Raw genomic sequence first — 229,702 nt, 5'->3', positions numbered from 1 at the left:
TCTAACTCTCCTTTTTGTGTATTTGATTGGTTTGGGACCAGATTTCACAGATTATATGTTTATCGATGTTGGGTCGTCGGCGAAGCTCAGCTCTGATTGTGACACGAGAATAAGGGGTTTTATATGTATATAGAGTCTCCTTGTCTAGGTTGTTTTGTATAATCAATAAATACACTATTTAATTCAATGATTTGTATAAACAAGCATTTTTACTAATTAACTATACATTAGTATTATTATGATTGAAGAATGTAATACTCGAACCGATATTCTATAAACTAAATTGTGATTTTTCGTTGCGCATTTTGAAAAAGATTTTAATAAAGGTAGAATCACTACAATAATGGGTTTGAGTGTTACAATCTTGACCAACTCAATTAAGATATTAGTGTTTGTCCTATCAGACAACAAAGATCCATAAAGTCGGGGCGTAGGAAGAATATCATGTTCTCGAGTCACATTAAATCAATCAAAATTTTATAGATTAATAGTTCATTTGAATTTTGAACTAGGATTAGGTTTGTGATTGGTTTTCAGGTTACTATAGCTAGCATCATGGAACTGATGAAAAGTGTTGTTGTGAGAAGGGTCATTCCTTATGATAACAGTTGTCTATTTAATGCAGTTGGGTAAGAGCATCTCCAATAAGGGTATCTAAGAGAGTTTCATTGACTAATGATACGGTACCTTTTTTTTTATCATTGGAGTTCCATGATTTGACACATAAGATATCGAAATTGATGATACTGGTACCTTAAATAAGGTACCGTATCATCAATTTAATGTTATTATTAGCTTCCATATATGTCAAAATATTACCGTTTGCATTCAATGACCAAATTTTCATTTTTCTTTTTTTATTATAGAAAAGTTTTATTTCTTTGTTGCCTTTCATTTCATAAGTTTTCATTCAATTTATTTTCTTCAAAGGAGAGCACATATTCGTGAAAAGGAGAGCACATATTCGTGAAAACACAAATCATCGACAACTCCAAGCAGATCTCGTGAAACACATTTGGGAGTGTTTCGGGCAAGAGAATAATCAAAATTAATTATTATATTTTTCATTATATATTTCCGGTCATATTTATGCATTTTTCACCATTTTTCTTTATTTATTGTCAATGTATTTCTCATTATATTTAATTATTAAATTATTTATCTATGTATTTATTAAATTAAAAAAAATATTTAGACAAAATAAAAAATAAATATAGAAGGGACCGCTTGTTATTAATGTATGATACTCAAAAAGTGGTATCACCATTAGAGCAAAATATGTATGAGTTGCATAAATATTACATGGCATTATAAGGACCAATTGTTATTAATATATGATACCCAAAATGATATCACCATTAGAGATGGTCTAAGTAGTACTTTTTTCTTTATAGCATCACCAACTCGGTACAATACAAATGATTTTGTAATAAGACCAAACTTATGTACAGTTTCATATACACAGTTTTTACTGTGCTAGATACATGGGAGGAAGTTATTTTTATTTAAAAACAATTTTCTTTTTTTTTTTTAATTAAAAAATATAAATAACTACCTTTTTGTGAGAGAAACAGGAAAAACTACATCTAAGAAAATGCATATAAGTTTTGTCCTTTGTAATATTCTTTTCTCAATTTTGTTGTGGTTGCTCAACTCATATGTGTTATGAATCGGGACCAAACCTTTTCTGAAAAATAATGAATCGGGACCACCAGAGCTGCTGAGTTGAGATAGGTTATTTTTCTTTTGGTCTTTTATCTTTATTTTATGTTTTAAGTTGGTCCTCTATATTTTAAAAGTTTTAATTTGGTCTCTTATATTACTGATTCAAAATTAAGTTTGTCATTTTTATTAAATTTTGAGTTAACTTCGTATAAAACTTTCACGTGACACCCTCCTTGTCCACACATGCAAATTTGTTATCAACATGGACGATTCAAATCGAAATTTTACTAAAATGACTAAATTGAAACTTTTTAAACTTAAAAGAATTAAATTGAAATCTAAAATAATAAGGAATGAAATATATAATTAAGCATTTTCTTTTTCTTTTTGTATGTATTCTATTTTCTATGAATATGGCAACTGGTTTTCATGAATGCATGCCAGATAAGCATTCACATTTAATTTGAAATGTATGGGCTAAACTTAGTAATAGTGATTCAAATTGATGTCAAGGTTATAGTGATTCAATTTATTGACTCATTGAGCAGTTTCTAAAAAAGCATGATTTAATTTTTGTCCATAACATGGATTATATATCTTGGCCTAATAAGGAAATGTTCCCTATGAATTTGTATGCCAAATAAGGATGTATTTAATAGGAAATTTTAACATTTTTTGCAAATTTACCTAAGAGTTTTTCCGGGAATGTATTTGCGGATTTTGTTGATTTTACTTCGAAAAATTCGCAGAAAATGTTCTTGAGGATCCCAAAATTTGCATGAAATTACCCATAAAGGTCTTAGCTGGAACTAGAATCCTTGAGAAAATCCGCAAAAAAATAAGTAGATTTATAGTAGTGTGTTCTTTTATTTGTTATGTACACGAATTAAGTAACACCTGGTCACAAAGGTTTAGTCTTTTTATTGGATCACACAAACATAGTTATAAAAAAATAGTAATAATTAATAATATTTATTTTTTAAATAATTAAATAATATATATATAAAAGTGACCATATACTTATTTTTCTAACTATCCTCCAATATTTTAATGTTCTACCGTAAAAATAGCTCTTGCATAATATTTTCAACACAATCCCCCCTCCTTTTTCTCTCCAAAAAAACAATACGCCTGACTCTTATTTTCTATCTCCATACTTTCCTCAGAACCGAACAAGATATTGCATTAGATAAAACTCCACCAAGGGATTGATCCAGATGTAAAAACAGAAATCTTGGATGCAGGAGGTGTTTCGGTATAGAAAAATTGATTTTGAAAAATAGGCAAAGACGAAATTACTGGCCGAGTCGTGATTCGATACATTCTCTTTAAGAGGTTTCAGGACACTACCCAAAATGTGCAAGGTAGACTATCAACCATGAAGTTCCCAAGATCAGTTGATTGAATATTGTAATCTACTGCACTGTAGAAAACGGCCAGAAAACACCTTAGATAGTTCTACGAACCAGTCTAATATTGATATACGAATATCAATTCGAAGTGGCAAAAATATTCATGAGTGTCCTAACCAATGTGAGACTCAACATGAATTTTTTTCAAATTCACACACTCTAGTTCTTCACTTGTGTTTATTTCTATACCAAATCCTTCATACAAGTTGCTAACTTGTTCCAATAGGAGATATTGGCGTTCAAATTCTGTTAGTGAGCTCTTAGAGGGTGATAAATATAAACATCTTCGTAAGTGTGCAAGTGTTCTTTGAGGCTTAAAATCTTCCCCTACCTTCGATTAGGACACTATATCCTAACAAAAAAAAGTTCATCAAAAATAAAAATATCACGATAGACGACTTTGCATTATTGCATTGAGAAATAACATGATAAATACACTCAACATTAATAGCATTATATAATGAAGGCATTGGCACAAAAATGACAAAATATTGGAAAATAGAAAGAAAAATCTGTTGGGTGGAAAATGGTCCCTTGCTCACAATAGCATACTAAACACATCATTGTGTGATTACTTGGATTCTACTTTCTTACCATGTGGGTGTAGATCTATCAATTATTAATAATCCAAGATAGGTAAATTATTTTTCTATAAATGTAACAATTATGGAATTTTTTTATAGTAATGCCTTGTATCATACAAAGTACTAACACAAACACGACATTTATGCCAGTAATAATTTAAGAAAACTAATGTAATTTAATGCAACATGTGTCAATGTCATGTATGTTTCAAAGATGAACACACTCTGACAGGAGAAATACCAATGATCTGAAGTGTGGGTGGTACATATTTGTAATTCACAAGTACTTGAGTGGTCTGCACACAAACATTGGTGATCCTGAAGGAATGGACATCCTAGTCCAAGTAGCGAGCTTGTCCTTTTTTCCTCAATAGAAAACCTTCTCTCAAAGCAATCTAATAGCACGTCTCATATTTGTAAAAAGAATAGATACGTCGTTAATATGATAAATACATGGAGAAGAGGTCGTTTTCTCTTTGTACAAATCAAAGCTTTTGCAAAACTCTGAATCGCTGCGATCAAAAGTGTTGAAGATACAAAATGCGGCCAATTCTGATAGGAGATCTTATCGTCGCCGTTTACGTCGAAGCCGGAGAAGAAAATGGAGAATCCTAAATCTGTGACAACAAAAAACCCAGTCTTCATTCTTTCTCTTTTTTTTTTTTTCTTTTTTTTTATTAATCCTTATTTTATTTTTTAAGTATATTTTTTATTTATCAAAATAACAAAACGTATTTAAGAAATTCAAAAATATAAAGAATACTCCCTCCTAGAGGTGTAATTGGATCGGTTTTGAGTGAATCCAATGTCCGAATCAATGAACCATCGAATGGTTCGGTTTGGTTTTTAGTGTTTTTCAAAAATGAATCCGAACCAAACTCGTCGGTTTGGTTCGGATACTTTGATCAGTTTTATATCGCATTTTTTCCGATATATTTCCATGCTATTATTTTTTTCTTGATATACAACAAATACAAAATACATATATTTTTCCATAAATTTATCAATACATAAAACAACCATATTAAAATCAAATCCAAAATACAATTTTCATAAGTTCATCAAATACATAATACAACCATTGATTAAGTTTATAATAGTTCATCAAATATAAAATACAACCATATTAAAATAAAGTTAATAAGTTCATCAAACATAAAATGCATAATACAACCATAAGTTCTTCAAATATAACCGTAATACAAACATAAAATGCATAATACAACCATAAGTTTGGAGAGATGAGAGCGGAGAAGCTTGAGCATGTGATTTTTTTGGCTGTGAAGATGAGAGTGATACTGTGTTTTTGCATTAGGGTTGTTAAGTTTCTAAGTTAGGGTTTTGTTAGAAGAAGTGAAGTGAGTGAGCAGATTATTCTTTAATTAGGATTGAAAATTTCTTTTTTAATAGATGTGTGGGTTGAGCTGCACTAAAAATTAACTTAATAATATATATATATATAGGTTAGGTTTGTCCAATGGATCTTAAAACTGGAACCGAGAACCGAACCAAACCACATCGGTTTTCAATTGATTCGGTTCTGTTTTTAATCCGAATCATAAAAATTGGTTTTTTTCGATTTGGATTGGTTTGAATCGTCGGTTCAATTGGATTTTTCTGATCCGCTTACACTCCTACTCCCCTTGTTCCTATATATAAAGAAAATGTTTGTTTTTTAGATTCATTGTAAAATTAATTAATGTATCTAGACAATATTATAGTCTAGATACATCAATTCTACAATGTATCTAAAAAGTCAACATTTTCTTATACTACATAGGACTAGAGGGAATAGTTGACATGGTTGTCAAGTCATCATGGTGGACATGTCATGTCATTTAATGACGTGACATGTCATTTAAATTGTAGTTTTTTCTAAACTACTCGTTCATAATTTACAAGTTTTTACTCGTCAACCAATAATAATAAGTAATATGCATGTGAAATAAAAGTAGTATTCATCTTAAATTGAAGGTCAAAAATAAGTGGAGACTATATATGTCTTAAATTTTGAAATTAGAGGACCAAAATTGTAGAAAATAAAGTAGAAAGATGATAGAGGTTTAAAATCTTATACTTTGATGTTGCAAGTTATATCCTGCCCAGTGAGTTTAAAATACTTTTAAGATTTAACTGAATAATTGTATCAATCGTATAATATTCAGATTCAGCTAGGAGTGAGAATTGGATAATCCTTCATCATTCTACTCTCCGGAATTCATCCTTATATATATCTTCTACATTAATTCATATTTGATTTAGAAATTTCATCAATCATGTAATTTAGTATATTATTCATTTATCATCCTTGAAATTTAGTCTTTTGAAATATACAAATTAAAGGTGTGTAACACACCGTGTGTTGATAAAATCAATATTAAACAAAATGTTGATTAACACACGAGTATGGGTTGACATCGATAAAAAGTGTGTTGAGAAATTATGATATGATTGGTGAAGAACTTCAAGAAGAAAAAAGAAATTACAATTAGACTGATTTAACTTTGACCTACACTTAATCCACTGGCAAATAGGAGATACCAATTTGCTTGCTTGATAAAGGGGCACTGAAAACAATTTTAAGATAAAGATCTCATTAATATAGACAGAAGGGGTGGACAGGACCCGCCAACCCGCCCAAAAACCGACAAATCGTAAAAACCCGATTGTAAACGGGTGGGTCGGTTTGGTCAACGGGTATAAATTGAGTCAAAATCGGTTTTGCACAGTTTACATCGGTCGGGTTTGGAATTTAATTATAGATCCATGGGTACCTGCACCCGACCAAAAATCCATACTTAATATATCATTATTAATATTGAATACTGCCACTTGGGGTTGGTCGAGTGGTGTTGGCTTGGACCATTGGAGTATGCTCTTCTCAAGGTCTCAGGTTCGATTCCCACTACCGCAAAAAAAACTCTGACTTTAAATGGGGCCCCGCAAGTGGGCGGTGAGATTGGTCCCCTTGGATTAGTCGGTCATAAGGCCGGATACCAAATTTTCAAAAAAAATATTGAATACTGCCACTATTGTCATTTTTTTGGGATAATAAATGCACATTAATAGGATGATTATTGCCTATAGGCTAATAAAGGCTATGAAGCTCACTCATATATTTTTTATAGTACTTTAATTTTTTTTCTTTGATTAATTTATTAAAACGTGTATAGTTATCTAGTAACATTTATTTTTACTTTCAAGCTAGCAACACTATCTCTCATTCATTTCATATTTTTTATTACTTTTTCTTGCTTTCAAATCCATTCTTCATCTAAAAATCCACTTCTCCTTCATAGTCGCCGCCCCCCCACCCCCCCCCAATACCTTAACCTAGTTTTTTTTTCTTCTTGATCTATCAAGGAGGGGTGGTTTTAGGGTCAATTTTTGACCCAAAATCACCCCTCATAATTGTTTTTCCTTTTCTTTTTTATTTAAATAAGTGATCTTCACATTGATCAAATTTTCCTTTTGTGTTTTCTTTTTGTGATTTCGCCGTCTGAGTGCGGCGTTGTGTTGTTCGTCGTCTTGTGCGACGTTTTTGTTGTCCCGTACTGTGCGGTGTTCATTTGATTTCTATTGAAAAGATCGGCTTCAATCAATTACAGATTCAACCAATGATTTGGACTTCAACGCTGCAGATCCGGAGGCATGGATACTTCGGTGACTTTAACTTTATCATAGTATTTGTTGTAGGCATTTTGCCGTTGTATGCTATTAACTCGGATGCTGTGAGTTTTGTTCGCAGATTCATCCTTTATGTTTTTAGCGATGTTGATTATGTGGTTGTATTTGATGTAATCTATCAATTTGAATGAAAGAATATCATTTTATTATTGTAAAAAAAAAAAATCCATTCTTCATCTAACACTCTGCTGCAAGATATAATTCATTAAGATTCATTCTTCATCTTTGAAGCCATGTACTATCACTAATTCGTTAATCTTTGCTTCCCTGATACCTCTCCAATTTTCTTAATCTTTGCATATATCAACACACAAACAAAGAGTAATATTCCTTCTTTCTTGGTGTCTCTCCATTTTCTTTATTATAGTTGATTTTTTAATTGATTTCTCCTTCTTGGTTTTCTTCTTTGGGTTGTTCTTGATTTTTTTTTCTGATCTGAGTTTTTTTTTTGCCGGTTTCATCCTCTTCAACCCGGATGAATCCACCCGCTTAACCCGCAAACCGTTATACCCGAATCCGTTTTAACCGAATCACAAAAATGATTTGATATGAGTTGTGTTTGTCCACCCGTGGATTGGTCCGGGTGGAGTTTTTGGGCCTGTACCGACCCAACCCGGCCCGTTGTCCACCATGGTGAAACTTGCCAAAGTTGAAAAACTAGCCAATATATTCTCCAATTTTTTAATGTTTTATTGGAAAACTATATAGTATATATATATATTTTTTACTGAGCAAGTCTTTTTTCATTGTAGCGGTCAGTCTTTAAGTTAAACAAAGGTATTCGGTTGCAAGTTATGCATTTCCTTATTGGAGGAGGGGTGGTGGATGGCTAGAAAGTAGTCTGGTTGTTTTTGTAATAATTTTTTGTTTGTTTGAATAATTATGATTATTTTTGTTTGGATAATTTTTAAGTTAATAATTATTGTTCTAATGCGCCGATAATTACGTGTGTTAATAGCAATAAAATGTACGACCGAAAAACAAGTTCAACAAGCAAAACATAACTTCCTGATTTTGGAAAAGCCATGTACACTACTTAGGTAGAGAACTAATTGCAGAGTGTCTGCTACTTAAATAACGGATCCATCTGTGATAGAAACAAAAATTGAAACAAAATATGAGGAAATTACATGAAAAATATAATTTTTTTAATTAAAATATTAGACAAAAAAGTACATCAATTTAGAGACTACATCCATACATCAATTTAGAGACTACAATTTGTATGCAATTAAGCTACCAATTGAATGGGCAGTATTATGAGAATTTTTTTTTCTACCCCTACATTTATCTCTTTACCCCCAACATATTTTTAAATATTCTCATTCTACCCTTATATTAAAAATATGTGTGTTTACATATGAGTTAATTAAACACACAAAGAGATAAATGGGCACATGTTTAACATACCAACATATTTAATTTGTGTGTTTAATTTATGTAACTCATCCTTGGTTTGAGGTACATCCAGAATTTTCCATTTAGCCACGGTGTAATTAACATACCAGCACACTTTTGAAAAGTGTTTCGGTAAAATATGTTAAAGAGATAACATGTGCACACTTTTAACATAACAGCACACTTTAATTAACATATCAGCACACTTTTAACATACCAACACACTTTAATATAAGGGTAGAATGAAAATATTTTAAAATATGCTGGGGTAAAGAGATAAATATAGAGATAGAAAAAAAAAGGCTTAATTAATAAAATGGTCCCTTAAAGACATTTTTGGTTTCATATTGGTCCCTTAAAGAAAAAAAGGTCTAAATAGGTCCCTTAAAGAAAAAAAGGTCCGAATAGGTCCCTTAAAGACATATTCGTTAATCAGTTTGGTCCTATTTAGACCTCTTTTTAGGGACCAAACTGATTAACGGAGATGTCTTTAAGGGACCTATTCGGACTTTTTTTCTTTAAGGGACCTATTTGAACCTTTTTTTCTTTAAGGGACCAATATGAAACCAAAAATGTCTTTAAGGGACCATTTTATTAATTAAGCCAAAAAAAAATCGTATTATCAACATAGAAATGGAGATTGTAAATTTTAAACATTATAAGAAACTACTTTCTCCAATTAGTTTAACCAATAATCATTATTGCAAATACAAATAACAATACGAGACATCAGAAAAAATATAATCAAAATCAGTAAATCACAGTATCTTCATCAAACAAACACACGTGATTACATTGAATTATGTGTGGTCCGGTTGAACCGGCCAGTTCGGTCTGGTTTTTATATTAAATTGTTATAACTCACTTCTCTTTCCTGAGAACCTATCTATTGCACAATTAAAAAATTTCGTGACAATTTTAAATTTTTCAAGTCATAATATGGAGAAATTTAATGGAAGAATCAATTTAATCTTGTGGAATATACAAATTAAAGATGTGTTCATACGATCAATATTAAACAAGATGTTTATTAACACACTGAGTATGGGTTGACATTGATGAAAAGTGTGTTGAGAAATTATTTTAATTGCTGAATAAACCATAATTTTTCAGCATAATTTTCAACATATAAAAATTCTTTGAGTGATTTATGTTTGCTTGATAAAGGGGCATTGAAAACAATTTTAAGATAAGGAACTGATTAATATAGACAGACATGGTGAAACTTGCCAAAGTTGAAAAAACAACCAAAATATTATTCTCCAATTTTGTAATGTTTTATTGGAAAAATAGCTCTTGAACCAAATATTGCATTAGAACACTTTGCATTAATGCAATGAGAAAATCCATGGTACATACACTCAACATCAATTGCATTATATAATAGCGGCAATGTCACCAAAAAAAATTACAAAATATTTTGGAAAACAAAATGAAAATTCTGTGGTGTGGGGGAATGGTCCCATGCTCAAAAGAGCATACTAAACTCCTAAATACTCAACTCACAGTTATTGAAACAACCAAAAAAAATTCAAGCCGAACTCTTTGTGTTATTACTTGGATTCGACTTTCTTACTACCATTTACTTGCCACTTGCAAGCTGGTTGCGGATTTGTTTTGTGGCCTCAACCATGTTTGTGAGTGCCGGATTCACCTCGGTGTACTTGCGAGTTTTGAGACCACAATCAGGATTGACCCATAAGATGTTTTTCTCAAGCACTGCAAGCATTTTGTTGATCCTATCAGCGATTTCTTCAGTTGGTGGTATTCTTGGGGAGTGAATGTCGTAAACTCCAGGGCCAATTCCAGCTCCATACTTAACTCCATCACGGAACACCCTTAGGAGCTTTTCATCAGAACGAGAATTCTCAATGGTGATCACATCAGCATCCATATCAATGATTGAGTGGATGATATCATTGAAGTGAGAGTAACACATGTGGGTGTGGATCTGTCAATTTTTAATAATCCAAGATATGTAAGTTATTTTCTATAAATGTAACATATATGGAAAGGAAAAATTATAGTAATGCCTTGTATGCTACAAAGCACTGACACAAACACGACAATGACACCGGCAATAATTTAAGAAATTGAATGTAACTACATGTGACACCGGACACGCCAATGATATGTGTGTAATCCAGAAGTACCTGAGTAGTATCCTGCACACCAACATTGGTGATCCTGAAGGAATGGACAGCCCATTCCAAGTAGTGAGCTTGTCCTGATTTCCTTAATGGTAAACCTTCTCTCAAAGCAGCCTCGTCAATTTGGATAACAGTAATACCGGCTTTTTCAAGGTCTTCTACTTCATCCTTGATAGCCAAAGCAATCTGATAGCAAGTCTCAGACCTGTGAAAAGGTTGAATAACGTGTTAGTAATAACAATCAAGTAAGCACTAATTAATTTATAGTCTTTTTCCAACCACATTATGCTGAGTCTTGAGTTTATACCTAGGTTGGTCATTTCGAACAAAGGACCAGTTAAGAATGGTGACAGGGCCGGTAAGCATTCCCTTCATTGGGCGTTTGGTCATGCTCTGAGCAGTAGATGACCAGAAGACAGTCATTGGTTTTGGACGGCTCACATCACCGTAGATGATTGGTGGCTTCACACAGCGAGATCCATAAGATTGCACCCATCCATTAACAGTGAAGGCAAAGCCTGATAACTGCTCACCAAAGTACTCAACCATATCATTTCTCTGCAAGGAAAGGCAACAAAAATTAGTTGGAAGTACATTCGGGAATCAACAACATCATAATGAGGCTCGGATAATACACGGATACCAGACACGACACTGACAAAGCGTCGGTGCTATATAGATATTTAGTCCTTAAATGAAGATGAGAACTAACCTCAGGCTCTCCATGTACGAGGACATCAATATCAAGCTTTTCTTGGAGTTCAACGACTTCACGAATTTCCTTTTTAATGGAATTAACATACTCTTCCTCTGAGATCCTGTGAAAAACAAGATTCGAGTCAACAAAAGAAGGAAAATTGTAAAAAAAGCCGAGTTATAAGCTCCAAGAGCATATCTTACTTGGTAGCCTTGTATTCACGTCTAACCCTCCTCAATTCGGGGGTCTGAGGGAAGGATCCAATGGTAGTGGTTGGAAGGACAGGAAGGTTGAGCTTCTTTTGTTGTGCGTCCAGTCTGGCACTGACATTTGTGGCACGGCGATGGTCAGAACCCTTCAATGCAGCAGCCTATGAGGGAAAGAAAAGATGTCATAAGTAACATGGGAATGAATTTTTTGAAATCCTGACTCAACAGAAATGAGCAGTTGAACACTCACAGCCTTCTGAACACCCTCATTAGTCACTCTTGGAGAGGTCTTTCTTGAAGCCAGAGCTGCAGAATTAGAAGAGAAGAAGGCCTGAAAATGAAACCACAAAAATAGTGATTGAATTAATAATGTAGTGAAACAAACATTATACTTTCCAAGAAAGTAATCAAGTATTAATCAAACAATTTTGTAATCAAGTAGTAACAAGCATCATCTAGCTAGTTTTGTCTGATGTGCGATAAAGGAAATGAATGTTGATTACCTCATCCTTTTGACCAGCCAATGCCTTGGCCAATGCATTTACTTCAACAACTTTTTGGGCAGCAAAAGCTAGCCATGATTTAATCTCATTATCCAACTTGGTCTCATTAACAAGATCAACAGCAGTGTGGAGAAGTGAACAAGAGGTTGACACAACAAGTTTATCTGCATACATATTAGTAAAATAGATATATCAAGTGATTATATATTAAACCCTGGTTCATATCAAGTGCTTATGTCAGTAGATAACTCAAATAAACTAATCCAAACAGACCACAAAAAGAAAAGTCTGACAGAATTTCATGAAATGCATGTTTGACAAATACCTTTTCCCACAGTTGCCTCTAACCCATTTAATGTAGCCAAAGAAGCAGTAAGATCATTGGCCCAAATGTTCCTTCCATCAACAACTCCCGCGAACAAGTATTTTCCACTAGGAAATCCACCCTTGATCAAATCAAGAGTCTTAGTGCCACGGACTAAATCAAAACCGTATGCGGTGACACCAGCCAAACCTGTGAGGGTCTTGTATGCCTCAGCAGGAACGTCAGCAAAGTAAGTCTCAACAAGAACATTTAAACCAGATAAAGAGGAAGCAAGTTCTGAGTATGCTGTAGTAAATGCTTGCAACTTTTGTGGTTCAAGGTCTAAGACAAGTGTAGGTTCATCAAATTGAATCCATGAAGCACCAGCTGCCTTAAGATCAGCAACAACTTCCCTGGTTTAATAATAACAATAAGCTAGTTAGAGATGTAACATGGATATAGGCCTTGTGTGGATAAAAAACTTAAATAAGTGTTTATAGCATAAGCACTTATCATAGAAGTGCTTCTCTATAAGCTATTTCTATAAACAAAGATAAAATTAAGTTAAGCTGTTTGCATAAGCTATCCTCAAGAGCTTATGGAAATAAGCTGAAAACAACTTATGGACATGTTATAAGTTGTTTCCATAAACTCTCCCAGATAATCTTACAAAGTGCTTATGCCAATAGATAAACACAAATAAGTCATCCAAACAGACCGATAATCATAAAGCGCAAAACATTAACAGTTCTCTACAACTTAAGATTCTTACTTGTAGACAGCAAGAACTTTAGGGAGGAGAGTAAGAAGATCAAAGGTTGGTGGAACACCGTTGGCCGGCTTGGATAGCAACAAGTATGTTACTGGGCCAACGAGGACTGGAACTGTATCTACTCCAAGCTGAAACAAAAATAAAACATTCAAGGACAATGTAGAGATAGATAAACACATGAAAACATCCCACACACAACACAAAAAAACATCATCAAAACTTATCCTGAAAACAAAATGCACGCTATTCTGAATAGCAATGCCTTTCACAGTCAGAGCTTAACTGTCCACCAGTGTTGTCAATCGTGCATCGCGAAAATATAGCAGTGTGTTCAAATTCTGCTATGCAACAGAGGTACACCTCCACCATTGCCGCACATTGACAACACTGTACTAAATCGTGTATGGTGTATCGTGAAATAATAATGGTTTGTTCAAATTCTGCTACATTGTAGTGCTATAGTGCTGCTACTTGACAACACTGACAATATCTAAACTAGAGTTTCCAAGTAATATGACTTTAAATGCATACCGCCTTGGCTTCCTTGTATTCATTCACTGCCTTGTGAGAAGAATAAGTGAAGTTCACATCAGGTCCCAATTCGGGGACAATGAAGTGGCTGGATCAATAAACATAAACACAGGAGTTCCATTGTTAGATTGTTATAACAATGTCATTATTAGTAATGAATAATAAACTAACAACTAATACAACAAAGACATGAACCATAATCACTTACTAGTTGGTGTCGAACCACTTGGTCATCTCCATTGCAGGCACAGTTGCATTACCTCTGCCCATGGAGAAATAGGTATCAAATCCAATCTCACCGCCAGTCCATCCGTATCTTGGTGGAACAGCACCGAGCATGGCGGTGGTATTGAGTACATGATCATAGTATGCAAAAGTGTTGCTGGGGATATACTTGATCCCGACATCAGCCATCTGTTTCCAGATAGATGCTCTGAGATCAGCAGCCACCTTCTCCAAATCTTCGGCGCTGCTCTTCTGATCCCAAAATGACTCGAGGGCGAACTTGAGCTCTCTCTTGGGGCCCATGCGAGGATATCCAACAATATGTGATGCCATTTTCTGCCATATAAGATAAAAATTGCAAAGAAAAATCTCAGCCTCCTATGTTTCAAATCATTTATGTAGTTCCTATACAATGTGTTATTTTCTTTAAGATAGCTGTTATCAATTATTATTATGAACGAACGAGTTTAATAATTATATACCAATAATATAAACAAATTTTATATAAATATTCAATTACATTGTCATCTTGTCACAAAGAGGAAAAAATATGATATGACAAGTCGGTGTATAATTATTAAATTCTATGAATTAACCATGCTAACACAATTTGAACTTAGAGTATAAACATTTCTAAAATAAACACAACAACAAAAGCTAGAACGTTGCATTCATAAATTCACATAGTCATTGCAATTAGTAAATCAAAACCATATGATCAAGATCAGAACGTTCCTATTCTAATATGTTGATTGATGTAGTGTCTGATACTGACACAGACACTTGACATGACACCAATAATGACACGTTGACCCATAATTTGAGAAAATCGAAGTAATTGAAGATAATTACATGTATCTGTGTCAGTATCAGACACTAGACACGCCTTTGATCTTAAGTTTTGATTTTTCTAATGTACATTACATCATCACATGAATGTTTTAAATAAGGGAAAACCACTATCCTAGTCACTAAAAGTGTAACTCGCTGTCATATTTGTCCTTGAATGTATTAAAATTTCAAATATATCCTTAGTAGCATTACATTTGAGGACCAAATTGACTACCAAAAAATAGATTTGAGGATCAAAATGACTAATAAAAGAGACATTTGTAGATCTAATTGCGATTTCCATGCATCAGGAACGAATGTGACACCGAAATACACTTCCAGGACCAAAATGGTGGTTTGTCCGTTAAATAAAGGTCTATGACTGCAATTGAGACCGCGACATATGAGTTTTTCGATAACTCAACAACCGCAACCATTACTGCAACTGCTATTTAAAATCTTATTACACATTATCATTGAATTTTCATTTTAATTTAAAAAAAAATAATTCCATGAAAAATTCAGGTAAAGATCAACAAAAACTTACAACAGATCTTGAAAAACAGAATTACTGAAATAAAGAACATGAATTAAGCATTGAAATAATAACAATATTTACCACTAATAATAAAGAATGATGATGAAAAAAGAATTGAGAGAGAGAGAGAGAGAGAGAGGAATAATAAGATGTAATGAAATGAAGAATATATATATAAATGTGTAAAGAGTGAAAAATGGATGAAGGAGAGTGAGAATCTCGTAACCTTAATTTTGAGAGAGAGAATAGTTCTTTCTATTTTGTGATGAGTGAAAGAAGGAAAGTGAGAATGGCGCGAGAGAAATGGAGTGAAAGTCGGACTATTTATAGTCATTTCTTACTTCTTGGCTGCCTTCGTGTCTAAATCCAACTACTCCCATCTTAGTTACTACCACCCAACTTTTCATTCCTACTCAACACATCACTTAATCACTTTTTTTTTTTATTTATTTATTGCTATTATTTCAATTAAGGAAAATGACCCAAAATAAAAAAATTCAGCTTTGAAATTGGTATATTCAAGTGTAAAATATTATATTTCCAAAATTAATTTTATCTTTTATTTCTATTTATGGTATGTTCTCCAGGACACTATTTGGCATAATCCTTCAATTAAAGGCAAAGTCTTTCGTGCACAAGCCTCTCAAGTTGTGCATCATGCACAAGTCATCCAAAACACTATGACGAATACGAATTTTACAAAATTCACTGTCGGATTAAAAGTTTATATCGTATAGATCATCCATAAATTTTTTAAAAAAAAAATGAAAATCATTTAATATGTTATTGAGACCCATCAAAATTAACGATTTATGGATTTTTATTGAATACCGTTAATCTTAATGGGTCTTAATAACATATCAAATGACTTTCAAAAAAATTTATGAATAAACTAAACGATATAAACTTTCCATCCAACGATGGAGTTTGCAAAATTCGTATTCGTTATAAAAATATCAAAGACTTGTGCACCATGCACCACTTAATTAAGTGGTGCATGTTAGACAAAGCCTCAATTAAATTTTTTTTTTTTTGGTTTACAATGAGTGGGAATCCAACCCATGACCTATAACATTACTACCCAAACCCATCACTACTAGACCAAACCTAATGGCTTAAAGCCTCAATTAAATATATTTTTATTACTCTTTTGTCACATATTTGACTTACCAGTAAGGTCTTTATTAGACCACATGAAGCACGGACTCTGACACGGATACGGACACGACGACATCGTTAAAGTAAAAAATATAGGACACCGACACTGCTATATATTTATATAAGATATAAATTGAGAATCAAAATATATACATATAAAGTTATGTTGAGCAAGTTATTTCTTAAAAAAAGTTTTAAAACAAGATATCATAGTATTTTACCTATATTTATCCATCTACTATTGAAAAATCTAAAAATATTGTAATCAAAATGTAATCTCTTCAATACCTCATTGATCAATATTATTGTTTCGACACATCTTTAACTCTTGTAGATATGTGTGGTATGTGCCTAAGGAAAATATAAGCAAAGAAAAACAAAATTTTTGGGACACTTGTCCGACACGTGTCGTACGAGTGTTTTACAGGTGTCGGACACCGATAAAAGGAGTGTCGAAATTGAGTTTTTTTTTGGACACCGGTCTGAGCTATCCAACACGTGCCGTAAAAGTGTCATACGACTGTCGGATACCGACACGTGTTGGACACCACGACACACCTAATCATAAGAGTGTCATACGAGTGTCCTTACAATGGTCATGTTGAAAAATTAGTTCAATTTTTGAAACTCTACAATGGTTAGTTTAATAGGGTGTTGAATAATATTAGGATAAATTGGAGTTGAAAACTTCCAACATGTTGAAACAACAAGTGGTGGGGGAGGAGTGGGTCGCTTCCTCCACTTGGCAACCTATTATCGGTTGTTGTGATTTTTAGATTTTTATCTCATCCTTATTATTTTGGTCAATTATTTTGTGGTAAATTAATTTTTTTTCACCAAAATTTATCATTTTTTTTTCTATAAATAGAAGTTTGGTTCATTTGATTTGGACACAGGAAAAAAACAATTTTTTCCTTCTAATTTTTTGTAATTTTATTTGTTTTAATAATGACTATCCCTATATCTCGTCTTTATTACTTGGAAGAAAAAAAAGTTAATTAAGAATATAAAATTAAAAAAATAATTTCAAATACATTATTAAATTAGAAAAAAAAATATTTAACGCTTAATTATTCTAATTTAATTTCAATCGATAACTGTTATTAATATATAATCACAAAAACAAAAACATGAAAGAAAATAAAAATTTGAAATAAAAGTGGTGGGGTTGGGTGTTGAATTTTATTAAACAAAATTATTGTAGTGAGTAAAAGTTGAATGAATGTTGAATTATTAGATGGAAGAGAGAGAATATGATGTGGAGTGTAAAAAGTAAAAAATGTGGATGTTGAAAATGTAAACCATGTACATAGTCTTAGGGGTTTGGATCCTCTTTAATTTTCCCTCATGTTTTCTCTCATTTTGCTTAATCCAATGGTAAGGAGAGAAAACATGATGGAAAATTTGAGAGGATCCAAATTCGTTTATTAGGGGTCAGGATATTGACTGTCTGATGTTCAAATTTTAATATCAAAATTTTATATTAATTTACAATAAAAAGTATTTGAAGATTTTGAACTATTCAATTTTGATTAGATGTTGATGTTGATTCTGCTCATTCTGGAGTGTGTGTATTCAATTTCATTTACTACCTACAGATCCTTGCAGCCCGCGGGTAAAAGGATACCTGGTTAAGTGTGTCAGACAATTTAAGCTTATTATCAATATTTATGTATTTGATGAATATTATGTACTTCTATATATATAGTTTTAGATTGTGTCAAGGTATACGTGATCCAAAAGTTTCAAATTTAACCCAAATTCATTCATTCACTGAGATTTCTTATACATGCTAACGGTACAGACACAATTTTTTTGTACATCCCCTGCAGACAATATACGCTCCTTATACGCTCGCGAGACCGTTAGATCCATTACACCCGAAGCGTACCTCCACCGTAACTGTTTTGAATCTCAATGTCGAAGTCATCTAGTTATCCTCGAAGCATAACATGTGTGTAATAATATTTAAAAAACAAAAATAAATTAATGAGATGAAAAGAGTATAAATAATAAAAATATTGTATAACAATGAATTCAAAAATATTAAATTAAGAAGAAAATTTTTTTTTTATCAATTCTATAAATATGTCTTTTAACATTAATTTATAACATACTAGTATAATTTTTATGTTATACATTATTCAATTTCAAATATTAAACGTGATTTTTATGTCATAAAATATTTATTTCAGTTGAAATTTGTATTATAATTTTTTTTTTTGACACAATCTATTTATATTTTTATATGATAAACATTTGTATCTTTTATTTTTTGGTACAAAAACATTTGTATCTTTATATTATATTTATATATAAAATAAACAATAATGAACTCACACATATATAAAAAGATATCAAACCCCCTTCAAAAAAAAAAAAAGAAAGATATCAAACAAATATATCAATGTTTTTTCTTTAACATTTTTTTTTAATAATTAAGCAATGTTTTTTATTTAACATCATTTTTATAACCTTGGTAGTAGGCAAATAGTCAAAGGTCGTCCATATAATAAGAAATTTGTGGTTGGTAACGGTCAATATAACATGTTATGGTTGGCTAGCTAGCTTTTGAAAATGGACACCAACCACTGACTGGTACGCTTAATTTTAGGCTTAATTAATAAAATAGTTTCTTAAAGACATTTTTGGTTTCAGATTGGTCCCTTAAAGAAAAAAAGATCCAAATAGGTCCCTTAAAGAAAAAAAAGTCTGAATAGGTCCCTTAAAGACATTTCCGTTAATCAGTTTGGTCCCTAAAAAGAGGTCTAAATAGGACCAAACTGATTAACGGATATGTCTTTAAGGGACCTATTCGGACCTTTTTTTTTCTTTAAGGGACCTATTTAGACCTTTTTTTCTTTAAGGGACCAATATGAAACCAAAAATATCTTTAAGGGACCATTTTATTAATTAAGCCTTAATTTTACTAGTGCAAGCAACTAAACATGTTTTCTTCAGCTACTAACAATGTCGTGGGGTTAAACTTAACTCGTAGGTTGTTGAAAGATTTGAATGAGCTCTTAGAAATACACGGTAAAAGCACTGAAGATTATGATCTTCCGTCTTTACCTACAGATGCAACAGAAGAAAATACAATACCAAGTGTTATACAAGAAGTGTTATACATTCAAGCTGTTTCAAAATTAAATAACGACCAAATGAATGCTTTCAAAACCATTATGGAAGTCATCGAACGCAAACAAAGTCAGGTATTTTTTATTGATGGTCCAGGTGGAACAGGTAAAACATTCCTTTATCGAACATTGATGGCAACTTTGAGAAGTAGAGGACAAATTGTCCTAGCGACTGCATCTTCTGGTATAGCTGCAACATTATTACCTGGTGGTCGAACCGCACACTCCAGATTTAAGCTACCTTTTGAAGCAACGCCAGGTTCCTATTGCGATATACGCAAACAAACCCATCTTGCAAATCTCTTAAGAGTGGCAGCTGCAATCATTTGGGATGAAGCTCCAATGACAAACCGATATTGCTTAGAAGCCTTAGACAAATCATTGAAGGATGTATTAAACAGCAATGCTCCATTTGGTGGAAAAGTTATGATCATGGGTGGAGACTTTCGCCAAATTCTTCCTGTTATACCTAAAGGTACTAAGGCACAAACGATTTCTGCATGTATCATCAAGTCTCAATTATGGGCTCATACCAAGGTTCTACGTTTGCGTCAGAATATGCGATCGATGCATGATCATGAGTTTGCATCATTTCTTATGCGTATTGGTGATGGAGTTGAACCTACCAAACCTGATGATATGGTGAAGATACCTCCCCAAATTGCAATACCATGGGAAGGAGAACATTCTATACAAGTTCTTATCGACCATATTTTCCCCTAATTAGAATTGCATGGTTGAGATGCATCGTATATGACACAAAGAGCCATACTTACACCTAAAAATGATGACGTCCAAAAATTAAATGATATACTTATCAACCAGTTTCCAGGAGAGGAACATAATTTGTTGTCATTCGACGAGGTTGAAGGGGACACCCACCACTTATATCAACAGGAATTCTTAAACTCCATTACTCAAGGTGGTTTACCTCCGCATATTTTAAAATTAAAAAAAGGTGCACCACTTATGTTGCTGCGGAATCTTGACCCTAGATATGGCCTGTGTAACGGGACACGGTTATTATGTCGTGGTTTGTTTATGAACATGTTGGATGTCGAGATTCTAACAGGAAGTAATGCTCGAAAAAGAGCTTTTTTGCCAAGAATTAAATCAAAAACATCAGCAAGTTCAGGTCTTCCCTTTGTGCTTAGCAGAAAACAGTTTCCTGTGAGACTAAGTTTTGCAATAACCATAAATAAGTCACAAGGACAAACCATTCCAAATGTCGGAATCTATCTTCCGAGCCATGTTTTCAGTCATGGCCAGCTATATGTGGCTTTATCTAGAGGTGTTTCACAAAATTCAACAAAGCTACTCATCAGAGATGGCAAACTACAAGGTGAAGATGGAGAGTTTACAAAAAATGTAGTTTTTAAAAACATTCTTTTATCACAACACAGGTATTTTCATATTTTAAAATTCGTTACACCAATTACACATTTATGCCTTAATTCTTACAAATTATATTGCACTATTACAGTTTGTCTATTTATGCCTTAATTCTTACAAATTATATTGCACTATTACAGTTTGTCTTTATAGATTGTTATAGATTATTAAATAATTAAATAGTGTCTTATTTTGATTATATATACAGACAACATACGTTACCGCGAGATCTTCCAACTTTGTCATGAGTTAAAAACCAAATAATTTGACGCATATTTCGATAACCAAGTAAGTTATACTTAATCGTATTTCTTTATTCATTTTATATTTTTGATCCATTTATTTATCAAAGCATATTATAACACTTTTAGGAGGGAGACTTTCAAAAGAGATGGAACACATGGAAGGATGAGCAATCAATATCATCTATCAAAAAAGTTGATAATAAGGTAAGTTTAAAGTATACATTACAAAATTATTATAATCTGTGTGATTTACTAATACTTAAATTTTCTGATTAAAAGGTTCATTGTCTAAGAGTTTACTCTGTTGGGTGGGGTGCCACAGTAATAACAGATAAAACACAACTGTGGAACATGGTGAGAAGAGAAATATTATCTCAAAGGACGACTAGGTATTTATTGCAGTTATTTACAAAAATATCTTATTATACATGAAATTCATTATTATTCAAAAATGACTTTCACACACACACACACACACACACACACACACACACACACACACACACACACACACACACACACACACACACACACACACACATATATATATATATATATATATATATATATATATATATATATATATATATATATATATATATATATATATATATATAGTTACTCTCATCCATCGATAACAATATACTAATTATTTTTCTCATTTTTTAGGAATATCCAAAATGTTGCAGCAAGTATTAGTAACCATTCACACAAATCTTTTAAATTAAAGCAAGACATCTCCATTCTTCAGGTTTTTTAATATCAAAATCTATATATATACTATTCCATATAACTAGTCCCACACCCGTGCGATGCACATGTGTTATGTTGTATTTTATATTATAATGTTGAAAAATTATTCGTATAAATTGTAACAATAAGTATTATAAAATGAAAATTATAATAATAATAATAATAATATAAAAGTGATGTACTTATCACTTCCTCCAACCAATATATATATACCTATATGTATAGAGAATGAGTACGGACCATCAAAATTGAATGAAATATGATAATGATAATGGTTATATATTTCAATCCCATAACCCAACTTTTTGCATAACCTTCACTCTTCTCTACAATTATAATGTAATTAAGTCAATAATGTATACACTCTTCGTATTTTTTTGTGTGACTAAATTATAAACTCTTTGTTGTTTTTATGAAAACGGTTGACATTTAAATGAGATAAATGTTGAAAGAGAATCCAACTATGCTCATCTTCATTGTCACTAAGGAATGTTATAATAATGTAGAAAAGTGTAACATCTTGTGACATCAATTTTTGGATAATTGGAGAGGTATAATTCAATAATAATGTAGAAAACTGTAACATTTTGTGACATCAATTTTTGGATAATTGGAGAAGCATAATTCTTTATTATTTATTATGAGATTGATATAATATAAAAACAAAAAAAATAGAGATGAGAATGATATAATATAAGGAAGTGATGTGGAAACAAAAAAAATAGAGATGAGAATGATATAATATAAGGAAGTGATGTGGCATTATTGTGTGATTTAATTGGATGTAAGTGGGTGATGTGGATTAGGGTTAAGATGGATAGTAGGAGAATTATCTAAGAATTATATATATAGATAAATATATATTTTTCCATAACATGTTTAATATGTTATTATTTTAATCATTAATTGCGATTTAATTTGTAGTTTTTCAAGAGTAAACAGTTCATTGATAAAGCAATATATGGAGAACTGGTGAGAATATTTGCAAGGTAAACAACACTATACTCAAGTGATTACATATTATTCATTATTTTCTAACAATATTGTCTTTTTACTTTAATAATAAGTTAATGGTTGATTCACATATATTTCATGTTTAGCCTTCTGATAAAAATCAATGAAACCAAAGTAATATATATATATATGTTTATGGTTGTAGTCTTGTAGAATACTTGAGTAAATCCAATGAACTACTTAGGAATTGAATTTTCAAAATGACTATGTCAGCAAGAGAGTGACTGAATTAGTCAATAGCAGAGATTCCAAGTTTGTAAACAAATGTTGTCGTTGTTATTATATATATATATGGTGTAATTTCAACTGTTGATGTTTAATTTGAGATTGCCTATCATTTCTACCGGTTATTTGATTGAATTAAGACATGTTTAAATTTTGTGTTAATGTTAGTCTTATTTCGTCACATTTCGTCATCAAAGGGACTTTTACATTGGATTCAACGTCTCTATGTAACTATGTTTTAATAACACAATATATCTATTATATGCTTCTTTTGGTACTGTCAAGAAAAAATGTCTTCTTTTAGTTTTACTTTTATCAACAAACTTACATAATTCATGTTGCTATGATTTTTTTTTTTTTCAACGTTACTTTATCTATGGTGCGGACTAATACACGTATATTACAATTTTTATTTTGAGGGAACCTGAAAATGCACAAATTAGTTTAAATAAAAATCAAACTTATAATAAACCATTGTTTACAATTTATTTACATTAATAAAATAGAAAACGCGAATCACACAAACAGGCGCGGAACGCGCCTGTTTGGCCGCTAGTAGAAGAGAAATTGGATAGAAATTTTATATCGTTTGGATGAATAGAAAAGTGAGAAGAGAAAAATTAATAAAAATGAAAAATAACAAATTTATCATTTTTTACAATAAAATAAACTAGTTGAATGAGGGTATTGTTGTAAAATGGTTAATTTCACTTCTTTCCACACAAATCTCTCATAATATGGAGAGATTTGTTTTTGACAGTCACAACTCATTATATTTCTTTTTTTCCTTATTTCTCTTCTCATCCAAACTATAGAAATAGTCTATTTCTTTGCTATCTCTCTTTTTTATTTCTCTCTTTTGTAAATCTACCTAAACAAACATAGTGTAAATGGCCCGACCCGAATGAGCTTCAGGGTTTATCATCCCTGGCCAAAAAGTCCATATTTTTAAATTTGGGCCTTTTTAGGTCGGACTAATATTTTAAGGTCCAAATCCTATATTTATTCAGGTTTAGCAAATTACCTTGTACGAGCTAGCTCATTTTGACGGCTCTAGAATTTCAAAACGGGCTATCCCACCCTAAAAGGACAACATGGATGGACTTAGGATGGTTTAATTTTTTGAATAATTTTTTTAAAATGGAATCTTTAACAAGATTCAATAAAATACCATATACTGTAATATTTTGATTTAGTACAATCAATAAAAAAATAAAATAAAGAAACTGTTGATTTCTCTAGAAGTCTCTTCTTTTCTTATACATTTGATTTGATTTGTTTGAAACGTTTTCACTTCACTCGGTCATTCACTTCCCACTTCCACCCACAGAAACCCTAATCACAAACTCTTCTGAATGGCTCCCAGAAAACGTCTCCTCATCAACAATCCACCCAGCGTTACCACCACCACCTCTGAGTCTTCCGACGACGACAAAAATGATTATATCCAGCTTCCTTGTTCATCCAAGAAACAACCGGTAGTCGTCGAAGGAGAAGAAGAAATAGGAGATGAAGATTCATCATCCGAAGAAGAAGAAGAAGATTCTTCATCTGAAGAACTTCAACATTCTCAACCTGCTGCTTCCCAAAATCCTCCACCTTCTACGCCAAATTCAAACCCTAACCCTAAACCTGTTGCTTCTGCTGAATCCGGACCGAAACCCACTACACCTCATGATACCAAACTCAGACAACACGCTTCCAAGCCCATCAAAGCCCAACCACAGGCCCAATCATCAGCCCAAGCCCAAACCACTCCTAAATCTGGGAACAAACGTGCTAACGACGACAACAACGCCAATGGAAATGCTGCAAAACGTTCCAAAGGCAAAGAAACTGTTTCTGCCGCTGCTGGTGGTAGAATCTTCAGTGAAGGCGATGAACTCGCTATTCTGAGAGGAGTTGCTGACTTCCTTTCCAAAACTGGAAAGGATCCTTCGAAGAATATAGATTCTTTTCATGATTTTGTGAAGAACTCGCTTGGTGCTACGGTGACTAATCAGCAAATTAAGCGAAAAATTCGTGGCCTGAGGGAGAAGTATGAATCGGGTGATAATTTCATTAAACCCCATGACAAGAAAGCTTTAGAACTCTTCAAAAAGATTAAATGGGGAAACAATGGTGGGAATGTTGCTGGAGAAGAAAATGGAAAAGCTGTTGATGTGAAAAGTCCAAAGAAAGATGTTAATGTTAAAGTTAAGCATGTTGGTTCTTCTTCTAAAAATGTGGGAAGTGGTGTTGATAATAATTTCATTTTGAATGAAATTTTTCGTTCCAGGGATGCTAAGGGTTTGCCTTTGAACAAGGATGATGGAAAGCGATTGAACAAGGATGATGGAGAAAAAAGGTTAGAAATGATTGGTGAAAGCAGGAGGGCTGAAATGGTGCACCAATGGAGGCAGCTTCATGTCGCGGAATTGGAGGTTTTTGTGAATCGGGCGCAGTTAGTGAAAGATCATACTAGCTATTTATTGGAGGAACTCACTAAATCAACCCATTAGGATTATCTGTCTATGTTAGGTATAATTTTTTTGGTTAATCTATTACATGTTTTGGATCATTTTGAGGCTATATTATGTTGATTGGGTTTGACAACTGTTATTAGGTATAGTTTGGTGGTTATCAGTTGCTTGTTTTGGATAGTTTTGAGCCTCTATGGTCATTTTTTGGGGGGTTAACATCTATGGTATGGTACAAGGTTTTAAATTGCGGTTGCGGTCGTGGATGCGGTTGCAGTTGCAGGTATTGCGATTGCGGCTAATGCGGACACTGCGATTCAATTGCGGCCGTTGCGGCGTGAAATAATTTTTTATCCGCACAAACACAGAAAAAATACTATAATTATTGTAATTCCTTATATATCTTTTACTTATAATTCTATATAAATTTTAATTCATTTTTAAGTCATCGAGACATAAGAAGACAGAAACTCTAAAATGAAAGGACATAATGGAAAAAATAAAGGTGAGATTCTCTGAATTTTTACGAAAAGGAATATTGGATTGAACCGTTGCGGCCGTTGCAGTCAAAACTCCATTGTGTTGCGGTGAAATGCTGTTGCGTTGCGGTTGCGTTGCGGCATCACGTGTGATTTGAGTTCACACCGCAATTGCGGTCCGATGCGGTTGCAGTGCCTACCGCATCCGCAATATTGCGGCCGCATCAGGTGATGCGGTCCGCAATTTAAAACCTTATGGTTGGTTATTGACTGTTAACTATATGAACTTAAGCACTTTTTCTGTTTAGATATTTTGCTCATTGTTCTGTTTGAGCCATCATATTCTTGATGTTTTTATCCCTTTTAATATATTTTCCTGTGATATGGTAGTAAAATGCAGGCCATATTTTTTATTAATTTATTTATGAAATTGGCAAGGTTTTATTTAGTTGCATATAAGGACCTCTGAATTAAAAGAGAAGTATAAACCGGTTGGTTTAGTTGGTAAGAAGTATAAACCGGTAAGTTATATTTCGTTATCGGTGTGAAGACATCATTGGTGGATATATAACTCAACTCATATAAATTTTTTTGTCAGTGTTCTTTGAGTCTTGAGGTTTGTCCTAGCTTTAGTGGCTGCATATATAATCCAGCTCACCTACTCTTTTTTTTGGTCTAGAAATGAGAATTCTATAAAATGTCAAATATAAATGTGTTAGATTAATAATGTTAATGAAGTAATTCACTCATATAAAATAGAAATAGAGAATGCAGTTTTTAAAGATATGTGCATAATAAATGTCTATGTAACATAAAGTACTCTCTTTCGAATGGTTGGGTGAAGTTGAACACGGATGATACATGGAAAGTGTTAGAACTTGTGCATAACTATATATGAGGAATGCACATACATGAGATCAGAACGTTTTGAACAGAGTTTAGAATGTTTGCAGAGAAGGAAAGAACTATTTGGCAAAGACTATGAAATTGTAACATTGATTATTGGATTTTCTTTTCGCACCTTCCGTTACACTTGAGCATCCTGTGGATTTCCAAAATCAACCTCCTCGCTACTTAGGATGCGAGTGTGTACGATTACAAAAACACCGTTTGCATGTTAATGGCGAGCCAGTTTCGCATTCCACTTAGCGAACTGGTCAGCAGTTGATAAAAAGGCCTCCCATGCAGTCAAAAATGGATGACATGTGGCCATACGTGATTGGCCACGTGTGTGGCTGTGTCATTGCTCCAACCATAATTTATTAAGAATTATATAAATAGGCACCATATGTGCCATTTTTTTACCACATTCTCTCCTTTTTCCTCATTCTCTCATATTTATTTTTTTTACTTTGTTTGCTTATGTTTTTATTTTTTAGATTTTTTTTGGAGCGATATGAGTAATCGAAACGACTATGAGTGCAGAGGTGGAAGTCGGTAGGAATACCCAAATGTCCCCTCATGGAAAAGTTGTTGGTAGTACCTAGTTTACAGTTGGGGCCACACAAATGGAACTGTCTTACACAAATGGTTTCTTTGTAATCACAACAACAAAAATCTTAACTTTACAGCCAAATCACGAACCCATGAAAGCATTTGTTCGTGTTGCTCAAACTTCATTTCCAATGTGAATTCGATGCGGAAATCAACCTTAGGAGCCACCACATCAACCTTAGGTGGTTCATCGACCGTCTTTGCATCAACATTACGTTGTCCTTCGAGCTTAGGTTTTTGGCATAACTTAATATTAACCTTATCTTTGTGTCTATCAACTTTGCTTGCATTAGAATCATCATGACAATTCCTAAAATTTGAAGAAAATAATAATAATAATAATAATAATAATAATAACAACAACAATTTTCAGTCCCGAAGTGGTTCTCTAAATAGAAAGTGAACACTCAGATGCACGTTCGCTAAACAGATAGCGAACTCAGCCAGTTTTAGGTGTTTGACGTGAGTAAAACAAAATGCTTATGAAAATGAATGAGGAAGGTTTTGGAGTAACATTACCTTTGCATTCAACTCAATGTGATGTTTGTGGAGCTCCTTGATGCTTGGACTTTGACTTCCAAACACGATTTTGACTTTCAAATTTCGATCTCATGGGCGGTGACTGCATTTTTCGGGTGACAAAATGGTCACTTCTTTGTTACATTCGCCTTCTAGGATGCGCGCAATAACCGCTTTCTAAATAGCGAGAAAGGTATTATGATAATTTTAGGGGGTGCCTGAGGAATTCTAGAGAAGAAGAAGAAGAAGAAGAAGAAGAATCAATTTTTGAATAAAAAAAATAAAATAATCAATTTTTGAATATATACACGATTTTCTCGTAAGGATAATTTTGTAATTTATATAATCTAAAAAATAAAATTCTACAAAAATTATAATATTTTTAAAGTAAAAAAATTACAAAATAGGGATATCAATTTAAATTTTTATAAAAAATTAAATATAATTCTTTTCGTATCCAAAAATATATATAATTCTTTTGCAATTGAAGTTTTATTATTTACATATGAGATATATCTACTAAAAATATAATTGAGTTATTTATTTGTCACGATTCATATAAAAAATTTAACTTGTTTATTTTCTCATGATTTTATTTAAAATTATATATTTATTTTATTACTTATTTATATTTTTTATTTATAAAATTTAAAGTATTACAAAATAATTTTAAAAAAATAACAATTGTTTTACAAGGGTAATTTTGTCATTTAAATATATTTTATATCTTACAATATTATTATGAGCAAATATGTGTTAAAAACATGATATAATAGTTATCAGGTTTGTTAATTATCTTGTGTGCACCAAACACATGATAGGATAACTGATGACAACTGTTCTATATCCTATCCTATTATTATCCTGTTCTATATGCTATCATGTCACTATCCTATCATGCGCAGCAAACGGACCCTTAACATACAAGTGGAACCCATTTTACTAATATATGTATTGAAACAACCTTTTGTTACACTGTTCATTGTCTTCAACCACATACTAAAAAAAAAATGCCGAGCCCGTGGATAAGTGGATAGAAATTGTTTTGAATCTCAACCCCTACATATATAATGCAATGTCCTTGGATCAAGTTTTTCTCTTTTATGAGGTTGAAGTTGACTAGTATTACGTTAGCTTCAAACTATCATAGTTGGTGGTCTAGTTTTTTGCTTTGTTTGAGCCTTGTATGATTTGTTTTTTTATTTCGATTCTTTCACTCTTTGTAAACTCTTGTAGTCTACCTCGATACGTCTTGTGCTGGGGAGGCTGTTTTATGTTAATATATCTCATTTTGGTTTGTTAAAAAAAAATGTGATGTCCCTGCCAATTAAACTAACCTTTCGGGACATCATGAAGCATATATATGTTGACGCATTAGCTTATATTGGATATTTGTGGGTTACAATTTGATGGCTCGCGAGTCTTGTCTGATATCAAACATTTATTCTTAAATGATTTTATTTTGTAGATAGACGAAATGACAAAGTCATTGAAAATTCACATACACAAAATGGATGGACCGGTGTTCGAACTCCTGTCATGACGTTCGACACTAGCAATTTTGGTATTTCTACCGGTTGAGATAAGTTTGTAGACGTTGTTAAATGATGTTTTGGATACTACTATTCCTCATTTGACTCCTATGTAATTTATTTTTCCTGACTTAAGCACTCATTATTATAAAATAAAAAGTAGTTAGTGGTGGATCAAAAAAAAAGTTTCTTATGGAGACTAGAAAATAGTGTATATATTTTGACTAAAGAAATATATTGCAAACTTTTAGAAAGTACACAATTATAGTGACAAAAAATAACTCAAAATTCATAGAAGCTTATATAAATCACAATTGTCTTCTACGAGATTGTATATTCAGAAAATGTTCATTGATAGTTACATTACCAACATTATAAAATGTGTCACTCTTTAAATATGTAACTAAACGATCATTCAAGGGAAGTGAAAGAAAGAAAAATAGTTGGAGACAAGAATATGATGCTTCGATGATTTTAGAGAGAAGAGTAAAATTAAGATTGAAAGTGTGTGGAAATTGAAAAATTAGAGCAGTTAAAGGTTAAAAAAATAAGAAGATAATTTTGTGATGAGTGGATAGTGAACCAAGTCCCGAGGGATTAAAAAAAAATTAATACTAGCAATACATCACTGCAACCCAAGTGACAAGAATGTCGGGTGATCAGATGAAACATTTCCATGATAATGTATATGTGTACAATCACTCCTTTGTCCTCATGTGTATATATATATATATATATATATATATTGAACACAAGACATAGATAGTGTCATCCTTGTAAAGTCTAATATTTATATTTCTTGATCCCGAAACATACTGAGTAACGAATAAGCCCAATATCTCATATTGACTTAATTTGGCATGGCGATGCAATTTTTCAGTCATGTTCATCAAGAGGCCTAAAGATATATCTCATGTTATGCTGGAGGGACAAATCTCATCTAGGACACTCATGTCACTCAGCAAGCATGATTCATTAAATGTCCATTGACCAACGTTAAAGTTATACTGTTACAGACAACGTTTGCATGACAACCAAACATTTAAGTCCACATCTAGGGATCATCGTGGTTTCAGGTCAAAGAATGGTGTACACTATTATCAATATGAGAGTATTTTATGACGCTTTTATAACATACTATGTAGTACTCTCATGGTGGGTCAATTCAATATATATATTACTCCTAATATTTATATCTATGTATAGACTTAATATCTCATATCCATGATCCGTGAGATATGATCATCAGTCCACATACATAATAGTCTCTACACTTTATTATCATCCCAACTCATATTAAAGTTTGACTACATATATACTTTTAAGAATAGTGTTCTTAAGTTAATGTAATCTCATGATTAAGTCTCACTTAATGTTTCATTACATGAATAATCTATTCTAGAAACTTTATTATTTTTGAAAACAAACTTAATAAAGAAATGTCTTATTATATATATTAAATATATAAATCAAATTACAATACAAAAGCAAATAATATCAAATAGATTGGATTTTAGGGCTTAATCCAACAAATATATGAGTAAAAATATAGGTCCTGTATAAATAGTAGAAATAAAATATAAAGGCAATGAATAATAGAGTATAATGATTATAATAATATTGTTTGAGTCAGGATCAAACGACACCAACTAGTTTGACACCAAATGTTATACCTCTCAATAACGTTTTAACCGATATAAATTTTATAAAATCCACCGTTGGATTGAAATTTTATATCATATAGATCATTTATGTAAAACTTTAGACAAATACAAAATCATTTGATATGTTATTGAGATACATCAAAATTAACGGTATGTCTATTTTTTTAAACGCCGTTAATGTTTATGTGTCGCAATAGCATATCAAATGATTTTGGATTTGCCTGAAATTTTACACAAATGATATATATGATATAAACTTTCAATCCAACGGTAGATTTTATAAAATTTATATCGGTTAAAATGTTATTGAGAGGTGTAACATTTGGTGTCAAACTAGTTGGTGTCATTTGATCCTGATCCATATTATTTTATTTCAATTTAAATAAAAAGACAAAAATAGCTCCTTGTTTAGTGATGTGTTAGAAAAAGGAGAAAGATGGATTAAAATAGTAATTCCTATTTTTTTTTATCCATAATAACTTATATTTCTACTCATATATAAATATGTCTGCCTACTTTTTTATAACTCCGGTCTTCGGCACGGGCATATATTTCTACTCATATATTAATACGTATGTCTATTTTCTTATAATTTCGGCGCAGTCGTATATTTCCACTCATCTATTAATATGCGTGTCCAGGGCTGGCAATGACCCGAGCCAACTCGTGAATAGTTTGAAGCTCGATCCGATAATTGACTAATGAACTTGGTTCATGAACTAAATGAGCTGAACTTGAGTTAAAAATTAAGTTCGTTAAATAGATGAGCTGAACATAAATTATATATAGTTCGACTCGTTTGGTTCATGAACTAGCTCAGTTATATATATATATATATATATATATATATATATATATATATAACTTTTCAAAACTTTTTAACTATGAACTTTTCAATTTCCTACGTACGGCTATTACCCACTCTCCCTTTACCAAAACAATAATTTTATTTCTTTAAACTCTCTCTTTCTCAAAAGGCTTTTCATTATACACCTGGGATGACTTTTATTTTAATTTAATATTTGCTTTTTCTTTTTAAATAAAAAATAGTTTAAAAGGTTAAAGATCAAATTTTGAAATTTTGACAAAAAATTTGACTTGAAATCATGTGATTTAACTTAACGAGTTGAACCTAACGAGCCGAATCGAACTGTTCGTCAACTTTAAACGAGCCAAACTTGAGCTGAAAAAAGAGTTTGTGTCGAACTTGAGCTGAATTTTGAGTTGAACCAATTCCTATCGAGTCGAGCCCAGACGAGTTCGACTCAGCTCGACTCATTTCCACGGCCCGTGCCTATTTTCTTATAATTTATGTGGTGATTTATATTTTTAATCATATATTAATATGCATGTCTTTTTTTTATAATTTCTACGAGAATCTATATTTCTTATCATATACAAATACAAGTGCCTATTTATTTATAATTTTTACATAGACATATAATTCTACTCATATATTAATATGCATGCATGTTTTTTTTTTAATAATTTTTACTGGAACAAATATAATAATGAAAGGTTGTAAAAAGAAAATGATTTTTTTTTTTGAATGTAAATGAATTTTATAATTACAAGCAAAATTATTCTGTGAGATCTATTCTATGAGCTAAAGGGACAAATAGTATTCATTATATTGTCCTTTGAAGATATTTAATAATTATTCTAATTTTAAAGGACATATTGCAAAAACATAATCATTAAAAATTACTTATTTGACATAAATATAGCAAGAAGTTTTTACTATATAAAGTCATCAAAACATTTTAAATTTGTACATTGAAAGGTAAAAAACAAATGGCTGAAACTCTCAAGTTTGTTTATATTATGATACTTTTTATTTCTCTTTTCATCGTTGTAGTCGTTGGTATAAGTAAGTTTATTGTCATAATAATTTTTGTTTATTTTATACACAATCTTTCATCCATTTTAGTAATATTTCTTTATTCTTATTGTACATATAATAAAGTAAAGTGCGAAACTGACGAAGATTGCTATCGACACTTTCCAATTGCTGATCCAAAAACAGTGGTGTGCTTTAGAAATGAATGTAAAAAGTTAAGACAGTAAGTCTTATTTCTCTATCATGACCTTCCATTTTCATTGCTCATCTTAATGTTAATCTTATAATTTCTCTCATGTACTTCCTTCGTCCCAAATTATAAGGAAAAAAAATCACACTTATATATTAAGAAAAATTGAAAAAGTAAAATATGATAATTTGAAATATGTTTTTGTGAATCAATTTGATAATTTGGAGTATATATATATATATATATATATATATATATATATATATATATATATATATATATATATATATATATATATATATATATATATATATATATATATATGGGTCAGTATCTAATGAAAATATTATTAATAGTATCATCATATGTTTGTTACTCCCTCTGTACCACAATACATGTCATTTTAGCACTTTTACACATATTAAGAAAGTTAATTAATGTTGTATGGAAAAGATAGCAATGATAAGTTCATTTATGGTATAATAGGAAAAAATAAAACTTGAAAGAAGAGAAAGTAATAAATAGTTATGGGTATAATAGGAAAAATATATTTTTTTTAACAAGCAATAGGAAAAATAACATTAATTGATTCATTGCGACATATATTACGATACAATTTTTTTCCCTAAAGTGACCTATATTATGGTACAAAAGTGATATAAGTTATAATATTATTGAGTTTTACACTTATCTTCGGGATGTCTTTGTACAACTATCATCTACTAACTTGATAATATCATCATAGTTAGAGAGTAAGATATTCTAATTTGTATGCATATATATAATCACCCTCCTTATAAAGGACAGAGAAAATTAAAATTTGAATTCACAAACAGTAATTAAATATGAAAATTTCAGAGCATTCACTTATATAAAAAAAACGTAAATGTGTTGAAACCAAGGCAATGGACAAAAACTGTTTCTACAAGAAAAAAAATCGTTGCTAAACGATAGGCAACGATTAGGAAACAATTTTGAAAGACTCAAAATGAATGACTTCAAAATATGCCTTAGCCATTAACTAGACCAAGGAGTGGAAGCAACTTAAGTGAACAAAAGGTTTTGGTTGCAATAACAATTTTAACAACTAAAATTGGTTGAAATTTAATAAAAATAAAAATTCGGGTTAAATATTTTTAGATTTTTATAACTTTATCAAATTTTGTTTTCTTCTCTATAAAAAATTGACATAGTCTCTATAAAATTATATTATACACGTAGTTTTAATCCTTAATTTTAAACCAATGTGCATTTTTTATTGATTATTTTGAAGACTTGTTCAGAACAATATAAGACGTTCCTCAAAAAAACAGAAGCTAAATATATGACTTCTAATTTGAGATTTTCATTTCTTTTATCTTGATCTTTTTATAGAATTGTTAAAATATCTGAAAAATAATTATTCAAAAATATAAAAATTTTAAGAATAATTAAACAATTTTGATAAATAACATGAACTAAAACTGCATGCATAGAATTTTTATAGGAACCATAACATGCCCAATTTTTTTATAGAGACCTAAAAACTTAACCCTAAAAATTTTATGGATTATTTTCACTAGACTTCTATAAATCGAATTAAATGATTGACTTAGACTATTGAACCCTTTATGGATGAATATAATGATAGTTGTAAGTGGAGGGGATGACCTTGAAATTTGTGTTGATAAAATATGGTTGGTGTATACATTTAATGTAGCTCCTAAATTAAGCACAATTTCACTAAATTCAATCAGTTGTATTATTATTATTATTATTATTATTATTATTATTATTATTATTATTATTATTATTATTAGTTTTTCAAATGTACTTTTGTGTGTTTGTTTCTATATATTGAAATTATTATACCACTTGAAGTGATTTGAAACTTATCTCACCCCATGTTTTCTTCTTATTTCTCTTTAATGAATTATATGCAGGTAAGATCCTTAGAACGGGATCAGATAGTAGTATCGAGGTGTTTGTTCGTGAGAATAAAGTGGAGAATTATTCTCTCACATATGATGGGGTATTCATTAAAGTGTGTTGCATTATTTTTATTTTTAAATTGAGTTGTAAGGGTTTGATATTCTTACATCAAGTTCGGGTTTAATAATATCGTCTTCACTTATTTTGTTGGATTTTGACAAAATATTATTTATGTTATTTTGTTATGAAATTAATTATAAGGCTCTATGAAGTTAATATATTTTATATGAAACTAGTATAATATTCGTGCGTACGAACGGGGCGTGGCGTTGCCGCGATTTTTTTATGATATGGAGATATTTTCGTAACTAGAATAATGATTAATTTTAGGGTAAATGATCATTTACCCCCCTGCAAAATAAGCAAATTTTCATTTACCCCCCTATGCAGATTTTTTTTCTGTTTACCCCCCTGTAAAAAATAGATTCCCTCATTTTGCCCCCCGGGTGTACAGTAGGACATGTGACTGTGCAAATCTGCTGACGTGGCTTGTACAGTGGAAAAAATCATTTATATTTATTTTTTAAATTCCATGTCACATAATATATTTAAAAAAAAAATTCCTACAAAAAAAAACGAATTTTTTTTTCCCAAAATTAAAAATAAAATTTCCTACAAATAAATTTTTTCCTACAAAATAAAAAAAAAATTAAAAAAAAAAAAAGATTTCGTACAAAAATAACTTTTTTTGCCTAAATAAAAAATTAAATTTTCTTATTTTGTCCCCAAAATAAAAAATTTAACGATTTATTTTCAAATATTTTTTAATTAAAAAAATAGAATCTTTATTTTTGTCTGCATAATTTAGAGTTGCAGATATAGTGCAAGCTAAGGTTGCTGCACAATTTAATATCACATAAGAATTGAAGCATAATTTTGCTTTATTTTTTTTTTGCTGCATAATTTAATATCACATATAATTTTGGTAGAAGAGGAAAACACAAATAAAACTTCTTCTTCTATTTTTTTTTTTAATTCAAAGAGATTAACAAAAAAAATAAAGTTTTGTTTTTAAAAATTAAAGATTATGTTTTTTTTCTAATTCAAAGAGATTTGAAAATAAATCTTTAAAATATTTAATTTGGAAATAAACTTTATTTCGGAGTAAATCTTTATTTTGGGAGTAAAATAAGAAAATTCATTTTTTGTATTTTGGGAGGAATTTTTTTTTAAAATTCGTTTGTAGGAAAACAAATATAATTTTTAAAATTTTGTAGGAAAAAAAATTATTTGTAGGAATTTTTTTTTTTAATTTTGGGAAAAGAAAATTGGTTCGTTTATTTTGTAGGAAAAAAAATTTATTTTTTATAAAAAAAAATATCTGACGTGGAATTTTTTAAAAAAATATAAATGATTTTTTCCATGTGTACAAGCCACGTCAGCAGATTTGCACAGTCACATGTCCTGCTGTACAGCCAGGGGGCAAAATGAGAGAATTTATTTTTTGCAGGGGGGTAAACAGAAAAAAAATATGCACAGGGGGGTAAACGAAAATTTGCTTATTTTGCAGGGGGGTAAATGATCATTTACCCTTAATTTTATATTACATATGTTGGATATTTGAATTGGCCTCATTTTGCTAAAACAAATATACAAGCAAGATGTTGCACCAAATATTTGAACATTAGTTACAACAAGTTGTTTGCTAAGAAATCTCGCGCATTTAATACGAGCATCTGCTATATATGGAAATCCACATAGGAGCACGTTTGATAAAGATTTGATATGATCAGATGTCCTTGAAATAAGTCGGACTTAATGGAACAACTGTATGACTTATTTTATTTTCTAAAGTCATTCAAACACTTTTGGAATGTTCTGATCCATCCTTAATGATCATTGAAAATTGATCAGATTATATTTATGAATGGAGGAGCGTCCTATCTATCTTGTTAACTATGTATGATTTACTCATAAGCTTTTAAGCAAGAGTAAAGTATTGTCTAGGAGATTGTCGCCACATTATATTGAACATTGTACAAACCACACTGTCTGTGTTGGTTGAGTGGAAATGAGATCGGATCTCATGTCTAGGAGTTCCTAGATAGAAGTTGCATGATTGATGTCTAGGTTATAAGACGTAAACTCTGAGGTCTAAGTAACTAGAACTATTAGTTGATTTCCTTCCTGGATTGGTATCCCCCAGAGTAGGCTGTTTGCTGAACTGGGTTAACAATTTCCTGCGTAGTTTATTCACTTGTTGTCATTTTATTTATGTTTCGTAAGATGTGCCAACATTAAGTACAGCATTATTCTTTAAGTAATTGTTGGAACATCTGGGCAAACATCATTCCAGTGACACCAGAATTTCAACATATTTTAATTTCAATTTATAATTTTTCTATTAAGATAATGCAAATAATATATTAATTTAAAAAATTATAATATGTCGAATACTGTATAGTGCGAAATTAGTCCCTTAAAAAATTACTCGCCAATGCAAGATTATTGTCTCGTGTATAATAGTTATAATTTTAATATGGCTTAATTTCATATTTAGTCTCTTATGTTTATTTTAAGTTACAATTTGGTCCCTTATGTTTAAAACGTTTCAAGTTAGTCTTTTTAGTCAAATTTTTGTTTAAATCGTCTACATAACTAATGAATTTGCGTACACGGACAACTTTTAGAAGAAATTAGCTCAAAATTTAACAAAAAGTTAGAAAAAATATAACACCAAATTTAACGAAAAGGACGAACTTATGTTAAATAACATAATAAAATTCCTCATTAGAATTTTAGTCTATTATCCTGCAAACTCTAACATACATTAGCAAATCCAATTTGTAGTTTTAATACTTTGTTATCATCAAAACCTAAGAGGTAATTGTTCACAAACCAATTTTGTTCCAACACACCCAAGCATGTTTCCTCCTACCCACCCGTACACCAGAATATCAGTCGGCCTCAATGTAGATCTGCTTTCCAGTGGGTCAGTCAAAAAGTTCGCATGTCTCTTTCTTCACTGATACTCATGCGCACTGATATAAATTCATGTTTGTATCTGAAGCCGAGAAGTTCTCAACATTGACTACTCCAATTCAAGCACGCTTAACTGTGGAGTTCTTATCGAATAGGCTACCGAAAAGAAGATGCATCTTGTTGGTATAGGTAGTACCCATCAATCCTTATAAGCCTTCCTTCCACCATGCAATTTGAAACCTGCACAGCCTCAGGATCCCTCGGAGCCGCACATTGTCATGCCTCATGCACCGGCGACCACTCCCTGCGCCCTCGTTAGCTTAGAGTGTTACATGCCCACCAACTTCCGCTTGGTTCGTCCCCGAACCACATCGTACTAGAAGAGGTCTGCTCTGATATCATTTGTAACATCGCAAACGGCTTTCAGGATGACCGACTGACCCCACAAACCAACACGAGTCCTTTCAGCGTGCTTTGTCCTCACTCGCACGCTTTCCGGGAAACTTCCAGAAGGTCACCCATTCAAAGACTACTCCAAGTCAAGCACGCTTCACTATGGAGTTCTAATGGAATAGGCTACCGAAAAGAAGATGCATCTTGTTGATATAGGTGGTACCTATCAATCCTTATAAGCCTTCCTTCCACCATGCAATCTGAAATGTAACACCCAAACCCATTAATGCCTTTATTATGGCTTAAAAATTTCTTTTCTCAAAAACGACACAGCGGATAAAATAAAGTCCTAGACTTAAATCAATTGATTGATAAATTGTTGGTTCAAGATATTACACTCCTCTTTACGAAAATAATACTAAGTTAATTAATTAGTAAAACTCGCTTTATACAAAATAAATCTTCTTTATAAAGATACATTTTTCAAAAATAAATACAAATAGTCAATAAAGACCCTATATACTAAATACAACCCTTTTCCCGTGTCACAATCAGAGCGGAGCTTCACCAACGACTCGACATCGATAACCACAAAACCTGTGAAATCTGGACCCCCAACGGTCCAGCACATAACACATAAAAGAGAGTTAGATAACATACTCAAAATATACAAATGTAAGTAAATGATACTTAAACACATCATCACAAATCATGCATATTCTAACTCATGCATATACTTCATTTATCACATCTAATTAGGAGTTACACCCTAATTGTACTCAACCTTCATTTAAGCATACATCATTAGTCTCATTTAATTATAAGCTACGAAAAGTTATAATCAAATATCAATCATAATTCACAAGATATTGAAGTCAATTACATTTAAAATCATCGGACAATCAACACATACAACAAGTCTAACACACATAGACAATTATCACAAATTTCAAACATATGTGTCACATATCAAATATTAAATAATGTACACATAACCTAATGCAAATCTAATGCTTCAACTTCATGCTATGTCATCCTAGACATTTCTAATGTATGTGGTACCATCTTTATTAGAGTATCTCACCTCTAATATCCTTCTTTATCGGATAAATATAATCCGATATCCTTCTTTATTGAAATATCCAATATCACATATATTCATGAATGCATGTATGTATTTCATGAATTCACTCACAGTCATTTTAATTAGAATTAAGCTCTTCATTTACTAATGTGGAACACTATCCAACATTACTTCTTTATTAAGACAACACTATACCTTAATATCCTTCTTTATTAGAATAATATAATTCTAATATCCTTCTTTATTAAGTTGATTAACACTTTAATATACTTCTTTGACATTTAAACAAACATCATCAACACAATCAACAACAATTATATTCCACACATATAATCAACAATTCATCACAATATAATTAATCATGGTTATAAACAATCAGTAGCATTTAAAACCATCAAACAACAGTTCAGGTAATACCCCTACTAACACAAAGTACCCCTACTATACCAGAGGACCCCTACTACACATGCAGGACCCCTACTACACATGCAGGAACCCCTACTATCATGTAAGACCCCTACTAACACGTAGAACCCCTACTATCATGTAGAACCCCTACTATCATGTAAGACCCCTACTAATACGTATAACCCCTACTATCATGAACACAAGGCATAAATAGTGTCATCCTTGTAAAGTCTAATATTTATATTTCTTGATCCTGAAACATATTGAGTAACGAATAAGCCCAATATCTCATATTGACTTAATTTGGCATGGCGATGCAATTTTTCAGTCATGTTCATCAAGAGGCCTAAAGATATATCTCATTTTATGCAGGAGGGACAAATCTCATCTAGGACACTCATGTCCCTCAGCAAGCAAGATTCATTAAATGTCCATTTACCAACGTTAAAGTTATCCTGTTACAGACGACGTTTGAATGACAACCAAACATTTAATTCCACATCTCGGGATCATCGTGGTTTCAGGTCAAAGAATGGTGTACACTATTATCAATATGAGAGTATTTTATGACGCTTTCATAACATACTATGTAGTACTCTCTTGGTGGGTCAATTCAATATAAATATTACTCCTAATATTTATATCTATGTATAGACTTAATATCTCATATCCATGATCCGTGAGATGGTCATCAGTCTACATACATAATAGTCTCTACGCTTTATTATCATCCCAACTCATATTAAAGTTTGACTACATATATATACTTTTAAGAATAGTGTTCTTAAGTTAATGTAATCTCACGATTAAGTCTCACTTAATGTTTAATTACATGAACAATCTATTCTAGAGACTTTATTATTTTGGAAAACAAACTTAGTAAAGAAATTTCTTCTTATATATATATATATTAAATATATAAATCAAATTACAATACAAAAGCAAATAATATCAAATAGATTGGATTTTAGGGCTTAATCCAACAAATATATGAGTAAAAATATAGGTCCTGTATAAATAGTAGAAATAAAATATAAAGGCAATGAATAATAGAGTATAATGATTATAATAATATTGTTTGAGTCAGGATCAAACGACACCAACTAGTTTGACACTAAATGTTATACCTCTCAATAACGTTTTAACCGATATAAATTTTATAAAATCCACCGTTGGATTGAAATTTTATATCATATAGATCATTTATGTAAAACTTTAGACAAATACAAAATCATTTGATATGTTATTGAGATACATCAAAATTAACGGTATGTCTATTTTTTTAAACGCCGTTAATGTTTATGTGTCGCAATAGCATATCAAATGATTTTGGATTTGCCTGAAATTTTACACAAATGATATATATGATATAAACTTTCAATCCAACGGTAGATTTTATAAAATTTATATCGGTTAAAATGTTATTGAGAGGTGTAACATTTGGTGTCAAACTAGTTGGTGTCATTTGATCCTGATCCATATTATTTTATTTCAATTTAAATGAAAAGACAAAAATAGCTCCTTGTTTAGTGATGTGTTAAAAAAAGGAGAAAGATGGATTAAAATAGTAATTCCTATTTTTTTTTATCCATAATAACTTATATTTCTACTCATATATAAATATGTCTGCCTACTTTTTTATAACTCCGGTCTTCGGCACGGGCATATATTTCTACTCATATATTAATACGTATGTCTATTTTCTTATAATTTCGGCGCAGTCGTTTATTTCTACTCATCTATTAATATGCGTGTCCAGGGCTGACAATGACCCGAGCCAACTCGTGAATAGTTTGAAGCTCGATCCGATAATTGACCAATGAACTTGGTTCATGAACTAAATGAGCTGAACTTGAGTTAAAAATTAAGTTCGTTAAATAGATGAGCTGAACATAAATTATATATAGTTCGACTCGTTTGGTTCATGAACTAGCTCAGTTATATATATATATATATATATAACTTTTCAAAACTTTTTAACTATGAACTTTTCAATTTCCTACGTACGGCTATTACCCACTCTCCCTTTACCAAAACAATAATTTTATTTCTTTAAACTCTCTCTTTCTCAAAAGGCTTTTCATTATACACTTGGGATGACTTTTATTTTAATTTAATATTTGCTTTTTCTTTTTAAATAAAAAATAGTTTAAAAGGTTAAAGATCAAATTTTGAAATTTTGACAAAAAATTTGACTTGAAATCATGTGATTTAACTTAACGAGTTGAACCTAACGAGCCGAATCGAACTGTTCGTCAACTTTAAACGAGCCAAACTTGAGCTGAAAAAAGAGTTTGTGTCGAACTTGAGCTGAATTTTGAGTTGAACCAATTCCTATCGAGTCGAGTCGAGCCCAGACGAGTTCGACTCAGCTCGACTCATTTCCACGGCCCGTGCCTATTTTCTTATAATTTATGTGGTGATTTATATTTTTAATCATATATTAATATGCATGTCTTTTTTTTATAATTTCAACGAGAACCTATATTTCTTATCATATACAAATACAAGTGCCTATTTATTTATAATTTTTACATAGACATATAATTCTACTCATATATTAATATGCATGCATGTTTTTTTTTAATAATTTTTACTGGAACAAATATAATAATGAAAGGTTGTAAAAAGAAAATGATTTTTTTTTTGAATGTAAATGAATTTTATAATTACAAGCAAAATTATTCTGTGAGATCTATTCTATGAGCTAAAGGGACAAATAGTATTAATTATATTGTCCTTTGAAGATATTTAATAATTATTCTAATTTTAAAGGACATATTGCAAAAACATAATCATTAAAAATTACTTATTTGACATAAATATAGCAAGAAGTTTTTACTATATAAAGTCATCAAAACATTTTAAATTTGTACATTGAAAGGTAAAAAACAAATGGCTGAAACTCTCAAGTTTGTTTATATTATGATACTTTTTATTTCTCTTTTCATCGTTGTAGTCGTTGGTATAAGTAAGTTTATTGTCATAATAATTTTTGTTTATTTTATACACAATCTTTCATCCATTTTAGTAATATTTCTTTATTCTTATTGTACATATAATAAAGTAAAGTGCGAAACTGACGAAGATTGCTATCGACACTTTCCAATTGCTGATCCAAAAACAGTGGTGTGCTTTAGAAATGAATGTAAAAAGTTAAGAGAGTAAGTCTTATTTCTCTATCATGACCTTCCATTTTCATTGCTCATCTTAATGTTAATCTTATAATTTCTCTCATGTACTTCCTTCGTCCCAAATTATAAGAAAAAAAAATCACACTTATATATTAAGAAAAATTGAAAAAGTAAAATATGATAATTTGAAATATGTTTTTGTGAATCAATTTGATAATTTGGAGTATATATATATATATGGGTCAGTATCTAATGAAAATATTATTAATAGTATCATCATATGTTTGTTACTCCCTCTGTACCACAATACATGTCATTTTAGCACTTTTACACATATTAAGAAAGTTAATTAATGTTGTATGGAAAAGATAGCAATGATAAGTTCATTTATGGTATAATAGGAAAAAATAAAACTTGAAAGAAGAGAAAGTAATAAATAGTTATGGGTATAATAGGAAAAATATATTTTTTTTAACAAGCAATAGGAAAAATAACATTAAATGATTCATTGCGACATATATTACGATACAATTTTTTTCCCTAAAGTGACCTATATTATGGTACAAAAGCGATATAAGTTATAATATTATTGAGTTTTACACTTATCTTCGGGATGTCTTTGTACAACTATCATCTACTAACTTGATAATATCATCATAGTTAGAGAGTAAGATATTCTAATTTGTATGCATATATATAATCACCCTCCTTATAAAGGACAGAGAAAATTAAAATTTGAATTCACAAACAGTAATTAAATATGAAAATTTCAGAGCATTCACTTATATAAAAAAAACGTAAATGTGTTGAAACCAAGGCAATGGACAAAAACTGTTTCTACAAGAAAAAAAATCGTTGCTAAACGATAGGCAACGATTAGGAAACAATTTTGAAAGACTCAAAATGAATGACTTCAAAATATGCCTTAGCCATTAACTAGACCAAGGAGTGGAAGCAACTTAAGTGAACAAAAGGTTTTGGTTGCAATAACAATTTTAACAACTAAAATTGGTTGAAATTTAATAAAAATAAAAATTCGGGTTAAATATTTTTAGATTTTTATAACTTTATCAAATTTTGTTTTCTTCTCTATAAAAAATTGACATAGTCTCTATAAAATTATATTATACACGTAGTTTTAATCCTTAATTTTAAACCAATGTGCATTTTTTATTGATTATTTTGAAGACTTGTTCAGAACAATATAAGACGTTCCTCAAAAAAACAGAAGCTAAATATATGACTTCTAATTTGAGATTTTCATTTCTTTTATCTTGATCTTTTTATAGAATTGTTAAAATATCTGAAAAATAATTATTCAAAAATATAAAAATTTTAAGAATAATTAAACAATTTTGATAAATAACATGAACTAAAACTGCATGCATAGAATTTTTATAGGAACCATAACATGCCCAATTTTTTTATAGAGACCTAAAAACTTAACCCTAAAAATTTTATGGATTATTTTCACTAGACTTCTATAAATCGAATTAAATGATTGACTTAGACTATTGAACCCTTTATGGATGAATATAATGATAGTTGTAAGTGGAGGGGATGACCTTGAAATTTGTGTTGATAAAATATGGTTGGTGTATACATTTAATGTAGCTCCTAAATTAAGCACAATTTCACTAAATTCAATCAGTTGTATTATTATTATTATTATTATTATTATTATTATTATTATTATTATTATTATTATTATTATTATTATTAGTTTTTCAAATGTACTTTTGTGTGTTTGTTTCTATATATTGAAATTATTATACCACTTGAAGTGATTTGAAACTTATCTCACCCCATGTTTTCTTCTTATTTCTCTTTAATGAATTATATGCAGGTAAGATCCTTAGAACGGGATCAGATAGTAGTATCGAGGTGTTTGTTCGTGAGAATAAAGTGGAGAATTATTCTCTCACATATGATGGGGTATTCATTAAAGTGTGTTGCATTATTTTTATTTTTAAATTGAGTTGTAAGGGTTTGATATTCTTACATCAAGTTCGGGTTTAATAATATCGTCTTCACTTATTTTGTTGGATTTTGACAAAATATTATTTATGTTATTTTGTTATGAAATTAATTATAAGGCTCTATGAAGTTAATATATTTTATATGAAACTAGTATAATATTCGTGCGTACGAACGGGGCGTGGCGTTGCCGCGATTTTTTTATGATATGGAGATATTTTCGTAACTAGAATAATGATTAATTTTATATTACATATGTTGGATATTTGAATTGGCCTCATTTTGCTAAAACAAATATACAAGCAAGACGTTGCACCAAATATTTGAACATTAGTTACAACAAGTTGTTTGCTAAGAAATCTCGCGCATTTAATACGAGCATCTGCTATATATGGAAATCCACATAGGAGCACGTTTGATAAAGATTTGATATGATCAGATGTCCTTTAAATAAGTCGGACTTAATGGAACAACTGTATGACTTATTTTATTTTCTAAAGTCATTCAAACACTTTTGGAATGTTCTGATCCATCCTTAATGATCATTGAAAATTGATCAGATTATATTTATGAATGGAGGAGCGTCCTATCTATCTTGTTAACTATGTATGATTTACTCATAAGCTTTTAAGCAAGAGTAAAGTATTGTCTAGGAGATTGTCGCCACATTATATTGAACATTGTACAAACCACACTGTCTGTGTTGGTTGAGTGGAAATGAGATCGGATCTCATGTCTAGGAGTTCCTAGATAGAAGTTGCATGATTGATGTCTAGGTTATAAGACGTAAACTCTGAGGTCTAAGTAACTAGAACTATTAGTTGATTTCCTTCCTGGATTGGTATCCCCCAGAGTAGGCTGTTTGCTGAACTGGGTTAACAATTTCCTGCGTAGTTTATTCACTTGTTGTCATTTTATTTATGTTTCGTAAGATGTGCCAACATTAAGTACAACATTATTCTTAAAGTAATTGTTGGAACATCTGGGCAAACATCATTCCAGTGATACCAGAATTTCAACATATTTTAATTTCAATTTATAATTTTTCTATTAAGATAATGCAAATAATATATTAATTTAAAAAATTATAATATGTCGAATACTGTATAGTGCGAAATTAGTCCCTTAAAAAATTACTCGCCAATGCAAGATTATTGTCTCGTGTATAATAGTTATAATTTTAATATGGCTTAATTTCATATTTAGTCTCTTATGTTTATTTTAAGTTACAATTTGGTCCCTTATGTTTAAAACGTTTCAAGTTAGTCTTTTTAGTCAAATTTTTGTTTAAATCGTCTACATAACTAATGAATTTGCGTACACGGACAACTTTTAGAAGAAATTAGCTCAAAATTTAACAAAAAGTTAGAAAAAATATAACACCAAATTTAACGAAAAGGACGAACTTATGTTAAATAACATAATAAAATTCCTCATTAGAATTTTAGTCTATTATCCTGCAAACTCTAACATACATTAGCAAATCCAATTTGTAGTTTTAATACTTTGTTATCATCAAAACCTAAGAGGTAATTGTTCACAAACCAATTTTGTTCCAACACACCCAAGCATGTTTCCTCCTACCCACCCGTACACCAGAATATCAGTCGGCCTCAATGTAGATCTGCTTTCCAGTGGGTCAGTCAAAAAGTTCGCATGTCTCTTTCTTCACTGATACTCATGCGCACTGATATAAATTCATGTTTGTATCTGAAGCCGAGAAGTTCTCAACATTGACTACTCCAATTCAAGCACGCTTAACTGTGGAGTTCTTATCGAATAGGCTACCGAAAAGAAGATGCATCTTGTTGGTATAGGTAGTACCCATCAATCCTTATAAGCCTTCCTTCCACCATGCAATTTGAAACCTGCACAGCCTCAGGATCCCTCGGAGCCGCACATTGTCATGCCTCATGCACCGGCGACCACTCCCTGCGCCCTCGTTAGCTTAGAGTGTTACATGCCCACCAACTTCCGCTTGGTTCGTCCCCGAACCACATCGTACTAGAAGAGGTCTGCTCTGATACCATTTGTAACATCGCAAACGGCTTTCAGGATGACCGACTGACCCCACAAACCAACACGAGTCCTTTCAGCGTGCTTTGTCCTCACTCGCACGCTTTCCGGGAAACTTCCAGAAGGTCACCCATCCAAAGACTACTCCAAGTCAAGCACGCTTCACTATGGAGTTCTAATGGAATAGGCTACCGAAAAGAAGATGCATCTTGTTGATATAGGTGGTACCTATCAATCCTTATAAGCCTTCCTTCCACCATGCAATCTGAAATGTAACACCCAAACCCATTAATGCATTTATTATGGCTTAAAAATTTCTTTTCTCAAAAACGACACAGCGGATAAAATAAAGTCCTAGACTTAAATCAATTGATTGATAAATTGTTGGTTCAAGATATTACACTCCTCTTTACGAAAATAATACTAAGTTAATTAATTAGTAAAACTCGCTTTATACAAAATAAATCTTCTTTATAAAGATACATTTTTCAAAAATAAATACAAATAGTCAATAAAGACCCTATATACTAAATACAACCCTTTTCCCGTGTCACAATCAGAGCGGAGCTTCACCAACGACTCGACATCGATAACCACAAAACCTGTGAAATCTGGACCCCCAATGGTCCAGCACATAACACATAAAAGAGAGTTAGATAACATACTCAAAATATACAAGTGTAAGTAAATGATACTTAAACACATCATCACAAATCATGCATATTCTAACTCATGCATATACTTCATTTATCACATCTAATTAGGAGTTACACCCTAATTGTACTCAACCTTCATTTAAGCATACATCATTAGTCTCATTTAATTATAAGCTACGAAAAGTTATAATCAAATATCAATCATAATTCACAAGATATTGAAGTCAATTACATTTAAAATCATCGGACAATCAACACATACAACAAGTCTAACACACATAGACAATTATCACAAATTTCAAACATATGTGTCACATATCAAATATTAAATAATGTACACATAACCTAATGCAAATCTAATGCTTCAACTTCATGCTATGTCATCCTAGACATTTCTAATGTATGTGGTACCATCTTTATTAGAGTATCTCACCTCTAATATCCTTCTTTATCGGATAAATATAATCCGATATCCTTCTTTATTGAAATATCCAATATCACATATATTCATGAATGCATGTATGTATTTCATGAATTCACTCACAGTCATTTTAATTAGAATTAAGCTCTTCATTTACTAATGTGGAACACTATCCAACATTACTTCTTTATTAAGACAACACTATACCTTAATATCCTTCTTTATTAGAATAATATAATTCTAATATCCTTCTTTATTAAGTTGATTAACACTTTAATATACTTCTTTGACATTTAAACAAACATCATCAACACAATCAACAACAATTATATTCCACACATATAATCAACAATTCATCACAATACAATTAATCATGGTTATAAACAATCAGTAGCATTTAAAACCATCAAACAACAGTTCAGGTAATACCCCTACTAACACAGAGTACCCCTACTATACCAGAGGACCCCTACTACACATGCAGGACCCCTACTACACATGCAGGAACCCCTACTATCATGTAAGACCCCTACTAACACGTAGAACCCCTACTGTCATGTAGAACCCCTACTATCATGTAAGACCCCTACTAATACGTATAACCCCTACTATCATGAACACAAGGCATAAATAGTGTCATCCTTGTAAAGTCTAATATTTATATTTCTTGATCCTGAAACATATTGAGTAACGAATAAGCCCAATATCTCATATTGACTTAATTTGGCATGGCGATGCAATTTTTCAGTCATGTTCATCAAGAGGCCTAAAGATATATCTCATTTTATGCAGGAGGGACAAATCTCATCTAGGACACTCATGTCCCTCAGCAAGCATGATTCATTAAATGTCCATTTACCAACGTTAAAGTTATCCTGTTACAGACGACGTTTGAATGACAACCAAACATTTAATTCCACATCTCGGGATCATCGTGGTTTCAGGTCAAAGAATGGTGTACACTATTATCAATATGAGAGTATTTTATGACGCTTTCATAACATACTATGTAGTACTCTCTTGGTGGGTCAATTCAATATAAATATTACTCCTAATATTTATATCTATGTATAGACTTAATATCTCATATCCATGACCCGTGAGATGGTCATCAGTCTACATACATAATAGTCTCTACGCTTTATTATCATCCCAACTCATATTAAAGTTTGACTACATATATATACTTTTAAGAATAGTGTTCTTAAGTTAATGTAATCTCACGATTAAGTCTCACTTAATGTTTAATTACATGAACAATCTATTCTAGAGACTTTATTATTTTGGAAAACAAACTTAGTAAAGAAACTTCTTCTTATATATATATATATATATATATATATATATATATATATATATATATATATATTAAATATATAAATCAAATTACAATACAAAAGCAAATAATATCAAATAGATTGGATTTTAAGGCTTAATCCAACAAATATATGAGTAAAAATATAAGTCCTGTATAAATAGTAGAAATAAAATATAAAGGCAATGAATAATAGAGTATAATGATTATAATAATATTGTTTGAGTCAGGATCAAACGACACCAACTAGTTTGACACCAAATGTTATACCTCTCAATAACGTTTTAACCGATATAAATTTTATAAAATCCACTGTTGGATTGAAATTTTGTATCATATAGATCATTTATGTAAAACTTTAGACAAATACAAAATCATTTGATATGTTATTGGGATACATCAAAATTAACGGTTTGTCTATTTTTTTAAACGTCGTTAATGTTTATGTGTTGCAATAGCATATCAAATGATTTTGGATTTGCCTGAAATTCTAAACAAATGGTCTATATGATATAAACTTTCAATCCAACGGTGGATTTTATAAACTTTATATCGGTTAAAACGTTATTGAGAGGTGTCAAACTAGTTGGTGTCATTTGATCCTGATCCATATTATTTTATTTCAATTTAAATGAAAAGACAAAAATAGCTCCTTGTTTAGTGATGTGTTAAAAAAGGAGAAAGATGGATTAAAATAGTAATTCCTATTTTATTTTTTTTTAATCATGATAACTTATATTTCTACTAATATATAAATATGTCTGCCTACTTTTTTATAACTCCGGTCTTCGGTACGGGCCTATATTTCTACTTATATATTAATACGTATGTCTATTTTCTTATTATTTCGGCGCAGTCGTATATTTCTACTCATCTATTAATATGTGTGCCTAGGGCTGGCAATGACCCAAGCCAACTCGTGAATAGTTTGAAGCTCGATTCGATAATTGACTAATGAACTTGGTTCATGAACTAAATGAGTTGAACTTGAGTTAAAAATTAAGTTCGTTAAATAGATGAGTTGAACATAAACTATATATAGTTCGACTCGTTTGGTTCATGAACTAGCTCGGTTATATATATATATATATATGAACTTTTCAGTTTCCTACGTACGGCTATTACCCACTCTCCCTTTACCAAATTTTTTTTTTATTTTTTTAAATTCTCTATTTCTCAAAAGGCTTTTCATTATACACTTGGGATGACTTTTATTTTAATTTAATATTTGCTTTTTCTTTTATATAAAAAATAGTTTAAAAGGTTAAAGATCAAATTTTGAAATTTTGACAAAAAATTTGACTTGAAATCATGTGATTTAACTTAACGAGTTGAACCTAACGAGCCGAACCGAACTGTTCGTCAACTTTAAACGAGCCAAACTTGAGCTGAAAAAAGGGTTTGTGTCGAACTTGAGCCGAATTTTGAGTTGAACCAATTCCTATCGAGTCGAGTCGAGTTCAGACGAGTTCGACTCAGCTCGACTGATTTCCACGGCCCGTGCCTATTTTCTTATAATTTATGTGGTGATTTATATTTTTAATCATATGTTAATACACATGTCTTTTTTTTATAATTTCTACAAGAACCTATATTTCTTATCATATACAAATATAAGTGCCTATTTATTTATAATTTTTACAGAGACATATATTTCTACTCATATATTAATCCAATCGAAGTGGCTATTTTTTATAAAAACAAATTACATGAATCTATAATTCTTTTTTTTTTTTTTTTGGTGTATGAATCTATAATTCTACTCATATATTAATATGCATGCATATTTTTTTTTTAATTATTTTTACTGGAACAAATATAATAATGAAAGGTTGTAAAAAGAAAATGAATTTTTTTTTTAATGTAAATGAATTTTATAATTACAAGCAAAATTATTCCGTGAGATCAATTCTACGAGCTAAAGGGACAAATAGTATTCATTATATTGTCCTTTGAAGATATTTAATAATTATTCTAATTTTAAAGGACATATTGCAAAATCATAATCATTAAAAATTACTTATTTGACATAAATATAGCAAGAAATTTTACTATATAAAGTCATCAAAACATTTTAAATTTGTACATTGAAAGGTAAAAAACAAATGGGTGAAACTCTCAAGTTTGTTTATATTATGATACTTTTTATTTCTCTTTTCATCGTTGTAGTCGTTGGTAAAAGTAAGTTTATTGTCATAATAATTTTTGTTTATTTTATACAAAATCTTTCATCCACTCTAGTAATATTTCTTTATTCTTATTGTACATACAATAAAGCAAAGTGCGAAACTGACGAAGATTGCTATATAAGCTTTCCAAATGCTCCTCGTGGAACAATGGCGTGCTTTAGAAATGAATGTAAAAGGTTAAGATAGTAAGTCTTATTTCTCTATCATGACCTTCCATTTTCATTGCTCATCTTAATGTTAATCTTATAATTTCTCTTATATACTTCCTCCGTCCCAAATTATAAGAAGAAAAAAAAATCACACTTATATATTAAGAAAAATTGAAAAAGTAAAACATGATAGTTTGAAATATGTTTTGTGAATAAATTTGATAATTTGGAGTATATATATATGGGTCAGTTATCTAATGAAAATATTATTGATAGTATCATCATATGTTTGTTACTCCCTCCGTACCACAATATATGTCGCTTTAGCACTTTTACATATATTAAGAAAGTTAATTAATGTTGTATGGAAAAGAGAGATTATGAGTTGAATTACAAAATTGTCCTTCATTTATGGTATGAAAAAAATAAATTAAAGAATTGAAAGAAGAGAGAGTAATAAATAGTTATGGGTATAATTGGAAAAAAAAATTTGAACAAACAATAGGAAAAAGAACATTAAATACTTCTTTGCTAATATAAAGCGACATATATTACGGTACAATTTTTTTCCCCAAAGTGACATATATTGTGGTACATAAGCAGTATAAGTTATAATATTATTGAGTTTTACACTTATCTTCGGGATGTCTTTGTACAACTATCATCTACTAACTTGATAATATCATCATAGTTAGAGAGTGAGATATTCTAATTTGTATGCATCTATATAATCACCTTCCTTATAAAGGACAGAGAAAATTAAAATTTGAATTCACAAACAGTAATTAAATATGAAAATTTCGGAGCATTCACTTATATAAAAAAAACGTAAATCTGTTCAAACCAAGGCAATGGAAAAAAAATCGTTGCTAAATGATAGGCAACGATTAGGAAACAATTTAGAAAGACTCAAAGTGAATGACTTCAAAATACGCCTTGGCCATTAACAAGACAAAGGACCGGAAGCAACTTAAGTGAACAAAAGGTTTTGGTTGCAATAACAATTTTAACAACTAAAATTGGTTGAAATTTAATACGAATAAAAATTCGGGTTAAATATTTTTAGATTTTTATAACATTATCAAATTTTGTTTTCTTCTCTATAAACTGACATAGTCTCTATAAAATTATTATACACGTAGTTTTAATCCCTAATCTTAAACCAATGTGCATTTTTTATTGATTATTTTGAAGACTTGTTCAGAACAATATAAGAAGTTCCTAAAAAAAAACAGGAGCTAAATATATCACTTCTAATTTGAGATATTCATTTCTTTTATCTTTATTTTTTTATAGAATTGTTAAAATATCTGAAAAATAATTATTCAAAAATATAAAAATTTAAGAATAATTAAACAATTTTGATAAATAACATGAACTAAAACTGCATGCATAAAATTTTTATAGGAACCATAACATGCCCAATTTTTTTATAGAGACCTAAATTTCACTAAATTCAATTAGTTGTATTATGGTAGTTGGCCTTGAAATTTGTGTTGATAAAATATGGTTGGTGTATACATTTAATGTATAGCTCCTAAATTAAGCACAATTTCAATTCACTAAATTCAATTAGTTGTATTATTATTATTATTATTAGTTTTTCAAATGTACTTTTGTGTGTTTGTTTCTATATATTGAAATTATTATACCACTTGAAGTGATTTGAAACTTATCTCACCCCATGTTTTCTTCTTATTTCTCTTTAATGAATTATATGCAGGTAAGATCCTTAGAACGGGATCAGATAGTAGTATCGAGGTGTTTGTTCGTGAGAATAAAGTGGAGAATTATTCTCTCACATATGATGGGGTATTCATTAAAGTGTGTTGGATTATTTTTATTTTTAAATTGAGTTGTAAGGGTTTGATATTCTTACATCAAGTTCGGGTTTAATAATATCGTCTTCACTTATTTTGTTGGATTTTGAGAAAATGTTATTTATGTTATTTTGCTAAGAAATTAATTGTAAGTCTCTATGAAGTTAATATATTTTATATGAAACTGGTATAATATTCGTGCGTACGAACGGGGCGTGGCATTGCCGCGATTTTTTTATGATAGGGAGATATTTTCGTAACTAGAAATAATGATTAATGTTATATTCCATATGTTGAATATTTGAATTGGCCTCATTTTGCTAAAACAAATATCACTACTAGAAATAAGATATTTAGCAGCGACTTTTTTGCAGCGATAATTAAATTGTTGAGAAAAAATGCATATAGCAGCAACTAATTTAAGTTGTTGTAATAAGTTTTTTTTTTCTCAACAATTTCATTATTGTTGAGAAAAGTGACTTATCCCAATAACAATTATTGTTGTTGGAAATAATGTAATTTTTAAGTGTGCATATAGCAACAATTAATTTAAGTCCTTGTAATAAGTTGTTTTTTCTCAACAATCTCATTATCGTTGTTAAAAATCACTTATCCCAACAATAACTATTGTTGCTAAAAATAATACAACTTTTTGATATACATATGTCAATGACTAATTTAAGTTGTTATAATAATTTTATTATTTTTCAACAATCTCATCGCTGAAAAAAGTTACTTATTGTAACAACCATCATTGTTGCCGCTATTATTGTTTGGCTTTTTTTGACAAACCTATTATTGTTTGGCTTGAGTTTCTTAAAACTTCTCATCACTTAAAAGGAAGTAGAGTTAAACACTCTTTTAAATAAGTTCTACAATTAATACGTAACTTAATTTTATAGAAGAAAATTGACTAAAAATAAGATATTTGAAAAGTTAACAAAACCAACTTAATTTAAAAAACACGGAGCTTTTGGCTATAGATGTTGTTTGAATCTCGTAGATAGACATATTACATATTTTTCCCTCAATATTTTTCTTAAAATAAAAAGTATAGTGTTTTTTTTTTTTGACAAATAAAAAAAAGTATAGTGTTGAAAACACAATATATATATATATATATATATATATATATATATATATATATATATAAGTAACTTAAAAATATAAAAAAAAAAAAAAAAAAAAAAAAAAAAAAAAAAAACTTTAAACCCAACTTATGCATACGGAGGTTTCACTCTCCATGTAATTCCCGCTTTTTATTTTTATTTTAGACAGCATTTCCCGCTACCGCTAAAGTTGATTACCCTATCTAAGAAAACCTCAATAGTAAAAAAAACAAAAAAGCACAATCACCAAAATAGGAACGGTTTCCATGTTATGTTAACTCGTACTTACACATAGTAACCACGTTAAACCCAACACGTTGCCCCAGCGCCACCGCTACCACCGCACCGACCAACTCTTTAGCCACCGTTTACCGTTACCACCGCGCCGACCAACTCGATTACGTCAGAATTCAGGTACGTTAATGGCTTTTCACTCTTTAATTTGTACTGTTTTCTGTGATCTCTGCATTAAAGTCAGAATCCAATTCCAAACCCACTATTCCCGTTACCGCAAACATTGACTATTTTTGCTATCTAATTCTCGTTGTAACCCACTTTTGCATTAGCTGTTCAAGTAAAATCAGGACAACCTGTATGAACTTAGAAAGGAGAGATATCATATTTGTTTGTTTCAATTATTTGTTTCACTAATTTCAATTGTTTAATAGGTGAAGTCATAAGGTGTTTGTGAAAATGCCTCAATGAGATAGATAGATATAACTGTATCTATTTTTGTTAGAGTTAGAATGATGGGACTTTTGTTAAATATAGTTGTTATAGCTTTCATGTTTAAACCTTCATCCTACAACTTTATGGTTCTTAATTTCTTGCACCGTCTAAAACTAGAAGAATCTGATTTTTCTACTCTATTGGTATAGTGCATAATGGATTGATAATATTATTATTGTTGTTTTTTTTTTTTGTTGACTAATTGCAGTTGTTATAAGCATATGAATATTTTATATGCTAGTTCTAAAGATGACTATTTTTATAAGTTATTGATGTTATTTACAATTTAAAAGAGTATTATTCGTTTTAAATTTTTTATATTTCTTTTATTAACGGGTCTGGTTTTAATATTCATAGTCGGGCCTCCGGATTTTCGGGGCTGGCCATGGTGATAACTTGCTGATCGGGTATGTTTTTGTCTTAGAAAGTATGTACATTTCTAGCTAGCCAAATTTGGTAAGTGATAGCTACCGGTAACTCCATGGTTTGGCTATCAGAGACTCTTAATTTGTGCTCTAACCAGTTTGCAAAATTCATGTGTAGACATGAGCCAAACCAGATTTTCGCCGCTCTATAACAATTCATGAAACTATGGTTGATAGATTTTATTTTGTTGCTGCATCTAGGACAAACAATAGGACAAGTAATCCCTCTTTTACATAATTCTTCTCTAACTAGAATCGCACAGTATTGTTTGTTTGTTATTTGAAACACTTGGATTTTCAGCTCTTTTCCACTGCTTCATGTTATAGTAGCCCGATCTAACCGTGTACCTACCGTCCTTGGTTCCGTTGCAGCAAAAACTATCCTCCTTACTAATATGAATTTGTTTTATTTGCTCTACCTCAAAGTTGTAGAACATATTATCAATAATGTTGTGGTTCCAACTATTAGTTCCCTCATCCAATGTCTTATGTGTTAGGACTTTAAACCCATTTTGGTAATGCAACCAATTGTCTTGCCACATATTAATCGAATTTCCATAACCCACCAACCAATAACAATCTTTCTTTTGGATCCAGTTAGCATGTTGAATGGTTTGCCAAGTGTAGCTAGGTTTGCTGCCCAAAGAAGCTTTAAGGAAAACCTTTCTAGAGTAGTATCTAGTTTTCAAAAAATCATTGAAATAAGGTATTTGGAAAATAACTTTGTCATATTATTTAAATGTGATTGGTTCGAGGCTCCTTCTCAAGTTCGAAATCATGGTAGAGGATCTAAAAAGGACGAGTATGGATTTATTAGTCTAGATATTACAAAGTTGTATTACAAAAATGATCCATTTGTCCTAGGTTCTCAAGCTGGGTTAGTTTATTATGTCAAGAACAATGACAGTGCAAATTGGTATACTGCGGTAAAAGTCAAAGCAAGAAATGTTTTTGATTTTCCACAAGATGAAGATGACTCAGAGCCATATCAATTGAATGAGTTCAACAATACACGTATAGCAGGAGAAGCTTCATCATTGGACCAAGCTGAGATTCTAAATAGATATGATATTGATGGAACATACTTAGCTGAACATATTGTTAGTCAAGCAGAAGAGCTCGGAGAATCAGACGATGCAAGTGACTTTGATACTGATGATGATTACAAAGATGAATCTTCTATAGATGAGGATGATTATGTAGAGAATGTAAACTCTGAGCCAGAATAAAAAGATTTTTTTAGTACTATTGCTTATGTAATATATTTTGCTTGATTTCTATTTTTTTTTATCTAATTACATAATTGAATTTTATCATAGAATCAAAGGGAGAAGGGTCGAAATCATCCGGAGAGGAACTATGTCATTTGCATATCTTGCATCATTTTTACCTAATTTGGAAGAGAAGTAGAAGGATTTGAAAAACAAGGAAAGTAAAATCTTCCTTAACAAACTCCCACTTATTTATATAATTTGGAGGAAAGATCAACGCACAAGAATTAAACAGAAATCAAACCTCGAATCCAACGACCTAGATGATAACTTCGGAATTTTTTGTTTTAAACAGCATATATTAAATATACAAAAATGTACCCAAAAAAAAACACAAAAAAAAAAAAATAGAGTTTGGCAAAGGAAAGGTTCGAATTGGGGACCTCTATCAAGCATCATCAAACATAAATGAACACAAACCACTGGACTATGAACTTATTCATTTCGTTTCCTGCATTTAATTACTATTATTATATGGTAAATTTCTGTAACCAACTAATGCATTATATTTAAATTTTTAATCATTTAATTATGTGCATTAAAATTAATTGGTAATTGTTTAGTTTATGCAATTGAATATTCTTAATTAAATTTTATTTGATTAGAGAGTAGCTGCACCCTATCTTTAATTAAGTAAAATTATTATTTATTTATTTTTGACAAAAGTAAAATTATATATTGAGAGTTTAAATTTATGTTAGTGACATTGGTGGTAATTAATTACATTAAGACAAAAAGATCAAATGGTTAAAACTGGTTAATAAAATTCAAAATCTCAAATTAAAATCGGTAGTTTTAGGTAAAGTTGATGACCCTTTCATTAAAAGTTTAAAACTAGGTTTTCGATGAGATTTCAAACAATCTGTCTATCCATTCAGAGTCCGATCATCAAAATTCTTTTTCTTGTTCCTTTGTCTTTCCAATTAGGTGATATTGAACGGTCGGATTGATTAAATTCAAAATCTCCATTCAAAATCGATAGTTTTAGGTAAACTTCATGACCATTTCATTAAAACTAGGTTTCCGATAAGACTGTTATAAGAATCTGTCTATCCATTCGAAGTCCGATCATCAAAATTCTTTTTCTCGTTCATTTTTCACACCAATTATGTGATATTGAACGGTCGGATTGATTAAATTCAAAATCTCCACTCAAAATCGATAGTTTTAGGTAAACTTCATGAACCTTCATTAAAACTAGGTTTTCGATGAGACTGCTATAACAATTTGTCTATCCATTCAGAGTCCAATCATCAAATTCCTTTTCTCGTTCATTTTTCACACCATTTATGTGATATTGATCGGTCGGATTGATTAAATTCAAAATCTCCAATAAAAATCGATAGTTTTAGGTAAACTTCATGACCATTTCATTAAAACTAGGTTTCCGATAAGACTGTTATAACAATCTGTCTATCCATTCGAAGTCCGATCATCAAAATTCTTTTTCTCGTTCATTTTTCACACCAATTATGTGATATTGAACGGTCGGATTGATTAAATTCAAAATCTCCACTCAAAATCGATAGTTTTAGGTAAACTTCATGAACCTTCATTAAAACTGGGTTTTCGATGAGACTGATATAACAATCTGTGTATCCATTCAGAGTCCGATCATCAAAATTCTTTTTATCATTCGTTTGTCTTTCCAATTAGGTGATATTGAACGGTCAGATTGATTAAATTCAAAATCTCCACTCAAAATCGATAGTTTTAGGTAAACTTCATGCTCCTTTCATTAAAACTAGGTTTTCGTTGAGAATGCTATAATTTGTCTATCCATTCGGAGTCCGATCATCAAAATTATTTTTTCTCATTCATTTTTCACATCATTTATATGATATTGAACGGTCAGATTGATTAAATTCAAAATTTTCAGTCAAAATCGATAGTTTTATTCAAACTTCACGACATTTTCATCAAAACTAGATTTCTGATGTGACTACTATTACAATCTATCCACAGAAAAGAGTCTAAGAACAAAATTCTCTTCAAATATGAGAATAGATTCATATATAATTTGTTTAAACCCTCGTGCATTCGCACGGGTCATTGACTTTTATTAGATATATTCGTCTTATTTTTCTATCATTTTTTATTGACTATTTTGTTCTTTTTTTTTTTTTTTTTTTTGGTCAGGTAGCCTAGTGGCTTGAAATTCCACCTTTAAAGATGGATAAGTGGAGTGTCCAGGGTTCGAACCCTGGCTCCTGCATATAAAATGCTGATGTCCCAACCAATTAAGCTAAGCTCATGGGGACTATTTTGTTCTTTTTTTTTTGGGATAGAATTGACTATTTTATTCTCATTTATATATTCCTACCTATGACGTATTTTATTCTTATTTTTAAGCATATAATAATTCTTTTCTCTTAAAAAAAATATAATTTTTTAATGTTCTTTTTTTTTTTTAGTGTGATTGTTGAGTTGATCATAATCAACTCTTTTGTTGCTATTTTTATGCATATATATTGTTCTATATATATATATATATATATATATATATATATATATATATATATATATATATATATATTAAGCATATAATAATTCTTTTCTCTTAAAAAAATAATAATTTTTTTATTGTATTTATCTTCTTTTTTTTTTAGTGTGATTGTTGAGTTGATCATAATCAACTCTTTTGTTGCTATTTTTATGCATATATATTGTTCTATTTTGTTGTTTTATTCCTATTTTGAAACATATCATCTTTTTTTTATCTTATATTCTTTTTTATCTTATATTCTTTCTTTATATATATATATATATATATATATATATATATATATATATATATATATATATATATATATATATATATATATATATATATATATTAAGCATATAATAATTCTTTTCTCTTTAAAAAAATATATAATTTTTTTATTGTATTTATCTTTTTTTTTAGTGTGAATGTTGAGTTTTTTTTTTTTGAACAAGCTAGTGTGATTGTTGAGTTGATCATAATCAACTCTTTTGTTGCTATTTTTATGCATATATATTGTTCTATTTTGTTGTTTTATTCCTATTTTGAAACATATCATCTTTTTTTTTATCTTATATTCTTTTTTATCTTATATTCTTTCTTTATATATATATATATATATATATATATATATATATATATATATATATATATATATATATATATATATATATATATATTAAGCATATAATAATTCTTTTCTCTTTAAAAAAATATATAATTTTTTTATTGTATTTATCTTTTTTTTTTAGTGTGATTGTTGAGTTTTTTTTTTTTGAACAAGCTAGTGTGATTGTTGAGTTGATCATAATCAACTCTTTTGTTGCTATTTTTATGCATATATATTGTTCTATTTTGTTGTTTTATTCCAATTTTGAAACATATCATCTTTTTTTTTTATCTTATATTCCTTCTTTATATATATATATATTAAGCATATAATAATTCTTTTCTCTTAAAAAAAAAAAAATAATTTTTTTATTGTATTTATCTTTTCTTTTTTTAGTGTGATTGTTGAGTTTTTTTTTTGAACAAGCTAGTGTGATTGTTGAGTTGATCATAATCAACTCTTTTGTTGCTATTTTTATGCATATATATTGTTCTATTTTGTTGTTTTATCCCTATTTTGAAGCATATCATCTTTTTTTTAGTACATTAAATTAATTTTAATATATTAGTAGTAGATTATCTCTAAAAAAAATCATTCTAAAAGAAATAAATTAAATAAATTTGAAACATATGCCCAAAAATATCGACATTATAGTTAAAAGTCAAAACACAAAAAAAAATAAAAAATTAGGTAACACCACAAAAAAAATCATAGATAAAAATCCAAAAACTAAATAGATGGCGGCGTTGAAAAATTAGACCAAAACATTGGCGGTATTTCTTAGCGCTGAAATATTTTTGTGGGCAGTTTCTCTACAATAACTGTTCCATTATCTTCATAATGGGAACTCCTAGCTCCAGTAGTATCTATGTAAATCAAAAACTTAACAAAGCCCTCTTCTTTCATAATCAGATCATTAACCCCTTTCAATTTCTTTCTAAATCAGTGGAAATAGAAATTATTTTGTTCTTCGACAGGTACAAGCTTTGATTTGCTGCGTTTTTCTCTTGATCAATCTTGGTAAAATGTTTGATTGAATGCATATTTTCTTTATAGGGTTTGTTAGGAATTTTTCTGCTGGATTTCTCTCTATCAAAATATAGGGTTTCTTTTTGTTTGATTGTCAATAAAAGGGGTTGAAGAATTGGGTATTTAAGTAACGAATCTAGGGTTGAAGAAAGGGTTTAAGTAAGAATTGGCTAGTTGAGTTTGGATTTCATTATGTCTGTGCAGTTTTCTTGTGTCCTTTTTTTTTTCTGCGTGTTTATTATTATTTTTTTTTTCTTATTTCTTTTCTCTGCATCACAGCCATATATTTTATGGGTTTCTTTTTTCTAAAAGATTTTTGATATGTTTTGTCATTTACTTTATTTAGTTATGGCACCCTCAAATCATGATCCAGATTATCAGCTTCCAAATTCTTCAAATGCTATTATAAGTCAACAAGGTACTTACTTATTTAATTTGCTTAACTTTAATTTTTCTTATTCATATACTATTTGTTCTTATATTTTAGTATCTTAAAATATCACATTATACTTCTCATAAATTTCTCTTTTGGGTAAAAATGCAATAGATTGTACAAATACAAGAAAAAATGGAAGAGGAAGAACCATTGGCTTAGGTATCTCAAAAAAGAAAAAGAAGAGTGCTACTGGAAAATTGCATGTTGATATTCCAGCAGATAAAATGGTAGCTGTTGAACCAGGAGCTGCAAATTTTGTGACTGAGGTCTCAATCGTTGTCCTAAAGAATGCTCCTTTTAATGTCAAAAAGTGGGGAAAAATACCACAAGCTAAACTTGACAAGATAGTTTCAAAAGTTTTGGTAAATTATAATCTTGTACATTTTTATTTTATTTGATTTCTTCTTTGGAGAACTTACAATAGTGTTATTTTAATTTGTTGAGTGCAGGATACTTTTGACATTGATAATACAACACATAATAATGATGTTATTCTTGAGACCGCTAAAAGACTCTATCGTAATCATAGATGTAGATTTCATCAACATTTTAGCCAATATAACACAAATGAGATAGCTTTGAAACACAAACCAGAAGATATAAGTGAAGAAGATTGGAAGTTCTTGGTAGATTATTTCTCAAGTCCTGACTATAAGGTATGTTTGTACTAAATCTACTATAAATTTAGACAATTTACTTTTAAATGTAAACAATTACTATATTTCTCTATGTATTATTTTCAGGCAATCAGTGAAAGGAACAAAGTAAATAAAGCAAAACAAGTTATTAAACATAGATGTGGAAGGAAGTCATTTCAAGCTGTGAGCTATGATGCGGTAATCTATAAAGTTATGAACTTTTTTTTGTGTGTGTATATTGTTCACCGAATTGCCGACTAATAGATAATTATAATTGGTGATAATGTAAATTTGTTTATAGAGAGATCCTGAAACTCAAAAAGAGCCCAACTTTCAAGACTTGTGGCGAATGACTCACACAAATAGCAATGGAGAATGGAAAGATGATGCTTCTAAGGAAATTCATGTATGTCATGTTTAAGTGCTAAGTGATTTGTAGAACATATATAATTGTGATTAATTTGTTATTTCTAATTATAATTAATATTTTTAATAGACAAAGGTTGAAGAAGCTTGTTCAGAACTTGCAACAGCCGAACATGTTGACTGTGATAAAGACATGCTTGCAAATATTGCTTTTAAATCAGTTGTAGGAGAGAGATCGGGTTATAGTCGTGGGTTAGGAGCTGGAATTAAACCACAAAAGGGAAAAGCTGTTACAGGTTTACATGAAGAATTGAAAAAGGAGTGTGAAAAGAGGCATGATATGGAAATGAAACTAAAAGATGTAGAGACTCAACTCCAAGAAGAACGAAAAATGAGGGAAGAAATGACAGCCAAGTTTGAAGAGAGTCAAAGACAAATCGGAGAAGAAATGGAGAAACAAGTTGAAGCAAAAATGGCTAATATGTTTCGCCAAATGCTGAATTTTCAAGTAAGTATAAAAATAGTCCTTTTTGGTACAAAATATAATAAATTAGTAGTTCATATTATAGAATTCTATTAGTTTATTATATTGAATATGTTATGGGTGCTATTTGGAATATTTATATAGGGTGGACAATCTTCCGGTGCACTGACTATAGAGTCTGAATCTAATCACAGAGCTAATAACATGACTACAGACAAACCGTAAGTAAAATTTCCTAACTTTTGACATACATTTGTGTCCTTAATATTTTATTTGGAATGGAGATGTTTGCTTATGTTATTAAAACTGTCATATTATATACGTTAAATTTTCTTGTTTTAATATGAAATGAGTGTGGTGGATTGAATAATTTTAGCTAAATTTAGTACTAAAATGATTGTAGTTGGAATTGCTTCTGAATGTATCACATTTCACTAGACATTCTCTTGTTTTTAATATTTTAGCCCTTTTTGTCTTTGCAAAAAAAAAAAAAAAGTAGAAAATGACATATTAAATTAATAACTTTTGATTGTGTTGAAATTGCAGTTCAAGTAATGGTGTTTCAACTACTTCACAAAGAAAAGTTCGAAGCAAATATATAAAGAAGAATTGAGATTGTTGCTATTTTGGCCCTTGTGTCGTTCAGTTCCCTTAGCCTTACAATGGTTTGCTTTCTTTGAGGAAGACATGGAATTCTTATTTGTAGTGGTGTTGTTTGCTTCTTGTTCGTGTCTGCGTTTTGTTTTTTGGTTTTGCTAGCAGTTTTTAGATTTTGTCTAGTGTTCCATTGGCTTTAGTTTTTGGGGCCTTTGGTTTTGTCCGTCAGCAATGTTATTTGTGTTTCGCTACCTGCGTGTGGCTTGTTTGGCTATTCAGTTTCAGTTTTTCTTTTCATTAGAACAAGATAATTTATATTTGTTTCATTTTTGATGTAGACAAGGATAATTTACAATATTTTATATTTTAATATTATATTAATTTGTGTTTATGTTTCTTGCTAGAAAAAATTACAATGTAATATTTTTTTTTTGGTATAGTTAAGACGGTTTAAATTAGAAATGTGATTGATGCTAGTACTTTATATAATTAATAAAAATATATAATTTCAGTTATATTAAATGACATTTATTGTTGGAAATTTATTCCAACTATTTTTGTTGTTGAGATATGAAAGATATAACAACGATTTATTTCGTTGGCAAAAAATAATTTATTGTAACGACTTTAGTTGTTGACAAAAATACCTTTTCGTAGCGACAATAGTCATTATTTATGTTATATAAGGCAACAATCATTGTTGTTGTAAAAACACTAGTTATGGTAGCGACATTAATTGTCCTTACAAAACTTTTTGCAACAGCACTTATACCAACGACATGCAACGACAATATTTTCGCTGGGAAAAACACATTTTACAACAACTTTGTATTTTTCTCAACGACATATGTCGCTGCAAAATACCTTTTTTCTTGTAGTGTATACAAGCAAGATGTTGGACCAAATGTTTCAACATTAGTTACAACAAGTTGTTTGCTAAGAAATCTCGCGCATTTAATACGAGCATTTGCTATATATGGAAATCCACATAGGAGCGCGTTTGATAAAAATTTGATCTAATCAGATGTCTTTGAAATAAGTCGGACTTAATGGAACAACTGTATGACTTATTTTATTCTCTAAACTCATTCAAACATTTTTGCAATGTTCTGATCTATCATTGATGATCATTGAAAATAGCTCAGATTATCTTTATGAATGGAGGAGCGTCCTATCTATCTTGAAGAAAGTAGAGTGTGCTAACTCACTATATATATGAGGACCAAGACCAAGACACGGATTTGATTTGAACGAAATACATTTGAGTTTTACATATTGAGTCTAAGTGTCTGTATTTGTTAATTGTAATTGTGATTTACTCATAAGCTTTTAAGCAAGAGTAAAGTATCGTCTAGGAGATTGTCGCCACATTATATTGAACATTTTACAAACCACACTGTCTGTGTTGGTTGAGTGGAAGTGAGATGAGATTTCATGTCTAGGAGTTCCTAGATAGAAGTTGCATGAGTGGTGTCTAGGTTATAAGATGTAAACTAAGGGTTTGCTGAGGTCTTAGTAACTAGAACTATTAGTACTTCCTAGATTGGTATCCTCCAGAGTAGATTGTTTGCTGAACTGGGTTAACAATTTCCTGCGTAGTTTATTTACTTGTTGTCATTTTATTTATGTTTCGTAAGATGTGCCAACATTAAGTACAACATTATTCTTAAAGTAATTGTTGGAACATCTGGGCAAACATCGTTCCAGTGATACCAGAATTTCAACATATTTTAATTTCAATTTATAATTTTTCTATTAACATAATGCAAAAAATATATTAATATAAAAAATTATAATAGGTCGAATACTGTATAGTGCGAAATTAGTCCCGTTAAAAAATTACTCGCCAGGGCAAGATTATTGTCTTGTGTATAATAGTTATAATTTTAATATGGCTTAATTGCATATTTGGTCTCTTATGTTTATTTTAAGTTACAATTTGGTCCCTTATGTTTAAAACGTTTCAAGTTAGTCATTTTAGTCAAATTTTGTTTAAATCGTCCACGTAGCTAATGAATTTGCGTACGCGGACAACCTTTAGAAGAAATTAGCTCAAAATTTAACAAAAAGTTAGAAAAAATATAACTCAAAATTTAATGAAACGGACGAACTTATGTTAAATAACATAATAAAATTCCTCATAAGAATTTTAGTCTATTATCCTGCAAACTTGAACATACATTAGAAAATCCAATTTGTACTTTTGTTATCATCAAAACCTAAGAGTTAATTGTTCACAAACCAATTTTGTTCCAACACACCCAAGCATGTTTTCCTCCTAACCACCCATACACCATAATATCGGTCGGCCTCAATGTAGATCTCCCCTCCAGTGGGTCAGTCAAAAAGTTCACATGTGTCTCTTTCTTCACTGATACTCATGCGCACTTAAAAACATCAAAAATGATATCCCGAACAAAGTCGTGTTTGTATCTGAAGCCGAGAAGTTCTCGACAATGAACTGCATGCTCCTCAAATCTATCCAGACACGTCTTACGACAAAAGAGCATACCTCATCAATAGGAAATAAAGGAATCATCAGGCGATATTTGAGGACAGTGCGATACTCTATGGAGGACATATGTAGACCTAATCCCTCGATCGGGAAGCTAGAAGAAAATCCTGACAAACATCCAAAAATCGCTTTCTGTCCGGTAGTCAATTTAAGGTTAACTTCACTAAACAGGGAAACATCTTGGGCTCGGGGGGGGGGAAGGGACGGGGACGGGGTCCTTGCTAGTCAAACTGCTAAAGTCAAAAGTTGGAATCATATCATGAAGACCATCCAAAGCGTTGTCAAAATTAGAGTCTATATACCACATACTCCACTGTCTCTCGGTATACAATCTTGTAGCACCCAAAAATGAGCTCTGGAAGCCACAAAAGCATATGAGGTTGCCTCCACTACTCAGTACAACCTTAACCCCGACCTTAATAGGTAAGGAAGCTTTAAAAATGTTTTGAGTTTTTTCTTTCTTAATTGATGTCTGGATTTTTGTTCTTGGTTTTTCTGGGAATTTTTTATTTTGGAAGATTTACAATATGTGTTATGATGGCGCTGTGTCCTGGGATTTCTACAGTAAACATGAGAGAGAGGGGAACAGTGAAAACTTCAAATAACATAAAAGCATAGATCCTTAATTTGAGTTGTCAATTTAAATTGTTCCAATAACATTTCTCTTATCCTTAATTGTTAAGAATGTGGATGTGGATTAGGCAACAATAATCTTGGGCATTAATTTTATGGTTTATGGTTTACAATAATATTTGTGTATAATTGATACCTATGCAAATCTTTTATATTATAAGCTTGTATACACAAGCAAACCCTAAACCCTAATTTGTTTTTCCTGTTTTCCCTCCATTTTATCTTGCAATTTTTATTAAAAAATAATACAATGGCAATATTTCCAACCACTATGGCAAGTATACCAATTGTGATTAAAATTATGTGCAATAATTGATAAGCACCATCAATTTTAAAAGTATATCATATCAAAATTATTGTTGATTATATTATTCACCACGAAATATTTTTATGTCTTTCCCGATCAATGATTTTTTTTCTACCGGATCATAAATTTAGAGAATAATATTATCATGTGAAATTTGGAAAGTTATTATCAAACTCAATTCTGCTAAATCAATTTTTTTTTTTGCAATACAACCAAACACAACCATAGTCATGTCACTGATTAATATTGATCATCTGACGTGAGAATTACTTTTAAATTTCAACAGAGACAATTTCCTATAATGATTTCTTTTGCGGTGACTATTAATAAGAGTCAGAGACAATCTTTAAAGCATGTTGGGATATATGTTTCGTCGCCGGTGTTTTCACATGATCAGTTGTATGTTGCAATTTCAAGAGTTACTTCTTGAAAATGATTAAAAATATTGATCATCGATGATAACTGGACTGGGCAATGGGCTTAAGGAAATATCCAATAAGCCCAATTAGAGTAAAAAGGATGATAAGCCCAAAGCAGGTAAAACACAAGACAGGCGATTAGAAGCTAGGGCGCGACCATCAATTCTAAGACAACGCCAAAAAAGGATTGGATTCTGCGTTACTGAAAATATCTTCTCCTTCCTTGCATCAACCGCTAATTTAAGAAGGAAGAATTAAACTTCTCGCAACTGCCATAGCTTGGAGACCAAGATTCTCATCCCTATTTTCACGCCACACCACCGAAGAAGATGCTAAGGACCGGATTTTTAGGAACCCTTGCTTGGAGAAGAAGACTGGAAGCTCTATAAATAGCTCCATACTCTCATTTGTAAAGGGACGAATTCTGACTTATTAAACTCCCAGGGTTGTTGGGATTGAACTGAGTGTATTCACACCATTTGATCAATAATATAAACCCCCTTGTTTTTTACCAGAACATTTTGGCGCCCACCGTGGGGCTGCGGTAAAATCATTTGATCCCAGCCCATCACAGCAACTAGACAAAAATCAAACATCTTCACATGGCTGGAGAACACGAAAACCATGACAACTCTAACGTTAACACCCTGCAAGCCGCCGTCGTAGAGATTCGGCGCTTACAAACTCAGATTGCGGCCATCGAAGCCGAAAGAACTAATGAGAAAGAAAGAGCGAAATTGATTTTGGAGGAGGAGGAGGGAGAGGGCGTCATGGACGTACAACCCTTAGCACAGCACTTGTGGGATGCCCAAGTGGTGGAAACAATCAAGGTTCCTCACCTTCCTACCTTCGACGGAAAGACGGATCCAAGGGAGCACCTGATGGCAATTGGGACACAAACTGCCATAATCAATGCTCCGGAACATCTAAAGTGTAAATTACTAGCCGGCACCTTCAAGGATGTCGCCCTGCGTTGGTACATGAACCTTCCAAGAAACTCAATTGAGAGTTATGCTGACTTTCATAAAAAATTTATTCACCAGTTCGCTGGATCGAAACACGTTAAAGTCACATCAACCAGTCTTTTCTCCATCCGCCAAAACCATGGCGAGTCATTGCGTAACTTCCTCGCCAGATTTAGCGAAGCCACCATCAAAGTCTCAAACCCAAATCAGGAGATGTTCGTGGCAGCCTTCCACAATGGGCTAAGAGCGGGACATTTCAATGAGTCCTTAGCCCAAAAGCCAGCCTCGTCGATGCAAGAGGTGAACAAGAGGGCGGAGTGTTATATTAAGGGCGAAGAAAGTAACGCCGAGAAAAGGCAAAGAGACGTTAAGGAGAAGGAATACGTGGGCCGTGCCGCTAGAGCGCCCGAGCACCCACGACCAAAATCAGGGGGCCACCAAGGAGACCCATGGCAAAGGCATCATGGGAAGCCCTACCGCCAACCGCTCAGAAGAGAATTCAGGAATCATCCCGCCAATGAAGACCTCACGCCATTAAACGCCTCAAAGGTTTACGTCTTAAATGAGATTCTGGCCACCGGTTTGGCAAACCTCCCCCCAAGGAGAACCAGTAACATCCCCATGGGGCTGGACGATAACGCCTGGTGCGCATATCACAGGTGTAGAGGTCACTCCACAGAAAAATGCTTCCGCTTAAGGGATTTAATTGAAGAACTAATAAAAAGCGGACACCTTCGAAAATTCATTGACGACGCCGCCCAAGGGCGGGTCGTCGTGCCAAAAGTTCCCCGGCAGGAGCCACGAGACCCTCCTGGGCCAAACAGAGAGCCTCCCAAGGGGAGAATCTCCGTGAATACAATAGCGGGGGGATTCTCAGGCGGGGGCGAATCAAGCTCAGCAAGGAAAAGGTATGTACGCCGAGCCATCTCGGAGATATACCTCATAAGTCAACCTCAGCCATTAGACGTACCGGATTTGGCATTCACAGCAAAGGATGGTTTGGAGGTAGCACCCCATGACGATGATCCCTTAGTGATACAAGTCCAAATTTTGAACTGTGATGTAAAAAGAGTATTGATAGATTCGGGGAGTTCAGCGGACATTATGTACTGGGAAGCTTTCAAGGCCATGCAATTAGCAGAAGAGCAATTGCAACCATACTCCGGAACCCTGGTTGGGTTCTCTGGCGAACAAGTGGACGTAATGGGTTACGCCTCCCTTCTTACCACGTTTGGAGAAGGCAGCAACGCCAAAACTATCAAAGTGCGATATCTGGTAGTTAAAACTCCTTTTACCTCCTATAATATTATTATAGGAAGACCCGCCTTTAACGCATTAGGGGCGGCCATGTCCACTTTATACCTAGCAATAAAATACCCCCTCGAGAATGGGGGAGTAGGAACAGTACGGGGCGATCAGATTCTCGCCAAGAAGTGCTACGAGTCCAGCTTAAAAATACGACACCGAACTTCCAGCGCAAGCGGGAAATTCGAAAGAAGACAAGCCGCAATTCCAGGCGGCATAAACATGATAGAGAGCGCAGATATGGATCCAAGGGAGGAATTCCAAGATCGAAGGGTAAGCCCTATAGAAGACCTGGAGCAGGTTCAAATTGGCGATTACCCTCACCAGACAACTAGCTTGGGAACAGCGTTGCCCAGCGAGGAGAGGAGACGAATCATCAAAATCTTGAAGGATAACGCTGACCTATTCGCATGGAAACCTTCAGATATGCCAGGGATTGACGAAGGGGTGATAACACATAAACTCTCAATATCACCCAGCACAAAACCAGTTTCCCAAAGAAAAAGGAAGGTGGGAGAAGAAAGGCGAGTCGCTATAGCAGAGGAAGTAGAGAAACTAAAGGAAGCAGGATTCATCGAAGAAATAAAATATCCCTCATGGTTGGCAAATGTCGTCATGGTGAAAAAGGCCAACGGGAAGTGGAGAATGTGCGTGGACTTCACAGACTTAAACAAGGCGTGTCCCAAAGATCCATATCCCCTACCTAACATAGACAGGTTAATTGATGGCGCCTCGGGGTGTAAGATGCTGAGTTTTATGGACGCCTACTCCGGATACAATCAAATAAAGATGAACCCCTCAGACGCCTGCCATACAGCCTTTATGTCGAATACCTGCAACTATTTTTACAACGTCATGCCTTTTGGACTGAAGAATGCGGGAGCAACATACCAAAGGTTGATGGACAGGGTTTTTGCTGAGCAAATAGGGAAGAATTTAGAGGTATATATCGACGACATGGTAGTAAAAAATTCCGAGGGAAGTCGCCATGATGATGATCTGTTGGACATCATGGGATCAGTAAGAAAGTACAACATGAGACTAAACCCAGCAAAGTGTTCTTTTGGGGTACAAGCCGGAAAATTCTTAGGGTTTATGCTCACCAGCAGAGGAATAGAGGCTAACCCCGAAAAATGCCAAGCCATCATAGACATGAGGAGCCCTACATCCGTGAAAGAAGTACAGACCTTGACAGGCAGAATAGCCGCACTATCCAGATTCCTATCATGTGCGGGAGAAAAGGGTTTCCACTTCTTCGCATCTCTGAGGAAAAATGAGAGGTTTTCCTGGACGCCAGAATGCGAAGAAGCCTTCAAACAACTAAAAGAGTTCCTGGCATCACCGCCCATCTTAACACGCCCATTACCAGGTAACACCCTTTACCTATATCTCGCAGTTTCGGATAGAGCTTTGAGTTCAGCTCTAGTTCAAGAAATAGAAGGCGAAGAAAAACCTATATATTTTGTAAGTAGAACCTTAAGGGGAGCAGAAACAAGGTATCAAAGAATAGAGAGGTTATCTCTCGCGGTAGTTGTCACAGCCAGAAAGTTAAGGCAGTATTTTCAAAGCCACCAGGTAGTTGTTAAAACAGATTACCCTATCAAGAACGTCCTCCGAAAGCCAGACTTGGCAGGAAGGATGGTGGCGTGGTCCGTAGAATTATCGGAATTTGACATCACCTTCTCACCTAGAGGGGCCATTAAGTCACAAAGACTAGCTGATTTTGTATTGGAGATGTCTACTCCGCCAACAACGGAGAAAACGGCGTTTTGGACACTCTCAGTTGACGGGGCCTCCAATGTGCGAGGAAGTGGAGCCGGAATAGTACTGGAAGGACCGGATGGCGTGATGATAGAACAATCACTACGTTTCGCCTTCAAAGCTAGCAACAACCAAGCGGAATACGAGGCTTTGATAGCAGGAATGAAGTTGGCAAGCGATATGGAGGTAAAAGAGCTAAAGGCCATGAGTGATTCCCAGCTGGTAACCAACCAAGTATCAGGGAAGTTTCAAACGAAAGAGCCGCAGTTAATCAAATACGTGGAGAAGGTGAAAAACCTAGCTAAGCATTTCGATTCGTTCGAATTAGTTTACGTTCCCCGCGAACAAAACATGAGAGCAGATCTATTGTCAAAGTTGGCGAGCACCAAAAAACCAGGAAGCCATAGAACCGTTATCCAAGAAACCATAAAAACTCCCAGCATCAACGGGGAAGAGGTAATGATGGTAATAGAAGAAGAAGACTGGAGATCGCCCATTATCCGGTACCTCCAAAAGGATGAGCTCCCGAAAGAAAGGGAAAAGGCTTTTAAATTGAGGAAAATGGCGGCATGGTATTCAATGGTAGGGGATAAGCTATATAAGAGAGGATTCGCGTCCCCCCTCCTTTTATGCGTCAGTACTGAAGAAGCCAAGCGCATCATGAATGAAGTACACGAAGGATCATGTGGTAGTCATATCGGTTCAAGAGCATTAGCAGGAAAGATATTGAGAGCAGGATTTTATTGGCCAGATATACATGATGATACCGCCATGTATGTAAGAAACTGTGACAAATGCCAAAGACACGCCAACCTGCATCACGTTCCGGGGGAGCCACTGAAGTCGGTGTTATCCCCTTGGCCCTTTTTCATGTGGGGTGTAGACATCGTTGGTCCATTTCCGGTTGGCTATAAACAAGCGCGATGGATCATCGTCGCCGTAGACTACTTTACAAAATGGATTGAAGCAGAGCCGGTATCCAGCATCTCGGCGGAACAGGTAAAAATCTTTTATTGGAAGAAAATCATCTGCAGATTTGGATTGCCCAAATACATCGTATCCGACAACGGTACACAGTTCGCCAGCGAAAAGGTCGTTGAATTCTGTCAAAGCAAAGGAATAAAAAACACCTTTATATCAGTGGAGCATCCACAAGCTAACGGACAAGCAGAGTCAGCAAATAAGGTGATACTAAGAGCCTTAAAAAGAAGGCTAGATAGTAAAGGCGAAGCTTGGGTAGCCCACATCTCACCCATCCTCTGGTCGTATCACACCACTCCCCAATCCTCGACAGGAGAAGCGCCATTTACAATGGTCTATGGTTCGGACGCGATGATCCCGGTGGAAATAAATCCTCCTAGTTGGCGCAGAGAAACCACGACGCAGGAAGAGAACGACAGAGCTCTGGAAGAGAACCTAGACATGATCGAGGAAAGAAGAGAAAGAGCGCATTTCAGGGAATTCGCCATAAAGCAAAGAGCCGCTAGGCGTTATAATACAAGAGTCAAACAAAGGAGTTTTCAAGAAGGCGACCTGGTGCTGAAAAGACCTATGGGAAAGGATAAAGGAGGAAAGTTCGCAGCAAACTGGGAAGGCCCCTTTCGGGTGCAAGAAGCTTTCGAAGGAGGAGCATATCGCCTAGAGACCATGGAAGGAAAAATCCTCCCAAGGACATGGAACGTAGCAAACCTAAAGTTCTACTATAGCTAATCACGGAGCATCACTTTATCGGCGGAAGAATAAGTAAAACCATTCTCTTCTTTTAGCAATATTTTTAAATGATGTATAAGAACCATTTTCATAAATGAATAAAAAACAATGAGACACTCTTTTCCCCTGTTTCAACGGGGGTTTTTATCGAGGCTCATTGAATTTCAAAATTCTAGTAGTTTATATCTTCCTGCATATCCCAAAATATTTGCGTCAATAAAGGTCAACCTGATTAAGTTACGGGCTCTGAACCAACAAAAATGGTTATCTCAAACTTGAGCTCTGAATCTTTATTTAAAGATCAACTCAGATGTGAGCGCTGAACCAAAAACAAGGGTTACAGTTCCTTGGCGTCACCTACGAGTTGGGTACGTCAGAAAAAAAAAATTATTAAACAAAGGTTACAGTTCCTTGGCGTCACCTACGAGTTGGGTACGTCAGAAAAAAAAAAAAAAATTAAATATTATTAAACAAGGGTTACAGTTCCTTGGCGTCACCTACGAGTTGGGTACGTCAGAAAAAAAAATTATTAAACAAGGGTTACAGTTCCTTGGCGTCACCTACGAGTTGGGTACGTCAGAAAAAAAAAATTATTAAACAAGGGTTACAGTTCCTTGGCGTCACCTACGAGTTGGGTACGTCAGAAAAAAAAAAAAATTATTAAACAAGGGTTACAGTGCCTTGGCGTTACCTGTAAGTCTTACGAGTTGGGTACGTCAGAAAAAAAAATTTATTAAACAAGGGTTACAGTGCCTCGGCGTTACCTGTAAGTCTTACGAGTTGGGTACGTCGGAAAAAAAAAATTTATTAAACAAGGTTGAAAAGCCTTGGCGTTACCTGTAAGTCTTACGAGTTGGGTACGTCAGAAAAAGAAAAATAAAAAGGTTGCAAAGCCTTGGCGTTACCTGTAAGTCTTACGAGTTGGGTACGTCAGAAAAAGATACAGTGAAGAAAGGCGAGATTATTGACGCCGCCAGAAAAAGCTTATACATAACCAAAGCAAGGCGATTCATCGCAACGCCAAATCATTTGCAACCACCAAAAAACAACAGGTATAAAGTTATCTGTATCAATTTACAATTATTATAGAAAATCGAAGATGTCGCAGGTGCAAGGATAAAGTTTCCTAAGCGAGAACGACAAAAGGCGTTACCTCTCAACGTAATGCAAATCCATAAAGTTATGAAGAGAAGAAATCAGGCAAATAAAGAAATTTATAAAGGACCCAGCCAAGGGGTAAATTGTTCAAAGCCACAAAAAGGGCATACAAAATAATTACAAAAAGCCACAGAAGGGCAGAAACAAAATCATTACAAAAAGATCATTCACTGAGGAGGAACATAGGGAACGAGCTTGCCGTCAACAATTTGATTCATTGCATCAGCTTCGCCAAGGCGCTTAGCATCGAGATCCGGAAAAAGAAGCTTAACCTGTTCTATAGCAAAAGAAAAGCCCTCGTCATATTGGTTGGCGGCATAGAGCTGAAGCTCTGTGACATCACTCTCCAATCTAGCTTTCTCATCAGCTAAGGTCCCTACAGACTGTACCGCTTCATCCTTCTCCTCGGATAGCTTGGAGAGTTTCTCAGCCTGGGAAGCAGCATTCTCTTTGAGTTTGGCCTCCGAAGCGGCATAGCTTTCTTTAACTTTGGACAGTTTTTCCTCATACTCTTTCTTCAGCCTCTCTGTCTCGCCCTCCTTCTCTTCCTTCAACTTTTTAATGTCACCCTCCAGCTTCGCCTTGGTCTCAGAATACCTCTTCTCAATATCAGCGAGGTTATCATCAACCATCTTCACTTTTTGCCTCGCCTCTAGAACCTCTTGCTCTTGGCGGTTTGTCAGTAGATAGTTAAGAAGAGTACCCTTGACTTCATACTCTAAGGCCTTCTTCCTTAGGTCTTCCGTCGAAGTGTTGGTGAAGCGAGTCATGTCACCCACCATGGTTACCCCTCTCTCAATAAACTCCAGAGGATCGAAGGAGCTCCAGGAAAGAGGCGCAGCGGTTTCAGCGTCTTGAGAAGGAGGCTGAGAAGAACTGGAAGCCGCACCTTTGCCCTTGTCAGCGCCCCCAGCCTTCTGAGTAATCTTCTCAACTTTTTGCTTTTTGGGAGGAGGAGGAGCAACACCCTCAGTCTCCTCTACTCCAGAGGCCGTCTTTCCCGGGATCTCGACACGGATACGCCCCTCATGCTTCTTCTTGCTCCGCCCTTCCTTCATAGCAGCTTCCTCCACTTGCAGCTTTTTCAGTGGATCAGTCACGGCGACAACAGGATTGGCCTTTTGCTGGCGAGCCTTAGCCAAGAATGCCAGCCTCTCCTCATTAGAAATAGTCCTCATCCTCTCTGCAAAAGTAAAAAGAGACAAAAAAAAAAAAACACAAGAGTTAATAATGAGGCGAGATCAACATTAAACAGAAGTAGAAAAATACCAAACGCGCTACTTACGTAAATACTCTGTCAGGGCTTCACTATTACCCTCACACCTAAGGATATCGGCGGTATCCATAAGGGCATAGGAGTCAAGGAAGTTGACGGTATCTTGCTCAAAATCGCTTAAGGCCTCAAAGATAGCACCCTTGATAAGCCTAGGGTTATCAGTCCAGTAGAAAGGGAATAGAGGATCATCAACCTCATCATACATCAAGTCAGAAAATTTCTCAGCACTACGAACTCGAAAGAAAGAATCCTTAAAGTTCTTGAAGTTGGAAGCGTATAGACTCAGAAGGCGACGGTTAGGTTGACTGCTAAGAGAGACCAAAGTTTGCGGCTTCAAGTTCTTTATGTGGTAGAAAGAGAAAAAAACGCCAATTGAAGGCTCCAATTCGAAGCCAGAACACATTACCTCATAGGCTTTGATAAAGGCCCAACTATTAGGATGGAGTTGGGTGGGGGCGACGTTAAGAACCGTCAATATCTCCGCCTCAAAGGAAGTAAAAGGTAACCAAATGTTAAGGGGTTGTATTACGCCGGTATAAAGATAGAAATAATGCGGCGGGTTGTCATTCTTGGAAAATACAAACTCGTCCTCTCTGACGGGTTCGGTTATAATAAGGTCTTCATGAGAGGGGTCTGAAAGCTTGACGGCTTTCCTAAAGCTCCTCACCATTTCCGTGTTTGTATACTTTGAAGAAACTTCCATGGTGACGGGAGTATAACCAGCAACAACCAGATCTCGACAAGGATTCTTCCGCTTTCCTGTGAAAGAGGAAGGGGAGATTATGACGCAATCACTGTCATTACCACTATCAACACTACTACTATCACTATCACTATCACTACTACTACTCCCAACATCAAAACCCCATAATTCCGAGTAAAATCCTCGGCTATTAAGTACACCATTAGCCCTAGTATAATGGGCGCGAACTTGTTGCGCCCATTCGAGATAACTAGGAGCAGAAATAGGAACCCTCCCCTCATTATCGTCTAACTCTCTCAAAATAACCATCTTCCTAAACCTAAATCAGAAAACTAGGGTTCCTACGCAAAACAGGCCAAATCGGCGAAAAGGAACAAGGTATAAAAGAAAGAATACCTCAAAGAAATTGACAAAGCTGGGAGCGTCCTAACACGTAGCGTTGAACAAAGGCTTGCTGGAGAATCGAAGAAGGATATGCGAAAAAGAGTACGGATTTGCGAGAAGAAACAAGCAAAGGGAAGGAAACAGAGGTACTATTTAAAGAGAAAAACCTTTTCGGTTGTTCGAAGTCCAGAAGTTGAAGCAAGAGGTAACGCACGCGTCGTCGGATTAAATACGTGTCAAAGCGCGTATCTCGAGAATAAACCTTAGAAGATTTATCGTCAGATAACTAAACACGACGCCTACAGGCGGGGAGAGTGGCGCCATTCTTTAAAGTTTGATTCGCCTTAGGGGCGCGACAAAGATATCCAAAACAACGCCAAACGAGAAAAAGCCAAAAATCAAGGAAAGACAAGACATAAAATAATGCATTCTACTCAAAGCAAGAAAGAAAAATCTTTATTATTAGCAGAAAATGGAAAGTACAACGAGGAGAAACCAAGGTTACATGGAGAAATCCTAAAATCCTATCAATCAGACTCCGAATCCTTTTGCACAGGCTCAGGGAAAGTCATCTTGGATTCCACGGTGACCCGGGACCCCCCTTCTTCACTGGATGAGGAAGCACGAAGCTCAGGAGGAACATAGGTCTCCAGAAACGAAACGTAGTCCTCATCACCACTACCAGAATCGGAGGTATCCGAGGAAAGAACGATAACCTCCACCTTTTTGACATCCTTAGACCTTCGGGAGCGAGTGGAGTTAGAGGTTGAAACCTCAACTCTTTTCTTCCTCCGCTGAGGCGGAGTACTTCTGGCAACAGGTTTTTTCGCATTGTTATTTTCCATGATAAAGATTCAAAATAAGTTGATGAGAATAACAGTTGATATTTATAGCCAATCTTGCCCAACCCTAACATCGTTATTAACGGTCGTAATTAATGCTTGGACGGTCGCAACTACTTTGGTTTGACTGTCTTGAGAACCGTTATTTTTATCTTTCCAAAAAGTCAATGTTTGACCCATTTAAGTTAATGGAGATTTTAGAGGAGGGCGATACTAGCAGAAATAGAAAACAGCGTATAACGGAAAAGGAAAGATTGAAATTCAAATTACTTAAGGGAAATACAACGAAAGCAAAAGGTATGAAGAACAAACAAGGAATGTCCTAAATGCAAAAGAAAATTACAAACATGCAAAGAAAAAAGCGTAAAGGAAAAAGTTGGCGAGCAGGAACTTCATGGCATGGTGGAACCCCCCAATTCACTGGCATCGGCGACGGCGATACGATGCATCTCCTCCAACGCTCGTTTCACCCTTTTCGCCTTCACCATGTTCTCTTCAATAGGCTTCAAATCCTCCCTCAGCTCGTTCTGCTTGTCCAATAGGTCCACCAGGGAGTGACGCCTAGAAATCAGCTTAGTGACATCGTCCCTGATTTCGCCTTGAAGAGCCCTTTTTCTCTTCACAAGCGGCTTCATCTCCTTGTTCAGCAGCGCCAAACGATCGTCCACTCTCCGCTCCTCGTTGAAGCATATCCCTAAGATCTCCTCCTGCACACCCATGGTTTCTTTCGTGATCTCTATCTGACTGTCGACAGCTTCGACAACTTCGGCGTGGCATTCTTTGACATTCTCCACAGCAATCACGAAGGATGCACTATCCTTTAACTCCTTCTCTAGACGCAGCACACTGTCTAGAAAACGCTTCTCTTCCTTGGACAGCCTCCAGCAATAGTCATTAAGCTCTTTGACAAATTCCGAGAATTCACCAAAATCGTCCATTAAGTCCTCCGTACTCAGGGTCAACATACGGCGGAGCCGCTTGATGACGGGGGAAGCAGGGGATTGACCACATTCAAAGGGAGGATTTTTGGGAGACATACTGTAAGAAAGAAAACTGTTAGGTAAGCAGGCGAAAAGGTGATGAGCGGATCCTATCGTCGAGTGATCCATTTTATAGAGGAAATATCTGATCGTGTCATCAGTAAATGGAGAAATGGTTGATAGATACGGCATAGGAGAGCGAGATCGTGCATCAGAAAGTGGGGAAAAACGTGATGAAACCGTTCCCGCGCTACAAATTTTAGAGGGAAAATTCGAATCAAACTCAAGCACTTCACCCCTTTGGACTTCGTGCTTGGGGGGCTGTGGACTGGGCAATGGGCTTAAGGAAATATCCAATAAGCCCAATTAGAGTAAAAAGGATGATAAGCCCAAAGCAGGTAAAACACAAGACAGGCGATTAGAAGCTAGGGCGCGACCATCAATTCTAAGACAACGCCAAAAAAGGATTGGATTCTGCGTTACTGAAAATATCTTCTCCTTCCTTGCATCAACCGCTAATTTAAGAAGGAAGAATTAAACTTCTCGCAACTGCCATAGCTTGGAGACCAAGATTCTCATCCCTATTTTCACGCCACACCACCGAAGAAGATGCTAAGGACCGGATTTTTAGGAACCCTTGCTTGGAGAAGAAGACTGGAAGCTCTATAAATAGCTCCATACTCTCATTTGTAAAGGGACGAATTCTGACTTATTAAACTCCCAGGGTTGTTGGGATTGAACTGAGTGTATTCACACCATTTGATCAATAATATAAACCCCCTTGTTTTTTACCAGAACAATAACAGTGAAGATACGACTAAGAATTCGAATGTGGTCTATAAGGAAGTCTTCCGTAATATAACATAGTTTTCTTTGTATGAATATTTATCCAAAATTATTGTTGAACTATCGTTTAATGTTACTCAACTTTTTTCATATATCTTATGTTATCGAAATTATCGCATCTTATTTAATCATTATATATCTTACGACTAATCAGACCCGTGCAGTACGGGTCGATGTTCTAGTGAGTACTACTAGTCAAACTGAATAACACATATCTACAAAGCTTCAAAAGAGTAACAATAACATTAGAAATAATATTCTTCGCATTTTTCAAATCTACAATTCCATCAACGAATTATTAAAATTACAACCAAACCCCAAAATAAAACCATCTCAATTTTTTCTTCTCAATCAAATAATCCAAATCATACTTGCAACTCCATTTTTTTAATTTGTGTCATACAGCTTCAATTGCAACCGCATAAACTGCATTTATCTGCAATTCTCTTTAACATCAAAGATCGCGACTGCAACTGCAATTTAAAATCTTCGGTTAACTCTATTGCTAGAGCATAGCCAAAGTCATTGAACGACCACATCAACTGGATTTATCTGTAATTTTCTATAATACCAATAATCACGACATAATCTTAATCGCGACTATAACTGCAATTTAAAATTGTAGGCTAACTTGATTGCTAGAGCACTGCCAAAGGCATCGAACGGTCGAAACTACCTCTTAGCGCTCGAGTTCTACTACTCATCTTCTTCTTCATTGTCATCACACTCCCACCTTCAACTTTACTCCCAAATGGAATCTTAGAAGGTGCAGATGGAAATTTTTCACCCAAACCTTCCCTACTAGCACCACCATTAACAAGTATCCTTGTAATCCCTACATAGTTCAATGACTCAACAATTTGCAAAGCACTCACACCTTTATTAGTCCTTGCTTCAACATCAGCACCTTTCTTAACCAAAAACTCAGTCACATCAGCATGTCCTGATTCAGCTGCACAATGCAAAGCTGTATAACCATCTTCATCTTTTGCATCCAAATCAATACCTTTCTCCACAAGAAACCTAACAGCATCCATTCTTCCTTTGAATGAAGCCCTATGAAGTGATGTCCATCCATTTTGATCCCTTCCATTGATCACTCCACCACTTTCCAAAACCTTTTGGATTGTCCTTACCTCACCTTTTCGCGCAGCCGTGCATAGATTGTCCCCTAAACGAAGCGCATCAAACAGGCGCGAGTGGCCGTTCTCAGCCGCAACATCGAACGCTGTTTTTCCTAATTTGTTTCTCACATATTTTGTAGCTCCTTTATGAAGTAATAACTTTACCATGTTCTCATCTCCATTGGCTGCTGCTATGTGTAAAGGTGTATCACCTTCTCTTGTATTTCGAACATCGGTTCTCGCACCGTTCGCTAACAAAAGCCTAGCACAATCTCTTCTTTTTTCTTCAACAGCTAAATGCAAAGAAGTGTTACCATCTTTTGTTAAAGAGTCAACTTTTGCACCTTTGAGTAAAAGAAGCCTTAGAATCTCCATATGTCCTTCTCTCGAGGCATGATGAATCGGTCGAAAGATCGAAGATTCTGATCCTTCTGTGTTGGCCTTATGAGCTAAAAGAAGCTCAACGATTAATGAGTTGCCCGAGGAAGATGCAGCCTCAAGAGGAGTTGATCCAACACTATTTGTAGCTTCAATATCAGGCTTGAATTCAAGGATCAATTGAACAAGATCAGGTCTATTTTTCGAAATAGCCAAATGAAGCAAAGTTTGACCTTTTGAATCTTTAGAGTTAACTGATTCCCATAAAGGATCACTTTTTTCAAGAACATCTCTTATATCATCCATTGAGTTACCATCTTCAACAAGTTGAGTCAAAATTTGTGAACCAACAAACATGATTTTGATTGCACTATCAATGAAAACTTGTTTTCTTTTGGTAGTGAACCAATCACTTGGAACAGAATCAAACATGGATGAAGGTTCTTTGATAGCTGCTCCTGGAGCAAGAACACTATGTAGAAGGAATGAATCATCTGAAAATGGAAAAGAGTGAGGGAGATTATTATTTGAATTTGAATTTGAACCTTGTTGTTGTGGAGGATGATATGTTATCTCTATGATTAGTGATGCTAATGGTGAAATTATTCCTGATTGAGGTTTAATTGTGTATCTTGTTTTGATTAATGGTTGAATCCTAAATGCAACTGGCATAGTATACATGACATTGTTTAAGGTTATTTTTCCTTGACATTTTTGTCCTTGTTCAACTCTTATTAGTACTATGTTTGATGGTTCTAATCTTATGAGTCTATCCATTTTTTGGTTTTGGTTTTGGCTTTGTATTGGTTTTTCTCTTCTTTTTTTTTTATGTTTAGTAACACTTTTGGATCTGTTGTTGTTGATTGATGTTTCACAACACTTTTGGTTTATGATGGTTTAAGGTTTAAGGAAGATTTTTGTTGTTGGTGGTGGTAAGGTTGGAAGTAGAAGCGTAAGGAAAAGAAGTGAAGGAGAAGAGAAAAGTGATGAAAGGAATTGTGATGTGAATTGGTGAAGGGGTTTGGTGAAGAAGTGATTTTATTTTAAGGTAAAGCTTGAATGAAAAGATTGAAACTATAGGGGCCGGCTATAACTAGAATGTGCCAAGTGGTGATGAAAATAACAATGATAGACTTGTTCTATTGGGCTTCTTTTTATTTTTAATTTTTATAAAAAAATTAGGTGAGTTAAGTCTCGAGAGCTCACCAGAGTCAAAGACAAAGCATCAAGGTTTTATAGACTGCTGATCAAAGTACTTACAGATTACTCACTAAGGAAATACTTATGCTAACAGTAGAAGTTGAACACAAGTTTCTACGGAATATGAATCAACTTTTTATCGACTGAACGAACTTGCATTTGCGCGGTTTATGAATTTTTGTGTCTAAATTGAATAATTTAGTTGTATAACTTTTCTTGGAAAAGGACTTTGGTTGTTTAAGTTAAAAGGGTAATAAATTAATCTTTTGTTGCTTGTGATACTCTAAGCTTTCATTGTTTTTATTGTATGATATTTTGTATTGAAAAGGCCAAATTTGTTGTTTAATAATCTTATTCCTAAGTTTGTTTGGTGAGAATATTGTATAGGTATATTAGAATATTATGTGGCCATACGAGGCTCTAACAAAACACTGAATTGGGTTAAATATGTATAGTAATCCTCGAAAAATTTGTTTTTGTCAAGTAATTTTTTTGTCACAATTTGATTTATCATCTATGAAAATGTCTCAACTTTGGTTTTTTACCAAATTAACTTTACCAAGTGTTATCCATATAAATATAACTCGGTTGATAAAAGTATTGGAATATGTAGAAGTCGGAATTTAAATTTAAGATTCTTCACTTATTCATTTTAAGGGACACGTCCAATTCTGATTACTAGACTATTTGAGAAAAAAATACCAAAAACTAAGTAAATGCAACTGAATTTTATGCAAACAATTGTTGCTTGCAAACTATCTAATTATATGAATTATGAAGTGGGTATTTTATTTTTTGTTGTAAATAGACGAAATGAAAAAGTCATTATAAACTCACACACATAAGTGAGAGAGCTGGAATTCAAACCCCGATTATGATGTCCAGTATATGAAGTGAATATTCTTTTTTTGTTTTGGTGTTTACCAACAGTACTATCTGGTCAACTGAACCGCTTAATCTGGTTCGAGGGTCAATTCTAGCATCAAGTGGTTCCAACCCCCTCCCGATGATAGTTGCGGGTATCCGAACTGTGGTCCTCCTACCAAGTCTAGTATCAATTATTGCTGGACCAACTAACGAACGGTAGATTAATTTTTATTTTTTTATAATGAAAAAGATTAATTCTATTAAAAAATATGTAAACATATTAAAATCAATTTTAACGCTACTATAAGAGCATGTTCAATAAGAGTATCAAAGACAGTTTCATAGCCTAATGATTTGTATCTTATTGTTTTTTATCATTGGAGTTCCATGACATGGCATAGGTTATAAAATTTATGATACGGAAAGGTATACCGTATCGTCAGTTTAATATCATCAATTTAAGTTAAAAAAATAAATATACTAGGGAGCAAAATAAATTGATTTGTATCTTATTGTTTGTTATTAATGTATGATACTGAAAGTGGTATCATCATTGGAGCAAAATATGTATGAGTTGTATAAGTACTATTACATGGTATTGTAGAAATCACATATTAGTAATATATAGTATCCAAAATGATATCACTATTAGAGATGCTCTAAGTAATTTTAGTGCTCTAAAGGTGGAACAATAAATATACTATAACTTGCTACCAAAAGATACACTATAAATACGTTAAGATATTTGGTCTTTTTCTTTCTGTTTTTCCTATGTATTATTAAATTTATTTATAATATGAATATGAAAATGATGGTTTGAATAAGTACAAAAAGGTATAATAATTTTGGTTTGGCAATTTAGGAAAATATTCAAGTGTGACCAACAAGAAATAGAATATTTTATATGATTCTGAGTATGCAATGTACAATGGTTTACTAAGCCAACTATGATATGAATATTTTATAGTGAGGTCACCTAATTACTTTTTTATCGAAGAAAATAAAAATTATAGTGTGAGGTCACTAACTATATTATATTTAAGATTCTCTAGTGTTGCTTTCTGCTTTGTTTTCATAAGTTGTTTTGTCTTGGGCCTTAATTAATTAAAACAATATTAAAAAAGATTTTGTTACAAAAAATGAACACTAAAAAAATGCATAACTATACATACTCCATTGTCATATTAATTTGCTTATAAGGTTTCATACATTTTTCGTGTTTAGATCTGTATGTTTCTATCCAAAGCATACTATAATTTGCTTTATATTGTAAGGGATTGAGTACCCCTTATACTCCCTTATAATAATATTTTGCTTATAATATATATATATATATATATATATATATATATATATATATATATATATATATATATATATATATATATATATATATATATATATATTGTAAGATAAGTTTTATTTACAAAGTACTCTTAATAACAGTAGTTAGCAAAGTAGTTAGAGTATCTTCAAATTAGGATATCAAAGTAGATTTTAGAGAAATATGAAAATGTTCTTTATTTATATGTAGGGGATGTAGTTTGAACTCCGGCCATCTCACTTATCCACTTTAAGGGTGGAATTTCTAGCCACTAGGTTACTTGCCCCTAAAAAAAAGTAAAATGTCTTTTTTTATAAACAAAGCAAAATAATGTATTCACGGTTCGATCTCCCGAAACTACGATCGGAAGGGGGCTGAAGTCAGAACGGACCCCCGAACAAGATTAAACTGGTGGTGAAAGAAAAAAAGTAAATAAATAATGTATATGAGTTGCACAAGTATAATATATCGTTGTAAGGAACTACTTATTAGTAGTGTACAAACTTATGTAATTTTTTTTAAAAAAAATACCATTCAATAAAGAGAAAAATGTAATAGAAAAAGTCAAAATGTATCCGAAATATCTATGTGAGCTTAACTCGGTTAGCAAAGGCATTGTATATATATTATGCAGGAGTCAGGGTTCGAACTCAGACACTCCATTTATTCGTGAAAATGTATCCTAAACATATATACAGTACAATAATATTGGACAATAATTCATCGTTTATTTCTCTTTGGAGTTAGGAATCCATGCATATCTACATGCATAGCCACTTTGCTTATGGACCAATTCAGTTCAATATTATTTTTTTGGAGGCAATGGAGATATATATATTTTTTCTAATTCCATCCATTTGTCACTCCTAAAAATATTCCTATATATGGAATATTAGCTGTAACCTATTGTTGTTTGATGGAGAGTCTTTGACAAATTGATGAATTCTGTCTACATCTATAGGCATGCATAAACCAAGAGGCACGCATGGTTTGTTTCAAGTAATTGTCCCACCATTTTAATTTGTGGTACATTATTCTACCCTAAATGTATATATTGTAAATTATATACACGTTTTAATTTGTATATATGGAAAAAGGAAGGATCAATATCAAGGCCGGTTTCAAGGTATGGAACTTAAGCAAAGTTTTAGCTCTCCAAGAAAATATTAAGGACGGGTTAAATATGTTTTTTTTCCTATAAAATTATCAAAAGTTTTTTGAAAAAAGTGGCATGTTATGGTTTGTACAAAATTTTTATGCATGCAGTTTTAGTTCCTGTTATTTTTAAAAATTGTTTAATTATCTTTAAACTTTAAAAATATTGAATACTTTATTTCATTCATGTTTAGAATACTATTAATGGTCCGTTTGATTTAGAAAATGTAAGTAGTGAATATAACAGTATTATAAGACAGAGCAACATAGGACAAATATTTAAGATATATAATAAATTTTATCTTGTAAGATGTTTGGTAGACGGAATATTATTTTGATATATTAGACAACTTATGTAGAGAACAAATTGTAGGATATTTTAGAATTTATTTCTAAAGTTTATTATTATTATTATTAATTACTATTGATAATACTTGAGTTACGTTTTAAGTTGCTATTTACATGTAATATTACTCCATTAATTCTAATAAATAGGAATCATAATTTTGCTCGAAGGAAGAGAATAGTGCAAAGTTAACATATGAAAGGGGATCCTATGTATGGCTTATATATAAGGTTATGTTCTCTAGAGGTAGAACGGGGGAATAATGAAAATGAGTAAAATAATAATACTAAGTTCTCATGAGCATCCAAAAGTAGTTCTATGAGACCTTGCTAATTCACGTGCAGTGTTAGTAAGATGTGACTGTTGTATCCTGGAGGGTATTAGCTATAAGGCCAACTGCACCGGGTAACTTACCTGTGGTGGCGAAATACTCTTAAGCCCAGTGCATTTGCACGCCTCAGTCAAAATCGATAAGCTTTTCTTCTTCTCTAATTTATTTTATTATTAGTCATATTTATTTGTTCTAATATTTCTTTGATTTATTATTATTGAAATAATTCTATGTCAAATATTTTTCCAACAATCTTAAGAGTAATTCTTTGGCATAGAATTATTATTAAAAAAAGTATACTTGTTACTAATTCTATTTTTAGATTTGTTTATGCCGCTGCTGATGAAAGATGATTGGAGTGACATGTTGTGATGATCTTGACCTCTAGTTAAAATTGAAAAACTGTGAGCAGTATAGCAGCTTGGTGAACTTAATTATACGGGAAAATGATGAATAAATTTCTGAAAGTTGTACCTTGTATATTTCATCCAGGTTCTATCTATTCTACCTTGTTTAGTTCTCTTTGTTTAAAAATGATTTATATGTCCTTGAGTGTCAATTTGTGCCCCTATGAATTGGGGGATATGAATACTTAATTTTTGTGGAAATTATATGATTGTGTTGAATTTTTCCGAAAATATAGTAGTGTAGTTGAAAGGTATTAGCATTTTTTAATATATACTGATCTTACTTATACTTGTTTACAATGATATATTTGGGTTGATATATGAACTTGTATTTTTTATGATTGCTGCCATATAAGGAATGCCGTGTCTTTGCTATGCGTTTGAAAGGGTAATTAGTTACACCATTATATCATGTTAGTATATAGTGTTACAAATTTATTTGTTATTCGATCATGATAATGGAAGAGTTTTGGTTTCCATGACTTAGAATCTCAGCAGAAATGCATGTGTAGGAATTTGTGATATTATTTAGTCTCAATTACTTGATTAATGGAGTTAATTATTAATTATGTGAAAATTGATATGACTTTTATAACTGAAAAAGTAAAATTTTGTAGGTATAAAATTTATTGATATGTGCACTTCAATTTGTGTAAAATGGTTTTTGATTGGTGAATTTAAGCTAATGTGTTTGAATATCAAAAGCGTGATAATTTTTTACTTTATGGTTGAAATATTATTGCGTTTATTTTGCCTAATATCTATAGTGTGCACTAATTATAAATTAAGTGATGCAGTAAGTTTTAGTTGCCACTAGAGCATAATAATATTGGAATTTGGAAACATTGAGTTTCTCGAGAATGGACACTTGCATCTATTATGTATTGAGAAACCATTGGACATATTTGAGCCCAAGATTTTAATATTTGAGAGATATTATGAAATATAGAAAAGTATATATATATTGTGGAGTATCCATTGTATTAGAATAATACAATGATGATTAATAATAAAACTTTTGATAAGAATATAAATATTTAAGTGGATAAATTTCTCCAATGTGGGGGTTTGTCGCTTGAAATTATTTCGAGTAGACTTGAATAAATAATTTTCTTGGAGAATTAATTATATCAAATGTGGGGGTGTTGTCACTTGAAAATTTTCAAGTAGACCTATATAATAAATTTAATTTCTCCTTTGTGAGAATGTTTGTTGCTTAGAATTTATCTAAGTAAACCTATGATAATATATCATGAATGTATATTCGGAAATAAATGAGATATTGACTAAGAGACGTCTTAGTCAATGAATTCTTTGTGATTTTGTGAAACAGCGCGTTGTTGAGTGATATATATAAAGGATCCTGTGATAATCCCACTGAGCAAGAAACTAGTGGATGATATATACATCGAGGGGGATGGATTTATGTCCAATACAAAAATTGAGAGTGATGGTAACCCAACATAGATTGTGAAAATTCGCAAGGCTGTGTTCATATGGGTAAGAACAAGTCACTTGTCAATTTGAGGAGACACTATCCAATTTCTATTTAAGTTCATCCCTATGGTGTAGGATAGTGTATACTGCAGCGATGGAGGTTGAGTTTTTCTCTTAATGAATCTATAGCTCATGAATGAGTGGTGTGCTTGACTGTGGTGTACACTTGATAGATTCACCTATATGAGTGTTGAGGTGGAGCCGCCTCTATGAAAGCTTGGACAGACTTTCTAGAGCCACTCATGAAATCCAGGTATAGGTGCAAGGCCAAAAATGCACCACACCGCGTTGAACAACTTTGGACGAGAGATCAATGTGAGTGATGAGATCACTGATTCACATACGGAATGAGGTTCATAGAGGTCATAATCTCACCGACATTCTAGTGGATCAAATTTTATTTGCTCTATGTACTAGTTCATAGTCCAAAAGACACTAGTGCTTATGCGTTGATGTCTCACGCTCTTGAGAACATTTTAAAACTTCAAACTTTAAAATAAATTGTGGGGGATTGTAGGATATTTTAGAATTTATTTCTAAAGTTTATTATTATTATTATTATTATTATTAATTACTATTGATAATACTTGAGTTACGTTTTAAGTTGCTATTTACATGTAATATTACTCCATTAATTCTAATAAATAGGAATCATAATTTTGCTCGAAGGAAGAGAATAGTGCAAAGATAACATGTGAAAGGGGATCCTATGTATGGCTTATATATAAGGTTATGTTCTCTAGAGGTATAACGGGGCAATAATGAAAATGAGTAAAATAATAATACTAAGTTGGCTTAATTAGTAAAATGGTCCCTTAAAGACATTTTTGGTTTCATATTGGTCCCTTAAAGAAAAAAAGGTCCAAATAGGTCCCCTAAAGAAAAAAAAGTCCGAATAGGTCCCTTAAAGACATATCCGTTAATCAGTTTGGTCCTATTTAGACCTCTTTTTAGGGACCAAACTGATTAACGAATATGTCTTTAAGGGACCTATTCGGACTTTTTTTTCTTTAAGGGACCTATTTGGACATTTTTTTCTTTAAGGGACCAATCTAAAACCAAAAATGTCTTTAAGGGACCATTTTATCAATTAAGCCTACTAAGTTCTCATGAGCATCCAAAAGTAGTTCTATGAGACCTTGCTAATTCACGTGCAGTGTTAGTAAGATGTGACTGTTGTATCCTGGAGGGTATTAGCTATGAGGCCAACTGCACCGGGTAACTTACCTGTGGTGGCGAAATACTCTTAAGCCCAGTGCATTTGCACGCCTCAGTCAAAATCGATAAGCTTTTCTTCTTCTCTAATTTATTTTATTATTAGTCATATTTATTTGTTCTAATATTTCTTTGATTTATTATTATTGAAATAATTCTATGTCAGATATTTTTCCAACACAAATAAAGATGTCTCATGGTTTAGTGTGGGAGAAGAATTTCAATTTTTGTTCAATCCCAGTAACTTTTTTAAAATCAAACAGTACCAGTGAAGTTGTCATGTACAATCCCTTATTTTTTAGCAGATCAAACGCATTCTAAAAATTTCTTTACAAAATTTTAGAATATTTTAAAATGAGAAGAATTAAATATGAATTTTTAAAATTTCCAAACATAAAAATAAAAGTAATAAAATATATTCTCGACTTAAAAATCAAACTTTTAGTTTGTTTTTTTTTTTAGAAACTTTGTATAATGTTCTAAATATGTTTGCAAAATAATCATTTAAAAATACACATTAGTTTAACAGCATAAAATTACTTGCATAATAATGTGAGGATTTTACAGGGATCAAAACATATTTAACCCTAGTATGTAAGCTTATTAGTCCACAAGAGGGAAAAAAAAGCCTCCGGAAAATGTGAGGATTTTTTTTTGTCAAGTAACCTAGTGGTAAGAATTTCACTTTTAAAGTGAAATAGTGGGAATACCAATGTTCGAACCTCGTTCCCTGCATTTTACATGCAATGTCCTTATCAACCGAATTATGTTCACGGTGAATGGAAAAAATCACTTTGAGACTTTGTATAAAAAGTATTTGTTTGCACTTTTCGCTCTTTTGAGTAACGACTACAAAAAAATATTTTTTTAAGCAAAAATGTCTCATTTTGAAGTTTATTTCATTTTATGTTTGGTCGGTCCTAATCAATATACTTAAACGGCAATCGTTTTTAAATTGGATTTTTTTTTCTTCTTTTTGGTAAAAAAAATTGGATTTCTTTATAGCATTTTCTAAAGCTATATCACAGACGTATGTTTAGTGTCCGTTTGGCCCTACTTTTTTTTTACTTTTTTCTTCTCCTTAAAAGTAGTAAAGAGGTAAAAAATTGTGTTTGACACAACTTCTCCTTATTTTCTATTTCTTTACTTTATTTATCTAATTCTTTTAAGGAGAAACATGGTCAAATACAATTTTCTAATTCTCTATTTTTTTTAAGGATAAGTAGAAAAGTAGAAAATTAAGTAGGGTCAAACGGGGCCATATCACAGTAAATTTGGCAACTAAATATTATGTCTAAAAATCAAAACAAAAATTACCCATTTCGTATTTTATATTTATATTATTAATTAACCTACTAATAAATTTTTTTTGAAGGAACCTGCTAATAAATTTATCAACTAAATATTATGTCAAAAAATCAAAACAAAAAGGCTCAAATGCAGTTTTGCCCCCCCCCCCTATTTTGATTAAATCGGAATTTTACCCCCCTGTTTTAAAACGCGGACTTTTACCCCCCCCCCCCCCCCATTTTAGAATTTTTTGGATTTTGCCCCCCTAAAATTCTGCTTTCAAGTCACAACTTCAAAGCTTCGCACACAACTCAATTTGGATCAGTAATTCACCAAACGGATATCAAAATGACCGTAATTGAGTTATCTTTCCACATAATCAAACCTCACTAAATTAGCAGTTACAAAAAAAGATTAATTACCGTTTTAGTGAAGGTATGTCCCCCAAAATTCTGCATTCGAGTCACAACTTCAAAGCTTCGCACACAACTTAATTTGGATCAATAATTCACCAAATGGATACCGAAATGACCATAATCGAGTTAGCTTTCCACAGGATCAAACCCCACTAAATTTGGAGTTACAAAGAGAGATTAATTACAGTTTTAGTGGGGGACATACCTTCACTAAAACGGTAATTAATCTCTCTTTGTAACTCCAAATTTAGTGAGGTTTGATTCTGTGGAAAGATAACTCGATTACGGTCATTTTGATATCCGTTTGGTGAATTACTGATCCAAATTGAGTTGTATGCGAAGCTTTGAAGTTGTGACTTGAAAGCAGAAATTTAGGGGGGGCAAAATCCAAAAAATTCTAAAACAGGGGGTAAAAGTCCGCTTTTTAAAACAGGTGGGGTAAAATTCCGATATAATCAAAATAGGGAGGGCAAAACTGTATTTAAGCCAAACAAAAATTATCCACTTCGTATTTTATACTTATATTATTAATTAACCTACTAAATATTGCAATCCATCTATGTACTTGAAGGGGTATCGGTCCTAAAATTAAAGGCTTTTCCACTATCCATCAAGGTCAAATGTGTCTTGTAAAAAAATTACTAGGTAAAATGTGTAAGGAAAAAAAAAAAAACAAAGTTCATGCATCGAAGAAGTTTATTTATTCAGAAAAATAAATGCATTGGTGAAGTTGTAGAGACACACTACTGTATATTAGGATCCTCCTCTACGATACCCTTTTGTTATTGCTTTCTCAAATGTTTATATCATTGATTCATAAATGGTTATGTTATGTTAAGAGTCTCGTATCCGACGTGAAATAGTCTGAATATATACTAATGAGTGAAAGTAATTTTTATCTTACAAGTTAGTTTTATAGGGGTCGAGCTAATTCTCAATTTTAAGATGGTAGCAGAGTCTCCTTCACAATTCGTTGAACCATCTGCTATCAAATTTCTGATCGGGTCACATACCATTTATATCCTCAATCAAGCCCAATAATATTGGATGCGAGAAGGTGTGTAAAAGTTTCACAAAGATTGCAAGATGACATGAAATATATGTTTATAAGTGAGGACAATCTTCACCTTACAAAACAGATTTTGTAAAGTTGAGTTAGACTTAACTCTTCATATGTTTATAAGTGAAGACAATTTTCACCTTACAAAACAGATTTTGTAAAGTTGAGTAGACTTAACTCTTCATTAATCACTATAAGAGATTAATACACATGTTCTTCGGACCCAAAAAAAATGATTAACATATATGAGTAACTATATCAATGAAAATATTGAAACTACCTATATAAGTGTGACTATCCTTATAAGAGCGTTAACAATATCCTAGTTAGAATTAGGATTGGCCTCTCTCCTCTCCTCTTCTAAGTTCTAACATTAGTCGTCATCACTCTTTTCTTCTTCTTAGTTTATTGAAGAGGGGTTATTTTAGGTCAAATCTTGACCTGAAATCACCCTTCCAAATTGTTTTTTCTTTCCCGTTATATTAAATGAGTGTGATTTTTCACATATTTGTTTGTTTTGGTGTATTTTGTTGTCCACCTTTGTGCGGTGTATTTGGTTGACCCGTCTTTGTGCGGTGTTCATTTGTTTCAGGTTGAAGGATTAATTTTGATCAAGTGCAAATGCATTCAATGTCGACTTTTATGTCATCAACACTACAGATCTGGAGGCATGAACATTCCAGACACTTCAATATAGTCATATTCGTAGGCTTATGTAATTGGCTGTTTTATGATATTAACATGGATGCTATGAGTTTGTTCGCAAATTCATTCTTTGTGTTTTTAGCAAATTTGAATTTGTATTACATCGATGTACTCTATCAATTTGAATGAATCAATATCATTTATTTTTAGTCATAAAAAGTCTGTAAATCGCAAAGGGACAATTAATTTCGGGTTTATCTTATAAGAAGGATAAAAAAAAGTACTTATAGTAGCTGTATTACTTTATGGTAGAATTCTGAATTATTAGGACATCCTTCCTTTTAAGAATTAGACAGTTAACACCGAAAATGTTGCATGCATTATTTAGTGGTTGCATATTTAGGGTGTTTGTTAAGTACTATTATGACTTGAGAGTTGAAACATTGTTAAGAGATTAATTCTATGGGATCCAAACATAAGAAATTGAGAGTAGATAAAATCAACTTGGCAAAAAAAAATTCAAATTCTTTTCTTTTTTTTTCATTTTTTTTAGTGATAAAAACACACACACACATCATTATATAATTTAATAACCATTCATGAAATTTCATCTATTAAATTTTTTTTGAAGCTAAATTAGTCCACCCAAATTGGCGCCAGAGAGAATCGAATCTCAGACCTCAAGAGGAGCACACTCACAGGTCCCAAGCCAATACCAATGCACCAACCCAAGTGTGATTAAGTGTGCTCTAGGCATTAGGAACTTGAATCCACCAAATTATCAGCAACATCACAGAAATTCTATCATAGAACACTCATATATCCACTCAATGTTGCAAAATTCTATCATAGAAATTCTACAAGTTAATGGAACATATACCTCTGATAATTCACATGTACTAGATTATTTACATAATTACATTTCTTAAATGCTTGTTTGTTTGTTTGAGAATTAACCTTTTTGGTCACTTTCACATTCATCATGTTGGGTCACGAGGGGGCAACCGAAGATCATCCACATTGAGCTTAAAAATAATTTTATAAGTGAGTTGGACATCACACTTTAACCCAAAACCTTAAGGTGTTTAGACTTATGGGTCCTCTCACTTATAAAGTGTTCAACCTCTATTTTTTTAAGCAATGTGAGACTTAATTCACATATGTCACAACACATCAGCAGCACCAACCTCCTCAATTTGTTCACTCTTAGGAATTAAGGCTCCTCCTAGCCTATTCGCGGTAAAAAAAACTGAAGAAGAAAAAAACAGATTTGGATTTGGTACAGTTACTGTGTGACGCATTAATGCATCTAAATTCTAACCATCTGATCATGAATTGACGGGGGAGATCTTTTAATATTTGTTGTCTTAATATTTAATTTGAGGCGTCCAATCAACGATAGACAGTCAAGATTCAAAACAGCATGAAACCACGTGTTTTTCTTTACAACAGCAGACAATTCAAATCCGAAAAACACTAATATACAAGAGAAAAGAGGTAAGGAATATCTACAATCATAATCATAGAAACAGTAATCATAAGCAAAGGCACATAAAAAATAGACACCGTAATGTAACAATTGCTTGAATTGGTTACCCTGTCTATTTCTAAACCCAGTCATAAATAAACAACTCAAATTCATTACCGTAGAAAACTATGTCAAACTTTTACCTTAGAGAATCCGAGTCCTCAGTTCAAGTAATTCAAGAAACCAACATTCAAACTCAACACACCAAAAATTTCTTATATAGGCTTGTGATTTAGCTTGAGAACAACTCTAGGAGAAACTAGGTAATCAGCAAAATTGTGGGCTCAATTTGGGAACATAACTACAGCAAAATTTTAGATTAGCATAAAACATTCTCTTTAAAATAGTTATGAGGTGTGGATAAAAAAAATAAAACATTTCCCTTGTTTTTCCCTCATTTTTGAGTTAAAAAAATAAAAATTAGATGGACTGGACTTGGGCTTTGTTTGGAAAGCCAGGAAAGGGTGAAAAAATTCGGAACGCGTTTTCCGAATGTTTTTAGTTCAAATTTGGCAAAAATGGAAAAACATGGGTAGGTGAGAAAGTGAGTGGATGAAATGAGAAATTTTCGAAAAAGGTGGCATTTCCGGGCCAGGGCTGAAAATGGATCTGAATGCTAAGATTGGGCTAACCTTCACTCCAATAGAATGGGGAAACGAGCAGAAGCATATTTTGTCTACCATCCCTCGGGGCAAATCCGTGTTCATCACAGGCTCTGCTGAAAGTAGTGTAGTGGCTAAAAAATCCAACTGAGTTAAGCTCACGGGACTTATTTTTTGAGTTTTATTGATCTCTTTTTAATAATATATACTAATAATAGACATTTATATAATTATAAGATTAAGAAAGATATTACTAATAATTAAAATATTTTATTTATGCTAATCTACATCCAAGCCAAACTAAACCAAAGCGATGAGTTGTTTTACAAATTAGCATCTAGTAGTAATAAGTAAACAATAATAAAAAGCAGAAATAGACCATAATCTCTCTCTCTAAATTATTCTTAGTTCATCACTGCATCATCATAAGCAAGAAGAACTTGTAGTGACTCCCATCATACGGTATTGTAGACCGCTGCAAATTAAAAAGAAATAAAGAGCAAATAATTAGTCCATAATGTAGGTTAAAAATTCCAAGTAGATAAATCACACATTGATGATGACATTAATTGGATCAAGAATAAACCGTCTATATTTTAAGTTAGTATTTTTAAAAACAAAAATAAAATTTATATTAAAATTTGTTTAAAAAAACAAAAAAAAAATTATATTAAAATTTGGACTGTTTAAATTTATTTTATTTTTTTGTATAAAAATTTAAGATTAGAAGATAATGTCCTAGTTTAAAAGTAAAGAATATCTTAGAATTTTTACAAATATAATTACATTTGTACCCTTCTAAAAGGACTAATGAGTCCCAAATCTAGAAATTTCTAAATATAACTTATAAGGACTAATGAATAATGATTTCCATTCAAAAGTGTAGTAACATGTATTTAGTCCAAATGAGGACCATATACATTTAGATATTTTACCTTATATTTAATAAGGTGGCTAAGATATTTTATAAAAATTGATAAAAATAAGGAGGCTACTTAATAAAAAAAATTAAATTAAAATTAAAAAAATAAGTATGTGGATTCAGTAAAATCATAAATCGTGCAACCATATAAATCATCTGATCAAGATCAGACTGTTAGAATTTTAAATCTCAAATTTTATATTAAATAAAAAATTAAAATTTATGTTAAAATTTAAATCATATAATTTTAATCAGACAATTTTATAAACGATAACTGCAACTGACTATATCAATCACCGATTGCATCTAATCTATTTCCATAAAATGTGGTTTAAGTTAGAAAAGAGAATATATTTAATCATTAATAATATACTTGTTTTTTTTTTTTGCAAAGGCTACTTAATATAATAAACTTTATTTTCATATAAAAATTCTTGATGATAATAAACTTTGATTATAAAAAAATACAATAGCAAAAAATAAAACACCATTACCTTAATTAACATAGAAAGAGAGAAATTAGAAGATCTAATCACTATCACTGCTGCTGCTACTATCATGATCATGACCATGTTCCTTCTTCTTCTTATCCTTCTTTTTCTTATCCTTTTTCTCACCCTTACCCTTAGATTCATGATCTTCACCACCATGGATCTTATCCTTAATTTTTTCAACTACACCTTCCTTGTGTTCACCTTTGTTCTTATCATCATGGCTTTTTTCTCCCTTATGTTTATCATCATGGCTTTTTTCTCCTTTGTGTTCATCTTCTTTTTTGTGTCCTCCTCCAATATGAAGAGTTTCTCCAATCTTGTTGATGATTCCTGACATTTTTGTGAGACTTTTCTTGTCACTTTTTTTTCTTTGATATTGTTTGTTTGGTATTGCTTTTGTGATATTTTGCTAGTGAAGTGATTCAATTTATAGACATAAATAAAAGTAATGGCAATTAATGTGAATTAATAGATTATATTATATTTTGGCTAAGATTACGGATGTGACCATGTGCGTGTCATATCCGTGTGTATCTCTACGCGTATTATTAATTACTGGACGGTAGAAAATACTATAGATTATTCTTTCTTTCTTTTTTGGCTTAAATGCAGTTTTGGCCCCTCAAGTTTCACAATTGCTTGATTTTAGCCCCCCACATTTCAATTGCTTGATTTTAACCCTCTAAGTTTCACAATTGCTTGATTTTAGCCCTCTAAGTTTCAATTGCTCGATTTTGGCCCCCCAAGTTTACGCCCTTTTGCATTTGCTAGTCCCCCGTTGACTTTTTTGACTATAAATTGCTTATGTGACATTTTAAAAAAATTAAAAATATGTTTTAATTAAAAAATAATAATATTTGCTTTTATAAAAATGTATTAAAAATTGTTTTTTTTAATAAAAAGTTTAATAATTATTTTTTATTTAAAAAAAAGTTTACAAAGTTTTTAAAAATAATTCATAAAATGTTTTTTTTACTTTTTTATATAACAAAATTATTTTACAAACTACATATAATAAAAAATATATTTTATAATTTAGTTTTTAAAAAACAATTCGTAATTTATTTATTTATTTTTAAATACTTATTTAATTTTAAAATGCCACATAACCAATTTTTAATTAAAATATTCAACGGGGGCTAGTAAATGCAAAAGGGGGTAAACTTGGGGGGCCAAAATCGAGCAATTAAAACTTAGAGGGCTAAAATCAAGCAATTGTGAAACTTAGGGGGTTAAAATCAAGCAATTAAAATGTGGGGGACCAAAATCAAGCAATTGTGAAACTTGGGGGGCCAAAACTGCATTTAAGCCTTCTTTTTTTAACAAAAGAGGACCAAAGCCCGAAGAAAAGAAAACTAGGGTATTATTAAATTTTTTTTTTTACAACGTTAGTAATCAGAATCGAACTTAGGAACTGATGTATACTATTCAAATATTTTATCATAAAAAACTTTAATTGAATATTTTTAGGCATGCAAATTTTAGATATATCATAAAAAAACAATCAGAGTTCATTATAAGGAGATTTGACATTAGTAGTAGTATTTAAAGAGAGAATATAATTAGTTAGTCAATTAGCACAACGGTTTTCTTCCGTTCAAGTAGGGTTGAGAATAGGCTAGGCCGAATTAGGCTTTTTCAAGCTTAAATTTGACTTGTCAAAAAATTGAAGGTCCGAAACTGGGTTGTGGCCTTTTGGAAGTCTATGTTAGACTATTTAAAAAAAAAAACAAAAAAAAATGAACATAACTTAATAAATGATTATATTTAAACTTTCTTTTGATACTTAACATGATATTTTAGAGAATTTAACTATATATGACATCATATTTCAATCGTAGTTTATAATAATACATGTATATATATATGTGAAAAATTAATGTAGGTTAATAAATTTAAACTACTGAAAAAGTTAATAGATTTAGACTTTAATTTAAATACAAATTTTAATATATCATAATAATAGTAGTAAAAATATTATTCATATTTATTTAAATAGGTCAGTCTAGTAGGCCTAAAAAGCTTGTTTAATGACATGTAGTATATCGTTTTTAGTTAAATAGCATTATAAAAAAAGTTTTGGTGCTCTATTTAATGAACTGGTCTGACCTAAGTCTATGTAGGCTAGGTCATAGGCTCTTGTAGGCTGATGACAGCCAATTATATGACGTTTTTAGTAGTAGATTAGTATAGTTTTTATAGTAAATAAAGACCAAAGGCAAGCAAATATCGGGAAAAATGAAGACACAAGGACCAGAAGCAAGAAAAGTGGAAAAAGCAGCAAAAAAAGGGCAAAAAAGGAATTAAGTAGCGCATCATCGTACCCACGATGAGTCTAGGCGTGGCGCTATGAGAAACGGGTAAAATTGAAGAAAATCTGCTGAAAATCTTTACCATCGTGGCCACGATGGCTTGTCATCGTGCCACGATGATGACTTGAAAAATAAGCAGAAAATCCCGAGTAAATCTTCCATCGCACCACGATAGGATCCATCGTGGCCACGATGAGGCAAAATTACATGCCATCGTGGCCACGATGGGTGCGATGGATGCGCAGAAAAAATCCAAACCCAGTTGTAAAACTATAAATAGAGTTTTCCTCCTTCACAATTATTCATTCAGAAATATTGAGAACAATTCAATATTCACAAGAGAGTTAGGAGAACTCTAAGGAGGAGGCAAGGAGGCCAAGGAACTCCAAGGCCAATAAGGTTCTTTTTTTTCTGTCTTTGTAATTTATTTTTCCTAGGTTAGGTTGAGTCGAGAAACTCCCTTACGAATGCTTGGTTGTAGTATTTATAATATTTATAAATTTTAGTTATTTCTATTAAAACTCTTTTGTTGTCTGGTTTTAGTTATTTTAATATTGATCACATTAGAATAAAATCTAAGGACCTAGTGGATATCGCATAGGAAACGAAGCTAGTAATCCCGACCGAAGGATGACATATTAAGGCCTACATGAGACCATTAAATTCAGTATCTGCCGTCTTAGTATAGGATTGGAAAGAACGATAATTTCAGCCTTGCAGGGTATGTGACTAGTTTAGGGTATACGTGACAACTTATAATTTAGGGGTCCCCAGGGCGATGAGACCAAAGTTTAAATGAAAAAGTGGAGTTATGGATCATGGTGTCTAAATTAAGATATGGCAACCTTAAACTATGCCCTGTAAAACCTTGTAATAGAAATAGGATAGAAAATACTTCATACCTATTTTCAAGAGTCTAAATCCTTAAGGAGGGAAATAATTAAGCCACCAAGCAGGAGTAAGGGAGGGATCCGACCACACTTAACCACTCTGTGTGGTCACACACACAACATTTACTTTTCAGTCATTTATTTCTGGTATTTACTAAAGTACCCGCAAAGATACCTTCTTAAACAAACAAAGCGAAGATAACTACGATATTCCTAAGAGAAACTAGTAACCTTGGCACAATCCTTGTGGAGAATATTAACTTATCACTTTATTACTTGGTAGCGATTATGTGCACTTGCAGAGCCGACCGTCATAGGCCGACCTGCTTTATTCCCAATACTACCTCCAAGTTTGACGAACTTGAAAACGCTAATCCAAAGCCAAAAGATTGTGTATGCAACGCACCAAACTGAGAACGGACCCACTAATCTTGCAATTATATGTAACCATATTAATAAGGATTTTAGAGTCATTTTTCACAATTAAATGAGGAATTGCGCTCTCGCCAAGTCATCTTCAAACCAAGGTACAAGCCCCAGATTCCAGCACGTAGGGTGTCACACGCTTCAATCTTCTTAATATAGCCTTTGATAATCTCCCTTGCAAACACGTCACTATTTAGCTTTATCCAACCATCATGAGACTTAATACACCCTATATAGATTGTTTTCTTAAGATGCGGATAACGATGAAACGATTGGGAAACAAATGTATTCATCCCTTGAGTAAAATTATGGATAGCCAAAATATGATTATATGGTTGTTGAAAGTCTTCTTCAAAAATATCTTTATTTCTCCATTTCCAAATGAACCAACAAGTGATCATGAATGTTGTCTGCCAACTTGTATTAGTAGCTCCAACCGCTACCTTGTTGATGTTTTTAAAAATCCAATTCCTGTAATCAAAAGAAAAGAACTCGTTGATAAAGTTAGATTGAACAACGCGTAGCCATACCTGAGTCGCGAAGACAGAGTCCCGCAACAAGTGAAGGGTTGTTTCATCATCTCTCCCACGCTTAAAGCAGATAGGCGAAATTCTCAATCCTAATTTTCTTCTGCGAAAGTTTGTAAGAATACGCTCACGAGCAACCAGCCAAATGAAATTTTGGATGCGATAGGGTCATCTCCATGCCCACAAATTCTTCTAATCTCCCACCATACCATGGATAGGCCCATTTTGCAATAGGCAGGGGCGGATACAAGGCCCGACTAGCCAGGGCTCGGCCCAAATTTTTTTTTGGGAAAAAATAACAAAAAAGGGCAAAATAAAAACAATAAATTGTTTCTCATCTCCCACTCTGAAGCATTCTCTCTCGCGGTCCGTGTGACCACCACTCACCTCTCTCTCTGAAACGCACTGGAGACCGCCGTTGGCGGTAAGGTAAGCTTTGTCATTTGTCCTCGCCCTCTCTATCTCCCTTCCTGTTTCTATCTCTTCATCCCTCTTTGCTATTTTGTTCTTGTTTGTTTGTTCCCCTTGTTTTCAATTTCAGGTACTTGTTTTTTATATCATGTGATGAAACTCTGCTTGACCCCTTGTTTTCAATTTCAGGTGATGAAATTTTGATATAAATCGCTGAGATTGAGACAAATTTCTAGATTTTAGGTTTTTGGAAAATTTTGATTTGGGAAATTTTGATTTGTTTCTTTAAATGATTGATTTGCATATTTCATTGGCCAGATTCTGGTGCTGTGAATTTGGGACCAAAAAACTTTGATTCTTCATTGGAAATGTTTCATTATTTCCACAAATTTCTTATGCTTGGCCTCAAAATCTCAATGTTAACAAGGTATTTATTTCTACAATTTTTTCTCTTTGATTGGTAGTTTATTCAATTTGTGTTTTTTCCCTTACTTGATCTACATTTTGAAATGTTGCCACTGAGTTTTTGTTAGTCTTTGATTAATGTGTGATTTTGAATGAAGTGTTGTAAAATTGATTTGGTTAAAATGGATTTTATTGTGAATTCGTTCTGTTTGAAACATTTTTCCATTAAAACTAAAGTTGATATAAGTTTGGTGTAATTTGGTATAACATTTATTGTTTTATAGTGTGAAATTGATATCAAAAATTTCAACCTAAAGTAAAAGAACTTACCTTTTGTTAATATTTGGATTGGATATAAAATAAAGATAAAAAATATTGAAGCTAAACTGGTGAGTACTAGTTTCACCCCAACCCATAGTATCATACCCGTCCACATTTGAAGGAGCCTAATTAGAAAACAACCCATTCACAATGTTCGCCGATAAATTATCATGTAGGAAACTTAGATTCAACTCCCCATCTGTGTTCAACACATCACACACAGAAATAGTGATCAAGCTTTGTGCGTCTATCATCCCCGATTTTCCAGACCACATCATGCTGGAAATCTCTCCACAATCCTGCAAGAGCTCCACAAATAGGAGAATAATAAGGTTGAGACTTACAAGATATCATGAGATCATTATTTATACCATACATGCTAATAAGAACCTTGCACCAAAGTTCAAGATTGTTAATAAGGTTCATCAACATCTTCATATAAAAAGCCTCATTCATATGAAGCGCTCTCTTAAAACCCAACCCACCATCATACTTTGGATACATGCTAAAAAGAACCTTGCACCAAAGTTCATTTGGATTTCTAATAAGGTTCCACAACATCTTCATATAAAAAGTCTCATTCATAGGAAGCGGTCTCTTAAAACCCAACCCACCATCATATTTTGGTTGACAACACACATCCTAACTCACCAAGTGGGCTTTCCGCCCCTACTCGGTATCCCCTCACACAAAACCTCTTTGAATTTTACTTATTTTATCGCATTTTTTGGGCATCTTTGCATATTGCATATATGATAATATGGAATAGAGCTAATGACTGACTTAGCGAGAGTAACTCAGTCTGCTAGGCTTAAGCATTAATGCTTCCGACCGTGAAGCCTATTCAGGATTTTGTTGACAATGTGATCGAAGTGCCTTCTTGTGCTCCTACCAATAACTAAATTAACCCCCAAATACCTGCGCAAACTGTTAACATGGAAAAAACCGGTATGTTGTAAAATATTCTCTTGGAGCTTATTATCAACATTTTTAGAGAAATAAATCTGTGTTTTTTGACTATTAATCTTTTGCCTTGACGCTGGGCAGAAAAGATCAAGGCAATGCATAACACAATGATCATGATTAGTGCTTGAAATATCATGTAAATTGGACTTGGTTTCACTACTCTCATTTTCTCGCGGGCTAGCATAAACCACGTTAAGAGTCCAAGGATGAGATCTTTTCCCTAATCCGAACATGAAGAAAATGATTATCTACCTAAATAACATCTACTTGCAATTTTGTCTTATTACAGAGTAACCAACTTCCACCAGAGAAACCTATAGCTTCGGAAAAAAAAATTCTTAAAACTCAAACTTGTAATAGTTCTGCGGGCAATCATACCGCTACAACGGAGCTCTTGCAAAGCTACTAAATCAACTTTATTTTTCCTGTAAACAATTTAAGTGCTCTACGAAAATTATTTCCTTGAGCACCTCTACGATTCCAAGTTAGCACAACCATTAAAACAAATAAAATAATAAAAAGAGACAGTTATGTTTCTATTGATGGCAGTCCACATCAATTTAATTGCATAGGTATGTCATGGACCATGCCCATATTTTTATCACCATTCTTAGCTTTTGCACCAGGACCATTATCCCCTTAATTTTGCTCTTTATCCCCCCTAGTTGCTCTCAGACCCTCAAAAATCCCAAAATACCCCTGAATTTGGGACCAGAGACGTTTGAATTATACAATCCAAAATTAAATTAACTTCGGAAGTTAACTTCAGAAAACTCTTAAGTTCGGATTATACGTTCCAAAATGCTTATGTTCGTAACGCACTTTCCAAATTCAAGTTTTATAGATTGGAACCCAGAAATTCTGAACAAGAAAAACAACAAGAACAAGTTGAAGAACAACAACAAGAACAAAAAGCATACAGTAAGTTTCTAAGCATCTCAAATTCATCAAAGTAGTGTTGTTCATGAATTAGAAGGTAAGAAAGAAGCACCGCATCAAGGTGAAGGTGAAGAGTCAAGTAGTGTCGTTGATGAACTTGAAAATTTGGAAAAGGATTCGAAAGATAATTCTCCATATCATCCCTGATCATGATCCAATTTTATTCGGTAATACTTTGTTTTATTTCATTTTCCTTCTTTTATTTTCCCCATACTATAGTGCTTATTTATCACCCCTTTTGACAAATGGTAGATAAAATGAAATTAATTTGTGAGAGACTAAGAGGTCATAGAAAATCTAGACTTGCTTGCACTTCATTGATGTTAGATGTTTCTTTTTAGTCTCTCACAAATTAATTTCATTTTATCTATCATTTGTCAAAAGGGGTATTAAAAGCATTATAGTAGGTGGGAAAATAAAAGAAATAAAATGAAATAAAACAAAGCATTGCCGAATAAAATTGGATCATGATTAGGGTTGATATGGAGAATTATCTTTCGAATCCTTTTCCAAATTTTCAAGTTCATCAACGACACTACTTGACCCATCACCTTCACCTTGATGTGGTGCTTCTTTCTTACCTTCTAATTCATTAACACCAATACTTAGATGAATTTGAGATGATTAGAAACTTATTGTATGCTTTTTGTTCTTGTTCTTCAACTTGTTCTTGTTGTTGTTCTTCTTGTTCTGAATTTATGGATCTCAATTTATAAAACTTGAATTCGAAACGTGCGTTACGAACATAATCATTTTCAGAACGTATAATCCGAACTTAAGAGTGTTCGGAAGTTACCTTCCGAAGTTAATTTAATTTCAGATTGTAGAATCCAATCGTCTCTGGTCCAAATTTTAAGTTCGGATTATACGTTACAAAAACACTTATGTTCGTAACGCACTTTCCGAATTCAAGTTTTATAGATTGGAATCCAAAAATTCTGAATAAGAAAAACAACAAGAACAAGTTGAAGAACAAGAACAAAAAGCATACAGTAAGTTTCTAAGCATCTCTATTCATCAAAGTAGTGTTGTTCATGAATTAGAAGGTAAGAAAGAAGCACCACATCAAGGTGAAGGTGAAGGGTCAAGTAGTGTCGTTGATGAACTTGAAAATTTGGAAAAAGATTCGAAAGATGATTCTCCATATCAGCCCTGGTCATGATCCAATTTTATTCGGTATTGCTTTGTTTTATTTTATTTTATTTTCCTTCTTTTATTTTCCATACTATAGAGCTTATTTAACACCCTTTTGACAAATGGTAGATAAAATGAAATTAATTTGTGAGAGACTAAGAGGTCATAGAAAATCTAGATTTGCTTGCACTTCATTGATGTTAGATGTTTCCTTTTAGTCTCTCACAAATTAATTTCATATTATCTACCATTTGTCAAAAGGGGTGTTAAACGCACTATAGTAGGTGGGAAAATAAAAGAAAGAAAATGAAATAAAACAAAGCATTACCGAATAAAATTGGATCACGATCAGGGCTGATATGGAGAATTATCTTTCGAATCCTTTTCCAAATTTTCAAGTTCATCAACGACACTACTTGACCCTTCACCTTCACCTTGATGTGGTGGTGCTTGTTTCTTACCTTCTAATTCATTAACAGCACTACTTAGATGAATTTGAGATGATTAGAAACTTACCATATGCTTTTTGTTCTTGTTCTTCAACTTGTTCTTGTTGTTGTTCTTCTTGTTCTGAATTTCTGGATCTCAATCTATAAAACTTGAATTCGGAACGTGCGTTACGAACATAAGCATTTTCGAAATGTTAAATCCGAACTTAAGAGTTTTCGAAAGTTACCTTTCGAAGTTAATTTAATTTCAGATTGTAGAATCCAGTCATCTCTGATTATGATTATGATTGATCACAATTCCACCGTCCATTCTCTTACGCTCCGTTTGGTGTGCAAGATAGAATTGAGACAATATAGTATAATTAGTTGGATAAGAATATGATATGATAGTGATAGGGTAACACTTATCATATCATGTGTTTCGTACACACATGATAAGAACTAGGATATCATTGTTTTATTTTTTCACGTGTTTGGTACAAATTTTATAGTAACCTAATAAAAGGTATATCATAATTATAATTAAATGACAAAATTATCATTATAAAACAAATGCAATATTAACTTTTCATATATATTAACTTTTCATATATCAAAGATTACCTTGGTACACTTCAAGTGATACGAGCACTTGAATTACAATGATGAGACATCATTGCTACTCTGTAGAACAATCTTGAAATAAGACAAAAGCTAACCTACTCCGAAACTATTTCACCACACACCCCGCCAAATTAATACACCATTAGGTAAACCAAGATCCTTGTGTTCAACTGGTGCAATCCGTAACACCACAACCCAACAATAAGTTACTATCACAAGTCCAACCTATGCAAAAGGTAATACCTGTCCAGAATTCTTCATAAACCAGCCAGGCATCGTTAAAATGAAGTACAAAATAGGATATTACATGTTCAATTCTAACAAAGCCTTGTTAAAAAAAAAACAGAGTATTGTTCATAGAAAAAAAAAAAACAAAGGGTATTAAACGGGTCGGCCTATGGAACTTGATCCGTATACCCAGCTCTACCAAACGGGAAGGTTTCATATTTATCTTAGCTATATAGCTTTCGTTAGGCCTGAGCATCAGTCGGTTTCGGTCGGGTTTGGGTTAAAAATTATCAAACCGTTAAAAATCGCAACCATTTAATTTGGGCCTAATTTCGACCATCTATATTTAATTTGGACCCAATTTCGACCGTCTATATTTTCAGGTAGAATGAGTCAATTATTACTGGTTAGATTGAAACTTTGTTTACACCTAAAACTTTGTTATCCAAAAATTCCTAATTTTTAAATTGTTCAATACAATGCAACAAATGATAGAAGAAGTAAATGAAAAAACAAAGAGATGAGACGCGGTTACTTTATTTCAAGTATGTATATTTAAAGACGATAATAGATTAAGTAAAATAGAAATAGAAATTAAAATATATCTAGAATATATTTTACACCTCCTTTGTCAATAACTTATAAGCTTATAAATATAACATTTCTCTCATATATCAAAGATGGATAAAATCAACAAAGCGATGAGTATACAAGATTGAGAGAGATAGAGAGGGGAGAAGAGAAAAAATTTATTTGCATCTTAATGGTTGTTTGGTCAGTTTTGGTTACGAAGAGATGGAACTTTAAAGATCCGCACCCGCCCGTATGAAATTGTCTAATACCCAATTGAAATCAACAGGATACGATAAGAAAATAATTTACTGATTTGACCCTATAAAATATAATTCAAAATAAAATTGAAATCTAATAGAGTATAAATAAAAAATAATTTGATATTAAAATATATGTAAGATTTTGTCACGAGGATAATTTTGTAATTTAAATAATTAAAAAATTAACAACCTATGCAGTGTCGGCTCTGTGGGTGTGCAAGGTGAGCCACCGCGCAGGGCCTCAAACATTTTGGGACCTCTAATTATTTATATCGGTCTATTAAAAAATTTATATATGTAAAAAATAAAAAATAATGACTTTGTTACTACTAAAAATATTTTATTACTAAAAAAAAAAAATAGACACACTCTTAATTTTATAAGTAATTTGCAGTTGATTGTAAAAAAAAAGAAGCAACATTACAAGAAAGATTTTTTTCCCCCCGAAGGAAATGTAAAGTTGATAATGATATTAGATTGAAGATGTATTTTAGTGTTGTTGATAAAAATATGTCGCTTTTAGATGATATGTGTTATGATAACTATTTTTTATGTTATTTACGATTTAAATACAAAATGAATTTTTTTAAAAAAAAAATTGTATTTTTATTAAAGATCTATTTTTAATTTTCAAACAGGACCTCCAAATACTCGGAACCAGGCCCTGAACCTATGTATATATATTTGTTTAAATCTTTTAATAAATTAAATATAATTTTCTTACAATGGTTTGTTATTTACATATGATATGTATCGTACATCTATTTAGTTCATATAACGGTACATCGTAAAATTATTTAGTTCCTCATGATAAAAGAATCAAGTGTTGTTTAATAGTGCCAATGCTTTTTTTTTAAAATGATATAAAATTATTAATTTACTTTTTTAGTTTTATATTGATTAATAAAATATTACAAAATAATTTGAAAAAATGTAATTGTTTCACAAAAATAATTTTATTATTTAAATATAATACATATACTATCATGTCATTATTGGTGTGTATCAAAAATATAATATGATAAAATAAAATAAATTTATCATTTTTGCTATTACACTAAACATCAAATATATATTATCTCTATCATATTATTCCCATTAAAAAGGCCCTAAATAGATGTATGAGTGTAGTAAAGTATGGTATCTTTTGGTTGGTGTGTAGAACAGCATCCAATGCTATTGTGATGATGATGTTAACAAACCAAACAATGTGTAGGGTCATTCACCAGATTGGGAAGAATATTGAGGAGGAGGAGCTTATAAAATAAAATAATAATAATTGAGGAGGAGGAGTGACTATCATATTAGAGTGACTAGATAAAACTTTGAAGTTGGATTCCCTCGAGTGGCCCTCGTAAGCTTTGTCTAACATGCATCACTTAATCAAATACTGCATGGTGCACAAGTCTTCGATATTTTTATAACGAATACGAATTTTATAAAATTTATCGTTAGATGAAAAGTTTATAATGTTTAAATCATTCATAAATTTTTCAATTTTTTTAAAAAAAATTATGGATTATCTATACGATATAAACTTTCAATCCAACGGTGAATTTTGTAAAATTCGTATTCGTTATAATATTTTCGATGACTTGTACATGATGCACAATTTGATAGACTTATCCACATTAGACTTTGCCTCGTATTAAAGTGGATTCTCTCCCTACATAATTCATCCGGTGCAATCATTCATAGCCCTCAGATTGAAAATAAAAAAAAAAAATATTAGCAGACAGAATTTTAAGGGTTAGTCACACTTTTCCCTCTCCGGTGCAATATATGTTTGAGGGAATCCTTACTCGACCATCATCATATGTGATAAGTTAATAGAGTAATTTTTTTTTCAAGTTGTTTATTGCTTATAATTTCACTTTTAAAATTAATCAAGAGATTATTAGAATTTGAACTTCGATTTCTGCACTTAGTCAATCATAATTACTAAAAGTTTATATATAATTTTAATTCATGTAAATATAGTGTTTTTTTTCTTTGTTTTAGTCTCTGTAAGTTTGTTTTTTTGTTTGTTCCTGTAAATTTAAAAATTGATGATTCTAGTCACAGATGGCATATGTACTCCAATATAATCAAGACATATGGCACTACCTAATTCAATAAGGTTACTTTAGGGAGTAAGAGCAATTGTTTTTCATTTTTTTTTTTGTTGTCAAATAGTCTAGTAGTTAGAAATTTCACCTTTAAGGTGATAAGTGGGATGGTCGGATTTCAAACCTCTATCCGCTACATATTTAATACAATGTCTCTGCTAACTGAGCTAAAGTCACATGACCAAATCCAAACAAAACAAAAAATTACATTGACTAAAATTAATAAACGCTATAATCACATACACTAATATTATATTTAAATCTCACTAAAATATCCTATACCATTATATTCATTAGATTAAATTTATATTTCAACTGGACACTCCTCTAAAAAATTTGAGAATTAACAAAGGGTATTTTGTAAAAATGATATTAAATAGAATTCAATGATTTAGATTTTATAAAAAAACAACTAAGTTATAGTTGCTAAAATATATTGACGATTAGTTGCATAACTTAATAGAGTCAGGATAAAATGATACGAAGGTGTCAAATTTTTTATATGACACCTTCGATAAAATTCCTTACTTAGATAATTGTAGGATTGAAAGATACTATAACATAGATTATATATATAAAATATAATATTAATCATAAATCATTTGATACGTCTATGAGATACATCAAAATTAACGTCTTACGAACATTCAAAAAATGAATTAATTTTGATGTATCTCATTGGCATATCAAATGATTTCCGATTAATGTTATATTTTATATCTAGTTATAGTATCTTTCAATTCAACGGTCGATTTTGTAAAACGATTATCTGGTAAATAATTATTGGAGGTGTCAAATTTTAAAGTTTTTGGTGCAATATTTGGTTATATTTGTTGTGACTCAAAGAAATTATAATTTTTTTTAAAAAATCAGATATCCTCTGCCACAATTATAGAAATTAATCCCTCAAGTCTTGTGAGTTGAAATGGTCGGCAAATTCTCCCTAAGAAATATAACGTTGTTGCATGTCCAAACAATATATTAAACCAAGAACTTTTTTTTTGGTAATTGATAGAAATTTAGCCAGTGTACTAAATTGTCGTCAAGTAATAAAATAAAAGTTTGTATCCACAGGAATTGTTTCAATCTCGACAAAATAATTAAATTAATTTAGGATTAATAAAATTAAAATGCAAGGGGTTTTTTTCATGGTTTGTTGTTTGATCATAAACTTTGGAAATAAACTGGGATTCAAACTAATAGAAGAAAAACAATTTATTCTTTTGGTTCATCTAATTACTATTTTTCTTGGTAATTTCATGTATGATCACAAATTACTCGATTTAGTTTCATGTATGACATTTTTTTAACATAATATAAATTATATAGGTTTAACATGATATATAAACATAATATAGATCATTTTGAACATAAAAATATCATAATATTGAAATTAGAATGTCAAAGTTTTGCCCATTAAGGACTAAAAACAAAAATAAAATAAAAATACAAGTGATTTTATTTTACAGGGACAAAAATCAAAACTCACTATAAAAGTATGAACAGAAAACATATTTTATCGTGCAATTTACTACCAAGAGCTATAAGTGACCAAGGTCTAGATTAACATTGGCAAACTTTGCTTTAAGTTTTGTCATCTTATCTCTAGAACCATTTAAAAAGGGTTGCATATCCCACTTTGCTCCCTTCTATTATGCATATCTCAAAACCAGTGAAGGTATTTAGACCAAGAATGTGTATTTGCAGACATTAGCATCTTCCACATGGTAGATATTATTAACTTAGATAGTTTGAATTGCTTGAGAGAAAATACTCACAGCCTGTTATTATTTATAAGCAAGTGAATACAACTAACTATAGGGATGAATGAATAAACTAACAAACTTAATCTTATAGAGTTGTTTTCTCAACAGAATATATCTTATATACAACATATCTTCAAATATTCTTGCTAGACAAATAATAACATCTACTAGAATTTTGGACATAAGATGATTCATTGTTTTAAGAGTTCATTTTCTTCTTCTTTTGTAGAGATAACATCTGCAGGAGCTTCCAATCTTGACGATGAAGACCTTGCAAGCTGAAAATAGTTTAATTTCCATTCAAACATTGTAACATGATATGCATGTATTTGTTAAAAGATAAATGGTGTCACGATTCTTTATGTTACAGGTTGAAAATTTTGGCAAATTTGTTTTAGAAGTACCAATCCAACTAAATTCAATGATATTATAATGAGTTAAACAAGTTGGCAAAGCATTAACAAAAATGTCAATGAAGGTTTATTCAATTGGTAAAAAAGAGTTAGTCCATACCCTCCAAGACATGGGTTTAACTCCTGCTGCTGCCGGCGGCGTGAGGACCTTTTTGGTGGAAGATTTGTAAGTACCTCTGTAAACGCTCTTTGAGCCTTGAGGTATGCCCTGACCCTAGTGAGTCCCTGGAATCCAACTTACCTGGACTTCTAAAATAAAATAATAAAAAATACATTAACAAAAATACAAGAGGCAAAATAATAAAACTTATATCATAACAACCTATGAAGCACGGACACTCCTCAGATTGGGCGTGTCAGGTGTCGGACATGTGACAGTGTCTGACACCAACACGACATTTACACTTATGGTTACAATGAATTATGTCATTTTTTCAAATTATTATTGGTGTCAGTGTTCGAGTATGTGTCTGTGCTTCATAAATAACAACAAACTTCAGAAAAATGGATTTGGTTCAATAAATTTTTCATGCAATTTCAATCTCTTGGATCAGTTTATATCACAAGAGTCAAGACAATGGTTTCACAAAGTTGTAATCTAGTCTGATGCTAAACAGAGATACCTTAATTCAAGGCACCAAACCCTTTAATTTCCTATCATAACTATAAGAGAGCATTTTGAATGAGCAAACCACCCTCACAATTTAGGAATAAAATAAACAATACTCCCTCCGTCCCTTTTTATAAGACCTAGTTTGACAAACAATTTGTCCCTTTTTATAAGACCTTTTGCAATTGTCAATGACATTAATTATTTTTTTTCCAAACTTACCCTTGTTTACTTTACATAATTTTTTGAATAGTATTAAATTATTTATTGTTTGATACAAATAACTACAATTAATTGTAAGGGGGTAAACATGGAAAATCAAAGTAATTTGTCAATCAATTTAATACTAAAACCAACTTTCTTAATATCCGTGTTTCGTCAAACTAGGTCTTATAAAAAGGGACGGAGGGAGTAATTTTTAACTACTGTTATTTAATAATACATAATTTTTAAACCTTACTTATTGGCAGGATTAGAAAACCCGAGTTCCTTGCGTAGCTGTTCATCAGGTTGCAAGCTATCTGGAATGGCACCAAATATTCTTCGCGAAACTTCAAACCCAGATGCGACATGATGTACATATGCTGATGCATCCTCTACTGACTGTTGAAAATTTATCGAAGTAGACATATAGTTTGAGGTAGTTCTTGACAATACCTTTCTCTCGAACGGCTTGTCGAGGTCAACAGCCTTAAGAAAACGTTCTGTTGCAGCCTCCCATGAAAGTTCATGTCTCTGAGCATCGGTGGGCTGGGCGGGCTCTTCGGAGAATGCCTTCAGTGTGAGTTCAACAAATTCCTTGTGGTTATCATATGTCCAACAATTCGGAAACTGCTTGAAAAATTCATTTGAGCAATGGTTTGCGCACACAACAATTTTTCCCATTGCCAAAGCTTCTGCTGTTGTTGTGCAAACTACATCTGTTGTGCTTGGATTAAGAAACAATTTGAAACTGCGGCACAGGCAATAAAGTGTTAAAGTGTAAAATACTGGAGCATCTTATCTTATTATGAATAAAAAAAATAGAAAAAAAAGACCTTTAACACATCATTCAAACAAAAACAAAATACAGTGAGCGGTAAGTATGAAACTTACTCATGAAATAGATCATCGGCATGATCACGACCTGGATGAACTCTAACTGTCATTTCCAGCTTTTTAGCCTCTTTTTGAACATCCTCAGAGTCTTCTCCACTTCCAAACAAATCAAACTCAAGAGCAGCTAATTCCTTTTGATGATCTTTAAGGAGTTCGAGCAGCTCCTTGTATCCTTTGCTCCATATCATCTTCCCAATGAAATAGGCACCTTTGGTAAATGCCTTGTCTCCATTCTCTTGTTGCTCCCTTTTCTTCTTGCCAATCTCAAGAAATTTTGGATTAATTCCATGAACGTTACAGACGATGGACCCCTGGTAATCCTGAGTGGCAGCAGATAGTCGGATTACCTGCAATCATACATACAGCTAGCCAGTTACAACAGAGCAAGCATGCACTGGTTGGTTGTAACCAGTTACTCTAGCTTCTTTTATTGCAGAAGTAAAAATAAATATGCGAAGGTAAACATCCGATACATATTTATTATTATGTAAATGATAAAGAATAACTTACCTTATGACAATATATACCAACAACCCAGTTGTTTAAATATTTCAGTAAAAACGCTTGTAAGTTTCCATTTTTCTCTCTCTTCACATATTCTAAATAATTTGTGTGAATAATTCCTATAACTAGCCTGAATTTAGTTTTCCATCTTTTCCCATGGTGATACCATGTCAGGTGCTCAGGCTCCTCTAGAATAGCAATATCTGCATCTTTGTCGGGGATAATTTCTGAAATATCGCCAACGCCAAGAATACTCCTTTTATCTCTAGAAAACTACATTGTAAGCATATCACAAATTAGCATTACTTACATAATAATAAAAGGTAGCATGATGTCAATTGGATAAAAACACTCAGGCCTCTCATAATCAATGAAGCACAGACACAGTCAACACCGATAATAATTTGAAAAATGAAACAATTCAATGTAATTATAAGTGTCGGTGTCGTGGTGTCCAACACCGATGCGTGTCCAACACCGGGAACGCCTAATCCGAGAAGTATCCGTGCTTCATAGCTCATAATTACAAGTAAACATGACATAAATAAAACAGAAATATAAAATATTATAAACCGATAAATTGCGTAAACTATGGACTCATGTCAAAGAAAAACATATTACTGTTAAAACATTGGTGGCATAAAGTTGCAAGTCCCCATTACAAACCTAATTCATCAGCAACTATTTTAGTAAAATAACATTTTTCTCATGATGTGTGCATATTCCTGTGGTCTCGTGTGTGAGTTTACAATATTTCTTGTTAATGGAAAACATAGAAACATTAACGAGAAGTTATCACCTTTCCTGGATAAAACTTTATGTTGAAACCAGATGCAAATCCAATTCTATCCTCAAGCCATTGGCGGATATATTTCTCCTGCTCGGCAGGAGAATCAAATGTAACATTGTTTGGATATACTAATTTTTGATCTTTCAAAGATAACCAAGGGATTACTAAGGTGACATTCCTTTCCTCAGCTTTGTAAAGATATGCCGCACGAAAGAGAGGGTTCACTGCGGTTCCCGTTAACCATGGAAGGCTAGCAGTAGTAAAAATTGCTATGTGATGTTTCTGATCCATCCGATTATTATTGGATTTAAAAGATAAATCTCACGATACTACAGAACTCACTACGAACATGAAAATCACCAGCGAAAACAGCTTCAGATCAGAATGAAAACTAACTGATCACTTTAACTGCAAGAAATCACAAATATTTACTTATATTTATGCATTAAAAACCTAAAAAACACTATAAATAAAACATTAGCAGATGAATTTCACGCATAAAAATACACATTATAAGTAACACAACATGAAGCCTCCAAAATAATATCTCATGAACATTATAGCAGAACACGATAACAACAAAACTGCATTAAAAATAAAATGACAATGTCATAGAAAAATTATATAAGTCTCCCTTTCGAGATATGAATATGATTTTCTTTTCTTTATAAACAAATAGGAAATGCATTGCCCCAACTATATACAGTTTTTCCGTTCCCGATAGTGGATGGCGAGGTGAAGGAGAATAACGAATGAGATTCAAGATCATATCTGCTACTAACAAATTAATCACTATAAATAAACGGAAATGGATCCTCTCATGGTTTCTGATGTCATGTTTCAAATCTCTACCTTTAACTATCAATCATTAGAGTCTGGAACCAGACCTGACCCCGAACCAGATTAAACCGGCTGTGAAATCCAAAATAAAAAATAAAAAATCTCCAGCTTTAACTAACCCTCTCCCTCTCTCTCTCTCTCTCTCCCCACCCCGCCTCCGCCCTTTCTTTCATACTCTTAACAAAAGAAAGAAAAATAGTAGCAAACAGGCACTATATAGTTTACACAATTATTATCTAATAAAAAACTAATCACTCTGTGACATTTTATCAACAAATTTGCATAATTATCAATTATTCAATTAATCTAAAAGATGAAATTTGTTTATAAAATGTTACCGAGAGAATATCAATTTGTCATGTCTTAAGATAAAACTTCTGATCTAGAAAAAAACAAATAGATACAGATTCAGAAAAGAAAATATATGATAAAATAAAAATAATATCAAATAGAAATTATACGAAAAATCATATAAAAAAAATAGCGAAAAAAAAAACACTAAACAGAGAATAACATACCAGAAAAATTAGCTCCTTAAACAAATATAGTTAGATAGACATGTAGAAGAGGATCATGAGAGGATGAGAAATATGTAATTTATTTTCGATAAAGGTGATTGGTTATGGAGTTTTGGGTGGTTTTGTGTGAGGAAGAGGATGAGATTTTTAGGAAGAGAGAGTTGCGTAGAACAAGGAAGAGAAAGATGCTGAAAGAAAAGAAAAATTCTCAAAAATTATTACGTGGGGTCCACATGGTTTAAGAGACAAACTAAACGATAAATAAAATAAACACTTTTTTTGTTGACTTTTTTTAGGTGGGTGGTTGCAACCCCCTCAAACCGATGAGAATCGCAAAGCGGTAAGAACAAAACAAAGAGTTGTTACGATGGATATGGTGGAAAGACGCCACCATCAGAATGGATAACTGATTGATAAGTCGTGAGAACGTCACGAACGGCTATGAAGACTCGGTTGATAAGTCAAAGATTAGCGTTACGACGAGCAAATAAACTAAAATTTAGATGCATAAAATCAAAGAGATTAAATCTCATATTTTTACTAAATCCAAATCTTGTTTTGGCAACAGTTACATGTCTCCTTTATATAGGAAACACTTATGATGATTTAATAAGCAAAAAGTAACTCCTAAGAAAATAAAAAAATTTCGGCCACTAATTATCATGATAGTTGTGCTCTTTGATTGTTTGGTGCACCACTTTCATATGTGATCGTGTTGACCAGGATGATGCGACTTCGCCGGCGTTTGCAGTGGTTGAGAGCGTTTGAGACCCCTGTTGAAGCGGAGGGGGGTTGTGTACCTGCAGGCACTCCGACGCTCAAGTCAGTTTGTGTATGTGAAGGTTTTCTTAGCTAGAATAATGCATACCTTGCAAATGAAGTGGAGATGCATATATATAGCCCCCAGCGCTGGGCTAAGGCCCTTGATGGCATTAATGGACATCAAGTGGCTGCCGGAAAACGGTTAAGGAGCCATGATGTGCAGTTAATGCTCATCATTCCGGTGTCTAGACGTTACAGAAGCCATGGAGAAGTAGCCGTTGGTATCCCGAGCATTTTACGATGTCCCCGGTGGTTAAGGATCAGTTCGACTACACAAGCTCGTTGGATTGTGTACCGAGCTTCTAAGCTCGGCCCAGAACAGGAGCCCCCCAAGTTGTTATGCTCTTAACTGAGGATAATAACTTTGGAGTCACACCATCTGATGCTGTACGAGGGAAACGGTACTTCAGAAGCGTTTGCTTGATTCCTTGAGGAAACCGGAGTGATAACTCCCATGATCCGCTTGGTCGATAGTCAAGGCTTTCAGGTGAATCCATGCTATTTTCCAAGACAGTCAACTCCGAAGCTTGTGCACGTCAGATGGGTCAATCTTTGGGAATTGCGGCCGCCCATTCTCTTGTTGTGGGCCTTTTAACAGAGGTATTGGGCTTTCTTGGAAAGAGGCAAGTTTTTCTTATAAATACCTGGCTGCCTTTTCTAACCCTTACTCGTGTTTTCAGGTAAGCAAGATGGAACGGCAGAATACCAAAGAAGTTGCTGATAAGAGGAGTTCTCGCGTGGGCAAGGGAACCATGCCTCCCAGGTCTCAACCCCCTCGCCGGTCTGCTCGTTTGAGGCGTCCCAGAAAGGCCAAGTTTGAGGTGATCGTACTTTCTTCCGATTCTTCTGACTTGGACGAGACTGATGAAGATTATGCTGAGTTTCTGAAGGTGTATAAGCCTGAGGACTCATACCCTCAAGTTTCAGTTTCTAGCGGCGAGGAAGGCTCTCAGAAGACGGTGGAATCCAAGCCTGTAGTCGTAGTGGAGGTTGATTCGGATAACGAGCATTAGATGCTCATTCTCCTTTTGCCTTTGTTTCTTGCTTTGTACTCTGGCTCTTTGCCTTTTATAATAATAATAAAAGTTTTGCTTGTTCCTAGTCTTTTTCTTTCGAAATTCACAATTGTCGAACTGCACATTTTATCACGAGCGTACACTTAGTTTCGAAGTCCACAATTATCGAACTGCACGTTTTATCGCGAGCAAGTGTCTCACTTCGGGCGTTTACCAATTCCGTAGGTATCGCAAGAGATTCCTTTAGTTTTGCCGAAAATCTCGGATAGATGGTGCCCGAAATTTCGGCAAGCGCATTGGACGTTATCCTCCGAGATCATAGCGTGTTGGTTTTCGCGAGATTTGCGTGCAGGTGGAGGTGACTTGAAGGGACGAGTCGTTTCGTTTCCTTGCGCCACGTGTGGGGCTATCAAGGTAGCACTCGAGTGGCTATTTGAATTATTTTGGATCTCGAGGCCTTATCAGGGCCGTTAGATTTTCGCGCCTTTTGGTTTTTCGAGAGGGTGCTTCTGGATCGTTGGATCGTTTCCCATCGCATCTGTTGGATTAAAGTGACGGTCCAGATGCGGGGTGGCGCGATTTGGCGTGTACAGTCGTTTTCGCCTATATATGTGAGGAAGAGTCTTCTTTTTGAAACTTTACAGTTTCTTTGCGACTTCCCTCACTTTCTCTCTTTCTCCTATCCTCCCCACCTTCCAAACTTCAGGCTTTGCGAGTTTTTTTTTTTTTTTTTTTGGCTGTTTCTTTGGTGTGTTCCTCTGATCATTCCTTCTTTGAAGCTTTTCCATCCTTTCTATCGATCAAGTAAGTGTTCTTTACTTTCTCCGTTTTGAATGGTTCGTCTGTTTTGTTTTTCTGGTTAGGATAGTTGTTTAATGGTTTGTCAAGGTCTTTAAGCAAGAATTTAGCGATTAAACTGCTTTAGACTTGCATGTTTTTGCCTTGGCCTTAGGTTGTTAGCGTAGTGCCTTAAGAGGCTTTAGGCTGTCAGTGTATCCTTGTCTGGGTTTTCTTGCGCTCGTATTTAGGGTTTTCTGATAAGTTTACCCCTTTTGTTATTGTTTTACGATTGTGGCGTGTGAACGATCACGCGCTCGCATTTACCCACGCCCTTTCACTTGATTTGGCGGTGGAAGGGTGGATTTGATGTTGCGAATGTCGAATTCACATTTCCTTCCTCTGCTTTCAGGTATTCGATGGAGGGCGACCAACCCAGGCCAGACGAGGGCTTACCGCGTGTGTCCGTAGATATTTCGTGGGTAGCGAATGAGGTTCGAGAGACGCCCTCTATTTTCTCAGGGTGTACCGGCGGCCACAAGGAGATGTTTTACGAGGTCGAGGATCCCAGTGTTTCCAATTGGGAGATTAGGGTGCCCCCTCTTGGAAGGAGGATTTGCTCTAATTGGGGTTGGGGAACGATCCCGGTATACCAAATAATTTTCGAGCATATGGGGTATCGGCTTCCCTTTAACGACCTCGAAGTTGCCGTATTCCGGTACTTGAGGGTGACCCCATCGCAGCTTCACCCGAACTCGATGGCTTTTCTGCGGGCTTTCCAAGTAACGTGCAAATTTCTGAACATTGCCCCCACCTTGAAACTGTTTTTCCATGCTTTCTTCCTCCAACGCTCGTGTCCCAAGGGCGAAAAAGCCAAAGGGAAGGCATTCAGAAGTGGCGAGGTGACGGAGGGTGGTAAGTTCGGATGGGTGTCCTTTCGTCAGAGGAAGAGCTTTTTCCGGATGTATGAGGATTCGATCCGAGGTTTCAAGGAGAGATATTATGCCGTTCGTCCCCTTAGCGTGGAGGGATGGAAGCGCGTTTGCTATCGAGGGCCTAAGAAAGATGCAAACGGGGAGATAATCAGGGACCCGAGCGGTTCAGCGGTGGAGGTGGACTATGGGAGTTTTCCCTTCTATTGGAATAAGAGTCATTATGACCTTCTTCCCCGGGATTTGTCCATTAAGAAATCCGACCTGAGCCCAGAGGAGGTGGCGGACTATAAGAAGTTGGAGGATTATGTAGGCTCTTTTCCGCAGGTTTCCTTGGAGGATAGCAACGGTAATCTTATCCGGGACGAGGCAGGCCGCCCGAAAAAAATTCTGAAGTTAATCGATACCAAGAGGCTGCTGGCCTGTAAAACTGATGGGGATGTGGCCGCTTTTTTCCGTATGCTCGTTTATTATGCCCTTATTTTGTTTTAGTTTTCTATCTGGTTTACTTTACTGATTTTTCTCCTCTTTTGTTTGTGCAGTTGAGATGTCGAGCGCTCAGGCAAGACTTCGCCAGGCTAAAACTGCCAAGAAAAAGATTATGGAGGCTGCTGGTGGTTCGCATTCAATGCCTGCCAATTCCTCGATTCAGCAAAATCCCAGTCCTTCCATTGAAATCATTGGAACCTCAGCGGAGAGACGTGTCCGTGAAGGGGATACCGAGGACACAAATTCTTCTCGCCAGCGTCGTAGGGTGGATGATGTTGATGATCTCATGAACTCGACATCTGGTCTTCACAAGCTTCAGCCCGGCAAACCTGCAGCCCATTTTGTCTTCCCTCCCGTGTATGCTCACGACCCAATCTTCGACGATCAGACGGAAATTTCTGTATCCGAGCCCGACTCCGGCATCCTCTCTTCTTTGGGACCAACTGCCATCAGAGCCGAAATCGCCAAGCATTCGGTGGCGATGTTCAAGCTTCTGGAGATGGTAACTTTCCTGAATGGCCGAGAGTGCCATTATTTGCAGGAGAGGGATGCTGCTCTTACCAAGCTGAAGGAGGTTTCTGGTCATTTGAGCTCGACTCAAGCTGCTTTTTCGGACTACCAGAAGCAGTATGCTCTGCAACTGGAGATGCAGGAGTCCCTAAAGAGAGGGAAGCGTCCATGGCGAGGGTTCAAGAGCTGGAAGGTCAGATTCGGGAGTTGAAGTTGAAACTGGAGGCGTGTGCCAAGCAAGTGGTCCCTGAGGTTGTTGATGAGGAAGAGAAGGATGTGGATCCGGCTGGTGTTTATGCTGATTTCTCGCGAGCCCGTCTGGTACAGACGATTATGGAGCTGAATGATAGCATGATTGATGCTGCGAGTTCTCAGTTCACCAATGCCGTGGAGCAGTTAAAGCTTTTGAATGCTGACAAGGATCTGACTTTGGAGGGTTTGGACGAGGATAAAGTAGTGCGTGACGGGGCCATCCTTACCCCCCTGATGACGAAGTGTAATTTTATTTTCTCTTTTTATTTGCTTTGTTTGGGCGTTTGCCCTTTTTGATGTAATTGACAATTATGGCCCTTCGGGGTCTTTAAATATCAGTACTTTAATTTATTCTCCTGCCTTTTCGCCTTTATCTCATATCTAGACTTAGGCCTTGTATGGCGATGTTTTTAATTTCCTCTGAATGTCGAATCGATCGTTTGTATGCTTCAACGTTTTTAAGCCTACGCTTTGATTGTCTTTTCATTGTGACGACCTGCATACTTGCTGTCTTTTTGTTTGCGCTCGACCAAATTTGAGGTTTTTAACTTGATAATCTTCCAAACATTCTATACGCCGAACTATTCGTTTCTTCGCGCTAGTGTGTGCTTGGATGGTGGTCATCGTGGTGGTAGCTGGTACCATTTGATGCCGGGCTTAGAAGGTGTGGGGAACCATTCCAAGTGTTTGGAGATGTTTATCCAAACTAACGACGAGGAGAGGGGCTGTTGTTAAGCTTTCCTCCTCGGGGTGTGAACATCCCATCGCGAGCTGGGGTTCTACCGGGCGTGTACTATGGCGATGGTGTTCCGTGGTCTAGAACTATCCTCGCCAACATTATCGAGTTCAAAAATGTCTCGACTTTGTTTTATATTTTAAGATTCATGCCCGTACCTAAGCACTCCTCCGTTGTATAGGCGTGCTTCTCATGGGCGAAGACACAGCCTTTGTCGAGGGACTGCTTTGAGTTTCCCTCAACTGTAGTATTGTTTGAGCTTTTCGGCATTCCAAGGTCGAGGAATTTCTTTTCCGTAAAGATCTTCCAAATAATAAGCACCGTTTTCGGTTTTGGCTCGGACACGATAAGGTCCTTCCCAATTTGCGGCGAGTTTACCCTCGCGGGAATCCTTTTGGTTACGTCGTAGTACTAGTGTCCCAACGTCGAATTCTCGCTTAATGACCTTTTTATCGTGCCGTTTTGCTATTTTTTGCTTTAAAGTAGCTTCTCGGAGGGCTGCACCGTCTCGGAGTTCCTCCAAGAGGTCGAGCTCCTCTCTGAGCATTTCATGGTTGTCTTCCCCTTCGAGGGGTACTTCCGTTCGGAAGGAGGATGCTCCGGTTTCTACTGGAATTACGGCCTCTGTTCCGTATGTCAGTCAGAAAGGCGTTTCTCCCGTTGTAGAATGTGGAGTGGTTCGGTAGGACCAGAGTACGCTGTGTAGTTCTTCTGTCCATTTTCCCTTTGCTTCATCCAACCTTCGTTTGAGTCCTCGTAATATGACCCTGTTCGCAGCTTCGGCTTGACCGTTCGTTTGAGGGTGTTCGACAGAGGTGAAGTGTTGGGTTGTACCTATCTTTGCCATGAACTCTCGCACTTTTTTGTCTGTGAATTGAGTCCCATTATCTGTAATGACAACTTGAGGGATCCCAAATCTTGCAAGTATGTTGCGTTTGAAGAATCGCAACACATTGAATGTAGTGATATTGGCGAGAGGCTCGGCCTCGATCCATTTTGTGAAGTAGTCGACAGCTACTATTAAGTATTTATTTTGTCCTGCTGCCGTTGGAAACGGTCCTAAGAGATCCATCCCCCACCAAGAAAACGGCCACGGGGACGATAGCGTTTTTAGCTCGTTTGGAGGGGCCAAGTGCATATCCCCGTGACGTTGGCATTTGTCGCATTTTTTGACATGCTCTTTTGCGTCTGCTTGCATGGTAGGCCAATAGAATCCCGCTCGCAAGGCCTTTCTGGCCAAGGAGCGTCCACCAATGTGCTGACCGTTTATTCCTTCGTGGATCTCGCCGAGGATCGAGGCTACCTCGCTTTCCTCGACACACCTTAGTAGAGGGATGGAAAATCCTCGGCGGTACATTTTTCCATTTAGGATTACGTATGCGCAGGCTCTTCTTTTAACCTTAGCTGCTTCCTTCTTATCAAGTGGGAGGTCTCCAGTGTTCAAAAATTTGAACACAGGTGTCATCCAGCTGTTGGCGTTGATCTCGCATATCAGGAATACCTCGGTGGGTTTCACTATGCTTGGTTTGGATAGCGTTTCCTGAATAAGCGATTGATTTCCGCCTTTCTTTCTCTTAGTGCTTGCGAGCTTTGATAAGATATCTGCTCTTGCATTGTGTTCGCGAGGAACGTGCTTGATTTCGGTTTGTCTGAATTTGGTTAATTTTTCTTTGATCAAGTTTAAGTATTCCGTGAGTCGCTCGTCTTTTGTTTGGTATTCCCCGGTTATTTGTGATGCGACGAGCTGTGAGTCCGTGAATATCTTAATTTCCTCGGCTTCCATATCCTGAGCCAACCTTAATCCTGCCAAGAAAGCTTCGTACTCGGCTTGGTTGTTTGTGGTTGGAAAGGCGAGTTCGAGTGAAACTTCTATGAGCACTCCTTCACCGCTTTCAAGTATGATACCTGCGCCACTCCCTTGTGGATTCGAGGATCCATCTACGAAGATGGTCCATTTGTTTTTATCCGGGGTAGATGGCATGGTCATTTCGGCTATGAAGTCTGCTAGCACTTGGGCTTTTAAAGCCTTTCTGCTTTCGAAAAAGATTTCGAATTCGGACAACTCGAGCGACCATTTTAGCATTCGTCCTGTCATGTCTGGCCTCGCAAGGAGTTGCTTAATCGGTTGACCAGTTCGGACAACGATGGAGTGAGCTAAGAAATAGTGTCTTAGTTTCCTCGCGGCCATGACTACTGCTAAGGCCGTTTTTTCAATCTGTAAGTATCGGAGTTCTGGTCCTTGCAGAGCCTTACTTACGAAATAGACGGGTTTTTGCCCTTGCTCGGTTTCTCTTATGAGAACGGCGCTGATGGCCTCCGATGCTACGGCGAGGTAAAGGTACAGGGTTTCCCCTTCGTTTGATCGTGTTAGGACTGGGGGTTCGGATAATGCTCGTTTTAAGTGTTGTAGCGCATCCTCGCATTCCTTTGTCCATTCGAATGCGGATTCTTTTCTAAGTAATTTGAATAAAGGTAGCGCGTGTTGAGCGGATTTTGCGACAAAACGAGATAAGGCTGTGAGCATCCCGTTTAATGATTGGATTGATTTCTTTGAGTCCGGCGTAGGGAATTCAAAGAATGCTCTGCATTTATCGGGGTTAGCTTCGATTCCTCTTTCGGTTAAGTAAAACCCGAGGAATTTCCCAGCTTTTACGCCGAACGTGCATTTTTCAGGATTGAATCTCATGTTATACTTTCTCGCTTGGTCGAATACTCTTTTTAGATGGGCTGTATGATCGACTTCCTCTTCGGATTTGACGATCATATCATCCATGTAGACTTCGAGCATGTCACCGATTTCATTATTGAAGACTTTGTTCATCATCCTTTGGTATGTGGCGCCTGCGTTTTTAAGCCCGAAAGGCATTACGTTGTAATAATAATTACCTGATTCGGTCATAAATGTTGTTTTCTTTTTATCGATTTCAGCCATTTTTATTTGATTATAACCCGAGTACGCGTCCATAAACGATAGTAATTTAAATCCGGATGAATTATCTACTAATTTGTCTATGTTAGGTAAAGGGTAAGCGTCTTTAGGGCAAGCCCTATTAAGATCGGTATAGTCAACACACATGCGCCATTTTCCATTCGATTTCTTAACAAGTACAACATTGGATAGCCAGGTGGTATACCTAGCTTCCGAAATGAAATTTGCCTCGAGGAGGTCTTTTACAGCTTTTTCAGCAGCCTCCGCTTTTTCGGGAGACTGCTTCCTACGCCGTTGAACAACGGCACTAGCCCTATGATCTAAAGTCAATTGATGACAAGCGACCTCTGGGTCGATACCGGGCATCTCTGCAGCGCTCCAGGCGAACAGTTCAGCATTGTCTTTAAGGCAGGCGATCAGCTGTTTTTTGACCAAGTCGGGGAGCCCAGTTCCAATCTTGATCCCTTTGAGGGGGTCTTCGCCCAAGGGCACCAGCTCGAAATCTCCGTCCGGGATGGGGCGGTAGATTTTCTTTTCAGCGTTGGTGAGGTCCTTCTGTTTCTCTTCCTGATGCTCCTTTTTTGTGAGTCGAGCATCTATGTCGACGGAACCTCCAATAGTGTTTACCCCCGGATTTTTCTTTTCAGTTTTCTTGGGGGTTGCCACGGTGCTCAGATTTTTTGCCGCAGCCTCGAAGCATCTCCTCGCAGCAGCTATGTCGCCGTTGATGGTGGCGACCTGTCCGTCCAGTGTGTAGTATTTCAGCTTCAAGTGAACGGTGGACGACACAGCAAACAGCTCTGCTAAAGTAGTTCTGCCGATGATGCAGTTGTACAACGAGGGACAGTCGACGACCATGAATTGTGTCCTCACGGATTTCATAGCTTTTTCCTCGCCGAAGGTGACGATGAGGTCCACATATCCCCAAGGCTTGGTAGTTGACCCGTTGAACCCCTGAAGGTCGGGTCCTACATAAGGAACCAAGTTTTTCTCCGACAGTTGTAAAGTTTTGAAAAGCCCCGAGTACATTACGTCGCACGAGCTCCCCTGATCTACGAGGATGCGGTGGACGTCGAAGTTTGCCATGCGAGCCCTCACCAACAGTGGTATCTGGTAGTTTGGCGAGCCCCCAGGAACTTCTGATTTGTAGAAGGCCAGCGGGTCGGAGTCTCCCTCAGGTTTGGTGACGGTGATGGGAGTTACCGAGCAAACGTTTTCCAGCTCCTCGAACTTTCTTTTTACCGATCCGAGGGTGATTTTGTTTAGGCCTCCCCCTGTTATCACCAGTGCTTTTGGGAAATTTTCCCATGAGCCATTCAGGTGGGCGTTGAAATGCCTCATGAGCGCTCCCTCGTCCGACCCCGGGGATGGGAGTGGGATTTCAGGTGCTGAGATGGCCAGTGCCTGAGGGATGATGCCTCTGTTTTCCTGCTCGGGAACATCAATGGCCATTGCGACCTCTTGAGGCTCCCGCCGTTGTTGTTGTTGTTGTTGTTGTGCTTGTTCGTCGTTCTGAACGTATCTTCGGGCATAACCCTTTTGTATCAGAATTTCGATAGCGTCTTTTAAGTGGACACAGTCCTCAGTAACGTGTCCATGGCTTTTATGATAGCGACAAAATTTCGTCCTATCAGTATTTGCCTTCATGGGCTGCTGTCTTGGGAAGTGGATCCCAGCCTTTTTGAAGTCCGCAGCGGAGACTTCGGCGAAAATGCGATCTCTTGACGCATTTAGTGGAGTGTATGTTGTGAATTTTCCTCGAGGAGGTTTGGAATCTTTAATCCTTTCCTCCTTTTGCTTTTCATTACCTCTTCGCGAGGTTCCAGCTTCATCTTTCTCGTGGTTCCTGGTTTTTTCCTGACTTTTAGGCCTCCTTAGATCTTTGGCCCTCTGTTTCTCCTCGTAGGCGATGTACTTCTTCGCCTTTTCGAAGAACGCATCCAGCGTCTTCGGCTCTTCGATACCGACAGCTTTAGCAAAGTCGCTGTCCGGATGTAGTCCCCTGTCGAGGAGATACAGCTTCATGCTTTCCTCGACCTTCACTTCTACGGCTGCTTTGTTGAACCGTTCGAGGTAGGCCCTTAGAGGCTCGTTTTCGCCTTGAATAATGGCTTCGAGGGTCGCTTCAGTCTTTGGATGACGCCTCGAGGAAGTGAAGTGAGCCCGGAAGCGGGCGCACAGGTCCGACCAAGAATCTATGGATCCTGGCGTCAAGCTCTTGTACCAAGCCATAGCGCCTTTCCTCAGAGTCGTGGGAAAGAGCTTGCACTTGATAGAGCCTCGTACATTTCTGTACTCGAGGAGAGCTTCAAGATTTTCGATGTGCTCGTCCGGATCTGTCGAGCCATCGTAGATATCCATTGCCGGTGGTTTCTCGAGTCCGACCGGTAGGGGGAGTTCTCGTATCCTTCGGGAAAGAGGGCCTTGGTGGCTGTCCCTTTCTTCCGGGGATCGATTCTTTTGGCGGCGAGGAGGGTTGTCCCTTCTAGGGGAATGTCTCCTCGGTGGGGTGGAGTTTCGAGATATTGCCTCGTTTCTCCTCGGGCTCGACCTTCTCTCGCTTCTGCGGCGAGGTGGTGAGCGTGACCTGGAGTAGGTTCTGCTTCTCACAGGTGTGGGTGAACGGCGAGCTGGGCGAGCTTGCGCCGTGACCCTCGATTCAGCGATTGCGTCGATGCGACGGCTTTGCTGCTCGAGCCTTTGATTTTGCTGCTCGTATCGCTGGTTCTGCTGCAGTAATAAGTCCGACTGGCGGTTGATTGCATTGACCAGCGCAGCCATCATTTCTTGCATGGGAACGCCCGGAGGGATAGCCATTGTCGGAGTCGCCTGTGGCGGGGTAGCCACAGGGATCTGCGGTTCTTCTGGGTTGTAGGGCTCGTAATGCTCGTCTTGCCCTCCTTGGCCATCTTCCGTTACGGAGGCGAATTGGCCGTCCAGCGGGTGGTACGGCGCGTAGTCCATTGGTGTTCCATGGTTCTCCGCCACGTGCTCCGGGATTTGGTGGTTGTTAACGCCAGCCATTGGTCGTGAAAGAAGTGTTTTGAAGGAAGTTTTTAGTTTTTGGTTTGGTTAAACAGGGAAACTATAGTTCCCCACAGACGGCGCCACTGATCGTGTTGACCAGGATGATGCGACTTCGCCGGCGTTTGCAGTGGTTGAGAGCGTTTGAGACCCCTGTTGAAGCGGAGGGGGGTTGTGTACCTGCAGGCACTCCGACGCTCAAGTCAGTTTGTGTATGTGAAGGTTTTCTTAGCTAGAATAATGCATACCTTGCAAATGAAGTGGAGATGCATATATATAGCCCCCAGCGCTGGGCTAAGGCCCTTGATGGCATTAATGGCCATCAAGTGGCTGCCGGAAAACGGCTAAGGAGCCATGATGTGCAGTTAATGCTCATCATTCCGGTGTCTAGACGTTACAGAAGCCATGGAGAAGTAGCCGTTGGTATCCCGAGCATTTTACGATGTCCCCGGTGGTTAAGGATCAGTTCGACTACACAAGCTCGTTGGATTGTGTACCGAGCTTCTAAGCTCGGCCCAGAACAATATGCTTAGTGAAACTCTTTATTTTTTACTTTGCTTATTCTTTATAATGTCACTATCACATGCTTGGATGATAATTATAAATTTAGGTTCTTTTTCTTCGACTTGGATCATATTTTCTTCAACTTTGGTCGGACCTTCTATTGATTTGATCATGAAGTGAATTAAGTTGCACATGCCCTTGTCATAGGACCTCCTAACCTTTGGATTGCATCACTTATGTCAACGTGTCCTCATCACAAACTGTGGTCTTTCTATAAAATTCAGTATCAATCACCACTAAAGTTTGAAAAGATAAATAAGCTAGCTTATAGATTATAGCTTATTTTAAAAATTTATAGCTTATTTTACTTGCTTATAGCTTATTTTTTAAAACTTTATTTCCAGTAGCTTATGAGCTTATAGTTTATCATTTCTTCTTCCAATTTTACCCCTATCATCTTACTTAAAAACTTAAGTATTAATTAAACATATTTTTTTATGTTATTTCATATTTATAAACTAGTTCAACCGCTAATTTTATCAAACACTACAAATTCAATCAGCTAGCTTATTTGCTATAAACTAAAAGATATAAGCCCGCAACTGCGATCGGAGGGGACTTGAACTACTTGATGTCAAAACTGACCCCGAACTAGATTAAACTGATATGGAAGTCGGAAAAAAAACTATAAATTTATCCGATATAAGCTAACTTATTACCTGTCCGTTATTTTTTACAAACTGCATATATTAATTAAGAATGGTTTTTCATTTTACCTTTTTAACATTAACATTTTTTTTTCAAGAACATCAACAATTTTCTTTTATTAACCAAAAAAACAAAAGTATACACCTTAATTTAATTGATTTGATACATCCGGTAACCGGTGGTCTGAGAAAACTCTACCGTCCATCAGCATTCAGTCTGAGCAATGAAGGACGATTTCTCTTCCGCGCTTCGTCTCAACATCGGTAACTAACTAACTAACTAACTAACTAACTAACTCATTTCTTTTTCACAATCCCACAAATTCACACTAAACGACACCGTTTCATTCCGTTTTGATTTCGCAGGTGGGAAGAAATTCTGGACGACGATCGATACAGTTACACAGCGGGAGCCAGATTCAATGCTCGCCGCCATGTTCAGTGGTCGCCATACTCTCTCTCAAGATCCTCACAAGGCACTATCCCAATCCCTAACTTGCATTTTTTTCCCCAATTATTATTGCTATTATTAATCACTATCTTGCATTTTTTCAGTTTTGTTTTAGGTAAAGAATGAATGAACACAAAATTGTAAATAAAATAGGAGTCTGTTTGGATAAACAACTTATTTGCAACTTATATCACAAGCGTTTATGTATAAGTTTATCTGAGCTATTTTTTTTATAGCAAAAGGTAAATTGTTTTTAGGGTAAATAGGTTTTTACCCCTGCAAAGTAGGCGATTTTTGGTTTACCCGCTGCAAAAAAAAATTGGATTACGTGTGAAGATTCTCTGGTTTACCTCCTCATAGAAAATGTTGACTTAAGATTCTGTCATGTTGCCCTCGGTAATGTTAGCGAGTTTTGGTTTACCCCTGACTGACCTTGCCACGTCATCACTTTTGTGGAATCTTAGGTCAACATTTTCCATGAGAGGGCAAACCGGAGAATCTTCACAGTATAGGGGTGATCCAAAAAAAAAAAAAAATTGCAGGGGTAAACCAAAACTCGCCTACTTTGCAGGGGGTAAAAATCTATTTACCCTTGTTTTTATATATGCTACGAGATGTTTTCATAAGCTATATTGGAGAACTTATGAAAATAAGTTGAAAACAATTTATTGAAACTGTCTTAAGCTGTTTTTGTAAGTTATCTCAAGCAGTTTCACAAAACTTATGTCCATAGATAAGTTCAAATAAGTCAATCCAAATAAGCTTTAGAGCTAAAATTGTATTGTTACACCAAAAGTTTGTAAGAATGACAAAATTTTGAATAAAGTATAGCTAAAATTGTATGGTTACACTAAAAGTTAGTAAGAATGCCAAAATTATTGATAGAATAGTTTAAATGAAGTGTAGAATTGAAAGAAAAATGGTTTTAATTCTTGTAAGTTTCTTTGTTTGGATTTGTTCCTACTTCCTACAAATTTGAAAATTGTTGTTTTTAGTCTCAAAGGTCAACTTATTGGGTCAGATGGTGTGATTATAAAGGGCGACGTATGACGTCAGAGAATAAAAGCAACAATTTTTAAATTTGCAACAGCTGAACCCAAACAAAAAACTTACAGGAACTAAAATATTGATAGAATAGTCAATCATGTGAATCACTTTAGAAGTGGTCATGATAAAAACCAGACATTCATAATTTTTTACTAAAAAACTTACAGGAATGACTTTAGAAGTGGTCATGATAATCATGTAAAACTTACAGGAATGACTTTAGAAGTGGTCATGATAATCATGTAAAACTTACAGGAACCCAAACATAAAAATTGTTGTTTTTAGTCTCAAACGTCAACTTATTGGGTCACATGGTGTGATTATAAATGGCCATGTATGACGTCAGAGACTAAATGCAACAATTTTAAAATTTGCAACGGCTGAACCCAAGCAAAAAACTTACAGGAACTAAAATTATATTTAAACCAAGAATTTATATACATTGTCAGAGTAAGGAGTTTTTACACTGTCAATAATAATAAGTTTATAACAGTGATCATTATGAATGTCTGGTTTTTATCATGACCACTTCTAAAGTCATTCACATGATTGACTGTGATGTGCCTGACAATGTAAAACTTTTTACACTGATGGTGCATAAAAATAAACTCGGGGAAAAAAATCATACCAAATAGGTCTTGGAGAATGTTAGTTCTTGGAGACCAAATAGGTCTTAGTGTTTTTTGTCACGACCAATTTGGATATTTACTTATTATTATGGTAATTAAATTAAAAGCATATGATGAGATTATCATATGAGACATTTTGTTACCTTTGTTGATTTTGGGGACAGTGGTAATTTGTGTTTGCATTGCAGGGGTATGTGTTTGTTGATAGGGATGGTACGCACTTCCGACACATTCTCAATTGGTTAAGGGACGGCGTGGTTCCCATTCTCGAGGAAGCTGAATATTCAGAGCTGTTAAGGGAAGCTGAGTACTATCAGCTACTTGTGAGCACAGCTTCTTTCTTTCTTTCTTTCTTTTATTTTTTGGTTCTAGCATGTAGCAATTCTCGCATGAGTAGAGTTTTTATATGGACATTAATCAAGAGCTTGAGGTGATATTTAAATAACTTTGGCAAGGACTTAATTGTTTTGTTAGTATGATTTTAATGTAGCTTGTGATTTAGGTTAGTTGTACTTGAATAGTAGACAGAATTGAGGAATATTTAATTGAGAGAAGTAGGGAAGGTATTAACAGAGAAATAGAGCAAGGCGTTATCATGTTGGTTTGGTTTTCTGCTAGCTAGCACTGTCATCATTGTTTGTGTCTTGCCAATTTTGTTTGTGATGAGAATGTCAGCACCATGATGATGCCATGCTTCGCCATTAGATTGTTAACATAAGGGCGTGTTTACTATATATGTTTCATGTTTTCATATTCACTTAAACTAAAAATTCCCCTCACCATTTTCTTTTAAAATTTTTTAAAACAGATTCAACACTTTAAGAAATTTTGGAAATGACAAAATACTGCTTTCATTGTTTCTGAAACGCGTTCTCCCTAGCTATCCTTCTATATTCTATATTCCACAAATTTTAGAAAATGCAAACTGAAAATGTTTTTTTAAGTAAACAAGCCCCGGGTTGTTTTTCATTAATAGTCCAGATCACAACTTTAAGCACAAGGGTCACGGTTGTTTTGATTGTTGACTTTTTGTATCATTAAGAGCAATCTGCAATGGAAATTTTCCCCATCTTAACTCAAAGCCATCGTTTACTATATCATAAATATATATATTTTGATACTTACACTTGCATGCTATTATATCTTACTTAGCTCTTTACTCCATGTTGTTATTATACTTTAAGTTTCTTATATACCTTATTCCTGGATTCTCTCCAATTACTTTACTAAATGGAAAAGAAACTGAAACTTCTGGCCATATGAAATTCCTAAGACGTATGATCATTTGCAAAATGTTAGGGGCTTATAGATGGAATCCAAGATGTCCTTAATAAGAGGAAGGAAGAGGATGAGCTCCGTACAGAATTGACTCGTACTGATATCATCAAGTGTATACAATCTGAGAGAGTCAGGTTTCGAGGGGTTAATCTTTCTGGCATCGACCTCTCTAAACTGGTATGGTATCGACCTCTGTAAACTGGTAAACTCTTGGACCATATATTATATAAAATCTATGTATCTCAGTGTCCTTGTAAAACAAAGGTTATTATTACTTGGATATGAGTTTTGGTTGCTCTATCTAGTGTTCTGTAACTTAAGTTCTGTCAATACTTGGAAGTTGTAAGCTCATATATGTGAACAAGATTAACTTGTATTCATATTTATCTTAAATCTTAAATATTTATACAATTGGGGCATTTGAAGGATGCTCCAGGGGATGGCATTAATGTGTTAACTTAGGTCGAAAAACTTATTTCAGTAACCATTTTTCTAGACATTATAATAATGTATGACAGAGATCTAGGTCATCATATTCAATAGAGTTTTTAAATGGTAAGTTATGCAGGATAATATGTCCACTAACATCAACCCTTACATTAATCTCTTGAATTTTGGATTTTCAGGATTTATCATATGTGGATTTCAGTTATGCTTGTCTTAAAAATGTGTTCTTTTCACGAGCAAATCTTCAATGTGCAAAGTTTCGGGTAAGTATGAAATTAACCAGTCGTCATACTTGGGGATGTCCATTTAGCCAGTTTATTCAGCCGTATATATAATAACAGAAGGCAAGGCAGGTTTAAAATTTCCGAAGCTTGAGCTAAATTTAGTTCAAGGCCATTCGTGAGTTTAGACTTTCAATAGTTTTAACACAGGTTATAGTCCAGCCAAAAGATACACGTCCTTAGCATAAATATATTGATGTAAATGTTTGATTATTTATTTATTTATTTACTTTTCAAATGTAAATGATTGATAGTGGTATAGTATTTAACGATCACCAAATATTTTCTTGGTTACTTTTTGAAAGCTTTAAGATTGCATTCATGCTTGTACTGTTTAGTTGGTTTATGAAATTATATATTTTGGTGCCTGTTGACCACATCACCATCTAGATTTGATTTTAATTTACAATTTGACCTAAAACCGATATAATTTAATAGGATGTTGATGCTGAGGGCTCCATCTTTCACAATGCAAATTTGCGTGAGTAAGTCACACAGAAATTTATTCTATTTAATTGCACACATGGTTGCAGGCCTCTTAATTATTTCATCTTTCCTAGGGTAGATGTGAGTTTACTTCGGCAAATCTTCGTGGTGCTTTATTGGCTGGTGCATGCCTTCAAAGTGCAAATCTACAAGGTTTGTTAATGTTATATGGATATATGTTTTTTATTATTAATTCTGATCTTTGAAATCAAACGGGTATTACCACGACATAATGCAAATAACAACCAAAACTTATCTCACTATTGCATGGATCAATCTTATTAAAGTAGCTTTCCCTACACTCCATCTCACTCCTAATTTACCAAAAGCCACCCTCTCCAACCCAAGTTTAGAATTTTACTCCTCAGCTCATCACCAAGGAATATATAATCCACAAGAAACATGCATTGTGGGAAAATAGCTCTTGGAGTTTCCTAGTAAGTATACCCAATACCAAATTAAAAGGTTATGTAATTGGTCAATCCTCGAAACATAATTCTTGTTAGTGAAGTCTTCTGTTACACTTCAATGAGTTTGCACACTAGTTTTTGCCCAGATCAAGATATATCTTCTGTTCTTCCTTACTGATATTAGATGGTTGACAGAACATGCAATGCCTTATTCGCATAATAAGGACAGAAACTGTTTCCTGTTATGAATTATATTGTTTCATTCTATTTTTTCATCATCCAATATGAATTTAGGTTAGTTTGAATGAGCATTATGCTTGGCTTTTTGGAAAATGATATTTAAGATGCAATGATGAACTTCATAAAAGATAAGTCAAATATTAATAATATTCTTAGAATTGGGTATTGGGCCTAACTAATCCTTACAAAACCGGCTTGTAAGGTGAGGACTGTCTTCGTAACACCCCCCCTCACTGTTAAACTTAAAGAATGTTAGACTCATGGAAGTATTGATCTGAAAACTGTATATTCTCCTCTAGGAGAAGTCTCATATAAATACAATGTAATTACATTTGAATCAGCCCAATAAATCTGTAGCTGTCATATCTACATTTATTATACAATATATACTAATTAATAGTAGTTACTATTGTCAAAATAACAGTTACAAATGCATAGCATTTGAATTTGCCATTAAGACATTCAACCTATTGACATCCCCCCTCAAATTGATGCTGGTAAATTAACTAGCATCAATTTGCTAACCAAAAAATTGTGTCGCTGACGTGTCAATGATTTAGTAAAGATGTCAGCTGTCTGATCTGATGTGGAGACATGTGGTAGATTGATGATTCTGCGATCATAGGCTTCTCGGATAGAGTGACAATCAACCTCGATGTGCTTTGTTCGTTCATGATAAACTGGATTTGCTGCAATTTGTATAGCACTAGTATTGTCAGCATGCAATGAAGTTGGTTGTGCTTGAGAGAATCCAAGTTCTGTTAGAAGACCGCGCAACCATACTATTTCAGAACAAGCAGCAGACATTGCACGATATTCTGCTTCAGTGGATGACTTTGAAACTGAATCTTGTTTCTTACACTTCCAGGAAATAGCAGCATTTCCTAGGAACATACACCAGCCAGTAGTAGACTTCCTTGTGTCTGGACAACCAGCCCAATCAGCATCACTATATGCTTGAAGTCGGAGTGTCGAATCATTAGGAAAAAACAAACCACGTCTTGAAGTGCCAAGGAGGTACTTAATGATACGCTGCACTGCTGAAAAATGTAAATGTCGTGGTGCTTGCATGAACCTACTTACAGTGTGCACAGCGAAAGAAATATCTGGGCGGGTAATTGTTACATAAATGAGACTACCAACCAACTTGCGATAAAGAGTTGGATCATCAAGAAGTTCACCTTCATCTCGACGATATTTAACATTAACTTCCATGGGAGTGTCAACAGTTTTTGAATCTGTGAGTCCAGCAAGTTGCACAAGATCCTTAATATACTTTTGTTGATTTAAAAAAATGCCTTCAGATTGATAATGTACCTCCAAACCCAAGAAGTAAGTAAGGCGGCCCAACTCTTTCATGTGAAAAGATGAATGCAACAATTCTCTAATTTTAGAGATGCCCTCTTGATCAGAACCCGTCACCACTATATCGTCCACATAAACCAGAAGCACCACAATGCCTTTAGGAGTCCTTTGTAGGAAAAGTGATGGATCATATTGACTTTGAATGAATGAAAAACCAAGTAGTGTGGATCGGAACTTTTCAAACCATACTCTTGGTGCCTGTTTCAAACCATATAAAGAGCGTTTTAATTTGCAAACAGTATTAGAGGAAGATGTGGGCATACCATTGGGAAGTTTGATGTAAACTTCTTCCTTAAGATCACCGTGTAGGAATGCATTTTTCACATCCATTTGATGTAGTGGCCAAGACTGGGATGCAGCAAGAGCAAGAATAGTGCGCACACTAGTCATCTTGGCGACCGGGGCAAAAGTCTCGTCATAGTCTAGTCCATATTCTTGCTTATTTCCAAGAACTACAAGACGAGCCTTGTAACGATCTATTGATCCATCTGGACGCAGCTTTATTGAAAACACAAATTTGCTACCCAAAGGTTTAACATACGGAGGACAAGGCACTATGTCCCATGTCTGATTTTCTTCCAAGGCCAGAAGTTCATTTTCAATAGCGGTTTGCCAACAAACATGCTCCATTGCCTGTTTATAAGAAGAAGGAATAGAAACACTAGATAATGTTGCTGTCAAGGATAAGGGATTAGAGAAACCATACTTTTCTGGGGGCTTACGAATGCGTGAGCTGCGTCGTAAAAGTTCAAGTTCTGGTTCTGGTTCTTGTATTGGATCAGCAGTCAAGGAACTATCTTGAGGGGGCCCGTGGAATTCAGCTGGTTGATTTTGAGTGACAACACGTCGTCTTTGGTAGGTCAAAAGGGGCTTAGAGGATGACTGACTTATAATAGAGTTAGAAAAAAATGGTAAAACAGAAACCGTAGAAGGAGTGTCATGATGTGTTGCAAAAAAATATTTATTTTCCTGAAAAATTACATTTCTAGACACCCGAATTCGACGATTATTAGGATCATAACATAAAAAGCCCTTTTGATGAGAAGAATATCCAAGAAAAGCACATTCAACAGATTGTGCACTGAGAAGAGTTTCTAAAGAGGAGGCAATCCTCACCTTACAAGCCGGTTTTGTAAGGATGAGTTAGGCCTCGATATTCGTGACACTCACGTCCAGCACTATTGGGCTTAGTGTGTGGATATAAACGGTGGGTACCCCGATAGCGGAAACCTGATATCAGGTGGCCCAACAGATCGTGGAGAGGCTCTGATACCATCTTAGAATTGGGTATTGGGCCTAACTCATCCTTACAAAACCGGCTTGTAAGGTGAGGACTGCCTCTACTTTATAAACACCTATTCAGGTCATCTCACAACCGATGTGGGACTTCTTAACACACCCCCTCACATCATGAACTGAACAAGCTGGAATGTGGAATCAACAACAACGGGTGGCCCAAACATGGGAGGTCTGCACAACAAATGGATCTATATAGGCTCTGTCAAATAACCGATTATCCCAAAAGCTTAAGCTGTTAGGATAGAGTCATATCAATGGTTTTATATTATTTCTAACACGCCCCCTCACGCAAGAGCCCACTTGGGCTTGAAGCATGGATAATGCATAGGCCCACCTACCATATGCTTAAATTCCACTTTTTAATTAGAAAGTGAGGGGAGCGGCGATCGAACTCTAGACCACTTAGTCATAGACGCTCTGATACCATGTCAAATAACCGATTATCCCAAAAGCTTAAGTCGTTAGGATAGAGCCATATCAATGGTTTTATATTATTTCTAACAAATATAACAGTCAGTACTGTGGCATTGTTGTGTGCATTCATATTTCTTAATATTTATGTGAACAAATAGGAAACAATTCAGTTTGAAAACCAAGTCCAACTTTTGAGGTTACCTTTCTATGGCATCCGGCATAATTTTTATAATTTGGTTTGCAATGTCCTAGTAATTTTCTTGTTTTGACTGAAACATAATGTGGACACCATGCATTTGTTTGTAGTAGTATATTGAACAGTATTCCCATAAATGTATTTCATTTGTTTAAAACTGCTATTTTGCAGATGCTTGTTTAGTATATTGTAGCTTCTGTGGGGCAGATCTGCGATCTGCACATCTACAGGTTTGCAAAGTTTGAATCTTTATATGATTTATAATTTATAATTCAAATTTGTTTATATCTTTCATGCTGTTCTTTTAGTTTTCTAAAAGCTTTTCATTTTTGTGCCATTTTTTGTTTCTTATGTGAGAGGTTCATCAGAGTATTCTTGTGTCTGTCATTGTCATTAGAAGTGGAGCGTCTAAACTAACATCAACACTGTGTCTTCCTTTAACTACTCCTAAGATTTAGAGCAACAACAAAAGCCTTTTTCAACTAGGTATAGTCAATTGCATGAATCAAATGAAAATAAAATCTTATCAATTTCATAAATCAATCTATTGACAACATTTAGATCTAAATCATTCTAAACGATTTGGCCTTTAGTTTTTCTTGGTCTCTCTCTAGCTCCTAATTGTTACTCCTATATAATCTATTCTCCTTATTGAGGTTTTGGGACATATAGAAACCACATAAGGCAATATTCTACTATCTTTTCCGCAATGGATGCCATCCCAAATTTCTCATCAATGTATTCATAAATAAACCTATTTTCTTGTGTGTTTAGTCATCCCTAATCCTACTTGTGGTGCAATTGATAAATTAAAATTGTCCCGTTCCGCTTTAAATTTGAGCTATGATCCTCCTATCTCTAAACCACTTAACTTATGTTTTATTTTCTTTGTTTGCCTTGCCCTACTCAACATTTTAAATATTACCCCGGTGATCAAATGGTATCTACAAGACAAGGCACAGCTATAAATTTTTCAAAAATGTTCTCTGGTATTGTGAAGTCATTTTGAGCTTTGACATTGCATTAATTTTTCCCTTAAGATGCTAGTTAGCTTCTCTTACTATACAACTTCCATTATTCTTGTATACTTTTGCGGGTTTTTGTCAGCATTAAGCCTCTAACCCCTGAAGAATTAGGTTTCTTGAGGGAATTGTAAACTGCAACAGAATCTAAATCTTACTATAATTTCATTAGTTTGAAATGAATTGTTGTCCTAACGAAGGTGGTCAATTATGTATTTGATATAATTAGATCAATACACGAGATGTCTATCACCTCATTTTATGACAAGGCACATTACATTACTACAAATTATGGATTAGAAACAGTCTGGAACGTCGTTTCAAGTATTCTCAAAGCCAAAACTGTAACTGATTATCCATGCCTACATAGCTTTGGCCATTATTCTCCCATAGACTATTGTTGTAATGCTTAGACAACATTTTGAGTCAATGAAATTTGTTTATAAATCAATTAAGTGGTGGATTGGCCACCTTAATTTAGTGAAATCTTTATTGACATTCATTTAATTATTAAATGTATAGTGGCAAGCGAAAGTATATTTAAATAATATCTTTCCAGAGGATAATTTTTATTTCAAGAAATGGGTTTAAGCTTGATACAAGCAGCACTAGTGTAGTAGTTATTCACATTCATTTAATTTTTAACACCACAGAATGCTGATCTTACTAATGCCAATCTGGAGGGAGCTAATCTGGAAGGAGCTAATTTAAAGGTATGATATCGAGAACCTATATGGGTGAAAGTAATAGAAGTGCAGATGTTTTGTGAAAAATAAAATAAAAGGTGTCGATGATTTCTGCACTACTTGCCTAGAAGATTATCATTTATCACTGTATATTGTTAAGAGTATTTATGCATTCCTATTTTTCTTTTAGTACACACTTGTGTACTCTTACACTAGACCAAGATTCCTTATGATGTATTTTCTGTCTACCTGTACCTATGCAAATATTGGATAACATAATTTTTTGGAATTGAAGTTTTGGGACTGGTATTTGTAGCAACTAGCAAGATTTGCTTATTTATAACATTCATGCACCATATATGTATCATTGCTCAACATATAAATCATGCTCATTTATCTCAAGTAAATTATCAACATTGCACAACAATGAGATTACTGCATTGAGACTGGGGGTCACAGTATATTATCATAGAAACAGTCTCTTCTCTCATGGCGGTAACATTCCCCAGTCATAATGATAGGAGTGTTGTTCATTGCGTTACCCTTTCTATACACGAACCCCTTGAGGTTTGACAAAATTGCAGAAAGATGTTCCTTTTTGTTTGAAATTCGTTTACCATTCGTAAAATGAATCATTAAGGAGGATATTTAATGTCAAAAGGGAGGTCTTTGTAATTTTGCAAATATGAATAGGGGCTTTTTGTTTAATTTTCAAAATAAACGCTCCTGTAATTTCATTAAACATAAGGCTAAACCTATATAATTACTGTTAATTGTAAGTTGAGTTTCTTCAATGAAATAATTTCAATGGCTTAGTTGATTGAAATCAATTCCCTATATCTCAGGGTGCAAAGCTGATCAATGCCAACTTGAAGGGTGCTAACCTTCAACGAGCTTATCTGCGCCATGTCAATCTTCGAGATACAGTATGTAAATGAGCTGAATTTTTTTATTGCTTTTAAATATTTCTTTGATATTTATCATATTCTTGATCAGCTAATCAGTATTTTGTTTTTACTATGTCCACCTGATGTGGTCCTGATTTTGCTATTTTGAAAATTCCAATTCCTATTAATATGATTTTCTGAGGGGAACTTTGTCGGGTATTTAATTACGTTGTGTCTGCCAATAGTTAGTGGATGCCTGTGCAGTTTGTAACAATTGACAGACGCAACATAATTAAACAAGTTGAACACACTACAGTTTGGCACCCTACAAAACTGGGAAATCCTTCTGTATTGGCATAGAACTAATTAATTAAATCACGTAGAATGGAGAATTCTATATAACAGCTGAAACAGCTTGAGTTTTTGGCAGTAGAATGAATAGTTAAATACAGTGTTATCAGATAGTGGCTGCAAAATAGCAGAATTTGAACAAACTGCTATTTTTGCTATCTGTGGTTGTCAACACCCATTAAAAAAGTACCTACCATGTAGAATCACATTCAAAGTTTTCATTTCTCTTTAATTTTACGCTCCTTTTGTTTATTTTATGTTTTAAATACCGTGTTTTTGGCTAAATCACGTGTATTTTCTAGTTTCTGTTGTCCTCTTATTGTTAGCTTTCAGATGACTAGCATAAATTAAGCCAACGGAGGAAATAGTATGTGGGAAAAATATGGCAAGTTTATTCTCATGTTCAAAATATGATAATCTAACATTTTTTCGTTCATTTTTTATTAATCAGGATTTGGAAGGAGCAAGACTTGACGGTGCCAATTTGCTTGGAGCAATCAGATAATATTTGGACTGAAGAGTGAAGATAATAAAACTGAGAAGTGGGGATGTGGTTAAAGAATATCAAGATGAGTTAACTTAAGAAGTTGAAAGTTGTCATGTTTCGAGAGTACTTAACAATTGCTGCTCACGAAGTTGTACAACCGGGCGTTTATTGATGTTATGGTTGTGCCTGTTGACGATCTTCTCTAACATGTCATTGCAAGGAGGAAGCCAATTTAGGCTTTTCTTGTGCATATTTAGTCTTTGCTTGTATGGTTTGTTGATTTTTTTAAAATGTATCTGGTGAAATAAAATTGCAATATTACTATTTATTATAATTTTGTGAACCATTTTGTGTATAGTACTGTTTCTGATGTCAATTAAGCATAATGTGTGTGGTTAAAAACCTCTTAATTGTGATGATGTGTATGTAGCAGAGTCATCTGAGATTGTGTTTGCTTTCTTTTGTGTAATTTTGTGGGAGATCACAAGAGCTTATTTATTTTACACATTTCTATTTAATGAAGGGTTGCAGTAAATCTTATATTTGTACGCAGAAAACCTAGATTACATCAAAGATGTCAAATGAAATTATTTTCAGAGTCTTCATATTCATTTTAAGAAATATCTTTCTCCTAATGTTACATGACAAAATTTCACACTTATATTTTCCTTTATTTGTCCAATTCCCTCGACACTAGATGATATTCTTATTGTTTTTTGTAGATAATTCTTGATACAATCTCGTATCATTTTATCTTCCTTTAGATTCTCGGAATAATCTCTTGGTTGTGCAAATCAAATAGAATTATGATTGAGTTGTACCAAGTCTGAAACCAAGTGGATGTATTTTTTGTCCCATAATATAAAATGATAAATCTTGTTTGTCTACTTTTTAATTTCTTTTTTTTTTTATACAGTATAATGTGTATACTAAAATACATGCTAAGAAAAGTAAATGTGTGAAAAATATTCATTTGTCAAATGATATCCCATTGTGTCAAGATAAAATAAAATGAAAGAAATAAAACATTTATGGTCAAAGATGCAAACTTGGGTTAACAACGATGGGAAAAAGACTATTTTCGTCTTCGGAAGTGTAACTCATCTTTGAATTTATCGAAATGACAAACACATTCTCAATGTTTCTTTGTTAATAATTTTATGAAATAAATTGACCAAACAAAAACATATTTGAGGACTAAATTGACTAAACAAAAACATATTCTGCTTTCAAGGATCAAAATGGTGGTTTTCCTTTTCTGTTTCTTGTATAATCTCAAAAAATTAAAAAGGTTTTCAATAAAATTTGTTAGATTATGTGATGCAACAAACATTCACTTACTAAGAAACCACACTAGAATTAGTGGCAAGTAATCAAAGAAGAACAAGACTGTTTTCAGATTCCAAAGCACCACTCATACTTTATATACAGGATAGCTACAATAATACATCATTGTTTCTCATAAAGTAGACTATCCCTACACCTATCTAACACTTCCATATGACTCCATCTTTTTGAAGCTTCTTCAACCTTTGTTAGTACTATAAGAGTTACTTTCCTCTAGCCTTTTCCAAATCAGGGAGATCTGCAAATAATAATCATTTATGTCACATGTAAGGTGAGAAGATCACAACTGATGCATAAACTGAGCATCCCAAATAATTAAAGAGTTTAATAGACATACACTGTCACGGTACATCAGTATTACACTGACATCCAATAAGAGATCTATACTTCATAATACACTTAAAAATGTTGAGTGACGCGACAAAATGGTATATTTTCAATGGATTTGAAATAAAAAAAGAATGAAACAATTGTTCGATTACAAGGATACTGCTAAGTCTAACTAATGACAAAAAAGTAAATTGTGAGGAAAGATCTTCATTCCTTTTTTTTTTTTAATATGAAATATTGACAAAGATACACTGCAAAATAAACTAAGAGTCTATTTGGATTGAATTATTGAGTTTAAACTAGCCTAAGCACTTGTCAACCTTTTTGGGAGAGCTTATGGAAGCAACTTATGACATGTTCAAAAACCATTTTCAGCTTACTTCCATAAACTCTCGAGGATAACTTATGGAAACAGCTTACTACTACACGAAAACAACTTGACTTTATTTTATGAGAAATGCGAAACAGTGTCCCCAGTGTAATGGTTAAGGAAACAAAAATGATAATATAATATTGAAAGTAGTGCATTCAATGTCTTGAAATGTTAAAAAAAGAATCTTTTCTACTTAAAACTTTTGCTTTTGTTTCCATTTTTGTATCTTTAACTATTGTGTGGGGGCACTGTTTAGCATGACCCTTATTTTTGTTATGAATTTAAAAATAGCTTATACATAAGCATAAGCGCTTAATTAAACTGCTTATCCAAACTGAGCCGAGCATATATTCTACACTGATATCAATATTACCAATAAATATCATTTTGGTAAGCAATTGAAAAATCACTCTAACTAAAGTAGAGAGCTGTAATGGATTACTCACATAACATTCCATCATCATCACTGCTTTCATCATCTTCACCAGCAAACTGCAAAAGATCAAGACGCAATGATTAAGTACCTCGAGGTTTGGTAACTCAGCAACACAAAATTACATGTGAAAAGCGAAAAAAGTTAACTTACCTGTCCATCATCATCAGATATCAATTCAGCTGCAATAATTCCAACAGAAACGTTAATCAGACAAGTGAAATACTCACAAGTAGTCAATTTAAACAGAAAACAGTAAGTTGTTTACATTTTGTTCTATACATATCTTTGTAAACAAGAAGCATTGTTGAAATGATGTGACGTTTTGTAATTAAAAATCAAAACAGAAAATGAACAGAAAACAATTTTGGAGGAAAAATAAGCTTATAATAGTTTCACTTTTGAATTGATAGAGAAAACGAAGAACTCCGTTGTTAGTCTCCTTATATCCTATTACTAAGAAATAAAGCACATGACACGAGATATTTCAGCTCAATATTCTCTAGCACTCACTCAAGTGTATATGTTAAATGTTAATCAGGTCAAGAGTAGCAGCGAAGAAAGTAGAAATATCTAATATCGTAGAAATTGAGGGCAAGGTCATAGGAGCAGATCTAGATAAGGTACTCTCGGGTGACTACATGACAGTATAATGTTAGCCTTGATAATGTGTAGGTTCTGATTCAACTTCCAACATATTTTCTTAATATCGCCTTTGTTGTGTATGTCGTATGGACTCATATGACAGCGTCATCCCTTTGAGGTTGGCCCATGCCCCATCTTATTGTTGGTTATGGTGAGGAGGGTGCAGGGGGCGAAGCCTCCCAACAATACAGTTCAAGGATGAACTTGAAAACTGAATTGTAGTATTTAAACTCACATTGTAATCTGTAACCGTAATCTTGCTTTATCGAAAATCACAACACCACTGTACTCACAATTGGCCGAACTCCATGATCAATTGTGATACGTACCAGAAAACTATACAAAGTAATAAAACAGTAAAAACACGAACAGAATGAATATTGAACTTTATTGATGAAGATTAATGGAAAGGAATACAGAAAAGAGTCAATCTCAGATCTGACACAGAGCTAAGCTCCTATAGGAAGTTAATACTTCCTATTCATTCTTAGAATACTACTACAATCCAAGGTACCTCCTCTCTATCCCTCCTACTCCTTATATTGTGGACTGTGAGGTGTTGTGCTTCCCTCACTCCTAGACACGTCACATCATTCTAACAAACTAATCATGATTGACCCTTGTACCCTTCCTTCTAGAATATACTAACAAACTAATCATGATTGACCCTTGTACCCTTCCTTCTAGAATATACCAGCCATGGTCTAGGTCCCCCAATGCCTTGATGAATTACTGGTTCACATGGCATTTCCTCATTAATCTGAGTCCTAACAATACTCCCTCCTTCAATATCGACCTTGTCCTCAAGGTCAAATTTTGGAAATTGACTCCTAATCATCAATTCATCCTCCCATGTAGCTTCTTCCACATTCTTACCCTTCCAGTGAATTAATAACTGCTTACTTTCCTCACCATTCTGTTTGATTTTCCTTGTGGCCAACACTGCTTCAGGTTCATACATGTCTATTGATTCCTCCATTAAATCTGGCAGTTCTTCATCTTCTTGATAATTTCCCACCGCCTTTTTAAGCAATGAGACGTGGAAAACTGGATGAACTCTTGACCCTTCAGGTAGCTTAAGTCTATAAGCTACAGCTCCTATCCTTTCTATTATAGGATACGGACCATAGTATTTAGCAGCTAACTTTGCATTGACTCTTGTGACCACTGAATGTTGCCTATGTGCTCTTAACTTCACAAACACCCACACACAAAGTTCCTATCAACGCGTTTCTTGTCAGCTAAGTTTTTCATTCGTTCTTGGGCTTTTAGCAACTGAGTTTTCAATTGTTTTAAGGCCTCATCCCTGTCCAATAAATCCTTCTCCACACTTGCTACCCTGGTTTCTCCTTGTACCCACTTAACCAATGTTGGTGGAGGTCTCCCATACACTATTTCAAAGGGTGTCTTTTCTGTTGACGCGTATTAAACCAATACTCTGCCCAGTGTATCCATGAAATCCAATTCTTGGGCTGATCAGCTATGAAACATCTAAGATACGTTTCCAAACATCTGTTAACCACCTCAGTCTGTCCATCCGTTTCTGGATGATAGGCCGTACTCATCTTGAGCTTAGTTCCTTGCATTCTAAACATTTCTCTCCAAAAACTACTCATAAATATAGGGTCTCTGTCACTAACTATGGACACAGGTATACCATGTAATTTGACTATTTCTTTGCAAAATACCTCTGCAACACTCTTAGCTGTGTAAGGATGCTTCAAAGGAATAAAATGAGAATACTTTGATAATCTGTCAACTACTACTAGTATAGCTTCAAACTGTTTAGACTTAGGTAATCCTGTGATAAAGTCCATAGAGATATCTTCCCATATATGTTCTGGAATTGGGAGAGGTTGGAGCAAACCTCCATGTGAAGAAGCCATATATTTCTGCCTTTGACAAATGTCACATTGCCTTACAAATTCCTGAATTGCACTTTTCATGCCTATCCAATAGACATTTGCAGCCATCCTTCTGTATGTCTTGTAAAAACCTGAGTGCCCTCCTTGTGGTGTAGCATGAAATTCTTCTAGCAAAGTAGGGATTAATGTGGATGTTTTTGAGATAACCAGCCGATCCTCATAGAACAAAACTCCCTGTTTGTAAGAATAACCAGGCCATGACATAGGATCTTGTTGTAATTCTGTGATTATCTTCTGCAGCTTCTCATCTTTAAGAATTTCTTCTTTGATCTGCTCTTCTTGTGCCCATTTCACCACTGAATTCAATACAGCGAACTCTGCCCCGTCATGTATCCTAGATAAGGCATCTGCTCCTTTGTTTAATTTACCTTGCTTATAGATAATATCAAAATCGTAACCCATAAGCTTGGCTGCCCAATTCTGCTGCTCTGCAGTGACTATCTTCTGTTGCATCAATTGTTTTAAACTTTTTTGATCAGTTGACACTACAAATTTTCGCCCAAGTAGATAGGGTCTCCAATGTTGAATTGCTAAGACCACTGCCATCAATTCTTTTTCATAAGCTGATTTCGCTAAATTTCTCACACCCAATGCCTTACTGAAATATGCTACTGGTTTTTTATCCTGCATCAATATGGCTCCTAAACCAGTTCCTGAAGCATCACATTCTATTACGAAACTTTTAGAGAAATCTGGCAAGGCTAAAACTGGAGCAGTAGTAAGCTTTTGTTTCAGCACTTCAAAAGCTTCTTGAGCTTTCTCATTCCACTTGAAACTATCCTTCTTGGTCAATTCAGTCAAGGGTTTTGCGATTTTGCCGTAATCTCTGATAAATTTCCTATAGTATCCCGTGAGGCCTAAAAATCCTCTAACACCTTTAACATTCTTAGGTTGTGGCCATTGGAGGACACTAATCACTTTATTAGGGTCAACAGCTACCCCTTCACCTATGATTAAGTGGCCTAAATACTCCACAGAATTTTGAGCAAAATTGCATTTTTTTCTATTAGCAACCAGACTATGAGCAGCTAATAATTCCAGCACTTCTTTCAAATGTTTCATATGAGATTTCCAATCCTTACTGTATATAAGGATGTCATCAAAAAATACTAGCACATGCCTTCTTAATAATGGTCTAAACACATCATTCATCAAACTTTGGAAGGTTGAGGGGGCATTCATAAGACCAAAGGGCATTACTAAAAATTCATAATGACCCTCGTGTGTCCTAAATGCAGTTTTTTCAATGTCTGATTCCTTCACCCTAACTTGATGGTACCCAGATTTTAAATCTAGTTTAGTAAAGAATTTTGCTCCATGTAATTCATCTAACAACTCCTCAATAATGGGTATAGGGAATTTATCAGGAATTGTTACCTTGTTTAGAGCTCTGTAGTCGATACACATTCTCCATGTGCCATCCTTCTTCTTCACTAGAATAACTGGACTTGAAAAAGAGCTCGTACTGTGACGAATTATCCCTGCTTGCAGCATTTCTTTGACTTGTTTTTCGATCTCATTCTTGTGATGGTGAGGGTACCGGTAAGGGCGTACACTCACTGCTCCATGTCCCTCAATGAGGTTAATAGCATGCTCTTTTTCTCTTCTAGGGGGTAGGCTCGAAGGCGTTTGGAAAACGCTTGCATACTCACCTAACACCACCTCCAACTCCTGGTGTTGGCTTTCAGACAAGGCAGATTCACAAGTTGTCCGGAAAAAATCAGCGTACTTACCCAACACCTCCTCCAACTCCAAGTGTGGGCTTTCGGACTTGATTAATTCTCGGACCACCTTAGGCTCGACCCCCTCTATCTCCCACATCAACCCCTTCTTCTTGGGTTTGGGCTTGCCCAAAATACTTTGTAGTGCTACATTAGATCTTTTGCACCCTCCCTTATTTTTAAGTGTCACCCACTTGCCAAATGCCCAAAAACTCATTGTTTGCTGTTTCCAATTGATGATGGTATCCCCCAGGGTTTTCAACCATTCAATGCCTAAAACAATATCAATTCCACCTAATTCAAATAAATGCACATCTGGTTTTATTTTAAAATCCCCAATGTACACTTCCAGCTCCTTACACCTCCCTTGTGTTGCTATCTGCACCCTATTCCCCAATTTGACATTCATTTGAGCAGTGGGCTCAATAGGCCAGTCCATTTGATGCACCAACTTTTGGGAAATAAAGTTGTGTGTCGCACCACTATCCACCAAAATTAACACTTCCACACCATGTATTGATCCTTGAAACTTCATAGTGTTATTAGTCTCATGAGCAATGTGATGCAAGTTCAGGATACTCATCTCTCCCTTCTCTTCTTCCTCCTCGTTCACCTCCACAGCCAATATCCTCTCCTCATCATCCTCACTCTCCTCATCATCCACCACCAATAATCTAAGATGTTTTTCGGGGCATTGATGCCTGGGATGGAAAGGACCTCCACACGTGAAACACAATCCCTTTTGTCTTCTATTCATTAATTCACCGTAAGTAAGGTGTTTGAACCCCCTATCACGAGGCCCATTACGTCTTGTTTCTCCCTGGGCTAGCTTATCACCTTTGAATTCACCAGACCCACTATTTGCACCCCCATTGTTGCTAGCATCTCTTCTTACCATAACCCAATCAGATCTATTTCTATTAGGCCCATATGACCCAGAACGATGTGACCCACTTCCAAACCTGGATCCATGGTTATGTTTTGACCCATTTCCACCCCTTACTTCCTTCTCGACAGCCCTGGTGATTTGTAACAATTTTGTTCTATTCATTTCACCCATTGCTGCAAGACTCCTCACCTTTCCCCTAATCTCTGTTTTCAATCCATGGATAAAGTACCCACGAAATTGTTTCTCTGGTAATTTAGGGATTTGAGCAATCAAATACTCAAATTCCGTAATATATTCTTCCACCGTCCCTTCTTGCTTCAGCTCTGTGAGTTGTTCGTAAACATCACCTTCTCCGTGACCGCCGTATCGCTCCAGCAACGATTCCTTCAAACGATCCCATGTCAGATTCTCTTCTTCTCCGACTAGAGAATTGAAGAAGTGGATCGTAGAGCCCTCCATACACAAATGAGCCAAGTTCACCTTCACCTCCGGTGTTGTACCCTGGACACGAAAATACACTTCAGCTCGTGAGATCCATCCAGCGGGATCCTCACCGTTGAATGCCGGAAGTTCGACCTTCTTCGCCGATTGACGGAACTCCGTCATCGCATCGCCATGAAGATTGATGATCGGAATCTGTTGAGTTTTTGGCTCCGTCACACCGGACCTCGCTGCCGAGTTTTGACCTGTTGCACTCGCGCTTCCTCCATCTTCCGTCAGTGACTTCCCCAAACATTTCTCTAGCATCGCTATCAAATCAGTGTGGTTTGTCTTCACCGTATTCTGCACATCAGCAAGTGTTGATTGCATACCCGCAAAATTTTTCTCTAAAGCTTCGACCCTAGCCTCCATCTCCTTAAACGCAGGTAACGTGACTTTCTTCGGTGGCATTCACTGGCTCTGTCGTCAAAGATCCGGTAGGTCGGACCAGTTGATACGTACCAGAAAACTATACAAAGTAATAAAACAGTAAAAACACGAACAGAATGAATATTGAACTTTATTGATGAAGATTAATGGAAAGGAATACAGAAAAGAGTCAATCTCAGATCTGACACAGAGCTAAGCTCCTATAGGAAGTTAATACTTCCTATTCATTCTTAGAATACTACTACAATCCAAGGTACCTCCTCTCTATCCCTCCTACTCCTTATATTGTGGACTGTGAGGTGTTGTGCTTCCCTCACTCCTAGACACGTCACATCATTCTAACAAACTAATCATGATTGACCCTTGTACCCTTCCTTCTAGAATATACCAGCCATGGTCTAGGTCCCCCAATGCCTTGATGAATTACTGGTTCACGTGGCATTTCCTCATTAATCTGAGTCCTAACAAATTGTTTGTGTTCTTGTGTGTGTTCTTATTTATTTTCTTAATATCTGGATTTGTTGTTATAACATCATTCTTCACCACATAAATAACAAAGATAGGCACATTTCTGCGCAATCATCAACACCTCTGCAACAACCAATACAACCATTTATGCTACCACAACCACCACCTCGTATGTCCTTCTCATCTACCTGCTCTACCAGCCCCTTTACTAACCAGAGCAGCTGATAGGTGAGGCTTCAGAGTTCATTTAACATTAACGCCGTAGGAAATAACACTATACATCTGATGAGCTCAGAATCTAGGTTAGAATTATATATGATCACTAGCTCAGAACTAATCAGATTTTGATCACGGAAGCTTGAAACTCGATGCAGGCCAGAAAATAAACTGCCGAGTACTAGGATTCAAGCCTCAACCACACCCTCAGCCTTTTCACATACTTGTTTTTTTTTTTTTGGACTAAGCCTTTTCACATACTTAAGTAAACAATATCATGACATTGGAAGAGAACGCACAAATTCATTATTTTTTACATTGTACTTACTCATTTGGTTACTAGATGGAGAACGTTTAATTTACGTTCAAGTGATATGATGTTAGTTGTTGTAACGACAATTAAATTGGATTTCTCTAATCCTTTTGTTAGAGAGTTTTCCATGAGTAAGATTACGCGATGAGGACACTTGAGAGTAGTAAAAGACTATTTTAATGCTCTTATTTCTACTAGCATTCTAGACCAAGTCCGGTACAATTAGGACTAAGGCCATTTAAATAACATTGCATTTAAAATATTCTTTATGATTATGAAAACTTACAATCCGATTCTTCATCTTCATCACACCATTTATTCCAATCAACCTTCAGGTATGGTGCAGGTTTCGCTTCAGACTTCAGTAGTCTTTTCCACCAACCTCTTTGTCCTTTCTGAATTGAGCATAGTATGTTTCTTGAGCTAGTTTTAGTTTTACAACCCTACAAACCATAATGACAACTTTTCAGATAGGACCGTCCAACCTTTTCAAAACATGATATGGAAAAACAAAATTGAAACAATTCGTAAACTGGCAGTGTCAAAGACTAGATATGCAATCGTTGATATTGTCGAAAAATGCAGACAAATGTAGCCACAATTATAATTTCAATGTGATTATGGAGGCTCCTAAACTTTTATAACACGAACAAGAATTAGTCAAGTGAAGGAGTCAAAGACTCGATTATGCAATCCTTGATATTTTCGCAAAATGCAGAGAAATGCGACCACAATTGCAAGCACAGTGTAGTTGCAGAGGCTTCTTAAACCTTTATATTGCAGACCACAATTGGTAAAGTGAAAGACTCAAAGACTCAATATACAAACCTTGATATTGCGGAAAAATGTAGACAAATGCGGTTGTAATTACAATCACTCACCTCAGGTGCAATTGATCCATAAAGTTCCAAGCTAAAGTTGTAAGATTCATGTTGAATCTTAGAAGCAGAGAAAGTAAACAGACCATGAGGCTCACACTTCACAGAAACATCCTTTGCATCAGGTAGAGAAACAGTCAGGTAAACCTTATCAGAACGCTGCGCCCAAAGAACTTCTGGATGACGACTACACACAAACCAAAAATCAAATTTAAAATAAACAACAATAACTTTTCAATCATAGGGTTTTACAAAAATTTCTGCAATCACAATATCTGCAACCGCAACCTCAACACGATCATCATAGAAACCGTGTCAACAACTTTTGAATGTGATTTTCCGCAATATCAAATACTTTGATTTAAAACCAACATTCAATTACTTAATAAAAATAATGTCTCAGAATAATGAGACTTTTTATAGGGCTTTGCAAATATTTACATGACTACAATATGTGCCGCGGCATCAAGGGTTTTTGATGTCTCTGCAACCGCAACGCGGACATCATTGAAACCATATCAGCACCCTTTTCAGTGCAATTCTCAGCAATATCAAATATCGCGATAATAACCAACATTTCAATTACATAATAAACATAAATTATTTAAATGAGTATAAATATTGAAACTTTACATGTTACAAACAAATGGGTCAATAACAAATTTTCAAAAATCTCCATTTTATTGTTTCATTATTACAAAGATATGATTTTGATGCTTGAAACAAATGTAGCAAAGACAATAATAACATCAAATTCAAAAGGGTAGTGCTAAAATTAAGTAATAATAGTTTTTCTTCACACAGAACATGTAAAAGTTTGAGATTTCAGCAAAAGTAAAACGAAAAAGAAAGAAAGAATGAAAGAAAAGGGAGAAAACCTCATTTCCAGGTGAGTGGGAGCGAAGAAGTGAAAGCAATGTGAGTGAGTGTCTGTGTCGTCGTCGTCGTCGTCACTTGATGAGTCGTCGTCACTTGTTCTGTTTTTTGTTCCTTAATCTATTTATAAGAGGGGTATTCTATATTTACATTTTACACCTTTTTTTTTAATTAAAAAATGTTAGCAGGACTTTCACCAAAGTTATTCACAGAGTGGGAGCCTCGAAGAAGAATCGAAGAATTACAGACTAATGTATAAAAAAACCTATCTTCTGATTTCCGCCAAAGAGGTTTGGTAATTTAGAGTACAATTACAAGATAAGTAAAGTCCGATCAATATGTTTTTTTTTTTTTGTCAAGTAGTCTGGTGGCTAGACTCCCACACATTTAATTATGGAGAAATATGAAATCCGGGGTTCGAACTCCAGCCACTCCAATAATGGCCCTGGTAGCTATCATTTGGGCTACACTTATGGGACCATCAATATGTGTTTTTACTAATAATTCAACTTGAGTTATCTCGAACAATTCGTCCTAGGAGAACTCATTAACCACTTGAGTCAATATATTGAAATTTTGTTCTTCAGATAAAAGATGTCTTACACGATGTCTGGCACAACGTGATGAACAATATGACGCAACAATAATAACAAAGGAAAGCAATAAAGAACACAGTCAGTTGTTTACACAGTTCAGTGAAAAGCACACCTATTCTGGAGGGATACCAATCCATGAAAGGAAAACCACTACTTTGAATTAATACTTAATCTTAAAAGTAACAACAAACCCCTATGTTGTTCCATATGTCGTTTCTTAATCCTAGTGTATCTTCTACCTAATAGCTTACTCCCCCTAAGTATGAGAACCCACTCATTTTCCTCAATCCCTAGCCCAGGTGATTTAGTTCTTTAGTAATGACGATGATATGTTGACAGACCATTCAACAATAATCTAAACTCTAAACTTTAGCACCTAAGTTCTAGAGTCGGTATAACTTGTGTAAACACATAAGTACTTGACTCGCAACTAGCTCTAATCTATAGATTCATCAAATATTGTTCGTACTTGAAAATGTTGCATTGTAACAAATTTAAGAGAGATACGCGCCCATAAGATAAGTTCGCATTTTCAGCCTGCAGCTCTGGGGCAAGATGTCATACTCAAGTTGGGACATCTTGTTTAACATGTTGCACTTAGCACATCTGTCCTTCACATGTTTTAGCTTTAATGCAGTTGATCCAAAATGAACTACAATCTCCCCCTTTGATAAATTCTAGCTAAAACAACTTTACCAGATGTGCACACATAGTCTTCAGTCTTCAATCTTCGGTACTCAGATGTGCAACTCATAATCTTCAATTTGTGATCTTCACATGTCTTCATGTATTCTTTTGATCTTTATATTTATGTGTCTTCAAGAGTTCTTCGATATTGATTATATGAGGGATTGTCTTCAGTTTCTTTAGTGCATGAGATAGTCTCAGTCTTCTCTTCAATGCACGCATGCACAATTCATAACAATACTAGTAAACTAGTAACCTAGTAACCTAGCAACCCACGAAGCTTTGTAGCAGTATAAGCACTTTAATCAGAGTGATCAAGGCTATAAGTAGTTGCAATAGTAAGCATATAAATGCTCTAGACACACATCGCAGATACTAAGCATATAAAAATGCTCGGAGCTTACTAAGCATATGAATATGCTCTATACAACATAACAATCATAATAATCCACATATAAGCGGTCACTTACTAATTTCTACTAACATATAAGTATTACTGATTACTACTACTCCTCCTTTTTGTCATAATTTGAGAAAGGTAACTAGTTATATACAAAGGGTAGAAAATACAATGAGACCATCCTTTCCTTCATGATTTTATTTCTCTCTCTCTAATACTCCGTGTGCATTATTTTTTATGTTAGTTGCACGCCTTCTTGGTCTGTAGTTGTTTACAGACCTTCATAAATGCAAACATCAATAGCACTCCTTAACTTTTCAAATTGGGTTGCATCCAAAGCTTTAGCGAAGATGTCTGTCAGCTGTTTTTCAGTGGTTATGTGCTCCAAATTCACAATTTTGTCCTCCACAAGTTAACTGATGAAGTGATGGCGAATGTCAATGTGGTTGGTTCTACTATGTTGGACAAGATTCTTTGAGATGTTGATAGCACTTATGTTGTCACAAAATAATGTCATGACATCTTTGTTCGACATTGTACTCCTTCAACATCTGTTTCATCCAGAGTAGCTGCGTGTAACTACTTTCTGTTCTAATGTATTCAGCCTCTGCAGTGGATAATGATATGCAATTTTGCTTCTTGCTGAACCATGAGATCAGGTTGTTGCCAATAAAGAACCATCCTCCTAATGTACTCTTTCTATCATCTATGCTTCCAGCCCAATTTGCATCACAATACCCTACCACTATTTGGATTGGGATCATGGGAGTATGAGGATTCCATAGTCACGTGTTCCATTTATATACTTGATGATTCTCTTTACTTGAATCAGATGGCTAGCCTTGAGTTTAGCTTAATATCTTAGACCTACTCCTATAGTTTGGCCAAACACAAGATTTTTTTCTTCTTCATATCAATGACAATAAGATGATTTTATTCAATTATTTTTTGAGATAACATTTTCCATACAACTGAATTTCACGAGCCTACAGATCCATTAAAAGTTGTCATCAAATCACACGTAATAACAAGCTTTAGACGATCCAACTTTTTTTGCATATGTCACTCTTACAACATATATATATATATATATATATATATATATATATATATATATATATATATATATATATATATACATCATCTGTTGCTCAAAAAAAAATATACATTTTTTTTAGATAAATTAAGAACGTCTAGATATCAAGTTATAAGTGGACATCCCAACTATGTTGGCACCCCCACCTATCCCCTTCCTCTATCTATTAGCACATATGTATTAATAGAAATAGAAAAAAAAAAAAAAAAAAAGATATATACATGGGAGGACTAGGCCTTATCCCAAAGAAAATGATATTAAATAGTATGATATTGAGGGATTCCAAGCATATCCCGCAAGAAGTCATCACGTAGCAAAGATGGTAATGACTCCCACCATTCCAAGTTGTTATAAGCATGCCCCAAGTTGGCAATTTTATCGGCGCACGAATTACCCTCACGATAAATATGTGACCATTGCAAAGTGACTCCACAAGCTAAACAATTTACCCACCGATTACGCAAGTCCCATGGCACAATTTCTATATTACTAAAGGCAAGGAGTGCAACTTTTGAATCACTTTCAAGCCAAAGACAGTTCCAATTCTTGTTGTGTGCAATTTCTATAGCAATGATCAATGTCATGATTTCCGTATGAATGACAGAAAGACCATGGTTTTCACTTAATATACATCATCTGATTCTCGATTATTTAATTATTTTTTAAATATTTTTAAATTTATTTATTCCATTTACAATATACTTTTAAGATTAACTCTAATTTTATGTTGTTAATATTTTCCAAATACTCAGTGGTGAATTTGGTGACTTCATCAAAGCATCTGGATTTGACAATGTTACATTATACAGTCACATCAAATTTATGGTAGCATGTGATATATTGATAAGGGATATTACTAAGATAGGAACTTGATAGATGATATTATATACCCGAACAAATTTAAACTGGTGATATATTAAAATTTAAGTTTGTTAACAAATCTATATATATAATTTCTAGATAGTTCTCCCATTATCCATCTTAACCCTAATCCACATCACCCACTTACATCCAATTAAATCACACAATTATGCCACATCACTTCCTTATATTATATCATTCTCATCTCTATTTTTTTTATATTATATCAATCTCAAAATAAATAATAAATAATTATGCTTCTCTAATTATCCAAAAATTGATGTCACAAGATGTTACAGTTTTGATTAACAAAAAACAATAAAATAAAGAATGGACAAAAGATTAATTCCTAGATAGTTCTCCTACTATCCATCTTAACCCTAATCCACATCACCCACTTACATCCAATTAAATCACACAATAATGCCACATCACTTCCTTATATTATATCATTCTCATCTCTATTTTTTTTTATATTATATCAATCTCATAATAAATAATAAAGAATTATGCTTCTCTAATTATCCAAAAATTGATGTCACAAGATGTTACAGTTTTGATTAACAAAAAACAATAAAATAAAGAATGGACAAAAGATTATTAGCAAAAACATTAACTATTTTGAACAAAAAACAATAAAATACACAAAATAATAATAAAAAAAATTAAAATGGATAATAACCCAAAACAACAACAATAATAATAATAATAATAATAATAATAATAATAATAATAATAATAATAATTAGTACCACACATTATATATAGATTATAACATTCCTTAGTGACAATGAAGATGAGCATAGTTGGATTCTCTTTCAACATTTATCCCATTTAAATGTCAACCGTTTTCATAGAAACAACAAAGAGTTTATAATTTAGTCACACAAAAAAATACGAAGTGTGTATACATTATTGACTTAATTACATTATAATTGTAGAGAAGAGTGAAGGTTATGCAAAAAGTTAGGTTATGAGATTGAAATATATAACCATTATCATTATCATATTTCATTCAATTTTGATGGTCCTTACTCATTCTCTATACATATAGGTATATATAATCAGTATAACAGTTACTTCTTTATCCATGCATACATTTCTATTGAGTTTAGTTTTTAGTTAAAAAAAAATCACTCTTTCAAACCATAGCTCCTATCTACGTGGAATGTAACAGACAAAAACAAACCAAGGTTACGTCTATGAATATGTTGTTTGTTGATGAAAAAGTGATGTACTATCTTGATATACTTCTCACATTTTCACAAAATCTCTATTGATGTTTTTTTTATTATTGACTTTTTCCCTTTTTTTACTTTGATCATCCAGTGTGATAAGATTCTTGCTACTGTGGGAAATAGTTTGGTTTCAAAGATAAAAAAATTGGTTGAAGAAGTATCAACATATAAGGTTGAAAATATATTGGTTGGAGGAAGTGATAAGTACATCACTTTTATTATTATTATTTTCATTTTCACAATACTTATTGTTACAATTTATACGAATAATTTTTCAACATTATAATATAAAATACAACATAACACCTGTGCATCGCACGGGTGTGAGACTAGTACATTTCTAACTTAAAGAAAGTGTGGACAAGGTGAAGTTAATGATGAATTAGAAGTTATTATGCCTATTAATTACAATCGTTTCAAATTATGTGTACTTTTAAGTAATTTAATAAATTATGTTATTTGTTGTATATACTATTAAATTATTGAAATGTTTGATTTAATTTTAATTCATCATGTTATAAATAATCAATCTCTTTTAATTATGGTAATCATAACCATACTAGTCATTGAACCGACATTTATGGTTTAAGGATTAAATGTCGGACCAGAGTTTGACCATTTTTAATTAAAGAAACAATATAAAAATTAATATAATATTCCTATTTTATTCTTCTAAAAATTAAACCAATCAACAATACTTATTTAAAAATTATTTTCTAAAATGATTTTGGAAAACGTTTATCGAAACCCTGTTATCTGTGATAAGAACCACAAATTAATTTGCTGGTCTAAGAGCATCCACAATGGAGATACTCATTTTTGAGTACCTAAATGGGTCTCACGTGTACATTTATTTCATTTATATTTTTTTAATAATAGTACCTAATAAGTACTCAATCCCTCCAACCCAACATTTCTTAAAAAGTTCTAAACAGGCCCTACCAATAACAAATCTCACCAATAACTATACATCATTATAAATGGGACCCACAAAAATAAAATATGTACTATTGCTTATTGTAGAACTAGTACCTATTAGGTACTCAAATGAATATTGCTCCAATGGTAGTACCTAATAAGTAATATGAGTACCTAATAGGTACTATACCATTGGAGATGGTCTAACCTGATTTTTTATCAATCTCAATCATGTTTTTAACACTAATCAGTATCCAAACATTATCCAAAATACAATTGTGTTGATTGATGTGAGTTATGTACACGTGCAGAGAGCATGATGTTTTGCAACAAGCCTGAATTAATTAAACAAAATAACGAACATGTGAGAAGCTTGCGAAAGATAGAGACAAAGTTTAATAAACATTTAGACTAAAAAATGATTAAGACTGATAAAAAAATCAGGTTAGAACAACAAATTTGCGGTTGTAATCACATATAACAGGATGCCGGAAAACATTTTCCAAAACCACTTTGGAAAATATTTTCCAAAGAAATGTCGGATTTGGCGTTCCGAAATATTTGAATTTTCGGAAAAACATTTTTCAAAATAGTTAACTTTTTGGAAAATAGAATCCGAAACACTAGAATGTGAGTGAAAAAAAATAGATCTTAAAACTACATTTAAGTTTATTTTGGAAAATAGATTCCGAGAAAATATTAATTTTGAAAAACGTTTTCCAAAAACAATGAGGGCAAATTGAGAATTTCAGAGGGTTGGAAAAAATATTGGGGTTTAAAGAGAAAAATTCATTTTTTTCTACCTTAGGCCTAACATAGGCCCAACCAACCATAAAAGCTCAAAAATGCTTGGTATCATGGCATTCGCCACACTAGCTCGGCGTCTGCCACACCTCTCAAACAATTTTAATAAAAGTTAGTTAATTAAAATAAGTTTTTGAACTTTGAATATAATAATAACGATCACACTCCAACAAGAGCTCACAAACATGATGATAACATGCTTCCACGTTGTAAAAAAGCGAAATACATCTCTATGATGAAAAAACGGTAAAAAAAAAAGTGAAATACCTAACAAGTTCCATGTTATGTTTTACTGAATCCTCTGCATTGTCTTTCTTTTTGCCTTTTCTGTGTTTCTTTCCGCTATCCTCAACATTAACAATTGGCTTCGCTGGCGGATTTTCATTATCCGATCTACAAAAAACTAGAGTTTCAGCCAGCCAACAAAATAAATACTTCATTTCCGAAAAAACGTAGATTACTTTTTCAATCAAATCATAAACTTCATTTTGGAAAATAATAATAATAATAATGACAAAACGGTAGAAAATAAATAAAATAAAAAAGTGAAATATCAATTTTCTATGATGATAGCATGCTTATACTTCTCTATGATGACAAAATGGTAAAAAGAAAAGCGAAATATCTAGCAAGTTCAATATTCTCTTCTACCGAAGTCTCTTCATTGCCTTTCTTTCTGCCTTTCTTTTTTGGAGAATTTCTTTCGACAATAGCAGTTAAGTTCTTTGCGGTCAAGTGGGTTATCCTTGTCGTGGCAGATTCATCAGCGGGGCATTTTGGTGGTGCCATTGTCTCAATTGAGTTATCTAGCAGTTAAGTTCTTTGCGGTCAAGCGAGTTATCCTTTGTAGCAGATTCATCAGCGGGGCGTTTTGGTGGTGCCATTGTCTCTGTCTCTCTCTGCGTGCTTTCTATTTTTATTGTTTTCGAATTTCCCCTCTCTCTTTTTAGGGTTAGGTCCTTAGCGTTTGTTTTGTTTGCATAGAAACTAACATAATAAGGGGGTGTATTCAATTGAGATTTCAATGGAATTTAAAAGATTTTTTTTATAAAAGAATCTTGTGGTATTCAATCAAGATTTTAATAAAATATATGAATAAATTTTATGGTATTCAATTAAGACAATCAAGATTTTTTTATTAGGCTAACAAAATCTGTTGGTATTCAATTGAGATTTTTTACGACTTATAAAATGTCTCTTGGTATTCAAAAATACATAGATTTTGATAGATTCTTTTGTGAAGTGGATTTTGTTAGACTTTTTAGTGAAAAATATAAACAACATGTTCATCAAACAATCTCACCAAAACCCTGAAACCCTTTCTGTCGAATGCTCATCAAACAATCTCACCAAAACCCTTGGGATTGTGTGAGACTCTCCTGAAACCCTTTATGTCGCGACTTTGTTTATGATTTTTTTCTTCTTCTCTTTATTCACTTGTTTATCAAATATTATGCTTCAACATAACTCATCAATTATTTGCCTCGGAAATTCTTCAATGTTTCTACTCGTTGGTACAATAACTCATCAATTGATAACTTGATATTTTCTCTTCAATTTCTTCAATCATCATCCCTAAATACCTTCATCCCAATTGAAATACACGCACAAACTCGGATTCCTAATCCTCCAGCCCCTGAAACTTCACATCATTATCCAAAATCTCGTGGTAATGGAGGATATGTGCCAGAACCTTATGCTCCATAATCTGGTGCTGCAAATTCACCAGAAATTCTTCAACATAGTAAATTATTGATGAGTTATGTTGCACAATAGTACTTTTTTAAATAATTTAGAAATTCGTTGGTACCAAATTAATTATTTGCTTGAGAAATTCTTCAATGCTTCAATGTTTCTATTCGTTGGTACCAAAATAACTCATCAATTATTTTCTTGAGAACATCGATCTTCTCTGCTATTATTGTTTAGACAACATTTGTGTAAAATTGGTTCTTATAAATGTATGTTGTTTGGATGATTTGACTCAAAATTGTTTATAGATGTCTAATTACCGAAACGGGTATTAGTGTAGTTTTTTTTTTTTTCATTTAGTTATTTTGACTTTGTAAGCAATAAAATAAATAACAGGTTTTTTAAGCAATAAATAGCAATTTTTTGGCAATAGCAATTGTTGCCAAAATAAAATAAGTATTCTAAAAAAAAAGTAGAAAGTAAAAAAAATAAGGAGAAAGAAGAAAAAAAAAACTCAAGTAGAAAAATATTAAGCGTCTTAATAACTAAAATAAAAAACTTTTAGTGTATTTGAGGCTTTGACAAACTTAAATCGGTCGGGTCCAAAAATACATTTTAGCCCAAATTGTGTTTCTACTAACCTGGCTAAGAGCAGCCGTAAGAGCAAGGGGTAACAAAGGGAATATATTTGCTGCATAGTGATGATAAAAATTGTTACACACAGTGATAAAATTCCAAAAACGATTCCAATTAACGCAGAAGCTCCGACTACTAGCTTCGACTAGAATCGAGTTTGTAGAAGTAAAATCGAGTATATATCATTTTCCCAAACATCTTGCAGAAAAGTAAAATCACGTTTCAGAGCTTGCAACGCGCGTTTTTGGGGTTCTATCGCGTTACCAAACACATACTTAATAATTGAATTAAATGGATCTTTTTTTCACAAAAGAATAAAAAAAGAATAACCTGTAATAAAGATCATTAGGGGATATGATGAAACATCTCATAGGAATATTTTGAACTTTACCTCGAAGAATTCTTGCCATTTTGTTTGAACTTCAAAGACACTCAACACAACTTACAAGATGAGGCGAAGTGAGGAGAGAATACAAAAAACATGCTTTTACAAGAAAATTAGTCTTAAATGTTGAACTTTATATATGTTTTATTGTTATATCTGTCAAACAACAACAAAATTCATCATTATGTGATTCAAAGCGAAAAATGTTATTTGTTATATTATAATAACATTGATAAAATATTCAGTTTTGATGTAATAACTTGAAAATCTTATTGTTATATACATTAAACAAAAAAAATTGTTATTATTGTATTATAATAATATTCATAATTGTAAATATTTGAACCTTGAAGTAGATTAATGTTGCTGAAATTAATATTTCTTTGTGCAGTGCCTTTCTCCAAGAGTTGCATCAACTCGGCCTAGAAAATTGGGCAAAGATATCTAGGGAATTCGTGAGAAGAAGGACACGATCTCATACAATGAGTCATAGTAGGAACGTGGCGTATGCACCCTATATCATCAACAACAATTGTTATATTTACAATTCTGGAGGTCATGACATCAACATACTGCTTATTGAATTTGAAGTTGAAACTATATGCAATTAGGTCATGACATCGATATTTATTTGTGCAGTGCCTTTCTGATCAATTATTAATTTCAGTAATATTAATCCACTTCAAGCTTCAAAAACTACCAATTATGAACATTATTATAATACAACAATAACATTTTTTTTGTATAATGAATACAACAATAAGATTTTCAAAGTTATTACATCAAAACAGGATACTTTATCAACGTTATTATAATATAATAAATAATTTTTTTTTTCTATGAATCACATAATGCTGCATTTGTTTTTGTTTGACAGACATAACAATAACACATATATAAACCATAAAATAATTAATACGCGTTCTCGACGTCTAACAAGTGACCATGGACCTTCATTTATATGTACAGGGTTCTCGGCTTACGGCATGTTTTGATGTGGAGCCAAGTTTTGTGCAAGCATTTGTTGATGTTGAGTTTTGTTTTGTGCAATAAAATGGTTTTGTGGATGCTAAGGTACATTTTTTTGCCTTTAATGTCAAAATTTAATTAAATCGATAATTTGATTTCCGTTACATTGTAGGAGAAGAAAAAAAAACTTTGATTTTTGTATTGTGGTGTGAGGTGGAGAGTGATGAAGAAAGAATTATAAGCGTTCGTCTATTATGGTGTGAAGAGAGAAACCAAGGAATTTGAAGTATTTTTTTATTTATTTTATATTATGTTGTGTGATCGTTATTATTATATTCAAATTTCAAAAACTTATTTTAATTAACTAACTTTGTTAAAATTGTTTGAGAGATATGACGGATGCCGGACTAGTGTGGTGAACGCCATGATGCCAAACATTTTTCGGCTTTTATGTTTGGTTGGGCTTATGCTAGACCTAAGGTAGCAAAAATGAAAGTGTCATCTTATCCAAAAAAAATTATCTGAAAACTATTTATGAGGGCAAAATTGAAATTTCAAAGAGCTAGAAGAAACATGAGGTGTGAAAAGAGAAATTTTCTTGTTAGAGTTGGCTGAAGTTAGATCCATTGAAAGACAATTCAATATTAATTAAGTTGAGATAGATTTGTGTCATCTTATCCATTAGTACAAAAAAAAAGTATCATCCTATACAAAAAAATTGTCCGTGGAATATTTTTAAGGCTTAATCTCATATTAATTGGTTCCTTATATTTATTTTAGGTTTTAATTTTGTCCCTTACATTTAAAAAGTTTCAAGTTGGTCATTTTAGTCAAATTTTTGTTTGAACAATCTATGTACCGTTTGACCTAGCTTTTTTCCCTCTTCTTTTGAGCTTATGCAAACAGTTTATGCAATATAAATTAGGTTTTATGCTATTTTATAAGTTCATACTAGTCAAAATTGTATTTTTATAAGCTATTTTATCATAAACTACCTTGAAAAACGTATAATAATACATAAAAATTGCATAAGCTGTTGCATAAGCTCAAAATAAGAGGAAAAAAAGCTAGGCCAAACGGGCTCTTAATTTGCTTACGCGCACAACTTAAGAGGGTACTATGCGAAAATTTTAGAAGAATTTAACTCAAAATTTAAAGAAAATGACAAACATATTATGACATAAAAAAACATAAGGGACCAACTGAAAACTTAAGTTGTATGAAAAAAGAAGTTAACATTTCATAAAATTTAAATTTTGAATTTTATGGGATATTAACTTTGTTTCATGCTTCTTCTTCTCACAGCCGCCTCCCCCCACCCCCTTAAACCTAGTTTATTTATTTTTTTCATTCATCGAGGAGGGGTGGTTCTAGGGTCAATTTTTGATCCAAAATCACCTCTCTAAATTATTTTTTCTTTCATTTTCATTTAAATAAGTTATTCTCACATTTATTTAGTTTTTATTTTTCTGATTTCATTGTCTTAGTGCGACGTTGTGTTGCGTCTTCTTGTTGTGGCAGTATTTTGTTGTTCCGTCTTGGTGTGATGTTTGTTCGGTTCAGCAATCAATGACTTTGGCGTCATCATCGTTGCAGAATCTGAGGTATTTTATAGTTGTATGGTATTAACGCGGATGCTGTGAGTTTGTTCGCATATTCACCTTTTTCAGTTTTTTGATTTCGAATTTGTATTATTCGATATATTCTATCAATTTGAATGAGTGAATGTCGTGTTTTGTAAAAAAAAAATACTTAAAACTTTTTAAACATAAGTGACCAAACTAAAACCTAAATAAACATAAGAGACTAAATTGTTGAATATGTTGTTGTGTTGTTGGAGTTTGTTTGAAGTCTCACATTGCTTATGTTCCCGGGCGGTTAAGTGTATAAATATGTGAGGGCAACCTCACCCTTTGAGCTAGTTTTTCGGGATGAGATCTAAGCATATTTAACATAAATATCCAATTAATCCTATTTTTTATTTAGACAAAGGATGTATTTAATATTTGATCATATAAGTCAAAAATATATATTAATTTATTCAAAAAGAAAAAGGGAAAAGAAAATGATATTAATGTTGTAAAATTAACGAGCATTAATGATCATGAGAGTTTTTTTTTTTTTTTTTACAAAAGGAAATTGATATCATTTTATTATATAAAAAGTTGTTAATACAAGGTGGAATCAAATTAAAAATACGTTGACAAATAGGCTTCACCTCAAAGCCGGAATTTAAGGACAACATACACTTAGGCCCCGTTTGGCCCTATTTATTTTCTACTCTTATACTTCTCCTTAAAAGAAATAGAGAAGTAGAAAGTTTTATTAGACTTATTTCTCCTTAAAAGAATTAGAGAAATAAAGTAAAAAAGTAGAAAATAAGGAGAAGTTTGGTCAAACACAATTTTTTACTTATTTATTATTTTTAAGGAGAAGGAAAAAAGTGGAAAGTAAGTAGGGCCAAACGAGACCTTAATCTTATGAATCTTATGAATAATAGAGCTAAACTCGGACACTATGGAGTTTCCATGACGAAGAGCATCCACTATATTACGTGCATCTGTTTCAAAGATAACCTCATTAAAGCCTCTTTGTTGTAGTTCCTTCATCGCCTCTAATAATGCTAATGTTTCTCTTTCATTTGAACATCTTCCATGGATCCAAGAGCTTCCTCCTAAGACAAATTGACTTCTATAATCTCTAACACACCATCCTGCACTAGTTTTTCTTGCCGCTTCATGTAAACCCACATCAACATTACACTTTAGCTTTCCATGAGGTGGAGCATGCCATAACTAGCGCATCTGATGTGCGTGCTCTTCACCACTGCTATAGACAACTTAGACAACATAAAACCAAAGTCTCATCGCCTTCACATCAAGTTGTTGTCCTTGGTCTTTCTCATGGTTCCAAATCCAATTATTTATATTTTTTCAAAGCACCCATAAAAAAATAAGCAATAGTTTTATCTATTCTATGCCTATAATAAAAAGAATAAAATAAAGAGGACATAAAAAAATAAAATAAAGAGGATATAAAAAATAATTGTTTATCTATTCATAATACCAATAATATCCTTAACTTTTCTTTAGCAGTAAAAATTTGTTATTAACAAACTTACAAAAATACAAGACATGTCTGTTTTTTTAACAGTAACAATCTTTTATTAACTAACTCATGACTTTTTTTATATAAATTTGCATAATAGACACAACGCGCCTGTTTGGCCGCTAATAAAATTAAAATAAAACAAAATTATAGTACCTCTTCATGTACCCAAAAAACAAACTATAATATCTTTAATAAAAAATAAAATTTTTTCAAAAGGAAAAAGTAAAATAAATAAATAAGGAAAATGCTAAACAGTGCCCCCGGTGCACTAGTTAAGGATACAAATATAGAAGTTTTATCTCGTAAATTGTGCATTCAATGTTTTAATGATGTGAAAAGTTATTCTCTCTCATCATTAACTTTATCAGTTGTTTCCTTTTTTAGTATGCTTAACTAGTGTCCCAGGAGCACTATTTAGCATGACCCAATAAATAAATGTAACAAAAAAAAAAAACTACAAGTATCTCCCACTCAATTTGTCACAGAATCTCCCACTCAATTTGTCACATTTTTTTATTAATTAATATTGTTTTTTGGTAAAGTTTTTATTAATTAATTAATTAAAGAAAAAACACTTTAGTAGCGACTCTATCAAAAATAAAATTTCATAAACCCTAATCCCAAAAATCCCTAATCAATTGAATCTCGACGCCATGAACGTCGATCACGATCAACCACCTCACACCACCGCCACCGCCGCCGCAAAGGCACAACAAGCCTTACAAACCCTAACAGCAGGCCCACTCACCTCCTCAGTAGCGAAACTCGCCGCATCTTCACGTTGCATACCTGCCGAAAGAGACTACTTTTTCTACCGCAACTTCAACGAATTCAAGGTTCCAGTCGATGAGATTTCGCGTGAATCGCAGTCGATGTTGGAAGCAATTGGTGTTGCAGCGAATGCAGCGTTTCCGGATGATATAGATGATGGTTACGACTGGCTTGTGAATGTAAACGACGACGTTTTGGAGCGGTTTGATGTGTCGGCAGACGAGTTTCGGAAGGTTCGAGAAGAGGAGGAGAAGAGTGGACGTGTAAATGTGAATGAGGGTATGATGGTTGAAGATGGATTTGAGTTGGTTTGTGGTAAGAAAAAGAAAGGTGGTAGAGGGAAGGTTGTGGTGGAGGATTCGGAGATTCCGGTGGTGGATGGTGTTAAGGTGGCTATGAAGGATAAGAAAACGTTGGGGCCGAAGGCGAAGATTCCGTTTCATATACCAACGATTCGGAGGCCACAGGATGAGTATAGTATAATTGTTAATAATTCAAATTTGCCCTTTGAGCATGTTTGGTTGCAGAGGAGTGATGATGGACAGAAGTTTGTTCATCCATTGGTAAGTTCTTTTACTGGAGAGAAATTTATGAAAGATTTGATCTTTATGAGAATATGAATGGAAGTTTTCATGAAACTTCATATGGTACTATGCTATGATATTAAACTTGATATTTGCATTATTCTTTGTGTTTTTTTATTATGTTATGTTTTAATATTTAGACTTTGGAGTGGTTGGAAGAGTTTATTGACCTAGTTTATAACATTAATACATTATGAGAAAGAGCTTATGAAAATATCTTATGATGTCCTGTTTTTAGCTTAGCTTAACTTCATAAGCTTCGATTATAGCTTGTAGCTTATAGAAACAGATTACACGGAGATTATACCGAGCTGGCCGTGTTTTCTCTTTGATTGTGATGCATAAACTCTTATGTGATATAAGTGATTATTTAATTGATACTTAATGACGCTAAGCTATTTACCCATAACACTGCCTTTCAATTATGAGGAGATAATGCTAGTAGGTTATTAGCATTTAGTTTTTTAGCACCCTCCTGTCCAGAATATCCATGCAAGTTGTATTTATATGTAGAACTTGAAAGTAACTGGGTAGTGTGACATTTTCCTCATAATGTTGATATCCTTTTTTGAGATAGACTAAATCCAAGGATAATGATTTGTTTGTCATTTGAATCTTGACAAGAACAAATCTTGGCTGTCTGATCTTGTTTTATCTTATCTTAGTGATCTTGTTTTATCTTATCTTAGAAATAGACAGTCATGCATTTTTGGCATTTGGTTGAAGTAACTTTTGATTGTCGGACCTTGTCTTACATCACTAGGTTGGGTGGTTTTTATTGTCTTCTTTTCTGTTTGTTCGTATTAATCAATTACTAATTTATTATTCCAGGAAAAGCTCTCTGTTTTGGATTTTGTTGATAAAGATTCCGAGAATGTTGTGCCCCAAAAGCCTCCCTCGTTAGAAAGCACCCCTTTCAAGCTTGTAGAAGAAGTCAAAGATTTGAAGGAGATGGCTGCTAAGCTGCGTTCTGTTAATGAATTTGCGGTAAAATATGATATCTATTTGTGAAATTTTACTCGGTAATTTCGTATATGACAATTTATACAGCTAGATTATTTCATTTGATGTGTAACTGTATTGCTACTTGATAATTTATTGAAATTTCCTTAGTAACTTAATCTTATTCTTAAGTAGCATAAATCCTTGTGCATTTTTAGAAGCTAGGTATATTAACTTCATTATTATATCCTCCTTTCAGATCAGAGAGAAAATTCTAAGAATATTTCAATATTTCTGCATATTGAACTGTTTTTGAGTCTTAACACAAACTCTCAGAAACATGATGTTCTGGATATCAAGTGTAAATTGAGTGAAGGGCTATCCTGCAATTCCCTCCGTTCATGACAATTTATACAACTAGATTCTTTCAGTTGATATGTGTAACTGCATTGCTACATGATAAGTTATTAAAATTTTCTTAGTAACTTAAAATCCTAGTCTTAAGTAGCAAAAATACTTGTGCATTTTTGGTAGCTAGGTATATTAACTTCATTTTATCCTGCTTTCATCAGAGATAGAATTCTAAGAATATTTCATTATTCTTGCATTGCATACTGTATGAAGCGCATTGTTCTTGACACAAACTTGCAGAAATGTGATGTTTTGGATATAAGGTGTAAATTGAATGAAGCGCTGTCCTGCCATTCCAACCAAAAAACCTAAATACTAAACAACTTTAATATTGTTCAAAAACAACTTCAATATCAAAAACTTCAATATAACTTTAGTATATCATGTCTATTTATTTTATTTTTGCATGTTATCTAGAGGATATAGTTTTTCAAGTTTTTATTTTCCTTTGCATGCTGTCTGTTCTTATTGACTGTGGAACTGATATTGTACATTCCCTGCTGTCACTTCCCTTTTCCATCTTTTGTTGCATTCTTCTGAATTTTTTATTTGGTATTTTCTTGAAATATTTAGGTTGATTTGGAACATAATCAATATCGGTCATTCCAAGGTTTGACTTGCCTGATGCAAATCTCAACAAGGACTGAAGATTTCGTTGTCGACACTTTGAAACTTCGCATTCATATTGGGCCCCATCTTAGGGAACTCTTCAAGGACCCTTCCAAGAGAAAGGTCAGTGCTACAAAATTGCTTTTTCTTTTAATGCAACGTATATTCCTTATTCTATTAACTGTTTTTATGTTTAAACAGGTTATGCATGGTGCGGATAAAGATATTGTGTGGCTTCAACGAGACTTTGGCATTTATGTTTGTAATTTGTTTGACACTGGCCAGGTTTGTTTAAAAAACTGACTATTAAATATTGACATTATTTCCCACGTTACTTATGGAAATAAAATTTGTATGATATTATTATTCTTTGTGCATAACAGTTTCTTTGATTGATTGGTGCTGCATATTCATGTAGGATTTTAGCGTCTAGCTTTATATGTATTCAAATTCAAAATAAACTGGTTTCTTCTGTGTCTTGAAAAAATGGTGAAACAAGCTTTTGAAGTTCTTCTTCCTTTGATTTCTTATAAGACTAACCTATTTTAAATGGTTTATTAGGCTTCAAAGGTGTTACAATTGGAGCGAAATAGTTTAGAGTTTCTTCTGCACCATTTTTGCGAGGTTTCAGCAAACAAAGAGTATGTTGTCTTAATTTCAAGTTTAATTTTGCAATTTAGCCTTTGAAAAACTATTTTTTCTTTACCTACATTCCTGAAGGTTTACAAATAAATCCATTACAGATACCAAAATGCTGATTGGCGACTGCGCCCAATTCCTGATGAGATGTTAAGGTATAATTTTTGTTTTTGATTTTGCCAAATAAATCTATTCTTTTAGCACTGTTGAATTTTTAATGTGCCATGGTTTGATTTATTTCTTTCAGTAGATTAGTTCCAATGATGAATGATTTGGCTTCGCTGAACTGCTCATTAGTCTAGAATTCTATAGAATCTGCCAGACGTAGGTTAAATTGTTTTCCATTTCCATTGTAATCAGGTGGCGCTTACCTGCACCCGCAACTAAAAAATTTGGTATATAGTTTAATAACTAATCACATTTTCTGGATCTATACAAAGACATTTCATAATTCGCAGCGTAACTTATGTTCTGTGGTTAGCGTCTCCAACACTCAAGGTGTTCAGATGAGATAGTTTACTTTGACCTGAGTTTACATGAGAGAATACTAATAGAGATATCAGACAGGGTTCATCAGGAAAGTCGGGACTTGTGGCCAAATTACATTAGTGTCTAGGTATTTGTTTCTGGGGATATGACTAAGGAATATTACAATTATGGATATGTAGGGTGTTTATACGTAGAGTAATTAATTAATTTATAGGATGCTATAGTGACTCTAAGAATATAATGTTGTAGCTACAATGGAATGGTTTTGTCTGACCTGCACATGAGGATGCTATAGTGACTCTAAGAATATAGTGTTTGTTTTATATGGGGGATGTGATAGCGGCCCAACTAACTGGAAGATTACAGAAAATTTGTGTCCACTATTGTTAACAGATCATTAGATCCCCTGCCCTCCTCCCCGTTGGATTTTATTGCAATTAGAATGAAAATAGTGTACAAGACTGTTAATAGTTTGAAAATTACGCACTAGGTTATTGCTTGGTTCCTTCACATCAAATTTATTTGTTAGCTGTTTTCTTCGATTCTCACGCTTGTTTTTGAAATTAAGATCGCTAGATAATTGTTTCAGATTTTTTGCTCACCTGTTCTCCAATCCATCTTATCTATCTTTAGTCTTTCCCACCTTAATCTTTTTCGATGTAATCTTCTACCTTCACTCCGCTGTTTTTAGTTGACCTATAACTCATTCAAAGGATAATTTGCAGAATCCAACCTGCAATAAGCAAATTGATATTGTCACTTTCATTGCAGATTTATTTTGTTACCATGAATATTACTGTGTTTTGATTGCCTACCTCCCGTCCCAACCAAAAATATGGTCTTATATTTAGTATTCTGGCATTGGTGAACTAGTTGCTACAACGATACAATCTAATGATCTCAAATGTTGTTGTTGATAGATATGCCAGAGAAGATACACACTATCTGCTGTATATATATGATTCAATGAGGATTAATTTATCTGCCTTGCCAAAGGCGTCTGAAAGTTCTGATGCTCCTCTGGTCGAGGTAACTATTTACTACCCCTGAAATATATACGGTAGATCACTTTATCAGAGTTGATTAGGCTTAGCATCAGCCTTTAATGTCTTTTATAGAGTAAATAAATTTATTCCAACTGGTTTAAATTTGTTACTGTTTGTTCCTTTCTATCTAAGGTCTACCGATTTATGCTTGTTGCCAATTATGCACATTGATACATTTACTAGTAGCAAAGCAGAAAGTAACTTTCCTGTTTATGCTTGTTACTGTTTGTTGCCAATTTTGTGTTTATTCATTTTGGTACAGTGCATGTTTGGGGTATTTTGTTTCAAAGCTGTTAAATCTTCTCTCCCAAAATAAGCTAATCCAAACATGTACCCAGTCCTAGTTTTTAATTTCTTCGAAGTATGCGAGGTTGAGAACTAGAGATTAAACTGGATGAGCATGTGATCTATGGGGTATTTATCACAAACAAAGGGCGGTCCTTTGTTTCCCTTACGGCTGTGTTTGCGAATTGTTGTTCGTTGGTATTTTGAGGGGAGGGTTTTTCTTTTTTAAATTAACACTATAAAATGAAGTGTGATTGAAGTATTATATGATCATTTATCATGTTCTTTCAATTATTTTAAAATGTTAACTATACATAAAAATATAGACTTGTGATAGGACTCGATCTCGATTACGATTAAACATTGATCAATAAAATAAAACAGTAGAATATAGTAGTGAATAGAAATTCTTATTGCTGGAAATAGCTAGAGTTCATGTAGGATCTAGCTCACAATACAAACAGAAGACTAAAATGTAAGGAAATAAGCTGTAAATGATAAATGAGGCACTTCGAGAGGCCTTAGCTCTCCTAGGGTAAAATTCACCACTCAAATCATGCATAAAAAACAATGGCAGGGAAACACTCTCCTATTTAATCAATCAGATCTAGATTTACTTTCTCTTCCCTCGCTGAATAAGGAAACATTCCTATAAGGGAATGATTAGCTGTATCCTTCTGCCCACGTTTCCTTTTATAAAATCTGTCATAACTATCAATACCTCCCCCTTCAAAATTCTCCTTGACCTCAAGGAGGAATCTGGGAAACTCTTTTCTCATCTTGTCAGCTAGTTCCCAAGAGTTCTCAACACCTAGAAGTCCTTTCCGCGTGACTAACACTTCAACCTCCCCACTTGCATTCCTTCTGGTATCTATTGCTTCTTCAGGTTCTGGTTTCAGCTGCCACTCTTCATTCAAACTAGTTGGTAAAGGTTGGAAATGATTATGTTTGCCATAGACCCAATTAAGCAAACCATAGATTGAATAAGATTTTCTCCAACAACTTTCACAATCAACTTTAGCCTTAAACACATTGAATTTCCCGGGGTCCCATGGTATTATCCTCACTGATGAATTTAATATCATAGTTGCAAACATCAAAGCTTTAGAGATAAAATAGCCCCTTTCCATCTCAAGAAATTGAATAAGTGGAACAACAACAACCTTGACATCATACTGTTGCAATACCATCTTCACAACCACCCAAATTGATTTCCTCGCAATTGGAATGTCTGCATTGGCATCATATTCACGCTGCTCTGTCACCATCTCACCTGTGTTACTTTCATTTGCAACTGCGGTCATCATTTTCAGCCTCAACTTTTTGACATCTGATGGCCCACTATACTTGTCAGTAATCAGTATATCCAGTGGCGTCTTTTCTACAAAATCAAGAAGCATGATAAAATCACAGACTGCATCCTTTATTGAGAAAATGGTTAAATGAAAAACAATTGCTGCTGGTGCTATGCCATTTTCTCTGTTCTTGCTGTCCATAGTTGGATTTAAGAGCTTTTTCACCAACATTGGTTGACCCCCAATTTTATCCATGTCTTTAAGACTTGAATTGAACTCAAGCATGTTATCACAGATAAAATATTCATAATCATGTCTACGTTCTGCTATATCAACTAGAACCACATCTAACCCATTATGAGAGGCCTGTTGACATGCTTCCTTTGCCACACCAACAAGATCTTTGGCATGACCTTTCTTTAATACATATGTTTGAAATATAATTGCAAGTGCCCATAATTGTTTAATAGCTCCCGACTGAATTGCATCACAAGTAGATAGTATAACTTTGTTATTGTGTTGTTTGAGCCAACAATCAATCCTAATTAGATTAGAATTCCCCACTCCCATAGATACAACGACAGGTCTGCTTAGCTCCTTGGTAACATTGATATCCTTCAATGTGCCAACATAATGATTTGGAATGAAAATATGAACACCTATTTTCTTCCCTGCATGCCATGCATACTCACATGTAAATGCCCACTTGGCTATTGCATATGTCAACATCTGTAGCACCTCTAATGCCTTGACATCTTTATATTGCCACTGGGAAATGACATATGTAGACATCCTTAACACATCTAACACTTTGACATCTCTAATCACTATTAGTAGTGAACCAAGACCACAAGGAAGGTAAAGTAACCTTTCTTCTGTCCCTTGAATTGGGATATGTGAATTTCCCTTTTTCTGAACCCACAAGTTGTTAGTTTTGAATTGGGCCAACTCTATTATTTTTGCTCCTGCCCAATTGGTGAATATCTCAAAAAGCAAAACCTCATTAACATGGGTCTGGTTCATTAGATTAAAAGATGTACCAAATTCACAGATTCCCCATTTTGCCCCCAGTTTTTCTAAAATTCCTCCCAATATAGAAATTACCTTTTTTGCCCTTCGTCTTTCCAGATTTTTCTCAACTGAAGTGAGATCGATCTGCTCGGTCGATCTAGAGGTCATCTTCGCCGGTGTTGCCTGTGGTGGTGGACTTATCTCTGCTCCTGAATCGGTGGTCAGTGACTGCGATGATGGTGGTAGCTTGGCCAACGACCCATTCCCCTGAACATAATTTTCCGGATCGGGAGGTTTAGGTAGTGGAACTCGTTGTGGAAGGACCATCACTGATTGGTTGGAATCTGACGGGTCTGGCTCTAGTAGCTGTGTGTGCGCTACCGGTGCTTCAATGATTTGGAAGTTTTTGGACACCGGAGGTTTGGGCGGCGCAACTTGCCGTACTAGTGCCGTTGTAGATCGAACGACGTTCAGCGGTGGTGTTCGAGACTGCAAAGCTGGTGTAGGTGCACAATCGTTCTCCTCCGTCGTACATAGCACCCTCATCTTCTCTGTCACAACCTTCACCGCAGTTTCACAAACCTTCAATTCTGTTTCTGGTTGAAACTCTAATTTGTTGAGATGAATTCCTTCTTCAACGTCACAGAAACTCTGATCATTACCACCGTCAGTTTGCTGTGGTTGAGATTGTGAGTCCCACGACCACGTGCTATTATCGGTCCATTCCTCTTCTTCGTCATAGTGGTGATCTCTTTCCCGTGGTCGCCCCCGACGACGGTTACAACGATCCCGTTGTTCTAGGATGAGCTCGCGAATCTGCTCCACCGTGACTGGTGGCGGTCGTGATTGTTGTTCCAAAACCAACTGACGAAGCTGCTCAACTGCAACTTCAGCTTTGCTCATCCTTTGTTCTAACGCATCAACACGTTTCTCTATTTGGTGATTGGATTTTGGATTGTAACCAAGGCTCTGGATACCAATTGATAGGACTCGATCTCGATTACGATTAAACATTGATCAATAAAATAAAACAGTAGAATATAGTAGTGAATAGAAATTCTTATTGCTGGAAATAGCTAGAGTTCATGTAGGATCTAGCTCACAATACAAACAGAAGACTAAAATGTAAGGAAATAAGCTGTAAATGATAAATGAGGCACTTCGAGAGGCCTTAGCTCTCCTAGGGTAAAATTCACCACTCAAATCATGCATAAAAAACAATGGCAGGGAAACACTCTCCTATTTAATCAATCAGATCTAGATTTACTTTCTCTTCCCTCGCTGAATAAGGAAACATTGCTATAAGGGAATGATTAGCTGTATCCTTCTGCCCACGTTTCCTTTTATAAAATCTGTCATAACTATCAACTTGGCTCTCCAAAACCCTCCAAAAACTATTTCGCAAACAAAGCCTAAGACCATTTGTCAGGATTGTCTGAACTACGTGTGTTGCAATTATGCTGTTGTTGGTTAGACCTGTCTGACCTTTTCTTGCTCTACATATTATTTTTTACAATACAACATGACCAAATAGCTGTGGTTTAATGACCTATTTTTACTCTATTAACTGAAATTTCCTCTCACCAACAGGTCTACAAGCGCAGTTATGATGTTTGCATGCAGTTATATGAAAAAGAACTTCTGACAGAAAACTCCTACCTTCATATATATGGGTATGTCTCCTTTTCAACTGTAATTGTTTTACTAATTTAGCATTATATATAAATAAAAAATTTCCAAGCTTTTATGGCTTGGGACCTGGGAGTGTGCTCCTCCTTAAGGTCTCAGGTTCGATTCCCGCTGGTGCCAATTTGGGTGGATTGATTTAGCTTCTTCAAAAAAAATTGTCTCTTTTATGTAAAGAGAGAGGGTGTGTTTTTAGTTACACTTTGCATATAATGTGTGCTAAGAAATGTTAAGCAAAACTGAATAACTATTTTTGTGTAGGCTGCAAGGTGCTGGTTTTAATGCTCAACAGCTTGCCATCGTTTCAGTAAGTTTCTGTTTAATATCTTAATTTTAGCACCGATCTTGAATTACTTACAAGGGAACAAAGGGTTTCTGATTTGTACTTTGTCCACACCAATTTTATGGCGCCTATTATGGAAAATGGTTCACACTATACAATTCTATGTGATACATGTTTGTACATGGATATTTGAATTATTTTGGTCAACTCTGTGATAACAGTCTTGAATTCTGAATTTAGTTTACGAATGAAATTAATATACATGATATCCTTGTGAAAATCTCAATATCGCATAATTCTGATCACTACCTCCCAATCTTCTACGTCATGAATTTTTGTAAATGAATCTCTTCTGGTAAATTCTCTCTTTTTTTTTTTTTTTGAACAAGCTTCTGGTAAACTCTCTTTATCTTATAAGAGGCATATTCTGCTCCTAAATCAGTTGTAGTTATTGCTTCTATTTTCACCTCCTTCATTACTGTGATTATCACCCTTGCTCCAGTTACTTCAATAATAGTGCTGCAGCTTCCTATTACATTGCTATCTATCATCTGATCGCCATCTTGTGTTTTTAGAATGGTTATCTTGCTTAATTAGCATACTGGTTTCTATCATGAAACAATTTGGGTTGGCTTTACAGATATGCTTGCCCTATATGCCATCAGATTTTTTTAGAAGTTTTTTTACATTATTCCAAAAATATCCAAAGAACCAAATAACGAAAGCCCAACCAAATTTCTAAAACTAAAAGAATATGGTTGTATTGTTTATTGCACTCACTTTGGATTTCTTCTCAATTCTGAACTTCTACCATAGCTCACACACTATTCAATTGGTTTGCAGGGCCTGTGTGAATGGCGGGACATTGTTGCTCGTTCAGAGGATGAGAGTACTGGATATGTATTGCCAAATAAATCTGTTCTTGAAATTGGTAATTGAAACTTCTACAAACTTGTGTCATCATTTTTTTTAAAAATGTTTCTTTTTAGCTGAATGAGACATGTCAACTTACTTTGTTCTACTAATTTAAAAGCTAAGCATATGCCTGTTACTACAAACAAGCTACGGCGATTGGTGAAGTCAAAGCACCCATATCTTGAACACAATCTTGATTCTGTTGTTAACGTCATCAGGCATTCAATTCAGAATGCTGCTGCTTTTGAAGTAGTTGCTCAACAATTGAAAGAAGGACAAGCCAGCACTGTAAGTAGTATTTTCTACAACCTTCATTTTGGAATGATTGAGCAGGAGTTAATTTCTGTATTGGGCTTCACTTCCACGCATTTATATAGTTCAGCATCAATAATCTTCGTATGATTATAAATTGATTATCATGAAGAAATTCACATGTTATTGACGTACGAGTTAATAGTTTCTTATTTGCGTAAGTTTGACAATTATTTTTATTCAATATCTATCCAATTTGTTTGCAATTTCTGAGATTTCTAGTTGGACAATTGATCCTATAATGGAACTTAAAATCTGTCAAGCATATAGTTGGGCATCTGAGTTAGAACTTTGTTTGGAGGGCAAAAAGAGCCTCCAGAAACTGACTTTTTACATTACAGATAACAAATGTATAATACAATTATAATAGTGAAACAATGTAGTTGATCAACAAGTCTCGTATACTCATGTCTATGTACCTGAGTATGATAACGGGCTCCACTTTATCATCTATATGCACAGGTCTACTATGAATGACCCATTCCCAAATGTTAGGCTAAAAGTGATAATCACACTAGGTTGAGTATTCTAATTAACCAAGGGCTCGTTTGGATTAGCTTATTTTTGAGCTTATGCAAACAGCTTATGCAATTTTTATGTATTATTATAAGTTTGTCAAGGTAGTTTATGATAAAATAACTTATAAAAATACAATTTTCACTAGTGTGAACTTATAAAATAGCATAAAACATAATTTATATTGCATAAGCTGTTTGCATAAGCTCAAAAATATGCTAATCCAAACGGGACCTAATTGTATGATCATTTAAATTTTCTATGATTGGTTTTATTGGAACTAATGCTTAACCGCTGAGTTCTCAAACAGCTTTGTGGGTTGATGTTTTAACTTCATTGGTTTTAATTTCTTATCTTTGTTTGTTGATTAATTTATATGACAATCACTATACAGGCATCGGACGCAGTACCTGTTACCGATCAAACTGAAGAACCTGTACTCCAAACACAGAACCCAAAGGTTGGACTTGCAATTAAAGCATAATTTGGAATTGAAATTGCCGCCATCATATAATATTTCGGAAGTCTCATTTTTCCTTTTGATCATAAATAAACAGGAATCTTTTCAGCATCAAGATACCGAAATAAAAATAAAGTTGAAGCCCAATAATGTCACATCTGAGATCCCCAGGGAAAGTCTCACTATTTCAGAGCAGACAAGGGATGCAAATGTTGGTGCACTCTCTACACTGAAGGTAGCAAATTTTTTACTTGTTTCAATGTTAAATCTCCTAGTGAGCAACATCAATCTAATATTTACTATTTTGTTTCATAGGGAAATGGAGCGACTGTTCAGGTTCTTAAAAAGCCTGGTGGTGCTTTTGGGGCACTTCTAGGGAACACTTCAAAGAGGAAGCTTGGTCTTGATAAAAAGGTGCGGTTTTTTCCCCTTCAGAAACACCGCTTTCTCTATGTAGCTGTCATTTGCTTTTAGCCATTTGTGCATTCAACCTTATTGATGTTCTCTATTTCTACACTGTTTTTTGGATATTCTTAGGGAAAAGAAGAGATCAAGCTAGAGAAAATTAGATCTTCAGTCACTCTTCCTTTCCATTCATTTTCGGGTAGCAGTGACAAGGCAAAAACTGTAGTAGCAACTCCTAGTGTAGCATCAGAACAACAGAAACCTGTTTCTGATCTTTCCACCTCCCCTCTAGATGAGATTATAATGCTGGAGACCGATACAGGTGCAGAGGAGGATAGGGAGAAAAATTCTAGTGCCTCCACTTCAGATGAGGATGAGCCAACGTCTCTCTCGGAACTGTCGTCAAACTTTCAAAAGTGCTTTCAGTCTAACAAAAAAAATAACAAAACCGGAAAACCAAAGAAAACTGAACAAGCTAGTGGCTTATTGCAGCTGACGCCATTTGATTATGAAGCAGCAATGAACCATGTTAAGTTTGGAGAAAAAAAGAAGGATCCATCCTCCCAAAATTGTGATGGTCGCGCTGAGAAAAAAGACTCGGGTGGGAAGAAGCGTCCAACAATCGGAGAGGGACAACCAAGTGATTTGACTAAACAATTTCAACAAGGTAGAAGGCGTGCAGCATTTCCTGCTTCTGGGAATCGCAGTGCAACGTTCCGCTGAGACAATTGAAAAGCCACAAATGTTGCACTTAGCATAACCTTTATTCTCTAGTATAGTTGCTTATATGAAGGATGAAAAAAAATTCCGAAACCAACAAATCTATAAGTCACATCTATAAGCAATTTGTTTGTAACTTGTTTGTAATGTAGCAGTTTAGAAAATCCAAATTTGAGGTTCATTTTTTATTATATTTAACTTTACAAACTAATTTTGACTCACATGAGTTGCTCTCGCCCTCTTTTTTTTTTTATTGATAAATGAGTTGCTCTTTTTTTTTTTTTTTTTTTTTTTTTTTTTTTTTTTTATACAAAAGAGGGCGAAAGGTTCAAACAAGAATTAAAGAACTAAATGGACATTTCTTGACATGCAAGCTCCGTAATTATCATAAAAAATCAACTTATAGAGTTGATTAGGCGGAGTCTTCATGGTAGTACAATCAAAAGAATCTATAGACAAATTAAAGTTAGCTAGCTAATCAGTACATTGGTTGCACTCCCTCCAAGCATGATAAAATTAGACATGCCAATCCAAAGCCAAAAGGTTGTGACTACAACGCACCAAAGTAGGGATCGTCCCAATAGACTTGTAGTTATCTGTAACCATATTAATTAGAATTTTTGAGTCACTTTTCATAATGATGTGGGAGGTGGGTTTATTTAGCAATTTAATATTTTAGCCAGTTTATTATTATTTTTCGCTTTGTTAATTTCGGCCCATTAGGGTTTTGTCTTTTCCCTATTTAAGCTAAACAGTTGCAGATTGACAGGAAGTTTTTTTCATTCAATAAAAATATTCGAGTTTCTTCTCAACCTTCGGTGAACTCTGAAATCCTATTTTGACAAGTTTGTGCTGGCGGCTTGTCATTATCATTTAGGTTTTTAGCGTTTTGCTAACCTAGTGCTTCCGTTTTGCGTCACATAATGAGTTGCGGAATACGCTCTCTCCAAACCATCTCCATCTCTTGGTACATGCCCCACATTTCAGCATGAAGGGACCATTAATGACGTAACAGAAAAGTAACAGAAAAGTAATGTTTGATATTATAAAAGTCATGGTTTGAGTATTACATTCTTCATCAAAATAATACTAATGTAATTAATTAGTAAAACTCTTTTATACAAAATAAATCCTCTTTATAAATATACATTTTTCCAATAAATACAATAAGTCATTAAAGACACTATATACTAAATACAACCATTTTCCCGTGTCACAATCAGAGCGGAGCTTCACCGATGACTCGACATCGATAAACACGTAACCTGTGGATTTGGACCCCCAAAGGTCTAGCACATAATACATAAAAGAGAGTTAGATAACATACTCAAAATATACAAGTGTAAATAAAACTATACTTAAGCACTTCATCACAATTCATGCATATTCTAACTCATGCATACACTTCGTTAATCTTGTTTAATTGGGAGTTACAACATAATTGTACTCACACTTCATTTATAAGCATACATCATCAATCTCATTTAATTATAAGCTACAAGAAGTTATAATCAAATATCAATCATAATCCACAAACATCAAACATTGCCAATTATGTGTCACATAGTAATTATCACAAAATGTATACATATCCTAATGCAATCTAATGCTTCAACTTCATGTCATGTCATCCTAAACATATCTAATGCATGTGGTATCATCTTCTTTATTAGAGTATCTCACCTCTAACATCCTTCTTTATCGGATAAATATAATTCGATATCATTCTTTATTGGAATATCAAATATCACATATAATTCATGAATGCATGTATGTATTTCATATTTTTTTTTTGGTATTAGCATGTATGTATTTCATGAATTCACTCACAATCAATAGCATTAAGCTCTTCATTTATAATGTGGAACACTATCCAACATTTCGTCTTTATTAAGATAACACTATACCTTAATATCTTTCTTTATTAGAATAATATAATTCTAATATATTTCTTTAGGGTTCTGCTAACATGTGCCCTAAAGGCACATTTTAAGGTGCATTTAATTAACTAATATCCCATTTAATTTACTTCAAAAATAGCAATAATCAATTTTATTTATCAAAAGACATGGTTCACTATATTTATTACCCTTTTAAGAAAATTGCATAGACAAATGGTGTGTTTGATTTGTTAAAGGGTAAGTACTTGACAGAACAACACAACACATGACAGAACAGCACAAAAGAAACTTTTGGGATATTGAACATTTTTTTGTCTTATACGATATTTTGTTAATAAAATGGTATTTTGGCATTTTAGACAACTTGTACTTGCCTAATTACAAAAAAAAAAAAAAAATTTACTTGCCAAATACTTGATGTGTGATCACGCGCTTGGTCAAATTTTTTTGCTACAAAACTTTTCTTTTTAAGTGAAAACAAATTATAGTAAGTATTATAAAATTCTAAAATATATTAGCAATTCAAAAGCTAAAATAGTACTAACAATCGTTACCATTACAACATAATACTATAATACTCGATTTTGTTCACCGAAAAAAAAAAACAAAAAACACAAGTTAGCATAAATCAAGTATTACCTGGAGTACTATAAGCCCGATTGTTAACAAACCAAGAAAAAATTGGATGCATATAATTATGGTCGTATTACCATGCGCGTGATCATAAATCAAATTTGGCAGCATATCATATTTTGCATTTTCAATTCTTTTAAATAGGTAATAAATATAGTGGACTATATCTTTTAATTAATAAAGTTGATTATTGCTATTTTTGAAATAAATTAAGTGGGATATTAGTTCATTAAATGCACCTTAAAATGTGCCCTTGGAGCATATGTTAGCATTTGCCATTTCTTTATTAGGAGTATTAAATTCCTAATATTCTTCTTTATTAAGTTGATTCACATTTTAATATACTTTTTTGATATTTAAACAAACATTATCAAAAATCATCAACACATCATTATCACATATAATGCATTTACTCACATTTCAACACAATGCTAATAATATAAGAAAATTATATTAAACATGCATTATCTCACAAAACAAACTCCGGAATAGGAATCCACGCAAAAAACTGAGTAAAATAGGTCCCCGGGGCAAAAATTGTCAAAAGTCAACGAAGGTTGACTGCAAACCTGAAAGCTGCGCATGATGCGCCCAAAACTGGCGCATGGAGCGCTAGCGGCAGGGGAAAACAAGGTTTCTACGCATGGTGCGCCGGACCCCTGCGCGTGGTGCTCCAAAAGCAGATCTGGACCTAGAAACGCGATTTTGAACGTAAAAGCACTTATTTTGACCCCAAAATCACTTTGTTACTTCCAGAACATATACCAAGCATATACTACGTCTATATATGTTCAGAAACACTTATAAGCAACTTATTAACATCAATAATCACTTATTCATACAACATGGTAAGAGCATAATAAACATGTTATGAAAATTAGATTTCACTTTTGTTTAGAAAAGATCCCTCAATCCAAAACGAAAATGGAGTGGAGAAAGTCGGTACGGAGAAATCGACATTCTCCCCTTTCTCGAGTCACCCACGAATATAGAATCTACTCTCTTTTCTGGATTTGACGAAAACTCAATGATTTGCTCTTGAAATTGATGACTTATCGTCACACTCTTATATCCATGCTTATTTGAGGGACATTAGACTCTTTTTAGAGGTTTTTTAGTGAATAAACAAGAGAAATCAGCTCAGAAGTAAGATTACTTGGATTACAAGAAAAGCAGGGAATTATGCAGTAAAAGATATATTTATACTACGCTGGGGGCGTGGAGCATCACGCGCAGTGTAATGACCTTAACAGAGAAAGATTTTCCCCTGCTTCTATTACGCGCGGCGTGGGGACCTGTCCACGCGCGACGTAATACCGTGAAAGAAAATGAATTTACCACTGACTTAATCACGCGCGGTGTGAAGGTAGAAATGAACTACGCCGGGGGCGTAAAGACAACGACGCGCGGCATAATAACGTTTGCTGAAGATCAGTTCTCCTCTACCTTGATCACACGCGGCGTGAGGCAGTTTCACGCGTGGCGTAGTGGAAAAGGAGCAACCACGCACGGCATGATAGATCTGACGCGCGGCGTGGTTGCGATCTGTATATATTGAAATCTCATTTTCTGGAAAAGGGTTCGAATTTTGGAAGTTCATACTTGATTCTGAGAGTTATTGTGCATCAATTGGAGTCAGATCCTGCATTTCAGTGGCTAGATTCAAGAAGTTCAACATCATGGGAGCCATTCTTATGGAGTTGGAGCTTGGATTTGTGCACTTCACCATGAGGAGCTAAACCCCTCATTGAGATTGGATCTAGAGATGAACTAAACTATGTAATTGCTTGTAATCTATCTTAATTGTACTGAATCTCTCTGTAACAGTGTTATTCCATGAATATCAATGCTTAATGCTTTTCAATTTCTGATCAACTTTGCAATGATTTTAGATTCTGATTATGTATGAGAATATGAGTTAGAATCCGACATGAATTCATGGAGCACTTGAGTGTTTCCGGTCGAGAGATTGAAACATAGAGTGTAACACACGATCAACGCGTTTTCAAATACTCCGTTACCGGTAGCTTCCATCCAAGAGATTGGAGAAGTATCGGTAAAGGATATGGTGGATTTATCAAGAGATTGAGATTCACCATATTGTTGATCTAGTTGTGACACTTGAGTGGTTCAATACGATATGATTGATTGCATGCGATTGCTATAGTTTAGGGAGTTTCGATGATCCAACCTCACTCGTTTATCATTTGATTTCCAAACATTTTCTTACAAACCAATTACTCAAACAAACCCCCAAAAATGTGTTTTAATTTTAGTATGTTCATAGACACAATCACCTTGATTGAGCAACGCAATCCCTGAGGATCGATATCTTTTTATTACTCAATTGACGAAGTTTGTACACTTGCAAAGAGTCAATCAGAAATCTATACCCAAACTTTGCCCTAGCTCTCCTCTTATCTTCCTTCTCTCTAACTCTCCAAAGAAACAAAGAAAATTAATGTTTTCTCTCTCTAAAGGGCTTAAGTAGTGTCCCCCATGTGTGTCCAAGGCCCATTGGGCCTCAAGCCCAATTGCTCGGTCCAACTCGCGTTAAAACTCATAAACCCGCGTGTTAACTTAAGCTCTCGATAAATAACTATTCGCCACTAAATTAGTTAAAAGTCATCACAACAATGAATTAAACACTTAAATAACGAATAATAAAATCGGGTCGTTACACCAATCTTCTTAATGTCGTCTTTAATCCATCTCCCATCAGAGTCGTGGAAAATAGGATTGTTTGGTTGTTTAAAATCATCTTAAAAAATAGCTTTGTTTCTCCATGTCCACAATAACCAACAAGTGGTCATGAATGTTATCTTCTAGCATGCAACAGATCAGATACCAAGCTTGTTGATGTTATTGAAAATCTAGTTCCTTCAATCGGATACTTCTCATACCATCTTATCTTATTTTAATAATTTTATCATATTATTCAGTCCATCTACTGAATTGTGTATGTTATTTCCCTTGTAAATCAATTGAGTTTTGAACACATCAAAACAAATTTCCCTACCTTAGTTTTAGTTGTAATTTGGACACATTTTGGTTTTTGAATTTCTCTGATCCTGGACAATTTTCTAAACACAGATGTGTCATAACTCTTAGTTCCATGAAAAAAAACTCAATTTTTTTACCCCAAATTATAAGAGAAAAAAACCAAAATTTCTCTTTTCCAAGAATTACTTCACTTATTATCATAAAATTAAATGCAAAATTGAATTTAATTTTTTCTCTCTCCACTTTTATCAATAAGCAATAGCCAATGAAAATTATTAATACATTTTTTCATGAAACTTATTTCAAGAAAAATACAAAAACACATACTCCAAATTATTATGTTTTGGTTTTTCTTAATAAATATGATTTTTGTTTTTCCCCTTATAATTTGGGACGGAGGGAGTACTCTTAAATGTATCTTATCAATAATATATATTAGATACATTATTTTTTCAATAAATCTCAAAAATATTTTTTTTTCTTCAATATATCATATATATGTCCACTAAAGTTGTTACATACTCTTATAATAAACAACCAAGTTTAATTTCAAGAGTTTTAACGAATTTGAACTCTAAATCCTCTAATTAAGTTGAAAGATATACAAAGCATATCATGGGAGGCCATTACAAGAAATCTAGATATTTGTACTATTTATGCTTAAAGATTATTCCGGAAGCACTCGTTAACATTTTCTCATGATATTAACATTTTTAATTTAGTAGATGATCTTGGCTCTGTTTGGTAAAAATAAGCTATAAGCTAGCTGATAGCTGAAAAGCTAGCTTATAGCTGATAGCTGATAGCTTATAGCTGAAAAGCTAGTAGAATAAAATTAAAGTGTTTGACAAATTTAGCTGTTGTAAGTACAAAATGACATAAAAATACATGGTTAGTGGGTAGTTTTTTTTTTTGTAAGTGTTATTGGGTAGTTATTATAATTTTTAAAAAATAAATAAATAAAATTAATGAGGGTAAATATGGAATAAAATGAAAAAGCTATAAGCTATAAGCTCATACGCTACTTGAAATAGCATCTCAAAAAACGCTATAAGCTAGTTAGAGAAGCTCGTTACCAAACACTTCACATTTTTTTCAAACAAGCTTATAAGCTAGCTCAATAAGCTATAAGCTAGCTTATTGCACTTACCGAACAGTGCAATTAATTGTCAAAAAAATCGAATAAACTACTTTTTTCAGAACACAAATTACTTTGAGACATTCCAAATTGGAAAAAAGCAAGATAAGCTTTGTTGTGTTGGTTGCTACTATGATTCCAGGTGCTTTGACATGGCATGTTTATCCGTAATTTTAATTTGTGAAAGTGACTACTATTTTTTTTTTTTACAAAGAAAGATACTAGTACTATTTAAATATATACAGTGATAGTTTTACGTCCATGGCCATCTATACAATTAAGAGGAGAGCTAGCAACACACTCTTTAACAAACACATTCTAACACATTTTTTTCTATTGGTTAAAATTTAGGAAAATTCTAGCGTGAAGTCACCAAAATGGCTTCATTGATGAAGTCAGATCTAGTGTTACAAATACAACTTTACTCCCATTTTATAGATGTGTGACATGTGCCAAACTTAAATCCAATGGTTGGTAATTAAAAGGTTTTTTTTTTTTTTACAGTAACTAGTATGACACCCGTGCGTCCGCACGGGAGTCGCGGCGTTGCCGCTCCTCATTTGGTAAGATGAAATTTATTGGAAAGTTGATTAAAATATAAAAAAATAGAAGGGATATAATATTTGGTAAAAAAATAGAAAAAGAACAATGGTAAAATCATTACCAAAAAACTTTAGGTCTCCATATTAATATAGGAATATAAATAAGGATAATGTAAAAATTATGAAAAAAATAGGCTATCTTATTAATATATTAGTAAAAACATAGGTCTTGGAAAAATCACCAAAAAACTTATGTCAATGTATTAATATATGAGTATAAATATAGTCACTAAAAATTATTAAAAAATAGGCAATCATATGTGAAAATATAGGTCTCACAATAATCATAAAAATAATTAGGTCATCGTATTAAATATGAGTATAACCTGTAAAATTGTAAAAAGAAAATAAAAATAGACAACTTAATTTTTATTTTATTTTTGTTACAAACAACTTAATTAATATATAATTAAAAGTATAAGTCCCGTAGAAACCACGCAAACAAAAAAGTTTCCATATAAATATATGAGTATAAATATAGGTCCCGCAAATATTATAAAAGATGGGCAAGCTTATTAATATGAGTAAAACACATAGGTCCCCGTGTACCAAAAAAAACACATAGGTCCCCAAAAATCACACAAAAGATTAGGTTCTCGTATTAATATATGATTATAAATATAGCTCTAAAAAAATAGTAAAAAATTGAAAACAAAAATTTATTTGAAAAAGTGCAAAAAAATAGGAATTTATTCTTGGATTAAGATGAGGGTATAATAGGAAGATAATGTGCAAAAATCCACTTTATTAATTAAGTGTTATCATTCTAACTGAACACTTATAAAAAAATGGAAGGAGTAAAATATTAAGATGGAATTAACCACCTCAAGAAATTTTTTAAAATATTGAAATTATTTACTAACTTTCAAATATGACACAAAATATTCATGAAAGTGATGATGTGTCAAATTATTAAGTAGGGGTAACATGAGATTTTCACATGTATCTTATTTTCTTAGGTCCTTGTAATAAATATATATATATGAGTATGAATATAGTCCTGTAAAAATTATTAAAAAATAAGCAATCTTATTAATATGCTAGTAAAAATATAGGTCTCGCAACAATCATCAAAATAATTAGGTCACCGTATTAAATATGAGTATAAATTTAGGTTCTACATAAATTATTAAAGATCAGAAAACTTATTAATAAGAGGATAAATATAGGTCCCGCATAATTCACACAAAAGATTATGTCTCCGTATCAATATATGAGTAAAACTCGTAAAATTATAAATAAAAAAAACAAACAACTTTATTAATATAGGAGTAAAAATATAAGGCTCGTAGATATAACAAAAAAAAAGAGGTTCCCGTATTAATATAAATATAGCCCGTAAAATTATTAAAAAAAATAGACAACATAATATATTTGTAAAAACACAAGTTCTTTGAGAATCACAAAAAATAGTAGATTTTCGTATTAATATATGAGTATAAATATAGGTCTCACAAAAAATAGTAAAAAACTGAAAACTTCATTAATAAGAGTAAAAACACATGCCTCGCAGAAATCCCACAAAAAATTAGATCCTTGTATTATTAAAATATTGAAATTAGTTATTAACTTTCAAATATGACACAAAATACCCTTGAAAATGATTATGTGTCAAAAAATGAAAAGGGGAAAATTTGTGATTTCATATGTATCTTCTTTTTTCCTTCAAAAAAAAATGTATCTTCTTTTCATATATTGTAGATGTGTCATTATATTCATTCATCGGTCATAATTATTAATTTTATGCGGATTTCTATATGTTATTTATTTTATTTTTTTTAAGGTAAAGAAACGTTTTAAATTGAGTAAGCAAAACAAAATTAATACTGCATATATTAATTCGCCTATATAGTAGATTGTATAGGATTTATCGATGCCCAGTTAATTGATATGTATCTTCTTTTTTCCTTCAAAAAAATATGTATCTTCTTTTCATATATTGTAGATATAATAAGGAGTGTAACTAAAAGGTTAAGGGCTCAAATCCTGCTGAGAAATGTTAGAAATGTTTTAGCATTTTTCTAATAACTTTTTTTAATAAAGACATAAAATACCCTTGAAAATGATTATGTGTCAAAAAATGAAATAGGGGCAAATTGGTGATTTCATATGTATCTTCTTTTAATATATTGTAGATATATTGTAGATGGTTCCAAAAATATAACAAATCAATTCATATGGCTTAGTGGTAAATATAATAAGGAGTGTAACTAAAAGGTTAAGGGCTCAAATCCTGCTGAGAAATGTTAGAAATTTTTTAGCATTTTTCTACTAACTTTTTTTAATAAAGACAAAAAATACCCTTGAAAATGATTATGTGTCAAAAAATAAAATAGGGGCAAATTGGTGATTTCATATGTATCTTCTTTTAATATATTGTAGATATATTGTAGATGGTTCCAAAAATATAACAAATCAATTCATATGGCTTAGTGATAAATATAATAAGGAGTGTAACTAAAAGGTTAAGGGCTCAAATCCTGCTGAGAAATGTTAGAAATTTTTTAGCATTTTTCTACTAACTTTTTTTAATAAAGACAAAAAATACCCTTGAAAATGATTATGTGTCAAAAAATAAAATAGGGGCAAATTGGTGATTTCATATGTATCTTCTTTTAATATATTGTAGATTAAAAAGGTTATTGCTTTTCTCTGTACTTCATCCTCAAATACAACAAATGAACTTCCTCCTCACCTCTGTCTCCCCCTCTTTCTCTCACCGCCACTACTAGAAATTTTGCTTTTAGCGACCGATTTAGAGATCGATTTTCATCAAAATCGGTCTCTAAATCCGTTAGCGACCGATTTAGCGACCAACTAAAATCAGCATCAACGACCCTGGTCGCTACTTCGATGTGACCAAGCTAGCGACCGAATTTTAGCGACCGAATTTTAGCGACTGATTTTAGAGACTGAAATAGTGACCGAACTTAGAGACTGGCTTAGAGACTAATTTGCGTCGCTGGTTGCGACGAACTGTACGACGCTATAGCGACTAATTTAGTGACTGATATTAGCGACTGATTTAGTGACCGATTTGAAATTATGTACTCTGTTCGTTGCGACTAATTTTGCGACCGATTATGCGACGCTGTGTGGAAAAATCGGTCTCTATTTCAGTCTCTAATGATTTTTTTTTATTATTATTAATATTGTCAATTTGCAATCACATGAAAGCAATATTTTAAAAACTAATTTAATATCTCTAAAGCTATTTCATACACACCAAACAATTAAACATACACACAACAATATGAATGTAACAAAATTAGAGCATAACATCTATCTGCATATGCATCTAAATGTAACAAAATTATAGAAACCAATACTAAATTATCTCTTCAAAAACATACCTTCTATCCTCAAAATTAAAACCCTAGAACCATGATTCAAATTTCTTACCAAATTTCAACAATTAACACATACCATAGATAGAACCATTTCAAAGTGAAATCAAATATTGTACTCTTTGATCACTCATTCACCCATAAAACAAGATATCTTACTAAGATCATCGATTAGAAACTGAAAAATTAAAGCTAGACAAATATCAAATCAAAAGGTCGGAGATGAAGAAAAGGAAACTTACATTCTAGGGTTTGGATCTGAAGCTAGGGTCAGAACCGTTTGTTTGAGCTATCGATTGTTCTTCGCAATGGGAGGTGGAACGATTAAAGTGCACATGAGCTTCAATCTATGAAACTTCAAATCAATTTTCCGCGATTAACCATACCGTGAATGAGATTTGAGGCAACAGTCATAGGGATTTGAGGATTTGAAGTAACCAACGTAGAGGAATTTGGTGGTGAACGGCACAATCAAACTCGAAGGGTTTCGTTTCTTCGTCATCTTCCCGAACTCGAAGAAAGGACGCCACACTCAAAGCTAAAGTTTTAGTTTCTCTGTGTCAATTAGTTTTTTTATTTTTTTGATAAGCTCTGAGTCAATTAGTTTAGTTTTGAGAGTGATGGAATATATAAATTCTGGGTTCTCTTCTGGGTGTTGCAATTTTTTTTTATGTTTAATAATAATCAGTCTAAAAAAAAAGTTTAATAATAATAATAATATTGATAATGATAATAATATTTTGTTCTATAAAACAATACTACTATTAATTTAATTTAATAATTCTTATTATTAGGATTAAATTAAATAAACTTCTGGGTGATTTGGCAAAAAAAAATAGTTTGCGTCGGAACTACTGTCGCTCATAATAATCGGTCTCCAATTCGGTCTCTAAAATCCCTTAGCGACCGATTTAGCGACCGAATCTTTTTTTACTTTGAAGCTAAAACTTTTGGTCTCTAGTTCGGTCTCTAACAGCGACCGAAATATTGGTCGCTAATAATCGGTCTCTAATTCGGTCTCTCTAATTACTTAGCGACCGATTTAGCGACCAATTTTTTTTTTAACTTAGAAACTTGAAATTTGGTCTCTAATTCGGTCTCTATAGCGACCGAATTATTTCGGTCTCTAAATCGGTCTCTAAAACCGAATTTTCTAGTAGTGCGCCGTCGTTTCTCTCCGCCACGATCACCGGAAAAATATATTTAAAAAAACAAAAAAACAGTTTCTCTCGTTGCATAGCTACTCTCACCTCTCTCCATTCCGCCGCCGCCGACCCTCTCCTTCCCGACGAAGACAAATTCCAACGAAGTGAGAACAACTAACAAAACAAAATTAATTTATTTGAATTTCACTATAATATCCACTCCCATTGACCAGTTACTGAAATCTCAAAAACCCAATTCTAAAAACTTAAACTTTTTTCTCTATAACATCCACTCTCATTGACCCAATAATTGAAATCTCAAAAATTGAATATGAAACACTGTTCATTACATAAGATTAATCAAATTTAGTGACCCCAATTGTTTTAAAACAGTTTATAAAAACTCAAATCAAGGTGTTATTCACGACGGTGGCAGGACGGTGAGGATCGCTCGTGACGATGGCGGCGAGGGAAAACGTGTGTGGAGAAGCGGTTACGAAAGGTAGACGGGAAGGGGAGGAGGCACGAACAGTGGCACTGGCGGCGACGATGAGAGAAAGAGGGAGGAGCAGCGGTGGTGAGATAATGAGAGGAAGGAGACCATGAAATTGTTGTTGTATATTTTTTCTTTAATATTATGTTCTTTTTTTTTATTGAATAAATAATAATTTTGATGTTTTAATCTCTTCTTGTATTATGCCACATGTCATAAATCAAACGGTTAACACTCACTTGATCTATGAGGGTACATAGAGATACATAGTAAATATGTGTACCGTATAATTTTATGTGGCACTGACTAAGTCAACATTGCTTTCTTATTGGGCCAGATCAGCAACTTCATCAAAGAAGTCAATTATGTGACTTCACCATAGAAGCTCCCTAAAATTTATATGGGTCCCATAAAAATTATATGGGTCCATATTTTTTTATGGGACCCATGTGAATTTCAACCAATAAAAAAGAGTGTGTTGGAGTGTGTTTGTTAAAAAGTGTGTTTATTAATCTATACGATATAAAAGAGTTAATTGCATTGGAAAATACTTAAATACCCTTGCTTAATATGTAACTGAACTAAAGTCGATTTTAACTAGTTATATTGCAGCCAACCAAGTCATTTTGACACTTTTGTGAGATAAAAAATTGCTTATGGCCAAGCCATAGTTGCATGGAAAAACAAAACTGGTTACTTGTGAGAAGAAAAATTGGTCATTTGGTTCAATTGTAACATAAAGTTTTACTTTTCCTTTTTGTCAATGCAATGTCACATTTCTAGCACTTAATTTTCATATACATTTTTAGCATTAATTAACTTGTTTTATAAGTAATTAATTAGAAAAATTCAATTTAATGTAAATATTGGTTTGAAATGTTAAATCAACCATTTCTATGCATTTCTATGTATTTCTTCCTAAATTCCCTTATTTTTATAGGTAATCAAGTTGTTGGAAGGACTTGGAGCAAAAAGAACAAGAAACTCCGGCTAAAGGACCTTCACTCAGCAATCATGGAAGCAGACTTACCTTTTTCCTCGCCTGAAGCCTCACCAAAGAAAACTAGGAGCGAACCAAATCAGGAGATTTACATCCCTGCTCTCCAGGACTTTACTCCAACAATCGTCAAGCGAACAAAGTCAGAAACAACTCATTTCTATTCGCCAACACTTTGCTCCAGTAAACCAAGAAGCAAATCTAGGTTTGTGAATCAATGGTCATTTGTCCGTCGAGCATATCACTCGTTGAGCGAGCAAGGGTGACAAAAGCACAAGTTGGCAAATTGTCTGTGAGCTATCATTTCCCTCCCATGATGAAAGCTGGGTTCGCTGAGCGAACGGATGCTCGATCAACGAGGATATATTTTTTCTCACCTATAAATAGAGGCTCAAAGAAAAGCATTCAATTTTGTAAAGAACTACAAAATACACAAGGGAGAGGACGAAGGAGTGGTTTTCCGCCATAGGGAATCTTTACTCTTGGATATGTGTAACTCAACTCTCTCTTGTGTTGGGATTAAGTTAATTATTTATGATCTTAATGTAAACTGTGATATGACTGGTTGTAAATGAAGCGTTTTTTACAAAACGACATCCAAATACATATAAAATTATTCATTTTTGGCAATTTTCGATTTTTTTTGGATTGGTTCGCAGTTTTTAAGTGGATTGATTTGAATTTGAGCACCCAACTAGAACCAATGCACACACCCACCACCCAAAATCACACAAAAATCAATAAAATTGTGAAGGGTTGAGGGAAACCGCCATTAGAACAAGCATATCGGCAAACAAATCGAAGTCAAAAACTCAAATTTATAGAAAAAGAAATCGAAGCATCTGAAACACAAAAGTCAACAGTCAACCTAAAGTGCATATTATTGATATGCCCCTTTTAAATTAAAAGTGGATGTAAATTAAAAACTCATAAATATTTGCTAAAATATACACCTACTTATGTTTTAAAAAAAAGTGTGTTGACAAGTGATCACTAGATATTGTTTTTGACTAAAGTCATAACTAAATATTTGTTAACTAAGCATTGCTAAGGTGCATATTGCTAAAATATGCTTTGTTATGTGTCATAATATTGATAATTTTCATATCTTAAGATTCTACTACACGTAAATAAAGTCTAAAAAATAATTATTTCAGTCAGAATTTAAAGTGGGTACATTCTCTATTGGTTCGAATTCAACCACTTAATTTCTTTTTTATTTTTTTTGATAAAATTCATAATTTTTTTGGTTTATAATGATCTGTGAATCGAACCCATGACCTGTAGCGTACTACCCTAATCCCTCATCATTAGACCAAATCTAGTGGCTTAATTCATAATTTCTTTCTAATCTAATATATATTACTACAACATATATCTAAATGATAAAATAACGATTAAACTATTTCTTTATTCATTATTATTTGTTTCTTTGTTTTTACCATTAATGTCCGACTGAATCGCCTAATCTGATATATCGGTCAATTTTAATATTAAATAATTCCAACTCCTTAAAAAGTCCAACAACAATAATCACTTAACCAACTAACATTCATTAATTTATCTTTATACTCTACAATGCCAATTGATATATATTCTCATTCCAGATGTAGAAAAAAAAAAAACAGCCATAGTGAATAGCACAATAAACAAAAAATTACCATCCCACATCCAATTCCAAAGTAAATAAGTAGTTTGATAATTTTCACATTGGTTGCCACCTCAATAAGTCAAAACAGGGGTCTCTGGTAACCGCTGGTTTCCAAATAATCTATGGGAGTTCATCAAAATACTGCTTTTCATTTTTTCTTTCCTATTAAATTTCATAGTTATCCTCATATCACAAAAATAAAACTTTTATTGAACAAATTTATTCTTTATATGGTATGAATCAGTGACCTACCTCTTAAAATTATTATATTTTATTCAAGTAGTAGATACTATAATTATAACCAATCTAATAAGTCATTTATAATTTGAATTAGATACTGTTAAATAAACTATAAATGAATTATTTTTTCAATAGAATTGTAATTTTTATTCTATTTTTCCTTAATAACAATGGGTGTAAAAGTAGTTTAGTAAAGTTTTTTTATTCAAAAAACTAAATTTGTTATATTTTAATAGCAAATTTTTAAACTCATACTAAAACAGATACTCAGTAAGACGAATCGTCCGAGAGAACCGAAATTTAATTACTGATATAAATAATTTTTGACCAAATTTTATTTTTATTATGGCCGAACTATGAATTAATGAGACACCTTTTTCCAAAAAAAATTAGAGAGTTAAAAAAAAAAAAACAGATTGGCAAATATTTTTTCCCCTCATGGTTCACTAAATTAACCCTATCGAACTTTATTACCTATGATATGATTATTTTAATTTTAATTTAGCAATAATATATAGGATTTCCAGTGACAATTGCCACTTGTCAAAATAAAACCTCAATCCCATGCCAAATGGCCCATGGTTTTCAACATTTGATATATTTTTATATGTTCTAAATATATCAAAAAAATATATGATAATGATAATAAGAACCCATCTTTCTCCCAAACTTGTCTACCATTACATCTCCAAAATTCTCATTCTCACTTCTTGCATATTCTTTTTCTTAATATCAACATTAGCAATCAAAACATGATGATCTTTTGATCTTGTTGATGTGAAGTTTGATTTTTTGAAAGGTAAAAAGGCTTATTAAGTTCTTTTTTGACTCAAAAAGGCTTATTATAAGTTGTGACATAGAAGATTTTGTGTTAAAAATATGAAGGAAAATATTGGGAATGTATCTATGAAAATGGAGGGTGGTTTAGTAGAAAAAAATGGAGAAAGAGTTAGACATGTTGAAAAAGATGATTATGTGAAAAGGGTCATTGTCAAAAAAAGGAAACATTGCCATAGTAGCAATGTTAAGAAGCCAATCTCTAATAAAGCACTTCAAAAGCTATTTGTCTCATGCAAGGAGACATTCAAGGGTCCTCACACTGTTCCTTCACCAAAATATATTCACAAACTATGTCACATTCTTGGTATGATTAATTTTTTTAATTGGTATTTTTTATAAGTTTGTGAAATTTAGTGTTTAATTGGATAATAAAATGTGATATTTAATTTAGTTGTTAGGTTTAATGTCCAATTATATATCATATGTTAGTGTTACATTTTTTTTTCTTCATGTCTTTGGAATTGGAGATTATCTTCATTTGCATGTCTAATTTTTAATGTCTTTGGTATTTTTTGTCCTTTCATATTGTTGGGAAGATGCTGCTTCTAAATTTTAATGTAGCTTTTGCACTACATCAAGGGTTCATTTCATTTTCTTTACATCAAGCTGTTAATTTGTTACAATTTGTTTGGTTAATGCATTTTTATTTTCTAGTTAAGTTGAGTATTTGATTGATTGATACCTTCTTTCTCTAGTTCCCATTGAAAAATAAAAATAACATGTTTCAAATTTCTAATACACCACAAGATAGAGAAAGGGAATATTTAAACCTCTTTTATTTTACAAATATTTTAGAATTTGGGTTGAGCCTAATTCGACTCTCATGAAACTAACGCATTTTAATATCATATCTCATTAAATGTTGGATTTTTCAACACACCCCCTCACACTTAAATATATGCAACATTACTCGAGTGATCATATTTTATCTGATGCAACACTTCTCAACACACACCTTTCACATTAAAAATTAGACATTTGCGGTGTCACACACTTGATAGTAGGCAACCCAACAAATTTTGAATAGCTATGATATCGATGATCTTAGAATTTGAGTTAAACTTATAATGTAGACCTAAAAAACCGATTTGTAAGGAATAATGACCGTCACTTATAAACACATTTTCCAATAAAATCTTATCCAATGTGAAACTTTTTTTTCAATAGAACATGAAAATTTGATAACAATAAACAATTTCCCCTCTTGGTTGAATAAATAGATAAGATAACCTTATCTAGAAGTACAATGATTCTACACAATTCAATGCTGATTTTTGAATAAATTAATATATGCATGTTTTTTCTTTCAAAAATGAAAATTTTAATTCATGATTGTGAATTCCAAAGTATTGTTCTGATTTCTGAATTCTCATTATTTTAATAACCAGATAACATGAAGCCAGAAGATGTAGGACTATGTAAAGATCTACAGTTCTTCAAACCTGAAAACATTTTCAAAGAGAATCCAAGGGTCACATATACAACCATATACAAGTGTGATAATTTCTCAGTAAGTATTGAGTTAAATAAGTATTTGTCACTATAAATATTTTAAATTTTGATTTTAGTCTGTATAAAAAATTTCAGCAAGTTTTGGTCTATATAATATTTGACGTTACAACTTTTAATCCTTGCCTTTAAGCACCTCGTGTATACTCTTCAAAATTTTGAATGAGTTTTTGTATTTATGTTCATAATATTATAAGAATCTCTTCTACAAAAAAAATTTATAATTTTTTAACAAAAAATGAATTAGATATGAATTTCTAAGTACTAAAAATTTTAGAATTCATATTTAATTAATCTCTTTAAAATTAACCTTTTGCAAGTGAGGAATGATACACATGACTTGATTTAAAAGCAAGTAGCGAAACTTGTGACGGAAAATATTTAAGGCACCAAAACCTGCGGGAATTTCGTATTTTTTATAGATACTAAAAACAAAATTTAAAATATTTATAGGAACAAAAAATTTATTTAACTCTATATTATTTTAGTCAATTTTTACAAATGCAATTACTATATAGAATATATTTATATATAATTTAAGTGTACATGTTTTTTGTGTGTACATGCAGCTATGTATATTTTTCTTACCTGCAAAAGGAGTGATTCCCCTTCATAACCATCCAGGAATGACTGTTTTCAGTAAGCTTCTATTGGGACAAATGCACATTAAATCTTATGATTGGGTTGATCCTGATGTCTCACACAACTTGTTGAAGCAACCATCTCAATGTATGTATATAGTAACATTTTCTTAAATTCATTCTTTTCTTTCTAACACCTGCCTATGGTTTTAAAATGGGGTTGCAGACTTGCAGTTATACACTGCAAACTTTATGTTGCAATGAAACATGGCCTTATTGTGAATGCAATTGCAATTGTGCACCGCAATTTAGGACTATGCACCTGTCTTTTTTTTTTTTTTTTTATTGAAACAAAATATTTAGACTATGCACCTGTGTTATTATCACGAATACTTGGGATGTCTTGTCTTCTATTTTCTTTGATGTCATTATGCTTTTGCTTCTAAAAAATAAAAAGTTTAGTGTATCGTACTTACAATTGTATATTTATTAAGTCCCAACTTCGTATTATAGACAAAATTATTTGGTGGACCCTGCTTCATATTTAGTGATACAAATATGAATTTTATCCGATAATAAATAATGTGTTAAAAAGTGTGTTGATAATATTTCTCGTCTTTTTGTTGATAGAAATTTAATCTTGCACACTTGCTACTTTTTGCAGTGAGGTTGGCAAAGTTAAAAGCTAATAAAGTGTTCACATCACCATGTGACACTTCAGTGTTGTATCCAAAAACTGGAGGGAACATCCATGAATTCACAGCCATAACACCTTGTGCTGTTCTTGATGTCATTGGACCTCCTTATTCCAAAGATGATGGCAGAGATTGTTCTTACTATAGAGATCACCCTTACACTTCTTTTCCTAGTAAGCAACATTTTATTTTTAGATAGCTCTTATATAAGAATTGTCACCAAGGCACATATATATAGTTATATAGTTTATGACATAATGTTTATATAGTATAAGATTTAAAACTAGATTATTCTTGGAGAACCGCTATTTTGAACATCCAATTAAAGTATTTTATGGACCCATTCCCGTGAGTATAACTCAGTTGGTAGGGACATTGTATGTAATATGAAGGAATGTGTTTCGAACACCGATATCTCATTTATTCAAATTCTAGTCATTAGACTACTTGACAAAAAAAAGTGTTTTTTTTTTTGACAAAAAAGTAGAAGTGATTATATGAAACACGGACAAAAACACTAGACATGACAAAAACATTGATACATAGGCACCAATATTAAGTTGAGAATATAGAAGTGATTATATGGATGATTTCAAAAGCCACTGAATCCCTTCTATGATTAAATAGAAGTGATTATATGCGCATAAGTGGAGACATTTAATTTGAGAATATAGAAGTCATTATATAGAAGTGATTAAATTGCAACCTTATCTAGGAGTTGGCCAGCGGCTTCTTGGTGTGATCGAAATAAATTCCCCGAGCATAAGTGAAGACTATATCTTTAGGGTTTTGAAACTCTCCAAAGGAGAACCTGACCCTAATAGTGTATTCTTACTTTGTACATGTGGTCCATGTGTAAAGAACAATCACATTTGATGGGAAAAAAAATGCTAAAATGCTTAAACTTCATGTAGGATTATAGGGTCGCCCACTAAAAGCGAGTTAAGCGACTCTACCATAGGTTGCACAATTGGAGACGCTCTTAATTCTCTTTAAATTAGTTGAATTATACGGATTTTATTTGTTTTATAGAAAAATGCATTCATTAATTAGTCGGCCTACTCAGCCACTATCAAGAATAAAACTTCAATTAAAAATGAAGATTACAAGGCTTAGTTTTATTCTAATTATTATTGAGTCTTACTGCAGATGGAGAGATTGCTGAGTTGAAAGAAGAAAATGAAAGTTATGGATGGTTAGAAGAAATTGAGATGCCAGAAAACTCTCAAATGGATGGGATTGAATATTTGGGTCCTCCAATTATAGAGAATTAATTCCCTATAAGATCATATCAACATTCAATTACATGTATTCCATAGCTAGCACACCCTCTTAGAAGATGTTCTTTCTTGATGTGCATATTACAAACATATACACACAATTTCCCCTCATCCATCTTACCCTTTTGCTTCCATATTGCATTTAATGTTAAAAAGTTTAATTTAATAATTATATGTTCACATTATACATATGTATATTTCATTGTTATTAAAATATAAATATGTCTCAGGAATTTTGTCAAAAAAAAAAATATGTTTCAAGAAGTAATATTATAATCCAAGAGAATACATATATTTTTTTATGGATTACATATTTTTTTTACAAAAATATTTCTTAAATTTTAAATTTATATTATATAGACCGTCTTTGTAAATTTTCACATTAATATATGAAATTATTCAACATTATTAACGTTATTTTGTAAAAACACTTTAAGGGTGCGTTTGATCTGCTAAAAAATAAGGGACTGGACAAGGCAACTTTTGTTGTACTGTGTTTGATTTTAAATATGTTTTTGGTACTAGACAAACTGGGGGCCAAGGGACAGGACAAAAATTGAAATTGTCCCCCACAAAATCACGGGACAACTTTTTGTCCTTAGCACAACTTGTCTAAAATACCAAAATAACCTTTTGTCCACTAAACATCAGACGACACAAAGTTTGTTCAATACCTTAAACGTTTGCCCTGTACTGTTCTGTCATGTACTGTTCTGTCCAGTATTTATATTTTTTAGATTAAACGGACCCTAAGAGACATTAATCTTGACGTATTTTTTTTGTTTCCAAAATTTTGCGCATTTCGTATGGTGGTAAAGTGAGATTATATAAAGAGCTTTTTAACCCTCACTCAGTCAGTAAGATATATATGATTTTACCATTTTCCTTTTTCTTTAGACTTTATAACTCCTGACCTCAGGTTAGGAATTTTGTTGTTTTCTGATTGTTGTGACTGACTTTGCACAACCGGAAAGACATTGATTTGATCAACAATATTAATTATTTTTTGTATTAATCTTTTATTATTGGGATAATTTTATTTTATTTTTTTGGCTTAAATGCATTTCCGGTCCCCTTATTTTGATATTTTTAAATTTTTGGTCCTCTTATTTTAAAACTTTGTAACAACCCGAATTTTTAAAAATTAAATAACTAAAAAGAAAGACTTTATCTGCTTAAAAGTATGAATAAATTTTTACTTTTATAAAGTAGAATAACTATAGACTCCTAAGACTCTGAGACTCCTTCCCAAGTGTCACAATCAGAACGGACTTCTCGAACTCGAAAACTCGACAACCTGTTAATACTGCAATTTCACAATCACAGAGCCAAGCCGGACAACACAAACAAGAAACGAGTGAGAATATATTCACACAAGACAACGGTGTATTAACACAACAAGATTAGGGAATAAGAAAACACAAACACATAAAGGAGTTAAGGCACTCCGGGACCAAAACACAATTTAGCATATATGAGGACACCGACTAAATACACAAACACGTCAATTAACAAATAACTAATTAAAAATTCAACAAGACTCAACATTCAAATTCATAACTTTCCAACGTCATTAAAAATGTTATCTCAGCTTAATTAATTCTCAACGTCATTAATGGTCCCCCCTATTTTATTTTTTTTGGATACAATGGTCCCTCTATTTTAAAACTCAAATTTTTGGTCTTCTATTTTAAAAGTCAACATTTTTTATGGTCTCCCTCTTATTTAAACTAGTCGGCTCCCCGTGCGTTGCACGGGGTTTTGTGGAACGTTATTTATATGTCAATCATGGTTGTTGTCAATTATGGATGTTGTTGACCATGGTAAATTAAACATAATTAAGTGGACTAAATAGTAATATTCAAGGGATAATATAAAGGTTCACAAAAGTGATGCCAAATTTTATGGTGGAGCTTTCAAGACCCGTGACATGTATAAATTAAGTTGGTCAAATTTTCTTATGAGTAGTACGTTTACATGATGAAATTAAAAAATCATTCATATAATCATTGATAATAAGATTAAGAAGTACATTGCATAATCGTTACATCCAAAAGTGTAAACAAACTTAAAAACCAAATCATAATAAGTACAATACAAAAGTGAACCACCATATTGTTGGATCGCTCAGTCAATTATAAATTTTAATCAGTAATAATTCATAATAGTGATTTTAAAAACTTTTATCAGCAAACAAAATTGTCATCTCCCCGTGAATTATAAATTTTTATAAGTAATAACTTATAATAGTGATTTAAAAACTTTTATCAATGATAAAAAAATGTCATCTCCCCATGAATAATAATTTTTATTATTAATAACTTGTAATAGTGATTTATAAATTTATAATTTAGCAGTAAAAATTGTCATCTCCCTGTGATTTATAATTTTTTTTTAGATATCGTTAATTATCGTTAATAATATTTAATTGTCATCTCCCCGTGTATTATAATTTTTTAGCAGTAATCATTTGTAATAGTGATTTTAGATATGTCTTTCTTTTTTGTGAGAAACAATTGTTTCCACAAAAAAAAAAAAACATGATCTCACCATTTTTCTAACCTTGTTTTCTAGCCAATTGTGAACGATGCTATTGTTGGATTACTTAGTTACATTAATTTTTACCTTTTTTTATGCAATTAATATGATTCTAAAGGACAAATATCAATTGATTAAAAAGAAAATAAACTGAAATAAATGGATTAAAAAACACTAAAAATTGTCATCTCCCCGATACTTATAGAGAAGTTTTTAATTTTTTTGCGCTAGGTCAACCACGAAATATCGATATATAAGTTTATAATTTTTACGCGTCACTTATAAGAATGTTTTAATTTTTGCGTGATACTTCGACCTCCAAGTATTGATAAAGAGATTTGTAATTTGTTCGTGTTAAGGTGTATATATTATAGTAGAATTTGTTAGCGCTAATAATTTTGCACACACCATTAGAAGTGACTATGGAACGTAGTCGATAATTTTTCGAGAATTTTAGTAGTAAATTTTGCTAGTAATATAGTGAACGTTTTATAAGATGGTGGATATGGAAATATTATGGTGCATATTGTTCCTTAAACTTAAGTTCATATGTAGTGCATAAAAAAAAAACCACATATGTACAAAATTAGAACCATAGTCTTTCTTTTGATTTGGGGAATTACATTGAACACTAAAGATGAGAAGTAGTAGGGTGCTTATGCTCAAGGGAAACATACATAACATAATTATAGGAAGGTTCGGGAACACAAAAGGTAACATTATCGTCGAGACTCACGCCATGAATGATGCACAAATCAACCCAACCGCCGGATACCTTGCATGTGAGTTTACCATCAGGATCAACACCAAAAGTCAACTTGCAAGGATAGCGTTCACCTCCACAATCGACCAAAACTATATTTGAATGAGTAAAGGCAAAAACAAATTCACCAAATCCATACCAAGGTAAGATCTGAAAAAGAAAAAAAAAAAAGATGGAATGAGTAAATAAAAAGGAACTATAAAGGCCATCAGGATAAATTGCAAAAAAAAATAAAATTAAAAGCATATGAATACTAAAGTTCCAGAATAAATATTATAAACTGACATCTTCTTGATGAAAGATGAATCATTTGGTAGTGAGAAATTGTTGTTAGCCATTACATAGGAGTAGTATCAGTGCTATTCACTTACAACAATCTAGCAAGGAAAAAATAATTAAGCAAAACTTAAATAATTTAGTTTATGGCCAAAAATTAACAGGGAACAAACAAACTATACAGAGCTAAGCAAAATTTAAATACTTTAGTTTACGGTGCATACCGTTCCTTAAACTTAAGTTCATATCTAGTGCATAAACATAACAACAACAACCTTAACTTTCACAATTTAATTAAAATATCAAACGATATCAAGTTTGAGAAAACAACCACTCGTTGGAAAGCTTAGGATGTCAAGATTACAGATATAATTTTTGTTTTGAGGGCTAACCATTAAATTGGTCCAGTTTAACAAAAGATTGGGTACAAACATAGCAATAACACCTTAAATTTCGCAATTTAATTAAAATATCAAATGATATCCGTTTTGAGTAAACGACCACTCGTTGAAAAGCTTAGGATGTCAAGATTACAGATATAATTTTTGTTTTTATGTTTAACAATTCAATTAGTCCAGTTTAACAAAAGATTGAGTTTTGGTACAGAAACAGGACTGAAACTTTTCTCAAACTTGTAGGTAGCTTTTCTCCTACTATAATTAATGGGATTTAACATTTTCGGTGACGAAACTGTAGGAAATTTTGTGTTCTTTGCAGCGGATTAAAAATAATTAGAATATGACTTATATTCAGAGAGTTATGTTAAATTTACCACATGTATGTCTACACGAATTTCACATGTAAAGGATTGAGGCAGGGTGACCCAATGTCACCGTTCCTCTTCTTGATTGTTGCTGAAGGTCTTTCAGGACTTATGAATAAAGCGGTTGGAAGCGGCTCTTTTCATGGTTACAAGGTAAACAATAATTTAATGTTTCATACTCTGCAATTCGCGGATGATACCATTATAGTAGGCGAAGGCAAGTGGGACAACCTTTGGACTATTAAAACGGTGTTGAGAAGCTTCGAATTAGTATCTGGATTAAAGGTAAATTTTTTCAAAAGTAAGCTTTACGGTATTAATTTGGATGATAGTTTTTTGCGCGCATCTTCGTCTTTTTTGCATTGTGGTGTGGATTCTATCCCTTTTCGCTTTCTTGGCATACCGGTAGGTGCTAATCCGAGAAGAAAGGCTACTTGGCTACCTATTATTGATTCCATGAAAAAGAGACTTGGTGTTTGAAATAGTCGTCTTTTATCTATTGGAGGGAGAGTCACTCTCATAAATTCAGTTCTTTCTAGTTTACCTCTCTATTTCTTCTCTTTTTTTAAAGCACCGGTTTGTGTGTTGAAGGAAATGGTGAGCATTCAAAGGAATTTTTTATGGGGTGGAGGAATGGATAGATCAAAAATATGTTGGGTTAGTTGGGATAGTATTTGCCAACCAAAGGATAAAGGAGGGTTAGGCATAAAAAATTTGGAGTCATTTAATGATTCACTCTTATGTAAATGGAAGTGGCGGTGTCTGAATGATTTGTCTGCTTCCTGGTTCAATCTTTTGCATTTTCGTTATGGTTCTTTTGCCGCTAATTTCTTATATGGGGAAGGGAGGGAGAGTCTCAAACATGCTTCAATTTGGTGGCGGGATATGTGGAAAACAGGAGGTGCGGAGGAAGGGGGTTGGTTTGTTAATAATATTAGTAGCATTCTCGGCGACGGTAACAATATAACTTTTTGGAAGGAAAAATGGTTAGGAATGGAACCGTTAAGTGAACTGTATCCATCTTTGTTTCAAAAATCAACTCATAAAATGCTTGCATTTCAAATATGGGGATATGGAATAACAACATGTGGTCTTGGAAACTTAATTGGATGGAAGCAGATATTGAATCCCTCAATGAATTGCATCAATTGCTTGAACAAGTTCGGCCTAACAGAGCTTCTAGCGACAGGCGAAGATGGTCATCAAATTCTGATGGTTCTTTTTCGGTTCGATCAACGTACATGGTTTTGCAGGACAAGCGTGTAGGTACTACTCTTGATACAAATACAGTGGCAGTATTGAAAAGATTATGGAAGAACAATGTTCCATCAAAAGTTAGCGTTTTCGGTTGGCGGTTGTTACTTGAAAAATTACCAACCCGGGAGGCTTTATTTTGCAAAGGTATTATCACGAATAATCATGAGAAGTTGCGTCTTTTGCTTCAAAGAGGTAGAGGACATACAACACATCTTTTTCACTTGCTGCATTACTTCACAAATTTGGCAGAAAATATTTGTTTGGTTGGGCACTAATGTGATCCCTTTTGAGGACGTCACAAGCCATTTCACTTTGTTTGGTGAATTAGCAAAAGGCAATCATAGCAAGCGAATTTGTCATATAATTTGGCTGGCGACGACATGGAGTATTTGGCGTACGCGTAATAACATTATTTTTAGAGGAGACTGTGTCAACATATCATCTTTAGTGGATCAAATTGTTTATTTTTCTTGGTTTTGGTTTATAGGCCGAACAGATGATCACGGTCGTTTCGTGATCAAAATAATTTTAAAATAAGTAGTACAAGGCAGTTGACCTTGGTCGTTTCGCAAGGACTCACGATCGGATTAACAATGTTAGAAACAATTCAAAAACTGTAAATTATGGGGGGGGGGGTTGGTTTGTTAACAGAACGTAAGAAAAATGTGAAATTTAATTGATTTAAAACGATCAATTCATTGGCTTTAGGTAACTCGTTCTTGATTCTATCATAGGGTTCACAAAGAATAAATTCGTTATATGCTTATGTTCTGGTTGATTTATAAAACCGAATTAAACAAGCGTTACCAATTTTATACGAATTCCATTCAAACAAGCGTCAAATGCGTTCAACTAATCATAGGCAATAGTAAACAAGCGTTACTAATGACAGAATAATATCCTTACTGAATTCGATCAACACTTTTTGCTAAGCGCTCAAAGTTTATGTCAATTCCTATTCAATGTAATCTATGCAAGCGATAAACTAATTGAATAACATGGTGCGAATCGAATTAAAGTGATTAAGCATCATTATAATTCAACTTCATACTGAAAGAAAGAACATGAAATTGACATAACCGAACATAAATATAAAACGGGAATTGCTATTAAAACAGACCTCAAGAATTTAAAACGAGTTCCTTGCACCAACGAATTGAAAGAAAGATTTAGTTCTCCATGTAAGTGGTGGCTGCTCTAGGGTTTTCTAATTTCCGTGAACAGTGAATGAATTTACCCTAGCTGCCTTTTTTCGGTTTAAATAATACATGGAACGGGCCTTAAAACAATTGGGCCGAAAAATACAAAGTTGTGCTGAATTAAATTCGTCTGGAACATAAACTCAATTATTCGACACACTTGCGCTCCGAACTGGGTTTTGGCCTCAACATGAAAGTCGTAGCTCTTGATCTCAGCTTTCCAACGCATCTTCCCGCGCCTCAATCCGATACTTGTAACTCCAGTTATGACCTGCGGACCGGAAGGGTGTCAAAGTGCTATTTATTCATAAATTAAGTGCGAAAATAAAATAGAGTTAGAAATAAACTTAAATATAAAAACACCTTAAAATAGTGAAAATAGTAAATAAAACCATAGGAATACACTAGTACAATAGTAGAAGAATGTGCATTAAAATGCACTGATCAAATTCCCCCACACTTGAACTTTTGCACTCCGAGCAAAACTCAAATGAAAAATTTAAAAACAAATCGCAAGCAGTCAACATATTCCAGGTTTCAAGCTTCAAACCTTGGGTCAAAATTCAAAGATTGGCACAATTCTTATCTATCAACTTTCAATAACAATCTTGCGTGTGTGTGTGTACTGTCTCCCACTGTCAACCAAAGTAATGTCAAGATCCCTCTCTGAAACTACCATTCTAGATGCTAAGCTGTCATTCTTTTCCTATAATTTTGGATTTAACCAGAATTTCAGACTAGGGGGGCTATTTCTTTTCAAGAGATCCAAAGCTTTTCAACATCAACTCAGGGGCAACTATCTTCAAGCTTTATTATAGTTTATTATTATTTATTGTTTTTAAGCTTTAGGTACTACTCCACCTTTTCACCTGACGGGATCTTACTTGTAATAAGTCCAACCTGTTACTCAGAGTAGAGCATCCTACACAGCACTTGTTCCTCCAGTTTCGGGCACAGGAACTTATTATATTCATTAGTTTTAGCTCTTAAACAGTTTCCCTTTTTCTCAATTAATAGCAATGATCGGTCTATCTGTTACTCTAGCCTTTCCCCCACACTTAGTTCTAATCATACCTCCATTATATTCAAATTAGAGAACTTAGTCTAAAGAATAAGTATTTCAGAGATTTATCTAGACATTACTAAGTTTGACAGTGTTCATGCAGTTGTGCATTAAGTTGCAAAGACTATCATGTCAAGTATCAAAACAAAAAACTCCAAAAATTTCACTGACCCTACAGCTATCTGCCCTAGCCTTAGAACATGTGACTACTCATGATAGTTTAATTTATTATTATTATTTTTTTTATTATTTTTTTTAACACAAAAATGTAAAATGTCCCTCCCCCACACTTAAACCAGACAGTGTCCGCAATGTAATAAAACACAAAGTGAGAGTAAAGGAAGGAACACACCCGAGGGGCTACGGTGTAGCTGCTGGGTAGAACGGCTTCTCCAAGGAGAGCTCTTCAACATGTCCCTCTTCTTTAGGCACCGAGCTTTCATGGAACAGCTTCAGTCGCTGTCCGTTTACTTTAAATACCTTGTTAGTACCTGCACTTTTTATTTCTACTGCACCATGAGGGAAAACATTAGTAACAACAAAAGGGCCAATCCACCGGGATCGAAGTTTCCCAGCCATTACTTTTAGGCGGGAGTTAAACAATAAAACCCGTTGGCCCACAGAAAATTCCTTCCTAGAAATCATTTTATCATGAAAGTGTTTTGTTTTCTCCTTATAAATTTTAGAGCTTTCGTAGGCTTCTAGCCTAAGCTCTTCAAGCTGCTGTAATTGAAGTTTTCTTTCCATACCTGCTTTTTGCATTTCCATATTACAGCTCTTCACCGCCCAGTAAGCACGGTGTTCGATTTCTACAGGAAGGTGACATGCCTTACCAAACACAAGTCGATAGGGGGACATCCCAATTGGAGTCTTGAAAGCTGTTCTCTGAGCCCAAAGTGCGTCTTCTAGACGGCGGCTCCAGTCCTTCCTATTTGGCTGCACCATTTTCTCTAGAATTTGCTTAATCTCCCTGTTCGAGATTTCAGCTTGCCCATTAGTTTGGGGATGATATGCGGTAGAAACTCTGTGCACAACTCCATACTTCCGGAGCAAAGCTTCCATGGTGCGGTTACAGAAATGCGTGCCTTGGTCGCTTATGATAGCTCGGGGTATTCCAAACCTGCAAAAAATATTGGACCTGACAAAATCTGCAACAACTCGAGAATCATTAGTCCTAGTGGGGATGGCCTCCACCCACTTTGAAACATAATCAACAGCAAGTAAAATGTAGAGAAAACCAAATGATACAGGAAAAGGGCCCATAAAGTCAATGCCCCATACGTCAAATACCTCACAGAAAAGCATAGGTTGCTGAGGCATTTCACTCTTTCGAGTGATAGCTGTGCCTGCTATTTGGCACTCCTTACAAGTGCGGTAAGTCTCATAAGCATCCTTGAAAATTGTGGCCCAATAGAAACCTGCGTCTAGGACTTTTCTAGCAGTTCGTTGAGGGCCAAAGTGTCCCCCTACCGGAGAAGCATGAGAAAGATGCAAAATAGATTCAATCTCACAGTCGGGAACACACCTCCTAATCACCTGATCACTACCAAATTTCCAAAGATATGGATCATCCCAAACATAATATTTTGCATCACTCTTGAGTTTGTGAATTTGTGTCCTAGATGCACCTGCAGGAAAAACACCAGCAACAAGATAATTAACAATATCAGCAAACCAAGGAGTCACCCCATGTAGAAGTAACAACTGCTCATCAGGAAATTCATCCTGAATGGGGAAGATATCTCCATCACGTTCAATCCTGCTCAAGTGGTCGGCTACTAAATTCTCGGCTCCACTTTTATCCTTAATTTCCACATTGAATTCTTGAAGCAACAACATCCACCGAATCAGCCTCGGTTTTGCTTCAGGCTTCTTTAACAAGTACTTTAAAGCTGCATGGTCAGTAAAAACAATAACCTTGGAACCTAGCAAATATGATCTGAATTTATCAAGTGCAAAAACAATAGCTAAAAGTTCCTTTTCAGTGGTGGTGTAATTAGCTTGTGCGGAATCTAAAGTCCTAGAAGCATAATAAATAACATGGGCGGCTTTTTCCACCCTTTGTGCAAGAACTGCTCCCACTGCATAGTTAGATGCATCACACATGATTTCAAAAGGAATGTTCCAGTCAGGGGGCTGAATGATGGGAGCAGAAGTCAGTGCTCTCTTCAAGAAATCAAACGCCTTTTTGCATGCATCATTAAACTCGAAAGTCACATCATTTTTAAGCAGGTTTGACAGCGGGAGGGCAATCTTGCTGAAATCCTTTATGAAACGCCTGTAAAAACCTGCATGACCAAGAAAAGAACGAATCTCGCGAATGCAAGATGGGTAAGGTAGTGTAGAGATCACATCAATTTTTGCAGGGTCAACTGAAATTCCTTTTTCTGAAATTATGTGACCCAAGACAATTCCCTGCTGGACCATAAAGTGACATTTTTCGAAGTTCAAGACAAGGTTAGTTTCAATGCATCTTGACAAAACCAAGTTCAAACTAGTCAAACATGCATCAAAAGAAGTACCATAAACAGTGAAATCATCCATAAACACTTCCATACAGTTTTCAATAAAATCAGAAAAAATACTAATCATGCATCGTTGGAATGTGCCAGGTGCATTGCAAAGACCAAAAGGCATCCTCCTGTAAGCAAATGTGCCGAAGGGGCACGTAAAAGTGGTCTTTTCTTGATCTTCGGGTGCAATATGAATCTGAAAGTAACCTGAAAAACCATCAAGAAAGCAATAATGTGATTTACCTACCAACCGTTCAAGCATCTGATCAATGAATGGCAAGGGAAAGTGATCTTTCCTAGTTGCCTGGTTCAACCTCCTGTAATCGATACAAACTCTCCAGCTGTTCTGGACTCTAGTGGGTACAAGTTCATTTTTTTCATTTTTCACCATAGTGAGTCCAGATTTCTTAGGCACAACCTGTACCGGACTTACCCAATTACTGTCAGAGATCGGATAAATAATACCTGCTTGTAACAATTTAGTTACCTCCTTTTTCACAACATCAAGAATCAAAGGGTTGAGTCTCCTTTGGGGTTGTCTCACCACCTTAGCTCCCTCCTCAAGGTGAATACGATGCATGCACATTGTGGGGCTAATGCCTGGTATGTCAGCTAAGGTCCATCCGATTGCCTTCTTATGCTGCCTCAAAACCTCCAAAAGCTTTTCTTCCTGTTCACAATCAAGGTTAGAAGAAATAATCACAGGTAGTTTTTCATTTTCCTCTAAGTAAGCATATTTCAAATTTTCAGGAAGTGGTTTAAGCTCCAAGGATGGTGGTTGTTCTATGGATGGTTTTGTTGGAACAGTCGGGATGTCAAGAGTTTCAACTGCGTAAACAACTTCATTGGCAGCCTCATTGACAACTTCACCTTCGCCCTGCAAATTAAACTCAGCACAACCAACACAAAGGTTAGTATCAGTACAAACATCACATGAGTAATCATCAGCTGAACACAAATCAGAATGAAATTCATCAACAATTTCAGAAAGTAGTTCTAATTGAAAAACAGAGTGCTCTTCCAAAGGGTATTTCATAGCATCGAAAATATTAAACTTCGCAACAATGTCACCAAATTCCATGGACATGGTCCCATCATCAACGTCGATTTTTGTCTTTGCCGTCTTCATGAATGGTCTGCCCAAGATGATCGGCGATCTGCTTGACTCTGTTTCTCCAGCCATGTCAAGGATGTAAAAATCTGCAGGGAAAATCAAGTCATTAACTTGAACTAGCACATCCTCCACCACTCCAACAGGGCGAGCATTGCTCCTGTTTGCCAGCTGAATAGTAAGACCTGTATGCTGCAAAGGACCAAGATCAAGATTGTTAAAAACAGAAGTAGGCATGACATTGATAGAAGCTCCTAAATCTAACATGCAATTTTCGAATTTTCTATCCCCAATGGTACATGGAATAGAAAAAGTTCCTGGATCCTTGCATTTCTGTGGCATGGCCTGATTGAGGGTTGAAACATTAGCTTTCTCAGGCACAGGTTCGAGTGCAGCATTAGACTCAATGAGGGCTGAAACATTTCGGCCCAGATTAACTCTCTCATTTCCCTTTACTTTCCTCTTGTTTGTGCACAAATCCTTCAAGAATTTTGCATACTTCGGAATCTGCTTGATCACATCAAGGAGGGGAATATTGACTGCTACTTTGCTGAATACATCAAGAATCTCTTTGTCTTCCTCAGCCTTGTTTTTATTTTTCTGCACCCTTTGAGGAAAAGGGATTGGTGGCACATATGCTCTTTCAGTCTCAGTAGTCTCAGCGGTCGCAGAAGGTTCAGCAGGTTCAGGAACAGATGATGTTGCAATGGTTTTTTTTCTTTTCTCTGGAGCTGGAGCTGGTTCGGTCACTCTTCCGGATCGTAAAGTGATTGCACTCACATTCCCATTTGGGTTCGGAACTGATTGTGCAGGAAGGTTACCGGAGCCTTGAGCTTGTAGTTGGCCTATTGCATTGGCCATTTGTCCCATCTGCGTTGTCAGGTTCTGAATGCTAGCATCTGTTCGTTGTGCCAGTTGCTTGACAAGGTCTTCCAGTGAAGAAGTGGCTGGTGGGGCAGCAGGGGTTGCAGCTTGTGACTGATTCCCATATCGGAGGTTTGGATGATTCCTCCAACTAGGGTGATATTTGTTGGTGGAGAGGTCAGGATTGTTGTACCTGTTTTGATTGTAAAGGGCTGCTGCTGCTGCATATGCTTGAGGAAGCTCAGTTATTGTTTCATCTTGTAGAATGGGGCATGTATCAGTCGGATGCTCAGAAGAAGTACAAATGCCACATACTTTTGCTGGTTGAGATTTGCTAACTGCCAACTTTTTCACCAAGGTAGTGAGTTCATCAATTCTAGCATCAAACTTGGTTTCGAGCGCCTTGATGGAGGAAGAGGAAGACTGAATCTCATTCACACTTGCAGAATTATTTCTGGTTGTAAATTGTTGCGAGTTGAGTGACATGTTCTCGATCAAGGCCTTTGCAGCAGCTGGAGTTTTATCAACAAGTGCTCCACCACTTGCAGCATCCAAAATGTTTCGATCCATTGGTAGCAACCCTTCATAGAAATATTGGATGAGTAATTGCTCGGTGATCTGGTGTTGGGGACAGCTTGAAACTAGATGTTTGAATCTTTCCCAGTACTCTGCCAATGATTCGTTTCCTTGCCTAATGCCGCATATTTCTTTTCTGATTGATGCTGCTCTAGAAGCGGGAAAGTATCTCTCTAGAAAGACCTTCTTCAGATCATTCCAAGTTGAAACAGAATTTGGCTCAAGGTAGTAGAGCCAGTCTTTAGCAGCACCTTGTAACGAGAATGGAAAGGCTCTCAACTTGACGTGGTCTTCCGTGATACCTTCGGGCCTCAATGGTGTGGAGCACACAACCTGAAATTCCTTTAAATGCTTGTGCGGGTCCTCACCTGCAAGACCATTAAACCTTGGCAACAAGTGTATTAAACCAGATTTTAGTTCAAAAGGTACATCAACTTCAGCATATTCAATACACAAACCATTGTAATTAACATCAGGAGCAGCAAGCTGCCTCAATGTTTGTTCAGCAGCCATGTTTTGATGTTCAAGTTCAGAATCAGAATTAAATAAAGTATGGAAATAGTCAGACTCAGAATCAGAGATAGTGTTAGAATCAATGTTACCGGAATGCACGCTATTAGCTCGGTTGAGCCTTTTGCGTGCGTGGAGTGTTCTTTCTATCTCAGGGTCAGGAAGCTCTAATTGGGACTGTCCAGCAGACCTGGTCATGCAAGAGGTGATAAACAACAATTACGGTAATTCCAACTATGTCCCTACAACGAAAATAGGTGAGTAAAATAGAAAACAGGTCAAACTGAATGAGAAAAAATTTAAAAATAGCACGAAAATTCTAATTAACTAAAATAAAGATGACACAAATTTTTTTGGATTTTTTCGAAAATACGAAATCAGTAAAAAATTAAAATAAAATAGAAAAACAAGGAATTTGGGGCTGAGAGGGTGGTGTCCCATATTTTGTTTCAAAATATGGGATTTTGAACCCTGATTTTTTTCTGAGGGAATGGGATGGTCAAAAAGCAGAACAGACACAAAATCGCCCTAAATCGTCTCTTAATTTTTTTATACGGCAGACGCGCAATAACAAAAGAAACAAGTAATTCTAGCAATTCTAATACTGAATAACACAATTATGAGTCCCCGGCAACGGCGCCAATTTGATCACGGTCGTTTCGTGATCAAAATAATTTTAAAATAAGTAGTACAAGGCAGTTGACCTTGGTCGTTTCGCAAGGACTCACGATCGGATTAACAATGTTAGAAACAATTCAAAAACTGTAAATTATGGGGGGGGGGGGGGGGTTGGTTTGTTAACAGAACGTAAGAAAAATGTGAAATTTAATTGATTTAAAACGATCAATTCATTGGCTTTAGGTAACTCGTTCTTGATTCTATCATAGGGTTCACAAAGAATAAATTCGTTATATGCTTATGTTCTGGTTGATTTATAAAACCGAATTAAACAAGCGTTACCAATTTTATACGAATTCCATTCAAACAAGCGTCAAATGCGTTCAACTAATCATAGGCAATAGTAAACAAGCGTTACTAATGACAAAATAATATCCTTACTGAATTCGATCAACACTTTTTGCTAAGCGCTCAAAGTTTATGTCAATTCCTATTCAATGTAATCTATGCAAGCGATAAACTAATTGAATAACATGGTGCGAATCGAATTAAAGTGATTAAGCATCATTATAATTCAACTTCATACTGAAAGAAAGAACATGAAATTGACATAACAGAACATAAATATAAAACGGGAATTGCTATTAAAACAGACCTCAAGAATTTAAAACGAGTTCCTTGCACCAACGAATTGAAAGAAAGATTTAGTTCTCCATGTAAGTGGTGGCTGCTCTAGGGTTTTCTAATTTCCGTGAACAGTGAATGAATTTACCCTAGCTGCCTTTTTTCGGTTTAAATAATACATGGAACGGGCCTTAAAACAATTGGGCAGAAAAATACAAAGTTGTGCTGAATTAAATTCGTCTGGAACATAAACTCAATTATTCGACACACTTGAGCTCCGAACTGGGTTTTGGCCTCAACATGAAAGTCGTAGCTCTTGATCTCAGCTTTCCAACGCATCTTCCCGCGCCACAATCCGATACTTGTAACTCCAGTTATGACCTGCGGACCGGAAGGGTGTCAAAGTGCTATTTATTCATAAATTAAGTGCGAAAATAAAATAGAGTTAGAAATAAACTTAAATATAAAAACACCTTAAAATAGTGAAAATAGTAAATAAAACCATAGGAATACACTAGTACAATAGTAGAAGAATGTGCATTAAAATGCACTGATCAACAGAGAACAATGTTAGTTTAGTTTTTTCTGAATGACGTAATAATCCTTTAGATTGTTTTCAACGCATCTAAAGTGATCTATTCTGAATTGTAAGGGTTGAGTACCCCTTGTACTCCTTATAATTCATTTTTTGCTTATCAAAAAAAAAAACATAAATATTTCTTACATATATTTTTTCTTTTAACTTATAATAAAATCCCTTTTTTCCATCTTCTAGGGTCTTAGGGTTTGATATAAAAGAGAAAGAATAAACAAAATCTAAATACCTTAGTTTATGGCAAAGATTAATAGGGAAGAAACAAAATTACATATGCAAAACAAAATAAACAACTTTTGAAGAACGAAGGAGAGTTGGGTGTGATGTGTGAGGAGAGTTAGTAACAATATGAATGATTATGCCTACAAAATAGGAACCATAAATATACTTAAAATGAGCAAAACGTGAAACAGAGAGAGAAATAGCAACGGACAAACCAAGAGATAGTGCGTGAAGAGTGATAGTGACAGTGATGTTATGCGGCTGCGGTGATTATTGGCCGGCGATGGCGGCGGCAATCACCTTCCCCCTCCTTGAATTCTATTTTGTTAATTTTTTTTATGGCTATTGTTATTGTTTCTTTTGATGGTGGATGCTTTCAAAATGATGGGTTGTCCATAGAATAGAGGTTGTTTCTCTTCTGTTCGTTGCTTTGATCTGGAATAAAGATGGTGATGATTTGGTTTATGGAAAAATAGGATTTATATAGAATACAATGGCCAATGCATGCCAAAGGTTGTCAGCACACTTGTAATTCCCTCAACAACTCAATATATTGATCAAAGGATGAGAGAGCATTTTAATGAGCAAAACAATGGTTAGAAGACACATGGAATATTGCATGTGTTTTGAGTAATTAATGAGGAAGAACAAAACATAAGATACAGGGAGAAATTAGAATTAGATGACACATGGATTATTGCATGGCTTTTGAGCATTAATGAAGAAGCAGGAAGTAAGTGAGAAGAGGGTTCCGAGAAAGAGAGAGAAAACTTAGGGTTGAAATTAGGTTTGGTATTAGCTAGGTTTGGAAAAATGGGTTATTAGGTTTGGTATTAGGTTTGTGGAAGATTAGGGTTAGTGAATTAGGCTTGGATGAGTTCATAATTTATAAAGATGGAAGATGACGTTGACATTGCAAGGTTGACTAGAACATGTTATTTTCCACGTCATTAGTTTATTTCATATAATTAACTAATAAAATTAAATAAAAACAAATATTTGTTTTAAATAATCTGATAATAAGCTATTATAAAATGAAGAACCCTAGTTTCTAAAAGAGGAAATAATCATTTTAGTCCCTAAATGTGCAATTCGCTGTCATTTTGGTCCCCCACTGAGGAAAAACTATAGAATAGTCCCTGAATCTGCATTCCGTTAGTCAGTTTGGTCTCTGTTATTAAGTTTGACTGTTAACTCAACAAAAAAGTTGATGTGACATTTTTTTGGACATACGTCAGCTTGCTGAGTTGGCACGAGGGACGGAGAAACAACCATTTTGGTCCCGGAATGTGCAACTCGCTGTTATTATGGTCTCTGACTTAAGAAAAAAATACAAAATAGTCCTTGACTCTGCAATCCGTTAGTCACTTTGGTCTCTTGCGTTAAAAATTGTTGCTAACTTTAATACTTTGTTATCATCAAAACCTTTAATAGTGATTGAGAAATTTACAAAGAAAAACTTTAAAGGTAGAAGATTTACATGTGTGATGTAAATGAAACAGACCTTAAAAGAAAAACTTTCCCTCACTAAATTTTTTTTCTCTGCCTACTCTCTAGAGTTCAACCGCTGCCTACCTCCCTAATATCCAAATCTACCTCCCTCTCTCAAGATGTAACTTCCATGGCTGGTAGTGCGTGGAGTTCTTCACTTCACACCACCATGTTACCCATCTTTCCAGCGAGCTCTCTCACTCTTATGTACTATACCTCATTCTCTTTCGTTTTCCGGCGAGCTATCGTTGCCTGCTTGTCCTCTCTGCGGCGGAGTTGTTGTTGTTGTTGCGGATATGAGCTTGGTTGGTTCAGATCTTGGTGTTGGTGTCTGCTGTTCTGTTTTTGGCGGCTATTTTCCTGCGGGTGTGGTGGTTCGGCGCGGATCCGAAGGTTTTGTGTGGTCTTGGTGTGGTGGTGGTGAGTTTTGTCGAAGTGGAGATGGTGGCTGGAGGTCTTGGGTTGCGGTGGTGGTCTTGGTGTTCTTGCGGTGAGTTTTTCGACGTGGTGTTATTTGACCCGTACCTGTTCTGTTTCTGAATCGGTGTGTGTTCTCTTTGGTGATGGGGGTTTTCTGGATCCGATGGTGGTTTTTGATTTTGGTGTTGGTGGTTGTTTACCTGGTGGCCACTTCGCTGTTCCGGTTAGGTGATGGTTGTTGAAGTCTCTATTTGCAGGGAATAAACACAGGTTAAGATCTGGGAGTACGGTGGTTGTGACGGTTCTAAGTTGGGCTGGTGGTAGCTGCGTCAAATTTGAAAAGAGGGTGGTGTGGCGGCGGCTGCGACGATTCTAAGTTGGAGGTGTTGCGAGCATGTGGTGGTGAGGGGTGGTTGTGACGGTTCTAAGTTGGGATGGTTGTGGCTGCGTCAGATCTAAGAAGGGGGTGGTGTTGTGGCGGATGCGACGGTTCTGAGTTTGAGGTGTTGGGAGGGTGTGGTGGTGAGGTGTTAGATTTGGCGCCACCAGTGGGAGGTTGATGCGGTGTGTGACTGGTTTTCCTCGATACGAGATTCTCTGACCGCTTCCAAATCTATTGAGATTTGCAGGATCATTTTTGAGTCTATGATGGTTTCCAAATCTGGTGAGATTTGCAGTTTTCTTTGTAATTGGTCGACCTTTTTTCGCATCAATGTTAACTGTTTGGAGCGGACTACGAGCTTGGAACTTAGCTGCCTAGGATTTCATTCTACCGTTGTCCCATTAATTTTCGACCACGCGAGGTTGCTTTTTGTATTCTGATGGGCCGATCACTTTTGATTCGAGATCGGGAGTTAGAGTCTTAGGGCATCTTTTTGGGGCGGGCTGGTGGTCCTGTTTGGTGGTCTGGTGACTGTGGAGTGTGTACTAGGTGTTGTCTATTTTTAGCTTTTTCATTGGTGTTCCGCTTATATTCGGCGCATTTGTTTTGTAGTTTCGTCTTTTCCGGACTCTGTTCGTCTTGTGCAAAGACCGGTTATTATTAATAATATTTTTTCGATTAAAAAAAAGGAAGGGTAGAAGATTTGAAATATTACTAAAATAGATGAAGACAAATTAAAATTAGGTACTTTAGTAGTAATTACTTTTAATATATTGTTAGTAGTCGATTCAATGAAAACTAATAGTTATTTAGTTAATTTTGTGTTTAACGCTTTTTTATTCTTGATCACTCTCAAATTTATTATAAGAAATAAACTAGTTTAAAGACTCGTGCATTTGCAATGGTCGATCTAATGACCTTTATTGGATATTTGAGTTTATCACTGTATTAATGTAGAAAATAAATTTAAATATTTAAAAATTTGTTATATAATATTGTTAAAATATAAGTGGAATTATTGTGTTAATTATTTCTTGTAAACTTATTTATTAAATTTTTTATATTTAAGTGACAAATAATGGTCTCGTGTATATTTTTAAAAAAAAATTAAAAATTTTATTAGGAATATTTACGGTAATTTAGTAAGTTTGATACTTCCTTCGTTTCAAATTACTTGAATTTTTAGAAAGAAAAAAACAAGAAATTAAGAAAGTGTATTTTTGGACCTTATTTTTCTATTATACCCTTATTTTATGTATCAATTTTTTTTAAACAAATTATACAAAGAAGTTTAGTAAAAAAAAAAAATACAATAAAAAGATTTAAAATAAGGAGGGTATAATAGACAAAATATAACATAGGGAGTACTATTAATGATTAGTAGTAAGCTTTGTACTAATATCGTTTATGTTTCGTTTGTTTTTTAAAAAATTGTTTATGATTCTTTTTTTTTTTTTATGAAAAATATTGATTATATTTCTTTCTTTTTTTTCATAGAGTATTATTTTTTTTATTTCTATATTCTTATTTTTATGCGATTTTTTTTATATTCATTCTATAATTTTTTTATAGACAAAATTTTCTATAATTTTTTATTATTATTTTTTTCCTATTTTTATGTATACATTGTTCTGTTTTGTTCTTATCTATAATATGTTTTGTTCTTATTTTTAAGCATATCATCTTTGTATTTATTTTTTTAATATTTTTTTTAATGAAATTACAATAAAGGATATAAAACTTGCAACGTCGTTAAATGTAATAAGGATAAATTAGTAACTTTGGTGGTAATTGATTTTAATATATTAGTAAAAGATTACTATTAACCCTAGGGTTTATATCTTAGACTAAATTAATTGTTGGTCAAACACAATTGCTATAGGGATATAAGATTAATTGGTATGATTTAGAATTTAACACGCTTTCAAGCTTTTGATAATATCAGTTTCGCCTAAGGGATCAGGGTTCAATATTAGATAAACAGGATTGATGAGCGAAAGCTTGAACTCGGTCTATTTTGTTAAATCATCGTGACTATTAGCGTTTCTTTGTTTAGTGCTAGAAACTAGAGTACCAAATAGTGGAGAAGAGAGGATTCAATACAATTCCTAATCGCTTTTCTCATCTAAAAAGTTCTCGTTTAAATTCTCGTTATTTAAATTGTTATTTTTGAAAATTCACAATTCCTGTTGAGATGATCTTTTTACTACTATTATTACTTGACGATTTTAGTACCTTTGACAAAAGTTCATCAGATGGTTGAAGGAAATATTATTCTTGAAATTCAAAATGTGCCGAAAAGTCAATACATAACCGTTTCTTCTTTTAAAACGTCAACATTTTTACTTTAAAAATAGAATCAAATATAATTAATCTTGACGTTTCTCCTCTAGTTGGTCAAAGCATTAAAAATATGTCTAGATTTACAACGTTCACATGCTCAACAAACTAAACTCAAAGTTGTATAAATTGAGGGAGGGATAAAACATAAGTCATAGTGACATAAACCTAGAGGCAAACTATCCTGTTTCATTTCGTTCCAATCATGACTTCCGGAAAAAGATCATTGTCCCCTCCTTCTCCTAAATCTAGCATGATGAATATTGGCCACAACTCACATACACACTCATACCATAATCCATTACCCAATTCCTCATCTACTGCTCCACATAAGTTTGGCAGTCACGCTCCTGGAATAAGGAAAGCAATGTTGAGACTTGAAGCTGAGTTTGGCCATCCACATATCTCATTATTGCCATCAGGTAAAAATAATAATAATGTAATCAACATTAACAACAACAACAACAACAATAACAACATAATGATGAGTTCTACTCTTGTTGGATCACATGTCCCAGAAATTGTGATACCCAAAAGAAAGGATTCTTCTGGAACATCTTGTTATCTATCCAAAGTCACCAAGGATGAAGTACTAGCTGAGCTTATGGAAGTCTCTAAGGCTCTGGAGGAAACTATCAGGACCAGCACAGAAAGGAAAATTCACGTGGACAATCTGAACAAGTCCATGACCAAAGAGAAAGAAAGTGAAGCAATAGAGGAATGAAGAAGCTGATCCAGAAACTTGAAGATGGACATAGCTTGATTAACATCGGAAAGCTCTGTACTCTTTGTTTTTTTTACCTTTTGTTTAATTTTTGACTTGTAATGCCTAATGTCCTACAAGATGTCTCACACATCTTCCGGAACATCCAACACTTATAAATGTTCATTTTGATGTATGTGCCATCCCGATGTATGCTTATCGTATGTATGGTTTTCCTTTTATTAATAGAATTGCATTTTTACCTTTGTCAAATTATAAAAAGGGGAGAATTAGTAGTAATAGGTTGTGAATGAATTATTAGAGAATTATACATGTTTAGAATTATACATGTTTAGTAGTAATAGGATGTCAAATTATACATGTTTGAAAAAGATTTTACTAAAGGTAGAAATATATAAATAATGGGTTTGGGTCTTACAATTGGTATCAGGACCCTGTTGCTTTCGGACTGTGTGGGTTATGTGTCGATCAGAGCAGGTCTGTCCAGTCAGACCAAGTGAGTATTGTGTGTCAGTCGCGTTTGTCTAACAATTTTATTGTGTTTGTTTTGTGAAATCACTTATGTTGTTCATTTAGGAACTATGAGTGGTGTGAATTGGATTAATCGATCCATTCTTTTGGTTGAGTAATGGTGTGAGTGATATACTTCTATGTTTATAATAGTTGTATATGTTTAGAGTTTAACCTTTGTGTAGTTTAAACTTGGTTGTTGATGTTATTGCTAATTGTTGACGATCCGACATGATATAAAACTACATGTGATGATCTGACATGATATAAAACTGCATGTGGTGATGATGATTTGAAATAATTTTTAAACTAATATTATTTCTTGAAAATTTTGGTGAAAATATAGAGTTATTTTCTTTGACTAAGTGAAAATTAAATTCTCAAAATGGTGAGAAGATTAGGATATTAATGTGTCCTAGTATCTGTTTGTTATATGTTTTGTTTATAACATGTGCTAGATGATTACTAGGAATTTGAATTGATATGCGTTCTATGAGTAAAATATATGAAGATCTCATAATCCTATGTTGTGATTGTTGACGTATGATTCTAATTGTACTTTCAAGTTTATAATGATATTATATGCTTGAAGTTTTGGATTTTGTGGATCGGTGAGTCGAGAAAACGAGATTTTAGTGGGCGTAAGTTAAAAACCGTAGCAGAGCACCCAGATTTTTGGATGTGCTCGCTAGGCGAAGAATGAACCTCGCTGAATCTCGCTAAGTCCTGCTAAATCCTGTGAAAGTTTATGACTTGTCTCGCCAGGAGCTCGCTAACTTTTGCTAAGCGAGGGATCCAGACAAGAATTTTATTTTGTTGATGTCTTGTCCTAAGTTGATTGAATGTGAGATTCTTGCCTTCTTGTGTTTGTTAGGACTAGAATAAATGTGAATATGAATTATTGCTATGCAATGTTCATTTTTCTTGTGTTGTTTTGATTTCCTAACTTTGAGAGGTGAAGGAAGTATAGGTTACTTGGATGCTTGCATGATTTTGTGCAAGTGTTTAAGTATCGTGGGTTGGGTTTTGTCCCTTGTATGCGACACGCGTGTAAACGATGTCGATACTAGTTTCTTCTTGGGGAGAATATGCTTAGGAACGATAGAATCGTTAGGTGTGAGCACCAAGAATTCTAGTGGAAGAGTGTAGGTGGGTTTGAGATAAGTGGGGGAGAAGATTGCATCCCTCCGAGATGTTTCGAACGTGAGAAGATGAGATGAGAAGAGATGTTCTTGAAACGGAATATTTAAGAATTGGTGACGTTGTTCGAAGTGGAATGAATGGGAGCAACAAGTTGTGAGAAGCTACTAGAAGGGAAGTTGTCAAACCAAGTGTTTAGCCGAAAGAGCGTCAGTGAGATTGGTTAAGTAAGATGAAGATTGAAGAGCATTCGAGACGATTGAGGATCGTGTGTTGCACTAGAAGTATGAAGGCGTCATTTTTGTTGACCAAAGTTGAAGCACCTGTTTGATCGGAAGGAGTCGAATATGAGGAAGAGGAAGTGATTAGAATTCTTGAGAGGTGATGATTTTGAAGTAAGTTGTCATCCAAGTGGATCGGATGTTGTAGCGGATTCTTGAGTAAGAAGTTTTACGTGAGTCGTGCATATGGTAGTAGGTTGAATTGGTTGAACAATTCGGAGTTCTAAGCCTAGTGTGTTAGGTGATTTCTAGAAGAGGTTTGAAAAGCTTAGAGAAATAGATGTGAAGATTAGTGAACCGTTAGTGTTAATTAATCAAGGAAAAAGAAGTGAATTCTTAAATGAGATTAGAATGGAATTAAGAGGCATTGTGATAGGATGAGTATGATTTTTGAATCATTAATGGAAGTAAGGATTGTATGAATAATCGAGTTTATTCGAAGATGGAAGTAGGATAACGATTCGAAGGATTTTTGAGAGGCTTGTCGAAGAAAGAGTAATTGGATTTGGATAATGACCGGACAATTGGTGTCACATGTTGAACGAGAACGTAGAGTATTGGAGGTTGAGATGAAGCTAAGTGAGTAGTAACGTCTTAGAATGATTTGAAATAAGAAAGTTAGCCGTTGGAGAACGTGCAGAGAATGAGTAATAGGAGATCATGTTGGAAGTGACTTGTGTTAGGTGAGAGTTTGCGAAAAGGATTACCGCACATGTGAGTAGATGTTGTGTTTGAGCACATATAGTAAGGAGTTGAAGGTGATGCCTAAGGTAAGTGTCGGAGACCATTTCGTAGTGCCCAAAAGATAAGAGTGAGTAAGTATTTGCTAAGGAATTTGGATTTATGGAATAGGAAAGTCGGTGGAGACTAGTGTTGTTAGATGCATCGTGGATGTTGGTGTAGTATGGTCATAATTGGTGATAATGAAGTAAAGGATTTTAAATTGTTTTATCATGAATGATGGAACAATAGTGATTTGGGGTATAACTTAAAATATATTTTAGGACGAGAATTTTGGAAATTTTCTAGAGATGTCATATTGGAGAGGCCTTGTACCTTATATTAGGATTTGATGGATGGAATTAGATTGTATGGCGAATATTTGGAGCTTGTGGATTAAATTCAAGAGTTTGATTTTGGTATCGAATGTACTAAGGAGGAGTTTATAGATAGCTATCCATAGAGAGATGATGATTGGTAGAGGTCGGAGGTGAATAAGAAATCGATGGGTGAATAAACAGAGAAGAATATGTTTGTTGCAATGCAAGATGATGGGGAACATGGATAGATGGATTGTGGGCGAATTGAAAATGTCATTTTGGATTCAACGAGATAGAAGTTATGATTGTTTGGAGAACCAATTTTAGGCGGTAGCCTAATTTTGAAGTAGAGAATTGCTAAGGGATTAAGGAGAAGTGGTATTGGAAAATGTTTGTGTTAAGGAATGCAAATGTTGGTTAAGAGATTACTTGGGAACAGAATAGTCGTATTGAGATTCGACTCAATGATTGGAGATATGTGAGAAAAGGAATTTGACGGTTATAAACGATAATTTCTAGGATGTGTCGAGGAAGATTTGAGAATGTTGGTCATCAAGTGATTGTTGGAATTGAATTATCGAGTGATAAGTTGGAATAAGATTCGAATATGAATAAGTGATGTAACACGGTTAAGTGATTCATGAGGGAATTAGAGACTTATAGGATTTGGGGAGTTGTGGAGTATTTCACGTATTTTCGGAGTGTGTTCGATTGGTTGTACCTGTTTTGGGGTAACGTTGTGAACCGTAGAATGGGAATCTATGAATGTTTCGTGCGAAGTGGATGTTTTAGTGGTTTGATAAGAATGATTTATGCTGATATCATGATTGTTGACTATCTATCGACAAATTGAGGAACTGGCCGTCCTTGATCTTTTTTTGATAAATAGACAAAAATTGTGTTGGATGGGATAAACTAATTTTGTCAAACTTAGTTGAAATCTGGCACGCAGTGAACACAATGCTGCACAAGATGCTATAGCACACGTTGCAGCAAGACAGTCGCAGAACACAGTAAATAAATAAATAAATTGCAGAACAATAAATAAGACAGGAAATTGTTAACCCAGTTCAGTGCAACGTCACCTACTCTGGGGGATACCAATCCAGGAATGAATCCACTATAATAGCTCTAGTTCAAAGCCCTCGACCAACACCCGGTACTTGACTTATCACCTAGACACTACCCGTGCAATCCTACCTAAGAACCTCTTAGATAATGAGACCCCGTCCCAAATTCCCTCTAACAACACGTACCATGTTGCTGTCAATAATAATAATCAGGATGGAGACACTCTCCTAAAAACTAGACCACACTCTTGCTTAAAAGCTTATGAGTGAATCACACACACTAACTCCGTGCTTCAAAGCTTAGGAGTAGCTTACAATTAACAACCAAAACACAGTCCTAAACTTGCATCAAATTGACACAAGAAAGGCTGACAAAAGACACAAACTCTAAACCTTAAAAACTCACACTTTGTAAACAACACGGTTTAGAATACATGAGAATAATAGCTTGAGGCTTCACATATTTATAGTCTTCAATTGTCTTGATGTCCAAGTTAGGTCTTCAGACTTGTACAGCTGTGAGAATTGCGGCCCAACCCTAAATTAATTTCAAAAATATAATTTGTTTGTTTCATGTTGTACCAAACAAAAAAAAAAAACGCCAAAAATATAATATAATTATATTTTTGTTTTAAATCACTTTCCTTTGACCGACTTCAATAAAACTTGCTGAGTAAGTCTCGTCTTGCCTGGACGCACGTGCCTGAATATATAATTGAAGCAAATCTTGACTCAGATTTGAAATAAAAATTCTGCACGAAAACAGAGCTTCAGTATGCTGTACTATAATGCTACAGCATCTCAGTTCAGCATCTGGCTGGTTGGCTTTTGCAAAATGTAGCCAATCAAAACACCAACAATCTCCCCCTTTGGCAAATTTTGGCTAAAACAACCTTAGGCCAGTGCACAGAGAGATACAGTCTAAACTTTCCTTCGAGTCAACATAAGCACACAACTAGGAAAGAAAGTAGAACGATGCTAAGCTATTTAAACTTTCCTTCGAGTCAACATACGCACACAACTAGGAAAGAAAGTAAAAGAATTCATCAGATGAATAGATAGCTAGCACGTAAGCATCAGAGGCATGCAACAGCGGAACATAACACATCTTAGCCTCAAAGTACAGACAGAGAGAAATAAACTCTCACATAGTGGATTCAAGATCGGAGAAATAAACTCCTTAAAATTTAAGCAACGCCACAGAGAATAGGAAAAATAAATTCCTATATGAACACTTCAAACATGCATATCATAAGTAGTAGAAAAATAAATTCTACCTACTCCCCCTCAATATATGCATAAACTTCACTCCCCCTCAAAACATGCATATCACATAAAACCAACAACATGCTATACTAGCATTCTTCATCACATCATTAGAATTCTTCATCACATCATGCACAACAGATATTACTCCCCCTTTTTAGCCATAAATTCTGACAAATAAAGTCAGTATCACACAGTAGGAGCAGAACTTCCACAGAGTTGTCAGATCATAGAGAAACATAGAGTGTAGAGAGAATCAGAGCATAGGAACTCATAAAGTGCATATGACAGACCATCAGGGCATAGAAAACCTGGAGTATCGAACCCAAGGACATGGATTATGCATGTTACAATCCAGAGAGCATCAGGGCGTAGCCCAACAAATTAAAATCCAAAAGGACATGCAAATAAAGCATAAGCAGGTCACATAGAAGGACTTGCGTCAGAGTCCACCTCCTCTACCTTAGTATCACCATCTGCAATATCATTAAGAACACCAGGATTGACATTGGAGAACACCTTGAGGTCAACAATCATTTGCTTTCTAGGCAAAACATCAGTTGACTGATTGACAGATGATGCAACACAGTCTGCAGCATGTGTTACTCAAACAGTCTAAAATCAAAAGATAAATCACAACCTCTCTTACTAGAAACACCAGCCTCAGTACAAATGCCAGGATGTTGAGCTAGAATAAAATCACACATCAGTGTAGGGAAAACTATAGGCATTTTCACAGCACATGACTTACCATGCAGAACAGTTTCATCAAGAATATGGAAACCAAGGTCAAGAGGTGATCTGGTCCCTACAACATTTATAAACCGAGCCAAACCTGTAGTCAGAGTATTGGAATGAGTAGTTGAAGCCGGTTGCAGTTTTCTGCTTTAATCAAATCAACAAGCTTTTAGCATTGTAAAAAATCTTCACTTAAATTCCTTTCCACATCAAGCCTTCTTTAACCTCCTAGTACTAGAAGCAGGAGTCCTCTCAGTAAGGTTGAGATTGTCCACATAAATAACATTTGAATCTTTCTCAGCAGATTCATCAACATTCAAAGGAACAGACATAGTTTTACCACTATCATCAACATAAGGGATCACATAGATATCATGAACAAAAACATTATCAGTAGTAGTTGCTTCAGAACCCTTTTCTTTGTCAGGAACAATAACATCATCTGGAGACTCGGGTATCAAGATGTTATCCAAATTTTCCCGTGCTGCAGATGTTGTAGCATCATGTGCAGCATCTTTCTCAGGAACACTCTTCTTGACATGTTCCAACACAGAGTCATCTTTGACCTCAATTGGAGCGCTAATATCATTACCAACAAATGTTAAACACAGTAGGGGAGAACACCACATAACTTTCTCTGACAAATACTTTCTCACCACAAGAAACATCCTTATCATCAACAAACACACAATTCTTACCAAATCTTCAGATGTTTCAACATTACCCATAACAGCGTGCATTACTAAATAAATTGAAGAGAAAACTGCACGCCACACTTTCAATAATTGCTATAACTCTTCAGATAGGCAAATCCCAAGTTTGCCTCGCAATTTTTCAAATTGGACCGCATCTAGAGCCTTAGTAAAAATATCAGCCAATTGTTCTTCAGTTGAAATATGCTCAAGAGTCACAATACCTTCTTCAACTAGGTCTCTAATAAAGTGGTGCCTAATATCAATATGCTTCGTCCTGCTATGTTGGATAGGATTCTTTGAAATATTGATGGCACTAAGATTGTCACAGTACAATGCCATAGCATCTTGTACCACATTGTACTCCAGCAACATTTGTTTCATCCATAATAGCTGGGAGCAGCTGCTACCAGCAGCTATGTACTCTGCTTCAGCTGTAGATAAGGATACACAATTCTGTTTCTTGCTGAACCAAGATATAAGGTTGTTGCCCAAAAAGAAACAAGCTCCTGAGGTGCTTTTTCTATCATCTGCACAACCTGCCCAATCAGCATCACAATATCCTACTAGCATAGAGTTCTCACCATGAGTATACAAGATCCCATAATCACATGTACCATTCACATACTTCAAAATTCTTTTCACTTGAGCAAGATGACTCATCTTTGGCTCAGCTTGGTACCTAGCACATACTCCTACAACAAAAGTAATATCAGGCCTGCTGGCTGTAAGGTATAATAAGCTTCCTATCATGCTTCTATAAAGACTTTGATCTACATCAACTCCCTTTTCATCTTTGGTAAGCTTTAGATGGGTTGCTGCAGGTGTTCTTTTATGAGCAGCACTTTCCATACCAAACTTTTTCACTATATTTCTTGCATATTTGCTTTGGGAGATAAAGATAGTATCTTCCATCTGTTTTACTTGGAGCCCAAGAAAATAGGTTAGTTCACCTACAAGACTCATCTCAAACTCAGACTGCATTTGCTGCACGAAATGCTGTACCATCTCACTAGACATTCCTCCAAAGACAATGTCATCAACATAGATTTGTGCTATTAGAAATTTGCCTTGATCTTCTTTCACAAATAGAGTCTTGTCATTTCCTCCTTTCCTGTAGCCTTGACTAATAAGGAACTCAGTCAATCTTTCATACCATGCTCGAGGTGCTTGTTTTAATCCATAAAGAGCTTTCTTTAATTTGTAAACATGGTTTGGAAAGCTTGGATCAACAAACCCCTTTGGTTGTTCCACATATACTTCTTCATTTAAGTATCCATTGAGGAAGGCACTTTTCACATCCATTTGAAATAACTTGAATTTTAGAATGCATGCCACTCCTAGAAGTAATCTAATGGATTCAAGATGAGCAACCGGAGCAAAAGTCTCATCAAAATCTATCCCTTCAATCTGTGAGTATCCTTGTGCAACCAGCCTTGCCTTGTTTCTGGTCACAGTTCCACTTTCATCAGACTTGTTCTTGTAGACCCATTTGGTACCAATTACATTTGCATTTTCAGGTCTAGGAACCAAGTCCCAAACTTCATTCCTCTTGAACTGATTTAGCTCTTCTTGCATAGCATTTATACAGAACTCATCAGTCAGAGCTTCCTTCACATTTTTTGGCTCAAATTTAGACACAAAACAAGCATTAGAAACTAAGTCAAGTGTCCTTCTAGTAGTAATTCCTTGATTGGGGTTACCAATAATCAGGTCTGTAGGATGATTCTTTTGAGTACGAGTAGAAGGTCCTTTCTTTGGAGTAGCAGAGATTTGTTCAGATGCAGTAACCTCTGTATCATTCTTTGATTCATTAGTGGTTTCACAATCTACATCACCTGTTATAGATGCTGTAGCATCTGCTGCATCATCTTCAGCAGTTTCACTTGAGGTGTCATCTATTACCACATTTATAGATTCCATCATGGTTTTGGTTCTATTATTATATACTCTGTAGGCTCTACTATTTGTTGAGTATCCCAAGAATATGCCCTCATCACTTTTAGGATCCATTTTGGTTCTTGGTTCTCTATCAGACAAGATGTAGCATTTACTTCCAAACACATGGAAGTGCTTAACAGTAGGTTTCCTCTCCTTCCATAATTCGTATAGAGTAGTTGTTGTTCCAGATCTCAGGGTGACACGATTATGAATATAGCAGGCAGTATTCATAGCTTCTGCCCAAAAGCCATGTGAAAGCTTCTTTGCATGTAACATTACCCTTGCAGACTCTTGTATAGTTCTATTTTTTCTTTCTACTACACCATTTTGTTGTGGTGTAATGGGAGATGAGAATTCATGTATGATGCCTTCAGAGGCACAGAAGTCAGAGAAACTGGAGTTCTCAAACTCCTTACCATGATCACTTCTGATTCTTAATACCACATTGTTTTTCTCCCTTTGAAGTTGAATACATAGATCTTTGAACACATCAAAGGTTTCTGATTTCTTTCTAATAAAATTTATCCAGGTGTATCTAGAAAAGTCATCAACAACAACATATGCGTACCTTTTACCTCCCAAGCTTTCAGTTTGCATAGGACCCATCAAGTCCATGTGTAGAAGTTCAAGGACTCTGGTAGTGGTAAGATGCTGCAGCTTTGGATGTGGCATCTTGGTTTGCTTTCCAATCTGACAATCTCCACATATGCTACCTTCTTCAATTTTGAGATTTGGCAGTCCTCTGATGGCTTCTTTAGATATTGCTTTCTTCATGCTTCTTAGATTAAGATGACCAAGTTTTTGGTGCCATAGTTTTACTTCATCTTCTTTAGTGATTAAGCATGTTGACATATTTGCTTCTTCTTGGGGAACCCATAGATAGCAGTTGTCTTTTGATCTGACACCTTTCATCAAAATCTCACCTTCGTTATTTGTAACCAGACATTCTGATTTGGTGAAGTTTACTTTCATTCCTTGGTCGCATAGTTGACTAATACTTATCAAATTTGCAGTCAATCCTCTTACTAACAGCACATTGTTTAGTTTAGGCAAGCTATTACTTCTGAGCTCCCCTATCCCAACAATTTCTCCTTTTGCACCATCACCAAAGGTAACAAAGCTAGTTGAATAAGACTTTATCCCGACAAGAAATTTACTTATTCCGGTCATGTGTCTTGAACAGCCACTATCGAAGTACCAGTCTTCCCTTGATGAAGCTTTAAGTGATGTGTGAGCAATCAGAGCAGTAATCTCTTCTTCAGGTTGTGTTGTATCACTTTTCTTCTCATCTTCACCTTTAGGTTTCCATTCTTGTTGAGTAGGGGCAGTTGTGGAAACAGGTTTGTGCTGAGGACGTCTGTTAGGGTACCCATATAGCTTGTAGCAGTAAGGCCTTATGTGCCCTTTTCTACCACAGTAATGACATCTCCAAGCATGGTGCTTTCTTCTATTT

The 229,702-nt window shown here is 34.0% G+C and overlaps 14 protein-coding genes and 6 long non-coding RNA genes across 22 annotated transcripts; 14 read left to right on the top strand and 6 right to left on the bottom strand.

The window, feature by feature from the left end:
* Nucleotides 1–10,054: 10,054 nt before the first annotated feature.
* LOC123883388 (5-methyltetrahydropteroyltriglutamate--homocysteine methyltransferase 1-like) lies at nt 10,055–15,874 on the bottom strand. Its single transcript, XM_045932172.1, has 12 exons — nt 15,733–15,874; nt 14,121–14,473; nt 13,913–14,000; nt 13,382–13,509; nt 12,631–13,022; nt 12,306–12,469; nt 12,053–12,133; nt 11,797–11,963; nt 11,609–11,714; nt 11,204–11,454; nt 10,900–11,101; nt 10,055–10,697 (listed from the first exon to the last, which is right to left on the bottom strand). Exons 1-12 carry the CDS (start codon nt 15,838–15,840, stop codon nt 10,329–10,331), a joined length of 2,409 nt encoding a protein of 802 aa, XP_045788128.1. The 5' UTR covers nt 15,841–15,874; the 3' UTR covers nt 10,055–10,328.
* A 3,738-nt stretch (nt 15,875–19,612) lies between these two features.
* LOC123885957 (ATP-dependent DNA helicase PIF1-like) lies at nt 19,613–21,602 on the top strand. The gene is given in 4 exon segments (XM_045935294.1): nt 19,613–20,901; nt 20,956–21,204; nt 21,402–21,481; nt 21,565–21,602. Coding segments are annotated over 3 exon segments (1,578 nt in total). The 3' UTR covers nt 21,442–21,481; nt 21,565–21,602.
* A 145-nt stretch (nt 21,603–21,747) lies between these two features.
* LOC123883128 lies at nt 21,748–23,448 on the top strand. Its single transcript, XR_006800116.1, has 4 exons — nt 21,748–21,827; nt 22,108–22,189; nt 23,116–23,180; nt 23,359–23,448. It is a non-coding gene; the product is annotated as an uncharacterized LOC123883128 (long non-coding RNA).
* A 1,271-nt stretch (nt 23,449–24,719) lies between these two features.
* On the top strand, nt 24,720–26,117 carry LOC123884587 (probable transcription factor At4g00390). Its single transcript, XM_045933711.1, has one exon. It carries the CDS (start codon nt 24,786–24,788, stop codon nt 25,929–25,931), a length of 1,146 nt encoding a protein of 381 aa, XP_045789667.1. The 5' UTR covers nt 24,720–24,785; the 3' UTR covers nt 25,932–26,117.
* A 7,199-nt stretch (nt 26,118–33,316) lies between these two features.
* Nucleotides 33,317–35,772, top strand: LOC123883003. Its single transcript, XR_006800094.1, has 3 exons — nt 33,317–33,447; nt 33,544–33,640; nt 35,530–35,772. It is a non-coding gene; the product is annotated as an uncharacterized LOC123883003 (long non-coding RNA).
* Nucleotides 35,773–43,225: 7,453 nt separating this feature from the next.
* Nucleotides 43,226–43,534, top strand: LOC123883001. The gene is made up of 2 exons (XR_006800092.1): nt 43,226–43,356; nt 43,453–43,534. It is a non-coding gene; the product is annotated as an uncharacterized LOC123883001 (long non-coding RNA).
* Nucleotides 43,535–51,950: 8,416 nt separating this feature from the next.
* LOC123884916 lies at nt 51,951–54,166 on the top strand. Its single transcript, XR_006801020.1, has 3 exons — nt 51,951–52,085; nt 52,182–52,278; nt 53,966–54,166. It is a non-coding gene; the product is annotated as an uncharacterized LOC123884916 (long non-coding RNA).
* Nucleotides 54,167–61,480: 7,314 nt separating this feature from the next.
* LOC123882981 lies at nt 61,481–64,282 on the top strand. Its single transcript, XM_045931651.1, has 9 exons — nt 61,481–61,668; nt 62,067–62,138; nt 62,268–62,518; nt 62,606–62,812; nt 62,900–62,992; nt 63,096–63,200; nt 63,291–63,668; nt 63,789–63,865; nt 64,191–64,282. The coding sequence occupies exons 2-9, from the start codon at nt 62,069–62,071 to the stop codon at nt 64,255–64,257; spliced, it is 1,248 nt and encodes a 415-aa protein (XP_045787607.1). The 5' UTR covers nt 61,481–61,668; nt 62,067–62,068; the 3' UTR covers nt 64,258–64,282.
* A 15,997-nt stretch (nt 64,283–80,279) lies between these two features.
* On the bottom strand, nt 80,280–82,917 carry LOC123882862 (protein VAPYRIN). Its single transcript, XM_045931503.1, has one exon. It carries the CDS (start codon nt 82,322–82,324, stop codon nt 80,684–80,686), a length of 1,641 nt encoding a protein of 546 aa, XP_045787459.1. The 5' UTR covers nt 82,325–82,917; the 3' UTR covers nt 80,280–80,683.
* Nucleotides 82,918–95,235: 12,318 nt separating this feature from the next.
* LOC123885729 lies at nt 95,236–96,095 on the top strand. The gene is made up of 2 exons (XR_006801231.1): nt 95,236–95,292; nt 95,406–96,095. It is a non-coding gene; the product is annotated as an uncharacterized LOC123885729 (long non-coding RNA).
* Nucleotides 95,681–97,275, bottom strand: LOC123885728 (dehydrin HIRD11). The gene is made up of 2 exons (XM_045935044.1): nt 96,847–97,275; nt 95,681–95,905 (listed from the first exon to the last, which is right to left on the bottom strand). Exon 1 carries the CDS (start codon nt 97,181–97,183, stop codon nt 96,881–96,883), a length of 303 nt encoding a protein of 100 aa, XP_045791000.1. The 5' UTR covers nt 97,184–97,275; the 3' UTR covers nt 95,681–95,905; nt 96,847–96,880.
* A 4,069-nt stretch (nt 97,276–101,344) lies between these two features.
* On the top strand, nt 101,345–111,609 carry LOC123883592. Its single transcript, XR_006800259.1, has 3 exons — nt 101,345–101,430; nt 101,731–101,839; nt 111,394–111,609. It is a non-coding gene; the product is annotated as an uncharacterized LOC123883592 (long non-coding RNA).
* LOC123883591 (digalactosyldiacylglycerol synthase 2, chloroplastic) lies at nt 111,136–116,274 on the bottom strand. Of its 2 annotated transcripts, none has more exons than XM_045932439.1 (7): nt 115,938–116,274; nt 114,589–114,987; nt 113,796–114,062; nt 113,283–113,632; nt 112,648–113,139; nt 111,678–111,826; nt 111,136–111,442 (listed from the first exon to the last, which is right to left on the bottom strand). In XM_045932439.1, the coding sequence occupies exons 2-6, from the start codon at nt 114,868–114,870 to the stop codon at nt 111,694–111,696; spliced, it is 1,524 nt and encodes a 507-aa protein (XP_045788395.1). In that variant the 5' UTR covers nt 114,871–114,987; nt 115,938–116,274; the 3' UTR covers nt 111,136–111,442; nt 111,678–111,693. The 2 variants fall into 2 exon arrangements, with proteins under 2 accessions (XP_045788395.1, XP_045788396.1); XM_045932440.1 differs by having other exon boundaries at nt 111,678–111,823; nt 115,938–116,165.
* Nucleotides 116,275–128,702: 12,428 nt separating this feature from the next.
* Nucleotides 128,703–141,129, top strand: LOC123884231 (FH protein interacting protein FIP2). The gene is made up of 11 exons (XM_045933294.1): nt 128,703–128,899; nt 129,002–129,111; nt 130,951–131,085; nt 132,062–132,217; nt 132,667–132,750; nt 133,207–133,253; nt 133,334–133,407; nt 137,350–137,408; nt 138,854–138,913; nt 139,732–139,812; nt 140,576–141,129. Exons 1-11 carry the CDS (start codon nt 128,860–128,862, stop codon nt 140,627–140,629), a joined length of 900 nt encoding a protein of 299 aa, XP_045789250.1. The 5' UTR covers nt 128,703–128,859; the 3' UTR covers nt 140,630–141,129.
* A 774-nt stretch (nt 141,130–141,903) lies between these two features.
* On the bottom strand, nt 141,904–151,999 carry LOC123884230 (co-chaperone protein p23-2). Its single transcript, XM_045933293.1, has 6 exons — nt 151,898–151,999; nt 151,023–151,206; nt 150,428–150,584; nt 143,248–143,276; nt 143,108–143,153; nt 141,904–142,196 (listed from the first exon to the last, which is right to left on the bottom strand). Exons 1-6 carry the CDS (start codon nt 151,900–151,902, stop codon nt 142,162–142,164), a joined length of 456 nt encoding a protein of 151 aa, XP_045789249.1. The 5' UTR covers nt 151,903–151,999; the 3' UTR covers nt 141,904–142,161.
* Nucleotides 152,000–165,778: 13,779 nt separating this feature from the next.
* On the top strand, nt 165,779–178,888 carry LOC123887540 (protein RRP6-like 2). Of its 2 annotated transcripts, XM_045936872.1 has the most exons (15): nt 165,779–166,622; nt 167,475–167,630; nt 168,570–168,728; nt 168,807–168,890; nt 169,167–169,246; nt 169,349–169,399; nt 170,654–170,762; nt 174,961–175,043; nt 175,318–175,363; nt 176,183–176,270; nt 176,373–176,542; nt 177,477–177,542; nt 177,640–177,777; nt 177,858–177,956; nt 178,080–178,888. In XM_045936872.1, exons 1-15 carry the CDS (start codon nt 165,942–165,944, stop codon nt 178,668–178,670), a joined length of 2,601 nt encoding a protein of 866 aa, XP_045792828.1. In that variant the 5' UTR covers nt 165,779–165,941; the 3' UTR covers nt 178,671–178,888. The 2 variants fall into 2 exon arrangements, with proteins under 2 accessions (XP_045792828.1, XP_045792827.1); XM_045936871.1 differs by having other exon boundaries at nt 165,866–166,622; nt 168,570–168,890.
* A 15,571-nt stretch (nt 178,889–194,459) lies between these two features.
* LOC123887514 (plant cysteine oxidase 2-like) lies at nt 194,460–198,913 on the top strand. The gene is made up of 5 exons (XM_045936841.1): nt 194,460–194,961; nt 196,046–196,167; nt 196,736–196,895; nt 197,412–197,615; nt 198,592–198,913. The coding sequence occupies exons 1-5, from the start codon at nt 194,697–194,699 to the stop codon at nt 198,714–198,716; spliced, it is 876 nt and encodes a 291-aa protein (XP_045792797.1). The 5' UTR covers nt 194,460–194,696; the 3' UTR covers nt 198,717–198,913.
* Nucleotides 198,914–203,074: 4,161 nt separating this feature from the next.
* On the top strand, nt 203,075–203,542 carry LOC123885956 (uncharacterized mitochondrial protein AtMg01250-like). The gene has a single exon (XM_045935293.1). It carries the CDS (start codon nt 203,075–203,077, stop codon nt 203,540–203,542), a length of 468 nt encoding a protein of 155 aa, XP_045791249.1.
* A 584-nt stretch (nt 203,543–204,126) lies between these two features.
* LOC123885955 lies at nt 204,127–204,594 on the top strand. Its single transcript, XM_045935292.1, has one exon. The coding sequence runs from the start codon at nt 204,127–204,129 to the stop codon at nt 204,592–204,594; it is 468 nt and encodes a 155-aa protein (XP_045791248.1).
* A 2,347-nt stretch (nt 204,595–206,941) lies between these two features.
* Nucleotides 206,942–212,353, bottom strand: LOC123885954. The gene is made up of 4 exons (XM_045935291.1): nt 211,768–212,353; nt 209,077–211,650; nt 208,086–208,968; nt 206,942–207,950 (listed from the first exon to the last, which is right to left on the bottom strand). Exons 1-4 carry the CDS (start codon nt 212,351–212,353, stop codon nt 206,942–206,944), a joined length of 5,052 nt encoding a protein of 1,683 aa, XP_045791247.1.
* Between the last annotated feature and the right edge of the window lie 17,349 nt (nt 212,354–229,702).

The sequence above is a fragment of the Trifolium pratense genome, linkage group LG5 (genome assembly GCF_020283565.1).
Source record: "Trifolium pratense cultivar HEN17-A07 linkage group LG5, ARS_RC_1.1, whole genome shotgun sequence".
In the NCBI taxonomy this organism is placed as follows: domain Eukaryota; kingdom Viridiplantae; phylum Streptophyta; class Magnoliopsida; order Fabales; family Fabaceae; genus Trifolium; species Trifolium pratense.
Note: the sequence above shows the minus strand (reverse complement) of the source record. Positions and strands in the feature narration are given on the sequence as shown.

What these genes read in the sequence shown, in the direction of transcription:
- LOC123885956 (XM_045935293.1), top strand. Translation starts at nt 203,075, where the DNA reads ATGTATGTCTACACGAATTTCACATGTAAAGGATTGAGGCAGGGTGAC.
- LOC123887540 (XM_045936871.1), top strand. Translation starts at nt 165,942, where the DNA reads ATGAACGTCGATCACGATCAACCACCTCACACCACCGCCACCGCCGCC. An exon ending in ATTTGTTTGACACTGGCCAG is followed by an intron (nt 168,891 to 169,166) that starts GTTTGTTTAAAA and finishes ATGGTTTATTAG; the next exon opens with GCTTCAAAGGTGTTACAATT. An exon ending in TCCAAACACAGAACCCAAAG is followed by an intron (nt 177,543 to 177,639) that starts GTTGGACTTGCA and finishes ATAAATAAACAG; the next exon opens with GAATCTTTTCAGCATCAAGA.
- LOC123885728 (XM_045935044.1), bottom strand. Translation starts at nt 97,183, where the DNA reads ATGTCAGGAATCATCAACAAGATTGGAGAAACTCTTCATATTGGAGGA.
- LOC123882862 (XM_045931503.1), bottom strand. Translation starts at nt 82,324, where the DNA reads ATGGATAGACTCATAAGATTAGAACCATCAAACATAGTACTAATAAGA.
- LOC123884587 (XM_045933711.1), top strand. Translation starts at nt 24,786, where the DNA reads ATGGCTCCCAGAAAACGTCTCCTCATCAACAATCCACCCAGCGTTACC.
- LOC123884230 (XM_045933293.1), bottom strand. An exon ending in TGAAGATGAAGAATCGGATT is followed by an intron (nt 143,277 to 150,427) that starts GTAAGTTTTCAT and finishes GAATTATTGCAG; the next exon opens with CTGAATTGATATCTGATGAT. An exon ending in TATCTGATGATGATGGACAG is followed by an intron (nt 143,154 to 143,247) that starts GTAAGTTAACTT and finishes GATCTTTTGCAG; the next exon opens with TTTGCTGGTGAAGATGATGA.
- LOC123887514 (XM_045936841.1), top strand. Translation starts at nt 194,697, where the DNA reads ATGAAGGAAAATATTGGGAATGTATCTATGAAAATGGAGGGTGGTTTA. An exon ending in CAAACTATGTCACATTCTTG is followed by an intron (nt 194,962 to 196,045) that starts GTATGATTAATT and finishes TTTAATAACCAG; the next exon opens with ATAACATGAAGCCAGAAGAT. An exon ending in GTTGAAGCAACCATCTCAAT is followed by an intron (nt 196,896 to 197,411) that starts GTATGTATATAG and finishes TACTTTTTGCAG; the next exon opens with TGAGGTTGGCAAAGTTAAAA.
- LOC123883591 (XM_045932439.1), bottom strand. Translation starts at nt 114,870, where the DNA reads ATGGATCAGAAACATCACATAGCAATTTTTACTACTGCTAGCCTTCCA. An exon ending in TAAAGTTTTATCCAGGAAAG is followed by an intron (nt 114,063 to 114,588) that starts GTGATAACTTCT and finishes CTTACAATGTAG; the next exon opens with TTTTCTAGAGATAAAAGGAG. An exon ending in TTGGTATATATTGTCATAAG is followed by an intron (nt 113,633 to 113,795) that starts GTAAGTTATTCT and finishes GTATGATTGCAG; the next exon opens with GTAATCCGACTATCTGCTGC.
- LOC123882981 (XM_045931651.1), top strand. Translation starts at nt 62,069, where the DNA reads ATGGCACCCTCAAATCATGATCCAGATTATCAGCTTCCAAATTCTTCA. An exon ending in AGATAGTTTCAAAAGTTTTG is followed by an intron (nt 62,519 to 62,605) that starts GTAAATTATAAT and finishes TGTTGAGTGCAG; the next exon opens with GATACTTTTGACATTGATAA. An exon ending in AAGCTGTGAGCTATGATGCG is followed by an intron (nt 62,993 to 63,095) that starts GTAATCTATAAA and finishes ATTTGTTTATAG; the next exon opens with AGAGATCCTGAAACTCAAAA.
- LOC123885955 (XM_045935292.1), top strand. Translation starts at nt 204,127, where the DNA reads ATGGGGATATGGAATAACAACATGTGGTCTTGGAAACTTAATTGGATG.
- LOC123884231 (XM_045933294.1), top strand. Translation starts at nt 128,860, where the DNA reads ATGAAGGACGATTTCTCTTCCGCGCTTCGTCTCAACATCG. An exon ending in TCAAAGTGCAAATCTACAAG is followed by an intron (nt 133,408 to 137,349) that starts GTTTGTTAATGT and finishes GCTATTTTGCAG; the next exon opens with ATGCTTGTTTAGTATATTGT. An exon ending in ATGTCAATCTTCGAGATACA is followed by an intron (nt 139,813 to 140,575) that starts GTATGTAAATGA and finishes TTTATTAATCAG; the next exon opens with GATTTGGAAGGAGCAAGACT.
- LOC123885954 (XM_045935291.1), bottom strand. Translation starts at nt 212,353, where the DNA reads ATGACCAGGTCTGCTGGACAGTCCCAATTAGAGCTTCCTGACCCTGAG. An exon ending in AATCAGAAAAGAAATATGCG is followed by an intron (nt 211,651 to 211,767) that starts GCATTAGGCAAG and finishes ATTTCTATGAAG; the next exon opens with GGTTGCTACCAATGGATCGA. An exon ending in TTTTGATGCATGTTTGACTA is followed by an intron (nt 208,969 to 209,076) that starts GTTTGAACTTGG and finishes ACATAATTTCAG; the next exon opens with AAAAAGGAATTTCAGTTGAC.
- LOC123883388 (XM_045932172.1), bottom strand. Translation starts at nt 15,840, where the DNA reads ATGACTATAAATAGTCCGACTTTCACTCCATTTCTCTCGCGCCATTCT. An exon ending in TTCTCTCTCTCAAAATTAAG is followed by an intron (nt 14,474 to 15,732) that starts GTTACGAGATTC and finishes CTTATATGGCAG; the next exon opens with AAAATGGCATCACATATTGT. An exon ending in GTTCGAAATGACCAACCTAG is followed by an intron (nt 11,102 to 11,203) that starts GTATAAACTCAA and finishes ACCTTTTCACAG; the next exon opens with GTCTGAGACTTGCTATCAGA.